Source organism: Camelus ferus, chromosome 2, assembly GCF_009834535.1.
Source record: "Camelus ferus isolate YT-003-E chromosome 2, BCGSAC_Cfer_1.0, whole genome shotgun sequence".
In the NCBI taxonomy this organism is placed as follows: Eukaryota; Metazoa; Chordata; class Mammalia; order Artiodactyla; family Camelidae; genus Camelus; species Camelus ferus.
Window position 1 is genome coordinate 49,070,250 of NC_045697.1, and position 270,487 is coordinate 49,340,736.

The 270,487-nt window shown below is 38.4% G+C and overlaps 6 protein-coding genes and 1 non-coding gene across 25 annotated transcripts; 4 read left to right on the plus strand and 3 right to left on the minus strand.

Moving 5' to 3' along the window:
• Positions 1-5,803: 5,803 nt before the first annotated feature.
• On the minus strand, positions 5,804-34,564 carry FAM47E (family with sequence similarity 47 member E). 2 transcript variants are annotated; one of them, XM_032457681.1, is made up of 9 exons: positions 34,295-34,564; positions 29,761-30,130; positions 27,382-27,512; positions 20,457-20,562; positions 17,738-17,938; positions 13,739-13,894; positions 10,510-10,584; positions 10,251-10,394; positions 5,804-6,206 (listed from the first exon to the last, which is right to left on the minus strand). In XM_032457681.1, exons 1-9 carry the CDS (start codon positions 34,366-34,368, stop codon positions 6,189-6,191), a joined length of 1,275 nt encoding a protein of 424 aa, XP_032313572.1. In that variant the 5' UTR covers positions 34,369-34,564; the 3' UTR covers positions 5,804-6,188. The 2 variants fall into 2 exon arrangements, with proteins under 2 accessions (XP_032313572.1, XP_032313581.1); XM_032457690.1 differs by having other exon boundaries at positions 20,412-20,562; positions 29,761-30,205; positions 34,295-34,514.
• A 14,140-nt stretch (positions 34,565-48,704) lies between these two features.
• On the minus strand, positions 48,705-48,776 carry TRNAD-AUC. The gene has a single exon. It is a non-coding gene; the product is annotated as a tRNA-Asp (tRNA).
• A 6,060-nt stretch (positions 48,777-54,836) lies between these two features.
• SCARB2 (scavenger receptor class B member 2) lies at positions 54,837-122,081 on the plus strand. Its single transcript, XM_006195592.3, has 12 exons — positions 54,837-55,287; positions 76,963-77,120; positions 96,373-96,520; positions 97,547-97,735; positions 102,619-102,710; positions 105,756-105,875; positions 109,239-109,408; positions 111,990-112,108; positions 113,526-113,599; positions 115,037-115,088; positions 117,785-117,943; positions 119,356-122,081. The coding sequence occupies exons 1-12, from the start codon at positions 55,171-55,173 to the stop codon at positions 119,392-119,394; spliced, it is 1,437 nt and encodes a 478-aa protein (XP_006195654.2). The 5' UTR covers positions 54,837-55,170; the 3' UTR covers positions 119,395-122,081.
• Positions 122,082-124,941: 2,860 nt separating this feature from the next.
• On the plus strand, positions 124,942-152,661 carry NUP54 (nucleoporin 54). Of its 4 annotated transcripts, none has more exons than XM_032457669.1 (12): positions 124,942-125,091; positions 128,740-128,823; positions 128,913-129,062; positions 135,958-136,184; positions 137,024-137,211; positions 137,912-138,108; positions 139,780-139,834; positions 140,262-140,355; positions 145,065-145,172; positions 149,150-149,269; positions 149,580-149,690; positions 151,825-152,661. In XM_032457669.1, the coding sequence occupies exons 1-12, from the start codon at positions 125,025-125,027 to the stop codon at positions 151,951-151,953; spliced, it is 1,530 nt and encodes a 509-aa protein (XP_032313560.1). In that variant the 5' UTR covers positions 124,942-125,024; the 3' UTR covers positions 151,954-152,661. The 4 variants fall into 4 exon arrangements, with proteins under 4 accessions (XP_032313560.1, XP_032313553.1, XP_032313542.1 ...); XM_032457662.1 differs by having other exon boundaries at positions 140,262-140,385; positions 151,825-152,657; XM_032457651.1 differs by lacking the exon at positions 124,942-125,091 and adding an exon at positions 125,465-125,925 and having other exon boundaries at positions 140,262-140,385; positions 151,825-152,657.
• Positions 152,662-155,142: 2,481 nt separating this feature from the next.
• ART3 (ADP-ribosyltransferase 3) lies at positions 155,143-212,780 on the minus strand. 15 transcript variants are annotated; one of them, XM_032457705.1, is made up of 13 exons: positions 212,595-212,777; positions 190,384-190,465; positions 178,465-178,542; positions 172,553-173,261; positions 164,998-165,030; positions 164,072-164,104; positions 163,049-163,078; positions 161,074-161,106; positions 160,422-160,454; positions 159,774-159,806; positions 158,457-158,489; positions 157,164-157,193; positions 155,143-155,534 (listed from the first exon to the last, which is right to left on the minus strand). In XM_032457705.1, exons 1-13 carry the CDS (start codon positions 212,603-212,605, stop codon positions 155,395-155,397), a joined length of 1,278 nt encoding a protein of 425 aa, XP_032313596.1. In that variant the 5' UTR covers positions 212,606-212,777; the 3' UTR covers positions 155,143-155,394. The 15 variants fall into 15 exon arrangements, with proteins under 15 accessions (XP_032313596.1, XP_032313602.1, XP_032313608.1 ...); XM_032457711.1 differs by lacking the exon at positions 163,049-163,078 and having other exon boundaries at positions 212,595-212,779; XM_032457717.1 differs by lacking the exon at positions 159,774-159,806 and having other exon boundaries at positions 212,595-212,779.
• Positions 212,781-231,827: 19,047 nt separating this feature from the next.
• Positions 231,828-234,154, plus strand: CXCL11 (C-X-C motif chemokine ligand 11). Its single transcript, XM_006176315.3, has 5 exons — positions 231,828-231,900; positions 232,190-232,306; positions 232,884-233,010; positions 233,114-233,186; positions 233,423-234,154. Exons 1-5 carry the CDS (start codon positions 231,870-231,872, stop codon positions 233,462-233,464), a joined length of 390 nt encoding a protein of 129 aa, XP_006176377.2. The 5' UTR covers positions 231,828-231,869; the 3' UTR covers positions 233,465-234,154.
• Positions 234,155-249,446: 15,292 nt separating this feature from the next.
• CXCL10 (C-X-C motif chemokine ligand 10) lies at positions 249,447-251,801 on the plus strand. Its single transcript, XM_006176316.3, has 4 exons — positions 249,447-249,590; positions 250,116-250,242; positions 250,472-250,561; positions 251,024-251,801. Exons 1-4 carry the CDS (start codon positions 249,530-249,532, stop codon positions 251,058-251,060), a joined length of 315 nt encoding a protein of 104 aa, XP_006176378.1. The 5' UTR covers positions 249,447-249,529; the 3' UTR covers positions 251,061-251,801.
• The last annotated feature ends 18,686 nt before the right edge of the window (positions 251,802-270,487 follow it).

The window sequence follows — 270,487 nt, forward strand, 5'->3', positions numbered from 1 at the left end:
TTCTCAGACCGAGGTGTGCAGAGGAAGCATTGCCAACATTCCCAAGGGGAGATTCCTACTCAGCAGGTCTGGGGTGGGGCCTGGGATTCTGCTTTTTCTAAGAAGCTGCCAGTTAATACTGATGCTGCTGGTATGTAGACCTCACTTTAAGCGGCAAGGAGACTAAGGAGTAAGGTTAGCTCAGATCTGGAAGCTTTAAAGAGAACAGGAGGAAGGAAGGAGGTGATCAGGAAGGGAAAAAGGGAAATCGTTTTTAAGAGTGGTGTTGGGGGCATCCAGAGCCGGGCAGCAGGTCTGCAGCACACAGAGGGGAAGAGGCAGGAGGCACTGTCTTCTTCTCCTGGTCAGTCATGCCAGGCCATGCCGCACACACCGGTGGTGTTTCCCTCACTAGAGTGCAAGCTCACGAGGGCAGAGGGTGTACAGGTTCCTCCTAGTGTCCTGCATAGTCAGGTACTGAATGAATGAATGAATATCAGGAATGGTGAAGCACCAAGAGTGTATTACCAAAACATAAGTGGTAAATGTCCAGAACATAATTTGTTTAAGAATTGGCAGTTATCTTCTTGAGGGAGAGTGAGGTAGATTATAAAAGGACATACCTAAGCAAAACCAGGGTGAGGGCAAAATTTGAGGTGACCTTTATTCCTTGTTTCTTGTCTTTTTCCTCTTTTCAGTATTATTCTTTTTTGTTGTGGAAGCATAGTTCATTTTAAATGTTGTGTTAGTTTCTGGTGTACAGCATAATGGTCAGTTATACATATATATTCCTTTTCATATTCTTTTCCATTATAGGTTATTACAAGATATTGAATATAGTTCCCTGTGCTGTACAGTAGGACTTTGTTGTTTATCAATTTTATATATAGTAGTGTGTATCTGCAAATCTCGGAATCCCAATTTACCCCTCCCTCCATTTTCCCTTTGGTAACCCTAAGTTTCTTTTCTATGTCTGAGTCTATTTCTATTTTGTAAATAAAAATTCATTTGTGTCATTTTTTTAGATTCCACATATAAGTGATATCATATGACATTTGTCTTTCTCTGTCTGACTTACTTTACTTAGTATGGTAATCTCAGTATTATTCTTTAATTGCTCCCTGATCACACCTACCACCCGACCATGGCATTATAAGTATTGTTATCCGTTCAAATGTGTCAGAAAAAAAGCTGATGTGTCACCAATACCTTAGGGTTAATTTACTTGATATTTTAAAATCTAGAGGGGAAACGAACTAAAAGAATGGATTTCAAATGGAAGCATTTCGTACACTGGGCACCTGCGTGGGAATGGCTTTGAGGAAGCAGGGCTCCTCCAGCCCTCCATACCAGAGTGTGCAGGACCCCCTGTTGTGCTCATAGACAGTGGGTCCTATACATGCACCATTGCTCGTGCCCTGGAGCAAAGTGGGCTACGTCACAAAGAAGTACAACAGACCAGAATCACTTCTTAAATGGGCAAGGTCACCTGTAATAAAAAAAAAAATACAAATTAAGATACCAGTTTTTGTCTATCAAGTTGGCAAATTTTTTTTAAGAGAAAACTAATATTGGCAAAAATGCTAAGAAAAAGTACACATATTGAACTTGTGAATGTGGGAAAAGATACAGACTTTTTGGATGGCAATTTGGCTATCCAAAACCTTAAAAAATAAATAAATAAACAACTTCGTGTGTGTGTGTGTGTGTGTGTTTACATACGTACATACATAAATACTTTTTTGACAAGAATTTCAAAGTCTGGGAATTTTGAGTGAATAGAGGTCAGGGATGCTGCTAAACATTCTATAATGCGCAGACAGCCCCTCACAACAAAGAATAATTCTGTCCAAAATATCAATAGTGCTGAGGTTGAAAAACTGCCGTATAGCGTGTGATCCAAGAAAAGGCAAGGAGGAAGCCCAATGCCTTTTATAACCTAGTCTTGGCAATCACACATCACCTCTTCTGCCACATTCTATTCATAAGAAGGAAGCAACTAAGTGCAGACGACCTTCAAGAAGAGGAGAGCTAAACTCCTCCAAATTTCCTTTGAAGGAAAGGGTATCAAATTATTTGTGGACATAGTTAAAGACCAGCACAGTCTGTCCTCCAGACGCAAATTATTTACATTGCTCTTATGTGCAAAGTACTATCTTTTGAAAAGAGGTTATATCAGATAAGTTGTGGACCTTTTCTTAAACAAACACAAACCTCCCAAATCAGGGAGTCCTTGGGATTGTCTAAAGGAATCTCATGTCTTGCAGCTGTTGAACTGAGAGAAAAAAAGAAAAAAAGTGACCCTTTAATTTGCTGGATTAAAACATCATTTTAATTCACAGCTTTGCAAGATCTCTTATGTGAAGATAGTGTATCGATTGGGAAAGAGTGAGACCCGGAATGCTGACGTGTACTTATGGGAAGATTCAGATAGCAACAAGTTGCCTAAATCCCAACCTTCTGGAAATAAACTACTCACACCTCCTGGTGCAGGGAGTACAGTTGACTGATGGACTCAGCTGCGTCCCCTCTGGATCTTTTACCCTCTCACTGAGGCCACGCTCCCTTAGGCTCTTCCCTGCCAGTGACTGAGGATGCAGAAGTACCAAGGCAGGTCTGTTTTAGCAAAGTGTGAGACGCCTCCTCTTGGCAGCTTTGACTTGAGGTCTCCCTATTGGCCTGACCAGACCTTTATTCGAATTGTGCTTCAGTTCAAGATTCTTCCTACCCAAATCTTCCTTCGTTCTCCCCTTCCTTCCACAGGGATCACACATGCATTATAAGCTAAAGGCTCTCCCTATTTACCGCTCCCACCCCAGTAAATTTCTTGATTATTTAACCCCGTTTTGCCATCTGCTCTTTGGCAGACCCAAACGAATGCAGAACTCCTTGTTAGATAAGTTCTCCTTACTCCTCTGGGTGACGAGGATTCTCCCACCTTGCATGAAGATTCTGTAATGACCTTTGTGGAAATAACCTGGCAGGAGGCTGGGGTAGCCAACTCTCTTCATTCTTCACCCCCAACATCCCTCATTGCCTTGAATCCTAGCACCAGTCATATGCTAGAGACAGTCTGTCCCAGCTCACAAAAGCCAATTGTCAAATTTTCAGGAACTTAGTGAGCTGATGGACATTATTAAAACCAAAAGATAATAAAACTCAAAAACTCAACACTTCCCAGTTATTAACACCTTTTTGTTAGTATCTAAGATCTTGAGGTTATTTACATCTACTGTATCTGAGTGTTGGAAATAATATATAATGATGTACTCCTTGCACTTCTCTTTGGATTGCGGAGGCCAGATTTAGATATGCTGTTTCAGCTCATTTCTTCAGTAAGCTGACAGATTGCCAACTTTGAGGGCAGCCTGAAGCAGGAGAAGACCATTTAGCTGGTGCAGAAATCTCTGCCCTCTGATCCAGTGAATCCAGTGTGCTTGAAGCACCTGTGGCACAGAGAGCTGCTGAATGGAGCTTCGGCACGTCCAAAGGCAAATCAGAGGGCAAGCCCCCAGCTTTGCAGCCGAGCCATGAGCTCTGTGGCCTGTAACTGTTCTCCTCTAGGGAAACCAGACTTGGGTTGTTGCTTGTCACTAGTTCATACTGCAGCCTGATCATGAGACTTTGGGTGCCCATCTTCCACAGGAGTCATCTGATCCACTAAGCCATAAGGTCAGCAAACAGTGTGCGTGCACAGTGTGCCAGGCTCTCTTCTGCACACTTTACTGGTAACATTTCCTTCAATCTCCACCACAGTTCTGGGTGATCGTGCTGTTGTTGTTGCTACTGTCCCTACTTTAAATGAGAAAACTGACACAGAGAGGGGATAGGCAATTTGCCCCGTAATCATATAGCTCATAAGTAGCAGAGCTTGGGTTAAACCCAGACCCTCTGGCTCCAAAGTCCACATGTTTAATTACCAAATTATATTGCTTCTTGTAATCAAGTGGAAGTTTTCTATTTAGGGCTGTGCTTGACCAGAAATTGAAGACAGAACAAACTGCATGGTGAGCCCACTCCTACCTCATGGCCATTCCTCTTCGGCCTACTCGGCCAGCCTGGGGATGTTCTCTAAGTCCAGGTGACGGAGCAGACAACCTCCACAATGTGATGGCACCAGCCACAAGCGGACGGCCACAACACTGTGGCCCAACTCACGAGTGGCCCTGAGGAATAGCTGAGAAGGGGAATTTTCCAGTAGACAAAAAAGTGAGCATGTCATCCTACTGACCACTTTGTCTGAAAGGAGAATTGGCCTGAGGTTAATGGTCAGCAGCTTATGGTTTAGCTTAGCAGCCAGAGACTTGGAAGGATCAAGAATGCAGGGCTGGTGACAAGGAGGTTTGGGAGAAGAGGTGTATGGGGGTCACTCAGAATGGATCCAGGGTATAAGGCTATTTGGTTCTTTGTGAATACCCACCCAAAGGCTTCCACTGTAGGGGAAGTGCTCAGTAATCACATGGAAAGTCTGACCTGTCCTCTGCATGCCAGCCCACTTCTTTCTCCAGGAGTGCCAGTGTTGCCCAGTGATCTCATGAACACAGTAGCCACAGAGGCAGAAAGGCAGGCTCTCCATGTGCTCAGCTACTTGGATTTCCCCTTGCCCAGGCTGACCTGGCTACTGCTTCTGTTGAATATTCAGTTGTCCAGCAATTAAAACCAAACTTGAGTCCCTGATGCGAATTAGGCTTGAGTGTAACACAGCCAGGAACAATGTGGCAGTGTGGCCAGGGAAAGAAATGAATTCTCTCCAGACCACCGCTGACACCGTCTTGGCTCAGCATTTGAATGTCAGAATCCTGGGACTGAATACCAAACTCCTGCTCCAGCTTGCCTAGCAGAACTGGATGCCTCCTCCCCTGGGCTTGCGGGCTGAGCAGTTCTCCCTCTGGCTCCTGTGGGCTACTGTGTGGGCGTGCGTAATGAGTTGAAACAGCAAGGGAGTCTGGGAAGAGTGGCCTTACTAGAATAGCAACTTATTCTGGTTTTGGATTTGTTTTCCTGCTTAACAAACTTCTGCCCACATCAATATTCATAGACTTGCTGAGTGCTTATTCACCACCATGGTATGCCACTCAGCACTGAAGCTAATTTCAGCAATGGGCTTACACCATAGGTTCACTGCTTCTGTCCTGTACCCCCTCACCCTAACGTTTCCAGCCTCGTAGGGTGACTCGTTTCTGCCTCCAGATTACTGAAATGGGATCATGACAGACCCAGAGGATGAAAGGTCATTCATCACCCAGAGATTCTGGATATGAAGACAGATACAGTAACTGATAAAACTTTGGGAGCCAATATCCTTTTAATAAATTCCTTTTTTTTTTTTTTTGGTGGGGGAGGTAATTAGGTTTATTTATTTATTTTTTTAGTGGAAGTACTGGGGATTGAACCCAGGACCTCATGCATGCTAGGCATGCAGTCTACCACTGAGCTATATTCTCCCCTCCAATAAATTTCTTTTGATTAAATTATACAGAGGGTATTTCAAAGAGAATGCTTCTAGAAGGATGCAGTCCAGTGAGTGAAGAGTTGTTGTCACTGACTCTACAGGAATTATTTGTATTTTCCATGTTCTTTTTTGTTCGTCTGTATTTTCTAATTTTCCTAACATGAGCATTAACATTTTTAATAAAAATTATTTCAAAAAATATGTCACCTTGAGTTTCTATTAAACTTTATGACCCATGACCCTATAGGTACACATTTATTGTCAAGATTAACATGCCAAAAAAGGAGGAAAAGACTCAATAAGCTTAATTTAAAATGGAAGAAAATTATATTCTAAAGAGTAAAGGACGTATTCACTCAAAACTGGGGAAAATGCAATAGAGTAATTCTTTATGGTTTTATTTATTTTTACAAATAGTTGATACACCTATGTAATATTGACAATGCTACAAACATGTTAGACTACCAAATATGAATATTGATCTCAGAGTTGATAAAACATATAAAATATTGATTAACTGAGCAGAAGACCATTCTGAAATGTTTGTAAGTATTAGTTTTAAATTTTATGGATGTTGCCAAGTCAGAGTTGTACATCTGTGGTGGGACATTCATCATAAATTGTGTTTAATGTTTAATGAGAGAAATAGCCAAGTACATAGTAAGTGAAATCTGTGTAATCATCTTCCCAAGATTCTTCTATGCTTGAATTATTTTATGGGAGTCTTACTACATTCACATCTACATTCCTTCCTGATTTACAGCTTCTCAAGGAACTAAAGAAAAAAGAGAGAGAGAGAGAAATTTCACTAGATTGGCAACAAAAGTTATACAGTCCTGCCGCAACCACTACCATACCCCAAATTCACAATCTCACACTTTGACATACTTCCTTATAGAACTCATAATCTTATGTCAATAGTTAGACCATGCTAGATGTTAGACTTTGGAAGGTAGTTAGACAGCATCAGAAATAGCCTAGATCTACGCTCATGTGTGGAATCTAAAAAAAAAGAACATAAATACAAAACAGAAACAGACTTGTGGTTGCCAAGGGGGTGGGGGGTGGGAAGGGATAGACTGGAAGTTCCAAATTTGAAGATACTGACAGGCATATGTAGAATAGATAAACAAGATTATACTGTATAGCACAGGGAAATATATACAAGATCTTGTAGTGGCTCACAGCGAAAAAAAAATGTGACAGTGAATATATGTATGTTCGTGTATAACTGAAAAATTGTGCTCTACACTGGAATTTGACACAACATTGTAAAATGACTATAACTCAATAAAAAAAATGTTTTTTTAAAAAAATAAATACCTAGATCTAATTCACCCTTGTTCTGTGGCCAAGTCCAGCCCAGCTCAGCACAGCTTTGTGCTGTTCATCCCTGTTTGTAAAGGCCTAGGACCTCTTGTGTAATGGAGGGAATGAAGCTGTGGGTAATGCGTAGAGCAGTTAATCCAGCAGCAGATACTGGAATGTGTATGTAAGGACATATGCTCGTGTAACACGTATGAATGTGTGTGTACACAGTACACAGAAATTAGGGGAGTAAAGATAATGAAAGTTCACCAATAAATGTAAGTAAGTAATGACTGTGTGTGTATGTGTATATATATATATATATATAAAATTTACTATATATATATATAAAATTTACTATAATAGATTCCCTCCTCTCTTTTAGTTGAAATCTTATTGATAAAATAGAGGATTCAGGATGTAAGAATAAAGGGAGAAAATATTCCAGGGTTCTGAGTGACAGTGTTCTCAGAGCACTTAGCTGTAGCCAGAGGCATTAGCTCCCTTTAGTCAATGCAGCTAAAAGAGTATAGCCAGTCATCAGGCATGCTTCCTTTTGCCCAAAATTGAACTAAATGTTCATCAACAGAATGGATTAAACCAAAGAGGACAAATCAAAATTTTAAAAATGTGTATTGCCACTAAAAATATTAAGAAAAAACACTGAGTCATAATATCAAGAGCAAAGAAGGAATATATATATGTGTGTGTATATATATATATATATATATATATCTGGACAAGAAGAATATATGTGTGTATATATGTACATTTATATATGCACACATATCACATATTATTTTAAGTATAATTTTATATATAAATATGTGACAAATACAATTATTTAATCATAAAGTATATAAGCATATTTTATAATTATACTTACATAATAGATATAAATACACTTGTGTGGCATTTGTATATACATGAGGCAGTTATTAAAAGTATGTAAATGTGTGTAAGTATATTAACTATCAGGCTTATTATTTTTTTAATTGAAGTATAGTCAGTTACAATGTGTCAACTTCTGATATACTGCATAATGTCCAGTCATGCATACATATATATATATATATATACACATACTCATTTTCATATTCTTTTTCGTTAAGGGTTATTACAAGATACTGAATATAGTTCCCTGTGCTATACAGTAGGAGTTTGTTGTTTATCTGTTTTTATATATAGTGGTTAACAATTGCAAATCTCGAAGTCCCAAATTTATCTCTCCCCACCCCCTTCCCCTTTCCCCCAGTAACCATAAGATTGTTTATTGTGTCTGTGAGTCTGTTTCTGTTTTGTAGATGAGTTCATTAGTGTCCTTTTTATTTGTTTGTTTCCACATGAGTGATATCATATGGTATTTTTCTTTCTCTTTCTGGCTTACTTCACTTAGAATGACAATCTCCAGGTCCATCCACGTTGCTGCAAGTGGCGTTATTTTATTCTTTTTTATGGCTGAGTAGTATTCCATCATATAAATATACCACAACTTCTTTATCCAGTCATCTGTTGATGGACACTTAGGTTGTTTCCATGTCTTGACTATTGTATATAGTGCTGCTATGGACATTGGGGTACATGTATCTTTCTGAATTAGAGTTCCCTCTGGATATATGCACAGGAGTGGGATTGCTGAATCATATGGTAAGTCTATTTTTAGTTTTTTGAGGAATCTCCACACTGTTTTCCATAATAGTTGCACCAAACTATGTTCCTACCAGCAGTGTAGGAGAGTTCCCTTTTCTCCACACCTTCTCCAGCATTTATCGTTTGTGGACTTTTGCATGTTGGCCATTCTGACTGGTATGAGGTGATACCTCATTATAGTTTTGATTTGCATTTCTCTGATAGTGATATTGAGCTTTTTTTTTCATGTGCACATTGGCCATTATGTCTTCGTTAGAGAATTGCTTGTTTAGGTCTTCTACCCACTTTTGGATTAGGTTGTTTTTTGTTGTTGTTGTTGTTATTAACTTGTATGAGCTGCTTATATATTCTGGAGATCAAGCCTTTGTCGGTTTCATTTGCAAAAATTTTTTCCCATTTCATAGGTTGTCATTTTGTTTTACTTATGGTTTCCTTTGCTGTGCAAAAGCTTGTAAGTTTAATTATGTCCCATTTGTTTATTTTTGCTTTTATTTCTATTGCCTGAGTAGGCTGCCCTAGGAGAACATTGCTAAGATTTATGTCGGACAATGTTTTGCTTATGTTTTCATCTAGGAGGTTTATAGTGTCTTGTCTTATATTTAAGTCTTTAAGCCATTTTAAGTTTATTTTTGTGTATAGTGTGAAGAGAGTGTTCTAACTTCACAGATTTACATGCTGCTGTCCAGTTTTCCCAACACAACTTGCTGAAGAGACTGTCTTTTCTCCACTGTGTATTCTTGCCTCCTTTGTGGAAGATTAACTGACCATAGGTGTCGGGGTTAATTTCTGATCTCTCTATTCTGTTCCACTGATCCATATGTCTGTCTTTGTGTCAATACCATACTGTTATGATTATTGTAGCTCTGTAGTATTGTCTGACATCTGGGAGGTTTTTCCTCCAGCTTCGTTCTTATTCTTCAGGATTGCTTTGGCAATTCTGAGTCTTTTCTGATTCTATATACATTTTAGGATTATTTGTTCTAGTTCTGTGAAAAATGTCCTGGGTAATTTGGTAGGGATCACATTAAACCTGTAGGTTGTCTATCAGGCTTATTATTGACGCTCAGAGCTAAAGGAGAGATTTCATCCTAGTTCTGTAATGGAGTCTTTTGGCCCCATGTCTACTTCACACTCTAGACTTCCCCTCACATCGCCTGCTGTAACTTGAAAGCAGTCTGGATCTGAGCTTGGTCAGTATATCTGAATGCCAGTAAGTATAAGCTATTGTTAGTTCTATCATTCTTGGAAAAAAAGAAATCCAGTATCCTATTTCCACGAACTTCTACCATCTTGGCTGCACGGCCTCCTAAAAGCTTCATGGGACATGTGCACAGAGGACACTGGACAAATGCATAACTTATCAGCCATGACTCTGGCCCCATGCCTAGCTGGCTTCCTACTGCAACAACAGGGCTGATCTTGGTACAGAGCTCCAGGCTGCAGGCCCTCCTGCTAAATGATCTGCTCTGCCAGCCTCCCAGGTAACCCAACTCTTGTTACCTGTGGTCTCGGGGAGGTGGGAGGAGGGCCCTCCATGTGGGAGGCAGCTGGGGTCAGCTGTACAAACCAAGGGAGGGGAGACTAGAAAGAGGAAAAGACAAAGTGGGAAAAATACAGAAGACCCTGGAGGGCCTCCTGGAAAGTGAACTTTTGCCCTAGTCTGCATCCTCCTATACCTCACATATGGCACAATGATAGTACTGTGACCCCAACTCCACTTTGTCCTGACCCCAGCACAGCTCCTTGTCCTTAGATGTGGAAATGATGGTGACGTCATACTTCCTGGAGGACTCAGTGTTTTAGGAGCAGGCACACACCCTGCACATAGATCCCTTTCACTTTGGTCCCATTAAGGCCAAACCTTACTGGGTGATGGGTGAGGGAGGTGAGTCAGCAGGGAGAAAATGAACAGCAGAATGAAAAGAGCAGAATGATAAATCCCATCCCTGGGCCCCTGTCTGGGGAAGGCAAGTCCTTCCTCCCAGGGCTGAGTCCTGGCATGCTCCTGTAAGAGAAGGATTTTGATTTTGTCACGGTGCTGACCCCTTCCCATGCTGACCCCTTCCCATCAACAGTTGTGAGCCCCTCAGCAGGCCTTTCCAAACTGACTCTTTACTCACAGTCGGCATCCTGTAGCCCCTGCTCAGAATGAAATCCTTAAAGGCACCTGTTCCATGAAGGTCTGCAAGTAACTCCTGAAAAAGGGTCCACACTTTAAAAAACCAGTCAACTGTCAGAAGCTTGATTTCATACTTGTCCTAATTAAAAGCACTTAGCTCTTTATCAAGTACCTCATTTTAAAGCACTTCCCTCTCATTTGGGAATGTGTGTAAGTAACATTCAAAAGTGATGACTATAAAGGCTTTCAAAAGATATCCAACATTCTCTCTTTTCCTATCCTTTTTCTTACCTTTGTATTAAGGATAAGAAACACAATTTATCAATTAGACAATTATTGACTGAGGATGTCTGGAATCTAATATATTTGAGATTAACAATTGTGACACTGTGATTTACAATAAGAAACACATATTTAGTCTTTTCTCATTCCTGGCACAGAGCTCCTAAAACCCTTGGAATTTCCTAAGTGATAAGAGCCATGAAGGTGAGAGTCTTTCCATATTCATAACAAGCCCCCTTCAGCCACACCAGAGTTTAATGAGGTGATTTTTGGAAAGCCCCTAGATAGCCACAAGATGGGGGCTGGTTATCAGGGAAACAGCCATGTGGGCAGAGGGTTGGCGCTTTCAGCTCTACCCCCAGCCTCCAGGGAGGAGCTGGAGGTTGAATTAATCGCCAACACCCAGTGAGTTAATCCATCATGCCTATACAATGGAGCCTCCATACAAACCCAAAGGAGGGGGTTTGGAGGGCTTCCAGGTTGCTGAACATGCAGAAGTTCTGGGAGGGTGGTGTACTTGGGAGAGGGCAAGGAAGCTCTGTGCCCCTTCCCACATACCTTGCCCTATGCATCTCTTCCATCTGGCTGTTCCTGTTTGTACCCTTGTATAATAAGCCAGTAATCTAGTAAGTAAACTCTTCTCCTAAGTTCTGTGAGCTGTTCTAGCAGATGATCAAACCCAAGGAGGGGGTTGTGGGAGCCTGTGATTTATAGCCAGTCAGCTAGAAGCTCAGGTGACAAGCTGGACTTGTCACTGGCCTCTGCAGTGGGGACAGTCCTGTGGGACTGAGCCCTTAACCTGTGGAAACTGGTGCTATCTCCAGGCAGGCAGTGTCAGAATTGAGTTAAATTGTAGAATTGAGAGCAGTAGAGGAAGGATCAGGAGTGTTTTCCTACTCAAGTATATTCTCAAATATATATATATTCTCAAATTCTAGATCTCTAGATCATATATATATATATATATATATATATATATATATATACACACACACACACACACACAAATTTTATATATATACATTGTAAATATATAAAATTTTAGATCTTAACTCCAAAGGGCATGATGATCAAAAAAGACTCGGTATTTTTAGGGTATTCATGCATTCATTTGGTTTTTTACTTTCACTTACTTGAATTTAAAATTTAGATGTGTAAGTTTACATGTATCACTGTAATTCAGTTCTTTAAGACCATTTCACCTTCCAAATGAACTCAGTCAAGAACAGTCAAAACTTATGTGTCCCCAGCAAAACAGCCATGTCATCTTAGTAACTGCCTCTTACCAGCCCCTTACCAGCACACCACTGTGACTGTGCCTTGTGAATTGGGGTGCACAGCCAAGGGGCACCACCTGAACTACACAAGACAATCAATCTCAGGATTACAAAAGTGTGATCATTAGAGAACAATTCCATTGTTTTAAATCCTAGCTGAGTCTAAATTGCCTGATAAATAATCTTTTACTGTAATAGTTTTATCAACCATAGTTCCAAAATTTAAATATTACTTCTTATTGATGAACTGACTATAACCATTTTGGCAAACATCTTAACTAGCTTTCACCATCAAGAGAAATATTTTTGTAAAATTCTTTAAGTATTAAAGAATTAGTTTTAAAAATGTATTTCTACACATCTTTTAAAAAACAACATAAAATAATAAAAATAAAAATTTAAATTCTAAAAAGAGAACTTCTGAGGGAGAGGAAGAGCTCATGCTTAGCATGCATGAGGTCCTGGGTTCAATCCCCAGTACCTCAATTAAAATAAAAAAATTTTAAAATAAATACATAAATAAAACTTCTGGACACCTTAAAACAAAAGTTTTGCAAATATTTTTATTTTTAAGTATTTAATTCATTGAGAATGATTATTTTTTAAAAGTGCAACTGGAATAGTTTCATGTTATGTATTAAACTCACATAGATAGGCAGCTACAAAAACCATACTCCAAGAAATTCTGCCTAATATGACTTAGTTATTTTGAAGCTTATATATAAGCATTTTGGGCTCATAAATTTGTGTCATGTCTCACATCGGAAAATAAGAATTTCATACCCAGTACTGGAAAAGATAAAAATGACCATCCTTCCTGTGTCAGCTTTCCAAGCTAAAGGAGGCAGTTGGTGTATGATTTCTGACTGAATGAGGAGTCAGATTTTTATAGCATCTTTTGAAAATGCTATAACTTTTATAAAATGCAGAAAAACACTTATTTGAAGTGTTTTCACAATTTTATCTGGGAGAAGTTTTGGATCTGCTTATCCAGAGAACAGGTTCACAAATATTCTCAGCAGAGTCCTGTACAAGAATTGCGTCAACATTTCCTAATTTCCGGGACTACAGTGAGTATCTTCTTTCCATTAGATACTTGTAAACAAGAGATGGGCAGGCACAAAGCTTATCTGCAGTAAAATTAGAGCACATCCTTGTTTGTGTTTGTTGCTTTGTCATTTCAAACAGTGCTTACTTAACCTTTGTCCCTTCCCTCTCAGACAGATCCTGCAACTCTGCTGAACTGCATAAAAGTAGTTTCTTGATTGCAGTTTTGAATTCTTTAACATCCATTGCTGATGAAAAACAAATAAACAAAAAACCCGAGTTTCACATTTAGTTACTCAAAAAGAAACCATGACGTTATATCCATTTCCTACTGAGGTGGTCCAGAACCCTTTGAACAACCAATTTATCCATGGAATCAAGAATGATAGTACAATGAGTAGTTGCCCCATCTTTAGAGATCCTGTGTCTACCATGAAGGCAGGAGATTTCAGGTCTTGCTTATTACACATTCCACATAAAATGACTTGGCTTTCTCATTACTGAATTCAGTATGCAAGCTACAAGACCTTCAGGAGCCCCGGAGACTCTGACTTCAGTGTGAGGTGGCAGTTGCCCTGTGATCATCTTTAGCTCAGATGATCAAATCTCAGCATATGTACATACCTGTTCCTGTAGCTTCTTTTTGAAATTCCCATCCTGAGCTTGACGTAAGACCTTGGGGTCAACCAAAGGCTCATAGGCTCTTAGCTTTTTCCACAACTTGGTGTTCAGATACCATGCTCCATACCTCATCTTCACCCATTTCGGTTTATAAGGATTCTGTAGCAATAACATAATTCCCAATGTCATTAGTTTTTCTGGTCATTTCAATAAATCTAAGATTTAGCTTATGAAAGTGGTATAATTTATTTTTAATTTATGGTTACTCCTTGCCAAAATATTTTATGAATTTTCAGTATGCTTGGATTTACGAAGGTAACATGAAAAGCTCATGACTGAGAAAATAATGTGGTAGTGTAGCCTTTGGATGCAGACAAACCTGGGCTCAAATCCATCCTCCCCCACTTAGTAGCAATGAGTCCATGGACAAGTTACTTAAATTCTTCATTTGTAAAATGGAGGTAATAATATCTACCCCATTAAGGAGACTAAAGGATAGAATTACGTAAAGCAGCTAGAAATCATGTAAGAAGCACATATATCAGTGAAGGGTAATGAGCTTAAACAATACTCAGTCAACCAAAATGACAAGTTATTAGCCACACTATGAGCCCAGCTCTGTGCTCAGCCTTGTAGGTGGTACACTACTTTTGATCTGAATGCTATCTAACACCAGTCTCTTGCCTCTTTAATTGAAAGAAAGAGGGGGAAGAACAAGTGTCATTCCTTTCTTTGTCCCATTTCTCAGGAGTGCATCTGTTGGTTCGTAGCCCGGTGCCATGGACGCAATACCCACTCATCATGAAAGGAGGTCTAATGCTTGGGAAGGACAAAGAAACACGAAACACAGTGATCCTGCTCCTCTTTCTCATCACTCATGTTTAAACTATGAGGTAGAATGTGTGGGACCTTCTAGAGTCAAGCCAGATACACCTGCCTGAAGTAGAGAGGATGGGACAGAGCAGAGGTGAGGGAAATCCCTTCTCAGAGCTGGATTCAGCCTTACGATCCCTCCATTCCAAGCATACTGACCTCCTTGCTGTTTCTAGAGCACACCCCCCATTGCACTGCTTCCTCAGTGCCTTTGCACTCACCGGCCCCTCTGCCATAACACTCTTCCTCAAGATGCCCACGTGGCTCACTCTCTTATCTGTTTCATGTCATCTTTTGAGTAGTATCTTCCCTGACCACCCAATGCAAAACCTGTAACCGCCTCACAACACTGCTTGTCTTCTTTCTCTGCCTTGTTTTTCTTCTCAGCACCTATCATCATTTGATATGCTGTATATTTTTACGATTGTTTGCTCTCTTGCCTCTCACCCTCGAAAATGTAAGCTTCTGAGATTCTGCCCTGCTATGTCCCCCTGGCATCTAGAACAATACTTGGGACACAATAGGTGCTTAATAAAGATTTGCTGGATTAAAGTCAGGTTTCTTTTTTTAATTTTTATTTATTTTTTATTGAAGTATAATTGATTTAAAATGTGTTAGTTTCTGGTGTACAGCATAGTGACTCAGCTATAGAAATTTGTATATTCTTTTCATTATAGGTTATTACAAGATATTGAATATAGTTCCCTGTGCTATATATATGGTAGGACTTTGTTGTTTATCTATTTTATATATAGTAGTTTGTATCTGCTAGTCCCAAACTCCTAATTTATCCCACCCCTTCCCCCTTTGGTAACCATAAGTTTGTTTTCTATGTCTGTGAGTCTGTTTCTGTTTTGTAAATAAGTTCATTTGTATCATTTTTAGATTTCCACATGTAAATGATATCATATATTTGTCTTTGTCTGTAAAGTCAGGTTTCTTAACTTTGGCACTATTGACATTGGAGCTGGATAATTCTTTGTTGAGGGTGGAGGGAGGGATCTGTCCTATGCACTGTAGGATGTTTAGCAGCATTCCTCGTCTCTATCCACTAGATGCCAGTAGCTCCCCCCAAATTATGACAACCAAAAATGTCATCTCCAACATTAGGAGATATTAAAAAAAGACCCAAGTCAGACTTCTTGAGATGAAAATTATAATGTGTGAGATGAAAAATACACTGGCTGGAATTAGCAGCTGCTTAAACACTGCAGGAAAAAAAATTAGAGAATTTAAAGACATAGCAATAGAAACAGAGAAAAGAGAATCAAAAAACTGAACAGAGCAGCAATGAGCTGAGACAACTTCATGCAGCCTAATCACATGTAATTAGAGTCCTGGGAGGGGTCTGAGAGACAAAAAAAATTTTGAAGAAAACTTTTCCCTAATTTGTTGAAAACTATAAACCCACATATCAAAGAGGTTTAGCAAACCCCAAGCACAACATGAAGAAATAGCCACCGATGAGTGTAATAATCACACTAAATCAGTGACGAAGAGAAAATCTTAAAAGTATCCAAGAAAAAGCCAAAGATAAGAACAACGTACAGTATCCTATCAAAAACAACACAATCAAGAAGACAGTGGAGCAACATCTTTAAACAAACAGAACACTTTGAACTTAGAATTCTGTACCCACAAAAATACCTTTAAAAGTGAAGGCAGAATAAGAATATTTTCAGACATAGAAAACTGGGAGAATTCTTCACCAGCAGATCTACACTAGAAGTGTTAAAGGAAGTCCTTCAGGCGGAAGGAAAATGATACTATGTGGAAACCTATTTGAACTTTTGCATAGTGATCTTCTGTCTACCAGTCAAAAGTTCAATTTTGGCAATAACCACCATGCTTTATAAAGCAGCATTTGTGCAAGTGTTGGTAAATACAGGGAACTGAGCAATTTCATTTAGCCTAGATTCAGAGCCAGCAATGGTTCAGGCCCCATGTGCTTGAATCTCATGGGCATAATTTGCCTGTCCAGCACCATTTTGCATTTTACCCTTTAGAAAGGTGAGAGGAAAATGGAAAATTTAAAGTGCTGATATTAGTAATGGAATGCATAGCTTTCATAAACCTTATGCAACAGAGTCAAAGAAGGAAAACATCATAAGTGTAAGAAAGGTCAATTGATTATGTTCAATCATAAAGGACAAAGTTAATATGTCAAAAATACTGGAAATACAGTATCAAAATTGATGTGTAAAAGAGAGGGTAATTATTATCTTGAGTTGCAGAGAAATAAACTCTATAACCTCCCTTACCCCCAACCTCCCGCTTAGGCACTGAAGTCTGTTGTTGGACTGGCATGATTTGACTTTGTACATATATTTGCAGTAACACATTGTGTAGAAAAATACTTAGAGGCCCATAGTACTTCCCTTTGGAACACAGCATGTCTTTTCTCTTCTGTTTCCTTATTCTGTCTTCACAGGAAATTGGTACTGGGAGACAGAGCAATTTGTTAACTATCAGGCAAGCATGTGGTCAAAAATGATGGTTTGTGGCCAAAAAGACTTCTGTAAAAATTCAAGAATTCTTTGGACATAAAATAAACAGTGTTCATAACCATTAACTGCAGCATTTTACTCTTGCAATAATAAACTTTCATGCGTATTTCCACTGACCATTAAAATTTCAACCTAAAAACATAGATGTGTTTCAATATATAAAACACTTAAAGAGATTGTCTCAATACATAAAACACATAAAGAGAGAAATGATGACTATTTTTTTTTTCCTCACAAGCAAATTGTTGATATGAATGCAGTTTTTTTTTTTTAATGGAGGTACTGGGGATTGAGCCCCAGGACCCTGTGCATACTAAGTATGTGCTCTACCACTGAGGTATACCCCACCCCCCAAATGATGACTCTTTAGATATTAACAATAATGCTGAGTACCATATGCCTCATTTGTATAACTGATTTTGTTAGATGCATTAAATATTAATTCATGTAACAAATGTTTATTTATCTATTTTCTTATGAATATCTATTAAACATCAAAAAAATTCAAGAATTTTACTGAAAAAGGCCAGTGCCTTCTGAAGTACCAGAATTCAAGAAAATTTCAAACTTTAATACAATTTAATTTTCTTTGATTCTCAGTCTTCTCCCCTTTTCCAATTACCTGTGGTTTCTGAAGTCTCTGCTCATAGTCTAGTTTCTGGAAAAACTGTGGCTTCTGCAGTTTATTTAGCCCAATCCCTTTCTTTAGCTCCACAGGAACCTGGTTTGGTCTCATGGTGTGGAGCACATTATAGCTTGGTTTGCTCTGATAGTCAATGTCGAACTGTTTTAGGATGAACTCTTCATCAATGTTTGGGCTTCCCTGGAAGAATATCAAGGGCATGAGTCAAGGATAAGTGGCAAAATGCTCCTTGTTGCCTTCTTTAATCTAAGAGAAGTATTTGACCATGGCTGGAGGAGAGGTAGTTTAGAGGAGAGGTAGAAAATGCTCAGTCACCATTCATTGGAGGCAAGAAGTATTTGGAGTCTGGAGAGCTTTGTCGGTGCATTAAGAGACAGCACAGGACCTGCAAGAAGCTGTGAGTCCTGAGGGAAATAATGGGGCTGAGGAAAATTTAGTCTGTTCTATCAAAAGCAAACTTCTCCAACACTGTATAGCAGTGACACCTCTAGAGGTATTTTCCAGAAATGTCTAGAAATGTTAGTGTTTGTTCTGGCTACAGCCCCTTATAAAGGAAGATGCCACTAAGGAGAGTTACTCATTTTTCCCTGGGTTTCTCCCATGTATACTTGTTAATAAACTTCTGCTTGTTTTCTTCTTGTTATTCTGTCTTCTGTTATAGGGACCACAGAGAGAACTTAAAAGAGTAGAAGGGAAATTATTTTTCCCTCCTCTACAAACTAAACACAATCCCGCTTTGGAATATATAAGTCAGGGAACACAGAGAATGAGGCCATTAGCAACTGAAGCTGATGTTGGGGTGAAGTTTATAGAGCAGGGTCATGAAATAGAGTCAAGAGTATAAACTAGGATGATACAATAATGGAGCAGAAGTAGAGCAAGCAGAATCAATGAGGAAGAAAATAAACAGCATGGAATTACAGTATAAGCTAGTACTATAGAGAAAATACTGCAGGGTGATGTGATAGGGGCTGAGTTAGAATGACAGGTCAAGATGGGACCTTGGTCATAAGAGATTGAAAACAAAGCTGGTCGCCAGAGCAGCTAAACTATTATCCTAGGGTTCCTTAAATTTCCTGCCTCAAAAGAGGAACAGTCTCTAGCAGTAGGAATGAGAGAAGTAGGAAGACCGGGAATCAGGCAGTCCAGTCCAGCCAGATTGTAGGCAGGCAGTGGTAGGACGAGCATCATCTACCTTGTCCAGCATCCCTTCTCCATCATCCTCTGGGGAGCCTCCCTCCCCTACTCTCAGTCAATCTGTTGCAGATGGGCTTGACACGCCCACCTCTTGGCCTCAGGTTAGACATGTGACCTGGACTAGCCAATGAGCATATTCCATCTCCTTACTCATAGTGGATAATTCAGGCACAGGTGTGACCAAGGTTAGTCCGGTAAGAGTAAGACCTGGACTTCTCCCTGTGGGAAAAAGGATTGCACTTTTCCCACCTCAGGTTGCTGCCTGGTGGAACATAAGCTTGGAAAGTTTTGTGGATACTTTTTGAATCTCTTAGGGAAAGACTACAGGAAAGTGTAGTCAGATAGAGGAGAGCAGCCAAGTGATAGGGTGAGCACCTAAAAACATTTTAGCACCCAGATCCAACTATACCTGGAGCTCCTAATACCTCTGGATAGTTCCCTTTTCTCCTTTCATTCAGTCTGAATTATATTTGAGTCACTGGTCAATGAAGTAGTCCTAAATAATACATTGACTAAAACTGACTAATGCATTCAAAAAGTGAGGGAGGGGCATTGAAAATTCTAGAACATCTTAAATCCAGGAAAAAGCATCAGGAATCTAGACTTCTACAAGGACTCAGGAACAGGAATAGGTAACTTAAAAAGTTCTTGGAAAGAGGGCAAGAAAAGAACTTGATAACCGAGTCATAAGTCTCTTCATGTCAGATACTTTTTGTAAAGGCTGTAGTCAAGCACAGCTGCCCAAGTCCTTATCGATAAATATAACAGAAAAATGAGTTAAGGAAGGAGTGAAGGACAGAGAGAAAAGAAGGTCCAGACACTGAAATGAAAAATTAAACTATGAAACAGTGGGGTGGGAGAGATGGAGAGATGGCACCTGAAGGGTACACATTCCCACTTATAAGATGAATAAGTTCTGGGAATCTAATGTCCAGTATAATGACTATAGTTAATAATACTGTATTATATACTTGAAAGTTGCTAAGAGAGTAAATCTTCAATGTTCCCAACACACACACACACACACACACACACACACACACACACACACAGAGGTAATTATGTGAGGTGATGGATTTGTTAACTAACCTTTTTGTGGTAATCATTTTGCAATAATACATGTATCAAATCATCACACTATACCTTAAACTTACACAATGTTACATGTCAATTAGATCTCAGTAAAGCTAGGGGAGGAAAAGAGAGTCACTTAAAAAATACATGAAACAACAGCAATGTGACATATGAGCAATAAACATTCAAACACTGGCTGCAAGCTTCGAACTTTGCAGAAATTTCATCTGCAAAAAAAAAAAAAATCTATTTTAAATGATGGGAAAGTCAAAATATTCCTTTATGACTTTTTGACTTAGTTTATATTCAAACACTGTTTTTAACAAAAGCAATTTTAATCTTGACTTTAAAAAGTAGATTGTAAGTATTACTACTAACTTACAAAAGTAGTAGCCCAGTTGCAGAAATCACTAACTCCTTTACGCACATTTTCGTGGAGAAGCGGACCATCTTTGTGGAGCAAATCTGTTTCACTTGGCTTCTTTTCTTCATAAAGCCATTGGCCTGAATGTGACATAGGAGTCTTCTTGGGACTAAAAATAATGAGATCATCAAAGAATTACAATGTAAGACACTATGAATCCAAGTGGATTATAAATAGCGTCTTGGAGAAAGGAGATCATAATGCAAGTATTTCTAGCAGTCTCTTGCAAGCTCATCCAAGTTATTTAATTTTTCAAAGATCATATTCTCATTATCAATATCATAAGGACAAGTATAGGGAGAAGGTATAGCTCAGTGGTAGAGCACATGCTTAGCATCCACAAGGTCCTGGGTTCAATCCCTGGTACCTCCATTAAAAAAAACAGACAATTATATCAAAATTATTTAGAACAATTAAAACCTATACAGCTCTTTATCATGGTAAGTTGATTTTTTTAAAACTTATGAGTACCATTTACTAATATGCCAGGTAAAAACCCAAATTACAGCTCTTGGAATCTGCTGAAACCTTAGACAATCTTGACAAATAGACATGCTTGACTTCTTTCTCCCTCAGCCCTAGAATCCATCCCATGAATAAATCTGGTAGATTTTAAACTCTCCTCTGAACTGTTGCAAAAGGCTCCTTGCTGGTGTCTCTGCATCTTCTCTTAAGGCCCTGACAGCCCATCCCTAATCCATTCTCTACACTGTGACCTAAAATGTTATTTCAAAATGTAAATCTGGTCTTCTCAAATGCCACTACGCTTCATCCTGGATTAAGCCTCTTCAATAGCTTCTCTTCAAAAATTGAGGTAAAATTCACATACCATAATATTTACCATTTCAAAGTATACAATGCAGTGGCTTTCATACATTTACAGAGTTGTGCAACCATCACCACTACCTAATTCTGGAACATCTTCATCACCAACAAAAAAGCCCCATCACCAGTAACAGTCACTTATCATCCCCCACATTCTCTCTTCTCCTGAAAACCACTAATCTACTTTCTGTTTCTAAGGATTTGCCTATTCTGGACATTTTATATGAATGGAACCATATAATATATGATCTTCTGTATTTGGCTTCTTTCACTTAGCATAATATTTTCAAGTTTCACACATACTGTAGCATGTGTCAGTAGTGTATTCCTTTTTTATGGCTGAATAATATTCCATTGTGTGGCTAGACTGCATTTTGTTTATCCATCATCAGTTGATGGACACTGGAGTGTTGCCACTTTTCGGCTATTGTAAATAATGCTGCTATGGACATTCAGGTATAAATTCTTGTGTTCAATAGCTTCTTGTTACTCCTCCAGGTAACTAACTCCAAGTAACTCCTCCAAGATCTAAGTCTTAGTTTTCAAGGCTCTTCATCACCTGTTCCTTGCCTGTCTTTCCAGATGCTTCTGGAACTTCCACTCTTCCTTACTCTCTGAGTTCCAGCTGTAGTGGCCCTCTCTCAGTTCCATGAATTTATCACGCTCCCATCCAGCCACAGGGCCTCTGCCCATGTACATGTTCCATCTGACTGCAGCGCCTTCTCCAATCCCTCATCGCCCTTATGTCGCCCACATACCTCCCTTCCTCAGGGAGCCTGTCCCCAGAGCACACACATTACACAGAGCACACAGTGCCTTTTATTCATAACACCCATATATTAACTCATCCATCCATTGATTCAAACATTTATTAGGCAATAACTATGTATCAGGGACTATTCTAGGCATTAGGAGTCAGTTGTGAATAAAATTAAGACCCTGCCCTCATAGAGCTTACAATTGAGTGGGGAGAAACAGATAGGAAAGAGGTACACAAATAAATACTAGGTGATTATAAGTGATATAAAGAAAAATAAAATGGGGCAGGAAGAATATAGAGTGATGACAGGAGGCTTTTTATTTATACAGAAAACACCTCTCTACTAAAGTGATATTTGAGCAGACCCAAAAGAAGAAAGGGAACAAACCATGTAGATATCAAACAACACAGATACTGGGAAGACAAGAACAGCACATGCAAAGGCCCTGAGGTAGGTGCCAAGTGTGTACAAGAAACACAAAGAGGCCAGTGTGACTGAAGAGGAGTGTGACTGATAGAGTAGTAGAGAATGAGGCTTGAGATGTAACAGGAACCTGATCATAAGGGACTTCAGAGGAAAGTGTAAGGACTTTGGATTTTACTCCAAGTAAGCAATTGGAAAGTTTGACATAGGACTGACACTATCTGACTTAAATGTTTTGCAGAATCACTTTAGCTACTGTGCAACACATAGATTGAAGTAGAGGGTGAAGGCTGGGTGGAGGCCATGAGACAGTCAGTAAACTATTCCAATAGTGCAGGCAAGAGATGATAGAATCTTGGAATAGACTGACAGTAGTAGAAGAGGTGAAATTCTACATCTATTTCAAAGGTAAAGCCATTAGGATTTGTTGGCAGGTCACAACTATTGTTTCAAAAGCCACAGAATGAGGTACCACCTCACACCAGTCAGAATGGCCATCATTCAAAAGTCCACAAATGATAAACGTTGAAGAGGGTGTGGAGAACAGGGAACCCTCCTACACTGTTGGTGGGAATGTAGTTTGGTACAACCATTATGGAAAACAGTATGGAGATTCCTTTAAAAACTAAAATTAGACTTGCTATATGATCCAGCAATCCCAGTCCTGGGCATATATCTGGAGAAAACTCTAATTGGAAAAGATACATGCACCCCAGTATTCAAAGCAGCACTATTTGCAATAGCCAAGACATGGAAACAACCCAAATGTTACATCGATAGATGAATAGATAAAGAAGTATATGTATGTACGTACACACATACACACACACACACACACACACACACACACACACACACACACACAATGGAATACTACTTAGCCATAAAAAAGAATGAAATAATGCCACTTGCTGCAACATGGATGGACCTGGAGACTGTCATTCTAAGTGAAGAAAGTCAGAAAGAGAAAGAAAAATACCTTATGATATCACTTATATGTGGAATCTAAAAAAGGACACAAATGAACTTATTTATAAAACAGAAACAGACTCACAGACATAGAAAACAAACTTATGGTTACCAGGAGGAAAAGTGTGGGTGGGGGGATAAATTGAGAGCTTGAGATTTGCAGATACTAACTACTCTATATAAAATAGATACACAACAAGTTTCTTCTGTATAGCTCAGGGAACTATATTCAATATCTTGTAGTAACCTATAATGAAAAAGAATATGAAAAGGAATATGTATATATATGTATGACTGAAACACTATGCTGTACACCAGAAATTGACACAACATTGTAAATTGACTATACTTCAATTTAAAAAAAAATTTTTTTTAAGCCAGGGAAAAATGGAGTTACTATTTACTGATCTGAAGAAGACAGAGTAGGTTTGGGGAAGAAATCAAGAGTTCAATTTGGACTTGTCAAGTCTGAGATGCCAATTCAAGTGCAAATGTTAAACATCTACACATAGATGGACTGGATGAGGTCACTTAGGTGTGTGTAAACATGCAGAAAAGAAGATGTCAGAGACTGATGCGCTCCAAGGTTAAATGGAAGGTGAGGGAGGACCAGCAAAGAAAACTAGGGAGAGAGCCATGAAGCAGGAGGAGAACCAAGAAAGAGGATGCTCCAGAGGCCAAGTGGAAAAGTGTTTCAAGAAAGAAGACATCACCAACTGTGTCCACTGCTACTGATACACCAAATGGTGATCACTGAGAACTGATTAGGTAGCATAGAGGTCAGTGGTGATCTTGACCAAGGGGAGATCCAGTGGAGTGCTGATTGCTGTGAGTTCAGGGAAAGAATGAAAAGAGGAAGTGAGTGCACATACCTCTTTCAAGGAGCTTTGCTCTAAAGTGAAGAAAAGACTGAATAGTCAAAGACAGTTTGTTTTTTTTTAAGATGGGAGATATTACCTCATATCAGTGAGAGGCTGATAGTAGCTCCCAAAGAGATCATGTGCTGATCCTTGGAACCTGTAAATGTTACTTTATTCGGAAAAAGAGTCTTTATAGGTATGATCACATTAAGGAGCTTCTGATGGGAATATCCTGGATTATCAGTGTGGGACCTAAATGCCATTGCAGTGTCCTTATAAGAGAGAGGCAGAGGAAGAATGACAGGCACACCAAGGAGAAGGTGATGACAGAGCAGCGAGAGACTTGAAGATGCTTCCCTTGAAGATGGGAGTGATACAGCCACACTCCAAGTAATGCCAGCAGCCACCAGGAGGGGAACATGGCCCTGCCAATACTTTATTTCTGCACAGTATTGCTGATTTCAGATTTCAGGCCTCCAAAACTGTACGATAATAAACTTATGTGGTTTAAGCCATTCAGTTTGTGTTACTTTGTACAGGAGCCATAGGAACCTAAGAAGACGACTGATAGAAAAACTCACCGTTATATAATTATACATTGATTTTTGTGGTACAATCATTTATTAACACATTAATTTTGTTCATTTCTTCTATACGTTTACCTTCTTTCCTTTTAAGTAGATGACCCATTAGTTTGAAATTTCTTGCCCTGGAGATTTTTGCTAGATTGACTTCACTGCCTAAGTTAAAGGCAGATCCTATATTGTATAGAAACCCAAGGTCATTGAAGTAATTATGTAGGTGTTGTGGATGGGATGGGAAGAGAGGGGTAGGGTATAGAGTGCAGCAAAAGCAGCAAGAATTGAGGGAAAGAAGAGTCCCAAAGACCAGAAAGAAGTTAAATATCATTCCCATAATTACTGGAGACCTATCCCACTTTCTTACGCTAAAATAATGACCATGATTGAATGTTTGCTGTTCAGAGGGATGAGGGCTTCAGGTCAGCTATAAGTAGAAATAAAAGAAAAGTAGTATTTTACAAACATATGGCTTTGTGAACAAAGACTCATGCCCCTGGTATTTCATGCTTTCTTCCACACCAGTCTATGATCGGCACGAGGACAGGGGTCCTAACCTGTTTATCACTGTGTCCTCAGAACATAGCATTACCCATGACCCACAGTAGGTGCTTAGAAAGTACTGTTGGTCTTTTCACATAGAGAGAACTAGCCAATGGTTCCCTGAGGGTCAAGAATTCAAAGATGCTCACAGGACCACACTGACTCACACTGTTGGAGTCTCCAAGGGGACCCCCTACTTATAACACTCCTTCCTCTTCCCCACCCACGTTCTGAGCACTGAAAAATAATACAAAGAGCAAAGACAAAAGCCAAAATGTTACCTTTATTACTGGCAGCAGCCATATTGGAGTACCTGGGCTCAGGTCCAAGAGGACTTGCTAACAGAAACCCAGAAATAGGCAGACTGTCCTACCCAGGTCCCAGCGGGGTGGACCAGGGTGGGGCTCCCCTCAAGAAGGAAGGAGCAGAGGAGAATTTGTGCTTCTCTGGGCCATCTTGCTTCCCAGTAGAAGGGCACTGAGATGGGTGTGCCCAGTTGTTCTCCCCAGATTTACCAGGGGTACACTGAGGGGCCAGAACAGTGGGGTTCCTGCCACCTTGGGGCTCACCCTAACCAACATGTATAATTTAATCAGTGGATCCTCTCTCCGTCCACCTCCATGAAGGTAACTCTTGTGGCTAGCAAATCTCTGATAAGTTGTCTGGGTGCTGAGGATGGGCTGGTCTCCAGTTCACCCACACTCTTCAGTGCCCGCCCGTGACGCCATTAATTTCAAAAGTCAAGTGCATAGCTCAAATCTGTTTGTATTGAGTATACTTATCATTGCCTTTACATTTTAAATTAAACGTGAATGGGGGAAATGAGAGTATGATACAAAAGGGTTGTTTCGATGAAAATTAAGCTTGGTTCTTTGGAAAGGTTCAATGAAGGTGGCATTACTGATGTAGTTTATGCAAAAAAATGATGACTGGGAACTCCAAGCAGCAGACCCACACTGCAGAAAAAAAAGGATTTATAGTAAAAGACCAGCAAGGTAAAATAAAGGTAAGACCAGGGTAAAATAAAAATGTGTCAAGTACTTAAATATCATCTTCCATAATTCCCTCTATTAATTTTTTTTTTGGTTATTCAACTGACTACTGATTCCAATCATGCTAAATAGGCTTCTGCTACAGATAATTCAAAATGCCCCTGGGGGTCAATCAATCGGGTTTCCTGCAGTTTTTCTCTTTTCTCAACTGTTCTAGAGTCACATGGACACAGCCATTTTTGCTGCATTGTCGGATAATTCATATCCATTTCCGAAATAAACACTATTCAGGGTGGGACCCAAGGCTCTTTCCCTCCTCCTTGAGAACTTAGTCAATTTGCTCCTCTTAGTCATTTTAAAGATTCTTAATTATTCCCAAAATAGTCTAAAGATGAGAAGCTTTGAGATGATAAACGTAGTCACTGACTTACATTGGTTCAACTTAATGATTTTTTGACTTCACAATGGTGCAAAAGCAACATTCATCCAACAGAAAATGTACTTCGAATTCTGAATCTGGATCTTTTCCCAGGCTAGCAATATGCAGTAATGGTACTCCTTCCTGATGCTGGGCGGAGGCAGTGAACTGCAGCTCCAGGTCAGCCATATGATCACGAGGGGAAACAGCCAACATACTTCCAACCATTCTGGATCCTCACAACCGTCCCGTTTCTCACCTTCAGTCCAGTATTCAATAAATTACTTGAGATATTCAACACTTTATTATACAGTAGGCTTCATGTTAGATGACTGTGCCCAACTGTAGGCTAATGTAAGTGTTCTGAGCATGTTTAAGGTTTGCCAGGCTAAGCTATGTGGTTTGGTAGGTTAGGTGTGTTAAATGCATTTTCGACTTAGGATGTTTTCCATTTACCATGGCTTTATCAGGATATAACCCACTGTAAGTCAAGGAAGATCTCTACTAGAATGTTTCATTAGAGGACAGGAATGAGTGAGAGGTTACGAACGATACTTACGGTTCCAGGGTAGAACGTTTTTTAAAAAGTTTTGTAGGTTCCTTCACTCTTTTCGTGATGCCTTGACAATAAGCCCATGTGTCCTCCAGCTTCTGTTCAGGATCCAGCACGTCCAGCACCTTTAATAGGAGCTGCAAACAGAAAACAGCGTTGGAGGGGAGAAAGATGTGTTGAAAATGGGGTCCCTTGATTCTGACACAGAACAGGTCTACTCGCTCCTTTGCTTTTCCTTTCCAGTTGGTCAAAGCCATTCAACAATTTCAGTGCAAGTACCATGCTGATTGCTGCTGGTAAACGTCCATCACTTAGACATTGGCTTTGCAGCCGTTTACTGAAGTTCTATCTCCTCTTGATGGAACACTGCCTCTGGGCCCCCTCGACCCCAGCTGAGGAAGGTGCCTCAAGAGGATTTCTGAGTCTTGACTGCCCGCCATCCGTTCTTCCTCTTACGAGTAACAGTATCTAGATTTTTTCTTTGGAGAATCTCCTCTCCTTCCACTCTCAGCCCTTGTGGTCTGAAGTGGCCTGACTGCTCCACAGGTCAGTCCACAGGTTGGCCAAGCCAGTCAGGCCCACAGTGACTGGCTTAGGAATAGGTACAAGACCTAAGTGATACCCAGGGAAATTGGGTTACGGAATTTTGCTGGAATCATGAAAAAAGAGGTGTTGTTTTTCTGGGTGAAATTTGCATCTACAGCTGCTGTTGGCATCATAGCACCACAAGAAGAGATCCTGCTTCAGAAGGAAGCCAACACGTCTATTTGAGGGGGTCAGACGTGGGCATAAGAGCCACAATCCCACGTACCCTCTAAGGATGAGCGCTAACAATCCCTTTGTCACGGACTCAGAAGCTCTGGCCTGAATGAGGCAGTGAAGGAAAGCCCCAGGGGGCAAATCATTGACTAGAAATTCCAGTTGTCCTTTCTATAGGCTTCCCTGACACTGATCATTCATTCATTCATTCATTCATTCATTTATTATCCATAAATATTTACTGAGTGTCTACCATATGCCAGGTTTTGGTGGCACACAGTGAAAGACACAGTTAAATCCCTGCCCTGGAAAGGCCCTGCCCTTATAGAACTTTTATTCTAGCGAGGAGCCCAGTGCTGGCAACGGCTCTGATGGAAATAGATCATGGTAAGGGATAGAGGACGAAGGGAGAAGGGAAATGTTGTTTTATACAGGCCTCTCCAATTAGGAAATATTTGAGGAAAGAGCTGAAGGCAGTGACGGTGAGCCAGGCAGACTTCTGGGGGCAAGTGCTCCAGACACAGGAACTGAGACCTGAACTGGACAAGCTTGTTCATGTCTGCAGAGCAGCCAGGAGGCCAGAGTGGCTGCCCCAGGGTGAGCGACGGCAGAGGAGTGGGCAGTGAGGTTGGTGAGGCAGCAAAGCAGGGGCTGGGTAGAGTGCAGGACACGCAGGGCATTTCAGACCACGGCAACGACTTCACTCGGAGTGAGAAGCTTTGAGCAGAGGAGTTGACCTTCCCAACAACTGTCACGCTCGCTGACATGGAACTGACTGTGGAAGTGGGGCCGGGGGAGGGTAGAAGGCACCATTAGTTCCCTGCCCAATATCCATTCTGTCCACTTTACTTAAATCTAACAAAATTTTGTTTAGATTTTGTTCAGTGCTGCAATGCCCAACCAGGAAACTCCATTTTCTAGACTCCCTAGCAGCTGGGAGTAGTCCGCTGAATGAGATGTTTACTGGGAAAGCTATTCTTTGCCTAATTAAAAGACAGCATCAGCCGGCTTTAACCTTTGCCCCTTCCCCTTCTTGTTTGAAAAAGAGACCAAAACACCCCCAGATGCCTACAGGTGTGGAAGCCATTTTGAGCTATAAGGACAAGAGACACATGCTAAGGATATTGGAACTGAAAGTTAAAAAATGCCTGGGACGTTGGTGACATAATGGAGCTGCTGCTGCCCAGCCCTAGTCCTGACAGTTTGGTGAATTTCCTGGTAACATTTCAGGTGCTCATGTGCCTTCTGTCCATCAGTTAATAATTTCTATGGACACCTCCTAAGACCAGGCTGAAGTGACAGAAGCAAGACTGAACAATTCCTAAGCAGACCAGTTGAACTTCAGGGGTAAAGAAGTCAAACATGTCTGGTTTGCTGGGACTTTATGAGTCGGACAGCATCACAGGAAGCACAGGGAACCGCGGGTGTGTTGCTGCCATTTGTATTTCCTGGGGGCAGAGAGAGGAAGGCTGCTCCAAACCCCAGGAGAACCCTCACCCCCGGGAGACATTCATCATCCTCTCCACCCTATAAATATGATCCCCCAGGAGGGAACTCCTCAGGCATCTAAGGAGCAATGTTCTCCAGGCCCCACTGAAGCCTGCCCACAACCCTGGGACAGGTCACCTCTGCAGGCATGTCTTCTTCCAGATCTGGGTAGAGAGCCAAGGGGTGTGGGGTCAGCTGGGCCTCCACGTCCACCAGGAATGCCTTCCGTGCCTGCTGGGCTGGCGAGAGCTTGGAACACAGGGCTGCATCCCTGGGCAGCATGTTGTGCCTCCTCTTTGGGGTAGGTCGGGGAGCTCTGTGGTAAATCTTGGGGAGAAAGCCCTCCGCCAGGCCCCGGGTGATCGGATCTTCGCAAGGCGGGCAGCCTTTCCTGAAGTCATCCAGCCCCGTTCTCACAAACCTCCACCGCCGGCTGTTCAGGGAGGTGGGACACGTCAGCCCGCTCTTGTGCTTCATGAAGCTCTTAGAAGGCAGATTCTTTTTGTACCTGAAAGGCAACATGCCCTGAGGTATGGACCACAAGGGTCAGGTGGGAGGAGATTGTGAGGAGGCTGGCCTTCACCTGTTTTGAGGAGGAGAGGTGGGGGAAGAGGGTCATGAGGAGAAGGTTGATTCATGGCACATTATAACTAGTCTCCTGTTTTATTTCTTTGTTGTGTTAGCTTCAGGTGTACAGCAAAGTGATTGAGTTATATAAATACATAGGTCTATTCTCTTTCAGATTCTTTTCCATTATAGGTTATTATAAGATACTGAATATAGTTCCCTGTGTTATAAAGTAGGACCCTGTTCTCTACCTATTTTATATACAGTAGTGTGTATATGTTAAAATTTATCCCTCCCTCCTTTCCCTTTTGGTAACCATAGTTTTCTATGTCTGTGAATCTATTTCTGGTTTGTGAATATGTTCATTTGTGTCATTTTTTTTAAGATTCCACATGTAAGTGATATCATATGCTATTTCTTTCTCTGGCTTACTTCACTTAGAATGACAGTCTCCAGATCCATCCATGTTGCTGCAAATGGCATTATTTCATTCTTTTTTATGGCTGAGTAGTATTCCATTGTATATGTACATACCATATTTTCTTTATCCAGTCGTAGACAGTTAGGTTGCTTCCATGTCTTGGCTACTGTAAATACTGCTGCTATGAACATGCTATGAACATTGGGGTGCATGTATCTTTTCAAAGTAGAGTTTTCTCTGACGTGTATTCTTAATTTATGTAAATGGCACTACTCTGTTACTTGTTTACCAAGCATGATATTATAAAGGACCATCTGTGTCACTATGTGTAAATCTAATCCATTATTATCAACTACTATCTCCACCGTCCATCTATCCATTCTCTTTGTGAAGGATACTCACAAGCTGGGGCCCCTCCTAGGATGCTTTCTTATCTTTTAAAGGGACACAGTGCAGTGGGAAGAAGCTGGTTCCTGGTGACAATTCAACCCTAACTAACTGAATGACCTTCACACGTCATTTAACCTCTGTGGGCCTCAGTTTCTCCTCTAAACTCAGGGTGGGTCATAGGGTGCATACTAGCTGTTTGTGGGCTGCATCAGGCCCAGAAGCCTGTTGTTTGTCCCCTTTGTGTTTTAAGAAGAATCATAATAGTTAATATGTATTGAGAACTTTCTAACAGGCACCATTCTAAGTGTTTTACATATATTAACTTATTTAAATCTCAAAACAATCTGACAAAGTAGGTACCGGTATTATCCCCATTTACAGATAAGAAAATGGAGGCACAAAGAAGCTCAAAAACAAAGCAAACACTTGTCAAAGGTCTGACAGCTAAGAAATGGGAGAGCTGGGATTTTAATGCAGGTAGTGTGATTCTGGAGAATGGTGTTTAACCACTACACTAGAGTTTCTGACATATAAAAAAGTTCACATAAACAGTCTGGAACAAAAATCAGGAACTCTGGGAACACTGAGTCTACCTTTCTATGGAGCCACAATTGGTATCATGACTGCCATCTTTAGACAAGTCCTGTCCTCTCTTAGTCACAGTCTCCACCACTCCCTATTGCCTGCTTCATCATTTCTTTACTCATCAGGCCCCTGATTGCACTGAATAGTTAGCATTAAGACAAGATGGAAGAGGTAGCTGGGAATATAGGAAAGAAAATGAGAGCAGTTCCTAGATAATCTAATATATCCAGCCATTGCCAAGGTCAGGACTTGGAAACTGAGCACCTTAATGGCAGGTCACTCATTGTCCTAATACATCACACTGCCCTAGTCAGATATTACTATAGTATTGGTGTCTTTCCTTGAAGTCTTTTCCACTTCCAGGCCCCTTTCATCTATAATGACTCGTTACACCAAATCTGCGCCTTGCTGTATTCATCCTTAGAGGCACAAAACATTTTTAAGAGATTCCAGCTTGATCCCTATTCTTTTCTTGTGAGTCCTAGAAACTTCTTGCTTGTTGTGCATACACATGTGTGTTTTAAGGGCTTAATCCATCTCTACTGTGAAGATCTGGATGAAAGGACACAAAAACATGAATTTATGAAAAGTTCCTCTTTGCAATTAACAAATCACTCTTAAGTAGCTAAGTGGTGGGGATGTTGAAATTCCATCTAACCTTGAGATTTGATGACCCACTCAGCATGACCTATTAGCAAGTTACCCTCCACAGTATTAAATACTTTTACAAAGTCTGTTTTCCACACATTTACAACTAATTCAAACATCCAAGCACTTCATAAAATCAAATCTGATAACCAATAGTTTTACTTAAGCAGAGTCATACAACTCAAAATGGGGACAGTGTGGCAGGTAACTCAAGCCTCATAGAATGTTAGATTTGGTAGAAACACTGAAAGAAATCTAGTCCACCTTCCTCACTTTGCAGTGAGAAAACTGAGTTCCAAAGAAGTGAATAAAGCAATAGTCTGGCTGGAGGGCTTCCCACTACCCCACTTTGCCTCTCACAGCTGATAAACTTACCTCTCTGCATTCTGTTAAGTTCATGAAAAATTTTGCTTGACCTAGAAAATAAAACTCAAACATTTTTTTCTAAACATTGACTATTTTCACAGTCACTATATGATACATCAATACTGCCATCTTTAAGAATAGCAAAAGAGTACTGGGCATTTATCCTGAACAAATGCAAACTTATGTTCACCCAAAAACCTGTACACAAATGTTAATAGTAGCATTATGTGTAATAAACTAGAAACAACCTGAATGTCCTTCAACAGATGAATAGATAAACAAACTGTGGTACATCCATACCATGAAATACTACTCAGTTGTAAAAATGAACTATTGATGCACACAATGTCTTGGATGGCTCTCAAGGGCTTTATGCTGAATGAAAAAGAGCCTATCTCAAGAAGTTTTATACTGTATTACTCTATTTATCTAACATTCTCAAAAGAACAAAATTACAGAAATGGAGAACAAATTAGTGGTTGCCAAGTGTTGTGGGGAGGAAAATGAGTGATGGTGAGGTGTAGCATGAAGTGGTTCCCTTGTGGTGAGGAAACAGTTTTATATCTCGATGTTATACATATGACAGTATTTTGCAGAACTACACGCGCGCACATGCACACACACACACACACACACACACACAACACACACACACGTACAAGTAAAAACTGGTGAAATTCAAGTAAAATCTATAGTCTTCCATATGTGCCAGGAAATCTGCTTTGGTAATGTGCTATCCTTATGCAAGATGGTACCACTGGAAGCAACTGGAGGAAAGGTACATGGGACCTCTGCACTATTTCTGCACTTTCTTGTGAATCTATACTTATTTCAAAACAAAAAGTTTGAAAATGGGGTGGGGAGGTTTTCAAAGAGTTCACAATTGCTAACATGTATATGTGCATGTGCATATACGTGGCAGTAACTGCTTTACATGTGCTGTGCTGGTTAAGGTTCACAACAATCCTATAAAGCTGATTTCTTTTATTGTCCGCATTTTACAGTTAAGAAAACTGAGCCCAGAAAGCGCAACTAACTTGCCTAGAGTCACCAGGCAAACAAGAGGAGAACTGGCCATCAACTCCTGCCTTTCTGATCTAGACTTTGGAATCTGAACCACCATATCGTGCTCCCTCCAAGAGAGCCGAATTCCATTCTCATAAATAGCTCAAGGAATCAGCAAAGACAAAAAGCCTCGAATTCTTTCCCTGTGGCGCTGCCACTAACCATTCAGAACGGCAGCAGACCACCCCAGTACTCAGGCACTCCCTAGACACGGGCTCGACTCGGCCACAGTCACCAACTAGGTGGCCAAAGGCTTCAAGCGCAGCAGACCCCTCACACTGGATGGAGGATCCCGCTGTCTAACCGAAGAAGGCTGGGTCGCCGGCTAAACTAGCCTCCGCAGAGGACTGTGACCATCACTTTCCCATCCGGAATAGGTATGTTAATCTACATCCCCTGGCGGGGGTGGGGGGGGGGTGTGAGGATAACAGAAAAAAATTGTCCTTGGCAGCGAGGAGGGTCGCGAGCTGGTTATTTTATATTATGATCATTTAAGTGCGGGGACCCGGAGGAGGAAAGGCCGCCAGGCCCTCCATGACCACCCCTCAGCCCCCAACCCCCGCGAGCACAGGGTGCTGGCGCCCCCACGCGGCACGGGCAGGATGCACCTTCCCCCGGGCGCGCGCTTACCAGGGCCTGCAGTCCACCGCCACCGGCACCCGGGCCCGCGGCGCGGGCGGGAATAGCCGCCCGCGGTCAGCCATGGTGCCCCGGCTGCCCACCCGGTCCCCGGTGGTGCGTGTTCCCCGCCCTCGGGTCGCTAGGAGACCGCGGAGCTGTGCTCTGCCCAGACTCGCCTGGAGCGCGGAGCAGCCCAGGCGCGCCCCCCCCCCCCCCCCCCGCGCAATCTGGCTGATCCCGGAGAACACGCGGCCCCTGGGCGCCCCTGCGCCCTGCAACCGCGGCGCACCCTAGCCTTCTAACCAGCGCCCGGGGCGTGGATCGTGGTAGGGGAAGCGCGAAGGATCAGGTTCTTGGTTTAATTCTGTTTTAATCTGTTGGAAAGGCTTGTTCATTGTTTTTTCTGCTCACTACTGTTTCAAAAAATGTGTTGTTGAAGAAAGGATGAAAGCCGCTGGAGAAAGAGCAAGAGTGGAAAGGGAGGGAGAGGAATAGCCTGATTTCTAATGTTGGGAAGGCCTTTTAGTCCGGATTTTTTTTCTGGAAATCCTGGCACTCCGTGAGCCTCACCGCCTCTGTAAATCGAGCGCTGCTTAGTGGTGTCTAGCTCGTCACCAGCTGCTTTCCAGAGTCCCTTCCAGCCCTTGTGTTGATTCTTTTGCCTCGACACTCACCAGCCCTTGTGTTGATTCTTTTGCCTCGACACCTCAGCCATGAAATTGCCATCTTGTTGGCCCTGATAGGCAGATGCCCACGTAAATATGGATTGCATGGGGATGTACTTTGGGTTTGCTGAGTTCTCTTGCTACTTCTGGTGTTCTTGATTGAAATAGGAAGCGTTGCTTCTAAAGGAAGTGAAGCAAAAACATCCCTCCCCAAATTATTGCAGTTAAATTGTGTGTGTCATGGTGGGATACTTTTTGTAGTCATTTGAAGATGAATCTTCTCTTCGAAGTCTCTGGGAATAAATTAGCTTCACCTTTGGGCACCTGTTAAGTATCTGGATTGTCGTAAAGGTGCCTTGGCTGGTACTAGTTCCCGCATCTTCACTTGCTGTGGGGGTTCAGCTGCCTTTTCTGGGCACAATGGAAAGCCCTGGAGTCCCACTACCTTAAATAAATCACAGTTATGCCTCTTCATAATTATTCACCCCCAGGCACAGTTGCTTAAATTTGTTTCAGGTTCATTATTTCCTAGTCTGAAAATGGGGGAAATAATAGTATCTGCCTATAGGGTTATTGGGAAATTCAATAAGATAATGAATGTAAAGCATTTAATGCAGTGCTGGCAAGTAAGAATCCCTCAGTAACTGTTGAGTATTGTTATTATCTCAGCTGTGAACTGGGGATGGTAATATTTGCCTGACTACTTCACAGAGCTGTTGTAGAAGAGTCAGTTAAAGGAGAAAGCTATGGATATAGTCATGATAAAGAGCGCGATTAGTTGTTTTTATTATCTTTGATAATATCTTTAATATTAGTTTGTTTGACTGCAAATTCAGGCTTTTATGACTTTGAGGAAGGAAGATTTCTCGATAGGACTGAGGGTAAGGGTCATGTCCACCTTGCTGCTAGTACTGTGCCTGGCACACAGTAGGTACTCTGTGGTTGCCATGCTAGGCACTGGCGATGCAATAGGGAATAAAACAGACTTGTCTTTGTCATCTTGTTACTTAGTTTCTAGTGTTTGTTGCCTGGATTAATAAGAAACCACCTATTTTCATGATTCTTGCATCCTCATAAGTTGATATTTGCTCCATATAGTAATTTTGATTTCATATCTGGTAGAAAATAAGTAAGATTCTTTTTATTTCACCACATTCCGTACCTTAATTACAGTCATTATTCAGAGGATCTCTCATTCATTCTCTTCTCTCCCCTCTTCTTTCTCTGTTGCAACACAAAGGTAAAATGCATTGCATAGAGTAATCTGTGAGTAGGTGTTATTTAAGAGTGAGGATGAGGAGTTCCAGCTGCTTTTTCTAGCCTTATTGGCAGGTAGTGTGATCATTTTATTTCCAAATAGGATTACTTAAATATGCATAACAGTGTTGTCAAACATTACTGGATTTTTCCCACTCAAGGACTAATTACTATCTCTGAAACACTTTACTGCAATGAGACTTAGTTCACATACTTTCCAGGAAAAAAAAAAGCATTTGAACAACAAAAACAACAGAACTTTAAGCTGAGATGTTATAAAACGGTCTTGGATTGGTAAAGACCCTTGGCATCTGGACCAAGTGCTATAAATCATCCCTTCTGGACTGCAGTGAGCCTAGACAACCATACACTCAGCCCAGTTCTCACAGAATTTTTGCTACAGATAAATTCACAATGGACATGAGCTCACCAACTAAAATGACAAAATCCATGAGGAAATAAGGCACAATGACTGAGGGACAACAGAAACAACAAAGAATCAGATCTCTAGAAATTGTATGCATCGAATGTTTAGATGCAGAATATAAATAAATATGACTAGTTATGTATAAATGTATATATTTACATGCATAAAATAAACATTTACAGTATGTTTAGGAAATAATAGAGGAAATTGGAAATATGAGCAAAATATAAAAACTATTTCTTAAAGTAGATGTGAAAAAGAACCAAATAGAGCTGATATAAATGAAAAATATAATCATTGCAATTAAAACCTCTATGGACTGGTTAAATAGATTAGACCAGCTCAAGAGAGAATTAGTAAACTAGAAATAGTTCTGAATAAATGCCAAAGTACACTACAAAAATGTAAACATATAGAAAATATGAAAGAGAAGAGATATGAAGATATGGAGGAAAAGAGTAAGACCTAACATAGTTCTAAGGAGATTTCCTTAAGAAGATGGTAGAATTGGAGAGAGGCAATATTTTATTTTTATTTATTTTTTAAATTGAGATATAGTTGATTTACAATATTATATTAAGATGTACAAAATAGCAATTCAAAAAATTTATAGATTATATCACTTTAAAATTATTATAAAATATTGGCTTTATTCCCTGTGCTGTACAATATATCATTGTAGCTTATTTTTATACACAGTAGTTTGTACTTCTTAATCCCCTACCCCTATCATGCGCCTTCCCTCTCCCCACTGGTAACCACTAGTTTGTTCTCCATATCTGTGAGTTTGTTTCTTTTTTGTTATATTCACTAGTTTTTTTATTTTTTTAAGCTCCACATATAAGTGATATCATACAGAATTTGTCGTTTTCTATCTGACTTACTTCACTAAGCATAATACCCTCCAGGTCCATCCATGTTGTTACAAATGGCACAATTTCATTCTTTTTAATGGTTGAGTGGTATTCCATTGTGTGTGTGGAATCTTCTTTATTCATTCATCTGTTGATGGACACTTAGGCTACTTCCATATTTTGGCTATTATAGATAATACTGCTATGAACATTGGAGTGCATGTATCTTTTTAAATTAGTGTTTTGTTTTCTTTAGATATATATCAAGGAGTGGAGTTGCTGGATCATATGGTAGTTCTATTTTTAGGTTTTTGAGGACCCTCCATTCTGTTTCACACAGTGGCTGCACCAATTTATATTCTCACCAACAGTGTACAAGGGTGCCTCTTTCTCCACATCCTAATCAATATTTGTCATTTGTAGTCTTTTTGATGATGGCCATTCTTACAGGTGTGAGGTGATATCTTATTTGATTTGCATTTTTCTGATAGTCAGTGATGTTGAACAACCATCTTCTTATGGAAATCTGCTTAGAAGTATGTTGGCCATCTATATGTCTTCTTTGGGAAAATGTCTATTGAGAGGCGATATTTTAAAAGATAATGGTTAAGAATTTTCCAGACTTGATTGAAAAAACAAATCCCCAATATCAGGAAGAACAATGGACCCTGAATAAGATAAATAAGAATAAAATCTCACTTAACATTTCACCATAAATGCAAAAGACAAATAGTTGACATTAAAAGTAGCCAGATAGAAAAGGTGGATTAATTACAAAGGAACAAAAAGAACAGACTAAAAGCTAACATATAAACCAGTGAAAGAAGACAAAGACATTAAATAATCAAGGTTTCAGTGAGAACAACGGTTGATTTAGAATTGAATAGTTAGTAAAACTATCTTTCAATAATATGGATCAAAAACATTTTTAGACAAAAACTGGTAGAATTTATCATCAAAAGACAATAACTAAAGAAAATTCTAAAGGTTGCACTTCAGATAAAAGAGAAATGATCCCAACATGAATATTAATATCAGATGAAATGTTGAACAAGGAAAATTATAAATCTGTAGGTATTCTTTTAAAAAGTAGGTTGTATAAAATCATAATAAATTCTAATTAGTGAAGATTAATAAAAAAGACATCTAAAATACTGAATTATTTTATTTAATTAAGAAGAGGATACATATATTGATTAAAGAAATATAAAGAAATATATATTAGGCAGATATTAACCAAAAGAAATCTGATATAACCATATTAATATCAGGCAGAATAAACTTTAAGACAAAAAAGATCATTAGAGATATAAAAATATTAAAAGTATCATTATGCAAAAATGATAGAATGCATACACAGTAAACAGAGATATACAATTCTAAACTTGTGTGCACCTAATAACACAAGTTAAAGTATAAAAAGGAAAATTGATAGAGCTATAAAGAGAAATTAATACACTATCCTAATGGGAAGACTTTAGTACAACTCTCAGTAATAAATCAAACAGACCAAAAAAATCAGTGAGGACAAAGGATTTAAAGCTTGATCTAATGAATGTATGTGGAACTTTGCATCCAACAATCACAGAAAACACATTCTTTTCAGAAGGATATAGAACATTATATATACAAGTTCATAAAGCAAGTTTTAACACATCTCTGACTTAGTATCATTTAACCCACAACCCTGATCAGACTGCAGTTAAGTTAGATATCAGTAATAAAATCATATTTAAAAGCATTTATTTGAAAATAAAACCACACAAATAAGGAAGATACCAAAGTGGAAATTAAAGAATAAATGTAGGAATACCAAAAATTGTAGGATAAAGCTAAAGTGATACTTAGAATGAAATCACCTTAAATTATTAAACTGAAAATGAAGAAAAATTAAGACCTAAATAAATGGAAATATATCTCATGTTTATGAATTGGAAGACTTAATATAAAGAAGACAGTACTACCCGCAGTGATATACTAATCCAATGCAATCCTTATCAAAGCCCCAGTGATGTTTTTGGAAGAAATGGAAAAACTCATCCTAAAATTTATATAGAATTTTGGGTCAATGGACCCAAAATAGTCAAAACAATCTTGAAAAAGAAGAGTGAAGTTGGAAGACTCACATTTCCTTATTTCAAAACATACAAAAAGCTACGATGATCAAAACCATCTATATAGACAAATGAAATAGAATTGAGAGCCCAGAAATAAACTCTCACATCTATGGTCAATTGATTTTTGACAAGAGTGGCAAGACCAATGAGGAGAGAATTATCTCCTCAATAAATGATACTGGAGCACCCCAATGTTCATAACAGCACAATTTATGATAGCCAAGACATGGAAACAACCGAAATGTCCATCAACAGATGACTGGATAAAGATGTGGTACATATATACAATGTAACACTACCCAGCCATAAAAAAAGAATAAAATAATGCCATTTGCAGCAATATGGATGGACCTAAAGATTATCATTCTAAGTGAAGTGGGCGGGAAGGAGAAAGAATAAATGCCATATGACATCATTTATATGAGGAATCTAAAAAATAGTAACAATAATAGTAAGGACACAAATGAACTATTATTTTGATTTCTTGAATATGTGTAAGCACATTTGACTGTCCTTTATGATTGGGTTACTGCATTCTGTTGATTATTATTTGATAGTTGGCTTTATTCCTTTGATAACTATATAAGTTTAAAAAGCTAAAGATCTAATCTATTCTTAGAAACAATAATTAGTACATATATGTAAACTAAAAAATATGCAGTATACTGTATATATGTATTTACATGCAATATAATATGTATGTGCAGTCAAACTGTAATAATTCTACCTAATAAAACTGAAAAAGGAAAAAAATTAAATCATACTGGGAAAAATGGAGAGCCACATGCAAAAGTATGAAGCTGGACCCCTAACTTATAGAATATACAAAAATCAACTCAAACATGGATTAAAGACAAATTTAAGAGCTAAAACTATAACTTTCTTAGAAGAAAATATAGGAGCATATTTGCATAACCTTGGATTTGACAATGGTTTCTTATATATGATATCAAAGGCAGGAGCAAAAAAGAAAAAAAATAGACTAACTGGACTTCATAAAAATCACAAACCATCATTGTGTTGTGCATCAAACGGCACTATCAAGAGAGTGAAAAAACAATCCACAGAATGGGAGAAAATATTTGTGACTCAAATATCTGATAAGAGTATAGTATCCAGAATATATTTTTAAAAATTCCTATCACTTAACAACAAAAAAACAAACAGTCCAGTTAAAAAACAGATGAAGGACTTGAATAGATACTCCTCCAAAAAAGATATACAAGTGGCCAATCAACATGTTAAAAGATGCTCAACATCATTAGTCATTAGTGAGATGCAAATCAAAACCACAATAAGATACTACTTCACACCAACTAGGATGGTTATAAAAAGAAACAAACAAATAAATACAAAAAATTACAAAGGTTGGAAATGATGTGGAGAAATTGGAACCCTTGTGCATTGTTGGTGGAATGTAAAATGGTGCAGCTGCTGTGAAAAACAGTTTGGCAGTTCCTCAAAAAGCTAAACATAGGCTTACCCTATGACTCAGCAACTCCAGTCTTGGTATAAAACCCTCAGAACTGGAAAACAGGGACTTAGATATTTGTACAGAATATTCACAGCAGCATTATTCACAATAACCAAGAGGCAGAAACATCTCAGATTTCCATCAGCAAATAAATGGATAAACAAAATGTGATTTATACACACAATGGAATACTGCTTAACCATAAAAGAAATGAAGTTCTCATACATGCTACAACATGCATGAATTGAAAATATTATGTTAAATGAAAAGAGCCAAATGCAAAAGGACAGATATTGTATGACTCTACTTATATGAAATGTCTAGAATAAGCAAATTCGTTAGGACAGGAAGTAAGTTAGAGGTTACTAGGGACTAGTGGGAGGAAGAATAGGGAGTTACTCCTTACTGAGTAGAGAATTTCTGTTTGAGTTGGTGAAAATTTTTGGAAATAGATAGTCGTGATGCTTGCAGAGCATTGTGAATGTATTAATGCCACCGAGTTGTACACTTAGAATGGTTAAAATGGCAAATTTTATGTCATATTTATTTTGCCACAATTTTTTTAAATTGTTAAAAAATGCAAAAAAAAAGAAAGAAGAAGAAAGTTTGCAAATTAATGAGCTAAGAACCCAAATGAACAAATTGGAAAAATAGCCAAATAAACCCCAAAGGAAGAATACTGTTCATGTTGAACAAAAGAAAGACAGACTGAAAAGAGTATGGACTTAATGCTTCCATTTACATGAAGTTTTGAAACAGGCAAAACTGTGGTTATTTAAGGTAATTGATGGCAAAGAGGCAGAATGGAGCCAGCTGGGATGCTGGCAATGTCCTATATCTTGATCTCAGTGGTGGATATGGGGGTGCACACATATAAAAATTCAGTGAGCTGTACACTTCAGATTTGCGCACTTTGCTGTGTATGCTATACGTGAATAGAAAAACAAGAAACATATGGAACATTTTCTATCAGGAAAGTAATCCTGGAGAATTCTGTCTGCCATCATCACACATAGAAATGTGGCTTCTGGGAGTCATAGGACACCCAAAAGTCTGCAGACTTCCCCGTATATGTCTTTTGTGATACTCCTCCAGGGGAAGGATATTTAAAATATTTAACAGCCAGTATGACATATGCAAGAACCGATCCGGAGACTGGCCAGCCAGATTGCAGCAGCAGGGTTCTGGAGTCCCCTGGCCATTGCTGGGATCACCTCTTTAGCTGCTGATCTTGGCAGGAGGGTTGGGTCCAAGGAGGTGGCTGAGGCAGTCAGGGCACAGTGGTCACTCGGCATTGCTCAGAGGAGAGCCTATTTACCAGCCAACACAGTGTTTTGACAACCATTATGGTCTTAAACTGTGCTTGTTGGCTGAGTGTCAACTCTCTCCCTCACCCACAGACTCTCCCTAGAGACTTCTCTCCACAGTGCCACAAGTGGCTTCTTGAAAACTGCCATCTATGAAAGCCAAATAATAACAATAAAGGGTAAGGCATGACACTAGTAATCAGCAAGTCAGTGTATTTATCACTTGGTCAGTACCATGGAGCAAAATGACAAGTAGGGGCTTACAAATAAAACTGAAGAGGTTGCTGCCCTCAAGAGGTTATGGCCTGATGGATGATTGGGTCCTCGAGCTCCAGCAGGCTGCTAGATTTGAGAGATACCCGAGGCATTTGCAATAAGCTAGGCACATTCAAAGGAAGATGGAAGAGATCTCTACTGCTACTTTTTGGAGTGGTGGACAGTAAAGAGTAGATGGAATGTGGGGATATACTGCTGGTAGGATGTAGCTGGTGCAGGTTAATATGGAGAGCAATCTAGCAGGACTCAGTCAAATCAACTATTCAGTGTGTTACAACCGTCTGCTCTCTGATTTATTCCTCACCTGTCCCTGCTCTGCCTTGGCACCTGCAGGCTGCATTTGGGGTAGTTTAACTAGCAGAACTTACTGAAAGGAGACTGGGGGTAGGGGAAGGAAAAGTCAGGGTGTTTTTCTCTTTTCCCCTGTCTCCAGGGGGTACTTATATTTCTTCCTTTTCTTCCAGCTTCCCCCAGGTACCCTGACATGGCTCCAGCTCCCATCAGACCCAGGCTTCTATGACAAGTAATTCCTGCAGTTTGGATGTGCTGGGCGCATTCCTGCTATTGCTAACCTTTCGGATACCTTGTATCCCTTGTTTGGCTCTTAGCACTTCCATCACCTCTGTAATCTGTTCTTTGCATTAAAGTCCCTTGGTTTTACATGCTCAGAGTGACTTCTGTTATCCTAGTAGGACCCAGACTGATGTATATGTTACTTCTACCCCAGCATTTCTGCTCAGGGGTGTGATGTAGGAATCCAGAGGGATTCCCACCCATAAGGGAAGATGTATGAGGATGTTCATCACAGCATTGTTAGCAGTATCGGTGAGTTGAGGGCAGAGTGCTTGTCCATTTCTGTGGTGTGGATGGATGAAATGGATGGACAAGTAGGCATCAGTTAGACACAGCAGTCTAGATTTTACTTGACAACATGGTTCAGACTTTTTAAAAAATGTAGCACTAGGTGAAGAAAGAAAGAATGAGATTTTTACTACAACATGATTTATGTATATTAAAAATGCCTCCACACAAAACAAAAATATACATTTTACAGAACTCATACAGAGAGAAGGATATACTTACTTCATACACTTAAGAATGATTGCTAATAGGGAGGACAGAGGAATAAAAGTGGAAAATGGAGAAGAAAAGGAGTATATGAATGAATGACTAAGAGAGGGCCTTACACACCCAACTGCTAATGGAGCACCATGAATTAAAGAATAAGATTTAATCAGCGTGCTGTACCTGAAGTTGAAAGAAAAAAACATTGCCAGAAAATAGTTACTAGGTGTCACTGAGACATAATTTCCAAGAACACATTGTGGCTTGTGGAATGCTGAAACAACATCTGCTCCAAAGCCAAGTTAGATGCAATAATAAGAACAACATGGGACAGATGGTGAGGCAAGGGCCAAACCGAGTGACCAGTACTGGAGAAAGCAGGGGTGCTGTCGAAATTCTGTGGCAAATTTACATGAGCCTCATTTGCAGGGGATTCTAGGTCTGATATTCTTGTCAGTTGCACTCAAGCACGAGCAGAGATTATGACTTGGAGTCTCACCACTGAATATAAGTGATACCAAGGATTACTCCTTCATGCTTTTAAGGGTCAACTGTGGCCTTGAAGGGTGGGCTGCTTTTTCAAGTGGAGCTCAGGTTATGATCAATATATGCACTAAAAGACTAGAAGCAAGAAGCATTTGGAGTGTGTTACGGAGGACTTGAATTCTCACCAGAGTAATTAAATCAAAATATGACAATAATAGAAGTTAAATACTTCACCATCACACTAGACTTTCCTTTTCCTTGATTTTTATGTTTAGAGTTGGTATGATTTCCTTGGTCCAAAATCATTCAAGTTCTGGAAGATTCTTTGTGTAAGAGGTTGTAAGAATACTTAAAAAAGGATCATATGTAGAACCTGCAATATAGTCAATATCAATTCAAAACCATGTTGTATCTGTAATTCATTAAACTTAAAGTGAGCATTGCTCTTCTCTTTTTACCACTGGAAAAGCTAAATGTGTTTTGTTCATTCATTGTGGTGTTACTCCAAACATAATTAACTCCCTTTCAGGAATTAACATATTTGATGGTGTTTATTTGGGCTTTTTCAATTTGTACATGATATTAAAGAGATATTTATTAAGTTGAACTGAATCTTTGTTTCCATAGATTGTGAAGGCAAAGAAGTGGTTCAAATAAAACAAGATTCATTATTGACTTATTAGATTTATTAGGTCATGTCTAATGACATGAAAAGATTAAGATAATCACTCAAGTTCATGCAGGCAATTAGTGGGGGAACCACATCCTACTGGGAGTTCTACACTTAAATGTTGACTCATAAAGCAAGCTGAAGAGGCAATATAATATAGTGGTTGAGACCAACCTGGATTTGAATCACAGCCCCACCACTTACTAATGATGGGCAAGTCCCTTGCAGTCTCTACACATAAGCAGTTTCTTCTTCAATAAACAGACCTAATAACAGTATGTTATACGGTTGTTATAGGGATGCAGAATGGAGATTATCTGAAGCTGTACTCTCCAATAGAAATACCATGCAAACTGCAAATGTGAGCCATTTATGCAATTTTAAATTTTCTAGTAGTCATTTTAGGAAGTAAAAAGAATAAAATTACCTTTAATAACATATCATTCAATCCAATATATCGAAAATATTATTTTAACATGCAATCGATGTAAAAATATTAATGAGGTATTTTATATTCTTTTTTTCATACTAAGTCTTCAAAATTTAAGCACATCTTGGTTTGGACTAGCCACATTTCAGGTGCTTAGTGGCCACATGTGGCTGGTGGCTACCATACTGGCCAATCAAGTATGAAGTATTTAGCCAAGTGCCTATCACCAAGAAAGCATTCAAGGAGTTCTGACTCAAAAGCATTCCCTGGGTTTAGCCCCAGGTTGGTTGCACCCCTTCCTCTGTTATAAGCATAGAAAAGATTTGTTAGCAGCACAAGCTTGAAGTCTCGCACTTCCTCCATTTCAGTTATTCTTGGCCTGTTTGCTCCAGGGAATAGGAGGTTGCCCTTTTTTCCCTTCTGACAGGAGCAGAGCGTTGTTAGCCCTGGAGCTTTTTCAGATGAGAGTTTCCCTGAAAATCAAGATAAAGAGTGTAACCTCCATAAAGGATTTCACGGGACTTGAACAGATTGCATCTGGCCGGGTGAATATTTAATGTGCTTTTATTACTACTGGAATACACCTGGAGTCAAAATTATATCATAAAAGATTATTTCTACCCCTGACGTGGGTAAACACCTTCCTTTTATCCTTCCCATCGCATTCCTCCTAGGTTTCCTTGGGAATCTAGCCCCAAGCAGTACAATTAATTCATTCGAATTGTCTCTTTTTTTCTGAGGGGGAGGTAATTAGGTTTACTCACTTATTTATTTTAATGGCGGTACTGGGGATTGAACCCAGGACCTCAGGCATGCTAAGCACCCACTCTACCACTAAGCTCTTCCCTCCCTCCCCTACCTGAATTACCTCTTTTACATCTGCTTGTGGCATCGCAGTTGCCTTTACCTGCTGAATTCTTGGGGATTGACAGGCTGAGCTAGGAACACTGCCTTCTGCTGGTGGCTATGTTAAAAGTAAGTGTGGATTGAGGAGTCAGACTCCCCAGGGGCCCTGGCAGGACCCCCCAGAAAGCCCACAGGGCAGTGTCCAACTGTCTTGGAAAGATAACACTTATATTTGTAGAATGGTAGAAACAGGTTCCCCAAGTTAGATCAAAATCAGACAGGCAGAGGAAACTCTGTTCCTAGTCCCTGAAGCTTGAGTCAGACTTGGAAACACCAGCCTAACCCAGGGTGACCTGGAAACATTCAGCCTGACCTGGGTCAACCCTGATGCAAAAGAATCTTTAGAATCTTGGCGAGCAGAGACTAATAATGCCATAACCTTCCTTAAAACCTTGCACAGCTCCCCGTTAGATAGAGAATACATTCAGGCTCCTCGGACTGACATTCAGAACCTCCCAAGGCTGGCCTGCTCACACAGTTCCCTTACTTCCCACTCATTCTCCTCTCTAATTGTATTATTCTACTTTCTGTTTTTCCCTTCCATGCTCTTTCTTTCTGAATGTTGTTCATGTTGTACCATTCACCTAAAAATCGCTTAATAGTTAGTCTTCACTACTATCTTTGAAGTCTCGACGCTAACCACACACCTTTCCAGAGATGAAATCTTTCCTTCCCTTTCTTTTACCTCCAATAGAGCACCCTTCTAAGTATCAAGCATTTAGCATTTTTAGTGGGCATTATAGATGCTTCAATAATTACCTTACCATTTCCCCATTATGTAGTAGTCACTCATTTGGGGAGAATGACTGCATGCAGCTATAATGATTGACTCTGGTAGAAACCACTATAATCGAATTCTACTCATGATTGGTTCAGGTATGGACAATAACCCAGCCTGAGTCAATCAGTGCATGGCACTCCCTAGGGGTCTGGTTCAGAGTGGTCCAGTTCTCAATGCAAATTCAATGGCTTGAGGAAGGGAAGACTTTTCTCATGCCCTCAATGGTATTTATCACTATAATTTTTTATTGAAGTATAGTTGATTTACAATTTTGTGTTAGTTTAAACTGTACATCCAAGTGATCCAGGTATATATTTCAGATTATTTTCCATTATAGGTTCTTACAAGATATTGCATATAATTCCCTGTGTTATATAGTAAATCTTTGTTGCTTACCTCATGATAATTTATGATTAATTCTTTTATTCACCAAAAATATTTGGGATGGTTGACTTTACCATTGAATTTGAGCTTCTGGAGGCTGTAAACCATTTACTGTTCTTCCTAGCTCCTAGCATAGTGGCTTACAAGGGGCTCTAAAAATGTTGGTTGAATTTGTATTCAGTCTCTGTGGACTTGGAGGACACACACCAAACTCATCCATGGGCCCAGACTCCTGGGTTTGTCCTTAGAATCTCTGGACTTTATTTTCCATGATACTGACAATATATGGAACAGGACTGGGACAGACTGACTAAATGTAAAGGATTAAATTAATCCTGAGTCATACATATACTCACTGTTCTTTGTACCAAGTCAAGCCAACTTTTCCCTAAATGTGGACTCTACCAGACTATAGCAGTTTCTAACCTGTGTTATCACATACCACCTTTGATCATCTCATTACGTGAAATAAAGATAATATGGAAAAGTTCCAGACTTGGTCAAGGTCACAAGACATCTAGATTACTTCTGAAATGCAGGAACATAGATAATTGGGCTTCTACTGGGGTGAATCATCTAATGTCTGTTTGTTTTCATTATTTTCCTGGAAAATTCTTGTGCTAACTAGAGAGTGACTTAACCTGAATAGCCAGCCTGACAGGCTTCTGTTGGTTTGGGACAGTAATTAAAATGTTTTTTAATCTCTCCAAACCACTTCACACATATGCAAAATTCAAACTGATTATTCCATTTTGTTTTGGTGTCAGAGCTTACAGAACAGTGGTAAGAGTGTGACCGCTGGTGCCAGACTGCCTAGATTTGAACCCTGGCTTTACTACTTACTAGCCGTACAATCTCGGAAAAGTTATCTGAACTCTCAGTGTCCTCATCTGTAAATGAGAATAATGCTGGTACTTACCTCATTGGATTTTGTGAAGTTTAAATGAGTTATCATATGTAAAGTGCCTAGAACTGTATAGTTAAGGTTGCAGTAAATATTAGAGCTGTAATTCAGAGGATTTCTAATGGGCCTCCAAATAAAACTAGTCAATGAATTTCAGTGATCTGTGCCTCTGGAGACCCCCATGCCAGCTCTGTAAGAGAGGAGGACATGGTAATGAGGTGGTAATAAGAAAACCACTTTCCTTTCCCTCAGCAGGCTGACAGTCTCTTGAGCCCTTAACTGGGAATCCGAACCCCTAGTTACTAGCTTCTTGATCTTGGGCAAGTTATTCAATCTCTCTGAGGTTCTTCTAGTTTTTGTTGTTGTTTGTTTGGGTGGGGAGATAATTAGATTTATTATTTACTTATTTATTTTAATGGAGGTACTGGGGATTGAACCCAGGACCTCATGCATGATAAACATGCACTCTGCCACTGAGCTATAGCTTCCTCCCATCTAGTATTTTTTCAGATGTAAAATGGGCATATAACCCCTACCTCACAGGATTACTGAAAAGGAGGAAAATATTTCAAGTGCCGACCAGTGTTCCTGACAAACAATAGAGGCTTCCCTCCTCAAAGCCCACCTTGAGTTTATTAAGGAGAGATAGCTTGAAATTATATTTAATAAACTATTTCCCTAAAATGAAATTTATCTTAATTTAATTATACTATTTGAATCAGCCACAAGACAATTTTAAAGAAAGACTAACATTCTCCAAAAAGACATAAAGAAGGGGCATCATTTCAAACTATTCATTTAAACAAATTCCACTGGTCCACTATATATAAAAGAAAACTGTTTACACACATAAAGATTTTAACTATTGTTTAATTGTCTTTATAATTTAGCATTTAAAAAAGTTTTCTGAGTTATTTTGTTGTGTATATATTCAGCATTTCTATGTGTCAACTTTTTAGGGAGGCATGAAACCAATCTGTCTTATCTGAATAAAGCTTCTGGCCTTCTGTAAAGTTTCACATGAGTGCACCAGCAAGTTTTGTCCATCTTTGTAAATCTAATTTCTGTCCTATACAGAATACTTAAGAATGTTAATAATACTTATTGAACTCATATATAGTGCCAGGCACTTTTTTTGCTTCATCTCATTTAATCCTTAAAACATCTCCATCAGGTAAGTACTACATATTATTCCCATCTTATAGATGAAGAGTCTGACACACAGAGAGGTTAAGTAATTTGCCTAAGGTCACACAGCTACAAAATGATGGAAGTAGGATTCAAACACAAATGGGCTTTCGTGTCCACTGACAATGTTGAACTTTATCTGAGCCCTGTGCTCCCAAAAACAATTGAGATACCTCGTGGCCTTTTTGCATTCCAGCTAAAAGGACCGCCCCGCCTATGGGAAATAAGACCTGTCGTCATCCTAACTCAGGACTCTCTTGATTACATGCCTCTATAAAACTCCAGACTATCTTCCTTTAAGACATTCATTCCTCCTTAATGAACATTTTTCCCATAGCAGTAGCCTGAATAAGATGATTTCTTTAATTTTCCAGTGTGTTTTTTGTCTTCACACCAAAAACTTACCCACTCAGGAAAAAGTCCTCAGTATCTAAGAAAATAAAATCCAATTCAGAGAGCCCTAAACTGCTGTCCGGTACATAATGCCTTTTTTGGTAGAATGGCCCACACCCATTTCATCCGACCTCTCATAAGCACGTCAGAAGTTTTTACCAACAGGGACAGAAGGCAGATAGATCCCTAAGAAGATATGAGGTAAGGTGACTATAGAAAATGAAGACTGCTAAAGCTGCTAGCTGTTGCTAAACAAAGTGTAAACAGATTTGAGGCTTTAAAAACAGAACTCCTTTCCCCAAATCAATCTCTCCTTCTTTCCGTGCGTCCTTCCCGCCCTCTCTCTTCCTAAATTTCACCCACATGCAAAGGTTCTTAATAGAAACCTTTAGCAAAATTCTTAACCAGCTCCACTGTGTACCACTGCACTACTTTCTAGGGTCTGGCAAAGCTCTCCATCTCACTCTCATATGTCCACCATATCTGGTACTGTTGGTATCCAAGATTTTACTTTTTTTCTCAAGATCCAGAGAAAAGCTTTCCTTTTTCTTCTAATATTTTGTTTTACCATAGATGGTAAACAAAACAAACTGTTTTTACAGTGTTCTTTTGGGGCAATTTTAATAAAGCTCTTAGTTAAAATAAATTTGGGAAATGTCTAGAAGATGGGAACAAATATTGGTAAGGTCATTAATCAGAGTAGTTATATTATCAACAATAACTATCTAGGCTTCTGTTGTCATTGTCTCTTCTTTATTACAGAAATTATGGCCCATTCACAGGACACATCATTTCTTAGCAAGGGCTTTAGCTACACCTGGCATTTTTATAGTCATGATAGCAGGTAATATTTAACTTTGGATGACAGAGTGAATAGAGAATTGGAGAGGTGTTCACCATTAGCAAGGAAAGAATGGGTTGGTTTATGCTGTCAACCCCGTAGAAAATCTGGTGATTACACAGGACCCGAGGGGTCCCTTCAGGACAGAGCTGGGGGGCGGTGGGACAGGGGGAAAGGGGAAAATTACAGAGATGATCAGAGAGACATCCCCTGAGGCCCAGGAACTGGATGCTGTTTGGAAGGACTGGAACTCAATTTAAGAAGTAATTATTTTGTACCATCAAATTTTAAGATTTTATTTCAGAGGATTGGGCCTGCTCAGCCTCCTTAAGTTCTATATAAAACTCAGGCATTATATTTGACTGGGACCCTCATTCCTTTTTTCAAAAGCACTTATTGAGGTATGATGCACATATAAAAAGCTGCACATATTTAATGTACACAAGTTGGTAAGTTTGGAGATAAGTGTATACCCACCATCACCATGATCAGTGCCATAAACATCCCTCTTTATTATTATTTTGTGTGTGTGAGATAAGAATACTTAACATAAGATCTACTCTGTTAGCAAATTTCTAAGTATCCAATACAGTATTGTTAACTATAGGCTCTCTACTGGACAGTAAACCTCTAGGACTTACTCATCTTGCATGACTGACACTTTGTACGCTTTGACTAAGACGACTCCGTTTCCCCCCTCCTCAGCTCTTGGTAACCACCATTCGACTTTCTTCTTCTATAAGTTTGACAGTTTTAGATTCTTCACATAAGTGGTATCATGTAGTATTTGTCCTTCTGTGACTGGCATGTTTCCCTTAGCAGAATGCCCTCCAGGTCCAGCCATGTTGTCTCAAACGTCAGGATTTCCTTCTTTTTTAAGGCTGAGTAATAATATATCCACTGTATGGCCACGCAGCAGCCACTCCCTGTATGTAGAGATGGAGGCGCATCTGTCGGGGGAGATGAGTCAACAGCACAAAGAGAGGACGTAATAATGCCAGTGTGCAGAGGAGGCAACACGTCCTACAGGACAGATAGGAGGAGGGGGTCCCAAGGGGCTTTGGAAGCTTGTGTGAGAATTCTCGGGGCTTTGGGCTAAGTCCCTGTCAGTAGCTGCCATGGGATGAAGAAGCTGAAACTGAGCAGAAAGCCAGCCAGGACAGGTGCTAAAAAGTCGCCAGCACTTTATGATTAGAAAGAAATTGCTGTGGGATCACAGATCGCTGTTTTGGGAACATGAGGTTTTTGTTTTTTTTTTTTTTTAAGCTGTTTATATTTTCTGTAATTTAGATCCTTTTTGTTCTCTCTTAGTGTTTTGTATGGTTTTAAAATGCTAGTCTGGTCAGCTGTGCTAAGAGGAACCAAGAAAGAGGTTTTTGTCCAGTTTGGACCAGAGTTTTAAAGGGAAAGCGGCTTACCAACCGCCTGACATGGTGGAAACAACGGATGCTGTTGCATCAGGGAGAGAGCCTCAAAGGGAAGGTAAATTTAGGGCAGCAGAGTTAGAAACCCTTGTTAGGACATTCCCCCAACACTGAGATGTGTTTATCAAATACGGGTCCATCTTTTCATCCCCACAGTCTGTTACTCCCCTAGTGGCCCAGACAAGAGGCAAGAAGGGACCTCAATGAACAATGAGAAGGAACAGTGCATGGGATTGGTGGCCCAGGGCTGGAGTGGGTGAGTAACTATGGAGTTTGCTCTCCAGAATGGAGCCAACAAACAGAAAATCTGGTCTTTGTCAGGAGATGGGGGAGGGGAGTTCAATGTGAGCATGAACCACTGGGTGCCAAATATTCTAGCATGCAGGTTACCAAATCTTTTTTTTTCAGTCAGTGAAGGAGAAGACACACGTAGGCTGCAGAGGACCCTAGCCAATGCCTAGGAAGGGGACAAGTGAGGGTTCCTGGGCTAACACAGCCCCTGAAGCAAACTGGACCACAGGACAGAACTTGGGTAGAGAGCTGGAATCTAAAGCAGAGATGGGAGCAGAAAAGACCATAGTCGTGACAGAATTGGGGGTGCCATGAGGACTGGGGACCACCCGGGCACTGTGGCCCTGAGGCATGGAAGAGTTAAATACTTTCAGACCCCACCCAGGCCTGGTACTCTAGGCCTGCTGCTAGAAGACCTTTGGTAGCTACAGATCAGTAGAGCTGGGAATGGGCAGCCACTGTCACTGTCAAAGTCCCAGGCTCTGTCCTGCCCTCACAATCTGTTCTGGTTATCTAAAACTGAGTAACACGCCAACACGTAGTGGCTTAAGACAACAACAGTCCTTTATTTTGCATTTCAGACAGGGCAAGGGAGGGACCACTCTGCTCCATGTGTCTGGGCCCCATGACTCCAATGGCTGGGACAGCACAGGGCTGGCAGGGCATCTCCCGTGGTCTCTCCTTTGTTCTCTCCAGCATAGGGCCTCAGGGTATCTGGGCATAGTGGTGGCTCAGGGTTCCAAGAGCAGTAATTTCCAGAGACCCAGGCAGAAGCTGCAAGATGTTTATGATCTATCTACAGAAGTTCCAGGATATGGTGATTTAGTGATTTCTAAATCCAGCCCAAGTTCGAGGGAAATGGTATAGATCCCACCTCTCAATAGAAGGAGTGTCAAAGAATTTGCCACCAGTTTTAATGCACCCCAACATCTCACCAAATCCTCAGCAGGATCTCCCAGCTGAACTCCCTGTTCCCAGATTTTCAGTGATGGCGGCCAGGAGGCAGTAATGCAAAGAGTAGAAACAGTGAGGGCTTTGGAAGCCACCAGGCCAGCATTCTGGTCCAGGCAGGATCCACCACTCAGCAACTGTTTGAGCGTGTTAGGTTACTTATTACTTCTCAGAGCCATGGTTTCCTTGTGTGTAAAATGGGAATTGTACTACCATAGTGGCCAAGAAAATGTACTTCTCTGATCTTCCAGTGCAGAGCCTAACTGACCAACAGCCCTCAGCTGCTGAACCCTAAAATCTAGCCTCAGATTCTCATCCACAGCTTGGTATGGAGGTCAGTTTCCTGGGGCTGTTTCCAGTCCGTGCCTAAGTACAAGAAGCCTATTTCTGAGGGATGCTGGACTCCTGGGACACGCCAGTTACACTTGAGGGCCCCTCGTGGCCTTGCTGAACTGTCTTAGAGCTACACTGTCCTATAAGATGCTTCCTTCCACTCAACCTTTCTTGCCTCTCTCCTTCACAAAAGTCACACCTGTATCCCAGGTGCAGCTCCCTGTCCGCGTTCCCTTATAAGTCTCTTACATGGTGCTCCTGTCTGGCACTGCTGTGGGGGGACTGAGATGAACAGCCATCTCCTCACAAGGCTGCTGTGGGTATGAAATAGGTGTGTATAAGCACCTAGCCAAGGCCTGGTATACAGTTGACGTTCATTCAGCATTTATTGAGCTCCTGCTGAGTGCAGACTTTGGCCTGGCTGCCTGGCACATACTGGTGCGCAAAGCAGGTTCCTTAACTGCTTGAAGCCTCTTGCCCACTGAGGCAGAATAAAGTCCCAACTCTCCTACGGGACACAAGAGCTCTTTAAGGTCTGATTCCAAGGGTCCTCCACACCTCCCACCCCACACTGTACACAGCTGAGCCTAGAGTAAAAAGGTACTTACTTCTTTTTCCCTACAATTTTGCTCTTTCTCCCACAATGTCTTAACACAGCTCTTTCTTCTCGCTTGTACACATCCTTCACGTGACAAACCCTTACACATCCTCCAAGACCCAGTTCAACTGTGGGGTCCTCGGTCCCCCGGGCAGAGGTGCTTGCACAGATCTGAGCACGCATTTCGTAAACGCACTGGTTACACGGTGCCTTAATCGCTCTAACAGTGTCCCCGCGAACATGAGCTCATCTAGAGCCGGGGCAATGTCGCATCCATCCTGAATCCCCCGCGCTTGGCACTCGGTAGGCCTGCAGCTCGTATCTGAGGAGGGGGTGGAACAAGCCGAGGAAGCCGGGCGATTTTCCAGGGTGACCGCGGGGCCCGCGGCGAGGGGGCGGAGGCGTGGCCGGGGTCAGGGAGCCGCGGGCGCTGGGGGCCGCCCGGCCTGGCCGCGGGTCGCGCGGGCCGAATCGCGGCGGCCGACGCTGGGCACATGACTGCGGGCTCAGCCTCCGCCCCGCCCGCTTCCCCGCGCAGTTGCGGCCTGTCGTCTCCCGGGGCTGCGGCGAGCCCGGCCGGCCAGCATCCCCGCCCTGCGCGCTCCCTCTCCCTCGCGAGCTGCGTCAGGCGCCGCGGCTGCCCCGGCCCGGGAAAGCGAAACCAAAGCGGGCCCTTCCACTCCCCGCCTGCCGGCCGGGTGCAGGGCGGCTGCGCTCGCCCAGCCGCGGAGCCGGGAGCCTCGCGCACCGGCCGGGCCGCGGGCGTCCGACGGTCCCCGGTCTACCGGCCGCTACTGCGGCGGCCGCTCCTCCCTCCTTCCTTCCCGTCCCGTGGCCGGCCAGGCCCGTGAGCCGCGCGCAGAATGGGCAGGTGCTGCTTCTACGCGGTGGGGACGCTGTCCCTGCTCCTGCTGGTGACCAGCGTCACGCTGCTGGTGGCCAGAGTCTTCCAGAAGGCCGTGGACCAGACGATCGAGAAGGTGAGGCGTGGCGGGCTGTGTGTGTTTGTGTGTGTGCACGCGCGCTCGCGGGTTGTTGGGGAGACACTTACAACCCCCTCGCCCCCCGCCAACCCCGACTGCTGAACCTTGTGCAGGGAGGATCTGGACCCTGGCGAACCCTCCGGACTACAGCCTTCCTTTCTTCCTTGTCTTCTTGGGGTTGGTTGGTAAGGGTTAAAGAAGAATGGAGAGGAATGAGAATGACTGTGTACCCTTTATAGTAATAGAAGAGACTACAGATCTAGATATTTTTAAGGCTTTCACTTATATTCTGTCATACTCCCTCTGCATCCCCGCTACGTCCCCGTCTCTGTTGGACTCAAACTCATTTCCCTTCCACTTCGTGAGGAAACAAAACTAAATGAAAGACATCACAGCCGCAGGTTGTTAGCTGCTTGCTGAGGCCTTTGAAGTGGTGTGTGGTCAATCGTGTTCTTGCCTTCTGGGCTGAGCAGCGCGCAGTCGGTAGCTAGGGCCAGGCCTCTGGGCTGGGTGACATTTCAGGCCATCAGAGTCTGTGCTTACTGGCTGACTTAGCTTGGTATCTTGCACCAATAGTCTGCATTGCTTTGTCTCACAGTGGATTCTTGCTCTTCTCAAAAAGCCATAAATTCCAGGCAAAGATGCATTTAGATTCTTAAAATAATCTGAGCCTGTGTCTTCCCCCTAGGTAAGAGAGCTGGAGAACTGGTCATTTCAAAAGACTTCTCTATCCTATGACTGCAGTGATGGTCATTTCTTCTGCCCTTTCACCCACATCCAGCAATCTGTATGGAAGGGGGAACAAGGGAGAGTTACTGAGATCACTTTTTCCTTAAAAAAAGATGATTGGAGCAGCCTGTCTTGTTAGCACCCACAATCCCATGCTAACAAGAAAGCCATGGTTTACAGTTGCTATGGGCCAGATAAAAACACCCAGGCCTGGTCCAGTTTGATCACTGCACTTCCAGTTAGCAAAGTTGTCTCGCTCCAGGTGGCAACAGACATACACCTTTTAAAAGAGATTTTTAAAAGCCATCAATGACTTGAAATCTGACAGTTAAAGGCAGCTTTTTAAAAAAAATGTCATGGCAAAGTATAGTTGAATTTTTTAAAAGTTCACGTTGCCAAGAGGAGACGAGGCCCCAGTCTAAGCTTCTCAGAGGCCATGTTTTCCCTGAACACCCATATTCAAGGGGGAAAAAAAAAACTAAACTGAATCTCTCCACTCCCATACACCTGCACATCCATGGCAAGATTGTTTAAGGATGTAGCCTCTTACTTGAGTGACTAGACTTAAGCAATCCAGTTATAGACAATTGGATTTTCTTGTGTGGCTTTGAAAGGCTGTTTCAGGAGAGCCCTGTGAGATGAGTGATCTCCCCAGTGCCTCAGATATTACCAGCCTTCAGATGCTCTGTGGGTCTACATTTCATGAGGGGCAGGGCAGGGGGGCAGGGACAGTGGTTGTAAGGCAGCTTGGGGCTTGAGTTTTGTTGACATTTGATGATTGGCTTTTCAAGATGGTTTTTTCCATGACGAATGGACTCTGATCCCTAATACATTATAGTACAGGGGAAGTAGACTTTCAGAATTGCCTAACCACAATAAGGAATAATGTGGTGTGTGAAACTTACAGGGCTAGTTTCAGTGAACAGGTGTGGGAATATTGTGAGTCAACCAGAAGTCATACATTACTATCATTACCGTTCTGCTCTCTCACCTGTAGGATAGTGGGAAAGAGTAAGGACCGCATGTCAACCCGTGGGCATGAATCCTGGCTCCACCATGTGCTAGCCAGGTAACCGTAGGCTAGTGCTTAACCTTTCTTAATTCTAGATTTCCCCATCTGCAAATGCGGATAATAACAACCCATGTAAATAAAGGGATTATAAGAGTAGAGAAAATGGACTTACTTTTCATGGGATAGAGTTAGTGCTTTGTAAATGATAACAGTTTTATTTCTGTTAGAGGCCACATAAGCAAAGAAAAAATACACGAGATTTGAAGTCAGACACCCTATGTTCAAATCCTAGCCCTGACATTTCCAAGCTTTTTGACTTTGGCCAAGTTACTTAACTGCTCTGAGCCTCAGTTTCATTACTCGGAGAAACGAGGATGTGAGCTATCTTTGTCTCAGTGGTGCCTTTATCGCAAAGCTTACAAAGCTTAAGCTTTGGGTCCCTCACTTGGACAGGCCCTTCCAAGGCCCTCTACCTACCTGTATCCAAAAGTTTCTTTTTCTTAGGAAGGGCCTTGGCACATTGTATAAGCTTCACACATACCCAGGATCTGCCTGTGTGTGTGCTGAGACTGAGTAAGGTGGTCTCTGTAAAGCACTGAGCACAGTCAGGCACAGTATAGGAGGGCAGTTATCGCCGCCATCATTATTTGCATTAGTCTTGTTATGGAAAATTTCATTCAAAACTTTAACACACTTGTAATATACTCCACCCTGATACTCCCAGTTCTTAATTTTTTTGCTTGAAGATTGTCCATGTCCTGGCTTGTCTACATTGAAAAGAGAAGAGAGAAGAGGGATGAAATTCAACTGAGTAGGTTGGGCTACAAGTGAGATGCTAAGTGACATAATTCCTACTAGAAGAATCTGTCTTGTAATAATTGTCCCTGAGCCCTGCAGTGACTAGCAGTGATTCAAGGGAGATTTTAATTTTGACTGTTGGATAGAGTAGGGGGAACTGAGACAATGTGGTTCCATTCTTGGCTTGTTATGGTTATGCCTTGCATTGAGAAAGCCCTGTAATTATTTCTCTGTACTGTTCTCAGTTGCAGAAGAGGCAGAGTGATGTCTCTGTTCTTGTCTGCCCACACTCCAGTCCTGGGGGACACGCTGAGCATTAACCATGCCTTTTCTGTGGAACCATTTTGACCTCCCTGAAGACAGAGCTTTGCAGAGACCCAGCAACCTCTTTTCCTCCCTAGAGCCTGGAAGGGTGGGATTTTATACTTCATTTCTTTTGGTAACCCCACTAATTGTCCTGGCACCTAGTGTAGTACCTGGTACATGGTAGGTAGCTAAATGCCTACTGCCTCACCTTTGATCGTTTTAGTTGAATGAACAGTGTCCTGAGAGTCAGCAGAACTTGGTTGAAATTTCTTTTTCTGTCATTGACAGATTCTTGGATTAAGTTAGACAAGACAAGTTGCAAAATTAAAACCTCAAAACCTCAGGTTCCTCACTTTGAAAATGAGGGTAATGAGAACACCTACCTTAGGGTTGCTGCAAGAATGACGTAAAATGATGGACGTAAAGCATCTAGCACAATCCCTCCCAAGTGCCTAAATTCGTTACTATTATTTGTATAGGCAACATATTTGTAGAGCCAACAATCAACATTGGTTATTGCTTCTAGATATTCTTTTCTCATCTAGGAACTGAAGCATGTATAGTAAATCAAGTTCCTTGTAACTCCAAATTTTGGAGATTCTGTGACACAGGCTTGTGATCTTTGCTTGAGAAAAACTCTGCAGCTCAGAGTATTACGTTTCCCTTTAGACTTGCAGACAGTTTGAACATTTCTCAGAAATGGGGACACAGAACTGGCCAAAGTCAGAGCTGGCTAATAAGAGATGGGCTGGCAAGGGAAACAGTGAGAGGGCAAGGGGCTGTTCACACTTTGCTTCCTATTCACAGACCAAGGAAGGACCCTAGCGTTAGGTCTCAGGGATGAGATGAACAGTCAGATTCACTTACCCTTTGCCTGAACCTGAGGCTCTGGGCAAGTACCAACCGGCCTCTTTGGGGAGCCAGAGCAATTTTGGAGCTGCTCTAATGCTACCAGAAATATATTTAACAAAATAACATTGATTGGTGAATATGTGTGGTCTTCTTTCTTAAAGTCAAATGAGTAAAATAGCTTCATTGTTGTTTATGTGAAGACAAGCAACTACATATAATCTTAAAGGACTCCTTCTTGTCTATCTGCCTCATCTTCTGAGTTGCCTTTTTTCAGAATTATGAAGATGTAATCTTAGATTAAGAAAAAACCATAAGCATAACTTAATTTGTTATTTTATAGTCAAGGAAACAGACTTTGTCACTTTTAAAATGAATGTGGTAGGTATAGAATTATCATTATAGCTACGTGACACTGGAAACGTAGATAAGTGACTTATCAAAGACCAAGTGGAGAGGTTAGGCGGGCAAGCTTCTAATTCACTTTTCCTGTCCTGAGGATGACCAAATGTCCCATTGCCTGAAGTGTCCTAGTTTATTTACACCTGTTTTCCTGGAATAATTGCTAGCACCTTCTTTCCTTTCAAAAGATTCCTGGTGACAATAAACTCTACCCTCACACACCACATTGTCTTCTACTTCTTGGCACTAAAGAGGAGCAGTGCTCTCTGAGGAAATGAGGAGAATACTCAAGTTAGCTCAAGAAAGGGAAGTTTTTTTACCTTTTTGTGAAGCTAGAAGAGGAAGCTTGTAGAAATCAAAGGGTGAGGAGCACAGCACAGTGTGGCCTCCCACAAGAACAGTAGAAACTGGAAAGTCAGCAGGAGCCAGGCACACTCTGTGTCTCCCACTCCTTCCTCTGCTTTCCCCTCCAGCCAGTGTTTCCACGGGCCCCAGCTGTTTACTCATCTGGGGCTTCCCCAGCCCCAACCGCCAGTCAGCCCTCAGCTGCTGAGCCTCCTATGAATAGGCTTCATCCCTCAGTTTCTCCTTTCCAGATTCGTGGCAGAGTAATGAGATTGGCTCAGTACAAGCAGAAATCACAGATGGATAAACAGAGGCTGTATCCTTGCAGGAAGATTCTTCAGCTCCTAAGCCATATTTCCAGCTCCTCCCTGGCTTTTAGAAATGTGATCTGGTGATATCAAAATCACATTATGTACCATTTGCAGCAACATGGATGGTCCTAGAGATGATCATATTAGGTGAAGTAAGTCAGACAGAGAAGGACAAATACCATATGATATCACTCATTTGTGGAATCTTAAAAAATGATACAAATGAACTTATTTGCAAACCAGAAGTAGGCTCACAGACATGGAAAACACACTATGGTTACCAAAGGAAAAAGGGGTGAGAGGAGGGATAAATTAGGGGGTTGGGATTAACATATATGCACTATTATGTATAAAATAGATAAACAACAAGAACCTACTATATAGCATAGGGAACTATATTCAGTACCTTGTATTAACCTATAATGGAAACGAACCTGAAAAAGAATGTATATATGTATATAATTGAATATCTTTGTGTACCTGAAACTAACACAACATTGTAAATCAACTATACTTCAGTTTAAAAAATTGTATTGTGTTTCTTCCAACATCTCACTAATTCATGGGGCCTGTGAGTGCATTCATTATTAATGGTTAAGACAATGGAGTAGAACAGTAGTTCTCAGTGTAGTCCCTAGACTCTAGGAACCATAGCAGAATCACTTATGGAGATTTAAAAAACACAGATCCCACCAGCCCTGCAGAATCAGACTCCTTAGGAATGGCACCCAGGTTAGGGAGCTAACCATGAAGTTCATGACTGGTTTGGATGGTGATTATGTTAGCCTATGTTTTCACTCCTTAAGATGGCAGTTTTTTTTTTTTTTTGAAGCCTTTGTATTTTATTCTTTTTTTGTTTATTTATCTGATAAAAAGCACATGCCATTATAAAAAGGCAGATCGAACAAAAATTAATAAAACAGAGATAACTACTGTTATACATATTGTTCATTATTCTGTATGTTTTACTTATGCATATATAGTGGCATATACTTTACAGAAATGGAGTTCTATTCTTACACTTTATTTTTTATTTCAGCTGGTATAATTGACATATAAAAGAGATGGTCATTCTGATTGGGGCTATTACTACTAGTAGTTACTATTATTCTGCAAGTTTAAAGGAAAGATTTTTTTTTTTTGTAGAGAGGGGAATTTTCTTGCTTGTTAGAATTGTTTTTGCTTCCTTGCTTAATAATGTGCAAGATTGCATTGTCAGGCCAAAGCAAAGCGGCCATCTGTTCTGCCAGACACTTGCTTGTTTCCCAGGGAGGAATCAGCAGGTGGGATTATAAGATCATTAATGAAAACATAGGATGTTGGCCAAGTGACTAGGCATTTATGGCCTACATCCTCAAGATATATCCTATATACACATGATGCTCTAAATGAAGGGACCGTTTTTATCAAAGCTGGTAACTAGTCAAAAGCAACCAAGGAGGATAAATCTGCTTTCAGTGTCTGCTCTCTGTGTCTAAGAGCATGTTTAGGTATATACTTTGTCAGTCATCCATTTATTTAGCAGATATTTACTGAGCAGGGACCATTTGTGAGGCAGAGTGCTAAGAGCTATGGATACAGCAGTAAACCAGACAGTCCCTACCCTTATGGAATTTATAATCTAATTCAAAACTTTTGGGGCTCAGGCCCCTTTATTCTCTTAACAATTATTGAAAACCCCAAAGAACTTATGTTTCTGTAGGTTTATCTGTTGATATTTATAGTATTAGAAATTAAAACCGATACATTTTTAAAACACAAGCATACACAAGCACATATTCCATTAGCTGTCAGAGCGGTGACGCCATTACAAGCTGTGTAGCCTCTGGAAAACTCCACCACACGCTCATGAGAGAATGAGAGTGATAAAGGCAGATGATGCATCATTATGGAAATAGTTTTTACCTTGAGGACTCCCTAAAAGGGTCTTTCCTGGGGACCCCCAAAGGTCCTCAGATCACACTTTTGAGACCTACTGATCTGGTGTATATTTCATTAATTACATCGATTTTTAGAATAAATTTTAAAGTTGCACAATATCCCTGTTTTGTTTCTGTAAGGCCAGTTTGGAAACTATATTATTAATGTTTTCAAACCATCAGGATTTTGTTTAGTTTGCTATACATTTTATATATGTCTTTTTAGTTTCCCCACGAGTCCAGCATGAAAGACAGTAGTTTGGGCCATCAGTGATGCAGTTTCAGTGAACCTGTCTTTTCCTGCGTTTTGACCAAGCTAGACTAGAACGTTAGCATCTCTGTAACTGAATGACTCAATAATTCCCCTCTAGCCTCAGCCCTGCCAGGGGTTTTCAATCCACATGATGTAATTTAGTATTTAAAGCTAGCCTGAAAGCTCTCTTTGAAGGTAGGGGTTCTGCCATAGGTAGCGTTATAGCACCTTCCCATTCTGCTGAATGGCTGTCATACAGAATAGATGGCCGTTAGCATCGCTTGGATGAATGGAAGGGTGAAACATTCATCTCTGGGATGATTTTGTTTGTGTGTCGTTACTCAGCTTCACATTTTTGTTCCACTGTGTAGGTCAGTGGTCATGTCTGATGCCTTTCCAGTCTGGACACTTCACCTGATAATCCACTTTCCGGCTTCCCTTGAAACACGTGGCTGCTTTGCAGTGCTGGTCCCACCACAGTCCTGTGTGGCAGCAGCCTGGGCAGAGTAGAGGCCACTCTGCAGACGGGACCTCCCCCCTGCTCCCACCACCGCCACACTCCTCTTGTCTCCTGACTCCAAGGCCCAGTGAAGGTGCCCTTCATCATGGTGCCTGCTCTGCTGTCTTAACAGAGTAGAGAAATACTGTTTCTGATGCTCTTTACCAAGAGAAGGAAAATGAAAGATAGCCTGATGAAGGGGTCATGTGTTTAAAATAATGGGAGACGGCACATTTCTGTGTAGAAGTGACCGTTATTACTAGGGTTTGGCCTGCAAACATGTACAAAACTGCACCTGCTTCGTCACTGACCTTCGCCACCTGGCCCCTTCGGCATCCGAGTTTTACACTAAATAAGGCAGGATGCTATCATTATAGGAATGTAATCATTACTCTTGCAAGTGCCATTTTAAAAGGATGTGGCTTTTAATAATATACATCTGATAATGCACAGTAATGGAAGGCAGAGGAGACGTAGATATAAATAGGTGATGAAAACATCACTTATTTCATCTGTGAGATATAATCACAACCAAACAGGTTGTTAAAATATGAATCCTGGCTCCACAAGGTACACACAGGACCAGGCATTGTTGTCATGGCCACGCTTCTTATTTATCCACATCCTAAAAATCCTTTTTCTCATCCACTCCTTGACCACTTCCCCAGCCCCCTCCAACCTCCACATATATGTCCCCAATTTTCACCGGATCATTTTGATAAAGCTTCCATCTGGCTGCTGCTTTTTCTCCCTTTAGGCTGGTAATTCTCAACCATGGTTTCACATTTGCAGTTACCTGGAAACATTTAAAAAATAACTCTTGCGGGTGTTCCATGGCAGGAGCTTTTTTTGGGATAGCTGTTCCACCCTCTTGTCCTCTATGTAATTTATAGATAGAGTAGCAGCTTACACATCAGCTAACATTTGAGCCTCAACTGTCAGATCTCATTAGCTGAAATTATTACAGTTGCCATTAGAGCAAAATGAGTTCAACAACTGTGACTTTTTTTTTTTTTTAAAGGCCAGTGCATTTGTTCCAGAGTTAAAATAAGGTCAGAGAATAAGGGTAGGATGTTAATGGCAGCTTATTTCTTTTACCTCCACAGAGAATTTTAAAAGGTAAGTAGTGCAAATTACTTACGTTACTACAAGAGTCAGCGTTGGGTTTGGTTAATTACAGGGAGACTTTTTTTAAATGATACAGCCAAACTGGCGTTTTGATATTTGGTGAATTTTATTAATCTGGAGCCCACCGAGAATTATCTACATGCTTTTAGATCAGGTTCTCAAAGTTGGTCTGCATTATCTCTGGGTAAATTTAAACTGTGTAGATGACAACATGGATGCTGAATTTGTGTTTAATTATTAAGTAGCACTTTGTTGAACTAAAAAAACAACCAGCAGTGCTCTTGAGGCCTGGAAGTTTCCTTAAAAGTATGACTTACTCCCATCAAAGCCTTACGCAACTCCCTGAGTGCTTATTTTTATCATTTGGACGTGGCTTAGGCCAGGACAGCTGGTTCAGCAGCCCTCCTCGTGCTGCCTTCCTGGAAGATCTCTGCCAGGCTGGCTTGGAGGGGTTGTGTCTTGCAGCTATACCAAGTCGTGTCAGCCCCCAGCAGACGCAGATAATCCAGCCCATACCTGCGGAAAGGTGGGCTGTTGGTGTTGCTGGTGCATAAAGGGCCTGCCGGGGAATGACACATGATGGCAGGTGACAGCTGCATCAGATCACTGCAGGGCTTACCACACATGTCAAGGGCCTCACACTTTATCCTGCAAGCAGTGAGGAGTGTCTGCCCTGATAGGCACTGTTAATAGAACTCTCTAGAAGCTGAGGTGGATCATGACTTTGAAAGGAGCATGGCTGGAGAGAAGGAGGCCAGTTAGGAAACTATCTATCACCTAGTTACCTGTTAGGAGCTTGCCTAACACTGAACAGTATTGCCACAGTCCATGCTGGTGATGAAATGGGCACAGGAACAGAAGCAGCGAAGAGGAGGTAAAAGCATTAAGACTGAGTGACTGGTTAGGGGAGAAACTCATGAGTCCCTTTTTTGGTCACACTGATGTTGAGCAGCCTGGGAGGTTTCTAGATGGGGACTACAGGATGGGTCCATGCAGCTGGAATGATCCTAGTAACTGCAGGCAAAGCCTTCTTTGGGCCGTGCATGTAAGTGTCCACGGTCACATGCATGCTGATTGTGTGTCCTTGGTTACATGTCTTCTTGGGAACAGGGTCTATGCTTGTCAGGCATAGAGAAAGCTCCCACTATATACATATTGGCTAATTAACTGAAAAGTAAGTTTTTCGGTCCAAAGATGATTTGACTGTTGACAGTGCAGATTAACCACATAACTTGATCATCTTTCCAAGATTTCTTTTGATGGTACTGCCCCATTATGCCTGGAAAAACTCATAATATTCTGCTTGGCTAACATTAATAAACAATATCCAAAGTCTCATTGTAAAACCGACTTAGGACCTTACGTGATTTTTAATTTAGTGTAAGTGGAAAACTTGCTGGTTGCAGGGCTGTCTGGTGACCCTCACCACCACAGCAGACACCTCAGTGAGGAGGATCAGTTGTTCCCAAGCCACGGCTTTATGTTTAGACTAAGCAATGGGCACCTTGTGACCAGGGACACAGGCATATTATATCATGTGGAATGGATGACTTCTGTACCAAACATCCTCCTGGCCTGAGGTTAGGGTTATTACTTGTTAGTTTCTGAGTCCTTCCTTTGCAGAGCAAGCTCCAGGGAATGCCCTGAGGATCCGGGGCAGAAACTGGAGTTCAAGGTTAAAACAGAGGCATAATGGCAGGCATAATGAGGTAGAGGAGCCACCTGGACACTCGAGAGCTCAGTTCTCCCTTTCTTAGGTCCCCAAGGGTCCGTTCCGGCCCAGGAGTTCACCGTGACCTCACATAGCTGCCCTAGTTCCCTTTCTTTCTTCCAGAGGTAAGGGCTGACTCCCCAGGAAGGTCACAGCCCAGGTGATGACTTCTCCATAGTTTTCATGATCTTTCTGGAGTAATGTTGCCAAATAAAATGCAGGACGCCTAGTTAAAGTTGAATTTCAGATAAACAATGAGTAATATTTAGTGAATCTGTGCAATATTTTGATTCACTTCAGTTTATCAGTTCTTAATGTCCTACTATATTCATTGCTCTCTAGTGCACTTTTTCTTGAATTGTCTGATGATAAGGTGCAGACATTACAACACTTTGCCCCTGAATCCTTCAGCATTTAATCCTAAGAATGAAAGCATTTCTGACATAGCCCATGCAACAGTTGGGACATCCTTGGGCATCTTGTGTTTTTACTCACTAAATCCGGAGGCTCTGCTTTGGGGCTGCGGTGGACTGGCAGCAGCTACCATGGCTGAGCATGGGCTTTGCAAACCCACAGACCTGAACGTGGGGGGATTTGACGTGACCTACTGGCTCTGTGGGTTTGGGAAAGCCGGTGCCACCACTTCCTTATTTGCAAAAGTGAGAATTCATACCCTGCAGCATCAGCGCAAGGCTTAGAGTTAGTGGACATAAGGCCCTAGCACAGGACCTGACCTCTGGAGACTTTCAGTAAATAGCCGCTGGCCATGGGAGTAATGGTAATTGTCCTTCTCTGAGTTGAATGTCAGGGGAAGGAGATAAAAATAAAGAAGCAACTATTTTAGAAGTGTTGGCAGCTGTATTTATAAACTCCCCTCTGTTCTCACATTCCCTTCCCTACTTAGTGTGTACGCACGCACGTACGCACGCACGCCCGTACGCATGCACGCACCCACGCACACGCACCATGCCATCTACTCTGGAATTTACAGTGAGTTCCTTGACAAACATCTAGCCATTTGGGGTGGAGAAAGAGACATATTAAAGGTTCAAGAAAAGCCAGTGCTCTTGAGAGCAAGATCTGAATGGGATCAAAGGTGCTGTGAGACACGTCTGGGGGTTGACTCAGCTGATAGTGACCAGGGAGAGGCCGGTGACTGGGGTGGAGGCAGGCAGTGAGGGGAAGCCCAGGTTGTAACAGCATCTGCAGTCAGCGTGGCTCTGGCAAGCTGTCAGGGATCGATTTTGTTGTTAGGTTTTTTTCGTTTGCTTTGTTTAGCAAAGGACTCCAGTAGGCCAGATGTTGATTTCGAGTCTAAAACTTCGTCATCAACTTGAAGCTTGGAGGAACTAGTTCAAGTCAGACTGTTGTGAGAACAGCCAGTGTTACCCTTCCTTCTGGAAAGGATTTTGCCCTCCTTCCTGGAAACGGTTCCCCTTCTTCCGACTTTTTTTTTTTTTTTTTTTTTTGTCGGAAAGCTGGATGCAAATCAGGCAGATAAACTCAAGCAGTTAACCATCTGTTCACTCACCCTGACTGGCTCTTTTGGGGCTCATAATTCTAGGGTGATTTTCTTTACTTTAATAGGTAAATGAGGTTGCAAGTCCTTTCCTACACTAAGTTCCCCACACACCGTGATGCTTGTCAGGAGAAGTATGGAGGAACACTGGGTGTTCAATCAGCCATCCTGACTGTAAGAAGAAAAGAAACACTGCAAAGCCTGGGGTGGGAGGTGGGGGCCCTTGGAGCCTGCGAGGGAGAGCTGACCACAGCTGACGGCGGTGTCAGCCTCGCCGTTGTTTCGCAGGGCCCCAGGAAAAGCTTAGATGAAGTTATTCTCTGTATCCATTTCTTCTGCTTTCCCTTCGGGTCTATTTACACTTTTAGAGAATCTGAGTCTCTTTCTTAGATTTTCACTTAAAAAAATCAAAAGTGAATAATTATTTTTTCTGCTTACAGAAGTAATTTATTTTTCTTATAAAAAATCCAAACAATGTAGAGAAACTTCACAGAGAGAATGGAAGACCCCCTCATAATCCTGTTCCACAGAGATAAGTGCTATTAAAGATTTAATGTGGAGGCTTAGAGATTTTGAGGGTAACTAAAAGATCACAATCATAAAATTATCTCTATGTCACCCGCCTTAACGTTTTCACGTTTGCATTTTATCCACTGGTCTCGCCCAGACTTATTTTACACTGTCTGCTTTTTCCTTTTAGCATACAATATGGGTAGGTTTCTTATTTATACGTAGTTTTTATTGGTTGCTTTCTACTCCAGCCTGTGAATTATCATAATTTACTAAGTCATTCTTGTCCTGTTCAACATTTTGGTTATTTCTGATTTTATGCTAATTCCTTCTTGTTTCAACCTAAATGTTATGTAGGCCTGGAGGAGAGGATTATGACTAAAGACTTTTTTCCCCTCTTTCTCTTTTATCATTTAACATTTGCTGGGTTGTCTATGGTTGAGCAGACTCAAGAAAGTGACAAGATTCCTTTTTTGCTTCAGACCAAGCCCTGGAATCCTCTCATCCTCCAGCTGAAGACGGAAATAGTCAAGATCACAGGCACCGTGTGTGGGGTATTTTGAGCATGGCCTGAGATAAGCGCTCTCACGTAGCCCTTACAATAATCCTTGCCAAGCTCTCCTTCCCACTTGTGCCAGTGTAACCTTCTCAAATGCCTCTTGCCTGTGTCAAGGGTTAGCCAGAAGGGCTTTTCTTTTATAGAGAGGAGTTAACAGGGCTGCGAAGGAAAGAAACTTAACCAAAGTTTAGTTAACAAGCATTTTCCCCCAGCTTTATTGAGGTATGATTGACAAATGAAAATTGTAGGTATTTAAGGAGGACAGTGGGGTACCTGATGTGCATTGTGAAATGATTACTACAGTCAAGCTGATTAACGTATCCATCACCTCACAGAGTTACTTTTTATGTGTGCGCTGAGAACACCTGAGATCTACTGTTAGCCACTTTCAAGTGTCCAACATGGTGTCATTAACCATAGTCACTGTGCTGTACATGAGCAAGCATTTTGTTCCCATTGATCAGTGGGAACAAGCTGTTCAGCTTATCAGTTACGAGGCAAAAGATGGGAATCTGGAGGGTCCGTGTCTGACCTTGTCTTAGGTAAACAGAGAGCCGTCTGTGAATCTAAGTCACGTGGGGAGGGTGTTTCTTTGCCACCATCCATTTCCTGGAACACGGAGGAGGAGATTCCTGAACTACTGCTGTCATCCAGGAGCTTGGGGCCCCTTGGAGCACAGGTTTGCAGTGAGTCCTGGGATGGGACGCTGGCTTCACCACTAGCAAACCTCAGGCATTCCCCCAACCTCTTTGAGCTTTGGTCTCCTGAAGTGTAAAATGGGGAAGATGATTTTCATCTTGTAGACTATTATGGGATTAGATGAGATGAATTGGCAACATAATGCCTGGCTCTTGATAGTTTTCTGCATCTCAAAAACCTTCCATAGCACAAAGCCCCACCTTGTATATTGGATAAAATCTTGACTCTTGTGACCCCAACCTACCTCTCCAAATGAATCTCCCTACTCCCTATAAAGCCCACACCTAGACACACCTCATACTGTCCCTCCTCTGTATCTTTTATTTTCTCATTCTCCACATACACTCTTTCTGTTTAAGCAGAGGTCTCTAGGAGAGATGGATGTGGAGCAGACAGGGAGGAAGGGCTCACTCTGTCCAGCCAGGCAGGGTAGTTGAATCAACCCTAGCTGTCCATAAGGCGTGCACCCCCTTGACCTCCTCTGCTTGCCAAATTTTTATTCATTCTTCCTAGCTCACTTCAAGCACTACCTTTCCATTTCAGTTCATAGAATCCATTGTCTGAACACTATAGAGACCATTGCCTGGTATACTCATTGGCCACTTATTACAATGTACTTTATATTGTTGACTATCTTGCATGTGTGTATCACTGTCCCCCTAAATAGAGGGTAAACTCCTGGAACACAGAAACCATATCTGTGTTGCTGGGTATCTCCTACCTACTATGCTGGGCACGGACATAGTGTTCAGATGATTTGCATGCATAGATCTATACTTTGCAAGAAAACCATGAGTATAGCACTACTGTATTATTTTTAACATTTTTTATTGATTTATAATCACTTTACAATGTTGTGTCGAATTCCAGTGTTCAGCACAATTTTTCAGTCATTCATGGACATATACACACTCATTGTCACATTTTTTTCTCTGTGAGTTATCATAACATTTTGTGTATATTTCCCTGTGCTATACAGTGTAGTCTATTCTACAATTTTGAAATCCCAGTCTATCCCTTCCCACCCTCCACCCCCCTGGCAACCACAAGTCTGTATTCTCTGTCTATGAGTCTATTTCTGTCCTGTATTTACCTGTATTTACGCTTTGTTTTTGTTTGTTTGTTTTTGTTTTTCAGATTCCACATATGAGCGATCTCATATGGTATAGCACTACTTTAAATAGTTGTTAGAATAAAGGAACATAGATTTTTCTTTCCACCCACAAAAGAAACGGGCTTCACTTAGCTCTTTAGGGTGCTTGGATTACTGATAAGATACACAACCTAATAGGTGCTAGATCTATGTGTTTCTGATTCTATTCTCAAGCTATTGTTCTCTCCGTATCTGAATGTGGCTGAACCGGTCCGGGGACAACCACTTTCCCTAGGTATGCTTTAAAGGCTCCTTGGGCGTGTAGCGATCAAGCTGCTGTTACAGGGCCTGGGCTGCGGCTTTGCCTTTAACCGTTTGTGCCTTTCCTCTGCTCTCGCTGGTTGCCTGGCATCAAGTTCTTCTCTCCCGGCACCTTGTAAAAACAGTCAAGGGAAAATATAGTTTTCTAGTACTCTTTTGTTGATTGAACCAATGTGTCTCTAAAACCTGCATTGTCACTGTGGGGAGAGTTTAAGGAAAAACAAAAAACTTCCACTTTTTTTTTGTAGGTCAGCACCTTCTGTTTGAAGAAGCCAGCAGTTAACCTAATATAGCTGTACTTTCCTTCTCATTTTCTGTTGCTAATCTCACCTGCTTTATGTTGATTCCTGTTAACTTCAATTTTTAGAAGATGTTTTCTGTCCTGAACCCTTTTTTCCCTAAGAAATTCCTATGTAATGTGTTACGGGGTCCAAAGGAAGGGCTGATCCATCCAGGTAAGGGGGGGAGGGGAAGTTACTACCTTGCCCCTTTCTGGAAATTCCTGGACAAGAAAAAGTTCTTAGTTTAATGAAATCAAATGACTTTAAAGGTATATACTGGCCTTCAAAATCCTCTAGAAGACAATGATTATCATTGACATGTTAGACTTGTGGTAGCTAACATATCTGTTGTAGGTGGGTTATGTTTGTGTCACTGAGCTGTTTCTAGGTGCTGTATGTATACTTTACAGCAGAGAAACTACCATGTAACTTCTATCATTAAATGTCCTCTCTCTCTGGGCCTGACTCTCCCTCGCTTCTCCTCAGATAGCTAGGATTCCTGTTTAGGAGATAAGATAAAAGACCGCAAAGCCTAAAAAACTACCTGAAATGACCGATTAGGCTGTTCTATGACTGGCGCAAGGAGAGGTGAATGTGTGCTGTTGGGGAGGGGGGCGCTTTACCAAGGAGGGAGTCTGAGCTGGATCCAGAGCTTGGAGGAAAGGGGGTTCATGATTTGTCTTTAAATTTTTCTATCTCATCAATCTGACCTCAACTCAGCAAATCAGTACTGATAGTAAAAGCCAAGGAGATTTCAATAATGTGTTGCTTGGTTAAAAATCTGATGATTAGACATTCTGAGCTGATGCCAAACCACAAGCATCCCCAGTTCTATGACGTGGCCAACTCATGGGTGGGAGTTTACTTCCAGCCCTCCAGATGACTGCCTTTGCTTTGACAAGCTTAGGTTTTCTGTACTCTGTTTTCCCCCTGCAGAGGTTCTTGGGATATTTTCCATTGAGTAATAGAGCTGTATCATTAAGCTCCCTTGCAACATTGCTTCTATTAAATTGGAAGCCTGGACTACTAAAAATTGGCATCCCATTGTGTGCTGCATCACAGGACATTTTCAGCATGTGGTTTCTATTATGTTTTGAAGCTGGTCTCTCTGTTTGATGTCTCTGAAATCCTCTCCAGTAGAGGAGTGACAGGTGATATCAGGGGATGCTTCTCTTGCAATCTAGTTATTGTGTCACTACTGGTCTTACATTGTGTTTATCAGTAGATCTCATTTTCCTCTTTTAAAAAATTTTCCCCATGTTAGTGTTTTTTTTAGTTTATGGATTTATTTTACAATATCATATTTTTAAAAATTGAAGTATAGATGATGTACAATGTTATATGTTGTAAGTATGCAATATAGTGATTCACAATTTTTATAGGTTATTTTCCATTTATAGTTATAAAATATTGGCTATATTCCCCATATTGTACAGTACACCCTTGTAGCTTATTTTATACCTGATAGTTTGTACCTTAGTCCTCTAGCTCCATCTTGCCCCTCCCCCTTCCCTCTCCCCACTGGTAGCCACTAGTTCCTTCTCTACATCTGTGAGTCTGTTTCTGTTCTGTTATATTCACTAGTTTGTTGTATTTTTTTTGATTCCACATATAAGTGATATCTTACAGTATTTGTCTTTCTCTGTCTGACTTATTTCACTTAGCATAGTGTCCTCCAAGGCCATCCATGCTCTACACCAGAAACTAATACAACATTTTAAATCAGTTGTACTTCAATTAAATAGCAAAGAACAAACAAACAACCCACTTAAAATATGGGCAGAAGAACTGAAGAGACATTTTTCCGAAAGAGGAAATGCAGATAGCCTACAGGAGCATGAAAATTTGCTCAACATCAAATATCAGGGAAATGCAAATCAAAATCACAATGAGATGCCATCTCTCACCGGTCAGAATGACCATCAAAAAGAACACCAATAGCAAATGTTGGCAAGGATGTGGAGAAAAGGGAATCCTTGTACACTGTTGGTGGTAATGCAAATTGGTGCAGCCACCATGGAAAACAATATGGAGGTTTCTCAAAAACCCAAAACAGAACCACCATATGGCCCAGCAATTCTACTCCTGGGCATATACTGAGAAAAATAAAAATATTAATTCAAAAAGATACATTCGCCCCACTACTTAACAGCAGCATCATTTATAATTGTCAAGACATGGAAGCATCCCAAGTGCACATCAACAGATGAATGGATAAAGAAGATGTAGCATATATGTGCATTGGAATACAGCTCACCCATAAAAAGGATATTTTGCCATTTGTGGCCCTTCATTAACTTTTTTTTTTTGCACTGCAAAAACCAGAATTTTGTAACTGCCATAAACATTTCCATTGCATCAAAAACAAAAACATACCTAGAAATAAACTTAACCGAAGAGGTTACCTATACTCTAAAAACTGTAAAAACATTGATGAAGGAAATTGATGATACAAAGATATGGAAAGATATCTTGTGCTCTTGGATTGGAAGAATCATTATCAAAATGGCCATACTACCCAAAGCAACCTGCAGATTCAATGCAACCCTGTCAAAATGTGATATTTTTCATAGAGCTAGAGCAAACAGTTCCAAAATTCATATCAAACCATAAAAGACCCTGTGTTGCCAGAACAGTCTTTTGTAGGTCTTTTTTTTTCCCTCTTTCTTCTTTTTCTTCTCTTTTTTTGTGGTTTGATGACTAGAGAAGTTCCGTTAACATTTGTTGTAAAGCTGGGTTGGTGGTGCTGAATTCTTTTAGGTTTTGTTTATCTGTGAAGCTTTTGATTTCTCCATCAAATCTGAATGAGAGCCTTGCTGGATAGAGTATTCTTGGTTGTGAGTTTTCCCCTTGCATCACTTTAAATATATTATGCCACTCACTTCTGGCCTATAGAGTTTCTGCTGAAAAATCAGCTGATAACCTTATGGGAGTTCCCTTTTATATTATTTGTTGCTTTTCTCTTGCTAATTTTAATATTTTCTCCTTATCCTTAATTGTTGTCAATTTGATGACTATGTGCCTTGGTGTGTTCCTCTTTGGGTTGATTCTGTGTGGAACTCTTTGCACTTCCTGGACTTGAGTGACTTTCCTTTCCCAAGTTGGGGAAGTTTTTGGTTATCTCTTCAAAAATTTTATCAGGTCTTTTCTCTCTCTGTCTTCCTTTTCTGGGACCCCTGTCATGTGAACATTAGTGCACTTCATGTTGTCCCAGAGTTCTTTTAAACTACCCTCATTTCTTTTCATTCTTTTTTCTTTTTTCTGTTCTGCAGTACTGATTTCCACTAATCTGTCTTCTAGCTCACTGATTCGTTCTTCTGCCTCATTTAGTCTATTCTTGGTTCCTTTTAGTGTGTTATTCATTTCAGTAATTTTATTCTTCAACTCTGGGCATTCTTTATATTTTCCAGCTGTGCTAAAAACTTTACTCTGTGCATCTGTACTCCTCTTGAGTTCTCTGAACATCTTGGCCATCATTACTTTAAACTCTTACTCAGATAAATTGCCTTTCACCTTATCACTTATTTCTTCTGGGATTTTATCTTGTGCCTTAGCCTGGGACATATTCCTTTGTCGTCTCGTATCGTCTATCTTTCTATTTTTATTTTAGGTAAGTTAGTTATGTTTCTCCACCTTGGAGAGGAGGCCCTATGTGGGAGATGTCCTATGCGTCCCAGCAGTACACTCCTCTCTTGTCACCCAAGGGCCAGGGCCCAGCCAGTCCCAGTGTAGAGTCTGGCCTGTTTTTGTGGATTCCTTCCACAGGCTTTGGGATTGTTGTTTTCTTATTTCTAGTATCTGCACATGGTGGATGAGGTTAGACTAGAGGCTTATGCAGGGTCCTGGCAGCAGGAGCTGGTGCCTGCCCACTGCTGGTGAAGCTTGGTCTTGGACCTCTGATGGGTAGGGCCATGTCTAGAGGCATTTGTGGCTCAGGAAGTCTGCAGATGGGAGGGGCTGTGTTCCCACCCAGTATGTTGTTTGGCCTGAGGCTCCCTAGCCCTTGAGCCTATAAGCTGTTGGGTGGGGCTAGGTCTTGGTGCTAATGACCCAAACAAGATGTCAGCCTCCAGGAAAGCTCATATAGATGAACACTCCTGGAATGTCCACTGCCAGCTTTTATGTCCCCTGGGTGAGCCACAACTGTCCCCTACCTTCCCAGGAGAACTTCTAAAACCAGCAGGCAGGTCTGGCCCAGGTTCCTATGAGATCACTGCCTCTACCCTTGGACCTGGCACATGCAAGATTCTGTGTATCCTTACCAAGAGAATGAAGTCTGTTTCCCCCAGTCCCATGGTGCTCCTGGAGCTAAGCCACACTGGCCTTCGAAACCAGATGTCCTGGGATCTCCTCCTCCCAATGCCAGAACCCTGGGCTGGGGAGCCTGATGTGGGGCTCAGAACTCTCCTGTGGGAGCACCTCTGTGATTTAGTTATTCTTCAGCTTGTGGGTCACCCACCCTGGGGGTATGGAGCCCGATTATATCGCAGGCACCACCCCTCCTACTGTCCCATTGTGGTTCCCTTTTTATGTTTCCAGTAGGAGATCTTTTTTGCTAGGTTCTAGTCTTTTTATTCAATGGTTGTTTAGCAGTCAGTTGTGGTTTTGTTGTAGTCACGAGGAGAGGTGAGCTCGTGGTCCTACTACTCTGTCATCTTGACCAGAAATCTCCCTGTTAATTTTTTTTAAATTCATTAGAAAAAACTTGGAAAATACAGACTCTCATCAAGTAGAAAATAACAACAATCCAGATTCCAACATGCAGAGTTAATCACTCTTCACATTCTGGCTTGTTTTCTTTTAGTCTGTGCTTTTATCTTTCTTGTAGTCTTAACTTTAAAAATGCGGTTTTTCATAATGGAAAAGAAACTGAAAAAATATATATGAATGTATGCATATGTATAATTGAGTCACTTTGCTGCACACCTGAAACTAACATTGTAAATTGACTACACTTCAATTAAAAAATAAGAATTTAAAAAATGCAGTTTTTGTTTATTAACAAGTTAAAGACTATTAGGACTACTGGATATTAGGTTTCTCTCTATTAACCTTGGGTGCTGTGTTAATCAGGCTTCTCTTGCAATGCTGGGTAACAAACACTCCCAAATCTCAGTGGCTTGCAGCAGTAACATTTATTTCCCACTTGTTGTGGCCAGGTTGGCTGCAATTTGAGCTTAGCTGGGTCAGCTGACCTAGGCTGGACTCCCAGCTTCATGTCTGGTCTGTGCATCACCATTTTAGGACCTTGGCTGAAGGATCACCAGCTACCTGGGACAGGGCATGCTCTTCTCTTGGCAGAGGGTGGCTGGTGGAAACTTGCTTTGCCTCTTGAGGCCTCAAAGGTGGGGCATTGCCATCTACCCACGTTCTGTTGATCAGATCAAGGCACTTGGCCACACCTGAAGTCTGTAGGGTGGGTAGAACACTCCCATAGGGGTTACCTAACGAATCCCGTAGACTGGGTATTTGAACAACAGAAATTTACGGTCTCACAGTTCTGGAGGCTGGAAGTCTGAGATCAAGGTGTCAGCAGGGTTGATTTCTTCTGAGGCCTCTCTCCTTGGCTTGTAGATGGCTGTCTTCTTCCTGTGTCTTCATATGACCTTTCTTTTGTGTGTATTTGTGTCCTAATCTCTTCTTATAAGGATATCAATCATACTGGATTACAGCCCACCCTAATAACTTCATTTAACCTTTAATTTCTCTGTCTCCAAATACACATTCTGAGGTACTAGGGCTAGGACTTCAACATATGAATTTTAGGGCACACAGTTTAGCCCATAATATGTGATAAGGGTGGGAAACAAAGGAAGAATTGTAGACAAAGAATACCCTAAGCACAGCCCCAGTGCGACTCAGCTTTCTCATCTTTAAACAGGGATAGGCATCTCTACGTTATGGGTTTGTTGGAGATTGAATGAGAAAATGCATGTGAAACATGGTGGTTGAGGTAGTAGGGATGGGTGTGGTTCTACTCAGATGGAAGGACCAAAGTAGCCTTCTTGGCCTCTCCCCCTATTCTCTCACGTGGGTGAGCTGGGATCGCATGATGGTCCTCAAAATGGCCTGACTTCCACAGCAGCTGTCCGATTAGTAGACTGTTCATAACAAAGTGAAAAAGGCCTTTCGGGTACTCAAGCTGTGGCCTTGGTTTTGGTAATCTATGGTTTTCCAGCCATGAGCTATGACTCTAGCATCCTTCCTTTACCACAAATATTTATTGAAGTCCTTTTATGGCTTATTAGAGCTGTGGGATTCATATTGACATAAGGCATGGCATTGATCTTGACGAATTGTAGTTGAATGCCTATGAAAAAAAATAAGAGAGCCAGGAGGTTAAAGGGCAGGGTGTCCCTCTCTCGGCCTCGGTGTTCAAAACCAACTGCCTTACACTTTGTAAATCTCCTTTTGGTTTTCTCCCCTAGAATATCGTGTTAAGGAATGGTTCTGAGACTTTTGACTCCTGGAGGAAGCCCCCTCTGCCTGTGTACTCCCAGTTCTATTTCTTCAATGTCACCAATCCAGAGGAGATCCTCAGAGGGGAGATTCCTCGATTGGAAGAAGTGGGGCCATACACCTACAGGTGAGTCCTGACCACCTCCCTGCCGTAGCAACCAGAAGTATGGAGTGTCCCCCTTTCCCCCCAGGTTGGGTCCTTGTCTCTTCCCATGAGCATCCTCTGTGTGCTGTGTGGGAAGCACAGGTTTTGGCTGCCTCTGTCTGAAATGTTGCTGGTGTGATACCACAGCAAAGAATGGCTTTGTGGACGGGGCCAGTCTCAGCCTGTGTTGTTTAGAAATGCAGCTGCTTCCTCCTGAGTTGGCAGAATGTGGTTACTGAGTGCTGAAGAGCTACTCCCCACTGTCTGACCTTTTAAGGTCGCCCTTTGATTTTCTTTGATGTCTTTTAGGGTCTTTTCCTAATTCCCTTCCCCACTTAGCTAGTTTTAGACCAGCTCCTAGGATTCATTGTTTGTCTGCAGACAGGCTTTCTGTCTCCTTTTCTTTTTTTCGTTGAGGTATAGTTAGTTTACAATGTTGTGTCAATTTCTGGTGTACAGTACAATGCTTCAGTCATACATGAATATAAATATATTCATTTTCATATTCTTTTTCACCATAAGCTACTACAAGGTATTGAATATATCTCCCTGTGCTGTACAGTATAAACTTGTTTATCTATTTTATATGTATCAGTCGGTATCTGCAAATCTCGAACTCCCAGTTTATCCCTTCCCACCCTCCTCCCCCTGGCAACCACAAGTCTGTATTCTATGTGAGTCTGTTTCTGTTTTATATATAAGTTCATTTGTCTTTTTTCTGTCTCTTCTTATTCACTCCTTTCCCCACCCATCCTGAGTACAAGAGATAACCAGGTGGCAGCGTGAGTTAGAGTCTTTGGCAGTGACCACCAATTCCAAATGCTGGTGAGTTAGGAGAATTGCTTTAATCATTTTTTAAAAAAGATTAGAAGGAAGCTGTTGGGGATCTTATGGTCAGAGTATTTTTTCTACTGTTGCCCTACCCCCTAGGGCAATAACCTCTCCCACACCTCTTGCAATAATCTTTCCAACAAAGTTTCTCCTTAACAGATTTTTTTGGGGGGCAGGGTAATTAGGTTTATTTATATATCTATTTATCTATTCATTTTTTAATGGAGGTACTAGGAATTGAACTCAGGACCTAGTGCATGCTAAGTACACACTCTACCACTGAGCTATACCTCCCCACCCCTCTCTTTACCAAGTTTAAAAAAAAAAATAGTAGAGGAAGCAGACAGCAAGATCTTTCTTCTTCAAAGCTGCCACATGCTAAAAATACCTCACAATTCTGTCCTAACTGGTTACTCAATAAATGGTTGCCCACTGACTCATTCATTGTGAATTAATGCTATCTCAGAGCTGGAATTCTGAGATAAAAATCCTGGCTCCTGCCTCAGGTGTTCATGATCTGACTCTGGAGTTGAATGGCCTGTGGTGACTCTCACCTCTGCCACTTACTAGTTCTCTGTGCTTCAGTTCCTCGGTTCCCTTATCTATAAAGTGGGGATAAAAATAGGACCTCTATCCTGTAATTGTTATGAGGACTGAGTGAGTCAGTGGGTCAGTATTTATAAAGTGATTAGGCTAGTGCCCAGCACATATTTAGTGTTAATTAGTGTCTGATGTTATTATTAGTGGATTGTCTTAGCCTCTGCAAATCAAGACCCAGAATCGTGAAGATGAGCTTTGTTGCTGTATGGTAGAATTAAAAAAAAAAAAAACTTGGGTCCTCATTTTAAAAAGCATTTTTGTATGTTTAATGCCTAAAGAAACACTGTGTACTGGGTAGAGCAGGTCTGCATTAGAGGCTGTCCAGCACAGGGACAGTTAGAAGTTGAACCAGAATTAGGATCTGAGTGCCCTGTTTGTTGGTTTGTTCTGCAATTTTAACCACATTTTATGGTGATTTTCAAAAACTCCACATATAAAATGTACCATTTTTACCATTTTTAAGTGCAGTTCAGTAGTGTTAAGTATATTCACAGTGTTGTAAAACAGACCTCCAGGATTTTTTCATCTTTCAGATCTGAAACTGTATAGCCATTAAATAACTCCATTTTTATCCCTCCCCGCTGCCCCTAGTAACCACCATTTTACTTTGTTTCTATGAATTTGACTGCTGTAGAGTTCTCATATAAGTGGAATCATACACAGTATCTGTCTTTTTGCTGGTTTTGTTTTTTAACTGAATTCCTTCTGGTAAGTGGGATGGCTGCCTCCTTTCAAGAATGAACTCACCTGAGAACTAAAGAAAAACCCCAGCAAACAGTTTTCCTCCTGGGTCTCCTGGGCCTGTTCCTGTGGTCATTATCCTCATCTCAGAAAAAGGCCTGGGTTCTAATCAGAACCCAAGGAAACATAGTATTCCATTAAGACACCTTCTGGGCCATTGTGTCTGCTGGCTTAATGCGCTGTCATAATGTGGTTATGGGAATAATTCAATCCTAGGAATAAAACAGTATCTGACTCTTACCCCACTCCCTGCATGTCCCATCTTAGAAGGACCTCAACTGACTCCTGAGGAAAGCCTGGGAACACCTCACAGGGATTCTTAAGCCTTGAACCATCCATGATCCTAAGGGGTCCACTGATAGAATTCAAGGTTCTCTGTGACTTCGGGAAAAAAATTACAGTTCATCTTCATTAGCCACATACTAAAATTTAACATTTCCTTTGAGTGTGAAAATAGGCAACAGATCACAGCAGTGTTAGCAGTACGGTGGATTCACCACTAAAGGAAACAGATACTGTGTCTCTTGATAGCTGTTGCTTGAAGTATCATTCATGTTCATTAATATTTCAAAATTACAGTCATTGTTAGACCTGCTGCTGCGTCTCATTTAAAGAATCAATAAAGAAGCATACATATTGCCATATCACAGATTTTTACAATGGCACCTGAAGTTTAGTAATTGTTTTCCTTTGTAACCCTAGGTATTTTATTTTCTGTGTGTAAAAACATTTATGTAAGAAAGAATCCATCAGATTGACACAGGGGCCCATGGCAGAGGGAAGGTAAAAACCCTGAGAGCAGATCCTTTAGGTTGGAAGACAGGTTGGTCACTCACTGACTGTTTCATTTTTGCCTCCATGAGTTTTCCTGCCTCCGGTTTCCTCCCTGCCCTGGTCTCTCCCATTCTGCTGCCACTGTGGTATTCCAAAGCACATATCTGACATTTCCTTTCTTCCCTGCTCAGGGTTCTAGTGCCTCTCCCAGTGTGATGTCCAGGGCCTGAGCAATCTGGCTCCTTCTGTATGTCTAGCCTCTGTTTTATTTTAATTTTAATTTAATTTTTTGGCACTCTCAACCTAGAATTTTATTCTCTAACCAAAGCCAATTTCATACTCTAACCACAATTATCCAATAGAAATTTAATATGAATGTCAACTTAAAACATACACACACACACACACGCACACACACACACACCGTAAAAACTGAAGCAAGTTTATTCAGTGTCTTACTGAGAACTGTAGCCCAAGAGAGGGCCTCTTAGACAGCTCTGAGAAATTGTTCCAAAGAAATAAGGGAGGAGCCAGAATATACATGAATTTTTTTGTGGGAAAAAGAAACATGTAGTCAAAGATCAAAAAATTACTGCTACTCACAAGAACAGACATCTCAAATTAATAATCTTAGTGCTTTTCCATGTATGGAAAGATGCAAGAATCTGGGATCACTGAACTATTTACTTAAATATACATCTTAACTATCTAAGGGCTGGTATCCAAAGCACAGACTGCTTCCTGTTTTTCTGCATCCTGAATTCCCCTCAGGCTCACTGTCAGTAGGCACATTCATGTGCTATAACTGGATTTGTCCCATATGATCCAGCAATCCCACTCCTGGGCTTATATCCAGAAAAGATGAAAATTCTAATTCAAAAAGATACATGCACCCAATGTTCATAGCAGCACTATATATAATAGCCAAGACATGGAAACAACCTAAATGTCCATCAACAGATGAACAGATAAAGAAGATGTGCCATATATATATACACGCACAGTGGAATATTACTCAGCCATAAAAATGAAATATTGCCATTTGCAGCAACATGGATGGACCTAGAGATTATCATAATAAGTGAACTAAGTCAGACAAAGACAAATATCATCTGCTATCACTTATATCTGGAATCTAAAAAAGTAATACTAATGAACTTATTTACAAAACAGAAAAAGACTCAGACATAGAAAACAAACTTATGGTTGTCAAACGGGAAAGGGAGTGGGGGAAGGATAAATTAGGAGTATGGAATTAACATAGTACTACATATAAAATAGGTAAATAACAAGGACTTACTGTATAGCACAGGGAACTATACTTAATATCTTATAAAACCTATAATGGATAAAAATCTGAAAAAGTATATATATCTATATATATATAGATATCTGAATCACTTTGCATATACCTGAAATTAACACAATATTTTGAAGCAACTATATTTCAAAAAAATAAAAAATTTTAAAAACCTTTAATTTCTAGTGAAAACTAGATAGTAAGCTATTATGAACTTTTACATTAGCATTCTGTAGATTGGCAAAGTTACAAGTACCATTGATGATTTTTTTAAACATGTGCCTTTTTATGGAAAATTTTTCAATGTGTACCAAATATATTTATTAATGATCCTAAATATCTTTAATTTCTCTGTAAAAGAAAGCCTATTTTCAGTAATTAATGCTTCAGTATCTTACTTTACTTGGGATGATTTAGATATTTAATACATTTCTATCATTTAACTTAGCAAAACTATAAAGTTTCAAGTTACCAAAAATCTGGAGAAACTAATCTTGAGTAGACATACCATGAAACATAGTAATTCTTAAGGAGTTCACTGAAAGGCTCTTACCCCCAGTTTTATCTATTTAATTCATTTGTTCCTAACAGTTATGTTTAGATTACCCATGAAAACTTGAGGAGACATTAGACCAAATCAACCATCATCCCAGGCTATTTTTCTTGCTCATAAATTTTATAACAGAAATAATATGATCATATTTGATGGGGGGCAATAAAAGTAAGACATGTCTATTAATTAAACCAACAAACTTAAACTTTAAATCAAATATTAATTTAATATTAAATACTTTCCAGATCACATGAACTTGAAATTATTTTTGGTTAGTTTCTGTTTCATTTAGACATATTTAATTTATAAGTGCTTACTTTTTTTTTATATATATGTATTTTTTAAAGTATAGTCAGTTTACAATGTGTCAATTTTTGGTGTACAGCATAATCTTCAGTTATACATGAATATACATATATTCATTTTCATGTTCTTTTTCACTGTAAGTTACTATAAGATACTGAATATAGTTCCTTGTGCTATACAGTATGAACTTGTTGTTTATCTATTTTAGATATATTAGTATCTGTATAAGTGCTTACTTTTAAGAGCTCTTTTATAAATTAATATTGATGGTACAATCTGGAAGCAGAGACATATCTTATCTATAATGTACACATAAATATAACCAGAAGTCTCATAGCTTCATTTTATAACTTAGTCTTGAATCAGGTAGTACAATAAAAACTTACTAGTTTATAAATAATAGTTGGAATAAGTTAACATTTATTTGCTCAGATGACTAAGCCTTTTTACTATTTGTGGAAAAGACTTTTAAGATTGTTTTGGTTCTTGATAAATCCTAAGGAGGCTGTGAATTAGATTTTGGGTGAGGGAACTGTTCCAGCAGTTTGAGTTTAAAAAGTCCTCTTCCTTCCCCCCACCCCCTTTTTTGGTTACAGACTCTACCTAATTGAGTTAATTAGGCTCAGTCTCATGTCATTATGGACTGTATTTACATTTCTGGTCTGTAGAGATTTACAATCAAAGACAATTGCTTTTAATTCCCCAAAGAACTGGTCTGCTGCCTAAATGATATCAAAAGATTGATTTGCCCAACTACATTTTCTTTGTTTTTTTGTATCAGTGAGATTTCTAACTAGACTGGAAATAAAGAGTTCTATGTTCTAGAACTTTAGGGTATATTCTATCATGCCTTCAAAAGTTTGCACAAGGTATTCAACAAAGGTCCTCTTTCTGCACAAGTCAAACCCTGAACACTTTACCCTAGTGGCAAAAAAGAATCTCAACTTTTACTTTATTAACCCCTGAATGTTAGCCCCCAGTTTTTACTTCATATTTTGTGGGCTCAGGTAACTCTGTTGGTTTCCTCTAGAATGTTTAGTATTGTATTCTTGGGGCAGATTTGTATGCCCTGTTAATAGGTTATACCAGGAAGGGAAAACATTCACCAGTGAGACATAATGTCTATCCCACAGTATAATCAGGCAAAAGAGATGTAACCATCTTACATAAATCCTCTTCAAATACACTAATTTTTAAAAATAAATTTTTATCTCAGTTCTACCAACTCTTGTACTTTTAACTTTAGCCAAGAGACCCAGGCCCTTTTGTGAATCTTTAACTTGATTAGTTGGCTTAACTGTTGCCCCAAGCTATTTCTGGTCAAGTATCTCAGTGTAATTTTCTTCTAGCCTTAAAAAATTTTTTTTTTTAGCTGGAGTAAATAAAGCAGACTTTTGGGGGGCCCTTTACTGTTAGGGGTACCAATGGGGTCCTATTCCCAGTTGGTCCCATGGGCCAATAGGTCTTTGGCCCATTCAACTTCAGGTAGTGTTGTATCAAAGCCTTTGTGTTAATCTCATCAGTGTCCATTTTATTTATCCCAGTTTTAATCACCATCTAAAGATTTCCATCCTGTTGGGATGAGTCCCTTTAAAATTTCCACCTTATTAGGAAGAAGTCAGTTGAGTTTTGCCTCATCTTCTTTCTATTCCCTTTTTAATCAACCTAATTAACATTAATTAACGTAATGTTTTTATTAGCATCCTAAGACCCATTGAAGGAAAGCCAAGACCACAAATAAGTTTTCCCAAACCATTTTGTTTTGTTTTAAACTAAGGAAGTTCTTAAGGCTAGCTGTTACATTTTTTGTATCTACCTTTTAATTTGGTCTTTTTGTAGGTAGGTATCAGTAAAGCAGCTATTTATAATGAGAGCACTCTAAAAATTTACCAATTAGGAAGTTTCTGCCATTTAAAGGATCCATCATCTGGTATTGATGAATAGTGTCTTAATAGTGATAACCAGGAAGATGCCACAGGCACCCCCAACAGGAGAGTGCAAAGGATGCAGCCTTCACAAGATCCAGAAAGTTTACTCCCAAAAATAATCTAAGATAGTAAAGGCCTTTGTTGTATGGGTGGATGAAATGAAGATTAAGAAGAAAAAGGCCCCTTATGGGCTAGCACCCCTTATGCAAATTTTCCTGAGAGCTGGCACAGTCAGACAAAAAGACTGTTCATAATCCCAGTCTACTTGACTGGCTATCGCATCTACACTGTATGTGTACCTTACTCATGACAGAGACTGCGCTCTCAAAACACAGGACAAAATGCCTAAGAAGATCACATAGAACATTTACATCTTAAAGGCATAGGGAAAGAAATACAAGTTCCTCCTAGGAAGGCTTTTGTTTTTGTAAGATGTAAAGATGTTTTATCAAGCTGGCTTTTGCTAACTCGGTATGCAAAAACTAGTTTTGGAATGTCAGAAAGAGCCCCATCCTGGCTGTTTTTAGGGCAAGATTTCAATTAGGTAATTACTTGCAAGTATAAATTCTGTACATACCTAAACCTGGCTGGATTTTAGTTGTTAGTTGGTGATTGGCTTTTCTGATGTCCCTCTTTTCTCTGAGAAACTCTTTCCCATTTTAAAGTTGAATTTGTCAGGGATAACATTTACTAATGAAATGGTGTGATAGGCCAATGTGCTGCCTGTGAGCTTAGCTCCTCTAGGTCATTTCCCTAGAGTCATTTACACTCTTTCACGTGTCTTGGTATCTCCCTCTGGCAGTCTAAAACCACCATGGGTGTTGGGATCAACGAGTGGCCGATTGTCATACATGGTCCCCAAACGAGCAAGGTTTTAATTAATGAGTGAATTTCCCTATGGGACCATAGTGAGGTATGAGGACTCTGCTTCCAACACTCCCATAAAATTTTCAGTTGCCTGAGAAAGCCGTAAACACCTGGGAGTAGCCTTGTCCCTCTTCCTCAGAGCAGAGCTCTCATGTGATATCTCCACTTCTATCCCCACAGAGTCTGTTAAGGTAGCCCAACTAAGAAAAGACATCTGGTTAGTCTCCTACCTAGTCACACAATCCAAGTCGCCTTAGTACCTTTCAGCTTAGCAAAATCATCCCAGTGTTTCTCAACTGGGAGTAACCTCAGTGTCTTTCAACTGAACAAATATAGGCACCTCCTCTTGAACCTAAGCTTGAGGATAACCTACAGCACATAGCAAGGAGTTTAACAACCTCTGAATAAACAGAATCTTCAGCCAAGAGTGGGAGATCCAGTACCAGGAGAGACTCACTTAAATTTGTCTGCACTCACTGAGGAGGCAGACTGACACAAGGGGCCCTGCTCGTGCCAAGGCTCTGGATCCTTGTAGAATTCAGGCAAAGGAGAAACGTCTGCTCTGGGTCCTTTTGTGGTTGCCAGAACTGCTGACTTAAAAAAAAAAAAAGGCACAACATAAAGAGCTGTGAGTTGAGTTTATTCAGTGTCTTACTGAGGACTATAGCCAGGAGACAGTGTCTCAGATAGCTCTGAGACACTGTCCCAGAGAGTTAAGAGAGGAGCCAGGATATATATGAACTTTTTTTGCTTGGGAAAAAAAAACACCTAGTTGAACACCGTAAGACTACTGCTAATCACAAAGGACAGACATTTCAAGTTGATGATATTAGTGCTTTTCTGTGTATGGGAAGATGCAAGAATCTGAGGTCACTGAAATATTTCCTTAGATTTGAGCCTTAGCTATCTAGGGGCTGGTATCCTGAGCACAGAATGCTACCCGTTTTTCTCCATGAATTTCCCCTCAAGCGCACTGTCAGGGGCTTATGGCTTGATCCTTGTAGAACTGGAATTGCAGGCAATATTTTTTTTCTTTACATAAGCCACATGTGCAATTTAGAGTTTTCTAGGAGTCACATTAAAAAAGAGCAAAAAGAAACAGGAGAAATTAGTTTTAATATTTTATTTACCCCAATACAATTTAAAATAGTATAATTTCAACATGTAATCAATATTCAGAATTATTAATGAGACACTCTACAGTCTTTTTCTTATGAAGTCTTTGAAATCCATGTGTGTTTCACATTTATAGCACGCTGAATTTCAGACTAACCATTTTTCAAGTGTGTAATAGCCACATGTGCCTAGTGGCTACTATATTGGACAGCACAGTTCTAACCGAACTCCAAGTATTTGCATGGCCCCAAACACCCTACCCTGTCAGTATGCGTGCTGTTCCTCAGCCAAGAATGAACTCCTCAGGTCCTAATCTACTGCCACTTCAGTTCTGCCACTTTATTATGATTCTTTGTTTTGCTACCTGTAAAATTAGGATAATAGAATGCCCGAGGAAGAAACTGAGAGGAGACCCAGCAGTTGGTGGCCTGGAGAGACATTTGGGAGAAGCAACCTGCCCTTCTTAGGGATTATTTCCAGTGGAATGTGCAGCCCTAGAAATTTCCATAGTAAATTGTACAAGACTCACTGTGTTATAGGAGTGCAGTTTTGTTTTTGGAAACTTGAAGGAAAGAGTTGAGGATAACTGAAGTATGAGTTCATAAGGGGACATATAATCATGATTAACAGAAAATCAGTTTCTTGCTTTCTTCGAACAACTGTAGAAAAATGATAAAGAATATTTGATTGGAAAAAAAAAAAAAAAGAATGAACTTCTCACCACCTCTCTCGGCTCTTCCTGAGATTTTCCCTGACTTTGAACATACTCTCTCCAGTATGGGACAAAGTGAAATGAAAGAACCAAATCCTTTCATCTCTGAATATCCAGTGTCCAGTGAATATTTATAGAATAAGTGAATGAGACATCCTTAGCCATGGTTTACCTGCACAGGACACAAAAGGAGAAGCTGTTTAAATCCACAGGACACAAGTAGCTCACCTGGAACCCCAGGACTCAATCAGGGAAACCCAGGAGCCAAGGAGAGGGTCAAGAAAGGGGAATAGGGTCCTGAGAATGAATGACTTTGTTTAGGTAGGGACACTCACATGTGCAGTGCAAACTGTAGAGTGTTCCTAACAGGGTTGAGTGGATTGTGAGCTGGGATTTGTAGAAAAACTTGGCTGTTTAGGGAGACCTACAGCCCCTCTAGTGCGCCTTTCGTAGTCGTTTGATCTTTGTCACTTGTGACTTGATTATGCTGTTGTTTAGCTACACAGGAAAGACAGAACACTCCAGTAGCTCTGCCCCAGCATTCGATAGTCCTGTGAGTTCCCTCCCAACTGAGTCCACTGACACTGTTGATTGTGTGCAGAGAAGGGGAGGACACGCGGCCCCTCACTGGTCCATGTGGACGGGTCTGAGACTGGGAGCGTCTGAGCTGGGGGAGGCCACGCTGGGCTGTACAGGGTCTGATTGATTTGACACACAAAACTGTCACATATTGGTAAGTTCAGAATGTTAATGTTTTTGGGAAAAGATGATGGCAGTTCCACATGTAGGTAAAAACCAGTCCGTCTGGTTTAAGGAATGCAGCGCATCAGTTACATTCCTATAAAGCTGTGGATTGAGCAGTCCTGGAACAGGTCTGTTGACACAAAGCTAATTTGCCTCATGAACCTGTTGCCTAGTGACGTATTTGCCTAAAATTGTGTATCCAGTGGCTTCTGCAGCCTTTTTGAGATTTTTCATTTCATCAGGTTTCTTTTTCTGTTTTGCCTACTATTTAACGTGTCAAGAATTTTTTAAAAATTAATTTGTCCAAGGGCTCTGTCAGCTGACTTTCATGTTACTAAGACACATTTGTTAAATTTACAACATCCCATTAAATATCTCCTCTTTGAGTTTCTTAGCTTTGCTGTTTGGACTGTTAATATAGGGTCATTTTACTGCTTTGATGGTAAGGAAAAAGATGTGAGGGATAAATACCTCATAAGTGTTTTCTTTATTATTCACTGACCATTAAGTAATACTGGATTATAAAATAATCAGGATTTACAGTATCATATATAGCATTACCTTTAAAAGTGTAAACTTTATTTTATATTATAAAATAATATATGTAAGCAGCAAAGGTCAAGTTGAAAGTGCAGTAAACTAAGAAGAAGTACTGCTACTTTCCATGGTTTCACTGTCTCAAAGGCAACCAGCGCTAATTTTTTTTTTAACATTTTTTATTGATTTATAATCATTTTACAATGTTGTGTCAAATCCCAGTGTAGAGCACAATTTTTGTTATACATGAACATACATATGTTCATTGTCACATTTTTTTCTCTGTGGCACTAATATTTTAGTGGGTATCTTCGCAGCCACCTTTCCGTGGGTGAGTTTTACTTTTACACGGTTATCCTGGATATACTGGTGCATGTACATACATGTGTATTCTAGTCACTTAGTGTTACATCATAGGTATTTTCCCGTGTATGTCTGGTCTTTCTACAAATACATGTTTGTGACGATAATATTCAATAGATAGAGGGACTACATTATTACACTTTCCTTAACCACCCCCTTCCTGGACGTGCAGGTCAGTTCTTGTTCCTTCCTTTGATCACCATGTGGACTGAGTGTTCTCCTCATGTTTGCTGACAGATTGTGTTTCCACATTCTTAGCTTTTATCCTTTGCCAATTTGCCCATCTGGGTTCTGGTGTGTTCATGCCACTTGGTAAACTTTTTTATATATTAATGAGGTTAACCCTTTGCCACAGTTGTGGCACCTGTTTCTCTATTGTTTGTCTTTTTAATTTTTAAAATTTATATATAATCAAATCCATTCTTTTATGAATTTTTCTATCATTTCTGAGCTTAAAAAGTCCTACTTCCTTCAAAGGTTTGATATCCAAGTCTATTTTCTTGTAGTTCAATTTGTTTTTACGTTTAATTTTTTATAGATCTGATTGTCTCCTTGCAATTTAGCCAAGGTAGGAACTTTGTTTAAACTTTAAAATCCTGTCCCATTATCCCTTTGGGCCTTTACTCAACTCTGAGCCAAGTGGTATCATTTTTTTTTTTTAACCAAAAAGAAGATAGAAAAATTTTAAATGCAGTAGTTATTTTTACCATTATTGTAAGAGAATGCTTATCTTTTTCCCTGAACCTGAATCAGTCTTTCTGACATGACCTTTTTTCTCAAAATAAAAACAGCTTTAGATAATATTAGTTTTTAAAAAAATCAGAAGTAAAAAAAAAAAAATAGAAAAAGATCACCTTCTTGCCCTGTGCAAGAAAGTGGTGACCCGGTGGGTTTTAAATGCACATGGTGATCCTGGGTGACTCGCCTGTGAGGGCCAGTGGGGTCAGGGTCCTGCTTTGAGGACAGGGGACCATTTCCAGCTTCAGGAGTGAAGTTGTTTCTTGCACACCCCCAACAAACGTGGGCCATGCTTCCCCTGTGCTTTTTCTCAGAGTCCTCCTTTGGGCTGTCAGTTTTCCGTCTTTCACCTAGTTGACAAGGCAGTGGTGATGGAAAGTTAAAGGCAGGTGTGCTCAGACCCCCGCCTTTGGCCCTCTTCCCTCGCTCTGCCCTCTCTTCCTGGTCCTCTTGTCTCATGCACCCTGTGACTTCACTTCTCCATTGGCTTGTCTGTTCAGCACAGTCTTGCCCTGAGCTGCAGGCTGCTCTTTCTAAACCACCTCTGCCATGAGCCATCTTCTGTCCAAACAGTTTTCTCACTCTCTACTTAGGAAACACATCCTGTGCTGTCGTGTGCTGCTGCCTGCCTGGCTCTCTCTCTGCCTGCCTGGAAGCCCCTCCACTCTCCCACCCCTGGGAAGCTTACTCCTTCCAGAACCAAGTGTGCTCCTGCCCAGTGATGCCCACCCTAGCTGCCTTCCCTCCCACTATGTGAATGAAAAATACTGCATGCCATTTCAGTAAACAAAGGATGCTGTGGCTATCAAGTCATCAGCTGCTACCACTGCCCCCACCGCCACCCCACCCCCAACAGTGAGCTGGAGGGAACTCAGGATGGAGACAAGCAGGCAGCCTGTCCTCTGCTACCACCCCCAGCAGTGCACCGAGGAAACTCAGGATGGGAAAGAACAGGATACTGGCCCTAGATAGCTAGGTGCATATGAAAGGAATGATTTCAGTGAGCCCAGAGCCTTGTACTTTCCCATACATAGAAAAATGCTAGATTCCTTAACTTGAGATACCTGATTTTCTTTAATTAACAGTAATCTTTTGATGTTCTGACTACCTGATCTTTGTTGTCAAAACTACTGTGTATTCTGGCTCCTCCCTCACCTCTTCAGAGCATTCCTTTAGAGCTATCTGAGAGGCGGTCTCTCGGGCTTAAGTCCTCAGAAATATCCACAGAATAAAACATATTCTCAACTTTTAGATTGTTTATTTTTTTCAGTTGACACTTAGCAATGTGGAGCCAGATTCAGAGCTCTTTCTGTGTGTGAGGCTGCCATTTAAATGGCAGCTTGCTGTGCTCTGCCATGTATTCTTTGAGGACAGGGACCAGGTCTTAGCACCTCGCCATATGGAGAACTTAGCACAAGCCCCCTTCCGCATGATATTAGCAGCTGCTGTTTCCTAAAGCACTTAGTATGTGCCAGGTAATTTTCTAACTGGATGACAAGCTTATGTGGGTTTAATTCTTACAGCAACCCTACAAGGAAGGGAACACTATTATCTCTGTTTTACAGATGAGGAAACTGGGGCACAGAAGCTACTAATGATGAAGCCAGGGTTGAATGCAAAGCCTGGCTGTCAGATCTCAACCCACACTCTACCCACTGTGCTCCATCAGTTCTTACAGGAATCCTCAACAGAGAGTGCTGGGTGAAAAGAGAACAGAGATGACTTGGAAGATAGGATTATATGGTGGTATTGAATGTATCAAATTTATCCAGCACCTCTGAGGAATTCGATATTGCAGAGATGTTAGTTTTCCAGCTGATTAAAATGATTTCTTTTGGTTTCCTTATCTTGGGTGTATTGTTTGCCTTCTGTGATGGTGAGATTTTTTTTTTTCTAAATGTTCAGAAGTTTAAAAATTCTTTTTTGTTTTAAAAAGTAAGAATTCTTTAAAAAAAAAAGGTCTAAAATGAAATATCTCTAAAATCAATATGTATTTCCCTGCCAGATTAAATAGTTCATGGGGTATAACTCAACCTTTTCTTAGTGACTATGGCCGTCATTGTGATTAACAAATAGTAAACAGTAGCCTGAGCCTCTGATGACCTGGGCCCTTTGACATCAGGAGGACTTATTAGCATCTACTAAGTACCAGGGACAATACCAGGCACCTTCAAGTATGGTTCCTTAATTAATTGTCAAGGCCTACAATTTTGCTTTGCCTTTTTGTTTTTGCATTCGGTTTCTATTTCTCGAAGCTTCCTTCGTCTTCTCCAATACCACAGAGCAGTAATCCATCACTTCTTGCTCTCAGTCTGCTGTTCACCAGGAAAGCGCCCCGCTTCTAGTTGACTACTGTTGATTAGCGGTCGGGGAGATATGTGTAACTAGACTTGTTGGTTTTATTACTAAAACGTCTTCTCCTTTTGCTGTAGCCTCCCTAGGGTCATTGCCAGAGGGACAGGAGTGCTTGGAAGGGGAAGCATTTGGGGCTTCCTCTGACTGTCACATTTTGCTTTGAGACAGAGGTCCCTCGCCATCCTTCCTTTTGGTTTTCCTGGCCTCTGCAGAGCTGGAGCCACTCCTAACAGTCCGGTGACACTGATCTCCTTCAATTAGATTGCTCAGCAAATGCTGTGTGTCGGTCATGCCTGAGGGCGGCTGGTGGCTTGGGGGAAGTCACGTGGTTAAGCTGCAAGTGACCTGCCGTGGACCCTTCGTGTCTGTCAAGGGAATTAAATATTTTTGTGGTTTGGGAACACTTGGCTTTGACCTGTTGAAGTTTATTTTGAAACCAAGGCAACATACAAGGCTGAAAGCAACTGGAGCCTCCATGCTCAATTTCCCTTTAAAGCATCAGGTTCTTACAGGGTAAGCGATAAAGAAAATATTTAAAAAGTCATCTTCAGAGTCAGTAAACATGCATAGACATAAATGGCTCTAGATTTGGAATTATACAGGTTTCTAGGTGTATGACCTAAGGCTCACTTAAAAAAAAGAAAAAGCATTGGTAAGGTCATTGATTTTTGTCATGAGCTAGAACTCTTGGCTGCATTGATCCCTGGTTTCTGGACCTATGTTGAACCTTACCTCTTGGCTGCCTGGCCTGACTTTCTCTGAGTGCAAACTGGTGTTCATGCTGGGGGCGCTTCTTCTAGTTCCTTGGTGGTCAGCTGGGCCAAGGTCCTCGGTCCTGATTATACACAGCTCGACCTGGAAAAGTCTGTCCTGGTCACTGCTGGGAGGCTCTGGAACTAGAGTCGGGGGCGGGACACCCCTCTCTGCAGGCACCAGGCTTGGCTGAGGCAGGGATTTGCCTTAAAAATTTCTTCCTCTCCTTCAGCTTCTAACAAAGCCCTTTACATTCCCGTAGGTGTAGACTCAAGAAAAACCTAGGACATGAAGTCAGGTGACCAAGATTCTAAACCTAGTTGTGAGCCTTCCTAGTTAGTCCTGGGCTGTTTCCTTTAGCTGGATCTCTGTTTTCTCATGGGTTATGATTTCTCTATGAGGGATTTTTGGTTGCAAGCAAGAGAAACTACCTCTGGCTGATTTAAGTAAAAAGAGTGTGTATTAGAAGGCTATAAAGTGGGTTACAGATGCCAAAGAGTGCTTGGAAGAAAGGGGCCGGGGCTGGGGCAGCTTTATGGATGCAAGTCGCAGGAGCCCACGGCTCCTCGTCTGTGTGTCCTGGAAGGAAGCTTCTGTCTACTGTGTTTTCCATCTTGAGGTTCTGTGCTCAGAATTCAGGGTCTGAGGGAAAGGAACTGCGTCCCACACCACTGCCCGGTGCAGGAGAGGAAAGGAAGTGAGGCTCCTGACCAGCAGAAAGGGGAGAGTGTCCAACAACCAAATGGCCACTGCAAACGTCCCAAACTGCAAACCGCACAAGGGTTTTGACACGACACACTTTGTCAGATTTTGTCCATGTTCCTCGTGAACTGGAAGGGCATGGATTTTTTTTCTCTCTTATAATTAGATTAAGCATTTGTTAGAGGCATTCATTGGTTTCATCCTACTAACATCTATTAAATGCCTATTAGACAATTCTTCTTTCTTGTTTTGAAATTAGGAAAGACCATATGATACAGAGGAGAGAGTTCTAAGCAAGAGTTAGGAGACTTGGGCTTAAGTTCTGACTCTTCCACTGGCCTGTGTCCCCATCTGTAAGACTGGGGTGAAAATACTCGCTCTGTCTGTGCCACAGGCTTGTTGTGAGGATTAAATGAAATCAAAGGACCTAGTGTAGTTAACCTCTTTGGAGAGCTGTAAAGTGTCAGATATTTATATTCCTGTGCATAAGCTTGGTGCTTAGCACTAGAGAAGAACCACCTGCTTTTATACATCTATAGATATGCATTTGTTTGTTTGCTAGTGTGTTTTCATTTTAAAATCTAGAAAAGATTTAAGAGGCATGCACATTTCTTAAGCTTGCTTGCAATCTCCCTGAGGCTTCAGGATAATTCCCTCATAGTCTAAAGAATGTCACTAAGCAGTTTATAACTGAGTGCCAGAGACGTGGTACAGACAGCAGGCTCCACAGGTGTTCGGGGGTGAGAAATGCCACTTGTGGCTGTGGTTGGCCTTCAGAGGAGGTGGTGGGTAGTCCCATCACCTGATGCCTTCGTACCTGTGTCAGAATTGTAAACTCTAGATTAGTGTTGTCTAATGGAAACATAATGTGAATCACATGTCATTTCAGATTTTTCTAGTAGCCACATTTAAAAAAGTTTTTTTTAAAAAGGTGCAATTAGTTTTATTAATATATTTTTATTTTACTCATTCTATCTAAAAATGGTAGCATATTTAAATAGATAAAAAAGATATATATGGTGTGTGTGTGTGTGTGTGTGTGTATAAACAATGGAATACTAAGCCATAAAAAAGGACATTTTGCCATTTGCAGCAACATAGATGGATTTGGAGGGCATTGTTCTAAGTGAAATAAGTCAGAGAGAGAAAGGCAAATACTATATGATATCTCTTATATGTGGAATTTAAAAAATACAACAAACTAAGAAAGTAGCAGGCTCATAGATACACAGAACAAACTAGTGGTTCCAGTGGGGAGAGGGAAGTGGGGAGAGGCAATATAGGGGTAGGGGGGTAAGAGGTATGAACTATTAAATATAAAATAAGCTACAAGGACATATTGTACAACATGGGGAATATAGCCAACATTTTATAATAACTATAAATGGAGTATGACCTTTAAAAATTGTGAATCGCTATATTTTACCCCTGTAACTTATATATTGTACATCAACTATACTTCAATTAAAAATAAAATAAAATAGTATCATTTCAACGTGTAATTGATATAAAAAGATAAGAAGATATTTACTTTTTTTTGATACTGTTTTTGAAATCTGGTGTGTATTTTACCCTCACAACACATCTCAATTCTGACTAGCCGCAGTTCAAGGTTTCTGTACACACAGGGCTGCCAGGTGAGACAGCACAGCCCTAGATGGAACAGGAAGAACAGGTAACAGGAGAGGGAGAGAAGGAATAGACATGGGAATTTAGTGACCATCTGCTATGGACCAGGCAGGGTCAGGGCTGGTGTGAGGTGTTCGATGAACAAAAAAACCAAAATGTTTTTGTATAAAATTTTGATATTCTGTTCATCATGAATTTTTTGCATTAATTTTGATTTCTTAAAAATTGCATTAAAATATTACTTATTTTAATTACTCAGTGTTTAGGCATCTCTTACATTTTACACCCAAGGCAAATGCCTCACTTCCCTCACCCTAGTCCCAGCCCTAGCTCCAGGCACTTCCTGCCAGTTTTGCTAATACCTCATTAGGGGCACTGAACCAGGTTGAACTGGATATCAAAAACAGGAGTGAGTGTTCACAGCAGCACTGTTGACAATAGCCAAGACATGGAAGCAACCTAAATGTCCATCAACAGATGACTGGACAAAGAAGTTGTGGTATATATAACACAATTCTACTCAGCCATAAAAAAGAATGAAATAATGCCATTTGCAGCAACATGGATGGACTTAGAGATGATCATATAAGTCAAACAGAGAAAGACAAATATCATATGATATTACTTACATGTGGAACCTAAAAAATATACAATTGGACTTACCTGCAAAACAGAAAGAGACTCACAGACATAGAAAACAAACTTATGATTACCAAAGGGGACAGAGAGGGGGGAGGGACAAATTAGGAGTTTGGGATTAGCAGATACAAACTACTATAGGTCAAATAGATAAACAACAAGGTCCTACTGTATAGCACAGGGAACTATATTTCAGTATCCTATAATAAACCATAATGCAAAAGAATATGAAAAAGAATATATATATGTAAAACTGAATCACTTTGCTGTATGCCAGAAACTAACACAACATTGTAAACCAACTATCCTCCAATAAAAGATTAAAAGAAAAAAGAGTGAACTCCTCTAATTTACTACTAGGTCTTGGGCATTCATTTTGTTAAATGAATTTTCAACTGAATTCACATTTGAAAAAAAAAAAAGACATTGGTAAACACACTGAATTCAAACTGAATCTATGAACTGAAACATTTGAAAATATTTCAGGACCAAACCGTAGCCCAAGAGAGAATTCATTTGTTTTGATTCCCTGGTCAAGGTGACTCTTGACCATTGCATTTCCCAAATTATGGGGGAAAGAATGCAAACAACAGTGTTTGTTTTTTTTTTCAATTGAAGTAGAGTCAGTTTACAATGCTGTGTCAATTTCTGGTGTACAGCATAATGTTTCAATCATACATACCTGTGTTTTTAAATGAGACATACATACTATATTCATTTTCATCATATGTTACTACAGATATTGTATGTTGTTCCCTGTGCTATACAATGTAAACTTCTTTATCTCTTTTATATATAGTAGTCAGTTGCTGCAAATTTTGAACTTCCAATTTTACAAACGACAGTTTTTTGACTCTAAGGGCTTATTTCCTTCCTGCATTATGGCTTAAATCTCCAGGATTTAAGGGGTTAGTATCTGCAGTCTCTCTGCATAAGGGTTATATTGGGAGTGTTATACTGAAAATAACTTTGATGCTAAAAAAGGAAAAGTATTACTTAGTAAAATGGTGCCTATTTTCAAAAAAAAAAAAATCCTTTTCTTTTAGGGAACTCAGGAACAAAGCAGATATTCAATTTGGAGATAATGGAACAACAATATCTGCTGTTAGCAACAAGGCCTATGTTTTTGAACGAGCCAAGTCTGTTGGAGACCCTAAAATTGACTTACTTAGAACATTAAATATTCCTGCATTGGTAAGTAGGCACGTTAAGTCTCATTATTAGAAGAAAGGAAAAAGATAAGGCCATTATAGTTTTACTTTTAGACACTATTAAGTTATATAAAAATATATATTAAAATTATATATGTATTATTTCCCCTCCCCTTCTTTAAAGTTCATCTTTAACTTTTCTTGAAGTCTTTCAATGTGGTCTTTTCAGATGATGACAAAACACAAATTTTAGAGTTTTTTTCACAGTTTCTTCCTATGTGTTCAGGATTAGCACTTGAGCAAATAATTTTGTCTCTAGGATTTTGGAGGGTGGCTGATAATTTAAAAAATATTTGCCCCTTGTTTTGATTCAGAAACACTAGCAATGGAGTTTATCTCCCACTTCTTAATTTAGCTTTCTATCTTGGGTTTTTTTTAATTCTCAAACTACATATTGAATTTCTTCCTCCTTTCCAAATAGCAGAGACTGACTGGGCTGTTGATTACAGCCTAGCATGATTTCACTGAACTCTGTTTATAATGGCATTTCCAGCTAATAAAAATACACGAGACCCAGAAAACTTCTACTCATCTGCACCAGTCCCCTCTGAGGCCACCACTCTAACTCCTAGGTGACCACTACATATGCAGCAGGGCACTTACAGTGGACCCAAGACCTAGAAAATATTAGATCCCAGATCTGGCCCTGCCCAGCTGCCTAGTGGAGCAGTTTCTGAGGGCCCAGCCTCTGGCCCTGATCAGGGGGAAGATTCCGCCACCTTGTGGCGAAAGATGCCAAGGTATTTGCAATAGTTTTTCCCTTCAGCAGTGTCAGGAAAACGAGTTGCAAGTGAGGATGCTAAGGTCACGCTTACAAAATGTAATACTGAGAAAGAACAATATCTGAAGAGTCTTATTTTTCACACACAGCTAGAAACGAGCTCACTGGCTGATTTTTCAGCTATTTGATCTCAGTATTTGCATTTAAGTTTGCATCCCCCCTTTGCTGAAGAGGCAGTGGGAGAGTGGGGTGGGGTCGCTGCTGTCTGAATTTGCCTGTGCTCCACAGACGGCCATGGAATGGGCCCGGCTCCCGCTCCTCCGCGAGGTCATCGAAGCCTTGTTGAAGGCCTATCAGCAGAAGCTCTTTGTGACGCGCACGGTCCATGAATTGCTCTGGGGCTACAAAGATGAGATCTTATCCCTCATCAACGTTTTCAAACCTGATATCTCTCCCTATTTTGGCCTGTTCTATGGGGTAAGTTGATTTTTCTTTTCAGAGATTCTTTGTTCAGCTGAGGTGGGGGAGAACCCCAAGCCAGATTTTAGTTTCACTTTGAGTTTCTTCTAGGAAAAGACCAAAATTGCCTGGAATTCTAGACGTCTGGTAGAGTACGTGAAAAATAAGAAAGTATTTCAGTAGGGGGGAAAACCTTCTCCCACAATTTCAACATGCTACCAGCACTGACTTTGATTGAGTGTAGCTATGAAAAAATACAAACTGGCTGTGTCATTACTCGGGTGCAGTGTTTCAAAGTATCATAAATTTCAGTGGTCAATGCCAGGTCTTATTTTGATGACTATGGATCAGCCAGGCAGAGGCAAATAAGAAACTAAACAGGGATGTGGTAGTCTATTATGGATGGGAGCTAAGTGTTAGATTTGAGACATCTCATACTGAAAGAAGCTGGATAATTTGAAACTCTGTGCATCGCTCATGTATGATTTCTTATAAGTGGAATTTTGTATCATTCCTGCCTGATTTTATTTACTTTGGTTTGAAACCAAAAATATCAGCATTCAGGTAATTATTCAAAATATATGTTATTGCTGCCTGAATATCAGATGAATTAAAAGTAATTAAAAAAAACTATACCCCCCCACAAAAAAAAACTTGAGTAAAATGAATAATTGGTAGTTCGGTAAATGACAAACTTAAACTCAGAAAGTGAGGATAGATTCGGGGCAGGATATGGAATTGTGATGTGTTTCCTCATCTTTATATTTGTTGTTATTCTCTGGCTCTAACTACTCAAGAATCTTACCCTCACCACATAAGCTCTTAGCATTTCAGTTCCTAAATGGCAAATGGTGATAATACTGCCCCTGTACCTTCAAGAATATACAAAACTTAGAAACCATCAAATAAAATGGTAAACAACTTTTAATATTATCTTCACAAGAGGTGCAAAGACTTAGCATCAGAGGGCCTAGATTTGTGTTCTGACTTTTTCATTTAATAGCTATGTGACTTTTCTAACCTCACTTTCATTTGTCACTTGAGACTTAAAATATCCACACTTCAAACGTTGTTTTGACCGGCTGAGAGAGTCCACAAATGTACTTTGCAAACTATAAATTGTAACACACATTCCAGGAACCATTATTCGTTTTCCCCTCCATAAATTGCTCAAAAAATGACCCTGAATTAATGTGAATAACTGGTATGTGTTTCCATTTTGTAGTCCAATAAACTCTCTGTAGTGTTGTTGGCAAAAGGCAAAGGTGTTTTTGGTTTGGTTTTTCATCTGCTCTGGCCAAATCCTATCTATAGCCCGCAGCCCAGAAGTTCACACTTATCCTGTCATTCACTCAAACTGGGACAGGCTGTGGGGTTTTGCGCCTTCACTGGCATCACCTGCTCTGCACCTGCCTGAGCCGTGCCTCCAATCTTTCCTTAATCCTAGTGGCATTCTGCCACATTCCCCTCTGATTCCGTGTGTGCCTGTTCCACCTGCTCCACTGCACGTTGTGATGAAAAAAGAAAACCTTAGTTAATGCCATCAAACACTTTCCTTCAAAGACTTTAATGATGAAACAGCCAAACAATTAATGGGGCGGGACAGGATGTGAGAGTGACTAGGATGAGGTAATACAGACAGTGTGTTGTCACAGAGCTCCCGGGAAAAAGGGACCTGGTTGAGTATCAGATGCTGCTATTTGCTTGTTGGAAAGTCAGTCGGCATTTCTGTACCTGTTGATTTCAGGGGCCCTCTATTCTACTTGGCATAAGAGAGTTCAAGCACCTCCCAGTGAGTGTGGTTCTCGGATGTATATAGTTACAGTGGCTGAGAAGTATCTTTGAGGGGTCAGCCAGTGCAGCCCGTCCTGCTGGGAGAATGGATTATGCTTGTCTTATGCTACTGGTGTGACTGTTGTAGTCTTATTCTCAGGACACTTCTCAACCTCTTGCAGTAATATATTCCTTATTTCCAACCCATGTCCCTACTGCAAGAACACGAAACCTATTTATTCCTACTTGTCTGCAAATAACAAAAGTTTCACATTCAGAGTCTGACATTTGGGCTGGTAACAGCTGAGGAGACCTCTTTTTGAGTTACTCTGAAGTATTTAAATACCTACCACTTAGCTTAACCCACATCTGAGTTAAGCAGAGGACTTCAAGAAGCAACACACATGCTTTCCTGCACTTAAAGAGAAGTCCTCTCTCGTGTCTTAAAGTCACGTAAAATTTCCTGTATGGAAAACACAACGTGACCCTTACGTATGTGGACCACGTTTGATATATTGATATAGTTGGTGAAATAATGTGAAGTGACAAAAAAAAAGAACCCAAGTAGGCAAAAAAATTGAAAAGAGAATTCAGAGTATATGAATGTTTTTTAAGGCAAGTGGCTGAATGAAAAAACGAGTGCCACCTCAATGAGTACAGAAAAGCAAAAAGAGATAAGAAGCCCTTTTTTTTGTTGATCCGATAAGCAGTGTTTAATGAAAGGCATTTGAGGAATGTAAGCTAATTCATCTTGCTTCTTGCATTGGATGACCTTGAGCATATGATAATATGTATCAAAAGTTTAAAAAATGTTCATGTTCTTTTATCTGGTAATTTCACTTTTAGTGGTCTATTTAGAAATTAAAAGTACAGGAAGGATTTTTAGTCGTAAAGATATTTATTCATTATTTATAGTAGGAAAAATTTCAAAAGTAAATATTCAATAATAAGAAAATGGTTAAGTAAGTTATTTCCACATAATATTACAGACTCATTAAATTAGGCCTACAAAGAACTTTTGTTAACACTGGAAATATGTTACACACATAAGTAAAGAAACTATATATATGTGTATGTGTATATATGTATATACACAATTGTATATGTGTATAAAAATTGTGTATAGCATATACTATATATTATATTATATATATCTTAGTTCTGTAAACAAATTTTTTATAGAAAAATGACTAAAAGGAAACAGACCAAACTACTAAAAAAAAAAAAAGTATTTTGCTTCTTGAAGTCTTCCACTTAACTCAGATGTGAGCTAGGCCAAGTGGTTAAGCATTTAAATGTTTCAGAGTAACCCATGCTATTTCCTCAAAATCAAAGCTCCTTCCTCAGGTAAAGAATTTGTAAGAATATGGATTGTCTATCTGAGCCCTTAAGAAGTGTAACTTCGAAAGAATATACAAGAAGAAAAACCTTTAATTGGAAATGTGATTGTATTAATACTGCTTTCTTCTGGTGCAGCTACTCATGTATACTTGGGTTCCTGGCCCTAGGTTTATGTTTTTAAATCTTTTTATTGAAATATAATTAACTTAACATTAAAAGTCACCATTTAAAGGTTTACAATTCAGTGGTTTTTAGTATATTCGCAAGGTTATGCAACCACCACTGCTATCTAATTCCAGGACATTTTCATCACCTCTCCCTCCCCAAAAACTACAACCTATTAGCAATCACTTCCATTCCCCCCTCCCACCAGCTCCTGGTAACCACTAATCTACTTTCTGTCTCTGTGGATTTGCCTATTCTGGACAACCACATAAATGGAATGGATTTTACATGAACTTGTACAATATATGACTTTTGTGCCTGCCTTCTTTCACTTGGCATACTGATCACAAGATTCATCCATGTCATAGCATGTGTCAGCACTTAATTCCTTTTCATGGCTTAGTAATATTCCATTGTATGGATATACACTTTGTTTATCCATTGTTCAGTTGATGAATATTTGGGTTGTCTCTACTTTTTGGCTATTGTGAATAATGCTGCTATGAACATTTGTGCACAAGTTTTTGTATGAACATTGGATACATACCTTGGAGTGGAATTCTCTTGGGTATATACATAGGGGTGGAATTTTGGAGTCATATGGCAATGCTATGTTTAACTTTTTGAGAAACTGCCAAACTATTTTCCACAGCAGCTGCAACATTTTACATTCCTACCAGCAAAGTAAGAAGGCTCCGGTTTCCCCATATCTTCATCAGTGCTGGTTATTTTCCTGTTTTTTAATTGCCATCCTCGTAGGTATAAAGTTGTATCTCATTGTGAGTTTTACTTGTATTGTTTGTTTTATGAGGGAGAGGTAGTTAGGTTTATTCCTTGACTTTTGCTTGGAGAAAGTACTGGGGATTGAACCCAGGACCTCTTGGGTGCTGAGCATGCGCTCTACCACTGAGCTATACCCTTCGCCCTCCTTGTGGTTTTGATTTGCGTTTTCTAATGACTAATAGTGTTGAGCATCTTTTCATGTACTTACTGGCTGTTTGTATATGTACTTGTATATTTTCTTTGGAGAAAAGTCTCTTCAGATCCTTTGTCCATTATTTAATGGGACTTATAGTTTTTAAAACCATAAAGTAATAATATGGTTAATATAGGATTTAGCAAAATAGTCGCTCTGTTCTCTATTTCTGGCTCAATTGCATGTAGCCATTAGGCCCAATCAGGACAGTTTCATAAAGATTAAATGTGTTAGTTACTGTATCAGTTAGGGTTCTCTAGAAAAGCAGAATCCATGGAGATCTGTGTATCTATATCAAGAGATTCGTATTAAGAAACTGGCTTATGTGATTGTGGGGCTGGCAGGTGGCAAGTCTGAAACCCATAGGACAAGTTGGCTGGAAACACAGGCAAGATTTCTATGTTACAGTCTTGAGGAGAGTTCCTTTTCTCCAGGGAACCTCAGGTTTTGCTTTTAAAGCCTTCAGCTGATTGAATGAGCCCACATTTTCCATAGTAATCTTCGCTTAAAGTAAGCTGATCACATCTACAAAATACAGCAACATCTAGAATATTGTTTAACCAGACAACTGGGTACCATAAGCCTAGGCAAGTTAATACACGTAACTGTCATAGTTACTTTAATGACCGTATTCACTTATTTTTAGAAAAATGGGACTAATGATGGAGACTATGTCTTTCTAACCGGAGAGGACAATTACCTTAATTTTTCCAAGATTGTGGAATGGAATGGGAAAACGTAAGTCTAATGATTTATTGGTGTAATTATTTTTTTAATTTTTATTTAAACTGAATATCCACTTCTGCATTATTTCAGAAAAATTTTAGCACCGTCATTTTTTGGATAAAAAAATCGATAAACTAAAAAATATCTATAAACATGTAAAATACTGTAACATATAATATGTAGAATTATTTTATAAATCAGGGTTGGGGCAAGGTACTCCATGAGTTAAATATGAATGATCTGTAGATTTAGCTTATCCAGTTGTGACTTACAAGCCAGTGGGGAATTTCACTCTTCCACTTAGTCGTCATTGAGTGACGCGCAGCTGCAGCACAAATCCTTCTCCAATCATTCCTTGTTTTGGGGGGAAGAAAGAGGCTCTCTTTTTAATTTAATTTAGTGATTCTGCATTGTTCATGTATTTTTCTTTTAAGATGAAATACATTTGAGTTCAGTATTATAGCATTTCAAAATATTTTATTTTAATATTTATGACTTACAAACTACTTCCAAAAAGGGACTGAGGCAGTTTGCAATAAAGCCACACATAAAGCAAAATGATTTTTTTTTAAGTCATAGAAATTAAAAATCTTTGAGAGAAAAGGAAGCTGATTCTTCAGGGACTATGGTAAGAGGAATTCTATTCTTGAACATTAAATTTACTTCGAAGCTTCCCAGAATACAGGCAAAAAACTAGTATGGAGTATTATTTCATAACTTTTCTGTGAAGCTAAAATTGTTTTTAAATGAAAAGTTTATTTAAATTTTTCTTTGGAGAGGGAACTACATGACTGGGTACTGGGCTGGGAGGGAAATTTACTTGTAAACAGGATATAGCTGGATTTTGTTTTAAACCTAATTTGTTATTTTCTTTCCAGTCTTTTAATGGGAGAGTTTAATCCTTTTATATACGTATTGTAATTACTGATACATTTATGATATAATAATGTATTACTTGATATATTTAGACTTATTTCTACGTTCTTTTTCACCCTTAGCTGGTTTATGTCTATTCTACCCTTAGTTTACATTTAATAGTATTTTCCTAACAGAATCGAAAGCTATCTATTATCTCCCTTTTTTAAACAAGACAATATCTTTACCCATTTCTTAACACACACACACATCCTCTGTGTTATTCTTGTCTGCCACTTGTTCCACCTTCTTAGGAAGCCAAATATAAGTACAAAGTTCATTATTTTTATAGTAAATATTTATTATTATTTTGCCTTCTCACATCTTCCCCTTGGGTTTAGTTTTCTTCTTGCTGAAGATCCTTAGTACGTTGATTCTCAAATAGAGGCAGTTTTGCCCCCCCCACCCCCCTAGAGGACATTTGGTGATGTCTGGACACATCTTTGGTTGTCACAACTGGAGGGGGCTACTGGCATCTACTGGATGGAGACTTGGGATGCTGCTAACTGTCCTGTAGTGTACAGCCCCCCACAAAGAATTATCAGGCTCGAAGTGTTAACAGGTTGAGGAGCCTTGCATTACTAGTTCCTTCAGGAAGGATCTGTGGGTAGTGAACTGTCTTAGATTTTGCATATTTAAAAATATCTATTTCACTCTCAGTTTGTAACAATTTTAGTTAGGTACAGTCTAGAGTTTATCCCTATATTGAGTTTTTCTTTCAGAAATTATTTTTATTCCCAAGATTTCTTTTTCATTCTTTAGATCTCTCTACTCTTACTTCATTCTTTCTTTTTTATTTTTTTTGAGAATTTACCATTCTTTTCTAAGGATGGTGTTCTTTCATTTGTCTCTTTGAGGATACTAAACAACATATTTATTTAAAGTATTAGCCAGATTGTTCAGTTATTTTAATTTCTTTTAAAGTGAATTCATCTCCTCATTGTTGATTTTGTTGCCTGTCTCTTAGCACAAGTTTCTTTCATTTAAAAGACAAATGTTGATTAGCAGAATTATTGCAGTCGGGAAGTCTGTCTGTTATCTATCCATCCATCCATCCTCTCACCTTGCCCTGGGCAGCACTTTTGCAGTTGCCCCCATGTAGCCCACCCAGGAGCCCCCCAAACAGGACACATGGTGGGCCTCTACCTCATAATTACGCAGAGGTCATCACAGACCTAGCCAAAGAGTCAGCAGGCGGCTTGACTCGGATTCAGGTTGTGAGGCTGTGTGTGGGGCTTCCTGCCCGCCAGTGACTCGGCTTTGCTTTCTTTGCCTCTCTTAGTGAGCAGAGGATCCCTGGCCCCAGACCCTGATTTCAGGCCTGCAGCTCATTAACCTAGGAACTGGCCTTGCAGATCTGTCTCCTGGCTTCCAGACCTGCAGCCTGGTGGACCAGCAGCTTTAGCCCTACTCACCACGTGGCTTTTATCACCTTTCATTGTCTAGGGAGATTTTGTTTGAGTGTAGACCTTTTAAATGTTATCTCTCTTGTGTTTTATCAACCACTGCTGTATGTTTTCACTTGGAAGAGACCCTCAGTACATGAACTTAGAGTGCCACCTTGACCAGAAGTTGGAAGAATTACTATTTATTACCCATCCTTTCCTGTCTTTTGCATTTTGTACCATTATTCAAGGAATTAATTTTTAAAAACCCACTATCTCAACTGTGCTTTTAGTGTGTATAAAGTCGATTCAATATTAAGCTTTCTTGTGGCCCAAGAGAAGTCCTCTGCTAATTTTGTAATAGAGAGCTGTTTATGGGGGAGTTAATGCTGTCATGAGTATTATCTATCTGAACATATCTGTTTAGAGCTTGTCTGTCAACAAGGCTATTGTGAATGCCAAATTAGATCACTGCTTTAAGTAAATGGATATTCCTAAACCTCTATGTAAGATACTCTTATTTTTGAGGAAGGAAAGAGATTTTTGGCTGTTGCCTCTGTCAGAATTGATTTGGGGTCAGGGGCCTGCTTTTCCCCTCTTGATCCCATCCCCAACCAATATCACCCCATGTGTCCGCATGTGAGTAAGATTCTGTGGATAGCCAGCGCCCAGTTAAGTCTTGAAAAGTCCCGACCATTATAAAAAGCCTGAAATCCAGTGTGATCATCTAGACCCTTTCTTGTGCTCCCAACAACAGGTCACTTGACTGGTGGACAGCTGACGAATGCAATATGATCAATGGAACTGATGGAGATTCTTTTCACCCATTAATCACCAAAGACGAAGTCCTTTATGTCTTCCCATCTGACTTTTGCAGGTAAGAACTTGAAAAATTAGTTCTTTGACTGCAGGACCACTAAAGCTGCGAGGAATGCGTGTAGCTGTACTTATTTGATAAGGATGTGTATGCATAATCGGTGATCAGTGATCTTGGCTCATTGAGAGACAGCACAGTGTAGTGTGGTGGTTCACTCCAGAGCCAGGCTGCGTTGGTTTGAATACCAGCTTCACCACTTACAGCTGTGTGACCTTGGGAGAGTTATTTAACCACTCTGTGCCTCACTTTCCTCATTTGTAAAATAAAGATAGAAATAGTTGCCTACCTTGGAAATTGTTTTAAAGATAAATGAGTTACTTTAGTAACATACTTAACCCAGAGCTTGTCACATGGTAAATATTAAATGCTGGCTCTTAGTTATTATAATATGCTCTGTCAAGCATGAAATTTGATCTGGTCTGCTTCCAGTCAACAGGTAATCACTACATAAGAGATAAAGAAATCACACCGTTGTCCACATTTCAGAGTTGATAAGTCTGCTGAGCTCTGACCTTCCCACTGATGATATATCTTGTGCCTGCCCTGCATCTCTCCCTCTCTCCTGCCTGCTCCTTCTCTGCAGACGAGTGTCATTCAGTCCCTTCTGTGGGAAGAAGGGTCCTGCCCTGCACCTTGATGCCCAACTCCCCGTCACCACTGCGCCTTCTCCCGCCCTTCAGCCTCAGACTGCTCCAATGAGGGGCTGACTCACGCAGCCTCCCTTTCCTCTCCTGCTCGCTCCTGCAAGGCTGTTTGTGAAACTTCTCCTCAGTCAGAAGTAACTTCATTGCCTTTGACGCTGTAGAGTCAGCATTCTCAAGAACGGCTGTTCTTCTGGACTTTCATATCTCACACAATTGCAACACCGCCCAGTCAGCCTTGCCAGAGTCATTGGCAACACCATAAACCTCGCTCCTCTCTTGCATTAAGTCAGCCACCAAGTGGTATCATCCTCCTCAGAAATAGCACTTTTTAAAAAAGATTAAATTACTGGGGATCCAACCCAGGACCTCATGCATGCTAAGCACACACTCTGCCACTGGGCTCTACCCTCCCCCCAGAAACAGCCCTTCTTTCACTGCCCTCTGCATCCCTGCTCTTTGTGCCGCGGTGCAGCTGCTCTGCTCAGTCAGTATTTGTGGCAGGACTGAAGGCAGAGGAAATTTGCTTGAGTGCAGTGAATGAGACAAGGACACCTAGGAGGGCAAGAGGGGACTTACTGAAAATTTGACACAGAGGAGACTCATTCTTACCCCGGTATCACCACTTCTGAAGAGCCGCTTGGCAATGCTTAGTAAAGCCAAAGGTGTGCAAACCCCATGATTCCACACTTCCCTCCTACCTAGGTTCCCTGGCCTGAAGAACTTTGTGTATATATGAAGGAGACTTATACAGAAATGGTCATTGCAACGTTGATTGTGGTTTGGAAAAACTGGAAGTGTCCTTGGAAACAATCAGTAAACAATCTACAATAGGAATGGAAAAGAGTTTTATTTAAGCCCAACTGAGGGTTATAGCCTGGGAGACACAGATTCAGTAAGCACTCGAATTGTGTTTTGCTGGACTGCAAGATGAGGTAAGCTTCTAAAAGCAAAAAACCTCAAAGTTACAGTTAGTTATATGAGTTTTTTTATCAAAAATTATAATTGGAGCCGGCGAGAAGTAAGGGTGCTTGTTAAGCCAGGATTGGTTGGCATCTGAAATTGTTGCATAGTTACAAGGGGCGACCTTGAGACCATGCGGCTGCAGCTGGCAGCTGCCAGCAGATACTGTTTTGAGAACAGCTGGTGGTGTCCTTGAGTCTGATACAGTTCGGGAAGTTTAAGTTCTCAGTGATACAGGGACATGTCTAAAACCACATCCACAGTGGCCACCTGGCTCCGTCCTAAATGGCTGAACCACAGTTGCTCCATTTTGATTGTTAAAGGCGTTCTTTTCTTTAATGGTTAAAGCAGATGTACGATACATGTTTGATAGGCCAAAAGACAGGCCATTCTAGTTAGCATAAAGTTTAACTTAAATCAATACATAAGCCGTAATGACTTCCCCATTTCGCAATATATGAAAATTTCTTACATCAGAAGCAATATAAGTACCTGAAAGAAGGAGAATATAAATGACGGTGTATGCATATGCTAAAATATCATATAGGAAATAAAATGTAAGAACCAGAGCCATGCACATTAATATAATAAATCTTAAAAATATAATGTTGAATGAAAGATTAAATTATAGAAAGAGAATGTTGTATACTGTTTATATAACATTTAAAAATAGCAAATAGTGCCACATGTTGTTTATGACCATGCACATAGGTAATGCTATAAAGGCCTGCGTGGAATTGATAAACCCAAATTCAGGACAGCAGTTACCTCTAGGGACCAGAGAAGGACTAGATTCAGGAGTGCTGCACAGAGAGCTTCAGTTGTATCCATAAATACATGTTTTATTTATCTGAGTGGTATTTGTTATAAAAGATATTACATTTTCTCTGTTTTCCTGTTTGCCTAAGAATTTTCATTGAAAAATGCTGTAGTGGTGGTATGTGCAGTGAAAGGCAACTCCCGTGTAAGTCACAACGCAGCAAGAGACAGGTCCCACCTCTGGTTCAGAGATGGAAAAGTGAGGCCCCCAAAGCAACTCCCCTCAGCCTTCAGATGCCTTCAGAGGCAGGGCTGGGGGGTCAGTTAAGACAGCGATGTGAACGTGCTTGGCGGTCACTCAGGTGCTGTGCAGGTGTAAGGGTGGTTAGTAGGATACTTGACACTGTCTGAAACTGTGACCACTGAAGGCAGAATGATGTTGGACTCCATTGAAATAAGTGACTTGGGCAGATATGGAAACTATTTTTATTTAGTGGAAATGGGTATCAAAGTATATCTTCTAGTCAAGCATCTGTCTACTGTGGCACTTTTCCAGGCCTTCAGAACCTGCCAGGCCACACCATTCTCTGCCTCTTCTGCTTCTGCTTTGCCTCACCCCTGGCTTCCCTTCCTTTGCCTCTGCTTTATCCACACTGGCATGTGTCCCTGCTGGTCTAGACCACTCATTTCTTTCTGCGTGAGTCTCCATTCAAACTGACATCTTGATTTTCGATCACACATTATGTTTTTTCTTGGCCTTGTTGGGGTGTCAGCATAGTTACTGCCTCTTAAACATCTTTCATTACAGTCCGTCTCTTACTTTATTGGACACTGAGGGGATTGAGCTTCTCTCAGGCTTTTTTTTTTGCCTCTTCATTTTCTATTCATCCTGTAAGCTCTTAGCCGTGTTATACCCAAGAACGGTTGGCTACCTTTACTGATTCCGGCAGATCACACCGACTAGTACCCACATTGGCTTTTTGTTCTTACTTCCTAACAGGTCAGTTCATATAATTTTCAGTGACTATGAGCGCGTACAGGGACTTCCTGCCTTGCGGTATAAGGTGCCTGCAGAAATATTAGCCAATACCTCAGACAATGCTGGCTTCTGTATCCCTAAAGGAAACTGCCTGGGCTCAGGAGTTTTGAATGTCAGCGTCTGCAAGAATGGTAAGAACTCGGAGAGGGCACATGGGCAGGAGTGGCTGGATGCGGGATTGGTGCTAGTCAACAAAGAATGTTGTCAGCCCAACAGAAACAGCCACTCTGACCTCTCAAGCATAATGTTTTGTAACATGGCTATAGCATGGTTTAAAAAAAAAAAGCATTGGCTTTTTTGTAATGACTTATTGCTAGAATGCCATGTGCTTTTTCTGGGCAGTGTTTTAGGAGTCTTCATAGTAATAATAGTTCACGTTTACTAGCACTTACTAGTGGCAGTCACTGTGTTCAGTGCTTTACATGTTTACATATAGGTAATACACGTAAAGCATTAACTGATTTCATGTCAAAACGGCTAAGAGAGAAAGCGGAGAACTCGGTAATAGGGAAGTACATATCTTGGTAATGATTCTCAGTGATTTCGAAGCAGAGTTAGTTTTAGACTCTGCCCACAAAGTTCCTGGTGCTTCTTAATGTTGGAGCTACTCGGATCCTTTCTGGGCATGAGGCAGAATGAGCAGGGTACAGCTGACGAAGGCGTTTTCTTTATCACGAGGGCTAGTTTTTGCAATCATCTGTCACACGATTATTGACACTAGCCTTGCCAGATAGACAGCCAATGGCCTCTTTTTATAATTGTGGAAACCAGTGCTCAGAGAAAGAACAGGATTTTTATAAAATCCTCATCTTCAAGCAAATTCCTGCTAGAACTTAGGGTCTTCTCATATTCGTACTGTGATTTTTCTTAGGCTACAATTCTTCTCAAGAGAAACTATGTAACCTCTTTCACCTGATTAAAGTTGTACTTTTTGCTTGAATAATGTACTAACTTTTGCCCCCTTCTCCATTTGGTTTGAAAATCTTTTGAGATAAGCCTCCCTGTCTTCCCAAGGGAGGTCCTGCATAAGAATTATCTGTAGAATCATTAATAACATCTGTCCCAAGGCCCACATACTAGGGCCTCAGAATCTGTATTTTTAATGAGCTTCAATTCATTCTCGTGAAGGTGGTGCCTATGCGATTGGGAACCACTGTGCTGGGGAGCACACACCCCTGCCCTGGAGATGAGCCCAGAGGAGGATAGGAACAGGTATCTGCTTCTCCCTCTCCTGCAGGCTCACTGGGCCTGAAACAGCGCCTGCCTGCTCAGCCCCGGTGCCTGTGGCTCAATGCACAAATATAGACGTATTTTTCTTATTGTTTTATTAACAGTCTGTTTTCTCAAGAAGTTGCTGGCAGAATCAACAGTAGGCGTCCACTCTGCAATAGTCATATCTCTTGCTATAACCCTTTTCCTCTTGCCTCTTACATATTCCCAGATGTGGACTAAAAGGTTACCCTCCAGGATTGTCCCCAAGTGTTTTGCATTCCCAGGGGAACATTTTGGCTAGTGTGATGAGTGAGCAGTCTGGAGTCAGGTGGATCTGGATTTGAATATTATTCTATTTGTTAGCAAATTGGCCAAGTTGAAGAAGGAGGGTTCCAGACAGCAGTTTTCTCATCTGTAAAATGGGGATGCTTATAACTTCCTTGGAAGGTTGAGTGGAGGTTAGAGATAAAATGTATGAAAGATACTCAGGGCAGTGTCTGGCCCTTATTAAGTCCTCAACAGATCTTTAAAAATACATTTTAAAGGTCATTGTAGGTCACAAAGAAGGAAATTATGTCTTTGTGGAACTGTGTACCAATAGAGAGCAAAACTGTGTGTATGACAGATGTGGTGTTTGAGCCCTGGACTGGTGGATAGGTGAGCAGACTTAAATTATTTGCCAATAGGCTAATTCCTCCAAAAATGTATTTCCATGGCAGCAATTATTGGGTCTCGCTCTCCTTTTCAAGAGCAAAATCTAGAATGGGTTACCTTTAATAACTTGCTTCTCTATTTATTTCTCAAAATAAAATGAGATTAAAAAAACAAAACAAAACTAGTGTCTTCCTGTGGGCAGGCCCTGATCTAGTCAGAGGCTGGACAGATGGCAGGACCAGGCAGTCTTAAAAAATTCTGCATCAGCATATGCAGTAGAACAAAGCCTATCTTGGGTAAAACAAAAACAGAAAAACAGAAAAGAAAAGGGGGAAAGTCCATTCACTGGTGAGAATCATAATTGAAACAAGTGCTTTGAGATGAGCAGTCCCTCACTTGGTCAGAATTCTGCCTCCATTACCTGATAGCTGGATGTCCTGGGGAAATTTTTAACTTCTCTGAACCTCAAATGCAAAATGAAGCTAATAGTTTCAACTTTGGAGGGCTGCTGGTAATGTTAATTAAAATAATGTGTATAAAGCATTTACATTTTATAGGTTCAGAGTAAGTGTTGAAGAATAAAAAGTTCAGCTAGAATTTCAGTGTATGTTGTGGTATAAAATAATGCGAGGGTTAGGCTTAGAAGAGATGTCAGAAAATGAAGTATAAATCCCAAGCTAAGAGATGTAGAATAGAGTTTTCGCCTGCCCCTCTCCCTGACCCAAGTTTTCTTATGTGCGGCCTCCCCACCCTCCACTGAGGGACCAGGTTTGTGGTCAGGAATTTTGTATTCATCTTAGACTTTTAAGAACCATGTCATTCATTTTTGTTTTCCTTAAAATGCAGGTGCACCTATTATCATGTCTTTCCCACACTTCTACCAAGCAGATGAGAAGTTTGTTTCTGCCATAGAAGGCATGCATCCAAATAAGGACTATCATGAGACATTTGTGGACATTAATCCTGTGAGTATGCACATCTTCCAGGTTCAGAAACATCCCTTTTATTCTGTCTATACAGTGTTCACCAGTTTGGTCCTCAGCCCTCTCAAGAAATACATTATCTTCCTTTCATATACATATTCAAGTGGAGGAAACTCAGCTCAGCGCAGTGAGATGCATAGTTTCATAGCCCCATAATTCGAAGGCTGAGTTCCGTGGAACTCAGATGCAGAAATATCAGCAAACCTACTTTAACAGAAAAGCAACAGGGAAAGCCCATCATAGGAAACAACTGGGATCGGATCGGGGTAACCTGGTCAGTCTTCTGTTGCCAGGAGATTGGACCTGAACATGTACACATCCCTCCCACAGGGCCTCAGGTCGGCAGGGGGAAGACATGCCTCTGTTACTCGCTGCCTGGAATGTGCTGGTTGAAATTTAAATATATATCTTTGCTTCAGTCACTTTTGGCAAAACTCTTTATACAAGTGCCTTTGAGAGTTATTATATGACATTATTAATTTAAAAGGCATCAAATAGACATAGACTCTTATCTCATATTCCCAGAGGAGAAGAACTAAAAACCATGTCAAAAGGATGTGAATATCATTTCACAGTGTGAGAGCCTCTCACTGTAGGGACCGAATTAAAGGTGAGATATCATCATTCTTGGGATTTTGAATACATGCCTGGAACAATCAAAGAAAAGCAGACACATTTTTTGAGCACAGCCATTTATGGGCACTTCCCTCTTAACCAACTCATTGCATTTGTATCTGAGAAATCAGTGCTCTTATCCTTTTGTGAATTGGGTCAGGTGTGGCTTTCTCCCTTTTCTCTCTTAGCCATCAGTCAGTTCCTTTTCAGCAGCTCAGCTCTTCTCAGGTGCCTGTCCCCAGGGCAAGGCACAGCCCCACAGTGTTGGTGCAAAGATGGGGCTGCCGTCGGGGAGATGCTGCACCTGTCCTCTGGGCTCTGCTGGGTGGGCCTGGCCATGTGTGGGCACCATTCACTGGCCGTGCCCACATCCATCCACCTGGATTCCCAGACCCGACAGGAGGGGATATATTGGATCCCCCTCCTGCTAGGGTCCCCTAGGGCTTTGCTGTTCAAAGTGACAGCATTCTGGGAGCTTGTTAGAAATGCCCAGTCTCAGCCCCTGCTCCAGACCTACTGAATCAGAATCTGCATTTTAACAAGGTCTCCAAGAACTCACATGTGTAATAAACTGTGAGGAACATTGGTCTACCAGACACGTAACACAATCCACAGTTCTCAGTCTGTCCCAGGGAACAGTTGTCCCTTGTTCCGCTCTGCCTAGTAAGCGTGGCAGCAGCCACCCTGTTTATCAGAACCACACAGAAACCATGCTCTTGAAAAAAACCTCTGTGTGATTTTCATAAGTCCTAATGTTTTTATTTTCTGCTTCTCTGATTTGCAGTTGACTGGAATTATCCTAAGAGCAGCCAAGAGGTTCCAAATCAACGTTTATGTCAAGAAGTTAGATGACTTTATGTAAGTTTTGCTTCTTTCTAGAGGCAAAGAGTTGTTTTGCTACATTGATTTCTTGGTAGGGTTGATGTCGGGAGGAGTATAGCCCGCTTCTAACTCTGCTCACCTCTAAGCTTCAGGGATGAGGTATGATCCACATTTTCATGGACTGCCTTGGTGTTGGAATGTACTTATTTTATATAATCAAACACATATGGAACACTTCCCATGAGTCAGGCCTTGTTCTGAGTACTTTATGTATATTAACTCATTTATTCCTCACAATAACCCTGTATTATCCCCATTTTGCAGATGAGGAAACTGAGGCAAATCGAGGTTTAATAACCTGCTAGAACTTACACAGCTAGTAAGGCTGCAGAGTCTGCTCTGACCTGTCCTGCTAAGCATTTCCTCCTGCACCATGACTCTGGCTGCCTCCCCTCCTTTCTTTCCACTGCTCTCACCCAGCCAGTCACAGGCTCTCCCATGGAGGGTTAAATACTCTCTTGGGTCCAGTCTCCCCACACTCCATCTAAAAACCACTACTTAATTAGGACTCCTAAGTATGATCTGCTCAGACTTTTCAGTGGAAATTGAGAAAATGCTTATGATTTAATGTTGAATGAAAAAACTGGATGCAAAACTATGATACATATCCAAAATATCATCTATCTATCTATCTATCTATCTATCTATCTATCTATCTATCTATCTAACCTTTCTGTCTGCGTATCTATCAACCAAACTTGGTTGGTTTCCCCCATGGAATTTGCCAGATTTAAGCCCACATTATGGATCTTTGTAGAAAGCAAATGTGGTTTGTAAGAATGCATTTTGCCACTTGTGTGTGTATTTCTGAGGGAAGATAATTTACAATCTAGAGCTGTTGAATCAAAATGGAATTAGAATTCTGGCTCCACCACTTATGCGTGGTGGTCCTGGGCAGATTACTCCGAGCCATCATTTCCTTGTCTTAAACCTGGGACAGCCATACCTACTGCATGGGACTACTAAATGAGGTAATGTTCCCAAGATACCCGGTGCACAGCTGGTGCATAGTAAATGCTCAGTAAGTGATTGCTCCAGGAGCTTATGAAGATAGTACTTAGCAACCTGGTTATAAAACATTCCGAGAAATGACAGCGTTGTTCTGCTGCAGCCTCCCCTCATAACTCTTGGCAGTACAGTAATCATTTTGATGAATTTGCTTTTCTGGCATCCTGTGTTTTGGTAAAAACACTTCACATAAATATGCACCACTTCAAATTGCTAGACTGACAGTTTGTAATAGAACTTCTGGTTGATATATGTTTGCAAAGATGATTAAGAAGACTGCATAAATTCCAGGTAATTTAATGAACTACGTGTGCTGGAACTTTCGTATACAAACTTGTCTCACCAGACCAGTGTACTATCATAATGAGGATGTCTATAAAATAATCTCATTTTTTGTCTTTGTAGTGAAACAGGAAACATTAGAACCCTGGTTTTCCCAGTGATGTATATCAATGAGGTGAGTCCTGGGAGGGAAATGGGTGTGTTTTACCTGTGGAAGCTTGGGAAACTTCCCATAGGGTGTCTGCATGTGACTGTGTAATTTAAGATGTGAGAAAGGGACAAACATGATTTTTTAAAATCTGTTTGTCTTCAGGAAATTTCTGTTTATATGTTTACATGAAGCTGCCTGTGTCTGAGGTTTGAAAATGACAGAAAGAAACTCCTTTCTGGGAAGCAAGTTATATAAGAAACAAAATGCAAAGGTAAATGAAGCAAGGTCAGACACTGTTGAAAAAGAACCAAGAGCCAGCACTCAGATAGATGTCCAGTTAAACTTTTCTTAGCCTCTCCTCCATCGTCAAGAATTTGCCAGTTTGTTTAAAAAGGGAAAAAAAGGTTATCAGTTTACCAATCATTAGTTAAGGAGAAAAAGAAAGTAAAAATTTTCATTACATGAAAATTTCATGTAAGGTGGTTGAAGAAACAGTTAAATAAAGTGTAACACATGCCCATTAATTGCAGTGATATGTGGTTGCTTTGTCTTTCATCACAGCCTAGAGTTTTTTCTACTTTCTGGTAAGCATGCATACATCATAAATTACAGAAACAGATCCTAAGTCCAAACAAAAGGAGTTTCTCTGAAGAAATATTTCTTACTTAGTGTACCTACAGAAATGCTATCCCTAATTCTTAGGCATAAATTGAAGTTTTATAAATAAAACATATTCTGAAAGTTCAGAAAACACTATTTGATACCTGTGATAAATTCTTTTCTGAATCACGTATTATAGTTACTGTAGTTATATCTCCTCAATTTCCCTTTTCTTTTTTACCCAGTTTTGAAGGGAAAACTACAGGATTTTTCACCCTCAATAAGTTCTTGGTCAGCTGGCTTCTGTTGTTAACAGCAGCATTTTAAAAAGTTTTTATTGGTGGGGAGGGTAATAGCTCAGTGGTAGAGTGCATGCTTAGCAATCCCCAGTGCCTCCATTAAAAAAAAAAGTTTTTATTATTTTTCTCTCTTCCCTAAAAATACTTGTTCTTTGCAGAAAATTTGGGAAGAAAGATTAGCAAGAAAAGGGAAAATTTGAATGACTTCACAAACCTGAGCCAGAGTAGCATGTTATTTTTAACTTGCTTTATTTTCCTCAACAGTGTGTTGTAAAATTTTTTCCAATAACAGCTTTGTAAAAAAAAAAAAAGTTGATGCTTTGCATTTTGTAAAAGTGACATGTTTTTCATAGAACTCTTGGGAAATTAAAAATAGTATTTAAGAAGTAAATCGCTTGGTGAGCAAGCCCATCCCTCAGAGAAAATGCAGTTGATACCTGCTCATGTCACCTCGGTATTTTTCTGGTTTTGATATTACATAGTTGAGACCACATTGTAGGTACAATTCTATGTCTTTCTTTTTCTCATTTAGCATTGCATTGGTAGCCACATTGATAAACTATTGAAGGGTTTGGGGTTACAGTTCTAAGACAAGGCTTTTATTGTTTCAAAGGACAAATTCAGGCAATATTTACCACTTTATAGGACCTATTTGCAATGGCTCCTTGGTCATCACTGTTATTTGTGGGGCAGGCCATGGAAGTAGGGCTTTTCGAAAATGTGGACAGGCCCTGTTCTGCCAGCTTATGGCCATAGCTGTGGCTTATCTGAAGTCCCCTCTACCTGAACTTTTGCCTTGAGTTTTTGTTAAAGACTAGACTGAGTCCAGGGAATGAGGGAGTGAAACCTCATGCTTTTGCTCCCTCCCAGAAAGAACTTGATTTTTCTCTTCTCTAGAAAAATAAAACATTAGACTTGGAAGTGAGCTGGGAGACTGCTATCTCACCCCCTTTTTCCAGAGGTGGAAACTCTGACCCTGATGGGCCTTTCCCTGCATATTGAACTAAAGTTAAGCCCAAAGTCCCAATTGTTGCTAATAATTTTTATGGAATTAAGCTCTTCAGATACCTCACCCATGACAGTTTAAGATGTTAATGCCTTTGCCATTCATACAGAAAGTGTTATTGTAGAATATTTCCTTAGTTATCAGCACCCTCTGTAACTCTGGTTAACCTCAAGTCTTCCCTAACACTTTCTGTCGAAAATTCTGGTCCTGATTAGTATAGATCTGGCCAAGAGAGAAATGATGCTTTCCATATGCCATTGTTGGAAAATTTCATTCATTCATTCATCTAATCAACTGACATTAACTGAGCACCTCCTATGTTGGGTGGTGTTATACCCGGTATTGAGTTGACTGAAATAAAAGTCTTGCCTTCAGGAACCTCACAGTCAGGAAGAGACAAACAGGTAAAGAGACACAACGCAGAATGTGAAGACAGTGATGGAGGATTTTAGAATGTGAGATGGACAAACTTCTGAAAGGAAGTTGTACTGAGCTGGATTTTGAAGGATGAGTTAGAGTTGTCTGATAGTAAACAAAAGCTGATATTCTCTCAATATTTCTGAATTCTTTTCCCCTCCTTTTTCCCACCAATTCTGGGAGTAAAACATATCTTCAGGAGAAAAGGGAAGATGTTAATGAATAAATGCCCCCTCTAGTTACTCTAATTTATAAATGGATTTTCAGTATCTCTGGTTTGCTAAACAGGAGGACAGACCCAAATTGTATTTAATGATTTGGAAGAAAGATACCACAAAAAAGTTATACTGTGAATATTCGGTAATCAAGGGAATACTGTTTTCTTGTTCCCCTCCCAGAGTGTTCTCATTGACCAAGAGACTGCAAGTCGACTGAAGTCTGTGATTAACACGACTTCCATCATCATCAACATCCCCTACATTGTCATGGCGCTGGGTGTGTTCTTTGGTCTGGTCTTCACCTGGCTTGCGTGCAGAGGACAGGGATCCATGGATGAGGTCAGCAGTGGCTGGAAGAACATCTCCCTTACGGGATAACCTTCCCTGAGGACTTCAGCTGTGCTTCACTGATGGGTTGTCAGCAGGCTCACTAGGGTGGATTCTGTGGTTTTTATACTGGGTGTGGTAATTTCATGGTTATATTACTGCTGGGCCGAACGAGAGGCAAGGGAAGTATGTCAAAGAAGGAGGGGTGATAGAAGGGTACTGTCCAGGATTTCGGGTGCTCTTGGTGGGAATGGAATTGCTGGGAGTAAGCATTATGTCTTTGAAAATAATCTGAAAGAAGAGGGAGATTGTATACCAGCTAAGCACCTGGCCTTTGGTGTTGGACTGCCCAGGTTCAAATGCAAGTTCTGCCACGTAATAGCCATGTGACCGGTTATGATAGAGCTTCCCTTAGGAGTTTTTAGTGAGGATTTGATGATATAGTAAATACAAAGCACGTGGCCAAGTGCTGGCATTTAGTAAGAGCTCAAGAAATATTAGTTATCTGATGAAACAGCTCCCTAATTATAGAGCAGTCAGAGATCTGCTTGGAAAGAATCCCTGGTGTATCAGAAGGTACTTACTACTGAGTCATCATTGCATAATAAATGACGGGTGCAGGGGAGTAGTTACCTTCGTGGAGGGATGGTAACTTCCTCCTTCCACCAAATGGATGGGATAAACAGGTTGGCCTCCCTGAGTGACCAGCAGGCCAACCCAGGGGTCTCAACATCTTCAAAGAGACTTTCTTAAATTCTCAAAAAGATTCTTTTTGCAACAAAGGCTTTTTCCCTTCCTCACGGCCACAATTAAGTGTCTGAGGTAAAGGTGAAGCCGGAAATAACACAGGCTGAAACCATCTAACTCATACTAGCTCAGATTTCCCTGTTTCTGCGTTCTTCTGTGGTTCCTCTCAACCCATGCCCATTACATTGGTGTGAATTAGGTGGGAGGCAACTATTTTGCCACTCTGTCTGTGGCTGTTACAGTCACTGCAAGGTGGATGTACTGTCGCTGAGATTTGCATCAGCACAGGTGAGAGCCCGTATCAACATGATGACTGCTCCTGCAGTAACTGTCTTCACGTGTTCAACAAGCGCGTGGTGACTGACCACCCACCACTTCTGAGACATTGTTCTTTGATGGATTTCCAACTAGGAAGGAGGCCAATTCAATAGAGTGCAATGAGGGTTATGGTCCAGGTCAACACAGGGAAGAGTACTGCCCTGGTGGGGGAGGGGGTGTCAGAGGATTAGGGTTGAATGATAAAGAAAGAGCCAGAGGAAGCAGGTCAGGAGAAGGTGAGTGGATGATGTTCTTCCTCCTTCCACCTTCCTCCACCCCTTCCCAAAACTCTGCACATCCAGGGGGAAGTTGGTGATGTGACCATTCAGCCTCACTGTCCTCTTTCTTCTGAGTCTCAGGGAACTGCAGACGAAAGAGCGCCCCTCATACGAACCTAACGGTCGGCTGCACTTGGTGAAGGAAGCAAGGGAGCTGTCGTGACCTGGACCACAGCGTGGGCCAACTGTCTGCGTCCTCACCGGCATGTCACCTGGTGTGAGAGGAGAGAGGAGACCCTGTGCTGGCGTGTGATGAGGGCCGTCGGGCAGAGGGCCAAGAGCAGGCTGACATGGTTGGCCGTTAGGCTTTACAAGATCCTGTGGTCCCTGACAAACTATTTTGTTCTTCACGTGTCTAGCAAGTATTTAATAAATTCTTGTATAGTAATTTTTCCATTGTTGGGTGCTGGTAGCTCCAGAATTTTGTGACCACTGTCGTGGTTATAATGTCTCCACATCCCTTGTTAATGCTACCTGATCTAACCTTATTCAGTATGTTTCACTCACCAGACTTTGTGCTCAAAATGCATAAGTACTATTTCAAGTTGTTTTCCTCCATGCACTGCATCCTCAAGAGACAAAAAGAGTTCGGAATGCAGGGTAAAATACTAAAACTCATTCAGTACCATTCAAATGCACCTAATTTCCTCTTTTGAAAAGGGACATTAGTGTTTCTTACTAATCTTTAGTTCATAATTCCTCCAGGAAATAATTTAGTCTTCTGATGACTTTCATATAGGTTAGGAATTAAGCAGGGAAGGGGTTGGGTGGGGTGAGATGTGCAGTGGGGTGGTACCTGTGAGTTGATAGTGATAAACACCTGAGGATATTTTTACTATTCTTTTGTGAATTGAGAGAATGCATAAATAATGTTGGTGAGGACAAGTACAGATATTTCATATATAGAATAGAATGCTAATTATGACATTTGTGAATAGTTTGTTATTTTTTCAGTCAAACTGATCTTGACGTGGAAAGGCATTTCTGGGAGAATGTAATCAGTGACTGGTATTTTTTCTTCCCTCAATCACCCTTACCAAATATGACTGTATTAATTAGAATACTCTTGAGTGATTATTTGTAAAGTTACTTATGAACATAGGAAATTCATCTATCCACAGCGTAAGTTACAATTAAATTTCAGGAAGTCTGACTACACTAAAGAGACATTTCTTCCAGGACACTCTTCTTGGTAACTTTGGAGTTGTTTTTATAAGTTGTTATTCTTTCCTCAGATTCAGTTTGTTCTGATATTTTGTGGCTCACTGAATAGAAAAAAAAATGTGCCCTGTACTTCCTGTGACAGTCATTCTGCTGACAGAGTGACAGTGTTGTTTTAAAATACTGCACAGGAAGTGCTTTTAAGAAAAGTTCCGTGGGACCAGAAGCAGAGCCACCTCTCTTTAGACCTCTTAGCTTTCAGTGTAACCCAAATCAGAGGATTGGGAACCATGATGTCACAGAATTCAAGCATATTTAAGGGCATTGTATTTGATTCTTAATGTTCATTATTCATTTTTGATTGAGAAGCCTGTACAGTTATCTGGCAAAGAGCACAGAGAATTTCTTAACCACTGAATCATTCTACAGGATTTTTTGTTTAAAAATTGGATTTCAGTACAAGCAAATGAATGAAAAAGGCCACAGATTTTACAAACATAGCTTCTGATCCCTCTGGGGAGGTAATAAATCACTTTAGTTTCCTTGCCTCAATTTTCCCACTCTCTACACTAAGGCAATATGTAATATGTTTCCCTTTTTGAAGGGACAATTCAGTAAAGTCTCAATTTCTCTATAAATTAAGATAAAACCTATAGATATCCGAAATCACCAAAGAGTGAAAAACTAAATTGAAAATATTTTATCTTCAATAATGCCAAATATCTGTATTTTTAAAATTTATCAATATTTAATGAGATAATTGGCATATCTTATTCTTGTTTATATCCACTTATTAACACTAATGAAACTAGTAAGTCAGTGCATTCTCATTGGTTCATTCCATTACCAGGATATAATCATCTGTGAGGTGGTCATTTTTAAATACTATGAATGATAATGTAGCAGTTAGTGATGTACACCTTTAGAATGAATCTGCATGGCCAGGGAGACTGAAAACATTGTTTCCATGTGATTCTTAATAGTTACTTGGCTTAAAATATCACTTTTGATATTTTCCTTCTGAAAAGTCTGTGGCAAAAGCATACACTGCAGTCAAGATTATAGGTTGCTTAAGAAGAATGAATGTACCTATTTGGTTTTAGTTTAAAAATAACAAACTGTTCCTCATGCTAGTTTTCTTAGAGCTGTTATCCTGGAAAGGCCCCCAAAGTTTTTGAGATTGTCACAGTCATTGAATACAGCGTCCTCTACTGTGATACTCAATTTAGGGAGAAACCAAACTGAGAGAGGTCGCCTCGCTTCTCTCAAGGAAACTAGGGAGCTGACACAGGACAGGAAATGGGCTTTTCCCACTAGACTTTACTTCCTCATGTTCTAGAAAGATCACTCATGGTCAGGGGGAGCAAGTGCTATATGACTAACTTTTATTGGGGTTTTTACTTACAGGAGGCTAACTTTTTAATTTCAATTGCTTAAGATAAAAGTTCTGCAAAAGGTGACCTTCATCCTCAGCCTTCTGGGCATTGTCACTGGGATTAATTGCTTGTGGCTGTTAAAGAGAATACTCACCAGAATATTCTTCATGTAGTTTATATGGCTGGTCCTTTCATGTGATTCTTGATATGTTTATTTCTATCCTTAATGCAATGAAATACTTCACTAATAAAAAAGCGGTTTCTATGAAATTGTACTGGAAATTGTATGTTATGTCATCAGATGTTCAGTTGTCTATGGAGTTCCATTTGAAAGGTGCTCTCTGCCCTCCTGATGGATGTAGTCCTGAGTTACACCTCTTGGGCCACCTCTGATTTCAGCTCAGCTGTGGTGGACAGTTATTGGTAGCCTGACAAGCCCCAGACTTTTCTTTTCTGCCTCCGGGTTTTCTCCAGGGCCCTGGAAGCCCCTCAGGAGCACTGAGGGGTTAATACTCCCAGGAACTGATGCTCAACCAAAGCGGGCAGAAGTTGGCCAGTAAGTGTTCCAGTCTTCAGAGGGACAGTTCTCAGGCTCATTCTACTTGGTGCCTCAGGTGCAGTTGCCCACAGTGGGAACTGCTTCCTGTTATCGTTTCTTCATTCTCTGTCTCAGTCTCCCCACGCCCTCACTGCTGCTTCCTCCCAAATAATCTACCTGCACTAACATCCTTATTCAGGTCTGCTTCCAGGTAAACACAAGCTAAAAGGCAGACAAGTCCACCCAGAGGGCTCGGCAGGATCAGAGAACTGTTGGAGAAGTTCTGGACCTATGTTTCTGCGGACGTTTGGACTGAAGTCATTAGTCCAACAATTTAGATTACCTTTAAAACATTTCCCATCCCAATAATATTGCATTTTACTTCTAAAATCAGCAAATCCAGATCAATCATCGAAGATTTAGCTCAGTGTTACAAATGTCCTTATGTGTTAAGGGCACTTGACCCTTTGGGCTTCCTAGGAATGCCAAATCTGATTTTAGCTGGCTTATGGCACAGGGGAAGCTCCTAATGCCTATTTCTGCTTACTCAAAGGTGTATAGAGACACCTTTTGTAACATATCAAACCCAATCATTTCAAATCAAGGAGTAAGAAAGTTCCAGAAAATATATTTCAAAGAGTACTAATAAGGGGTGACATGTTCCACCACGTATTAAAACATATACCCATGAACAGTAATTAAGAAAGTGTACATATGGTAAGTGATATAGAATACAAAGTCCAGGAACATGGATACACATTTAAGACAAGATAAAGGTCCCATTTCCAATAATAACTAGTCTTTTATTTATTCAGCTAATATATTTAAAAAATATTTTAACCTTTTTTGAGGTGTAATTTACATAACAAAAAACTCATCCATTTAAAATGTACAATGATTGTTAGTGAATTTACTGACTTGTGCAGTGTTAGAACATTATCACCTTAGTAAAATCCCTCATGTAAGTTTACAGTTAATCCCCATAACCACCCCAGCGCTAGGCAACCACTAACCTACTTTCTGTCTCTACAGATTTGCTGATCCCCGGTCTAGGCAAGAGGTTATGGTAATTTGAATCAGGGAGATGGCAGTGGAAATGAAGTATTTTAGAAATACTTAAAAGATAAAAATCCATAGGACTTGAGAGACAACTCTGGGAAAGGAAAGGGAGAGGGACATGTCAAGTAGCTCATTCGTTCCACAGTCCTGAACAAAGCCCACCATGAGGGCAGGCATTCTGCTAGCACTAGGGAGACAACCAGTAAATACAGTAAATAAAGTTTTCTGCTCTCATGGAGCTAATGTTAAATGGGGGAGGGGAGGCAGTAAATAGGTGGTGGTAAGTGCTAAGAATATTAAAGTAGCCAGAGTGACAAAAGTGGAATGTTCTCTTAGAAATGGTGATAAGGGAAAGCTTCCTATCGAAGAACTACTCAGCCATTCTTTTGCACCTGAGATCGTTCTTCCTTCCATCCATGATTTCTGTGCTTTGGCTCAGCTGGTTCTCTCTCGGGCCACTCTCAAACTCTCTTGAGGGCTATCTGCTCTGGGCTTAACATTGGTGCTCAGCTGCAGCCTCTTCTCACTTGACACTCTCTCCCTGACAATCCCATTGACTCCATCCATCTCCTTGCCACTCAAGTCATCTTCTCAGAGACAACCAGTGTTATTCATTTTTTAAAAATTTATCCTTCCAGGAATATTTTATATAAATATGTGTAATTATATATTCCACCCCTCTTTTTTTCCCATTCAAATTATATCATACCATATACCATATAGTTCTAAATTGTTTATATAACTTATCTTTGAGATCTTTCTTTTCAGAACACAGAGCGTTACTGTTCCCATTGCACGGCTGATTAGTATTCCTTTGTATAAATGCAGCTTTTTAAGCAATCTGCTGTTTTTTTCAAATCATCTGTTATTATACATAATGCTGTAACAGATAACCTTGTATTCTATTAATTTTGCCAAGTCATTTACAAGATAAATTCCTAGAAGGAGCATTGCTGGGTCCAAGGACAATTGTAATTTTGATAGACACAATGGCTTTTTTGTTCTTATTTTTATCAGTCATACAAGCACATAGATTTAAGAATCAAAAAACTCTACAAAGTTTCTACAAAAAAAAAAAAAAACAACACTAAATATACATCAGTCTCAGAGGCGCTTCTTTTAGCCTTCTTTTTAATTTCTCTCTCTTTTTTTCCTTTTCACTTTACTCCCACGACTCTTAAGTATGCTGCTTCGGGAATTTTCAGTTTTAGTATTATCCGTTGACTCTCCGCTATGGAGAATGAGGATTTAGCTTGCTTTCTTACCCAGTCTTCATTGTACACTGCTATTCAGCTTCCTGCCCACCTTTTCCAAGGGGGCTCCCTAAAGCAGTTTTTAAGGGCTCTCTGGAGGCACGCCGTGGAGAGTTTCCCAGCATCTCACCTCGGTTGTGACGCTCTAAGCCACGCGAAGCCACAAGGCCCCGGAAGCAAGCTGGATCGGGGGCGTTCCCTCTCCTCCCTCCACCCACTACGCTTTTCTAGCATTCCGGCCTCTTAGCCTAGGCCAGAAAAGGGGCGGAACTCCGTGATCCGGGAGCGGCTTCCCCGCCGGATCGAAAACCGGAGTGCACCGAGTGTCGCGGGAGCGGTACCTCAGTCCCCTCCTCCCGCGACATGGCCTTCAACTTTGGGGCTCCCTCGGCCACCTCGGGTACTGCTGCAGCCACCGCGGCCCCCACGGGTGAGTTATACCCCAGACCTTCTCCCGGAGAGGAGGGAAGACCTTTGGTCCGGCCCTTCGGTCCGAGACTTTAGGGCTTGGAGTCCTGGGGTCTCCTGCCCGCGCGGAGACTAGGGGCTTGGGAAAAGGGCGGGCGGCTGCAGAGCGGGCCGAGGCGGCTCCTGAGGAGGCCGCGGGGGGAATGGAGGTCCAACATGGAACTCGCGCGCCGCGGGTGGGTACCCGCAGGGCCCCTTTCCTTCTAGGGTTCGCTTCCCGCTGCCACGGAATCGGAGTCGGAGAGCCTGGAGGCGGCTCCTCTCTCCCTTTGCCGGAGACCCACCCTCCCCTCCCCTCCCCACCTCAGACTCCGGGACTGGCGGGAACGCTCGCCTGGTTCCTGCGCTGGGCTCCGCGAGGGTAGGGCTGTGGAGCCTTCGGCGCAGCCCTGAGGCTCCCTCGGCCCTGGCCTTTTTGGTTCTAGCTGCGGGACTATGCGCTCCTGCTCCCTCCTCCGTCCCCCGCCTCCTCTGCTGTCTTTGGAGCAAAGTCAGGGTTTGTCTTTGTTCACTTCTGTGAAGCCTCGTGCTGACTCTTCTAATCCGTATGTTGCTTTCTTTTCTTTTTCTTATTTCTTCTTTTCCCTCTCCTCTTTTAAAACTTTGTTTGTTTCTTTGCCTACACGCCTATCAGGATTTGGTGGGCTTGAGACTGCCAACTCCACCGCCAGTGGGTTTAATTTTGGGGGTTTCGGATTAACTGCTAATCCTGCAGTGAACTTTAATATTGGGAGTTTCGGTGTTTCTACTACCTCGGCGACTCCATTCAATTTTGGTAACAGTCTGGCAAGTGCAGGTAGATATGCGGGTCGTCTGTGTAACGAATGTTGGGAGCTGGAGTCCAAGAATATTTTGTGGTTCCTAGAGTTTGGGAAAGAACAGTGACTTTTCTAATAAGGAAAGGAGATTTATTTCCTAATGTCTAATCAAAAACAGTTATATCAAGTTTTGACTGCCTTTAAAAAATTGCTTTGGGGAAATCTTGCAAATTATAATGTTCCTTTGTTAAATTTGCATTCAATTGAACAGAATATGCCTTCCAAGTGATAAGAATTTGGAATGGATTATTATTTTTGAGTAGAATGTATCTTCCAAATGATTAGATATCTCCTTCAAAGTATAAGCTCAACAGTCAGGCCCATTTTCCTGGAATTCTTGGACTCCTGCAGTCATTTTTTCATTTTTCCTGCATCTTTCATTGGAATTTCATTTGACTGTCCTTGTGTTTCCTGAGAGAAACAAGTCTTATACGAACAGCGGCAACCTGTCTTGTTTTTTAACCTGTATAATAATAATGTGTTTCTTTGGTCAACTCAGCAGATTAGGATACATTTCTATAAGGTAATGTGATTATGGAAAGAATCCCCAATTCTTTACTGGATTTTTTTTGAGAAATGGTCAGAGAGAGCAATTTAGTTTATTGTCAGATAGTATTGGGTTCTAAAAGGTAGGCCAGACATCTTTGTACTCAAAATAATTATGAAGATTTTGGTATCTATATGGATTGTTTGAAGTTCACTGGAAATTTGCAAAACACAAACTATAATGTGTGTATACATTTAGATATAAATTTAAAATAGGTCTGTGTGTACCTTGCGTACAGTGACCGTATGGAAAAATCTTGTTCCTCAGCTGCTCGTATATGAATTTATTGTTCATATTCTCTTACATTATGCCACTTAATGCCCATGCCAATTATATGCATTTGATAAGCATGAATTATTCCCTAAGACTTATTTGGGAAGTCTGGCATTTTGTGCAGTTACTTGTTACTGCTGTGTGGCTATTACCTTGGCATCTAATTTGAAAACATTTTGAAGAATACTTAAAAATTCCAAAGATTAAATAATCCATTATCATTAAGGTATATTTGAAGTGATCACATATTACTGTTTGGATGTTTGCTTTTTCTCTGTTTGCTTAAAATTGGCACTGGGTAAAACAGAAACATTTTGAAATTTGTGTTTCCAAACAAACCCACCCAGCTCGTAATTCAACAACAATAAACCAACCTGTTGGTATTTGCTTGATTTCATGTTCATTTGGAGTTATCACTGTTAAGCTTTGAGTTGTGGTAATATAACTGTGTTTTAACTACTTTTATGTATGTTCATTAACTTAGTCTTCAGCAAAGGGCTGATAGAAATTCTTGTCTACTTTTTAATTTTATTCCCTTGCAGATCCATTATTACAAAAAAAAATTTGTTATTATGGAGCATGTTAAAGATATTAATGTTTTTATTGTGTAGCCAGTTCAGAATATAGCTTAGATTTTCTATGAAAGTTAGAAGTAAGAAAAGATTAGGAACAATGTTCAGTACTTTAGGTGATTTTTATCAAAATGTTTACAGTTTGCAGTACTGCAGTAGAACCCACAAGTAAAATAAGAGTATTTGGTTATATCTGCATGCAACATGTAGTTGATTGTTGAGTAATTTTCCAAGTCAAAATTATATGATGATTATAATGGGTTGTTTTTTTTTTTGTCCTTGTATCTTTTATGTTACAATATTGATGAATCTCTGTCTCTTATGCCAGAAATACATGAGATTAAAAGTTAGAGGATTTGTCTTAAAAGTTTTTCTTGGCACCACATTGGTAATCAGGTAAAGACTGACAGAAAGGAAAGTCCATTTCATTCATATGTCAGGTTAGATATGGTTTAGATTAATTTTGATTCTAGATTTAGCTAAAAATGAAATTTCTGTATCTGTCAGTTACCAAACTGTGGTGCAGTGCCCTGTGGTAGCTTTGCTCTCCTTCCTGGCCACTGCCTTCCTCTTGTGGGTTTTTTACCCTTAACTCTTCCTTAAAGAAACACATTCTTGTTGTATAGAAGTCAGTATATTGGTATGTTTCATTTGAAAAGTTGCTTAGCCTTGTTGGGAGATTCAGTAGAAATATAAGCTAAAGTAAAATATACATGAATTCACTGAAGCCAAAGTTGCAAACACAGTCTGCTGATATGCTCTGTTTGTCACACTGTTTTAAAAACATTCGAGTTAGTTGCAGAAAATCAATTGAATTAGACTTTAAATTCTGTAAATTTCACATAGAAAATCTGTATCTTCTATTTCTCTTGGGAGAAAATGGAAATATATAACACTATTAACCTACCATTCTTCTGTAGCAGTAATCTGCTGGAATTTAGGAACTGCTGCCTTTTTAAAAAACTGTTCACATTGGTAAGTTCTACCAGTCAGTAAACACCTAGAGTATTTCACTCTTTAATGTTAGCCTAAATCTTGTAGGTGTTTGAATTTGCAACCCCTACTCTAAAAGTACACTCAGTCATTTTAGAGTGTGTTAAACCTTAGGCAGTAGGCTTAATATGTTTTCTCAGCTGTAACTGTTAATCACCTCTTCAGTTGAAAGGTATATATTGCATTGTGGTGTTTCTACTTTACTTAGTCGCTCATTTCTGCAATGTATTGACTTCTTGATTAGTATAGTTTTTAAAAAATTGATGTTGAAAGTAGAGAAAGGAAAAATCACACCAATATATTTCATCTTTATATAGAGCAATTACTTATATAATTTGGAAAAGAAATTACCTCATATGTATACAAAAGATTCTTCCTTTCTATTTATTTATCCTTTTTTTAATTAGGTGGGTTTGGAGGATTTGGGACAACATCTACAACAGCAGGTTCTGCATTCAGCTTTTCTACTCCAGCTAACACAGGTGCTACTGGTAAGAAGATATCAAACTATTTGTAGAAGCAAATGAGCTAGAGGTCAATTCTTTTTTAACTTATACAATTTTAATTTTTTTATTCAAAGGACTCTTTGGTGGTACTCAGAACAAAGGTTTTGGATTTGGTACTGGTTTTGGCACAACAGCTGGAACTAGTACTGGTTTAGGTACTGGTTTGGGAACTGGACTTGGATTTGGAGGATTTAATACACAGCAGCAGCAACAGCAACAAACTAGTAAGTATGAGATTTTCATTTTAAAATATAAAGCCACAATATAGGTAACATTACTGAGTACACTATTCAAAACATTTTAGTGGGTATCTTTTTTTTTTTTTAAGAATGATAAATATATTATATTCCACAGGATTCCAAAAGCTACTTCTCATGTTTATATATGATGGCAGCTGGGGAGAAGACAGATTGGCATGATTAGGATTAAAAGACCTCTGTGTTTAGTATCATTCCATTAAAATTTTTTTGTTGTTGCTAAAAATAACACGAGAATAGAAAACGACAAAATTACAGCTCAAAGAATTATATATAAGGTGAATGCCTTTGTCACTTGCCCATCAGAGAAAATATATGTTGATTACTTTCTTATTTTTCTTTATCATTTTGTCACTTAGGTGTGTAAACAATACTATTTAGTTTCATTTATCTTTAACCTCTGTAGGTTCCTCTTTTAGCTCTCTTTTTAAAAATTTTTCAATTTGTTGAAGAAATCAGATCATTTGTCCTGGAGAGGTCATCAGTCAGGACTTTAGTGATTGCATTCCTGTTGTATAGTTTTCATATCCCTTTGCCCTCTGTATTTCTTGCAAGTTGGGTTGGATCTAGGGGGTTAATTATGTTGATAGTTAAGTTTTTTGTTTGCAAGACTACTTTATAGATAGTGTTGTATTTTTTATCAAGAGGCATATCATGTCTGATTGTCTCTACATTTTGTCATGTTAGCAGCAGCCATTGGTTATCATTACCTAGATCCATTAATTCATTAGGGGTTGCAAAATGGTGTTATTCCAACACTATGACTCCTTTTTCATTTATTTTTTGGAATACTTCAATAAAGAGAAACTTTACCTCATCCACTATAGATGATTCTTCCCCTTTATTCTTAGTTTTCAAAGTAAAGAATTGGTTCCTAATCATTCTCCAAAGGGAACTTTTTTTTTTTTTTTTTTTGATGTCAGGAACTCAAGTATTTAAATTATTTGGTATTTTTTAATCCATTGTAGTTTTACTTATTGATGCTTAAATTGTTCCAACTTTGGCTAGCGTAAGCCTCAGGTTGGTTCCCAAATCCCTTTAGACACAAGTGTAGAATTAGTCTTTGATAGCTTCCTTACTAGCTGGTATGGCAGTATGTTCCAGGGTTATCTTATATGGATTAATCTATTTAATTATCACAAGAACTTTATGAAGTAGAACTCTTTGGTATCTCCATTTTATAGGTGAAGAGAGGAAACTGAGAGAATTGTGACTTTTCCATATACCTCCTAAGAAGTAGTATAAGAACATAAATTCCAGTTCTGTGACTTCTTTTGTAATTCTTTTTCTTTTCCATAGTCTGTGACCTCTTAAAATCACTTTTGTTTCATCTTTCTTAGATAACTTGATTGATTGTCTAAAATTCACTTTACTTAGACATTGAAGATTAGTAATTTATTAAATATCAATTTCAAGAATTATCTAACCAATAGGATAAAAATAATAGAATTATTCCTCCAGAATAATTCCAGAATTTTTTTTTCTAGAGTTACAATTGTATCTTTCCTACTATCCTCCTGCAAAAATACACATAGTTTGATGGAAATCCAGGTAGTTAAGGAGAAGAAAAGAAAAGTGAAGTTTTTTCTTTGTTTCTTGACATAAAGCCTCTCCAACTGTAAGTTATTATAGTTGCATTTACTTTTGTTAGGAAAAGTGGGAATTTGAATCTGGTGCTATTCATTTTCAGAATGAAAAGGACTCATTCAGTTAGATAGCAGCCATTTGCTGAGTATATGTTGTATGTCAGGCACTGGGTATATAAGGTTGAAGACCATAACCCCTGTTTATAGCCTGCAAGGAGATAGATTAGCAATTAGATAGAATAATATACATTAAACTATAAAAAATATGTATGTGTGGGAGCACTAAAACAGACCCACACAAGTTGCTATGGAATACAGAGGGAGAGTTGAATCTTAAAGGAATTAGCCAGTTGGATAAAGTCAGAAAAGGGTATTCCAGACAGAGGGAATAACATTGACAAAGATATGACTACATGGCACAGCATAATGGATTTGGGGCCTGCTGTTGTAAGGAGTTTGAGTTTAATCTGCAAAAATTGTGGAGGTTTTGCCTCATTTTATAAAACTCCTGCTTGTGTGCAGCACTTGCAGTCTGGTTACACCATCTCTGATGTGTCTAATTTCAGTTACCTGCTGACTTCCTGGACAGTACTTCTTATTCACTGAAAACTTTGGCAGCTGGCTCTGAGTCTTGCTTTTCTTTCCAACTTGTGCTTTCAGTCTGGTTTATTTTTGTACTCAAACAGCTATGCCATCTACCTTTTTATTACAAAGAACTCCATTTCACTTTAGCCACAATTCTTACCTTGGACTTTGGCAACATCTGAAACTGTTCTAATTCCATGATCACTAATGTAAACATCCCACAACCTATTGCTCTTTTAGCCTCCCTTTTCAACTTCCAGTATAGCTGTTCTTAGATCTCATTAGAATCTTTAGACCCATGACACTTTCTGCTTTTCCATCAGCTCCTTCCTGTCTTCTATTTTCTCTAATTAGCTTAGATTCCTTGTCCTTCCATTTCGGTCACTCTCACTATATGCTAAACTTCCTTATCCTTGTAGCATGTCTACCTGAATAAACCACCCAAGCCTGTGTAAGCCCAACTGTCTCTAGATACTGCTTGAGAAAATCACACAGTATAAAAGATTGAATAGTACCTCTAAATTCTTAATCACCAACCCAAGTTGGGGCCTCAACATTGCCCGGCAATCCTGAGAATTTTCTGTTTTCCAATTATTCTTCCACTTTCTATAAATTATTTTAAACCTTTATTCTCTTCACATCTCAGATTTCCCTGTTCTCACTTTCAGCAGATGGCCTTGACTTCTACTGCACAGAGAAAATAGAATCCCTCATTGTAATCCCTTCAGCTGCCCACTACTGGATCTGTCTACCTCCCTCTGAACCCATCCTTTTCTCTTTTCACCGGTGCCCTGGATCTCATATCCTCCCACCTTCTGGTGACCTTTGTGTTGTTGATTATTCTGCCCAGCAAACACCCACCCCATTCCACCTCCCACCCTCCACCAAAAGAAAAAGTCTCCAGCTTCTCTATCCAAGGATTCTTCTCATCCACACTTAAATAATCTGAAGTTTCTTATTTCTTAAAACAGTAACAACAAAACAAAACTACTTTAATCTCCCATTTCACTTCGGCTGTCATTCTCTTCCTTCGTAAACTACTTGGAACAGATGTAGAAGAATGGGATTGTCTGTTACCTCTTAGTCTGCACTAGTCTGGTTTCTCCTTTCTTTACCCAATCAAATAGTTAAGGTTATGAATCATCTCAAATCCAATGAACATTTACTGTTCTTTAATTGAGAAAAATTCTAACACAGAAAAATAGAATAATAAAACAATCCCACATTCTACCAAATAGATTCAACAAAAGTCAAAACTTGCCATATTTGCTTTACCTCCTCCTTCCTCCCTTCCTTTTTTTTTTCTTTTGAATTGCTGAAATACTTTAAAGCAAATCCCAAACATGTCATTTCACCCTTACTTTACTGTGTTACTCTTAAAAACATGGAATCATTTCAACTTACAAGTAATAACTCCTTGGTGTCATCTAATACCCAGTCCTTAATCAAATGTCCTCTTATGTCTCAGTAAAGTTTCCTTCAGACAAGGACCACACATTCACTTTCTTGTTATGTCTCTTAAGTTTCCATTTAGTATAGAGAATTCCCCACTCTGGTTTTTCCTTACTCATGAATTACTGCAGAAATTAGGCCATTTGTCCTGTGAAATGCCCCATTCTAGATATGTTTGTTTCCTTATAGAATCATTTAGCTTTATCCCCCATATTTGTGGTAAATGAAGTTAGCTTTAGATACTTTATTAGATTTGACTTTGACTTTTTGGCATGAATACTTTGCAGGTGGTGCTGTGTGCTTCATGTTGCATCATATTAAGTGGCTGTCTCTCTCTTAGAGATGCTCAGTGGTTGATCAGTGGTTCAGGTGGTGAGAGCCAATCTGTCTTAGAAAGTTCCCCATCACTCTTTAACCTAGTGGTTTCATTCATTGATGGTCATTGCCTCAATCAATTATTTTATTAGGAGTTGCAAAATGGTGATTTTCTAATTCTGCCCTCTCTTCTACACTGAAATTCTTCTGTAAAAGGAGTTTTTCTTCATCCCACCAAGATTGCTTAGTCAGCCTGAAATACAATTTGTATAGGAAAGGCATGGTAAGTTCTTTCTTAATTGACAGTTTTTGTAAGAAGTTGTTGGTGGCCTGATTATTTCCAGTGGTGTCTAAGGGGTTGAGATTTTATAAATTTTTAATTTTTACTTTAAAAAATCATTTTGAATGCATGAGCTTTAATAAATTGAATGTGTTTTGAGTTGGTTGCATTCGTTATTCTTTTTGATGCTCAAATTGTCACATTTTTGGCCAGTGTAAGCCTTTACCGTCAATGATAGCCTGGTCTGTTTTTTTTTTTTTTCCTTCCTTATTGTTTAGTGCTCCTTACTGCTTTTGCCAGCTTGTCTTCCCCTCTTTGCCACAGGAATTTTGCACATACTGTTCTTCTTTGCCACTGCCCCATGACCTGACTATGTCCTTTAGACCTTAGCTGAAGTTCTAATGGAACAGCTTTCTCTTGACCCTCCTGCCCCAGGCTTGATTAGCTACCTCATTTAAGACTCTCATAGCCTCTGTACTTCTCCCAGGCACTTACCACAACTGTTAATATTTGTTTTATGTGCTCAGTTTGTTTAAAGAACCAGTCTTGTTTACTGCCATATATCCTTAGTGTTTGCCTCTATCTCTGACACTTAGTAGGTGCTCAGTAAGTATTTGTTGAATGAATGAAAGTATGCATGTATGTAAATATGTATGATATGTAAAACCAGGAGAGACTGTATTATCCTGAAATCTAAGGAAGGAGAGTTTTTCAAGGAGGATGTGTATTCAGTGAAAGTAGATTTTCTTTGGGAGCTGAAAGAATAATCAATAGCATGAGACCCCTGAAAAGGTAGAAAGGTATAGATGTCTAACATGCTAAGGCTTTAAAAGAGACTATTGGATTTTGTTATTTGAGTTTCTCAAATGCCTTCTAGTTAGTGAGCTCTGAGTAGACTAGTGTGGTGGAATCCAGTGTGAAGTGTCAAGGGGGAGGCTGAATGTAAATTAGTATAGATGATAGTTTGTTTATCTTATTTAAAAGTTGAAGAAGGTAAAGCCTAGGAATTTCTTGACCAAGACTGCAAAGTGAGCTTATAGTAAACCAGTATTCAAGTCTTCTGGCTTCTAGTCCAGTTCTTTAGCATTTTCATATATGCCCACTTGGGAATTAGTAATATTCATGTGGAAGGTTACAGCAGCCCCTCTCTAGCCCTTAGAAGCCCCATTGGCCTTGTGGTACTTACAGTCTTTAGAGCTGAAAGAAAACTTAAATATCATCTAATACAGTAGTCCTAAAACTCAGGTCATTTTGGTATTATCTTCATGATTTTTCTTTTATCTACATACCGTTTGTATTGTTAAAGGATTTTCTTTAAATCAATTTACTTTTAAACATTATGTTTATTTGAAAAGAAAGATTCAAACTACTGCTATAAGTGGAAAATCAGTATAAAGAAAAGATAACTGAAAATAAGTACACAGAAAATATAATAGTGTTAATAAATTCTAGCTAGATACTTTGCTTTGAGCCCTGAGCCTTAGATTTGTTCTCCCCTTTGTTGACAAGTGAGATAAGCAGATGACATGAGGCATTAAAAGCATACGAGCACCAAACAGACTTTAAAAAAAAAAATGTATTCAGTAATCAAAAGAGAAATTTTTACATAATTCAGTCTATTTAGTGACTTGGCTGTTGCTTGACGGCTGTAATTTCATGTACCGGGGGTACTTATCTACTAACACTTTGGAAATAACTGATCTGATACAACTTAGCCCTTTCCTCTATTGGAGAAATTGTAGCATAGAGAAGATAAGTGACTTGCCCCAACTTATGCAGCCAGCTAAGCTTTAGCTTAGAATTTGTCCATTTGTTGTCTTTTTCACTGTATCTTTCTTTATAATAAGAGAAGGAAATTGTTTATTAAGCTGACATTGACATAACATTGATATAATGACTCTTTTTGCTTATTTTGTATCCTAATTTGTATTTATTATACAAATAAATATAACAACAGTAAACGTTGTTTAAAAAAAATTCTGCAACTTCACAAACTTTACTCTTTTGGTGTGGATCTAATATTAATATCATGGATCTAATTTGTGTTCTGATAATGGAATTAGTTATATTAAGATGATATTAGAAAGGCAGGTTTAACATTCTGAGGATTGACTTAGCATATTAGTTTCCTATTATTGCTGTAACAAAGTGTCACAAACTTAGTGGTTTAAAACATACTATCTTACAGTTCTGGAAATCAGAAATCCAGAAATGAGTTTCCCTGAACTAAAATCAAGGTGTTGACAGGACTGTGTTACTTCTTGGAGCCTCTAAGGGAGAATCCGTTACTCTGCCTTATCCAGTTTAGATCCAGAGTCTCTGCATTCCTTGGCTTAGCTCCTTCTCCATCCTCAAAGCCAGCAGCATAGCATCTCCACATCTCACTTTGACTCTGACTTCCCTCTTCTCTTTTAAAAACCCTTATATTATGTTGAACCCACCCTGATAATCCAGGATAATCTTGATTGATTTAATCACACCCTTGAAGTGCCTTTTGCTGTGAATGGTAACATAATTTATAGGTTCTGGGGATTAGGACATGGACCTTTTTTTGGGGGTGGGGGGCATTATTCTGCCTACCATATCTAAGATATGAATTGATTGATTTTTTTTTGGAAAAACTAATTTTGGGGTATGTTTTTAGCATTAGGTGGTCTCTTCAGTCAGCCTACACAAGCTCCTGCCCAGTCCAACCAACTGATAAATACTGCAAGTGCTCTTTCTGCTCCTACGCTACTGGGAGATGAGAGAGATGCTATTTTGGCAAAATGGAATCAACTACAGGCCTTTTGGGGAACAGGAAAAGGATATTTCAACAATAACATTCCACCAGTGGAGTTCACACAAGAAAATCCCTTTTGCCGATTTAAGGTATTAATACTACTTTTGATCTTTACTTGAAGATTGTATAAGAAAATATGATATTTGGATTAAAATTATACAAAAAAACCAGTTGTTTGGTTTTTTAGTACTCCTTGAACATGTATAATAACATTTTTGTTTAAAAGTACAGAAATTATAAAATTGAAGTGATTTCTTACATACGTGTGATTGAGATAACTAGAATACAACTGAAGGAAGGTGTGATTAGAATGTAACTTCTAGCAAGAAAAAACTTTAACAGAGGGGAAATGGTCTGCTTGGCACCTATGAAGGGGTGGCCTAAAACTAGAATTCAGTGGTAGCTATCTAACGTTGTCCAAGAAAGTGCACCTAACCAGCAGGTGGGAGTAACTGCTTGGCATGTGTAATCCTATTGTCACTATAATAGCTGGATGCCAAAGTTGCTTTCTTTGTTCTCATTCTGTGCTTACTGAACAAGTTTCTCGGTTGCATTTGGCTTCTCAGAGATTCTGTTCGTTAGCCAGTGAGAGTATATAGCTCAACTTGGTGATCTCTTTTTCATAAAAAATTAATGTATTGTAATCCAATTTATATGTCAGCCTCTTTTGCGTTTTATTGGCCTATGTCAGTCTCTTAAACTTAATCAATGTCTGTATAAGCTGGTGTTTGGAGTTGCAGGGCTGAGGCTTTATAATTGTGTGACCTCCTAGGGCATAAAGTGGTAGGAGGAATCATTACATACTCCCTGCATTACCAGACATTAAGCTGTTTTCCCTGTTTTAACACAGATACTAAGCTATTAATATTAAACATCTGATTTAAGATCTGTACATATTTTTGATACTGTTTATTTTGTCATTCCACAGGCAGTAGGTTATAGTTGTATGCCCAATAATAAAGATGAAGATGGGCTAGTGGTTTTAGTTTTCAACAAAAAAGAAACAGATATTCGAAGCCAGCAACAGCAGTTGGTAGAATCACTGCATAAAGTTTTGGGAGGAAACCAGACCCTTACTGTAAATGTAGAGGGTATTAAAACATTGCCAGATGATCAGTAAGTATACATTAAATACACTGTATATTTCTGTGTGCTTTCCTCCAAAGAGAGTGATCAACAGTGTTTTTACTGCTAAAGCACAAATTAAACCTCAAAGCAAAATACTATTTCTCAGCTAGTGATTCTTCAGTATTTATAGAAAAATTTGTTTAAAAGCTTTTTTCTTAATGTTAGATTTCTTAACTTATTAGATGCTAATAATTTCTCAGATTTTTCATTCAGAAACAGGAAGAAACACTAATCATGGCTATGTGCAAATCAAGGGCCACAGAGACTTTCTGAAATGTTTTAACTGATTACTGTTCATGTTCGTTCATGGATAAATATGACTAACTTCCCTCGTCCTGTGTATAACTGTCATACTTAGTGACAAGACATTTGCTTTGGGATATTTTGGGTTAGGAGAATTTTTGTTGTTAGATATAATAACTGAAATCAGATTGCACTTTTTGGTCTTAATTGCAGTGAAGCAACCCATAAGCTTCAACAGAATCTCCACAAAGTGTTTCTTGATTTGGGGAAAAAATAACATTTACATAGGACTTTGCAGCTAAGCATACTTTTTGCAGTCTATTTTGTCTCATTTTAACTTTATTTCTGAATTCAGCTAGCACTCTTCTAAAATCACATGCTGCATTGATACTTGTGACTGTGAGTTATGTGCTCCATATTTTATAACTTGGTTATTTTTCCCCAGGACAGAAGTTGTCATTTATGTTGTTGAGCGTTCTCCAAATGGTACTTCAAGAAGAGTTCCAGCTACAACGCTATATGCCTATTTTGAACAAACCAATATAAAAACACAATTGCAGCAACTTGGTGTAACCCTTTCTATGACTAGAACAGAACTTTCTCCTGCACAGATTAAACAGCTTTTACAGAATCCTCCTGCTGGTATGTTTCCAAAGTCATGGAGTTAAGGAAATGAAAGATTTAGAAATACATGCTTCCTCTGTTTTGGGAGATGTTGGCACAGGTCATTAATGTTAATAAAACCAGTGTCAGCTTATCACATGCCTTCTTATTTGGAACATAGTATTGAATGTTTATTCATTCATTTAGTTTTTTCTATTATATAGCTAATATGTTTGTTAGAAATTTTGGTAAATGATGAACTAAAGAAAAATAGTCCATAATCCATCTACCCAAAGGTAATTCAGTCTTGATATTTTATTTTTATCTACCTTATGTCTTGTTTTAACTGAGTATTCAAGTAAAACCTGGATGTGTTCTCACTATAAAGATTCTAGATGGCATAACTAGATTGACTATGTTAACAGATCTTCTTTACGTCTCTTTCCACAGAAGTAGCTACTATTAATAATTTATTGTACTTTATTAGTCCTTTATCTGTGATTTTAGTATAAGCATGTTAAGTCATTAAAAAAAGGATTCTATATTGTACATTTACTGCAGCCTGCCTTTTTACTTACGGTATTTCTTAGTACTTTCTATGTCAGTGAATGAAGATAAATCTTACTTTTTAAAAACTGTGTGGAATACTGTCGGTGTACTTTACTGTATGTAACCTCCAGGTTGTTTCTACCTTTTCACTATTATATACTGTGCAACAATTAACATCTTTGTAAATATGTCTTAGAACACATGAGCATGCATTTTTTTAGAACAGACCTCTAGTAGTGAAATTTTTGAGTAAAGATTATCTATACAGTCAGCCCTCTGCATCTGAGGGTTCTACAGCCCCAGGTTCTACATCCACACATTCAACTAACTGCAGCTCCAAAATAGGGGAAGAAATTCTATAAAGTACCAAAAAGCAAAACTTGAATTGCTGTGCCCTGGCAACTATTTACATAACATTTACATTGTGTCAGGTATTATAAGTAACCTACAAATGATTTAAAGTATATGGGAGGGTGGGCATAGGTTATTTGCAAATACTACACTGTTTTTTCACAATGGACTTGAACATCCCCAGGAAAGTGGGGTTGATCCTGCATCGGATCCTCTCTGGATACCAGAGGGATGACTGTACTTTATGTATTGTTACATACTGCCAGACTGCTCTTCAGAGGAAGTTCTGCCATTTACATTCATAACAGGAATGTGTTATTTTTCTCATATTTTAAATTTTTCTAATGTTTTCTCATTTTGCTCTATTTTTGCCAACAGTGGAGATTATTAGTCTTTTAAATTTTGCCACTGATTGCAAAAAATTAACACTTATTTTCATTTGCATTTCCCTGATTACTACTAAAGTGGACCATATTTTTTGTTTATTAATCACTTGATTATAATTTTTGTGAGTTACTTATTGATATCATTTGCCCAGTTTCTATTAAATTTTTTGTCTTTCTGATTTATAGGCGCTCTTCCTATATTCTGGACGTTAATCTATTATCCTGTAGGTTATAGATATTTGTTTTCAAGCTACCCTTTTTTTATAAGCTTTATCCTACAATTTTTTTTTGTAGTGGTCATATTTGACAGTCATTTTTCATTACAGCTTCTAGGTTTTGTATCTTTAGGAAGGCCCTTCCCATACAAATATTATAAAAATGGGAAATATTTCCTTTTAGAAAAATGATTTCTTTTTTGTGGTAGGTGTTGATCCTATTATCTGGGAACAAGCCAAAGTGGATAACCCTGATTCTGAAAAGTAAGTGTATCTTCATCTTGTTTCCATATAAGAATTATTTACTACTAGGGAAGCAAACAAATGCAAGCTGTTAACTATAATTCTTATATTTGATGTGAGTTTATTTCCATTTTCATTGCTTTTTAAAGAATGTCGATTATGGTAAGGCAGCATAGCATGGTGAAAACATTAAAATCTGAGGATCAGTCCGTGATTATTTACTTGCATTTAATAATGCAGTTTTTGACCAAACTATATTTCCTCATTCATAAAATAAGGAGGTTGAGTGAAATCTCTGTGGTGTAACATTATTGATTTCATAGTCATAGATCTGCCTTTGAACCCTGGAAATGTAATATGAAATTACATGAATGTTATTATGAAAACCTTACTTTGTATTTTGTAATATAGGCTTAGGTATGAAAATTGACCACTTGCATTTCTTCAGGTTAATTCCTGTACCAATGGTGGGTTTCAAAGAACTTCTTCGAAGACTGAAGGTTCAAGATCAGATGACTAAGCAGCATCAGACCAGACTGGATGTAAGAACTCATCCTCCGGCCCTGGGAATGGTGTAGGGGTTACACACACTTCTTTCTATACTATGTGATAGAGTGTATACTGCAAATTAATAATTAAAGTTTTATACAACTTCTTTCTTTATTATAGAGCCTCCAGAATGATGTGTATCTGACTTGACATATTTTAACAATGAATTTAGAATTGTTGACTTAACAAATTAGACTTATTTTCAATTCCAGCCAGAGAATGCATATTATTTTATTAAACACTTATTTATGGGGCCTTATGAAAATGAAGGCCACAATTATGATATGTTGTCATAATATATTACGATTTTAGGTTAATGAAACAGATTTAAGTTATTGTATGCTTAAATCTACTTAATATTTTCTATATTTTTTTATTGAAGTATAGTCAACTTACAATGTTGTGTCAATTTTTCTATGTCTGAGTCTGTTTCTGTTTTGTAAATAAGTTCATTTGTGTCTTTTTATAGATTCCACTTATAAGTGGTACTGTATGGTATTTTTCTTCCTCTTTCTGCCTTACTTCACTTAGTATAATAATCACCAGGTCCGCCCATGTTGCAGCAAATGGCATTATTTTATTCTTTTTTAAAATAGACTTTTGTAATCAAATGCCTAAAGGTTCTTAAAGGTCACTTCCAGATTCTCTTACATGGAATTCCTAATTATTCATTCAGACTCTGAGTAATGAAAAGCTTACTATTTATGAAGCAATGCATTTCACCATCGGCTAGCTCTAATTGATACAAATTCCCTTCCTGTATTGACTCAGAATCTGCCTTGCTGTAATTCATACACATTTTCTCTGGCATGCTTTGTGGGTAATCACTGTGTTCCTATGACAGCCCTACAGATACTTGAACATCATAATCGTTCTTCCTTTTTAGTATTATTTTCTCTGGCTGAAATTTCCAGCATGGTTTTTGAATGTGACATGATTTCCAGGCCCTCACTGTCTTAGGCAGGATACATTGAATTTATAGGCATCACTTTTAAAATGAGTTGTTCATGGTACTATACATGAGGTATGTCCAGAGTTCTTCAGAATAAGGCCAAAGAAGCTATTACTTGTCTTTGTTTTTATCAGTCTTGCTAGGGGTTTGTCAATTTTATCAATCTTTTCAAAGAACAAGTTTTGTTTTCAATTTTTTTCTAGCTTTCTGTTTACAGTTTCATAAACTTTCACTCCTGTTTCCTTTATTCTGCTTGCTTTGGGTTTTCTCTTTTTCTAGTGTCTTAAAGTCGCAGCTTAGGTTATTGAGACATCTCTTATTTTCTAATAAAGGCATTTAATGCTGTTAATTTCCTTCTAAGCACCGCTTTACCTGAATTCCGTAAATTTTGATGTATTTTCATCTTTGATTCATTCAAAATATTTTCAGATTTCTGTTGAGAATCCTATTTGACTTGAATTTTTTGACTAGTGGATAACTTAGAAGTATGTTTCATTTTCAAGTGTTTGGATATTTTGCTGTTACTCTGTTGTTGCCATCTAGTCTAATTCTGTTATGGTCAGAGAACTCTGTATGATTTTAGTTCTTCTAACTTTGTAAAGGTTTTTTAACCCACATGCCTATGAAAAGAAAATGGATTCTGCTGTTCTTGGAGTTTTCTGTTAGTGTCATTGAGATCCATTTGGTAAGTGGTTCAGTTCTTCTATATTCTTGTTGATTTTTCTGTCTACTAGTTACAGTGTAAAAGGAGAGTTGAAGTCTCCAGCTGCAATTGTGGATTTGTCTTTTTCTCTTTTCAGTTCTATCAGTTTTCCTTCATGTATTTTGAAGGTTTGCTGTTAAGTACATATGTATCTAGGATTGCTAAATTTTCTTGGCACATAGACTTTTAGTATTCTATAATGTTCCTCTTTACCCCTGGCAATTATCTTTACTCCAAAGTCTGCTTTCTCTGATATTAATATAAATAAAGCCACTCTAGCTTTCTTTTCATCAGTGTTTTTATCGTGGTATCTTTTCCCATCCTTTTACTTCTAATGTACCTTTTTTTTTGGTATTTATCTATTTATTGGTAAAGGACATTTCTGTTGTTTTGTATGGAGTACTGATAATGATCAATCAAAATTACTGAATCTATATCTTGGTGCACATATAGAAGAATTTCTTTAAGATATATCTAAAAATGGATTTTTAGGTCATACCTTCATCATATTTTAAGTAAGTTTTTTGTAGACAGCATAAAGTTTAGATTTAGGCCTCCAGCTTATTAACTGTTCCCTCTTTTTTCCTGTTTCCTCTTTTCTACTTTCTTCTCGGTTATTTGGACAGTTTTTAGTATTCTGTTTTTAATTTATTGTTATTTCTACTGTCAGTGTTTTTAGTGGTTGCCCTAGGGCAGTAGTTCTCATTGGGGGTTGGTGGTGGTGATTTTGTCCCCCAGGGCGCATTTGGTAACATCTGGAGACTTGTTTGGTTGTTACAGCTAGGGTGGGAGGCGGTGCTCCAGGCATCTAGTGGGTAGAGGCCAGGATGCTGATAAACATCCTACAGTGTACAGAACAGTACCACTGCAGCAAAGAATTATCTGGCCCATATTGGTAGTGTTAAAAGTGAGAAACCCTTCTCTAAATATTACAATGTTATGTCCTTACACCACAGCATATAGGCTTTTCTTGGAGTTGTCGGCACGATGCTCACTTCCAGATTTTGGGCTGTGTTGAAACCAGACTAGGGGACTACCTGACAGGAAAATAATGGTAAACTCACCACCAGTTCAGTGGTCCTTCAAATTCATGTCTTCTTCCTCTTGCCACTATTTATTTTTCAAAGTCCTCAGGTACGAATGTGCATTCTGTTCAAGTTTTACAGCTGTCTTCAATGGGAGAGATACAGTGGCATGTACATAGTCCATCTTGTCCAGAATCAAAATTGTTCATATCTTTTGCCAATTTTTCTCTTGGGCTTTATATCTTTTCTTTTTGAATTTCAGGAGTTCATCATTTATTTTAGATTTTAATCCCTAGTCTGTTTATAACATGTCTCCTACTTTTCTCATCTTTCTGCTAACTCTGTCTTTAGTATCATTAGTTGAACAGAAAAACCTTAATTTTAATGTAATGATATCCATTGATTTTTTTTTTCTCATGTTTTCCTTTATGGGAATTTGCTTAAGAAATCATTCCTCACCCACAGTCTGAGTCTCCTACATTTTTTTCTAATAATTTAGTTTATCCTTTCACATTTGAGTCTTTTGTCCACATGGAGCTCACTTTATATATACTAAGTGGTATGAACCCAACTTTCTCTAAAGAGTGGGTCAGTTTTTCCAATGTCATACACAAAAAACTGATATTTTCCTCAGTGACTTATCAAAGCATTTATCAAACAAAGTTCCCATATGTATGTGAGGTAGTCTGTTCTTATATTAGTTTCGTATTTTTTTACTCTTATGGCTTTGTAGTATATCTTAAAGATATGTGGTAGAATGAATCTCCAATCTTTGTTCTTTTCAAATTTTTAAGCTCTTATGGATCTTCAGTCTTCTGTAATAGATTTAAAATGAGTTTGTCAGAATGGTAAATTTTAGTTAGAATTACATTAAATATATAATTTGTAGATAATTGAATCTTGACAATATTAAATGTTTCCATCATAAACATATTTCTTTACTCATTGAGGTCCTTTACTCATTGAAGACATACTCAAGATTCGACCTTTGGAACAGTTTTAAAATAAACTATATAAAAATTATATGCATTTTTTTTTCTTGGTTAATTTGTAGATTGTTTTAGTGTCTGTCAGTAAATACTGTGAATGGTAACATTTCTGTTTTTTGTTAGTATTGCTCGTATCCAGTAGTAGTTAACTCTTGTTGTCTAGAAACCCTGCCGAATTTTCAAAACTGCAATTGAGGGGTGGGGGTGGAGGTGCCTGGGTTACATAATAAATAATGAGGATGGCCACCTAATTTTGTGCCTGCCAACATGCCTGGCATTGGAAAATTTCCTTAAAAGGTGACATGTGTAGACAGACACGCTAAAATGTGTCTTGTACAATCTTCTTACCCTTTTACTTATAACATCTCAACATAAGCCAGTGACACAGAATGATTAAGTATGATAGGAAAAATTATGGGCTTAATTCCGATTGGGAAGCTTTAATGAAATGAGATTTTAACTTGCTCTGTAAGGTTAAGATTTTCATAAGGCAAAACAGTAGGATTTCAGCCCAGGCAAAGAGCAAATCAAAGACCCAGGGGAATAAAAATGTCTTCAGTTGTGTGATTAACAGCCATCCTTTCCCTCTCCACTCCAAGCATCTCCCCCCATAGTATTTTGTAACAGTTAATATTGGACTATACTTTCAGCATGTAGTTATATTTAATTATCTATTAAGGTCCCTTCTGCATATCACTTTATAGATCTTTTTCCATTCATGGCCTGGTTGTTGGCTCTGTTCCATAGTATTACTTCAAATTCCTTAATTATTTCTGAAGTGTATGTTTTACTTTTCTGTATACCTTGCCTCATCACTAAATTTCCTGGAGCTTAAAGAAATCTTTGAATGATACTTTTTAACTTTTAGGTGTACAAAAGGGGAAGAAATATAAAAGCAGATTTAAAGGGAAAGAGTTTATATTTTGAGAGAGAAATCTCAGGCTTATCTTAGAATTAGACTTTGCTTGTAAGTGAACCTGATAAAACAGTTGTGATATCAATACTTGATTTACCTTTATTTATTTTAAAACAGATCATATCTGAAGATATTAGTGAATTACAGAAGAATCAAACTACGACTATGGCCAAAATTGCACAGTACAAGAGGAAGCTCATGGACCTTTCCCATAGAACCTTACAGGTAGTAATTTGGATTTTTTCCCCCAATACTTATAAGACTATATGCATTATGGAAGTGTTAAATGTGGATTTTTACAATAGAAGAAAAAAAACAGACTAAAAAAAATAAGAGTAAAACTGAAAGTACCAGACTTTCTCAATAAAACCTAGAAGTTGGAGGAGAGGTCCCACAAGATGGGTGAAGAAAGTGAAAATATTCTAAAATGCACATTTTATTGAGAGGGTGGGGGAAAAGCAGTGGAAAAATAAATCATCTTAGTGTAAAAAGAGCATGCATCAGATCATTAATAGTTTTCAGAAAAACAAAAATACAGTTTTGATTTTGAGTGTTAGAAAAGGGAGTGCAGCCATTAATGAATGAAAGCAACAATAGAACTTGCAAGTTAACAAGAGGGAATAAAAGAATGAATAGCAACACAAATTCAAATTATCATGAAAACAAGTATTATATACCAGAATCAGTGGGATATACAGCAAAAGCTGTACTCAGAGTAAAACTTACAGCCTTAGAAAATCTTCATTTTTTTTTAAGTGCAAATGAAAAAAAATAAAGAACTTAGTATTCATCTTGTTATAAAAATTCTATCAAGAGCTAAAAGAAACCAGTAAGAGAAAAATAAAGAAAATGAGTGAAGCAGAAAAAAAAATCATATATAAAAAGTAAATTGCGAAGCTGTTACTTTGAAAAGACTGTTAAAATGGCTACACATAAGTGAAGAAGGAAGGAAAAGAAGACTCATCTCATGAGCCTGAAGAATGAAAAGAAAAATCAAAAGTGAGAAAGGAGACATTACCACAGATATACACAACAGAGTAAGAAAATACTGTGTGCAGTTCAGGGCAGTAAGTTTGGAAGTTAGAACATGATTTTCTAGCAAAATTGAAATTACTAAACTTGATCTACAGAGAAGAATCTTACATAGGCAACTACCATAGAAACAATTGGGAAAGTTACTAAAAGTCAACCATGGAAAAAGCACCAAGGCCAGATAGTTTCATTGCTGAATTTTGTCTAACCATTAAAGAGCTAATTCTAAAGTTACTTTATTTCAGACAAAAGGAAAAATAAAGACAACTGCTTTGTTTTTTTTAAACAGCTTTACTGAGATATAATTCACATACCATACAATTCACCTATTTAAAGTGTATAACCCAATGATTTTTATTATATTCACAGTTTGGTACAACCATCACTACAATTTTAGAACATTCTCAGTATCCTAAAATGAAACTCCATACCCATTAGCAGCCACTCCCCATTTCATCTCAAACCCCCTAGCCCTAGGCAACGACTTTGTTTCTACATATTTGCCTATTTTGGACACTTCCTATAAATAAAGTCATATGATATGTGGTATTTTTTTGACTGGCTTTCTTTCATATAGCATATTTTCAAGGTTCATTTGTGTTGTGGCATGTAACAGTACTTGATTCCTTTTTAGGGCTGAATAATATTTCATTGTATGAATATACCACATTTTAATTTATTCATCAATTGATGAACACTTTGGTTGTTTCTACTTTTTTGGCTATTATGAATAATGCTTCTATCAACCCTCATGTACAAGAGTTTGTGTGGATGTATGCTTTCATTTTTCTTGGGTATATAAACCTAGGATGGGAATTGCTTGGTCATGTGGTAACTCTATATGTTCAACTTTTAAAGAACTACCAAACTGTCTTCTGGAGCAACCTGACCATTTTACATCTCTGTTTTTAGTACCCCAAAATAAAAATCTATAAACAGCTAATTCTAATAGGGATGCAAATTACGCTAAGTGAAAGAAGTCAGACTGAAATGCTACATGCGGTATTATTCCATTTATATGACATTATGCAAAAAGGCAAAACTAGAGATGGGTAACAGCAGTAGTTGCTAGCAGCAGGAGGTAAGGGGAGAGTGACTACCAGGGCAGGAGGTAACTTTCTAGTGTGCTAGAAATGTTCTGTATCTTGATTGTGTTGATGGTTACCTGTGTTTGTCCAAATGCATATAACTGTACACCTGAATTTTGAATTTTGTTGTATGTGGATTATACCTCAGTAAACCTAACCAAAGGAAGCAAATGCAGAAATTCTAAATAAAATATAAGCAAAGAGAATCCAGGTATTTATCAAATTCTAAAGGAATGCACTTAGACTCAGCAAGGTTTACTTCAGGAATGGAGGGTTGGTTCTCTAACAGGGTATCTATCAACATAATTTATCATGTCAACACATGAAGGGAAAATGTATGATAAAGACTAGTTGCCAAAAATGTACAGCAAATTTTCTAAGAAGCAAAGCAGTAGAATCACATTAAGAAACTAAACCCTGATACCCAATATTATTATTCACTGTTATTATGAAGGTTTTCATAAATAGAATGAGCAAGGTAGTTAATTAGTATAAACATTGAAAAGAGATCATCTTTTTGCTGATCACTTGGTTGTACATCTAGAAAACCCAAGGAAATAAACTATATATTTCATGCGGTAAGATAGCTCAATATGAGGTAAATGTACAAAAATCAGTGTGTCTTTATATTATTAATGGAAATAGGAAAGTACTCCATTCAGTATTATGAAACAACTATAAAATGCTTAGGAATAAATTTATGAGGAAAGTACACAGTCTGAATTAAAGTTTTCACAACTAGATAAATCATATTCTTAAATAAGAAGAAAATAGCTACTTTATAAAATTTAAAAATGATTTACAACTTCTAAAAAATTGATTAAAATCATTCAGTTCATAAATAAGGAAAAGTGTTTTGAGAATAGCTTCTGGGGGAACAAAAAATAGTGAAAGGGACTTGCTCTATCAAATTTTAGAACCTATTTTAAAGCTCTTGTAATCAAGTCAATATGAGATTGGAGTAGGATTGGAAATAAAGGCCCACAGAATAGAATGGAGAATCCAGAAATAGGTGCTCATGTATCTTAATATGACAGAAGTGGTAATTCAATTCAGTGGGTTTATTTAATAATTAACGCTAGAGTAACTGGCTATCCATCTGGAAAGTAGAATAGAATTAGACCACTGTATCACACCATGTCCAAAAAAGGTGGATTATAGACCAAGAAATTTATGAGGCTACATGTACAACCTAGAGGTTGGAGAGACTTTTGGCCAGAAAGCCACAAACTATAAAATAAAATTGACTATATAAGAATTAGAAAATTTTGTGGAAGAAAAAGATACCAGAAGCCATTTGTCAATAGTCAAGTGATTTCAGAAAAAATGCTGAATTTTCAAAGTGTTGATTTTAGTCATAGTGTTAATATTTATATTACATGAGAAGATCCTATAATTTGGCCCCCCCCCCCAAAAAAATGCAACTGAAATATGAGCAAAGAATGTGTAAAGGCAGTTCACAGAAGAGCAAATGCAAAGTAGTTCTTAACCATTAAAAGATGGTCCTTTAACATTTAAGGGAATGCAGGTTTTAAAAAATTTTTGTGTGTGAGATGCCTTTTTACTCATCAGGCTGAGAAAAGTTTAAACATCATCACCTGTTGCTGACAAGAATGTGTGGAAAAGGGTAGTCTTACATGTGGATTATGAATAGAAGATCTTTCAGGAGAGCAATCTAACAGCTTCTGAAGACTGAAAACGTATTTTTAGACCCAGCAATCTCATTCTTGAGGGTCTATACCAGTAAATATATATATCTTTATGTATTTTTATATATATACTTATATATAAATGTTTATTACAACATTGTTCAGTGTCAAAACTAGAAACAAAATATATGCTTCTCAATATAAGAATACTTTAATAAATTATTAATACATGAAAATTATGTAGTCATTAAAAGTAACATTACTGTAACTTGCCTAATAAAAATGGGCAAACATTCAAATCTTGAACTGTTATGGTTCTTACTATTGTTAGTGTATTCAGCTGATTTCTTTCAATAATAGATGTGTAATAAAATTACTTGCATAACTGCAAAGAGATGGCTTCTGTTGATATTGGTGGGTTTTCTTTGTATAGGTGCTAATCAAACAGGAAATTCAGAGGAAGAGTGGGTATGCCATCCAAGCTGATGAAGAGCAGCTGCGAGTTCAGCTAGATACAATTCAATGTGAACTGAATGCGCCTACTCAGTTTAAGGTAAGCACTTGTAAGACCATGAAGCTAGAATTTGTTTTGGGTGGATCTACAGAGAAATGTTACTTAGTCTTCAAAAAGAGGAATTTTGTATACTTGTTTTTATTGAGTATTTGTTCTCTTTAATCAAAACCTCCTTTCTAAAGTAGACTCTTAATCGTGATGTTTGGGACTTGTCTTAATGTTTTAAATAATGTAGAGGGAGAATTAAAACATCTGATTAGAGTAGTGCCCATCCTTTTAAAATAAAACATTCTCTTTTAGAAATGCTTGCTGTTGTGAGCAGTTGTAATTCAATTCGGTATTATTTTAGGGCCGACTAAATGAACTGATGTCCCAAATCAGGATGCAGAATCATTTTGGAGCAGTCAAATCTGAAGAAAGATATTACATAGATGCAGATCTGTTACGAGAAATCAAACAGGTAAGTGTTGCACTAGAGTGCACTTTTAAAAAGGTGAGTGCACTTTTAAAAAGGTGAATTCACCACTTCACAACCATTAGGGTGTGTATTATCAACCCCCCCCCAAAAAAACCCCAACAGAAAATAAGTGTTGAGAGGATGTGAAGAAATAGAACCCTCGTGCACTGCTGGTGGCAGTGTAAAATGGTGCACACAGCTACTTTGGAAAACAGCTTCTCAGATAATAGACATAGGATCACCACATAGGCCAAGATCGAAAGCAGGGACTCAAGTATTTGTGCACCTGTGTCCATAGCAGCGTTACTCACAGTAGCCAAAACATGGACACAGTCTGCATGTCTGTAGATGGACGAATAAACAAAATACGGTATTTATATACAGTGGAATGTTAGCATTAAAAAGGAAGGAAATTCTGACACACACACAACAGCCATGGATGGACCTTGAAGGCATTATATCATGTGAAGTCAGTCAATTTAAAAGGACAAAAGTTGTACGGTTCTACTTTATGGGGCACCTGGAGTAATCCAATTCACAGAGAATGGAATAGTGGCTGCCAGGGGCTGAAGGGAAGGGGAACAGAGACAGTATTTCATGGGTGCAGAGTTTCAGGTTGGGGAGGTGAAAAAGTTCTACAGATAGACGGTAGTGATTGTTGCACATGACTTACTCAGTACCACTGTACATTTAAAAATGGTTAAAATGGACATTTTTACGTGATGTATGTTACCACACAAAAACAGTGTTATCATTTTCTCCCCCCACCCCCTAAAAAGATGAATTCAGAGGTAATACAGATACCAAAGTTCCCTTGACCCTGCTGCTCAATGCAGAGGCGGCAGCAGCTCTGAGGTCATTAGAAATGCAGACTTGGTCCTTACTCCAGACCTCCTTAATCTACATTTTTCAAGATTGTAGAGTGATTTGTATACATGGTAAAGTTTAAAAAGTTAATTCCTCTATATCTTTCCGACTTGTATGATGCCACATATAAACATGCAATTATTGATCTTGTCAGCCCTTGGGGACCTTGATGGAGGTTGGGGTAATCAAAGCTTCCAACCACCTGTCTAAGGCTCATTTTGTATGAAAAAGTTGGGAAGTACCTCTCTAGTTTATTTTCATTAGTAAATACAGATTGTTTTAATAAAACCTGTCTAGCCATTGACTGTATCTAAAAAATATATATTAGGATGGTAAACTTTGTAGAACATATTAGGTAGGATTAACTGGCATGGCAGGTTGGCAAGGCCCTGAAGATTATAGGGTTATAAACGTCATCAACAAATCTGATTTTATTATGTTCTGTAGAGTGGATATTGCTGTTTTATGCAACTAAAAGCTAGTTTGGCTCCTAGGTTCTCAGAAAGTATATATACACTAGATTATATTCCATTGTACCAATATTTACAATAAACTGAGAAAAATTCCAGCACATTGGAATAAAGAACTATATGAACGAGATTCTGTATGCAGTAAAATTGGGAATAATATAAACACCTACCTAAAACGATGAAAAGCAGTATATTGTTTTTGGGGTTGAATCATGGCTCATCACCTAGTTTATGACCTTGGGCAGGTTACTTACCTGTATCTCAATTTCTTTATCATAGAGAAGAGGTAATAATGGTACCCTGAAAAGGTATGTGCTCAAAGGGATTTTAAATGAGTTAAGTTAGTTAATACCCATAAAGCTCTTAAAGCTGCCTTAACACCAGAGAAGTTCTTTTTAAAATGTTAGCAATTGTAGTTCTCACCATTATCATCACTTTATACTTCGTACTTCAAGATACGGAAATCCTGTTTTCAGAATGATTATTTTGCTAGTCATGTATATTTGAGTACATTCTTGCATTGTTTTCATGTCATACCTTTTGTTTTTTTATCAGAGATTGATAAAAAGAATCTAAAAAAACCTGCATCTTTTGTAAAATTTGTAGATACTTTTATTGCTTTTTATAGTAGTATTTTACTGTAGATCATGTAAGTGTTAGCAAAGATACAGTACAATGTTTAAATATGCATATATTTAGAAAAGCTACTAACTGCTATATTGCTAGAAAAAGCCCTTTTTGCTGTGAGTAGCTTCCAATTTAATGGAGGAATGCATTAATATTTTTTTAATTCCTTCTAGCATTTGAAACAACAACAGGAAGGCCTTAGCCACTTGATTAGCATCATAAAAGATGACCTAGAAGATATCAAGTTGGTAGAACATGGATTGAATGAAACCATCCACATCAGAGGTGGTGTCTTTAGTTGACAGTTCACAAACTTGTGTTAAAGGTTTGTGAAATATATCCTCTTGTTATCAGACGCTCCTTAAGAATGAAACTGACCGTGTGGAGGGGAAAAAAAAGAAAACACTCTTCTCTCCTGGCTTGGTTTTTGAGATCACTGACCAATTATTAATCAAATCTGAAAAAAGTCACTTCACAGCTCTTTAAAGACAGCCTTTGAAAGATTTACATCTAAAAGCTGTAATTACTTTAAAAGTACATAATTACCAAAAATATGTACTATTGTACATTTTTACAGCAGCATTGTTCTTAACAATAATCAGTGTTTAATGATTATTCTTCACTGAGCCTGTGCTTTGCTTTCCATAGCAAGTAAACATGAAATATCTACTTTGCACATAACAAAATAAACCATATAATGACTTGGCTGTTGGAGATTTGTACTTCAGAATGTAAATGTACATCAGTTTTTATATTTGTGAATTCATCTGTGAGGAGAGTCAAGAAAATCCAAGAGTATTTAATGATTAATGTGGTTTTCTCATTCTATAAAGATTTGAAAATATATTTTTATATTATTTTACTTATTTGGAATTTACAGAACACACAAGCATTTAGGACATAACAAAACTACATTTTCTCATTTTTGCAACTTTTTTTGTTTTTTAAACCTTTTTATTTCTAAAAAAGATGAAAACTTATAAATAAATGCTTGATTATAATTTTATATACTTCTGTCTGATGCTTTATTTGGCTCTGGGAGAATGACCATTCATGTCCACGTAAGTACTGAATCATAATCACAACTTAAGAATTTTAGTCTTAACATGGTTTTAAGTCTGACTTCCCTCCTAAGGAAAGTGTATCAATACTGATACATTTTGACTGAGGTATGGCAAGTGAAACTTACTTCAGATATCATCTAGCATAAAGAATTCTCTAATACATCATTAGTATCTGAAAAGACTGGAAAATCTGAATTAGACATGATAACGTGCAGTAGTGATTCTTTAACAACTAGGTAATTTTAAAATTTTTCTGACTACTGAACTGCACACCTGGGCTGCATCCTGTCGGCCCTTCTTGGAATGTTTCAATTTTGCATTTCTGCATAATGCTTTAGCTTATGATGAGCAGTGTTCTAAAAAACAGCCCCGTGAACTTTGCTGCTGTGTTTATTATGAGGATGTTGAGTGTGATGCACTGTATATCCAGAGGCCATCCTCTGAGATCCCACTGAAGGAATTTCTTGTTCAGATGCAGACAAGGTTAATAGTTGTATAGGAGACTGGGTACTTTGAAACTTACTCTATTTCTTTCCATGTTAGCATCTAGAGGTTTGTAGCCACTTTTACAAGTTTATAACATGCAAACTTGTTACACTATTCTCTGTATCACCCTTTTGTCATACTTTCCTACGCTTTGCAATTCCAACAGCGTTGGGGGAGGATTTTTTTCTCTCCTTGTCTGTTTTCTCCTTGGCCCAGAAGATAAGCACTTCCAGCCTTCTTACTCACGGAGCTGAATGTGGAAGGAGTTTGTCCCTCTGCACATCCTCTTACTGTATAGAGTTGTTGATGTAACAGGTGAGAATTGTTACTCATTGAACCACATTCTCTACTGGACAGATGGCTAATCATGCAGACCATAGTCACTTCTCTAGCCTTTCACTTTCTGTGCTCTGATATTGTTAGGTTTCTAATTTCACCAGCCCTAGCTTATGCTCGGGATCTGCCTTTTAAAGGCAGGCCCAATTTGCCTCCTAAGTGTTGATCCTTCTGGTGACTACATGTGTAAGTCAGGCCTGTGGTCCTTGTTCATGTAGCTGGTTAGATAACTGGACTTGGTCTATACCTGAAGTATGTTCCAAGCAAATGGTAACAAGTTCTAGACTTGGGTGGACAGAAGGAAAGACCCACCACTTTGGCCTCAGGACTAAGTTGTGTTCTCCAGCAAAATTTACATCATAAATAATTCTGTGAACTGGCTAATGGTTCTTGTGGGTAGTCCACTGAAAGTTCTGAATTCATGAAGAGATGTAATTGGTAGAATTAAAGCACACTGAACCCCCTAAGACCTAGTTTAGATTTTATGTAGCTCTTCTGTACCTTTGAAGGTCACCCTAAGTCCTTTTTGAAACACTGGCAGTGTAAAACAAGTACTAGTTACCAAAGCCCATGCCTAAATCAGTTAACTATTCAACCACAATGCCTTGGGGAAAGAGTACTATACTGTATAACCTCATTTTTTCCTTGCTTATTGAGCATACATATTCATTCAGTACTGTCTGCCTTCCTGGGTTAACATGAGGTTCAAGTTGGGAACTATGTATGTGAAATACTTGGTAAACTGTTGTGTTTGTAGAAATATAAAGCGTTCATATATTGAAGGAAAATGAAGACACTGAAAGAATACACTATTTGAAGACAAAGTGATCCTTTAAAGGTGAGTGGAACACCTTTAAAAATTCAGCAGTTCATATTGGCCATCATTAAAAAGTCTATAAATGATAAATGCTGGAGAGGGTGTGCAAAAAAGGGGAACCCTTCTACACTGCTGGTAGGAATGTAAATTGGTGCAGCCACTATGGCGCTTCCTTAAAAAACTAAAAACAAACTTACCAAATGATCCAGCAGTCTCACTCCCAGAGAAAAATATAATTCAAAAAGACACATGCACCCCAGTGTTCACAGCAGCACTACTTACAATAGCCAAAACATGGAAACAACCCAAATGTCCATCAATAGATGACTGGATGGAGGTGTAGTATATGTATGCAATGGAATACTACTCAGCCATAAAAAGAATGAAATAATGCCCTCTACAGCAACATGGATGGACTTGGAGACACTCATTCTAAGTAAAGAAAGCCAGAAAGAAAAATACCATATGATAACACTTACATGTGGAATCTAAAAAAGAAAAAAGACAGAAATGAACTAATTATAACTTAGATGACTGATTTCTTATATATGTGTAAGCACATCTGACTGTCCTTTATGACTGGATTACTGCATTCTGTTGATACTTATTTTGCGATTGGCTTAATTCCTTTGATAACTATGTAAGTTTAAAAAGCTAAAGCTCTAAACTGTTCTTAGAAACAAACAGTACAGATATGTAAAGTTGAAAAAAATGATTTTAAAAAAGCTGTAAAAATCATATGAACCACCAATATTGATATTTTAATATCTGGTAATTCTAAAATTATATCAGTAATTTAAAAGTTTTTATTGATATTGAATTAAAAGTACACAGTTTTTTTGTAATCATAATATAGAAATAAGTGAAAAATGAATTCTATGACATTTGGATTAACTTTCTGAATTTGAAAGGTGAATAACAAATATGCAATTCTCGTTTTATCAGCTGACTTGCCCAACAATTGTAAAATACATCATTCTTTCTGATGATTGCTGCGGGATGCCTGTAGTGTATTTCAGGAAATAAAGAAATGTATCAGACTACAGAGCAACAAAGAGATTTATAGCAGAACCACTGATTAAAGTGATGAATGTTCCAAATATTGGAAGGAGCATTTTGCCAGAAGATGCAGAGGGATGGGTTTTGGGACCTGGAACTGGAGCTGGAGCTGGAGCTGGAGCTGTTAATGAGAACAGTCATTGACATATGTCACTTTTAATACCAAGTTTCATCCACCTATGCCATACATCCTGAATATGTAAACAGACATACAAGTTGAGTTAGAAACTTACATGAAATACTTCTAACCAGGAACAATTTTAAAATAAACATAGTTCATTACAGATTTTTGGGCTATATTTTCATATATCATCAAAGTGTGCTAATCTGGGTTTTATCTAGGACTCCAAAGGCTTTTTAAGTATGTAGACAGATAATTTTTTGTTGCACAAGTTGTCTAGAATTTCTTAACCTATGTTAAATTTTCATTATATACATGTAAGATAAAGTTTACTCCAGTGTCTTCTATTTCAAGTAAGATAGTGCATTTCATCTGCATATTCTACCAATATACAATGGAATATAGCTGCATTTTTAAACACTAAGCCCTCCAAGCTGATAAATTAATTTTTTCTCTCTATACATAAAACACTGCTCTGGAGAAAACTACTTCCCTTTCATCTGAACTAGTGGAGAGGAACAGTGGAATCCAGCCATCTCAGGATGGTCTGTTTCACACTGCCCTTAAATGCACACATCTGACTTCTGGCTATGTTTTGGTTTCAGACTGTACAAGGGAAGAGTGACTGGAAATATATAAATGATCACCACTCAGATTTCATAAGTGAAGTTGAGAGAAACAGCCAGTATATGTTATAAAAACCTTCAATTCATTATGAATTTACTTGCCATAATCATAAACATGCAGTTAGGTATACATATACAGATGGGGAAAACAGACTAGCAGATGCACTCATTACTTTGTTACTCGAGAGCAGTGGTTCTCAAGGGGGCGGTCCTGCCTCTTAAAAGGCAGTTTGGAAATTTGTCAAGGTATTCTTTGATTGTCACAACAGTGAGGTGGAAGTAGAGAGCTAGTATCCTGCAATGCTCTGGACAGTCTTGCACAATGAAAAACTGACTCATTTCCATATAAATTTCAAATGCACTGCTAGACACACATTAAGTCAAAAAGCTATAATGCTCAAACCCAGAACCTAAGTCAGTTTCACATATAAGCAAAATATTTTTGGACAGTTCTAACAGTTTCTATCTAGTGCCCACGGTATTTCTTCACTTTCATTTTCTTACACTTTCATGAATAGCTTCCAGTCCTCTCTTCAATCCAAATTTATTTGTGTAAGTAAATACAATCATCTGATGACTTCATTATGTCTTCTGGAATAATCTAGGCATTTACATATTGAAATGTATATAACTTTTATTATAAATTATAGTTGGGACATTATATTGATTTTTTATGGGTGCAAGTGGGTCTTATCTATTAATCTTATTTCAGGATAGCTTTATAAAATATTTCTTCTAAAAATGGAGAACTGGGTTGACAGGGTTGAGAACCATTGCTCTAAAAAGCAGTCTCTCTACACAGTTCAAAGTGACTGACTCAGAGGCGAAGTCAGGCTGCCCCCAGCCATTCGCACAGACAAGCATTTGGTGTGACAGTATATTCTGTTATGATGCTTTCAACTCTTGAGATTTTGTTCCTTTTATTGAGAAAAAATTAGTTTCTCAGTTTTTCTATATTGCAGAAACAGACATTTATCAACTAAGGAAAAGAGAGATTTCTTACTAGGATTGTTGATAGCTTGACTTTCATCTTCTAAAATACAAACAGATTTTGAGTTAATTGCATTGTATACCTATTTATCCCAAAGAGAAAAATCTGATTAAATGATTAAGCAAACGTGGTTATCTCTCAGTGTGGGATGAGGGGCAGGGTATTAGGTTTAGAGGTATGTGTGGGATTGCGGGGAGGGTTTAGCTTTTACTCCTTTAGCGCTTTGGAATTTTTTTTCTTTTCTACCATGTATGTGTTTCCATTAAAATAAAGGTTAAATTTTTGTTTACAGAAAAGTATTTTTCCTACATATTGAACTCAGATTCCCAAGCACAACCATAATACCTACCACTTACTGAGTGCTTACTATGTGTCACACATTGTCCAAATGCTTTATGCACACTGTCACCTGTACTTCTTATAGTCCTCGTAGGTAGCAGAGTTATCCATATTAAACAGATGTTCCCCAAAACTTGCATAAAGTCACAAAGGTAATCAGTGGTAGCAATGCCTGATTTCAAAATGTCTGCTTAATTACTATGCTATTCTACCTCCAAGTGTGTGCTTAGCATTGAAATATTACAATATTGCCATATTTTGATGGATGTGAGGCCAAATGCCACTTCTGGGAGCCCAGATTAGAAGTGTATTTTTATAACTAAATCTGGCTGGAAGACTGGTGTCATGGGACAAAAAAATAAACAAAACTTGAAAAGCTTGAGTCCTGACTGTCTCATTCTAGCCTTTTACAGGTTCTTTAACATTGCTATATTCCATGTCTTCATTTCTGAAATGGTGATAACAGTATTTCTCTCATTGGATTGTATGAGATCCTGTGTAAATGTTTTGACACCACCTTTAAAAAAGCCTGCACTACACACAGCTTTCTAGGAGAGGGCACCATACAGAATAGTCTCAGCAAAACTGAGTGGCCCTTTTGCTGGAGGACATGGAGAGTGCAGCGAGGAGCACAGAACGGATGGTCCACGCTGCATGGTTCTCACACACACCTCTCTCATGATGCTATTTCTGCCCCATTCTGGAGGAATCAGATGCAGCTGGAAGCCAACTGCTCCAGTTTCAGGTCAAGTGCCTTCTCTGTTTGGCCCAAAGAGCCATAATAGCAATCTACTGCTCACACTGAAAGGAGTTCTCAAGTTTTCCGCCTCTGGCTTGCAGACTGGGATGTTAGAAGCTGTACAGCTCAAGTGTCCTCTCCCCAGACCTCTTAAGACTGAACTAAATGATTATGGTAAAGGACTCAGTACCCGACGGTGCCTCCACCCCTAGTAAAGAATTTATTACCAGGTTTTTCATCCGGTTGTAACATTTTTGTTCCTAAATGAGAAAGAGATTTTCAGATAGTAATAAAGGCAGCTAACATTTACTACTATTTTAAAGCACCATTCATTTTGCAAGTACTTTATCTCATTAGGACTTTAATCAGCCCTGCAAGACAGAAGTTTTCTTCATTTTCAGACATGGAAGCAGAGGTGCAGAAAACTGAGGTAACTTATACAAAGTAACCCAGAAGAAATGGCAGAGGAGAGAAGAAGCTGGGTCTGTCTGTCTACACAGCCCATGCTCATCCCCCATACTCCACAGCAGCTGCCTTTCAGACAACCTGTGTGCCTAGTAAGGTGTCAAACTCAGGTCCAGCGAGCTAGAGATGTGGTACACACAAATTGTCATGGGTGTCATTAGAGGTTCACTTCAAAGCTGTGGCCACATCAGTCCATCAGTTCACAGTATCTGGGTGAATATAAAAGTGTTGCTGGAACCTCTTCTGGGCCTGTCAGGGCTTTAGATAATAAACTGGGAACTGCTGTTTCTGCACACACCATGCAGGATCCAAAGACAGCAATGTGAGGCAAAGCTCAGCACTATATGAATGGATGTAATTTAGCAGATGCCAAAAATCTAAATTACTTAACAGATGATGATTGCAAAATAACAAAACCTACCAAAAATTATTTCAAAACACTACATGAACTGGGAAGAAAGGATTTAAGCACTGGATGGGGGACTGCACCCTGAGATTCTGTGTTTTTATAATCCTTAAGATATTTCCATAAGGTAAGGGTAACATGCGTTAGCCACGTTTAAAGGATGACAATTCTGAGGCACAGAGAAGTGTTATTACTTATTACTGTCCATAGCTCTCTGGTAAAATGTTGGATCATGTCCACTTTTTTTTTTAAACTTCTTGTCTCAGGAAAAAAAATTAAGTTTGAGGGCCTTTTTTTTCCATCTCCTGTAAGCGTAAGTTCTGAGGCTCTTGAGGAACTTGACGGGAGTCACACTGTTCAGTTTCTCTGACCATAGACACTCATGGCCCCTCAAAGGCCTTGCCCTCAGTGACACTTTTTAAAATACCTGTTTTCATGGTTATCTCTTAAAGGTAGATTACATCTACCATGATAAATATCCTGGAAAAACAGTTGAGGAACCACAAGTCTTAAGGAATAGGTATTTGGTCCTAAGTTAAGAGACTTGGGTCCTTCACTCACTTATGTGATCTTGTGCAAAGTACTTAGCCGCCCCTGTGTATCTAATGGTGACAACTATGTCTGTACTCCCCAAACTGGCAGCTTCCTTTCTCACACGCCTAACACTGCTTACCAGGTAATGAAAAAGTTTCTGGAATTTTCACTCCTAAACGAGAAAGAAATTTTTAGTGACTTGAACTTTGCTCCAGTGAGTACAATTTCCAAACTCTTTCTTGTCTGATGAGCTCAAGTGATGTAAATGCCAAGGGTCCCACTGTACTGTAGTTTTTGGCTTTTTACTTAAAAGTTCTGGCTACATGAACCCTCACTGTGCAAATCCACAGCAAGCTCAGGAGCCTTCTGCCATGGCGCCTCACTGAGTCTGCCTCTAAGCAGGAGAATACTATGTTTAATTACCTGGAGATCCTAGATGCCGCGATGTTAGCCAATGCTAACAGCTTCTGCACGAAGCTGAAGTTTCTATTGAGAACCTTTAGCTGTGGAATCTAAGGCTGGACTGCATTCATCCAGGTCCCAGCAGCCTTGCCTTCAGCCATGCCCCCAATAAAGCTAACTTTCCTGCTCCAGAAACACATAAACACTAGGGAGGAACGGCACTTTTTCTACTCTCTTCCCCAGCTAAATCTTTGTAAAACGACTGGCAGGCAGCTGTAAAGGAAATACTACTGAATAACAGTCTCATGACAATATTCTCTTTAATACCTGGAAGAATCTTTCTCATCTCACACTTGAGCCCACAGAGTAAATAAAACTGTCTTACCAGGTATTTGGGTGGCTTCTTGGCCCTTCATACCTAAAGACAGAAATGAATTACTGGTTAGTGTTAATCAATTATCTTGCATTGTTAATACTCCCTTTTGTCTATACCTCTCCCATCTTTAACTCTTAAAAAAAAAAAAAAAGGAAAAAGAAAGCAGTAACAACAAAAACACTTTTCAATTGCTCTTCATTCTCTAACTGGACAAAACCCAAACTCCTTATGCTGGATTTCAAAAACTTCATGATGTGGCCTACATCTCTCCAACCTTATTTTCCTAAGGCAGTCCTAGTACACTGGATTTTAAATGAAACAGTATTGGGTCTAAGACTCTGCTTGGTTTAGTTCTAGTGTCATTATAGTTACGAGCTCTATGATTGGGAAGGCTTAATCCCGCTGACCTTCATTTCCTTATTTATGCAAAAGAAACATCTTGTAGGTTTGTAGTAAGTGATGATTAAAGGTGATACATCATAAAAGCGCTTGGCACATTACTGCATGGGATACAATAAGGTCTCAACAGCTAGAGTCCCTCTGTTTTGGCTTAACCCATTCCTCGACCTCTCCATGCCAGTTATGTCCCTCGTTCTAGGAGTCCTTGTGTGTCCTTCTAACCTTGCAGCTGGTCTCAGAGAGTGAGTAAAAGATCACTTACCAGGTAAGTCGGTGGACTCCTGGTTTTTCATTCCTAAAGATAAAAAAAAAGAATTATTTAGTGATGAATGCAATCAGCTTGAAATTTTAAGTTTATATTTATATGGCTATTTACAGTGCAAAACTCTGAAAGCTTTGAGAAATGGCAGGGAACAGGGTAAAAGAGAAGATGATTTAACCCATTGGTAGCTGAATTATGGTGAGAATTATGACTAGTGACCCAGGATCTCTCCTAGCTTAAGCAAAATAAGCTCTTGTTTTTGTTTTGTTTTAATATTCAGCCCAAAGACTAGGATCTACATTTGTCATGATTTATTTTTTAAAAATAAAACTTCTTGATTATGTAAGTAATATAATTACAGTAAATTAGAGGAAACACAGGATATTATTAAAAATTACTCATAATCTCAGATATCAGAGCTACTCATTCTTAATATTTTGGTATATTTCCTTTCAGCCTCTTTGCTATATGTATATGCACATATACATTTTTTAGCATTTCCCCATTTTATTGAGATATAACTGACATACAACACTGTATAATTCAAGGTGTACAGCATAATAACTTGATTTACATATATTGTGAAATAATTATCACAATAAGTTTAGTTAACATCCAGCATCTCACAGAGATTAAAAAAAAAGAAAGAAAAAAAATTTTTCCCCTTGCGGTAAGAACTCTTAGGATCTATTCTCTTAACAATAACCATACAGCAATGGTAACTATAGTCATGTTGTACATTATATCCCCTGTACTTATTTATAACTGGAAGTTTGTACCTTTTGACATTTTAAAATAAAGTTGATATTATACTCCATATGCTATTTTATATTCTATTTTCATTGCCATTGTATTATAACTGCTTTCTCATATGTTTTTTAGTGTTTTTGGGGGGGAGGAGGAGGTAATTAGGTTTATTTATTTATGTTTACAGGCAGTACTGGGGATTGAACCCAGGACCTTGTGCATGCTAAGCATGTGCTCTACCACTTGAACTATACCCTCCCCCCTCTCATATCTTTAAATACTTTTCAAAAACATGGCTTTTAAGTTGGTTGGTGTTTCATAATACGAATGTAATTTATTTAACAATACTCAACTGTTGAACACTAACATTGTTTATCAATTTTGGCTACCATAACACTGCATAAACATTTCTGTACATATTTCATACACAAATTTTTATGTTTATTTCCTTAGGACAAATATTTAAAAGTGTTGCTAGGTTACAAGGTATGGATTTTTTTTTAATTGAAGTACAGTCAGTTATAATGTGTCAATTTCTGGTGTAGAGCACAATGTCCCAGTCATGCATGGTATGGATATTTTTAAGGCTACTGATACATACTATAGAAACTGTCCTCCAAAAAAGTTCCAGCTTATAGTCTCACAAGTAATTTATGAGTGTTTCCGTCCCAGCACCCTTGAAGAATGTAATTTTTAAAAGACAAAAAAACCTTGGGAATGCATCATACTTTGGAACATACTAAATAATCAAATAGATATAGCTAATAGCATCTGTTACTCAGATTGTTAGAAACAGAAATACATATACATATATAAAGTCATTATAACTTAGAAAAAAATACCATTTTTTATGCCTCTGAGGGACATCCTAGGTTACTATTGTTTGTGGAATAATCAGTTACACCTTCTATCCATGTAACACGTAGCAGCATAAAGCAGAAAATAACAGGTTTTTCGGAACGTTCCTCATGTCTTGTCTAACTGCTTTGCTGGGTGACCTATGGATCGTTAGACGGAGACTCAGAGAGAGCTACTATGTTGTCCTTATGAAGAGGTCTATCTGGAACTCAGGAGGGTCTCTGATATACCAAAATATACCAAGCTGGTAAGCTAAGGTGCGTCTTGCCTTCTTCCCACTTGGTATTACCATGCCCTGCCCAATTGCTCTCGCCCCTAAGGGAGCAGCCTGGCAAATGTTAAGCCCCAAGAGTTTATGAAAATGTCTTACCAGGGTCTTCAAGCTTCTGGTTTTTCTCATCTAAGTTAAAAAAAGAAACTTACCAGTTTCAACAATAGAATAAAGTAATTGGGGGTTACCACAGTTATAGCAAAACTATTTTCAGGTAATATGGCATAAATATCCACTTGATACATCCAGTAAAATATGCTACTAAATTTAAGTGTCAGCCACAGTCTAAATGCACTTTGGCTAATTGGGCTGAACACTCCTCTGGCTCCTCCTACTAAGAAAAACTATCACGTATAACGAGTTTCGCAGGGGTCTCCACAAGCTAGAAAAATGTCTGTCTTGAAGGACTAGTTGAAGTCCTTGTAAAGTGACTAGTAAAACTTGTGGCTGCACTGGGTCAGTAAGAAGTGTTACTAAGCAAGTCCTCAGGGGCATGAAATGTTTCACATCAGGACAGGAAATATCTTCCAAACATCAAATAAACTGCATGCTTAAGGAAAGGCCAGACTCTTTTCTCTCTTCAATAAGGAAAAACCTATTGTAACTACATGGGCCAAATACAAAATAAGGAACTTAAATGCAAAGAAATGATTTGGGCCATATTACTGTAAGTGGAAACTTATTGTAAGGGGAAAAAAGCATCTAATCACCCAGATGTTTTAGTTAAATGATACCAAACATCAGGTTATTTCAGAGAGGCAAATGACCAATTCTACTTTCATCTGAATGTTTGGTGTCACACAGGCTAATCTCAATAACTGAATACAGAACTATATATAAGAGGCTTCAAACCTGTCAAGAACAACTAGCTCTTCAAGTCTGACTAACTTTATTTCTCAGAATGTTTCCATGTTGTTCAGTTCTCCAGAGAGCCAACTCTCTCATTTGCAGGGAGGTAAATTTCCCCAGAATAGATTCTTTTTCCCCCTCTTACATCTGCCATGTTACTCCTTCATTTGTACAAAGTACTCTTTTTCTTCAGCTAAGAATTGATTTGCTGAGCAGGAAAGAGCTATTAAATATCCACATAAGGATTATTTTTAAAAATTAGAGCATTCTTACCAGGATTGTAGACATAGATAGGTTGAAAATATTCTGAAATACAAATATGTTTTCATTACATAGTACTATACACAGATGTGAATGTCAGGTTCAGGCTATTTTAAAGTGCTTATTAATAATAAAGATTTGAGTTAGCTTACATTCAGGATACATGCAAAATATGGCAATATGAGAAATATAAAATTTCCATCTCAAAAACAAATGGATGTAGATTCATTTTAATTATCTGAAGAAGAATTCATAGAAAAACTAGCCAGGAAGACAGCTAGAAATGGACCCTTATTTTCAAACTTTTTAATAAGGAAATCTTCAAAAGGATCCACCCAAAGCATGTATCATGCCAAGCCGTTTTCTGTCAACTCTGGTTGAAATCTGTTGGGTCTAATTTGATAATGCTGCTCCTTAATAGTCGGAGAATTCTTGTTTATCGTCCCAAGTCTTCCCCGTGGTCCTCTGAGAGAGACTATTTTCAGTTACACCCTCCTGTTTTCCCTGAGAAAGCCAAGACAGGCCATGTTACCATTCCTTCCCCTTGAGCCCTATTTACTCTATTCCTTCATCAGTCTCCCAAATACTACTTCCCAACATGTCCAAACACAGGAATGAGAGTCTAGCTCTGTACACAGGGGTCAAGTAAGGGTACTCAGGAGTCCTTAAGCTCCTGTAATGATAAGCTAGGGCCAGACTGGCATGGCCCCTGCATGCCCAAGACAATTGTACTGTTTTAGAGGACAGCCACAGGCAAGGCTGGGGTGGGAGGCTCCTGCACCCTCACCTGAAAAGGTAGTAGCAGAGGCATAACTCAGCCTTGAGAAAATTTTGGCAGACAGTATGACAGTGTGGTGGAGTGGCCCCGACCTATACCTGTGAGAAATAACACTGATAAAGTTCCCATTACAGAGACAGAACGTGAAAGCATATCTTACCCATGTTCTCAACACAATTTGCAGTTTTCAGTCCTGAAACATAAAGATAAAGCTTTATTAGTTAGACACAATCTACCCTACTAAAGATTTCAAATTAGTCTATGGCTGTTGGTAATCTAATCTGTCAGCTCCTAGTCTGTCAGACTTATAATTTAGTGGGAAGCAAATTACATTTTTGTTGGGAGGGTACAGCTCAGTGGTAGCGTAGGTGCTAGCCTGCACAAGGTCCTGGGTTCAATCCCCAGTACTTCCAGTAAAAATAAATAAATACATACACAAAATACATTTTTATATTCATAGTACAGTCACCAAACAGTAGTAGATCTAAATAAAACATCTAACATTTCTGGAATTCAGTTTCCTTATCTGTATCTTTTACTGAGAGACTGTTTCAAATGACCTTCAAATTTCCATCCAAAAGCTAACATGGTATGATCCTATTCTATGATTAGTCTGCAAAAATTAGGAGAAAATTTATCTGTCTGTTTAATTAATCCTCTCTCCAGATATGAAATGTCCTTCTCAACAGCTAACCTATCCCTTTACCATGACAATTGCTATCTACGAGGAACAAAGAATCTCAATCAGATCTTCAAGAATCTTGAATATATGAACAAATATCTTTTACATTCATACAGAGAAATAAAGTTGTTCTGCCCCAGAACACGGATCTGTATGTAAGGAAATTCACAATTCTTGGAGAAGAGGAACAGGTCATCAAATGGTATACCTCTATAAGGCCCTAGGAGGTCTTCTTGCTTGTGATGCCCTAGAAAAAAGTCGTGAGTGCTGCAGTGACACCCCTGAGACCTGACATACATAAGGGAATCTGCTAGCCTGCCCAGCAATGGTTAAGGCAAGAAATTCAGTGAGAGGGTGTTTAGATTTGGTGCCAGCATGAGCCATGAAGGGCTTCCCAGAATGTCACATGAAGGTCTATATATCATATATTCTCTTCTCCAAGCCTGGCTAACTCACTGACCTCATCTGGAAGTTCAGCTATCTGAGGATGAACCTCTCCATCTAAGATGGGGGTGGAGGTCCCTGAGAGGCCTGGCTTCACTATGAAATCTTCCTCTACAACTTGCTCTCAAATCCTGCTCATCCTGTGGAGTTTGAACCAAGAATCCAGGTGACTGGGTCCAGTTTCTACTGGTCCAGGAAATGGCACAAATCTGTAAGAATCTGGATGGTACCCTGAGGCTATCAGGCATTTGGCTACACAAGGAATTTTTAAAAACAGTTCTAGAAACTATTAGTTATCTATCTTCTTCAGCATAGGAACTACTCTCAATTAAAAGAAAAAGAGAAATCCTCTGAAAGAACAAGCAATGAAACAGACTGGCTGTCTTCAGCTTTTTGTAAGTTGTACACGATGATGTTAACTTCCGTCTTGGCTGAGTTCCCAAGCACCATGGATATGCTTGTGTGGGTATACTTGTGACCTCAGTGGATGGATGGATATTCATATAGTATTTTTTACTTCAGTAAATGAATATATATTTCACATGACCTCAGCAAAAAGATAGACATATCATACTGATCAGATCAAAAACACTAGTATATGAAATGGGATGCTGACTTTGCTTCCAGTGGTTCTGTGGCTACTCTCCTCTGCCTGCAGAGGTTATCACAGAGCTTATCATTATGGAAAGAGGACAGCCAATTTGGGTCATCCTCAAGAGGAGGATGACAGACAATAATGGGTTGGGATTATGGTAGGCAGCTTCTGACATGGCTCCCAATGATCCTGCCTCCTAATAGTCACACCCTTATGTAATCCTCTCCTTTTAAGTGTAGACTGAACCTAGCAACCTGCTTCTAGCAAGCAATATAGCAACAATGATGAGATGTCACTTCTGTGATTAGGCTTGCAAAAGACTGTGACTTGTGGTTACTCCCTCTGGCTCTCTCTCTTCCTCACTTTGATGAAGAAAGCTGCCATGCTGCGAGATACTCTACGGAGTGGCCTATGTAGTTAGGAACAAGTGAGGCATCCAGCCAACAGCTCATGAAGAATGAAGGCTTTAGTCAACAACCTATAAGGAACAGATTCCTGCCATCAGCCATGTGAGTAACCGGGAAGCAGATCTTCCCCAGTCAAGTCTTATGATGACTGCTACCTTGGGAGAGATGCAGAGTCAAAAGACTCAGCTACACTGCACCCAGATTCCTGACCCACAGCAACTATGAGACAATAAATGTTGTTTTAGCCACCAAATTTTAGAGTAATTTGTTATACAGTGATGGATAATATAGGTGTGAGGGTCAGTTTTATGTGTCAACTTGTCTAAGATACAGTCCCCAGTTATTCAATCAAACATTAATGTAGTTGTTGCCTTGAAGGCATTTTGTGATGGGATTAAAATCTATAATCAGTTAACTTTACGTAAGGGAGATTATTCAAGAAAATCTGGTGGGCCTGATTCAAGCAGTTGAAAGGCCTTAAGAGCTTAGGCTTCCCAAAAGAAGAAACTCTGCCTGTGGAAAGCAGCTTCAGCTCATTTCCCAGGTGTTCCAACCTGCCCTTCCTGACAGCCTGACCTATGGATTTCAGACTTGTCTTGTCAGACCATACAATCATGCAAGCCAATTCCTTGCAACTGATTCAATTCCTCTGGCCGAACCTTGACTAATACAATCAGCATAAACAAGTCTGGGGGGTGAAAGTCTGGAGGACGTTGGTGATGAAGAGTTCTCCATTTTCCTATAAATATGGAATAAACAGTCTGAATAGCTTTCCAAAGGTTCTGGGCATTGATTCATAATGTGCATTTCTCATGGTGATGGATATGTCACTTCCTATCTGGCCTATCCATACAGAATCCTACTGACTCCCCAGTCCCAGACAACAGCACAGAAACTTCGTTATTTCCCGGGAAGGCTAAAAAAGAGTGTCTATCAGAATCACTGAAGGTACTTAATATTTCATAAGCCCTCAAGTACAAAGGGTGGACTTGTAAGAAATAAATCTGGATAGCCATGTGGGTTCATCTTAGTTATTCCTTTTGATGGCTTGGCAGACAGGCGGCTTAACAGGTGTGAGTTAGCTCAGCAAAACAGGCTCCAGCCACTGGAGCCCAGTGGCTCTGCTCTTCTAACCAGATTACTTTTCCAGCCTGGGAATGTTGACTTTCCCTGCCCCCATGACTCTATTAATATGTAGAATATATTTTACCTGTATACAGTCTGGCCCCTCTCTAGAGAAACACTGTCCAAAATGCCAGATGATCGATACCCAGCCTGTTCAGTAAAACAATCAGAGTTCAGGGGATGATATATGCTCCACTTTTTTTCTGATTGTAAGTTTTCTTCCAACAAACCACATTATATCTGCATTGTAAAGTGTATGGAATCCCAAAGCTAAGGCTTCCTACCAGGTATTTATAATTCATCTACAGCCCTCTCAATCTAAGGGCAGTTTTCTAATGGGATCGTTTTTAACAATAAGGAAAGTAGCTTGATTATATAGCTGACATTCTACTTTTAACAAGCTTTCTAGGAAAACAGTGTAGAAGAAGGTTAACTTGTGGTAATTTTCCCATGAAGAATGATCAAAGGTTTTGTTACCATTTACTAACAGTTCACTCCCATAATCTTGGATTAATATGACTATCTTTGACCACCAGGAATTGTATTATCTAATGGGACACTGATATTCTCTCTACCTCCTAACCAACTGAACTATTTTCTTTAGCTAACTAGCTTTTGTAAGGCCAACACACATTTTTATCTTGGAAATCATAAGCAAGTTTTAAAAAGTAACAAAAAGGACTGTGTTAGTACAAAAAAATTAGTATAGTATATTTTTAACACTTTTAGAGATACTGCCTTTTTTCATCTAGAGTTATATTTAGTCACAATGGAATAAAGTTCTGATTATATCCTCTTGGCTTGAATTTTTAAAACTCCTAGTTATTATCCTTCATAGTGTTTCAAACAGCCTAACTTTAATGATCACTTCAGGGAGTGTTTGATCCTGAGTTTCCGTTAGTTATCTACAGATGGCAGCAGAGGACACTGGTTAGACTCCAGTTCCGCATTAAAGCGATACAATCAAGTGCAGGGGCTTGAATTTGTCAGAGCCCTCCTAACAAACAGCACACGTGAGCCTCCACAAAGGTTTTCTCTTGTGGCTGGTTTGAACATTAACCTACTGGGTAGCCTCTACCTGACTTTCTGGGCAAGCTCACAGGAGTGTGGCCATTCTTATCCCCCTTCCTCATGCTGGGCTCATGATGAACGTTCCCACTCAGGTCTGAGCCCTGGCTCATTCTGCATCAACCCAATGGCTCCAGCCTTTTTCTTCATCATAATCCTACTCACAAACATGGACTCTGTGGGTTCCATTGCCCACCTCTGTCCATCAATCAGATACCAGTGATTGATTGGCTTACAGTAGCTACTGCAGCCAGGGCTTGTATATAACCAACGCCTCTACAAATGGCATGTGATTGAAAGAATCAGGAGCACCAAAAGTGGTATCATTTTGTCAGCCTAGCTGCAGCTGGATTCCTGCCTATCATGTGCTGATAAAATTGAGCAGTTTCTGAGCTGGAGAATGAAGGTCCTGATTTGCAGTGTTTGCTGATGTCTATGGTGTAACTCTCAATCATGGCCAATATTAAGCTACTTTGATGTTTGAGGAATAGGGAAGAGTATATGCCTACAGTCAGCTACTGTCAGCTACAGTCAACCAGTATGAGCCGGCTCCAAATGGCCTCGCTGGGTGAGGGAAACGGACACTTATCCTCTCAGCACAAATTAACTCACTCCAGTCTTCATCTGCCCCTTCCAGAAGAACATTCTCACTCAAAACTCAGAGCCAGGACTAGGGTGAGGCAAATGAGGTACCTAGAGTACAAAATTTAAGAGTGCACTCACTCTTAGGATCATGCAAGTGCAGATGGTACAAATATACAACCCTAAGCATGAAGATTTCCTTAAATAATAGCTTCTACCATTAAATCAAAAGTGGACCAGCTCCCCTCCCAAACTGCCCCACCCTACCCCCTAAACCCTACGCAGGTATAATGTCCCATTAGTACTTCTCTACCCATTCTTTTTTATCTCATAATCCCTTGGCACACTGAGTCAAGGTCTAAAAGTCTATCCCACTTCTAAGGCCCTATACTGCAATAATCACTCTGACCAGCAACCGTAGTTTTGGGTTCAGCTAGATAATCACACTCTTAAGACCCAGAAAGGCCACCCACTCATCAGTTTACTCAGTTTTGCAAAAGAATGCAAGGCAAGGAACACAGCATACTCTTTACAGGATAGCATGAGATATATACCTTCAATGCAAGTCTTCACAGCAGTCCAGGGCTATTCTTCAGCCCCCAGAACGACATCTCAGGTACAAAGAAACAAGATTACACAGGTGGGTGCAGGATGCATCCTAGCAGTAGTCTCATTCCATATATAGAAGACAACATCTCTTTTACCAATCAGTCCATGAGTGTACTTTCAGGACTCGGCAAGAACACTTTGGTATGTCACATCACATTCAGGAATGTGCAAAACTATGACTTACCTCCAAGTATTAATAGTTCATTCACAACCTCTCAGCCCAGATGCACTTTACCAATCGAGGGTTATGTTTCCCATTAGGCAGTGTTACATGGTTACACAGCTGTCATTCCATCTTTAGTAGATTACAGACAAATAGTGCTAGAAGAAGGTCAACGGGAGGCTATTTTCATAGGATGGAGAAAGGGTTTGTTAACCCTTTACTCATATACACCAAGGCACAATATCATAAAATTTCAGGTTGCTAGGGATAAAGAAAACATCCTAAAGACTTCCAGAGGAAAAAAAAGCAGGTCTCATTCAAAGTTTTAGTAATTAGAATGGCTTCATACTTTTTAACAGTAGCACCAGAAACTAAAAGACAATGGAAGAAAACCTCCAAAATTCCAAGGAAAATAACTTCTGAAACAGAAATATAAATCTATAAACTATTACTCAATCCTAAAGATAGATTTTTCAGATGCAAAATCTCAGAAGATTTGCCTCAGTGTTCTTTTTCTCAGAAAACTTCTGAAGATCTCCTACCTCTAAGGAGTAATTTAAGAAAGAGGAAGAAATCCAAGATATAGGGGATTCTTCACATGAGAGAAGCAAAAGAAAATCTCAGAATAGGAATGAGGAAAGATTTCAGAACATTTTCATAAAGCAAGACGATGGAATCCGGAAGAAATATATCCAGGAAAAAAATAGGGAGTATCTGATATGCCTAAATGTATTAAGAGGAGATTTATAGTTCTAACGATTCAGGGAATAAATTATTACTGGGACATTAAAAATTAAGGAAAGAGAAAATCATACAACTAATAGCTCCGGGATAAAATAAGTACTTAAAAAGTAAAAGGTACCAGTCTTTACTACACTGAGAGAACGGGAAGGGGAGATGCACAAATATTGAGGGGGGTGGTGGTTATCAGATACTTTAAATTTACTGACCTAACAGCCATTTCTAGTTCTCTTCTCCTCTGTTCCCTTACACAATAGAAACTGGAAAAGCTAATTACTCTATTTTCAAGATTTTCTTATAGTAACAGATGACCAAGTAGCTGTTCTGGTCAGTGATACGCAATCAGAAGTCTACTTGGAGTTTCTGGGAAAGCTTTTACTCTCTTGATTAAACAGGCAGATCTGGCTGCCATCCTTCTTTCCTTTTTGTCTTGAACACAGACTGATGCCTACAGCTACCAAAAGTCACATTGCACACATAAATCAACAACCAAAATGCTAAAATTGGTGGACAAGAAAGACAAAAAGAGTCTACATACTGATGATGTTGCTAAGCCTCTGTACCAACTCTGGACAGTTCACCTCTAGATTTCTTATTAGACAAGAGCCACCAGGCAGGTTTTCTGTTACAGCTGAATAGAATAAAAAATTCCTAACTAATGCAGGATATATTAGAGCTAAGTACTCATTCTCTATTGTGGGAAGTAATAAACAATGTCTAAAATTTTTTAAATCAAGAAAGAATGTACTGAAGCATGTTAGTTACTTAGAAACATGACAGTAAGTACCTAAAAAAAAAAAAAAGAATACATAGCACTGAGGAGTGGGAATCGTGGACAGGAAGCAGTAGGTTGCTACTTTTCACTATAAGCCTTATAAGTAGGGTTTTGAGCCGGGTACCTCTTTGCTGTTGGCGGGGGAGGAGCTATCCTGTGTTGTTTAGCAGTGTTCTCTGGCATATACCCACTAAATGCTAGTAGCAACTAGAGGTAGTTGGGACAATTAAAAATGTTTCCAGCTACTGTCAACTGACCCTACAGGGCAAAACTGCCCCTGGTTGAGAACCACTGCCTTAAGTTACTATTTCATTTTTCTAACTTTCAATAATACTGTAAATGTATTATTTTGACAAAATTAAATTATGGAAAAGGAAACTAACATTATGAAAGAAGCTAGATGGAAGACATCAATATCTGTTCTCCTTTCAAACGCCTCCCAATTTCCTTCCCGATCTCTCCTTGGGCCTACAATACCCACTCCTTCCCTCCCAGACAAGCACAGACCGAACAGAGACACTTACCACCTAGAAATGCACACTCATAATGGCTGCAGGTCTTGTTTGTGCTTTGAAGGATAAGGTTATTGCCAGCCTCATTCTGTGACACGTGAAAAATCTCGTTCAGAGGTATTAAAATAATTCTTTCACTTTCTTTATCAAAAAAATTTTCAATGGCAACTCCAAAGCATGTGTGGATGGTTAACAGAACTTGGTCATTAGCAGCTTGAGGTTTGGCTGAATATGCCAAGGTAAAATGGCCAAATCTGGCTTGGTTCAGCCCTCCAAAAGTAAATGATGTATTCTGGTTTATGCTGTACACCACATTTTTGTAACTGTCCTCACAAGATCTTCTCAGCAACTGCAGGGCTTTTGTCAGGTAAAAATGAAAAGCTTTGAACTGGAAGCCATAGATGTAATCTTTTCGAGATTGGCCAGCCATTTTCACAGCTTCACTGAACAGACGGTAAAAGGAAGTTTGCTCTTGAGCTTCAGAAATATATGCCATCAGGGCTATTCCATGGTTATCCTTAAAACTCACAGGGAGAAAGAGCTGAGTCTTCCGAACTTCCCACTTGGCTTTTGCATTTTCCCACACATCTTCCAAAAGCTGGAGGCTTGTTTTTTCCTCCTTGAGCAGTTGGGGAACATACTTGATTTCCATCCTGTCAGTGCATTTCAGGTATTCGTCATCAAATGCATTATCTGCCATGTCTAATATTTCAGCCTTTACCTTCAAAGGAAAAGGAAATTAATACTCTTGAAATAAAGATATTTAGTATATATTATTTTCTCTCACCCTACTGCACCCATCCTGTCATGCCTTGCCAAGATTCTCTCCCTTGCTTACAGTGAACTTTGGATATGTTTTTTACACAGGAAGTATATTCCACTGCTAGTGATAACTTCTCTCAGCTGTGACCTATTTGTATGAAAGAGTATGTTAGCGGGTGAGAAGTGTACGCATGACCACGCCTGTAGCTCACTCATCTGAACCCTGTACAGATACAAAGGAGAGAATAATGGGTGTGAAACTGAAGACATGGGTGGCAGTCCTGGTTTTTTTTTAAACAATATTCTTAGCTAGATTTCCTCAACCATTCAAGATTGCTGAGTGAATATGAAAAATCTTGTGTGAAATACTGTACATGATGGATACATACATAATGGCAAATATTATGCCTTTTTCTTTGAGGACATCCACTCCCTTGTCTGTGTGGTTTGGCTAGGACTGATTCTGCATCTTCAGCCCGTATGATAAGCAGTGATGAAGGTTTACAAACCAGAGCACTCTCAGAAAAACAAAAGGCTTTCTTTCCCAATAACCATAAGCTCTAACGATAACTATTGCCTTGGATCAGCCAATTGTTATGCTTTTGGTTCCATGGAGAATCCTGTTTGCAAATAAAACCAACAAAGAGGTTTGCAGAGCTGAGGTGGAGAGAGATGAGGCCCTGATAACATTACTTAAGGCCTGAGTCTAGCTGTACCTGAAGACTATATTTTACTTGTTATAAGAATCAATAAATTCCCTATTTACCTGAGCTAGTTTCAATCATCATTCTGTTATACACAACTGGAAAAGGCCTAATGCATCCTTAAACTATACACATAACGTAAGAAGCAGGGTGGTGTAGTGTAATTAACACTAGCTTGGAGCCAGACAGATCTGGGTTCAAATTCCACTTGTTACTAACTAGGTACTAATTACTTATGGGAAAGTTACTTAACATGTCTGAGTTTCAATTCTTTTCATTTAAAAAAATGAGGATTAAGTGAGGAAATAGTACCTTAATTGCAGGATTGCTGTGAGGATTAAATGATACAATGAATATATGCAAAGTCCTTAGCCCCATGCCTGGCACACATCAAGCCTTTAAGAAGCTGTGGTTATTTTTTATCATTTCATAATAGAAATATAATGTACAGCCATCCCTCAGTACCCAGGAGACCCCAATGATATCAAAATCCAAAATGCTCAAGTTTCCTGTAAAAGTGGTGTAGTACAATGAGAACAGTCGGCCCTCCATATCCTTGGGGCCATGCATGTGTGGATATGGAGGACAGACTGTATTCTACCGTAAGTTTCTCAAGGACAGGATATGTATCATATTTACCCTTTGAATGCCAAGCTTCTAGTATAGCAAAATATTCAGGTGAACTAAATAAGAACTCTGTGCTCTGGCCTATGGGTCAAAACACAAGATGAGCAAACCTGCTTGCTCAGAGACACCATCTAAGGGTTTCTACAAATTAAAGGGTGGGAACTTCCGTATCACTGACTCCTTCCGCTGCTCTATACTTGTATGGTATACTGATTGCATAAGCTGCAACCTCAGTTGGAGACTTTATACAAACTCTTAGCCAGGACCTGTTAAAGTTGTAGGCTCCAAGTGAATGATTCTCGAAGTGCGCGGGTATGGTGGGGAGGAAAGCAAGGTGGAGAATCAACTTTAGAAGGAAAGTAAAACTTGATCCCATATCCCACACTATCTCCTTCCCACTATCTCTCTTCTCTCGTCAGAGTCAAACTTCTTCAAAGAGATATCTATCTTTGCCATCTCCATTTCATTTCCACTCCTATCTCAACCCTCTTCAATCTGGTTTCCAACCTCCATTCCTCCATCCAAACAGTGCTCACTAAGGGAACATTTCTTAGACTCCTCTGCAGATCCAGCATATTCTAGTTGGCCATTAAACACTGGAGTTTCTCAAGGCAACTTATTTTCTAACTCTCAATTCTACTGTTAGGCAATTTTATAAATGCCCATAGTTTCAACTATCATCTAACTACCTCTGACTTGTCCTGTAAGTGCAAGAACTGTACATCAACTGCCTACTTAATAACTCCACTTGAATTGCTCAAAGACTTTTCAAACAAAATAGTCTAAGACCAAGACCAAATTTAGAATCTTACTGTCTCCAACTGCCACTAACTTCGTCCTTATATAAAACCATATATTCATTTGTAAGTGAAGTAAGCCAGAAAGAGAAAGAAAAATACCATATGATATCACTTATTTGTGGAGTCTAAGAAAAAAGACACAAATGAACTTAGCTACAAAATAGAAACAGACATAGAAAACAAACTTATGGTTACACCAGGGGATAAATGGCTTGGGAAGGGATAAATTGGGAGTTCGAAATTTGCACCTCTTTGGGAGTGATGGAAATGTGAGGTATCCTGATTGTGGTGGTGGTTTCATAGGTGTATATACCTATCAAAATTCATCAAATTGTACATCTGAACTATATGTCATTTACTGTACAGAAATTATACAATAAGGTTTGTGAAATTTTCTTAGATTTCTCCTTCTCAGTCACCCACTGTGGCCACTCCATCATTAAGTCCTAAAAATTTTTACAGAGTGCTTTCTATATATGAAGCACTAAGTGTTCATATATATTAACTCATTTAATCTTCATGGTAACCCTGTGAGGCAGGTAGTAGGTACTATTATTAGTCTCCTTTTTAGGGATGAGGAAAACTAAGGCACAGAGAGACTGAGTTACTTGTTTAGAACTGAATTTGAACCCAGGAAATCTGGCTCCAGAGTCTGTTGTCTTAACCAAAATGTTGTGTTTCTAATGATGAAGACCACTGACATTTACATACAGCACTTTTAAAAAAATTAGTTGAATTTCAACCTCATAACAACCCTTATAAAAGGTTGGGTAGACAATCCATAACACCATTTTACAAGCATTGGAATTGGGCCAACATCAAAAACTGTCTTGATTATCAGCCACAGAATATTCTGCTGGGGAACTTATTGAGAACCCTGAACTCCTGGGTCTGTAGGTCAGTTTCTTGAAGTGGCAATTTGAGCTTTAGAAGATCAAATCATTGCCATCTCCTAGCCAAGAAATGCACATTACTCTGCAGCACAGAATGTACCAGGGTGCATCTTGTGCACCAACGCCTAATTTATCTTCAAGACTTCAACATATTATAAGACATCGTACCCTGAAATCACCTCCCACATTCCTCACATCGTATCAAGAGTTGATCCAATATGTCCCTGTCTTTTCCCCTGTGCTTCTAGCCAGTCTCCACACATCTAATTTTAGGCATCAAGCCTTTCTGGCCCAATGCCACAGTTGATTGTGTGTTCTGTACAGTGAGTGCCTTGAACAGTCAAAAAGTTTACAAATGCCACAATCATTTAGGGAAAACTGAATGGACAGTTAAGGACAGGTACAAAGGTGAACACACTGATTATATTTTCTTCCTCTGAGTTATCCACTGAAATAAAAGCCCATATGGATGAAATTTCAATTACCAAAAATTTATTACAAAAATGTGAAAATGACCTAAATGGTTAAAAAATAAATTGGTTAAATTATGAAACATTCATAAAATAAACACATCAAAATTAAGTTGCAAAAGAATATTAAAAAGGCAGATCAAAACTACTGCAAGATATTAACTCACACTCATTAGTTTGGCTATAAAGATAAGGGGAAAAAAGGAAAACAGCAAGCGCTGGCAAGGATGTAAAGAAACTGGACCTTCACACATTTCTGTATAAGTAATGTAAAATGGTGCAGTCACTGTAGAAAACAGTTTGGCAGTTCCTCAAAATGTTAAACATAGAGTCTCCACATGACACAGCAATATCCCTGCTGGGTATATACCCAAGAGAACTGAAAACGTATGTTTGCACAAACAAAAATCCGGATCTGAAAGTTCGTGAAAGGACTATTCATTCCTAAGAACCAAAAAGTGGGGCCAACCCAAATGTCCATCAATTAATGAATGGATAAACAAAATGTGGCATCACCATGCAATGGAATATTATTAATCTATATAAAAAGAATGAAGTACTAATACTACAACTACAACATGGATAAATCTTGAAAATGTTATGCTAAGCAAAAAGAGCCACACAAAAGGCTACATATTGTATGATTCCATTCAGATGAAATGTCCAGAATACCCAAAACCACAGAGACAGAAAACAGATTAGCGGTTACTGGGCAAATGCAGAAGGAGGGAACTGGGACTGACTGCTAACAGCTACAGGTTTTCTTCTTGGGGATGATAAGAATGTCCCATAATGACAATAGTGATGGTTGCACAATATAGTGAATATACAAAACCCACTGAACTGTACACTTTAAAATGGTAAATTTTTATATGTGTATTATACATGAAATGTTTATAAGTCACACTGCAGACCAAGTAACAGAATACACAATGATTCTATAAATAATAGATCAGAATATTAAATTCAAAATGGATAAAATTTTAAGAATTTAACACATTTTAAAGAAGATACACCAAGTCAGTGGACAAATACTCAGTAGTGATGTGACAGCTAACAAGGTGGGGAAAACAAACCAAGTGAGATATCTGGCTTCTATTCTACATAAAAAAATGTTACAGAATGTTTAAATAGTCTATTGCAAAAAATAAAATCATAAAAGTTCTATCAGAAAAAAAGAATACTGAATGTAAGAAAATGGTCATTATACAGTTTAATGGAAAACATGTAAACAAACATTGCAGTGCCATCTTATCTAGAGAAAAATACATATTTTTCAGAATATTTGATGGCACAGACAGATACCTGTAGCACAGTATTAACTTAAAAAGGTTAAAAAAATACTATGTATAGTGTGAATCCATTTTTGTAAATTATAAACACAAACACATAGGAAAAAGCTAAGAAGAATATACACCAACAAATTAGGAGTCTCTCAGGGTCAGAGGGATTGTGGATAATTTTCACTTTCCTCTCTTGGCTTAATTTTAATTTTTCAATGTTCTACAGTTAACATGTATCAATGTATAAAAGAGCTACTTGTAAAACAACTAGTTTACCTATTCCATCTGTTGTCATTTTCATCATTAACCCACACAAATGCCTCAGGCAACATTATATCAAGCGTTCCCATTCCAGTGACCACATGCTTCCCATTCCTAACATTACCTGGAAGATGTCCATTAGAATCATAGGTGCCAGCAGCACAGTAACCACTGCAAAATATCCTGTCTTCATTTTTCTCTTCTAAATTAAAATGAAGGAATTCCAAGTTAGGAGATCTTTACAAAAAGGTTTAGGGAAGTAGAACAGGATGATGTAATATGTATACATACACACACACACACACACACACACACACACACACACACACACACACATACTTTTTCATTCTAGATAAGAGTGGATATCATGGTGGTTAGGAAGTTATTATTAATAAATTTCCAATGGCTAAAAGGGCCATTAGGTTTTGTCTGTTGTCTAACACCCTCATTCTACAGATGAGGAAACAAAAAGCTCAGAGGACTTCAGCAATTTGCTCAGGATTAAATCTGTCCATTTCTATTTTCCTCTAGACATGTTGTTTCTCCCACCATAGTCATTAGTAGTCATATTTTCTTCCTATCTCTAAACCTCCTCTCAGCATACACAGGAAATCACTAAAAAACAACCATTTCAAATTGGTCCCCTAGCTCCCAGGTTCCAAGAATTCTCCAGGAGTTAGTATCTACGCACACCATCCATTCTTCTATCCTCTTTGCAAACCAAGTTATGCCCATTTGAGTAGGGTGGAGGCCAGCAGTGGTAAAAACTAGGTTACCCGAGGGGGTCTTCTTCTTCCAAATACTCACATTTAAGAGAAGCCAAAGATAAAACAAGTGTTTCGCATAACATTCTGAAGGCAGGAATGAGAGTAAGAAGGAACTGGGCAGGTAGCAATTCTAGTAAGATTATATAACTCTGTTGGCTGAATGTCCAATATTCATCCCCTTGTTCATGAGATGGAAACAGACAAACAGAAGGGCAAGAGGCCCTCAAGGGCTAAAGCTATCCCAGAGTCATTAACCGATTCAATTTAGGGTTGGTTTATAATTCTTGCCATGCACCTACAACAAGGTTCACATTACTGGAACTGAAATCTCTTTTTTATCCTACCAATCACCATATTCTGGCATCTGAAAGTGGGGATGAACAGCACAGGGGAAAGAAGATAGTCTTCCCTTTGGCCCCAGATTCCCATCTTCTTTTAGGAGCAGTTTATTTCACTAAATGTACTAAAAGATAGTACCAAAATGCCACTTTTGTGTTAAATTACCCTTTATAAAAAAGATTTGGAATTTAATACTTGACAAATAACTGTTACAAGGCAGTATATGCCAAGCAAGCTCCAAATCAGGATTTTCTGGGAAATTCTTCACTTCTGTAGAATGAATGTAAATAAGTCAAAATGTTTACCTGGCTTTCTGCCTGTGGAGAAGGTTTAAATGATGCTAGGTCTCAAACTGTTTCCCCACTCTCTCAGTTGTGGTGAATGTGCCTTCAGGATGGGAGGTTGTTGACACTGAGAGCTGAGAAGGGAATGCTTTTCTTTTTATAAACACCCCCAGCAGTAGCTTGGCAGTGGCACATTACCCCATTTGTGTTCTGCTATTTATATCTGGCCCCCACACTATCCCTTGGAATCACTACTGTTAACACATGAAATCTCTAAGAGGCTTGTAAAGCCACAGAAATTTCCTCTAACCACATAGCATGTTTAGTTCTGAGCCCTCAGTTCTGGGCTTCTCAGAGAGTGATCACTTCCCATTCCTAATCCTTTGACTCTTTGACTCTGAGATGTCAAACTAAAGCAAGGCTTTTACCTTAGCTAGATGGTTCACAGAACAAAGGGGACTAGCTGTGTTAATCACTGCCAATGGTGACGGCTATTACCATTCACTCCATCAGCTTACTGTATTGTAGGTACTGTGCCAGGTGCTGGGATACGCAAGCAAGTAAAATAAAATTGGAAAGCACTCAGTCCAGTGAAAACCATGCATGTGCATACTTAACCAGAATACATGTTAAGAATCTTAAGTATAGGCAAAGTCCAGTGAAACATCTATCGAATGGAAGAACTTGGTTAATACCTGCAACTACAGCTCTCATTCGAATAAGGTACATCTAGTAAATATATTGACCGCAACACTGAAGAATACTTAACAGTTCACTGACTATGGATAAGAAACTATGAAATGTCCTAGGAAATTCATGCATATGTACACCAAGTTAATAGAATGTATCATATATAGTAGCAATATTCATAAAAGCCCCAAATTGCAAACCACCCAAATGCATATAAATAGTAAAATGGATAAGTTGTGGTATATTCAAACCATGGAATTTTGCATAGTATTAAAAATGAATAAATTCTAACCATATATAATAAATGTGCGTAAGTTCCACAAATTTTGAGCAAAAGAAGAGATACAAACAAGTATATACCACATGATTTAATTAATACGGAGTACAAAATCAAGCAAAACACATCTACAGCATTACCCCCATCCCTGGCAACCACCAATCTCTTACTTGTATCTATGAGCTTGATTTTTTGTTTCTGTTTTTAGATTCCACATATCAGTGAGATCATGTTATTTGTCTTTCTGTGTCTGACTTATTTCATTTGGTATGCCCTCAAGGTCCATCCATGTCAGAACAGTAGTACTCTGAATGGGAGGTAGTAACTGGAAGAGACACAAGGCGAGCATCTGGGATGCTCGTTAGGTTGTTTTTGGTTCTGGGTGTTAATTATACTGATGTATTCAGCTTATGAAAATTCACCAAGCTATATACTTACATGTATTTTCTTCTCTCTGTGTGTACATACACAACTACTCAATGAAACATTTTAAACTGTCATGAAGTGAACCCACTTCTACAAAGCCCATCTAAACTCTTCAGACTCTTCCAGACCTCTAGCCTCTGCCCACTTCACTGGCTAAGAAATTTAAGATTAAAAACACTGAACAGACTCTCAGCAACTGCACCATTTTAAAAAACAGAGTTTGGTTAGAAAGGAAAAAGAGTTTTCACATGTTTTCAGGCCTTATGTTCGCACTGACTTGCATTTACGTCCCAGGTATGTGGGCCTACAGGGAATGCAGTAGGGGGATTTACCTGTATTTGGCCCACTAAAGCCTATTAGATTCATCAATATATCACACACAAGACTGAGTCTAACAAACAAACACTGCAAGAAGTTCAAGGTAAGTTTGGCCTTATTTATTCTCAATATGCTTTTGCTCCATTCTTGTTTACTTCCAGAAAAACATAATGACTTGATATTTGTATATATTGTGAAATGATCACCACAATTAAGTCTAGTTAACATCTGTTATTATATCTAGTTACAAATTTTTTTTTCTGATGAGAACTTTTAAGATTTAGTCTCTAGCAACTTTCAGATGTGCACTAGAGTATTATTAATTACAGTTGCCAATTCGATCCTCATAACTTATTTTATAGCTGGGACTTTTGTACCTTTTGACTCTCTTCCCCTTTTTTGCCTAACCCTCATCCCCACCTCTGGCAACCACCAATCTCTTCTTTGTATTTATGAGCTTGATTTTTTGTTTCTGTTTTTAGATTCCACATATAAAATCATATGTTATTTGTCTTTCTCTGTCTGACTTATTTCACTTGGTATAATGCCCTCAAGGTCCATCCATTGTTACTACAAATGGCAAGAATTCATTCTTTTTTATGGCTGAGTAATATTCCACTGTGTACATATGTACCACATTTTCTTTATATATATTCATCCATCAGTAGGCACTTAAGTTGTTTCCATATCTTGGCTACTGTAAATAATGCTATAAAGAACATGGAGTTGCAGAAATATTTTCAACTGAATGTTTTCATTTTCTTTGGATAAACACCCAGAAATGGAAATATTGGCTCATATGGTAGCTCTGTTTTTAATTTTTTGAGGAAGCTGCATACTATTTTCCATAGTGACTGTATCAATTTACATTCCCACCAATAGTGCACAAACATTCCCTTTCCTTCACATCCTCTCCAACATTTGTTCTTTCTTGTTTTTTTGATAATAACCATCGTAACAAGTGTGAGGTGACATCTCATATCTCGTGGGTTTGTTTTGTGTTTTTAATTTTCAGCAAACCACTCAATTCTTTTTCTTCTAATTGAAGTACAGTTGATTTAAAATCTTGTGTTAGTTTCTGTGTTATGTGTTAGCATAGTGATTCAACTTATCCCTCCCCCTCTTTCCCTTTTTGTTACCATAAGTTTGTTTCTATGTCTGTGAGTCTGTTTCTGTTTTGTAAGTAAGTTAATTTGTGTCATACTTTTAGATTACATATAACTAATATCATGTAATACTTGCCTTCTTCTCTCAGACTTACTTCACTTAGTATGATAATCTCTAGGTCCATCCATGTTGTTGCAAATGGCATTATTTCATTCTTTTTATGGCTGAGTAGTATTTCATTATATATATATATATATTATATATATATAATTGGAATATATTACATATATACATTATATATATAATGGAATACTACTCTCTCTATATATATATGTGAATGTGTGTGTGTGTGTGTGTGTGTGTGTGTGTGTGTGTGTAGTATATTCTGGAAGTTAAGCCCTTGTCAGCTGCATCATTTGCATCACTGTGGTATATATGTATACCATAACTTCTTTATCCAATCATCTGTCAATGGACATTTAGGTTGCTTCCATGTCTTGACTGCTATAAATAGTGCTGTTATGAACACTGGGGTGCACGTATCTTTTCAACCTGGAGTTTTCTCTGGATATATGCCCAGGAGAGGGATTGCTAGATCATATAGTAACCCTATTTTTAAATTTTTAGGTAATCTCCATACTGTTTTCCATAGTGTCTGCACCAAATTACATTCCTACTAACAGTGTAGAAGGGTTCCCTTTTCTCCACACCCTCTTCAGCATTTACCATTTGCAGACTTTGATGATGGCCATTCTGATTGGTGTGAAGTGATACCTCTTTGTAATTTTGATTTGCATTTCCCTGATGATTAGTGATGTTGATCTTTTCATCTGTCTGTTGGCCACCTGCATGTCTTCGAAAAAATCTCTCTTCAGGCATTCTGCTCATTTTTTATTTGGACAGTTTTTTTTCTTATTGAGTTGATGAGTTCCTTACATATTTTACATATTAACCATTTATCATATGTATGGTTTGCAAATATTTTCTCCCATTCAGGCTGTCTTTTCATTTTTAGATGGTTTTCTTTGCTATGCAGAAATTCTTGATTTGGTATAGTCCCACTTGCTGATTTTTGCTTTTGCTGCCTAGGCTTTTGGTGCCAAATCCAAAAAAAATCACTGCCAAGACCAATGTCAAGGAGCTTACCACCTATGTTTCCTCTAGGAGTTCTATGATTCAGGTCTACAAATTTTAAGTTAATTTTTGTGTATGGTGTAAGATAGTGGCCCAGTTTCATTCTTTTGCATGTGGCTGTCCAATTTTCCCAACAACATTTACTGAAGAGATTGTCCTTTCTCCATTGTATATTGGCTCCTTTGTCAGAAATTAATTGACCATATACACATGGGTTTATTTCTGGGCTTGCCATTCTGTTCCACTAATCTATGTGTCTGTTTTTATGCCAATATGATACTGTTTTAATTACATCTTTATAATACAACTTGTAATCATGGAGTGTGGTGCCTTCAGCTTTGTTCTTCTTTCCCAAGATTTCTTTGGCTATTTGGGGTCTTTTGTGGTTCAATACAAATTTTAGGATTTTTTTGGTATATTTCTGTGAAAAATGCCATTAAAATTTCAAAAGGGATTATACTGAACTGTAGATTGCTTTGGGTAGTATGGACATTTTAACAACATGGATTCTTGCAATCCATGAGTACAGAATATTTTCTTCTTCCTCTGAATCTTCTTCAACTTCTTTCATCAGTGTCTACAGTATTCACCTCCTTGGTTAAATTTATTCACAGATATTTTGTTATTTTTGATGCAATTACAGATGGGATTATTTTATTTCTCCTTTTGATAGTTTGTTATCAGTGTACAGAAACACAATAGATCTCTGTATTGATGTTGTATCTTGCAAATTTACTGAATTTATTAGTTTTAACTTTTTCTGAGGAGTCTTCAGGGTTTTATCATGTCATTTGCAAACAGTTACAGTTTTACTTCTTCCTTTCCAATTCACTTGCATTAATGTCTTTTTTTCTTGGTGGACTGCTCTGGCTAGGATTTCCAATACTATGTTGAATAAAAGTAACAAGAGTAGACATCCTTGTCTTGTTCCTGATTTTAGAGGAAAAGCTTTCAGCTTTTCACTACTGAGCATGGTATCAACTGTGGGCTCATCATGTATAGCCTTCATTATGTTAAGGTACATTCCCTCTGTATCAACTCTGTGGAGAATTTTTAGCAAAAATGGGTATTAAGTTTTGTAAAGTGCTTTTACTGCATCTATGACAATGATCACACGATTTTTATCCCTCATTTTGTTAATCTGGTTTATCACACTGATTGATTTGTGGATGCTGAACCATCCTCGCATCCCTGGACTAAACCCAACTTGATCATGGTGTACAATCCTTTTAATGTATCTTGGTTTGCTAACATTTTGTTAAGGATTTGTGTATGTTCATCAGGGACACTAGCCTGTACTTTTCATTCTTTGTTGTGTCTTTGTCTGGTTTTGGTATCAAATTATGCTGGCCTATAAAATGAGTTATGAGCTTGGAAGTGTTCCCTCCTCTTCTATTTCTTGGAAGAGTTTGAGAATGACTGGTGTCCACTCTTTTTCAGATGTCTGGTAGAATTTGCCAGTGAAGCTATCTGGACTTTAATTTTGGGGATGCTTTTAATTACTGATGCAATCTGCTTACTAATAATCAGACTATTCAGATTTTCTATTTCTTCCTGATTCACTCTTAGAAAGTTGTTTGTTTCTTGGAATTTATCCATTTATTCTAGGTTGTCCAATTTGTTGGTGTCTATTTAGTTTGTAGTAGTCTCTTAGGATCCTTTATATTTCTGGGGTATCATTTGTATGTCTCCTCTTTGATTTCTGATTTAATTTATTTGAGTCTTCTCTTTTTTTCTTAGTGAGTCTAGCTAATGGTTTGCCAATTTTTTTTTTTATAAACAGCTCTTGGCTTCATTGATCTTTTCTGTTGTCTTTGTCTCTTTTCATTTATTTCTGCTATGCTATTTCTTTCCTTCTCCTAACTTTGGGCTTTATTTGCTCTTCTCTTTCTAGTTCTTTGAGGTGTTAAGTTAGGTTGTTTATTTGAAACTTTTCTTATTTCTTGCAGTAGGCATTTATTACTATGAACTTTTCTCTTATAACTGCTTTTACTGCATCCTATAAATTTTCATATGCTGTATTTCCACTTTTGTTTCTCTCAGGTTTGCTTTCAACTTCTTTTTTACCTACTGATTTGTACAGGAGCATGCTGTTTAAGCTCCACATATTTATCAATTTTCCAGTTTTCTTCTTATAGTTCCATGCCACTGTGACTGGAAAAGACACTTGACATAATTTCAGTCTTCTTAAATTTGTTAAGACCTGTTTTATGGCCTAACATATGATCTATCCCAGAAAATGTTTCATGTGCACTTGAGAAGGGTGTGTATCCTATTGCTTCTAGATGGAATGTCCTGTATATTTCTGTTAAGTCCATCTGGTCTAATGTGCCATTTAGGCCAATGTTTCCTTGTTTATTTTCTGTCTGGATGACCTATCAATGGATGTAAGTAGGATATTAAAGTCCCCTGCTATTATTATACTGCTGTCTGTTTCTCCCTTTAGGTCTGTTAATATTTATTTTATGCATTTAGTAGGTTAATATATATTTTAACTTAGGTTAATATTTAGGCACTCCTATGCTGGGTGCATAAATATACACAAATGTTATATTCTCTTGTTGGACTGACCCCTTTATCACTATATAATTCCCTTCTTTGTCTCTTATTACAGTCTTTGTTTCACAGCCTATTTTGTCTGACATAAGTACAGCTACACCAGTTTTCTTTCAGTTTCTATTTGCATGGAACATCTTTTCCCATAACTTCACTTCCAGTCTCTGTGTGTCCTTAACTTTTAAGTGTGTTATTTGTAGGCAGCATATTGATAAGTTTGGTTTTGTATTCACTCAACCACTCTATGTCTTTTGATTGGAGAATTTAGTTCATTTACATTTAAAGTAATTACTGAAAGGTATGTACTTATTGCCATTTTGTTCATTGTTTTCTGGTTATTTTGTAGTTCCTCTGTTCCTTTCTTCTTCTGGCTACTCTCTTCCTTTGTGATTGATTACTCTCCTTAGTGGTATGCTTATATTCCTTCTCCTTTTATTTTTTTGTATATAGTATAGGTTTTTGCTCTGTGGCTACCAAGAAACTTACCTATAACAACTTAATATTTATAACAGTCTATTTTAAGTTGGTAACAACTTAACTTTGAATGCATTCTAGAGCTCTACATTTTTATTCTTACCCCCCCAATTTTGTTTTTGATGTTACATTTTACATCTTTTAATTGTGTGTATTCCTTAACTAATTATGATAGTTGCAGCTGTTTTTACTACCTTTGTCTTTTAGCCTTTATACTAGCCTTCTAAGTAATTAATCCACAACCTCTATCATACAGACATACCTCGTTTTCTTGCACTTTGCTTTAATGTGCTTCACAGCTACTGCATTTTTTACAAACCAACAGTCTGTGGCAACTCTGCCTTGAGAAAGTCTGTTGGTGCCATTTTTCCAATAGCATTTACTCACTTCATTTCTGTGTATCACATTTTGGTAATTCTTGCAATATTTCAAACTTTTAAATTATTATTATGTCATGGTAATCTGTGATCAGTGATCTTTGATGTTACAACTTGGAGAAGGTTCAGATAATGGTTAGCAATTTTTAGCAACAAAGTATTTTACATTAAGGTATGCACACTGTTCTTCTAGGCATAATGCCAGTGCAGGCTTAACAGTCTATGATACAGAATAAACATAAATTTTATATGCACTGGGACAACACAAAATTCACTTTGCTTGACTCTCAATGTTGATTTCTATGCGTTAGATAAAATAGCTGCCTCTCCCAGCCTTGAAGGGTTGGCCCTGCGTAGGAGATAAATCTTGTCATTCAACTCTGCCCTAGCTTTTCAAACCTTTGTGATCATTCAGGCAGCCCATTTAATTTTTTAATAGCTCTCAGTAGCTGAGGGTGTGTCAAAACCAGTTAGTGTCCCAAAAGGAAGAATCTCATTCAGCACCTAGTTTCAGGCTGATTAAAAGCCAGACCCCCTTAGGCAACAGCTTCTTAAAAATGCAAATATATACAGTTCTTTGGGACAAGTGCAAGCACTGCTGGTCCCCAGAACCAAGTGATCTGGAGGTATCTCCTGGGCAGAGGTCATAAAAATCAAGGCTCCAGACGAGTGTGTATGCTCCTTTCTAAGAGATGCCAGTAAGCTGTGGCAAGGCAGAGGGAAGGCAGAAAGATAGTATTCTCCAGGTTATACTACCTGAGAGCACCTCTGTAGACTCTGGATGTGTTTCAAACCTGAAGCCTGTTCCTATGGCCAAAGCTCCAGGAGTAACAAGTAGGTGTCTTTCACGGAAAGACTAGGAGAGTGTTTTAGTCCACTTTCTGTGCAGTGTCCTGGGAGTGGCAGCCTTCCAAGAACTGTCTCTGTAATTGTTACAGTCCTGTGGGACCCAGGAACATCAGTCCCCCTAGCCACCAGAGTAAGGCAATCAAGGTGTGTCCCCTGGCAGCATCTGCTAAAGTCAGGGCATCAAAGAAGGGTATAAGCTCCTATATGGAAGATATCAGTGAGCTGGAACAAAGCAGAGGGAAAGCACAAAACCGGAGTCCACCTTGGAAATACTAGTGCAGCAGAGGGAGAGGACAAAGATGGTACCAGCTGGTTGGAGCAAGGCAGAGGAGGTGGGGTACAAAAATGGCACCTGCCAAAAAGAGGAGAAAAAAAGTTGGAGAAGGCATCCACTGGTTTCAGCAAGGCAGAAAGAGATAGTAAACAATGGTGCTCATAGACTGGAGCATACAGATGACTCCCACTGGGAAGGAAAAAGAAGAAAAGCTGACACCCCTGAGCTTTAGCAAGGCAGAAGGAGGGCATGATGACAGTCCCCACTAGCTTCCATCCCAGGAGAATATCCCAGCAAGTTCTTGCCCCTCAGACCAACTGTTTCAAAATTAACAAATGAGTCTTTTACATATAACGTCTGAGTGCTGTTCAAAGGGCTGCTTCTGTGCTGCACTCTAGAGCAGCTGGGTCCGCACACAGACCCTTTAAGAACTATACTGTGGTTTGTCATGGCCCCACAGGTCACATGGATGTGAGCCCCACTGGTCTTTAAACCCAGATATTTTGAGGCCTTGTCTCTCAGTTAATAGTCTTTAAAGTTGGGGTGCCCAATGTGGAGTATAAGCCCTTTACTCCTCATGGAGAAGCTCCAAGTTTCAAGTTCCCTTCCAATTGAGGGTCACAGTGCCAGAGGCAGAATTTATGGCAAGATTGTGCCTCAGCCTTTCATACCCACTTAAATGTGGTTTCCCTCTCATTTGTCTAATGTTAAGAGTTGTGCCATCTGTTTTCAGTTTTTTCCCAGGAGAAACCGTTCCATACATGGCTGCAGATTTGGTATGTGGGAAGAGGTGAATACAGGATCTTCTTATGTCACCACCTTGAACTGGAACCTCTAGTTTTTAACTCTTGATTTCATTCATCCAACCATTCATCAACAAATATCTGAGTCCTCACAATGTTCCAGGAACTGTTTTAGGTACTGGAGATATATCAGGAAACAAAATAGATAAACATTCCGCCCCTTGTCAAATTCACATTCTTGTGGGAGGGGGCAGTCAAATAACAACTAAAATAAATAAATTACACAAGTATGTTAGAATATAGTAAGTATTAGGGTTTTTTTTTAAGTAATACAAGGGAGATTTAGGAGTCCATGGAGAGTTTGCCACCTAAATGGATGGTTGAGGGAATCCCTGAAAAGGTGACATGAGCAAAGACTTGAAGGAGATGAGGGAGATCAGCCATGAAGATTGTGGTGGAAGAGTGGTCAGGCAGAAGAATACAAGAGGCTGATATGGCTGGAAGAGAACAGTCATAGGTAAGGGAAGAGTTAGAGGAGATAAGATCAGCAAGGTAAGTATGGTGGTGGGAAGATAATACAAGTCTTTACAGGCTATTGTAAGAATTTTGGATTTTACTCTAAGAGAAAGGAAACAAATCATAAAGTTTAAACAGAGGTATGACAAGATTTGACTTAAAATTTTTAAGATGATGACTCTGGGTGTTAAGCTGAGAATAGTCTGCAGGGTGAAATTCAACCAGTTTACAGGTTGTCATGATAATGTAAGCAGAGATTATGGCTGCTTGAACCAAGACTGCAGTAATAAAGGTGATAAGATTGTGACTGAGTTCTTAGCATAATGCTTTGAAATCTATCCATGTTATTGCATGTATCTGTAATTCTAAAACTGACTATAGTGATGTTTTCACAATTCTGTGAATATACTAAAGACCACTAAATTGTACACTTTAAAAAGGTGAATTGTATGGCACCTGAATTAAATCTCAGTGCTGTTTTTTAAAAGAAGAATTAACTACTGATACAATATGGATGAATCTCAAACGCATTATACTAAGAAGTCAGTCACAAAAATCTACATGCTGTATGATAATATTTAAATGACATTCTAGAAAAGACAAAACTGTAGTGACAGAAAACAGATCAGTGACTTCCAAGGCCTTGGGTGGAGGGAAAAGACTGACTACAAAGGGCATAAAGGAACTTTTCAGGGTGATGAAATGTTTTCTATCATGATTATATTGGTGGTTACATGAGGATACACGTTTAAGAGTCACAGAATTGCACACGTGAAATTGATTGAATCTTATTTATATAAATCATACATAAATACAGTTGATTTTAAAAAATAACAACTTTGCCCACATACTCCTCGGAATGTCTTCGTGTACCTCCAGAGTTATATGTACCCCAATTTGAAGACTACTTACTGGAAAGCATCTGTAATGTTGCAACAGCCAAAGGAAGAGGCTTGAAAGGGAGTTGGGAGATCCAAAAGAGCTCACTTGTGATCTGATAATGCAAAGTACATGTATCTTAGAGACAGGAGGCCAAAGCAAGACATTACAGCAGTAAATATAAATTACCATCATCCAGAGACCAGCAGGATCAGACACCTCAGTGAAGGCCAGAGACCACTAGAGGTCAGCACCAGAACAAGTTACCTCCGTACACTGGCAGGACTTAGCTTGCTCTTGGGAAGGAAAAAGGGGAAACGGGGAGAAAAACATTCTGAATTTAACTAAATTTTTACTTAAAGAAGACAGCTTCAACTCAGAAGTAACTAAATTTTAATTGGCAAGATGAATGTTTCCCCAGTAGTGGACATGAAAGCTTGTGAAGTATGCTGATTTCCAATATATAGAAATTCAATTTCCTTTTTGCACATGGTTCCCCATCTACATTGTGACACTCTGCTATTGGGGAAAATTGTAGTCTGTTCTCTGCTGGCTGTTAATCTGGTCTCCAGAAGTGGTGACATTTATTTGCTGGTTTCATGACAGTGTTTTCTACAGGCCCTGAATGCCCTGCTAATAAATTTCCCCACCAGTAAATCCCACTACATCCTCCTGGCATTGGGTATTCTAAAGAATAATTTCTATGTCCTCTCACCTTATTAGGCGGTCCTCCCACAAACCCAAAATGAGCTTCCCTGGCCTTGCTGAGCATCTTCTTACAGAAGACTATAGCTGGTGTGTGCCCCAGTTACCTTCACTCGGCCCAAAGGGAAACCTAGGAATTCCATCACAACAATCTTGATTTGGCAGAAAACCATAAAAAAGGAACTTTTGTCTGCTCTCAATTCATTCTGTTACTTTGCTATTTTCAATTTATTGCTTGGCTGGTCTCATGTTATACATGATGCTTTTCTAATAGAGTGACCCTGAAAATGGCCCAGTTTCCCCAAGGAGAGGCAAGAAAACAATCTCTACCACACTAGGGTTCTTTCAAACTTAGGTTGTTTCTAACCTCCTACATCAACTCTTTCCACAGCTTCAGTCCAGAGGAGCCAGGATACTGGAGTCTAATGTTTTCTCCTTCTTTTCTTTCTGTTCTACTCTCCTACTCCCAATTCCTGTTAGAGGTACTCCTATATGCTATTTACTTCTCCTTCATCCTATGAACCTCCTTTTTCTGCCATTATCTATTTTTTTTCCCCTGGACTACTAATGACTTAATCTTAAAGGTGACTGGAGTACAGACAGAATAGAATTTTAGAGGGAATGAAAGCATACCTACTTAGTATTATCAAAGTAATCCAAAATATTACCCCTGTAATATTAAATATACAACAATTAAAATATATTATTACATTTTTAGACATGTCTCTATTGGTAAATTTTAAGTCTCTAGGCTTTAATTCTCAATTTTTTTTCTACACTACACATTCTCATCAAGGACAATGGATCTCTATGGCAATAATTTCAGTGTTTATGTGTACGTGTGGAGTGAGTTAGAATGCGAGAAGTATGGTATTTCCAAAAGAAAGCCTTCTGAAATTTTTCACATGTCCCTCGTGATATACATCAACTTATCTTCAAATCTCCTAGAATGCTCCTTATCATATGTCTTTTTGCTATGAGTACTCCAAAATTGTTTATGAAATAAGGTAAGAGAGGGAGGAAGAGAGAGAGGAAAGAAAGTCAGTAGTCTTACTAAGCTTATAAGATTCCCAGGATAAACATTAGCAGGAACAGTATCAGAGCATCTTTAGACATTAAGGACTAGGGGCAACAATTTAGCTTTTGCAGCTAGATCTGATGTGCCCATGTCCTTGAAAAGAAGCTTTACTCATAGGGACTTTCCAGTAATAGTGGTAAGATCTTCTGTTTTTGGTCACCTGGACTTTTAATTTTAGCTTCAATGAACACTTAGATCAGCGATGACTTAAAACCATATACCTCTATGCCTCAGCATTCTTGTACTATTTATTGATACCTGTTACACACACAGACACTCAGTTACAGGAAGGATATCACACTCATTATATATTACTAACCCAGTACAAGAGCAGCTAAATATATAAAGCAAATATTAACAGACACAAATAGAGAAACTGACAATAAACAATAAGAGTAGGCAACTTTAACAGCCCACTTACATCTATGGACAGATCCTCCAGACAGAAAATCAATAAGGTAAAAGTGGTCTTAAGTGACACAGTAGAGCAGCTTGACTTAAAATATACCCACAGGATATATTCCATCCAAAAATAGCAGAATACACATTCTTTTCAAGCATACGTAGAACAATCTTCAGGATAGAGGACGTGCTATGCCACAAAATAAATCTCAACAAATTTAAGAGGATAGAAATTATATAAAGCATTTTTTCTGACAACAGTATAACCAGAAATCAATTACAGGAAGAAAAATGGGAGAAGCACAAATACATGAAGACTAAATAACATGCTACTAAAAAAACCAATGGACCAATAAAGATATCAAAGAGGAAATCAGAAAACACCTCAAGACAAATGAAAACAAACATCATTTGGAAACACAACTTTCCAAAATTTATGGAATGCACCAAAAACAGTTCTAAGAGGAACGTTTACAGCATACAGGCTTACCTCAAAAAACAAGAAATATCTCAAATAAAAAAAACCCTAATTCACTATCTAAATGAATCTGAAAAAGAACAACAAAACCTAAATTCAGCAGAAAGAAGGAAATAATAATGATTAGAGAGGAAGTATATAAAATAGAGACAAAAAAAAAATCAATGAAATCAAGAACTGGCTTTTGGAAGAGATAAACAAAATTGATAAAGCTTTAGCCAGGCTCATCAAGAAGAAAAGAGAGAGAACCCCAATAAACATATAAGAAATAGAAGGGGAAAAATAACAACTAATACTGCAGAAATAGAAAAAAAATCATAAGAATACTATGAACAGGTATATGCCAACAAATTGTAAAACCTAGAAGAAATGGACAAGTTTCTAGCAATAAAAAGCCTGCCAAATTGAGTCAAGAAGAAACAGATAATTTGAACAGACCAATCATTAGAAATGAAATAGAATCTGTAATTAAAAAACTCTCAGGAAAGGACAGCCTCACTGGGGAACTCTATCAAACATAAAAAACTTATACCTATCCTTCTCAAACTATTACAAAAGATTGAAGAGGAGGGAAGCACTATCACCCTGATACGAAAACCAAAGACATTACAAAAAAGGAAAATTATATGCCAATATCTCTGATGAATATAGATGTAAAAATCCTCAACAAAATGTTAGGAAGCAAAATCCAACAATATATATAAAGGATCATACACCATTCTCAACTAGGGTATTTTCCCAAAGATGCAAGGATGGTTCAATATTTGGAAATCAATCAATGAGATACACCACATTAACCAAAAAGATAAAAATCACACTATCATCTCAACAGACACAGAAAAAAGCATTTGACAAAATTCAACACCCCCTCATGCTAAAAACCCTCATCAAAGTTGGTATAGAAAGGAACATATCTCAACATATTGAAGGCCATTTATAGCAACCCACAGCTAACATCACACTCAATGGTGAAAAGTTGAAAGCCTTGCCTCTAAAATCATGAAGAAGACAAGGTACCTACTCTTGCCACTTCTGTTTAATATAGTATTAGAAGTCCTAGCCACAGCAATCAGATAAGAAAAAAGAAATAAAAGGCAACCAAATTGGAAGGGAAGAAGTAGTACTGTCCCTAGTTGCAGATGACATGATACAATACATAGAAAACCCAAAGTCTCTGCCAAAAAAAGCTCTTAGAATAAATGAATGTAGGTTGCAGGCTACAAGATTAATATACAAAAATATGTTGCTTTTCTATACATTAATAATGAATTAACAGAAAAAGAATTTCAGAAAACAATCCCATTTACAATTGCATCAAAGAGAATAAAATACCTAGGAATAAACTTAACCAAAGAGATGAAAGATCTATACTCTGAAAACTATAAAACATTGATAAAGGAATTTGAAAACGATATAAAGAAATGTAAAGATACTCTGTGTTCCTGGATTGGAAAAATTAATATTATTAAAATGTCCATACAATCTACAGATTTAATGCAACCCCTATCAAAATACTCATGGCATTTTTCACAGACCGAGAAAAAAAAAAATCCTAAAATCTATATGGAATCCCAGAAGACCCCAACTGCCAAACAGTCTGGAGAAAAAAGAACAAAGATGGTGGTATCACCCTTCCCTGACTTCAGACTATACTACAAAGCTACAGAAATCAAAACAGAATGGTGCTGGCACAAAAACAGACACACAGATCAAAGGAACAGAAGAGAGAGGCCAGAAATAAACACATGCACTTCTAGTTAATTAATCCACAACAAAAGAGTCAAAAATACACAATGGATAAAAGACTCTTCAGTAAGTGGTACTGGGCAAACTGGAGAGCTCCATGGATATCAATGAGATTAGAACATTTCCTCACACCACATACAAAAACAAACTCAAAATGGATGAAAGACCTAAATGTAAGACCAGACACCATAAAATTCTTAGAGGAAAACGTAGGCAAAACACTCTTTGACAAAAATCACAGCAATATTTTTTGGATCTGTCTCCTAACGCAAAAGAAAAAAAAAATAAACAAATGGAACTAAATTAAACTTAAAAGTTTTTACACACCAAAGAAAACCACCAACAAAAGAAAAGATAACCTACCAAACAGGAGAAAATATTTGTAAATGCTATGACTTATAAGGGTTAATATTCAAAATAAAAAATAGCTCATACAACTAAGTATCAAAAACAAACAACTTGATTAAAACATGAGCGGAAGACCTGAACAAACATTTCTCTAAAGAAGACATACTGATGGCCAATAGGCACATGAAAAGATGTTTAACACTGCTAATCATCAGAGAAATGCAAATCAAAACCACAATGAGATATCACTTCACACCTGTCAGAAAGGCTGTCATTAAAAAGTCTGCAAATAACAAATGTTGGCCAAGGATGTGGAAAAAAGAGAACCCTTGTACACCGTTGGTGGGAATGTTAAGTTGGTGCAGCCACTGTGGAAAACAGTATGATGGCTCCTCTAAAAGCTAAAAATAGAACTACCATATGACCCAGCAATGCCACTACTAGGTATATATAGGGAAAAAACAAAAACACTAATTCAAAAAGATACATGCACCCCAATTTTCATAGGTACAGTATTCACAATAACCAAGACATGAAAGCAAGCTAAGTGTCTATCAACAGATGAATGGATAAAGAAAATATGGTATACATATAAAATGGAATATTACTTAGTCATAAAAAGAATGAAAATTTGCCATTTACAACAATGTGGATAGACCCAGAGATTATCATCCTTGGTGAAATAAGCCAGATAGAGAAAGAAATAATCTGTTATCACTTAAATGTGGAATATAAAAAAGTAAAACAAATGTATATAACAAACAGAAGCAGATTCACAGATACAAAGAACAAACTAGTGGTTACCAGTGGGGAGAGGCAAGATAGGAGTATGAAATTAAGAGATACAAACTACTGTGTATAAAACAGAAAGCAACAAGGACATATTGTACAGCACAAGGAAGTATAGCTATTATTTTGTAATAACATTAAATGCAGTATAATCTATAAAAATATTAAGTCATTATGTTGTACACTTGAAACTAATTATAAATCAACTATACTTCAAGAAAAACAAAACCCAAAAACATTGTTTATAACACTGCAATCTTGTAAATATTCCTTAGAATAAAGCCATGAAACGCCTAGGGTTGTATTTCCATCTCTGCTGTGCTGTTCCAATGTCATGATCACTATCACACTCAAAGCAAAGCATTCTAGTGTTAAGATCAAATGAAAAATCCTTTCTAGTGGAATATACCCCACTAATCACTTGAAATCATGCACCATTTTGGTCTGTTTCATATTTGGTTCATCAGAATTTTTTATTTTTCCTTAGTTTCTAAGTGACTTTGTTGTTGTTGTTAGAAGAAATAACATCTCCATCATATCTCTAACGTATTTCTTTTTTTATTATTATTGAGTTATAGTCAGTTTACAATGTTGTGTCAATTTCTGGTGTACAGCATGATTTTTCAGTCATACATGAATATACATGTATTTGTTTTCATATTCTTTTTCACCATGAGCTACTACAAGATCTTGATTATATTTCCCTGTGCTATACACAGTATAAACTTATTTATCTATTCTATATATACATCTGTCCGTATCTATAAATCTCGAACTCCCAGTCTGTCCCTACCCACCCCCCTCTAATGTATTTCTATTTCCAATTTTATTGCTTGAAATCCATTTTGTGCTCGTTCTTGAAGCCCAGTTTTAACCTGGACCAACTTGCTTTCTAAGCCAACAGCTACCACACTAGAAAATCTTCTAAATGTATCCCTGGGTACTTTTTCCATTTTTTGTATTATACAGCTTCTTTCTTCAAAATTATCTTTATTTTGTGGGAATACATTCTGAAATGATTTTCTCAGAAAGGAAACATGGAAGATTCAAGTTTTTAGTGCTTACATTTTTGAAACATGAATATGATTAACAGTGTGGCTGGTATATAATTCTAGGTTCAAAATAATTTTCCCTTCCAATTTTGTATAATAAATTAATCTCTAAAAGATTTGTGTAAATTCAACTTTTTAAAAGACTTTTTTGAGGGAGAGCAATTTTAGGCTCACAGCAAAACTGGGAAGAAGATACAGAGATTTTCCTTATAGTGCCTGCCCTCATATGCAGAGACTCCTCCATTGTCAAAATCCCCCACCAGAGTGGTACATTTGTTACAACTGATGATCCTACACTAACACATCACAACTGTCCAAAGTCCACAACAGATATTAGAGTTCACTCTTAGTATTGTATGTACACTGTGTGTTTGGACAAATGTATAATGACACGTATCCATCATCATCATCATATCACACTGAGTAGTTTCACTGCCCTAAGAAACTTCTGTTCTCCACCTATTCATCATTTTCCCTTGCCTCAGCTCACTGATCTTTTTACTGTCTCCATAGTTTTGCCTTTTCCAGAATGTCAGAGTTAGAATCATACAGTATATAGCCTTTTTTTTCCCAGATTGGCTTCTTTTACTCAGTAATATGTATTTAAGCTTCCCCCATGTCTTTTCATGGTTTGATAGCTCATTTATTTTTAGTGCTGAATACTCCATTATCTGGATGTACCCGAGTTTACTTATCCATTCGCCTCTGACAGACATCTTGGTTGCTTCCAAGTTCTGGCAGTTATTATTAAAGCTGTTATAAATATCCATGCACAGGTTTTTCTGTGGACCTGAGTTTTCAATTCCTTTGACTAAATACCAAGGAGTGTAACTGATGAACCACATGGTAAAAGTATATTTAGCCTTGTAAGAAACCTCCACACTGTCTTCCAAATTGGTTGTATAATTTTGCACTCCCACCAGCAATGAATGAGAGTTTGTTGCTCCACATTTTTGCACCAGCATTTGTTGTCATCAGTGTTCCAGACTTGGCTGTTCTAACAGATGTATACTGATATTTCTTAGTTGTGTTAATGTGCATTTCCCTGATGATATATGATGTGGAGCATCTTTTCATATGCTTTATTTGCCACCTGTATATTTTCTTTGGTGAGATGTCTGTTAAGGTCTTTGGACCATTTTTAATCAGGTTTTTTGTTTTATTATTGTTGAGTTTTAAGAGTTCTTTGTATATTTTAGACAACAGTCCTTTTTCAGATCTGTCTTTGCAAATATGTGGCTTGTCTTCTTATTTTCTTAACATTATCCTTCTCAGAGCAGAAGTTTTTAATAAAGTCCAAAAATTACTTCTTTCATGGATCATGCCTTTAGTGTTATACTTAAAAAATCATTACCATAGTCAAGGCTATCTAGGCTTTTTTTCTTATGTTATCTTCTAGTTTTATAGTTTTGCATTTTACATGCAGGCCTGTAATACATTCTGAGTTAATTTTTGTGAAGGGTGTAAGTAAGGTCTGTGACTAGATTCATTCCTTTGTATGTCCATGTCTCCTTGTTTCAATAATATTTCATTAGAAGATTATCTTTGCTAAATTCAATTTTTAGAATTAAAATTATTCTCTCTTTGTCATTGTTCTATACTAGTTTTCAGGTGTAGGTTTTATAATACTTTTAAGTTTCCTATTTGTTGTGTTCCTTAAGTCTTGTCAAATAGATAATGATAAACATGTAACTACTTAAATATATATTGAGAAATTCTCAAATGAATATATCTGCATCACAACCAGAGGCACCATATTTTAAGTCAATTCTCTAATGTTTGCAACAGAATGCAGCATTTTTCACATGTTCTCTTTTTGTGACTCCTGCCTTCCTAACTAAACTATAAGTTTCTTTTGTACTCATTTTTCTCCCCACTATTCCTAGATTAAAACAATACAAGGTACAGAGAAAGCATTCAAGATACATTTAAGAAGAATTTGGTCAATGATGCTTTTTAACTCTGAATTATATCTATAATCTAGTATATATTTATTAATAATTTCAACTAGTTTTTATAATGATTACACTCATTCAATAAATTTAATCTAAATGTTTATGGAGTACCTGTTATAGGCCAAGTACTACATTAGGTGCTGGGATTTATCAGTGAACAGAACAAAGATCTCTGCCTTCAGGAAGTTTCCATCCAGCAAGCTGGGAGGAAAGGGAAGGAGGTAACTGACAATGAAAATAATAAATCACCAATTATGCAGTGAAGAGAGATGAAGAGTGAAGTACAGTGGATTACAAGTAGAGAGTGCAGGGAGTTATGAGCAGGTTGTAGTATTAAATAGAATGTCTGTTATGCCTCATTGAGAGGGTGAGATTTGAGGAAAAAAACTTGAATGAAGTAAGGGAGTCAATCAAGTGGTTATCTGCAGGAAAGCATTCTTTACAGAGAGAATAGTTAGAACTGCACTGTGCAATAACATCTATGCCTACTGAGTACTTGAAATTTAACTTTGTAACTATGGAACTGAATTTTTTATTGTGTTTCAATTTATTTAATTTAAATTTAAAAGCTGATATTTGAATTATTTGAAAAAATTTAAGTATGTTTAGAAAAATAATTTTTTAAAAAGCCTCACAGCATTGGTTTTCACTAAGAAATGTCCTTATTCCTACAACCTTCTGACCTTATTTGACAGTTATTTTGTTATCAATTCTTTCCAAAATCCATGCCTTCTTAACCCAGTTAGACGGCAAACTCTTTGAAAGTAAAGGTTCTGCACTTATTAGCCAGTCAGTGAATGTGCTCTGATACCGTGCAAATCATTCCTGAAACCTAATAATTCCCTTTATAGAATCAAAAGGTCCACGTTTAAGCAAATCACTGATTTTATTTTTAAGCATTGATTTGCCTGCTCTCAGTTTTCCTATCACTTTTTTTTTTCTCGTGGATCTGAATCTGCACTGTGGATCCATGTATGTAGTCATAATAAATGACAGAACCTGAAATTAAAAAAAAAAAAAAGAGTAACTTGGATATGTGATTCTATGCTTCAACTACAAACTTTATAAAATCTAAATACTGATCAAGTACCTCTGATGAAAATTCAGTGTCCAAATAAAATGTACTGTTAGTGTAAAATACAGATTTCAAACACACAGTAGTAGAAAAAGTTAAGACATCTTATTTAGATACCGTAGGTTAAATAAAATACATTAGTAAAATTAATTTCACTTGCTTCTTTTTATCTTAATGTGGCTGCTAGAAATTTGTAAATTATATGTATGGCTTGCTTTGTATTTCTTTTGGACAACACTGAGCTAGAACAGAGTCTTCCTGCTGTCTGAGGAAAAGCAGGACAGCACAGAGATAATTGTGGCTGGCTGAGATCGAGTGGGTGAAAAGCATAGTAGAAGATGAGGTCAGAGAGGTAAAGGGTCCGTGTCATGTAAGTTCTCATATACCTTTTTAACTTTTCTATGATAATAATGACAATGATTAAAATTGCAAGATGGAATTGACATTTGAAATGACTACCTCTTTTGACAGAAATTTCTAGAAAGCCATTCGATTCTACAATTGTACCCCTATCATGTTGATGCACACTCTACCATGCCACAAAGGATAATGTGGTAAGAAAGGGGTTACAGTTAAAATCTTGGCAGTGAACAGGACTATTAAACACGACCTCAGAGAGCAGGCTAACTCAACTCCCATGATGCCAAGCCCATAGATAAGAGATGCCAGCAGTATGAATTTGCATTCAGTCCATCATTTTTTCATTCATTTATTCTCCACACCTCTCTAGTTCATTACCTCATTCCATCCAAGGGTGTTTCTTCTCAAGTAGTAAGAAAACAGCTTTTTGTATCTCCTTTCTTATATCATGGCTAATATAATTTATCATTATCATCTATGCAACAGCCATATAATTTTTTATTAAGACTTTTAATTAAAAAATTTTTAAAGCAGCTAAAGAAAAAGCTATATTTTCATCTGCATTTTTCTCCATACAATACAAAATTAATAATTTAGAAAGAAAAAAGCTTTTAAATCAGATGGAAAATAAGCTATTTTCATTCATTTATCATCTGTAAGATGTCCAAAATTGCATAAGACCTTGTAGATTGAGGACACAAAACAAGGGTAAACAGGATCTGATTTACTGATTGGAAAACTCTGTCAAAGTTATATATTTCTAAATAAGAAGGGAAAAAAGGAAGAATAATTTTACTTTCAGCCCTATACATTTTTTTAATGCACAGAACACTATTAAAGGGTGAGCATTCTATATAACATGAAGAACAGAGGAAAATTCTGTCCGTGGGCATGGCTAATGTAATCAACAGTTTAGTTATAAACTTTTTTTCTCAAAGCTGGAAACCCCCATGAAGCAACCACTGTTGGAACATCATTCAAACCTAAAAGAAAACTGAAGATAACCTAATGCTTTTTAATTTAAGCTTACTCCCTCTGGAACAGGAAATCTTTTTTTTTTTTTTTTTAAAGGGGGAAGCAAAACTAAAAGGGGTAGTCCCTTATGGTAATGAGAGGAGTTAATGATTACATAAATAGGTCTGGTAGCCTTCTAACAAGTGTCTCATCATCTGTAACAGCTTTCTCTTCTGAAGTAATTTTTCAGGGAGTTCCTGCCTATTCCTATCAAGTACCAAATTCAAATGTTTTCTTCTCAGCTTTTACATAAAACTGACAAAAGGTTACCATTAAACTAATGTCAAAACATTGCTAATATTGTCCTTAGAATTTCCAAGGAAAGACACTCTAAAAATTCATGCGAAAACCCAGTTCTGTGGCATACAATCCTTATTCTTTAGCATTCTTTTCATTCACTCTTTAAACCAATGTTTACTAAGCCCCTAAGTATTAGACACTGTAATAGGTGCTTAAGACACAAAGAAAAAAATTTCAAGTACCTTGCCCTCAAAGAATTTACAGTTTATAGGGAGAGGTTATCATATAAACAAAAATTACAGTATGTGAGGTAAGTGCTGTTGTCCGAAATATACCTGAGGTGCTATGGGTCCACAAAGGAAGGCAACTACTTCAGCATGGGATGTGAGAGGTGCTGAAAGGAAGTGACAATTCAGTTGAAGACTGGAGGGGAAATAGGAGCTTGTCAGGAAAAGAAAGAGGACAGCATTCCAGACAGATTTAAATGTATGCAAAAGGTAGTGATGGCATAAAAGCATAGCATATGTGTGCAAGAACTTGCAAGATACACAGTATAGGTGGATAACATAATATGTGTTAAAAGAGTAGGGAGTTTCAAGCCTGGGGAGGAAAACAGGGGCCAAGATCATAAAAAAAGTTTCATGTGTAATGTTTAGAAGTTGAGACTTTTCTGAAATGGCTATGCAAAGCCATGAAGTGGGGGAGAAACATGATCCAATTTCAGAAAGGTCCTGTTTCTTCAAAGAACAAGATTATGATTTAGCAAGAAGTTTTAACTAGAGGCAAGGAGATATGTTGATAAATTAGAGAAATTCAAGTCAGAAGTGGCAAGAGCCTGACCTAAATCAGTGTAACAAATTTAGAATCAAAAAGGTTTGGTAACAAATTACGTGGGGCAGTGATGTATAAAGGATTAGTGTAAGAGAAACTAAAGAGTTTAAGCCAATTCCCAGATTTCTGACTAAGGCATCTGAATGGATAGGAACAAGATCAATCAACATAAGAGCGAGCTGCAGAAGCTTCATTTCAGGTCCCTATAGGTTATCACAGAAGTCATATCCAGGAAGCAACTGAATTTATGGTTCAGAAAGAAATCTGAGACAGCGATTCAAATTCAAGAGTCCATTAAGTACATTAGTTTTCTATTGTTGCTGTAGCAAATTATCATAGACTTAAAACAACACAAATGTATTATCTTAGAGTTCTTGGGTCAGAAGTTCAACATAGGTCTCCACAGGCTAAAATCAATGTGTTGGCAGGGCTAATTCCTTTCTAGAGTCTCTAGGGGAGAATCCATTTCTTTTCTCATTCAGGTTGTTGGCAGATTTTGGTTCCTTGAAGATGCAGGACTGAGATTCCCTGTTTCCTTGTTGGCTGTCAGCTGAAAGCTATTCCCAGTTTGTAGAGGAAACTACATTCCTTGGTTTGTGGCCCCCTTCCTCCATCTTCAAAGCCAACAGCAGCAGATGGAGTCTCTATCATACTGGAGTCCCCCTCTTCCTCTTCTTTTGTTGTATCTCTCTGACTGACCTGTCTTCCTCTTTTACTCTTAAGTACCCATGTGATTACACTGGGTTCCACTTAATGTATGTATATATCATAAGGTCCATACCCTTAATCCTATTTGCAAGGTTCCTTTTGCCATATAATGTAACATATCCACAGGTTTAAAGGATTAGAGCATGGACACCCAGGGGTGGGGGGAGGGAGGTATGCATTATTCTGCCTATCATATTACCCAAATGGTGTAGGAGACCTGAATGCAGAGGACAGTGCCCGGAAAACACTGGTATTTAGGTACAGCTGGAGATGCATTTATGCAGATGCAGGCGCTGGAGATTAATTCAAGATGGAAATTAAGAAGGAGATTAAGCAGAAGTTTCAAGAAGAAAGATTTTTTAGAGCTACCATATGATTCAGCAATCCCACTCCTGGGCATATATCTGGAAAAAACAAAAACTCTAATTCAAAAAGATGCACGCACCCCAATGTTTGTAGCAACACTATTTACAATAGCCAAGACATGGAAGCAACCTAAATATCCATGACAGTTGAATGGATAAAGATGATGTGGTATATATAATACAATGGAACAATACTGTCATAAAAAAAAGAAATATTGCCACCTGCAGCAACATGGATGCCCTAGAGAATATCATACTAAGTGAAGTCATTCAGTCAGAGAAAGATAACTTTTATATGATATCACTTATATGTGGGATCTAAAAAATAATACAAATGAATCTATTTACAAAACAGAAATAGACTCACAGGCATATAAAACTTATGGTTACCAAAGGGAAAAGGGAGGGGGGAGGGATAAATTGGAGTTTGGGATTAACAGATACACACTACTATATATAAAACAGATAATCATCAAGGGTCTGTTGTATAACACTGAACAATATTCAATGCCTTGTAATAATCCATAATGGAAGATAATTTGAAAAAATATATTTAACTGAATAATTTTGCTATACACCTGAAACTAACACAATATTGTTAAGTCAACTATACTTTCGTTAAAAAAAGATTTTTACAAGGGGGAAAACAGTTGACTGTCAAGGATCACAGAGAAGTCAAGCTATATAAGAAACCAAGAGTCTTTTGAACTTGATTATGTAAGGATAACCAGTAATTTATGATAGGTCTATACTAGAAAAGAGCTGACATCAGTAGGTTAAGAAGAAAATGAGAGAAAGGATGGGATGATGATGAAAGTGGTGGTAGTGGTAGTTTACTAGTGCTGCCATAACAAACAGTACAGATTGGGTGGCTTAAACAACAGAGATTTATTTTCTCACAGTCCTGAACGCTGGAAAGATCAAGGTGCCAATAGGTTTTTTTCTCCCAAGGCCTCTATCCTTGGCTTGCATATGGCCACCTTTTCTCCGTGTCCTCACTGTGCCTTTTTCTCTGTGCACATGCCTCTGGTGTCTCTTCATCTTCTTTTAAGGGCACTGTTCCTACTGGATTAGGGCCCCCACTCTTATAACCTCATTTAACCTTAATCTTCTTAAAGGCCCTATCTCCAAATACTGTCACAATGGGGTTTAGGGCTTCAAGCTATGAATTATGAGGGATGCAACTCAGCTTGTAACTATGATGATGATAATGATGACAACAATGATCGCTGCTAACATTTATGGAGCACTATGTGCCAGGCACAGTGCTAAACACTTCACATGTATTGTCATTTGATCCTCGAAGCAACCCTAGAAAGAACTAGTATTTCTCTCATTTTATCATTTGAAAAGCTGAAGCAAAATCATATATCTACAAGTGGCATAGCTGAAACTTGAATCCTGGTCTTGTAGCTTGAGCCCATGTTTTCAAACACTATGCTACCTCTACTTTTTAAATAGCTGTAATGGAAAGGAAATAAATAAGACAGCAACCAGGTGAGAATATGAAGATGATGAAGGTTTTTTGTTTTGCCTTTGTCTTATTTTTACTAGTCCAAAGCTAGGAATGGCTTGAACAGGATAATACACTAAATGGAAAAAAGCTCACAGAAAGGAAGAGGTTGAAGATTGGGACAGGGAAGAATCAATCTACTGCTCCACTTTTAGCTTCTGCCCTGATCTTGTTGAAAACTGAAAAATAAAAGTTGCATTGCACAGCTTAAATTATTCTCTCCACAAATAATTCTTAACTACTTATCATGTGATAGGCACTATACAAGAATCTTATATACAAGAGTGAGTAAAACCCAGACACTGTCCTTGCCCTTATAATATTTAGAGTCTAGTGGGAGAGGCAGTACTAATTAAATAATCATAAAGGATTATATAATAATAAATTGAGTTAAGTGCTATGAAAGAAACAAACATTTCTAAAAGAGTATTTAATAAAGGAACCTGATCTAGATCAGAGGGGGTCAGGGAAGACGATTCTAAAAGAAAATTACTACTGAGCTCAAAGCAGAAGGATGAGTAATATGTGCAATGAGGAAGGGGATGGGAAATATTCTCGGCACAAGGAAGAGCAAAGCAAAGCAAAGGCCCTGTGGGTTGTGTGGGAGAACTATGATATATCTGAGGAACCGAAAAAAGGCTAGTAGGCTGGTGCTGAGATAACAAGGGGCAGAATGATAGAAGGTGAAGCTGGGGAGGCAGGCAGGGCCATAATAATGAATTTGGTCTTAATTTTAAAGATTGTTGGAGTATTTTAAGGGTATCACAGACACACAAGATTGGGTACGCCTTTTTAAAAAATCCCTCTGGCTCCACTGCAGAGACTAGGTTACAGGGAAAACAGAACAGATGCAATGTGATCACTTAAGAGACTACTGCAGATTCTCATGTTTCTGGCTTGCACAACTGGATGTAACTGGTAGGTGATGGTACCATACACTCAGATTAGCTACACTATATAGGGTAAGATTTTATGAGTTTGGTTTTGGGTATGTTGAGTTTGAGATGCCTCTTAACTACTCAAATGGGGATTTGAGTAGTCAGTTTATATACAGGTCCAGAACTCAGAGCAGAGCTCTAGATTAGACATATAACTTGGGAACCATGGGTGTATATACATACACACACACACACACACACACACATATACAATTATATATATATAAAATTACTGAAGCATGATCATTGACTAGACTGTCTAAGCTAGGGATACAGGAAAGAAAGTGTAATATCTAAGAAAGATAAAAGACTATCTAGGTTAAAATCTTGAAGATAAACACAATATTTAATTAACAGGAAGGGGAAGATGAGTCTGTAAAGATGGAACAGCAAGAGAGGCAGGAGGAAAAGTATGAGTACAATATCATAGAAACAAAAGGAAAGAATTTCAAGAAGAGGTTCAAAAGTATGAAATGTTGCTGATAGACACCAACTCATATACTATCAGAGTTTAAAGAAATCTTACAAATCATCCAATGCCCCATTATTTCCCAAATTATCAGGATTCAGGTAATACCCTGGTTAACTAGTAGAATCTAGATTAAAACTATATAGTTCCCAATGCATAGGCCAGTACTCCTTTCATACACTCATTTGCCTGGTGACTATTATTTGTCTCAGTTTTCCTTTTAAAATTAAATTATCTCTATTACTTTAGTTTTTCACCAAACTTCTGGCTATTTTAATGCCATACTTCTGGAGCTTCTCCAAGTCTTTAAGTCATAATCCATTCTAAGAGAAGTCTTCACTAAACTCAATTAGGCTGTTGATTGATCTGGCTCTGCAACCAGAAAAATAAGTTGCCACCCACTCTCACCATCCCTTCTAAAACTATTATGAATCAGTATCTCAGAATAGCATCCTATACTCTTTGTATTCAAAGGAAAGACTGCTTAACCGGGAAACAATTGGAAGAGAGACCTAGAAAATAACTCTTTGACTGTCAAGTTGACATATTCAGTCATCCTCTCTTGCCCAGGTAAAATTAGAAGTTCAGCCCCAAAGAGATAAAAGGAGGGAGAAATAAAGGAAGGAGAAGAGAAATGACAAGAATGCAGGAAGATGGGACACAGTGTCTTTCCTCTTCTTTTATTCAGTGATTTTACATGACAGAGACATGAGTACCCTGTAGCCAATTCTAAATTGTCTTTTGAATGAAGAGAAACATATTCCACAGATAATCAATCCAATGGTGGATAATTCAAAAATCATTTGTTTTTGAAATATATTTCATTTGTTGGGGCAGTAGTGGTATTTTCAAAGCAATCTTAACATCTGAATTTGGTTTATGACTGATAAACTTATAATACTTTAAAATAAAGAGAAATCCTATCCAAACATATATCAAGACAGGCTGAAAAGACTGCTGCAGTCCCTGTCCCAAACCCTGCTCCTCACTCCATGTTCCCAAAGAATAACATCACCTTTCAAACTGATGCATTGTCTCAACACAGCTGCTGGGGTTTTTTTTGTTTGTTTACATTTAGACACGACATTCTAGTTGTTTCACACTGTCAATACCAGTCTCTGAAATAGATGGTTAATCAAAATTTTTTATTTAAGAGGCTTCCTTTCTACACTTATGTAGGATTAGAATGAATGAAGACCTTTTGTGTATTATTGAAAGCCTTAAGTAGAATATATGACAATGCTAATAAAATTTGGAAGTGGATATTTGATTCTAGTTCAGGATTCCTACATCGTTTAATCCTAATGCACCTAATCAGCATAACTGATTATTATGGTATATCCTTTCATACTATCTCAGCATGAGTAAACTGGTTCACTAACCAGAGAGACTCCCTTTTCCAATCCAGAAGCACAGTACAGGATTCTGAGGTTTCTCACTTCTTCATGCCACTCCTTCTTTATCCGCTGCAAATATTAAGTTTTCCTGAGATTGAAGCTATCCCAATTTACTCTTCCTTGCCCTAAGATAGGTCCAGGCCAGTAACAGGAATTAAGGATAGAGGGAAGTTGTGACAACACTTTATAACAACTCTCAAAGACAATATTATTACATAATACCTAAGTTCTCTAGTACTTGTGGGCTTGAATTTTAGGTACCTTGAAAGTCAAATAGATTTTGCAAGCCAAGATACATAAATATACTTATTGACACTTGATCTCACTTATATATGGAATCTAAAAAAACAAGCTCATAGATACAGAGAACAGACTGGTTGCCAGGGTGGGGGTTGGGGAGTGAGCAAAATGGGTGAAGGGAGTCGACAAAGATACAAACTTCCAGTTATAAAATAAATAAGTCACAGGTATCTACTGTATAGCATGATGACTAGAGTTAATAATAACACTGTATTGCATAGCTGAAAGTTGCTAAGAGAGCAGATCTTAAAAATTCTCATTACAAGGAAAAAAAACCCTGTACATATGGTGGCGGATGGTAACTAGACTTACTGTGGTGATCATTTCACAATATATACAAACATTAAATCATCATGCATATCATGCATATCTCCTATATGCAAGGCAAACAGAAGATCAAAGAAAAATCAGACAAGGTTCCTTCCCAGGAGGAAACCTCTCAAGTTTAAGAATCATCCTCATCATTTAAAATAGGAAAGTATGGTTCTGATTTCCTGACCAATAACTCACAGATTTCTTGAATATCACCCCATCAACAATCCTTTTGCTAATTTTGTAGGTGTTAGTGATATACATTTAACTCATATTTAGCAAATAGTTTATTCTGTGTCCCTCATGTCTCTTTGTAAGGCAAATACAAATGTGGTAGTTCTCCAGCACACATTTACTTCAGAGAATAAACAAGTAGACTGTATAAATTCCCTTGCTCTTAATGCTGTTGAACTTTACACTAATTCAATCCTCTAACCTGTCAAAGCCACTTGGTAGTTTAGTTATTCACACAATTTGGAATGGCCTGAATATGTAATGATAGTACTGAATGGCAAGTAAAAGACATTAATATCTTTCCCTACAAGGGTAAAAATCAATAAAGAATACAAACAAAAAGCCACTTAATTCAAGTTTTTAGAGAAACAAGAAAGGGTCAACTCACAAACTTTTAAATTTAAAACCAAGAAATAACCTTTTAAAAATAAAGTTTATAGATATTTTAAATTCAATTCTATATTATAATCAATTAAACTAAGGATGCAGAAAGATAAGTATGTGAATAAATTTTGAAATAAAAGCAAGAGAAAGGGAAGAGGTGACAGTAAGAAAATTAATAGAACTTTGGCCTTTGGACTTTCCAAAGCAAATCTCTACTATTAGATTCTTCCCCTGAACCATGAATCCAAAGGTAACAGGAAAGAAGTCACTATTGCTGCTGTTTACACATTTTAATTCAAAACACAGGAAAAAAATGCCTTAGCTATGGAAAGAAAGACAAACATAGTTGTTTCTGCAGCAAACACGGTATGCTTGCTATGTCTGCGTGTGTATGTACATAAATAGGCAGGAAATTCCTGCTCTTTTTCTCACCTTTTAAACAACTAGTTTCTTTTCTTTTTGCCCAAGATTAAAGACAGACATGAATTCCTTTAAACATAAGAATCAGCAATGATTGATTTCTAGAATTATGAAGCTTAGTACGTCAGTAACTTAATATATGTACCTTATCAAATCTCTATTTCACTCAAAGATAAACTCTTCCTTCAGAGCAATATGTACCTTGTGGAACCCTCTACCTATAAAGTTATAGGAAGCTTAGGCTCAGTCTCCACATTATCTGGTAACCAGACTCACGTAATGCATTCAGACACTCAAAGGTTCCATCTGCAGTACTCCACTCCATGATAATCTTTATTTCTAAAGAATACAAACAAAGCCATTGTTACAATGGCTAGCAAGTGGTTTTTTCCTAGTATAAGCAAATAATCTTAATACTAAGATGAAAAATACATTTATGCTTATTAAGGCATTCATGAGAAGGAAAGCAGAAGTTCTTGGTTAAATTCTAAGTGAAGTTTGGCTCTACTTAATCTTATTGCACAGAATGCAACTTATAGTTATGAGAAATTAGAACCTTACTCATAAAGGCTTCCTGTCCAACCATCTAGAAGGGATTCCCCAAGTTTCCAAGATAGCTGCTATCTACAATAGTCAGCATACCATGAGAAGCTTTTGAAGAGAGAACAAAAACATTGCGACAGCACAGCTTTGATTATTATTGATAAAAACCAAAATGGGCTGCTATCAATGTTTAAGAGTAAATTCTTCTCTGAAGGTTTAAGACAAACAAACAAAAACCAAAAAACTTAGTAACAGAGATTGCCTCAGGGGAGGACAGACCTGTCTTTGGTATGTCAGAATTATTTTAAAACCATGTGTATATACACAGATCACACTGAAAGTCAGTATGATGTAATGGATTTCTGGATCCAGAATGCCTCACTTCAAACCCCAACTCAGCCACTTTCTAGCTATGTGATCACTTAATAACTATGTGACATTGGACATTTTTCTTATTTCTCTGTATCCAATTTCCTCATCTGTCAAATGGTAGTAATAATTGTTCCCCTCACTGGGCTGAGAAGAATCAAAGAATTAACAGAGTCTGGCACACAATAGGCGTTATGTAAGTATTAGATATCACTATTTTTAACTTTTTCTTTTGAGTTAATTTTAGACTTACAGAAAGTCGCAAAAACAGTACAGGTATCCTCATCTCCATCACTTCCCTTCCCCTAATGTTAGTATCTTTTATCACCATAGCATAATTATCAAGAATACGAAATGAACATTGGTATGATATTGCTAACTAAACAACACATTTTATTTAAATTTCACCAATTTTTCCATTAACATTCTTTTTCTAGGATCCTATCCAGGACCTACCTATATTGCATTAAGTTACTTATACTTAGTCTCCAAGATGTGATGGTTCTTCTTTGCAGACACAAACTTAACCAAATGATCAAAGTAAATATCACTAGTCATAAGACGTATCAACAATATAAACTCCCTGATGGTACACTAAAAAGGATATAACAGCATTTGGTTGTTTTCTTGCCAAAAATGCATAACCTCATTCCAATTATGAGAAAATATAAGATAAGCCAAAATTGAAGAAGATTCTATAAAATAACTGACCACTAATCTTCAAAAGTATCACTACTTTTTTAAACTCTTTAAAAATTAAGAGTAAATTATCTTTTTAATGAATATCTGTAAGTAATGATAACACCCCAAAGTTTGGTTTTGTAAAATTCTAATTTCCAGGTAGTTCTCTACCTATCAACGAAGCCTAATTCAAAAGTTTATTTGGATTCCCTTTATTTCCCACCAGGACGATTTTTTTCATGACAGAACCTATATTTCAAGTTCCTTTGTGGTAACTATTTTAGCAGGCTAGCCAAGAAATTTAACTAAACTAATATATATTATTTTTCTAGGAAAAAATGTATTATGAGTCTCAACTTGAGATGTTAGGAATACATTTCTTTCTCTTATTCACTCTTTCCCCAACCTGATGGGCAACAGAACTCTGCCTCTTTCCTGGTCTATCTAAACACATCCAACACCCCAGTACTCTGCAGCTATTAAACAATAATGCTGGTTCTTGGTAATCCCTAGATCTGCTCCCCCCTTACTCTAAAACTACTTCTCTTTTTCCCTAACTCTGGCATTCCTGGAAATCTGAGACCTGTTTCTGGAGCCCTTAGTTTTGGCGATATGCTCACATGCCTCTTTTGAGGCTTTCCAGGCTCAGCTTTGGATTCTGCACATTCTTCAGATTTTGAGAAGACACCACAGATATAAGTAAAAGTCTCCCTCCACTAGTCTAACTCAAGTGGGCTTTTTCATTGCTACTGTCCCATGACTCTAGTACTTAGTATGTTAAATGATTTGGGGAAGAGTTATATAATCTCTTGAAACCTCATTTTCTTCTTTAAAAAGGGGATATCGGTGCCCTTTCTTACAGAATTATTATAAGGACTAGTGAGACACAATATAAAATACTCGGCACATGGCAGGAATCCAACAAACGATGGCAATTATTATGGTCTTCATCACCCATTCTGCTACCATCAACAAGCACAGATGCAAGGTGAGAGTTAGGAAACCAGAGCTGAGGAGTAAGCCACATTTCCCTGACCACATCTCATACTGCTCACCTACCTACACATTAAAATTAAAAGACTAGAGAAGCAAGAAACATGGAAAGTAAGCTAGATTATGTATGCTTCTCAGGTGAAACCAGGAAGTTAGGAAAGTCTTAGAAACAGAAAAATGAGAAGAACATTCTGTTGACTTTTTATTAAAAAGGAAAATAGCATTCAGCATAACCTACAAAACAAAAGTAATACACAGCCTATCTAAATATTTGAAAGAGTTGTTCCTGTTTTGACTCCAAAAGACATTCATTTAGTCTAAGGACCAAGATAAGAAATATAATATTTGTAACAAAAAATGTCCTTCCAGTTTTGTTTTTGTTTTTGTTTTTGTTTTTACATTCCTGACTATATCCCTATTTAAAATATTACATTTAGTTAAAGTTCATTTTGGCAAGCCATGGGTACTAAAATGCTCCTTATAAATCACCATTTTATTTAGCCTATTTTCTAAAAAATATAAATTAATCCAATGCAGCTTCATACCTTACATACATAGCTCCTCTAATATTCACATGCAGGACTCATCTCTCCAGGCAAGATCCTTTTGTGCATTACTCTTTATCCAACTAGCCTTGAAATAATAACTGCCAGATCTATTTTTCCCTCTCCTTCAGCTTCTCTGAGTTGCAGAAAAAATAATAAGGGAAGCTACTGCACAATTTTCCTTCCTCTTACTGAACCAAGCCTCTTTCAATTAGTTGTTTGTAAAATTGCTCATTGCTAATCTCTCACATGTTTCTATCCCCTAACAATAAGCACATTGTTTCCCAACTTGGAAAATTAACATCAACATCCACATTGACCTGGCAGTTGTAGATTGCAGTCATTTTCCAGGCGGCCAATAAAGCCATGCACAGAGCTGCCTTTGTTGTGAGAAAAATGATTTCTCTGAAGTTTATGGTGATGTTGAAGCTGTTTTACACAACCCACTGCTCCTGGCTCAAATACATGCAAATAGCAGCAAACATTCTGTGAGGAGTATAGAGGACACAGAAAAGAGAGTTTAATCTATTCAATGAGAAAAAAGAACTTGACTGTTTTTTCTTCTAAATTTTAACATACGAGGTCTTACAATTTTACCTAAAACTCTAAAGAAAGGTAATTCATTTTCAAACCCAAGTTTTTTTCCCTTATGAATTATTGTGAAAACAAATCAAGTAGCTTCCCTTTGACACCTGTTAATTATGCTCTAATAAAATCAACTTGTCTCAAACTCATTCTATGAAGCCACCATCACCCTGATACCAAAACCAGGCAAAGACACCACCAAAAAAGAGAATTACAGACCGATATCATTGATGAACATAGATACAAAAATCCTTACCAAAGTATTAGCAAATAGAATCCAACAGTACATAAAACAGATTATACATCATGATCAAGTGGGGTCATCCCAGGGACACAAGGATGGTTCAACACATGCAAATCAATCAATGTAATACATCACATCGACAAGAGAAAGGACAAAAACCACATGATCATCTCAACAGATGCACAAAAAGCTTTTGATAAAATTCAACACCCATTTATGATAAAAACTCTCGCCAAAGTGGGTATAGAGGGAACATATTTCAACATAATAAAAGCTATATAAGACAAACCTACAGCCAGAATAGTACTTAACAGTGAAAAACTCAAAAGCTTCCCACTAAAATCTGGGACAAGACAAGGGTGCCTACTATCACCACTCCTATTCAACATAGTCTTGGAAGTCCTAGACACAGCAATCAGGCAAGAGAGAGAAATAAAAGGGATCCAAATTGGAAAAGAAGAAGTAAAAGTGTCACTATATGCAGATGACATGATACTATATACAGAAAACCCTAAAAGGTCCACACAAAAACTACTAGATACAATCAAAGAATTCAGCAAGGTAGCAGCTTACAAGATTAATGTTCAAAAATCAGCTGCATTTCTTTACACTAATGATGAATCAACAGAAAAAGAAACTAAAGAAACAATCCCCTTTAAAATAGCACCCGAAGTAATAAAATACCTAGGAGTAAATCTAACCAAGGAGGTGAAAGAATTATACACAGAAAACTATAAAACACTGATTAAGGAAATTAAAGAAGATTTTAAAAAATGGAAAGATATCCCATGCTTCTGGATTGGAAGAATCAATACTGTTAAAATGGCCATACTGCCCAAGGAAATCCACAGATTTAATGCAATCCCTATCAAATTACCCAGGACATATTTCACAGAACTAGAACAAATCATAGTAAGATTTATATGGAACCACAAAAGACCTAGAATTGCAAAAGCATTACTGAAGAAAAAGAAAGAGTCTGGAGGAATAACTCTCCCAGACTTCAGACAATACTACAGAGCTACAGTCATCAAGACAGCATGGTATTGGTACAAAAACAGACATATGGACCAATGGAACAGAATAGGGAGCCCAGAAATGAACCCACAAACTTTTGGTCAACTGATCCTCGACACAGGAGGCAAGAATATACAATGGAATAAAGACAGTCTCTTCAGCAAATGGTGTTGGGAAAACTGGACAGCAGTATGTAAAGCAATGAAGCTAGAACACTCCCTTACACCATACACAAAAATAAACTCAAAATGGATCAAAGACTTAAACATAAGACAAGATACAATTAACCTCCTAGAAGAAAATAAAGGCAAAACATTAACTCACATACATCTCAAAAATGTTCTCCTAGGACAGTCTACCCAAACAATAGAAATAAAAGCAAGAATAAACAAATGGGACCTAATGAAACTTACAAGCTTCTGCACAGCAAAGGAAACCATAAGTAAAACAAAATGACAACCTACGGAATGGGAAAAAATTTTTGCAAATGAAACCGACAAAGGCTTGATCTCCAGAACATATAAGCAGCTCATACAACTTAATAAGAAAAAAACAAATAACCCAATCCAAAATTGGGCCAAAGACCTAAACAAGCAATTCTCCAAGGAAGAAATACAAATGATCAATAGGCACATGAAAAAATGCTCAATATCACTAATTATCAGAGAAATGCAAATCAAAACTATGATGAGGTATCACCTCACACCAGTCAGAAAGGCCATCATTCAAAAGTCCACAAATGACAAATGCTGGAGAGGCTGTGGAGAAAAGGGAACCCTCCTACACTGCTGGTGGGAATGCAGTTTGGTGCAGCCACTGTGGAAAACAGTATGGAGACTCCTCAAAAGACTAGGAAGAGACGTACCACATGACCCAGGAATCCCGCTCCTGGGCATATATCCAGAAGGAATCCTACTTCAAAATGACATCTGTACCCCAATGTTCATAGCAGCACTATTTACAATAGCCAAGACATGGAAACAGCCTAAATGTCCAACAACAGATGACTGGATAAAGATGTGGTGTATTTATACAATGGAATACTATTCAGCCATAAAAACCAACAACATAATGCCATTTGCAGCAACATGGATGCTCCTGGAGAATGTCATTCTAAGTGAAGTAAGCCAGAAAGAGAAAGAAAAATACCATATGAGATCGCTCATATGCAGAATCTAAAAAAAAAAAAACAAACAAACAAACAAAAAAAACATAAATACAAAACAGAAACAGACTCATAGACATAGAATGCAAACTTGTGGTTGCCAGAGGGATGGGGGTGGGAGGAGACAGACTGGGATTTCAAAATGTGAATGGACAGGCAGGATTGTACTGTGTAGCACAGGAAGGCGTATACAGGATCTTGTGGTGGCTCACAGAGAGAGAATGTGACAATGAATGTATGTATGTTCGTGTACAGCTGAAAGATTGTGCTCTACACTGGAATTTGACACAGCATTGTAAAATGACTACAGCTCAATAAAAAAAAATGTTTAAAAAAATCAACTTGGCAAATAGTAATATTCCAAGGCAAGCAAGTTTAATTCTATGTAAAACAAACAGTACTTATATATTGTGCTTTGCCAGGTTAAAAAAAGTAAATAATGATTCTTACTTGATAACTCTCCTCCCAGAAAGGTAAAACATTAAGTTTTTCTTTTCAAAAGAGGAATGATAGACTGAAAATCTTAATCAACTTCCAAGAAAATGGAAGATTTATAGTTCAATAAATCACCTGCAATTTGTCTGTTCCAGGAAACCCTCTCCTTTGCAATAAACTTAATTAAGACAATGGAAAGCTATCCAACTCCAGGAACAAGATACGATAGCCGGTGTCTGACCAGCATGAAAAGGTACAGTTGAAAAGCAAACTAAACTGAACTGTCATTAGCTTTCAAATCTTCAATCACTGGAAGCTAAAAGCTTATTTCTTCTTTTTGTGCTCATCCTTAAGCACGTAACTGTCTCTCCTTTAACATCAGAAATTTGAAGGTTCATATGGTGACAGTGGCCACTGAAATCTGGTCCTTCTTTTGTGCATGCATTTGAGACTGCAATGTTTGGGGTAACACACATCACAGATGAAGCTGTCCTTATGAAATGTGAGCTCTTGTACATCTCATTCTCAAATACCAGACTGCATCAGCTGGGTACAGGTTTTGAAAATGTCTTCTTATGTCAAAGTCCCAGAAAGAGACTAAGTATATGCTCAGAAACATCCTTACTCAAAATTCACTGTCCTTTTGGAATGCTTTTAAATATCAATAAAATATGTACTATTCCTTAATGCCTTAGTGATTTCTTTATTGTTTATGCAATTTTTCCAAAATACAGCCTCACCCAGTGCCTAGTGGCTGCCTTGCATATAGCCTGCAGGATCTGTCTGATTTCTGGGAAGAGTATTTTAATAACATTACAAGAAAATCACAGAGGGAAGGGTATAGCTCAGTGGCAAGAGTGCATACTTAGTACGACGAGGTCCTGGATTCAATCCTAAGTATCTCTACGGAAAAATAAACATAATTACCTCCCCCCTACAAAAATCAAAGAAATAGTATTCTATTAAGAGTTTCTGAAAAAATACACTAGCAGCTCCCTGAATGCCTTAATCCCTTTATAAAAGAGCATCAGGCTCTCTATTACTATACTTTTAAGAGTTAAAGACTCTACATCAATCTATTACTATTCACATTATTTTATGTGCCTTTCACATGTGTGGCAACCCTTTACCTAGGAATGAGTCATATGCCTTCTATAAACTCAAAACAACAGGATTCTACTACATTATACTGATTTATAATAAATAGGAAATGTTCTATTTCTAACCCACTTTTCACTAATTTAACTGGCAAAATATTATTGATTATTTTCTTTGTAAGCAATGTATTATTCAAAGACTTAGTGAATTAGTGGGGTGGGAATTATCTTTAAATGCCTTGCACTAATCTCTTCCCACTAGAAAACATTTCTTTTAACTGTATATCAATTGTATAATTTTGAATAACTAAAACTTCAGACAAATCACAGATTATAGAAGTGTTATGCTGGAAAGGTCTTTGATGGTTAATTATAGAAACTACATTTGTTTCCTAGGATTCTCCTTTAAATTCAAGGGGAAACGAGTGAATGAACTTAGGATAGTCCAATTCCAGAAACAAACAAAGGTAAACACTACTAAAAAGAGAGAGAATGCAGTTTAATCTTTGTCCTGCTTAATCAAGGAGAAAGAATAACGAGATATAAAGACTTAGTGAAGAGGGAAAGAACAAAAGGACTAAGGAGATTTAGAAAATTTTCTAAAACAAATCAAAATAAGCACAGGATCTCTCCTTCCCTCCATCCACATCTTTTATTTAAAATTTAGTATCAAGGTAGTACAATATGCTAAACAAATAACTAGACCTGCACTGCTTAATATGGTAGTCACTAACCACTCGTAGCTACTGAGCATCTGAAATGTCGCTAGTCATTTAATGTTTTTACGCTGACTACATTTTGAAATGATACTTTTTTCACGTTTTAGATTAAATAAAATATAAGTAATTTCACCTGTTTCTTTTTACTTTTTCAAAAGTTTTTTTTAATTAAGAAGTATAACTGACCTACAACACTCTTAGTTCCAGGTGCACAACACGGTGATTCGATATTTCTATTCATTACAAAATGATAATCACCACAGCGATATTTATTAAATGTAAAATAAAATATGATCACCTATCTCCTACTTAAAAAGTCTATAATGCCTTCCTATCACAATAAACATAAAACCCACTTGCTACTGTAGGCTACCAGGGTCAGTAAAGGATCTCAGGATGGCTGGACAAAAACTTGCTCTAAAAGGCACTGACTGGGTAGCTTTTGGAGAGATCATAACAAAAAACCAAAAGGCCAGTGCCAACTCCTTAAAATTCTGGAATGGGACCCTCATCTCCAGGTTGGCTATTCTACCTGAAAATCCACCTGCTATCGACTGAGCTTACTATATGGTGAAGGATGGCTTGGCAGATGACTTTGAAAAAGAACTTTAATCTCTTAGAGGTTTTCATGCCAGAACATATATTGTCCAGGTGGATGCTGAAGAAAAAGATGCGAATGCTGTACTGAGTTTCTGTCTCTCTCAAAGGCCAGGACTGAAGAATACGTGAAAGAATTCATGAAATACTGCTCCAGAATATAGAAATACTCCCAAGTTCAACAGTGAGAGCCCTTCAACCACTCTATTCCAAGAGCTCAGTGGGGACACCACTTCCGCCCGCTCCAAGACGAACTCAGCCAGACTGGAGGGGAACAAGGCTGTCCACATGGTCACAGCCACCACCAGCACCAGGGCCAAAGGAGTTGCCATGAGAGCTGGGGCAGGCGCACAGGTGGGCTCTTTTTACTTTTTAAATGTGGCTACTAGAATATTTAAAATTAAGTATGTGGCTCCCATTATATTTCTTCAGGATAAAGCTAGACAAGACAGTAAGTGCTATAAAGCCAGGAGAAGAAATCACTATGTACTGAAGAGGGCTTCATGAAGATATTAAAACTTAAAGGAAGGAAAGGATTCAGGAAAGCAGAGGAAACTGCATTCCATGCTAGAGGAACCATATTATATGAACAGAAATAAGAGGGATCTCTCCAGCTCACTAGACGAGAGAATATTCTGAAAGAAATTAATCCTCCTCATGTAACATAAGAAAGTAGGTCAGTATACCTGAAATTAACATTGTAAATCGACTACATGTCAATTAAAAAAAAAGGTTTTAAAAAAAAAAAGGTCAGAAGAAGTCATAGTCCTAAAGACACACATCTACAGAACCAGCAGAAATTAGGCAGACTGCCTTCTACAAATAAGTTAGAATGCTGCAAAACTTGAAAGACACAAGAAGGAATTTGGTTGGTTTTGTTCACTGTTCTATCTTCAATACTTAAAAGAGTGCCAGACATGTAACAGACACCTAAAATAAGTATTTTCTGAATAAATGAATGAGCAATGAACTATGTAGAATAGGGTGGTGCTTTCCGTTAAACTTAAAGGCAGGGACTCTGGAAGGAAAAGACAGTAAAGAGGGAAAGGATGTTAAGGAAGGAGAGAGCATCCACAGAACCTTTCTGTATGGTTCAAAAAAGAAGTAAAAAGGTTAAAGCACAAAACCATTTCCTCTTCCAACTCTGCATAATTTTGAATCTACATATTACCTGAGGTCTTGAAGTGAAGAAAAAATAATGAATTAGGATTTATGAGATCCAAGAACATATTCCTTTTACTTTACTTTCCTGTGAGAAAATTTGTCTTGGATTATGCATGCTAAATGAATGAATGAATGAGAAAAAGAAATAATATTCCAGCTACTTTGAGATTAATTAAAATAAAGACTAAGAGATTTTTGGGTTTTTTTAACATTTTTTTTAATTGAGTAATAGTCATTTTGCAATGTTGTGTCAAATTCCAATGTAGAGCACAATTTTTCAGTTATACATGACCATATATATATATTCACTGTCACTTTTTTTTCCACTATGAGCTACCACAAGATCTTGTATATATTTCCCTGTGCTATACAGTATAATCTTGTTTATCAATCCTGCATTTAAAAATCCCAGTCTGTCCCTTCCCATCCCCTGCCCCCTTAGCAACCACAAGTTTATATTCTATGCCTATGAGTCTGTTTCTGTTTTGTATTTATGTTTTTTTTTAAGATTCCTCATATGAGTGATCTCATATGTTATTTTTCTTTCTCTTTCTGGCTTACTTCACTTAGAATGACATTCTCCAGGAACATCCATGTTGCTGCAAATGGCGTTACGTTGTCGGTTTTTGTGGTTGAACAGTATACATCGTATAAACATACCACATCACCTTTATTCAGTCATCTGTTGATGGACATTTAAGCTGTTTCCATGTCTTGGCTATTGTAAATAGTGCTACTATGAACACTGGGGTGCAGATGTCATTTTGAAGTAGTGTTCCTTCTGGATATATGCCCAGGAGCAGGATTCCTGGGTCATATGGTAAGCCTACTCCTAGTCTTTTGAGGAATCTCCATACTGTTTAAAACAGTGGCTTTCCTTGCTTCCCTCTCCCACTCTTAATGATTTAGATGTCTTCTTTTACAATTTTGTGCTTATTCTTTTTGTAATTCACGGCAGTTATCTCCTTTCCAGTTATGAGTTTCTCATTTTTGTAGCATCCTGCTTCTTTTCTATTTAGAGTAGACCTGTCAATATTTCTTTTAGCATGGGTTTAGTGTTGCTAAACTCTTTTAGTTTTTGCTTGTCTGTGAAGTTCTTTATCTCTCCTTCTATTCTAAAGGATAGCCTTGCTCGATAGAGTATCCTAGGCTGCACGTTTTTTTCATTCAGGACTTTGAATATGTCTTGCCACTCCCTTCTGCCCTGTAGTGTTTGTGTAGAGAAATCAGCTGAGAGCCTTATGGGGGTTCCCTTGTAACTCACTCTTTGTTTTTCTTTTGCTGCCTTTAGGATCGTTTCTTTATCCTTGACTCTGGCCATCTTGATTATGATATGTCTTGGTGTGGGTCTGTTTGGGTTCTTCCTGTTTGGGACCCTCTGAGCCTCCTGTACTTGGATATCTGATTCCTTTAGGTTTGGGAAGTTTTCAGTCATGATTTCTTCAAATACATTTTCAGTCCCTTTTGTTCTTTCTTCCCCTTCTGGAACCCGTATTATGCATAGATTGGCATGCTTTATATTATCCCATAGGTCCCTTATATTATTTTCATTGTTTCTCATTTGTTTTTCTCTCAGCTGTTCTGATTGGGTGCTTTCTGTTGTCCTGTCTCCTAGGTCACTTATTCGTTCCTCTGCATTATATAGCCTGCTTTGTACAGTCGGTTTTTTTTTTTTTTAACATTTTTTATTGATTTATAATCATTTTACAATGTTGTGTCAAATTCCAGTGTTCAGCACAATTTTTCAGTCATTCATGGACATATACACACTCATTGTCACATTTTTTTCTCTGTGAGTTATCATAACATTTTGTGTATATTTCCCTGTGCTATACAGAGTAGTCTATTCTACAATTTTGAAATCCCAGTCTATCCCTTCCCACCCTCTGCCCCCCTGGTAACCACAAGTCTGTATTCTCTGTCTGTGAGTCTATTTCTGTCCTTTATTTATGCTTTGTTTTTGTTTGTTTGTTTTTGTTTTTGTTTTTTAGATTCCACATATGAGCGATCTCATATGGTATTTTTCTTTCTCTTTCTGGCTTACTTCACTTAGAATGACATTCTCCAAGAGCATCCATGTTGCTGCAAATGGCATTATGTTGTCGGTTTTTATGGCTGAGTAGTATTCCATTGTATAAATATACCACTTCTTCTTTATCCAGTCACCTGTTGATGGACATTTAGGCTGTTTCCATGTTTTGGCTATTGTAAATAGTGCTGCTATGAACATTGGGGTGCAGGTGTCATCCTGAAGTAGATTTCCTTCTGGATACAAGCCCAGGAGTGGGATTCCTGGGTCATATGGTAAGTCTATTCCTAGTCTTTTGAGGAATCTGACACTGCTTTCCATAGTGGCTGCACCAAACTGCATTCCCACCAGCAGTGTAGGAGGGTTCGCCTTTCTCCACAGCCTCTCCAGCATTTGTCATTTGTGGATTTTTGAATGATGGCCATTCTGACTGGTGTGAGGTGATACCTCATTGTAGTTTTGATTTGCATTTCTCTGATAATTAGTGATATTGAGCATTTTTTCATATGCCTTTTGATCATTTGTATGTCTTCCTTGAAGAATTGCTTGTTTAGGTCTTCTGCCCATTTTTGGATTGGGTTGTTTATTTTTTTCTTATTGAGTCGTATGAGCTGCTTATATATTCTGGAGATCAAGCCTTTGTCGGTTTCACTTGCAAAAATTTTCTCCCATTCCGTAGGTTTTCTTCTTGTTTTATTTCTGGTTTCCTTTGCTGTGCAGAAGCTTGTAAGTTTCATTAGGTCCCATTTGTTTATTCTTGCTTTTATTTCTTCTAGGAGAAAATTTTTGAGATGTATGTCAGATAATGTTTTGTCTATGTTTTCTTCTAGGAGGTTTATTGTATCTTGTCTTATGTTTAAGTCTTTAATCCATTTTGAGTTGATTTTTGCATATGGTATAAGGGAGTGTTCTAGCTTCATTGTTTTACATGCTGCTGTCCAGTTTTCCCAACACCATTTGCTGAAGAGACTGTCTTTATTCCAATGTATATTCTTGCCTCCTTCGTCAAAGATGAGTTGACCAAAAGTTTGTGGGTTCATTTCTGGGCTCTCTATTCTGTTCCATTGGTCTATATGTCTGTTTTGGTACCAATACCATGCTGTCTTGATGACTGTAGCTCTATAGTATTGTCTGAAGTCTGGGAGAGTTATTCCTCCAGCCTCTTTCTTTCTCTTCAGTAATGCTTTGGCAATTCTAGGTCTTTGATGGTTCCATATGAATTTTATTATGATTTGTTCTAGTTCCGTGAAATATGTCCTGGGTAATTGGATAGGGATTGCATTAAATCTGTAGATTGCCTTGGGCAGTGTGACCATTTTAACAATATTGATTCTTCCAATCCAAGAGCATGGAATATCTTTCCATTTTTTTAAGTCTTCTTTAATTTCCTTCATCAATGGTTTATAGTTTTCTGTGTATAATTCTTTCACCTCCTTGGCTAGATTTATTCCCAGATATTTTATTACTTTGGGTGCTATTTTAAAGGGGATTGTTTCTTTACTTTCTTCTTCTATTGATTTATCGTTAGTGTAAAGAAATGCAACTGATTTTTGAACGTTAATTTTGTAACCTGCTACCTTGCTGAATTCTTCAATCAGCTCTAGCAGCTTTTGTGTGGATCTTTTAGGGTTTTCTATATATAGTAACATGTCATCAGCATATAATGACACTTTTACCTCTTCTTTTCCAATTTGGATCCCTTTTATTTCTTTCTCTTGCCTGACTGCTGTGGCTAGGACTTCCAGGACTATGTTGAATAGGAGTGGTGATACTGGGCATCCTTGTCTTGTCCCAGATTTTAGTGGGAAGCTTTCGAGTTTTTCACCGTTCAGTACTATGCTGGCTGTAGGTTTGTCATATATAGCTTTTATTATGTTGAGATATGTTCCCTCTATACCCACTTTGGCGAGAGTTTTTATCATAAATGGGTGTTGAATTTTATCAAATGCTTTTTCTGCATCGATTGAGATGATCATGTGGTTTTTGTCCTTTCTCTTGTTGATGTGATGTATTCCACTGATTGATTTGCGTATGTCGAACCATCCTTGTGTCCCTGGGATGAACCCCACTTGGTCATGATGTATAATCTTTTTTATGTGTTGTTGGATTCTATTTGCTAAAATTTTGGTGAGGATTTTGGCGTCTATGTTCATCAGTGATACTGGCCTATAATTCTCTTTTTTTGTAGTGTCTTTGCCTGGTTTTGGTATCAGGGTGATGGTGGCTTCATAGAATGAGTTTGGGAGTATTCCCTCCTTTTCAATCGTCTGGAAGAGTTTGAGAAGGACTGGTATGAGTTCTTCTTTGTATGTTTGGTAGAATTCCCCGGTGAAGCCGTCCGGTCCTGGACTTCTATTTGTAGGGAGGTTTTTAATTGCTATTTCTATTTCCTTTCTAGTGATCGGATTGTTCAAGTGTTCAGATTCTTCTTGATTCAGTTTTGGTGGACAGTATGTTTCCAGAAACTTGTCCATCTCCTCTAGGTTATCCAGTTTGGTTCCATATAGTTTTTCATAATATTCTCGTATGATATTCTGTATTTCTATTTTGTTTGTTGTAATTTCTCCATTTTCCTTTCTTATTTTGCTAATTTGTGCTCTCTCTTTTTTCTTCTTTGTGAGTTTGGCCAGAGGTTTGTCGATTTTATTTACTTTTTCAAAAAACCAGCTTTTGGTTTGGTTGATTTTTTCTATGGTCTTGTTAATCTCTATTGTATTTAATTCCTCTCTGATCTTTATTATTTCCTTCCTTCTGCTGCTTTTTGGGGCTTTTTGTTCTTCTTTTTCTAATTCATTCAGGTGGTGGGTTAAATTGTTTATTTGAGATTGTTCTTCTTTTTTGAGGAAGGCCTGTATCGCTATAAACTTCCCTCTTAGCACTGCCTTTGCTGTGTCCCATAGGTTTTGAGTGGTTGTGCTTTCATTATCATTTGTCTCAAGGTATTTTTTAATTTCAGCTTTGATTTCCTCATTGATCCATTGTTTTTTCAATAACATATTGTTTAATCTCCATGCTTTCCTTTTTTTCTCCTTTGTTTCTCTGTTGTTGATTTCCAGTTTCATGGCATTGTGGTCAGTAAAGATGCTTGAGATAATTTCTATCTTCTTAAAATTGTTGAGGTTTCTTTTGTGCCCAAGTACATGATTGATCCTGGAAAATGTTCCATGTGCACTTGAAAAGAATGTATATCCTATTTTTGGGGGGTGTAATGCTCTGAAAATATCCACCAAATCTAGTTTTTCTATTGTAGTATTTAATTTCTCTGTCGCCTTGTTTATTTTCTGTCTGGAAGATCTGTCTAGAGATGTTAATGCAGTGTTAAAATCTCCAACTATGATTGTATTCCCATCAGTATCCCCCTTTATCTCTGTTAGTAATTCTTGTATGTACTTAAGTGCTCCTATATTGGGTGCATATATATTAACGAGTGTAATATCCTCATCTTGTATCACTCCTTTAATCATTATAAAATGTCCTTCTTTATCTTTCTTTATGGCCTTTGTTTTAAAGTCTATTTTGTCTGAAATCAGTACTGCAACACCTGCTTTTTTGGCTTTTCCATTTGCATGGAATATCCTTTTCCATCCTTTCACTCTCAATCTATATGTGTCCTTCTCCCTAAAGTGGGTCTCTTGTATGCAGCATATTGAAGGTTCTTGCTTTATTATCCAGTCTGCCACTCTGTGTCTTTTGACTGGAGCATTAGTCCATTAACATTTACAGTAATTAATGATAGATGTGTGTTTATTGCCATTTTGAACTTATCTTTGCAGTTGAATTGGTATATCCTCTTTGTTCCTTTCTTCTTCCTTTTGTGGTTTGGTAATTTTCCTTTGTATTTTCATGGATTTTATTTAATTTTTGTGACTCCTTTGTAAATTTTTGGCTTGTGGTTACCCTTTTTTGTAAATCTATCAACCCATTACTATAACTGTTTTTATTAAACTGATAGTAACGTGATCTCAAACCCATCCTACTGTTAAAAAAATTTAAAAAAGAAAGAAAAAAATATTCTATATTTCCCTGCCTCCCTCTCCCACTCTCAGTGATCTGTATGTCTTCTTTTATAATTTCATGTTTACTTTATTTGTAATTCATGAGTTATCACCTTTCCAGTTGTGTGTTTCTCATTTCTGTAGCATCCTGCTGCTTTTCTATTTAGAATAGCCCTTTCAATATTTCTTTTAGCATGGGTTTAGTGTTGCTAAACTCCTGCAGCTTTTTTTTTTTTTGTCTGTGAAACTCTTTACTTCTCCTTCTATCCTCAAGGATAGCCTTGCTGGATAAAGGATCCTAGGCTGCATCTTTTTTTCATTCAGGGCTTTGAACATATCTTGCCACTCCCTTCTGGCCTGTAGTGTTTGTGTAGAGAAATCAGCTGAGAGCCTTATGGGGGTTCCCTTGTAACTTACTCTTTGCTTTTCTCTTGCTGCCTTTAGAATCATTTCTTTATCCTTGACTCTGGCCATCTTGATTATGATATGTCTTGGTGTGGGTCTATTTGGGTTCTTCCTGTTTGGGACCCTCTGAGCTTCCTGTACTTGGATATCTGATTCCTTCTTTAAGTTTGGGAAGTTTTCAGTCATGATTTCTTCAAAAACCTTTTCAATCCCCTTTGATCTTTCCTCTCCTTCTGGGACCCCTATTATGCGAAGATTGGGACGCTTTATATTATCCCATAGGTCCCTTATGCTATTTTCATTATTTTTTATTTGCTCCTCTTGTAGTTCTTCTGAATGGGTGCTTTCTATTGCCCTGTCTTCTAGATCACTAATTCGTTCCTCTGCATTATCTGGTCGGCTTTGCACAGCTATTAGATCATTCCTCATCTCTGTCAATGAGTTTACCCATTCTACTTGGCTCTTCTTTATAGCTTCAATTTCATTTTTGACATATTTTATATCTCTAAACACTCTCTCTTTTAATTCCTTCAGCAATTCGATCACTCCTTTTTTGAAATCTTGATCTAGTAGGCTTATCGATGTCTATTTCGTTGATCTTTCTTTCAGGGGATTTCTCTTGTTCTTTTAATTGGGAAAGGTTTTTCTGCTTCTTCATCTTGCTCATACCTCTTTGGCACTGTGGTTTATGGAGTATCAGTTGTTTATTTTGGTCCTTAATGATTTTCTCTCTCTGATGCCTATTTAGGAATAGAACTTAGGAAAAAAAGAAAAAAAATGAGAGAGAGAGAAAGAATTTTAAAAGAAGGGAGAAAGAGGGTTTGAAAACAGTGTATAATGAATAACAGAAGAGTGAGCTGGAGCAGAGTATTAATCGGGTTGAGACGTCCTTTTGAAACCTTTACAAAAAAAGGGGGGGGGGAGATGAATAGATGTATTTGAAACCTGTGTCTAATCAATAGCAGGACATCAAAACCCAAGAGAAATAGAAATGAATTAAGAAGTAAAGATTAACAGAGTAATAGAAAATAGAACAGGTAAAAACAGATTAAAAAAAAAAAAGTGGGGGGTTTGTCAGTGTTCTCCTGGAGTCTGTGTGCTTTTAATGTGAAGTCCTTCTGTCTTCGTCCTGTTTTGGAAGCTCAGCTTGCTGTTTTCAGAGGCCCTCCGTTGGCGCCCTCTTCTGTGCTGCTCCCAGCACCTGTCGGCAAGCAGATCGCGCCTCTTCCTAACACTGGGTCAGGTGCAGCTCTCTGCTGTGGGCGAGCGGGTCGCTGCCCCTCCGGATGCCGCAGTCAGATGTTTCAGACTGGCCGGGTAGGAGGGCAGGTCGTGCCCCCTCCCAGCACCTCGGTCAGGAGCTGTGTTCCTGCCCGAAAGGCGGGGGGCCGCTCTCGCTCTACCTGCGCCGCTGGTAGCTCCGCTGCTCTGTGCGGCTGCGCGCCCCGCCAGGGTCGGCGCCCCTTCCTGGTCGGCGCTCCGCGGGTGGGCTGGGGGAAGACCGAGGGACAGCCTTGTCCCTGCTCCGAGCCAAAACCCAGCTCCTTGTTTGTCTTTGTGGAGCAAGTTCTCTGAGGGACCAGGATGGAAGGATCCTATCTGCCCCGGGCTGCAGGCCAGTCTCAGTCTGGCCTTTGAGGCTGCTAAGCCCTTCGGTGCGGATGCAGGTTTCGCCCCACCCCCGCCTGAGTGCTCAGCACGGAGAATAAGGCGGCTGCGCCTGAGCCCCGCCTCTCTTCCCCCGAAAACCCTCCGCGGGTTCTCAGAGATGGGGGCGTGCACCCTTCCCCCGAGAGCACATCAACCTTGCTGTTTTATGGAGGGCGCAGGTTGTTCTGCCCTGTGCACCCACAGCCACAGCGCGCAGCCCCTTGCGTTCCCCCGGGGCTGCCTCCGTGCAGCCACTTCCGTCCTCCGCCCGGCTTGTGCAGCCTGGCCCTGGCCCTGCCTGCTGATGCCGGCCCACGTCTCAGGCTGGGTGTCTGGGGGACGCTCTGTGCCCGTTTAACTTAGTTCTGTTAGTCAAGGGCTGCTCTGTACAGATCCGAGCCTCGGAGGCTCCCCCTCCGTCCCGCTGGCCTCTCAGTTGGAGAGGGGAGACCCAGCGAGTGAGTGCCAGTCCTCCTTTGCCGCTCCCTCCCTGCGGGACCCATCCCGTGCTGCTTTGCCTTTTGTTCTTTCTTTTTTCCTTTTCTCCTACCAGATTTTTGGCATCTTTATCTTTTGAAGAGGGCGATGTTCTGTCGGAGTTCCACAGGTGCTCTGGTTGGCTGAGTGGGTCTGTAGATGTGGGTCTTGGTGTATTTGTGGGAGAGGGTGACCTGCGAGCGTCCTTCGACTCCGCCATCTTCTCCGTCTCTCTGTACAGTCTTTAGGTCAGCTCTCATCTCAGCAAATGAGTTTACTAATTCTACTTGGTTCTTCTTTATAGCTTCTATTTCGTTTTTGACATATTTTATATCTCTAAACACTATTTCTTTTAGTTCCTTCAATACTTTTATCACTCCTTTTTTGAAATCTTGATCTAGTAGGCCATCAGTGTCTATTTCCTTGATCGTGCTTTCAGGGGATTTCTCTTAATCTTTTAATTGGGAGTGGTTCCTCTGCTTCTTCATATCGCTCATATCTCTCTGGCACTGTGGCTTAAGGAGTATCAGTTTTCTAGTTCTCCTGGAGACAGTGTGCTCCTAATGATTTTATTGAGAGGTCTTTGTGTCTTTGTTCTCTTTCGCAAACTCAGCATGCCATTTCCAGAGGCCCTTGGTTGGCGCCCTCATCTGTGCTGCTCCCAGTGGCTGCTGGCTAGCAGATCGCGCCCCCTCCCAACACTGGGTCAGGTGCTGAGGTCTTACCTGGTGGGTGGGCGGGTCACTCCCCCTCCCGATGCCGCAGTCAGATGCTGGGCTCAGGCGAGGCAGGTGGGTGGATCGCGCCCCCTCCCAGCATGGTGGTCAGGTGCTGCGTTCCTGCCAGGAAAGCGGGTTGCTGCCCCTCCTCTCCTGCCAGGAAAGCAGTTGCTGCCTGCTGCTCTGTGCAGCTACCCACTCCGCCTCCGGTCAGTGCTCTGAAGGCGGGATCAGGGAAGACCGCAAAACGGCCCAGTCCCGCTCCGTGTCAAATCAACTCCTTGTTTGTCTTGGCGGCGCGAGTTCTCTGAGGTGCCAGGGCAGAAAGATCCTATCTGCCTCGGGCTGTAAACAAGTGTCAGTCCTTCCTAGGAGGTTGCAGAGCCCCCGGGTGCGGATTCAGGGCTTGGCCCCGCCACAGCCCCCGCCCCCACCCAGGTGCTGCACACAGGAGGAGATGGCAGCTGTGGCTGCGCCCCGCCTCTCTTCTCTGGAGAAGCACCAGTAATGACGGCGCAGGTCTGAGGAGACAAGGGCTACAGCACCCCTCCACCCAGGGAACACCAGCCATCTTGCTTTGCTTTTTTTTTGCAATTTATGGGGAACTGAGGTTGTTCTGCTCCGTATCCCCTCCCAGCTACAGCGCGCAGCACCCTGCAGTCCCTCAGGGCTGCCTCAGTGCAGCTGCCCCAGTCCTCCACAGGGCTCAGGCAGCCTGTCCCGGCCCCAACTGCTGGCTCGTGTCTTGGGCTGGGTGTTGCAGGGACCCTTTGTGCCCGTTTAACTCAGTTCTGTCGGTCAAGGGGTGCTCGGGGCAGATCTGAGCCTCAGCGGCTCCCCCTCCGTCTTGCCGGCCTCTCCGTTGGAGAGGGAGACCCAGTGAACAAGCGCCAGTCCTCCTTTGCCGCTCCCTCACCACAGGACTGGTCCCACACTGGTTTGCTTTTTCTTCTTTCTTTTTTCCTTTCCTCTTACCAGATTTTTGGTGTCGTTGTCTTTCGAAAAGGGCGATGTTCTGTCGGAGTTCGGCAGGTGTTCTGGTTGGCTGAGTAGGTCCGTAGATGTGAGTTTTGGTGTATTTGTGGGAGAGGGTGAGCTACAAGCATCCTTCTACTCCACCACCTTGCTTCTCTCCAAGACTAAGAGGTTTTGACAACTTGTACTGGTTGATAAAATAACTTAAACGCAGGATATGTCTAAATAAATAAATGATTTCAAAATAAAATGTAATGATAACTCTCCAGAGAAATGCAAATCAAAACTACAATGAGGTATCACCTCACACTAGTCAGAATGGCCATCATTAAAAAGTCCACAAATGATATATGCTGTGAAAGGTGTGGAGAAAAAGTTACCCTCCTACATAGTTGGTGGGAATGTAGTTTGGTGCAGCCATTATGGAAACAGTATGGAGATTTCTCAAAAAACTAAAAACAGACTTACTATATGATCCAGAAATTCCTTGGGTATATATCTGGAGGGAACTCTAATTCGAAAAGATACAAGCACCCCAATGTTCATAGCAGCACTGTTTACAATAGCCAAGACATGGAAACCTAAATGTCCATCAACAGATGACTGGATAAGGAAGCTGTGGTATATTTATACAATGGAATACTATTCGGTCATAAAAAAGAATAAAATAATGCCATCTGTGGCAACATGAATAGATCTAGAGATTGTCATTCTAAGTGAAGCCAGAAAGAGAAAGAAAAATACCACATGATATCACTCATATGCAGAATCAAAAAAAAAAAAAAGAAAAAAGAAGAGACTAATGAACTCACCTACAAAACAGAAACAGACTCGCAGACATAGTAAACAATCTATGGTTACTAAGGGGAAAAGGAGTGGGAAGGGATAGATTTGGGAGGTTGAGATTTTCAAATATTAACTACTATATATAAAAATAGATTAAAAAAACAATTTTCTTTTGTATAGCATAGGGAACTATATTCAGTATCTTATAATAACCTTTAATGAAAAATATGAAAACAAATATGTATATCTATGACTGGACACTATGCAGAGATTGACAAAGTATAACTGACTACACTTCAGTTTTTAAAAATGTAATAATTCTCCCCAAAAAAGTTGAGTAATCCAAAATAATCATCTGAAAATAGTAAACTAGTTATAAATCCCAGGTTATACTAAAAAAAAAAAAAAAACTAGGAAATAAGAAATATTTGAAAGAAAGTTACAGTGATTTTTTTTCTCATCTTACAAAGGGAGGAAACAGAAGATTCTATTCATGGTAGATGTAAATAATTAGAAAAAGGCAGGTAAAAACACTTTTAAGGTTACTAGCAAAACATAAAACAAAGTATTTTGTTCAAATCATGTCAGAAAATGTTAAAGAAAATATATTCAAAGTTAGAAAGAAACCAAGGAAAACAAACACAGAAAAGAAACAGCAAGGAAGCATTTTTAAAAGCTTACAGATTATCAATTACACAATAAATAATTAAATTCACCTATTTAAAAGTCCCTTTGATATGATGTTTAAGTGTACGCAAGTGACATATTTAAAGTAGATTTAGAAAACTAAAGAGGAAAAAGTAAAGATACAAAGAAAACAAGAGTTACATCAAAGCAAAATCCAAGAAATAAAAACAACACACGAGAAAAAAAGAATCTTTTATAAAAATCTACAACTTACACAACTTTATGTACTAAAATAAGTGTTTGAGATATACATATATGTAAAAATTGTTAAACATGCAAAAAGAAACGGATATAAATTCAGAAGTACAGTTCTTCAGGAGACTTCATTAGCTGTTATAGTCAGCAAAATAGAAACAAGGTGAAATTAAAAGGTTGTCTGATGTTAAAATAGGCCTCATATATGATTTAAAAACAAGGAAAGAGAAAAAATTAGGTTTTTTAAAAGAATGTTCCTTTGTATAGTTATATGAAGGACAGAGGATGAATTCACAGGACTGAAAACAGGAAGACAATCTTCTTGAATGAAAGAATGAACAGCAATCAGAATTCCACTGCCCCAGGTAATCCAACAATTAAATACATTTCTAGGAAATGCTACCTTAAGGCTAGTTCCCATCTGGGTGTATCCTATTCTAACTTATACAGCTCTTTACTGTCTACAAACTGCTTTCACAGTCGTATCACTTTCAACATTGAACAAAAGGAAAGGACAGTAATACTTAGATGAGAACAAAACAGAAACTCTTGGAAGAAAGGAACATGACACAAGGAGGGAAATTCCTGTGCCATAAGAGGATTGTGTACAGAATGCTTTATATATACCAATTAAGAATTTTCTTCCATGCTCAGCATTCCTACTCCCTCCAAGAAGAGTCTCAAAGTCCAAGCAGCAGCAACAGACAAACATGAGTATGAAGAGCATGGTTATAGTCTTGGCTGTGATATTCTGTGCTACAACTGTGAAAGGTATATGGTACTTTTTACTTCTAAACCTGTAAGTTTCTTTTCTAATGCTTCAAATGTCTTTTCTTCCACTTTTATACTAAAAGATACAGTAAATTTTTATTTAACCTTACACATTAGAAGTTACTACAGCTTTGGTAGAGAATATTGGAAATACTTTAAACATCAGAGATGATTGCTGAAACTAACAGTGATAATTTCATGGAATTTATTTGGCTACAGAATTGGCAGGAGGCTTTAGTAATATTTAAATGTTTGCTAAGAAGATTTTATATGAGATAATGTTATTAGCTTCCTGGAAAAATTTTTGAGCATAAAAGCAAGAGGCAGATAAGCTTGATATCTAATAAACTTCTTTCATGCTTTTCTTTATTCTTTAATGGTTTGCTTACAAATTCAAAGAGGAAATCATCAATTTCTTACTTAAGCTCCTTTTCCAGTAAGAGCAGTGTCGACTGCTGTCTGACAAACTATCTTTATCCTTAATGAAAACTTGGCCCATCTCCTTCAACAAGACGATAAACTACAGCCATCTGTTGCAATCAGATGAATTAGTAACTGATGCTATGATCTGTTCTAGGATTTCCCATGTTTAAAGGGGGACGGTGTCTTTGCACAGGCCGTGGAGTAAAAGCAGTGAAAGTGGCAGACATTGAGAAAGTCTCCATAATTTACCCAACTAATAACTGTGACAAAACAGAAGTGATGTAAGTAACGTACTCAATGAAGATGACATTGGTGGTGGCTTTTTGTTTTGTTTTTATGTTTTTCCATCCAAAATTTAAGACTGTTTGGATCTTCCTTTAACAGTATCACTCTGAAAGCACATAAGGGACAAAGATGCCTAAATTCCAAGTCAAAGCAAGCAAATGTTATAATCAAGGTAGGTTACCAGATTACTTCCATTTTATAATCTGTTTTTTCCAAGAGAAATCTTTTGAAAAAATAAAGACAACTGCAGAATGATTCTGTTATGATCCTGTGTGAAGTGTTCTGATAAGGGGTTTTTGGTTATAACTAGCTTCCCTTTCCTGCCATACGTTTTCTCAAGTCAACTCTTAAATCGCTGGGAAACAAGAACAGATCAAGTTTGTAAAAACTCTCATCTTCTCATTACAGAAAGTTGAAAGAATGAATTTTTTGAAATATCAGAACATATGAAGTCCTGGGAAAGAGGATTTGAAAACCTAGAACAACTTACTGTGACTACTGAAATGATGGGAATTCTTAATAGGAAACTGACTTTCTGCTGCCTGTTGCAATGTACACTCATGCATTTCAAGGTTTAGGAAACTTTCTAGGAGGTTTTATGCTTATAACTATTCTGCTGTGGCTATAAAAACATCTCTGTCTCTAAAAGTTATGTCTGTACTTGATCTATATATTTCATGTTACACTATAACATTATTACTGGAGTCAAGACCATGGCTTGTAAGTCAAAAGCACCCATGTGTGTAATAAACATTCCTGAAGTAATTTTTTATTCAAATCCACATTTCTTTCCCCCCAAATTATATATGCATATAAATGGAAAAAGTTTTTATATATCACCTTGTTTTATTTTTTTTAAGTCTGTAATTCATGAAATATACTATGAAGATAATTATAAGGTAAGGGTAACTAGTAACAGTGCAAATATTTTATAACTGAGTAAGTAGCTCTGATCTTGGGGTTTTTTTTTTAACAACTTGGCTTTTTTTTCATTGAGATGTTTTGAAGCAATTAGGATATATGTGTTTACCATGAATTTTGGTTTATCTATTCTTATAAATTATAGCAGTATTTTGGACATATTTTAAACATGAAATTCTTTGTCTACCAAAGTAAATGTTGAAAAATAAATATATATGCTCATCTGGCAATCACCTTTACTTTGTGATTCTTTTGCTTAGAAAAATGTCTTTTTTTAAGTCATACCTCTGTGATAAAAGTTAGGGATATCTAAAATAGTTTCACATTGAAAAAAATCAAAATAATTTTTCTCTAATAAACTACCAAAACCCTTCTTAAAACAGAAACAATCATATGTTATCCAGAAATGTAAGATTCTTTAAACAATTTCACCTTGTATTTCAAGAGGCATACAGCCACCTGTCATTACACAGAACTGTTCTGAAAACATATTTTAGTAAGTAGTTGTGGAGGACAGCTATCTCTTTTTTTAAGGGGACTTCCTAGGTTCAAACTCCCTCCTTACTCAGGGAAAATTCCTTATTATGTGAGTTTGGAAGGAGGCCAAAAGGTAGAAGCCAAAGGAAGGAGTTCCTCCCTGGTAGATAGAATAAGGTCTCAACCAGACCACTCCTTCCCTAGACTTTGACTACATCTAGCACCACAAAGATGCTATCACCAAGAAATGTTTAAAGAGGCATACTGTAAGTCTTTTAACAGTGGATCCTAACACGTTCCTGTAACATGACTTAGGCTAGTCCTTCCTGCCACCTAGCAGCTTTAGGTTTTTCTACATTTTTCAAGTCTAATTCTTCAGTCTTCCTGTAGATTCTTTAACTATCAATTAAATTCCTTTCCTGCAGAAGCTAGCCAGAGTTAGTTTCCCTGCATGTATCCAAAAATCTCAGCTGTTACAGCACTCTTATATAGACATCTACACATCTCAAAAATGAAAATAGTTACACAATTACCAAAAAATCGGTTATTTCTGTTTATTTGAAAACAAAAGGACAATTTAAATTCATCTTTTGTGTATCCTTCTCATTGATATCAAAGAACCAACTATAAAGCACATCAGAGAATGCACAGAAAATAGCAGAGGAGGATGCCTGGAACGTAACAGGCCCTCCTACTGACTAGCTTTTTGACTGGTGCCTACAAGCAAAAATGAGAAACCAAAATGTTACCTAGGGGATTTGTATATAAATTTGTATATTTATTCCATGATAATATAATATATAGTATAAATATTATATATACATGTATCATAAATCTGTAACTTTCTGCATAGAAATGGGACTTCTATATGAATTCCCTGGATAATTTTAAGACCTGCATCTATTATTTGGTATTTCCAGTGATTTTTTTGGAGTATCTTTAAAAATAAAAATTCACTGAGTAAGGGCTATATGATAAATTTGGTATTTTTTAAAGTAAAGCAGTATAGACCACCAGTACATTATTAGTGAGAAACAACATATACTTAAATTTCTTCACAACAAAATGAACTAATGAAAGAATTAACATACTTGAGCCAAGCTCCTTCTTATCTCAGTACGTTTACACATACTATTCCCTTCGTCCATTCCTTCACTAAAGCTAATGCCTACTTGTCACTTGTATCTCAGCTTAAATGACATTTTCTCCAAGAGGTCATCTTTGAAACCACCCCTTCAATCTAAACTAAATTAGGTGTCCTATTTGTTTTTGTAACACTCTACTTCTTCATGACACTATTTGCTGCAAATAAAAAAGTATTCCTGTGCCTGGCAGATAACAAACCCTCAATAAATAAGAATAGGATGACTGAACTGCAATAGAAACTATGGGGAAACGGACCCACAGCAGAGGAATGTCAAGAAGGAATGCACAATTGTAGGAAAGTATAAGGTGAGTTTTGAAAATCATAATTAGATTGGTTTGGCTGGAAAGATGAAGGACATCAAATATCTACCTAAAAAAAATCTTGAATTGTGCCCTCTATAAAATGAGTATTCATTAAATGCTAATGAACAAGAAAATGACCCTATCCAAGTTATTCTAAATTATGTAGGGATGATGTAAAAGGCTGGTTGGAACTGGGAAAGCTTGGGAAATGGAATATGTTGCCATAGCTCAGGTCTATCTTTACCAAACTTCAAGTCATTCTCAAACCACTGTTACAATTTTTTTAGCATATTTTTGATCAATCTTCATTATTTTTTACAAGTTCTGTGTACCACCTTTACTTTGCTTACATTTGCAAAACAACATTATTCACAACAGCCAAAAGGCAGAAACACCCAAATGTCCATCAATGTAGTATTATTCAGCCATAAATAAAGGAATAAAATACTGATACATGCTACAACATGAATGAACCCTGAAAACACGCTCAGTAAAAACAGCCAGATGCAAAAGGCAACCTACTGTATGATTTCATTTATTTGAAACATTCAGTATAGGCAGATCCATAAAAACAGAAAGCAGATTAACGGTTGTCAGTGCCTGCTGGAAGGAAGCAATGGATACAGAGTTTCTGCTTGGAGTGAAGATGAAGTTCTGGAACTAGAGACAGTGATGATTATACAACATTGTGAATATACTTAATGCCACTGAATTTTATACTTTTAAATGATTAAAATGGTAACTTTTATGTTATGTGTGTTTTACTGCAATAATAATGGCTAAAATAAGATGGTAATGGTGAAAACAAATACAATGAAATTACATTTCAAAACGAATCAATAAGACAGTGATAGACTGCATGTGAAGGCTGAAGCAGAGGACAGAAATCAAGGAAAATGCTAAGGATTTGAATCTGAAGTAGAGGCAGTGAAAGGATCAAAGAAAAAAATCTGAGGTTTTGAAGTTTAAAAGACTAGTACTGCCACTAACAGTAATAGGTAGATCAGAGGAGGTTATGGTTTAGCAAAGAAAGCTGCAGGTTTGGTTTTAAATATATGGAACCTGAGATGCCAAATATTCACAGTGATTTAGAAGTCCAGAACTGTTTCTTCTAATTAACCAAGAGGAGCTTTCAAACAGATGTAGTAGTTCTGGATAATACTGGTAGAAAAGGAAAAATTATATTTCATTATTTTTGTTTATTGAGTACAGTACTTATATACCCAAATAGAATTAATATACCTTGTTCGTAAAAGATTTCCAGAACCAACAAATATAAATCTTTTTTGATGTATCCAGTGCATTCCATGGATTATAAATAACAGTACATTCAAACACACACAACTGTTTGGGGTTTTGTCTGTTTGTTTTTTCGAGGGGGATTGGCAAGGCAGTGTTAGTTGCTTCTTCTTGCCTTGTCTACAAATTCTGAGACTGAGATCATTATGTACACTGCAATTATAGTTTCACTTAAGTACCAAAGAAAGATAACTACACTTGCTGGAAATTCTGGCACCATAAATACAGATATAGTTGCTTGGTGCTGCTCAATAAGCTGCTACTATACTGGAAATACCCTGAGTTAAATCACAGACTTTACATGATTTCCCATAAATCATGACTTTGCCTTTTTCTGTGAATTGTTCACAAAGAAAAGACAAATTGTCAATAAAAGCTTGAAAAAAAAACTAAAATATGATCTAAAATATAGTGACATGCACTACTGAACTACATCATATTGAACTACATTCTTAAGAGTCCTCACCCCCAAAAAGACAACTAACAATGAATCAAAATTAAAACTAGATATTTTCTAAAGCTTCTGATTAAAAATGGAACAAAATATTTATAAAATTCACATATACTTTATTTAAATCTCTGATTTATGGGAAGGAAGGGGGGATGCACCATACTTAACAAAATACACTTACTTTTATGGTGCTCTCACTATAGTTATCATATACACTTATCTTATTAAGGTATCAATATCATATATACTTACCTCCTATATATATATATATGTATCTTTTATAGTTATTTCCTGTCCCAAATGATTAAGTCTGTCACATTTGTAAAAGTCCTTCCAAATGCATGAATTCAGAAATACAGCACTCTATTTCAAGGTATGTTCTCTGTCATCTACAGCAATATCCAAAAAAAGACCAGGTCTGCCCCTACCTCTCCCATGACCACAGGCCTCTCTTCAACAAAGCCATATGCCCATGGCCTACCTGCCCTGACTTCATCAAATCCCAGGTTGTCACAAGATTCTGAAAATAAAATCATCTAAATTGTCTTTTATATGTCAACCAAACAACAAATATATCTATACCTATACACCCATACACACACATTCATACACATATATTCTATTCAGCCCATTAAAGATGATAGTAGGAAACAAAGCAATGATTAGGGACCTCTTGTCATTTATACTTCAAATAACAGTACCTGAAAGTACAATCCCTATCACATTAAATTTCTTTAATTTACCCCCTTTCAATCCTATCTCTGTGAGTAAACTTCAGGACCCAATTAGCTCTTGTCCAGACTACTGTTAAGAACCTCCCTGGTCTCCCTGCCTCAGTCTTCCACCCTCCAATAATGCTTCAAAATAACCTCTGACAAAGACTCTCTTCCTTGAGCAACCTTTAGTTTGTTCTTCTGAACCTCTTCTTCAGTAGGTTTCCATGTTTGTCTTTGGAGAATCCACTTTTAGCAAGAATCCTACTAAGTCACTTTACCAAGAATCCTCCACCCTTTATATCTAATCACTCTTGATATCTGGTCAAACTCCTCATCTCCCACCATCACCCAGTGATACCACTCTGACTTGTATTCAACAAGAATTCTATTAGGTCAGTTTAGCAAAAATTACCTTACTCCCTTAGTAATTTTCCATCCGCTAATCCCCTGTTCCACCACATACATACATACATACACACACACACACACACTCCTCGGCTATAAATCCCTACTTTTCCATGGAGCATTCAGAATTGATCTTCTAGCCATCCACTTTGATAAATTCTATTATTTCTAAAACTTAGTAAACCTGGGGGGGTGGTTATTTAGACAATCTCCTATGCAAAATTTTATTTCTTCTCTTCCAATTCTTATCGTTTGAATTTCTTTCTTTCTTTTTCAGGCTAGGACCTATAGCACAAAGAAGAAAAATGAGAAATCGTCTTCTGTCTTGTTTTGTAAATTCACAGCATACTCTTATTCATCAAAGGTAAGCTATGTTACCTATATAAGCCCTTTCCTAAGAATAAATGCTGCATGATTTCAACCCTCTGTTCCACCAGGAGAGTCATGCCTATGGTTGGTGAATGCTGCAGACTAACAGATACATCTGACCACACAAATAACTACATCATCCAGAGGGAAAATACTATTTGCTGCACCTAGGAGATAAGCTGAAACTCGGCCAGAAAGCTGGCTATATTTTTGAAATGTTGGCCAGTGAAAAATTCATTTAGACTTGTTAAAATATCTTTTTAATAATCTGTCATCTTTAGAACATCCTGAAAGGTGGATAGGTTAGGTTTTATAATGCATATCTGAAACTAAGAAAACTGAAGCATAGACAGACCTAACAATCAGTTGAAGATCACAGAGCAAGTGAGAGACCAAACTATATACTGCTATTCCTAGATTCACAACCCATTTCATCATCCCTTCAAGTGTGAGAAAAGCAAAACGCTGCATGGTGTAAATATGCATGCAAACAGAAGTCATTCTCAGGCTTTCCCAAGCATGATGATTTTTAAGTATATTTCACTCACTTTGCCCTGGCTGTGAATGATGAGACACAGAGGTAACCAAAGTGTGTAGCTAGTATTACCACACACTCTTAGCTAAGGGAATCTTTGGCAATTCAGTAAAAACCATGAAAGGCAAAGCTTTCCCCCTCTCCCATACTTCCAAGGTGTACTGTACATCAGCTGAGGGGATTCCCAGTCTACAGAAATCACTGAACTCCTTCTGCTCACTTTTTAGGAAATTTCTTCTAAGCACAGTAGTTTCTCGGAAAGCATTTTTTTTCTAGGTCTGTAATAAGTCTTGTTAGGGCAGACTGTTTCTTTTTGGCCTGATGCCACAAAGTCTTAAAGATAAACCAACAGCAAAGGAAACTGAAACTAAAGATGGAGTATTTCCTTAATTCTTGTTTTCTTTCAAAACTAGACTCAGATCAGTGAATATTAAGAAAGTTAATATATCAAAAGCTTTGCAAAAATTGAAATACAAATTTTAAGAGTTATAATTTAGATTTCCATTCAAATGATTCACATAAGGTTGGCTGTGGATGTAACAAGTAATAGTTGTCTTGCTATTGTCTCTAAAGTCTGATTTTTCTTTTCTGAATTCTCCACATTGACCACTTACATTTCTCTCCTGAGCAGATCCCCATTCAAAACAAGAACAGTCCTTTGTTTGGATTCTGTTTTTACCAGAAGACATTCTGATTACTCATTCAACTTCCCAGGTTCTCTGATAATGGGAAAGGGTGACTTGGATATCAGACGCAATCATCCTACTCACTGTAAGGTCCTCATTATAAATGAATAAACTGTCTTTTTAATTTGCATGAGTCTCTTGTAGATTTCTCTTGTTGTGGTTGCACAACGATGTGAATTAACTCTTTGAGACCGTGTTTACCCTGGATGATTAGGAAAAAATGAGAAGTTCTGGACCTGTAAAACTGAGGACCAGATCCTTACAGAACCCTAACAAGGTATTACCATCCCAATGAGGCTGTACTATTCTGCCTGTTTGATCGGCATCTCTGTATACCATTTTTTGTGGTATTTCTTGAATTGCGTATGATCTCCCTTCCTGGCCACTTGTCTAAGTACAATTCACATTTAGAGGTTCATCTGAGTATTTTTGGTCTTAATGAATACATTCTCCTGTGAACCCCCATATTATTCACTGTCTATACCACTCACTTGGCACTAATCATACAGTTGCTTTTATTGATATTTATTGTTTCGTATGTGTCAGTGTCTCTATTTAGAATGCAAGTCCATCAAGGACAGAAATTGGATCTTATCCTTCCTAGCATTCCCTGAGAATAGCTGTGGTTAGCTTGGTTCCCTACACAAAGTACACAGACAGTAATGAGAATAAGCACAGCTCTCCTCATTCTTCTGCTTCCAATACTATGCACAATCACATAGATAATGGGCACTGAAGAGATTTGCATTCCTTCATTCATTCAATGCATAATTACAGGTGCACCACCCTTTGTACATTTATATTTACCCCACAGTCCTAGGAATGAAGATTCTGGCCAATAGCTAGCTGAGAATATCTGTATTGACTCTATCTATTTGAATCTATGCTATCTTCTGGGGAAATTACAGTTTTCTTAGGTTAAACTTAGTTCCTAAAGCTAGAGAAAACAGTAATACCCATATCCTAATGTAGAAATGTGATGAGTCAGTGGAAGTTCTTTTTGAAGATGTGTAATTCTTATTTATGCTGTTTCTTAAAGTCTGAAAAAAAAATTTATACATATATCCATCCATCCAATAGTTGCTGGATACCTTCCATATGCCAGGTGATGTTTGAGTTGCTGGGGATGAGCTGTGAATAAGACTGATGAGGTCCCTGCTCTTTGGGGGCTCACATTTCTGTGTGAAAAAATAGACATTAAAAAATGAAACTAACCAAATTTTAAGAAAGTGAAAAATGTCAAAGAATTAAAATAACATCGTGGCTGCTCTAGATTGTTTGGTAAGAGAAGATACTATTTAGCTAAAATCCAAATGTCCAGAAAGAACTACAAATGCAAAGAATAAGGGAAAAAGCATTCCAGATAAAGAAAATCCCTAGTGTTAAGGGCCTCTGTGACTGGAGTATAGTGGCTGAGAGGGAACAATGTGAGATGAGGCTATAGAAATCAGTAGCAGTCAGATCATAGAGGACTTAGTAAAACAGGATACAAAACTGGACTTAATACTAAATATAACTAAGTTGTTGAAGGGCCTTAAGCAGAAGAGTGGCATGATGACTTATGCTTTAAAAATATCACTCTGTTCTACTATAGAAATCTAAGAGAAATGAAAGCTTATGTCCAGAAAATGATTTATACAAAAATGTTCATAGAAGCCTTAAATATAGTAACTAAAATCTGGACACAGTTCAAATGACCATCAACAAGAGAATGGATAAACCAACTGGTATGTTTGTGTAATGGAATACTATGCAGAAATGAAGAGGAAAAATTACTGATTCACACAACTACACAGATGAATCTAGAAAACATTATCCTGAACAAAAGAAGCCTTGCACAAAAAAGACAAATCTACGTGAAGCAAAAGTAAATGAGTGGTTACCTAGGGCTGGCAAGAGTGGGAAGTTAGAAGGTGATGGCTAAAGGATGTGGACTTTCTTTTTGCAGTGGTGTGTTTTTTAAATTGATTGTGGTGATGGCTGCACAACTCTTTCAATACATTAAAAGTCACTGATCTGTACACCTTAAATGGGTTAATTGTATATTTGTAAATTATATCACCATAAAGCCATTTTTTAACAAACAGAGAATTATATGCTAGGAAATATCTGTTTAACACAAAAGCCAGTAGTAACAGAGGAACAGAAAAGCAGAAAAGACAAGACATATAGAAAATACAAAGCAAAACGGCAGATTGTGTGGGTGAAGCCGGGTCCTGGGGTTAGTATCAGACTACTGGCAAGCAGAGCTGGTTCCCCAAGTCCGGTTGCAAGGCCTGGGAATCCTAGAGCTCATTTCAGAGTGTTGGTGGGAAGGCTGGTTCCCGACACAGTTGGGTATGGGCCTGGGGTGTCCTAAAGCTTGTGTCAGCCTGCTAGTAGACAGGACCAAGGCCCAGCTGGTCCCAGGGTAGGGTCTGGCCCTGGCCTGCTGTGGACAGGCCGGGTCTACAGGCTGCAGGATCATAGTTTTCTTGTCATCTGTTGTCTGCTCCCAGGTGAGTGAGGCTTGTTGAGAGGCTAGTGCAGGCTTCCTGGAGGGAAGGGCAGGTACCTGCCCACTGGTGGGTAGAGCTCGGTCTTGGTCCTCTGGTGGGCAAGGCCATGACCAGGGGCATGTCTAGAGGCAGCTGTGGGCTTAGGAAGTCCTCAGGCAGCCAGTCTGCTGATGCGTGGGGCTGTGTCCCCACTCAGTTAATTGGCCTGAGGCGTCCCAGCACTGGTGCCTACAGGCTGTTGGGTGGTGCTAGGTCTTGGCACTAATAAGCAAAGATGGCAGCACCAGCATCAGTATTTATGCAGTAGGATGTTCCCAAATATGGCTGCTACCAGTGTTGATGTCCCCAGCATGAGCTGCAGCCACCCCCCACCTCTTGTGGAGACTCTCCAAGACCAGTAGATAGGTCTGGCCTAGGCTCCTGTCAAACTACTAATTTTACCCTGGGTCCCAGTACACATGAAATTTTGTGTGTGCTCTTTAAGAGTGAAGTCTCTATTTCCCCTACTCCTCTGGGGCTCCTAAAATTAAGTCCTAAGCCTTCAAAGTCTAGTGCTCTGGGGGGTTCATCTTCCTGGTGCCAGACCCCTGGGCTGAGGAGCCTGACATGGGACTCAGAACTCTCACTCCTGTGGGAAACCCTCTGCAGTGTAATTATTCTTCAGTTGTAGGCTGCCCACCCAGAGGTGTGGGATGTCATTATATTGTGAGTTTGCCCCTCCTACTCATCTCATTGTGGTTCCTTCTTTGTGTCTTTAGTTGTAGAAGATCTTTTCCGGTAGGTTCCAGTCTTTTTCATTGATGATTGTTTTGCAGATGGTTGTGATTTTAGTGTGTTTGTGAGAGAAGGTGAGCACAGGGTTTTTCTACTCTGCCATCTTGGCCCCAACCCTCCAGAATGGATTTTTAAAAACATGATCCAACTGTACACCTTTTACAAGAGACATAACTTAGATTCAATGACACAAATAGGTTACAAGTTAAAGAATAGAAAAAGATGTATCACGCTAACAGTAACCAAGAGAGCTGGAGTAGACAGATGGTACACTTAACAGACGAGACAAAAAATTATTAGGAAAGACAAAGAAGGATAATTTATAGTGATTCAGTAAGTTATGGCAGTTAAAAATAATATAAAAACATTTGGATGGCATGTATATTTCTGATGAAAAGAACAGTTGAGTACGCTGATGAATACAATCGAGGAGTTGTCTAAGCTGCAGAAATAACAAGCTGCTGAATGATAAGATCTACTTGTGGCATTTTAAAAACTGCAATAGCCCAATTCTTAAAGAAACAAAATTTACATATTTTAACACAATTAGAATACAAATATCATAATTAAGAAGAAATAAATGTCTATTTCCCCCAGTCACAAACATCCCAGGATATACAACGCTCAATCTAATCTAAAACAAATTCAACTGAACAGGCTCAGTTTCAGGCAAGAAAATTACCTTCTAAAAATACTGTAATAAACATGTATCTATGTGATTGTTTTCTGGCTAACACATGTGTACATATATATATATACTATAGCATTTTCATTTCAGTATGAAATTCAGTGTAAAATAGATTCATCTTAAACCTTTTCTAAGTGTTTAATTACTGAGGTACCAGAATAACGTCAAAGATGGCCTCAAACAATTAAGATGAGACAGAATGGTGTGAGGGAGTAATCTAACTTCATTAATTTATATGCTACTATCGAGTTTTCCCAACACCACTTGCTAACGAGACTGTCTTTTCTCCATTGTATATTCTTGCCTCCTTTGTTGAAAATTAATTGACCATACATCTGTGAGTTTATTTCTGGGCTCTCTATTCTGTTCCATTGATCCATATGCCTGTTTTTATGCCAGTACCATGCTGCTTTGATTACTGTAGCTCTGTAGTATTGTCTGAAGTCTGAGAGGGTTATTCCCCCAGCCTCATTCTTTTTCTTCAGCAATGCTTTGGCAATTCTGGGTCTTCTGTGATTCCACATAAATTTTATTATTATTTGTTCTAGTTCTGTGAAATATATCCTGGATAATTTGATAGAGATTGCTTTAAATCTGTAGATTGCCTTGGGTAGTATGACCATTTTAACAATATTGATTCTTCCAATCCAAGAGCATGGGATACCTTTTAATTTCTTTAAGTCATCTTTAGTTTCCTTAATAAATGCTTAGTAGTTCTCCATGTATAAGTCTTTCACTTCCTTGGTCAGATTTATTCCTAAGTATTTTATTGTTTTGGATGTGATTTTAAAAGCAACTGTTTCTTTATTTTCTTTCCTGTTATTTCGTTGTTAGTGTAAAGAAATGCAACTGATTTCTGTATGTTAATCTTGTATCCTGCTATCTTGTCAAATTCTTTTATCAGCTCTAGTAGTTTTTGTGTGGAGCTTTTAGGGTTTTCTATATATAGTATCATGTCATCCACATACAGTGACAATTTTACCTCTTTTCTTCCAATTTGGATCCCTTTTATTTCTTTTTCTTGCCTGATTGCTAGGACTTCCCAGACTATGTTGAACAGAGGTGGTGAGAGTGGGCATCCTTGTCTTAGTATTTTTAGTGAGAAGGCTTTGAGATTTTTCACTGTTGAGTATTATACTGGCTGTGGGTTTATCATAAATAGCTTTTATTATGTTGAGATATGTTCCCTCTACACCCACTTTGATAAGAGTTTTGTCATAAATGGGTGCTGAATTTTATCAAATGCTTTTTCCGCATCTGTTGAGATGATAATGTAGTTTTGTCCTTCCTTTTGTGGATGTGGTGTTATCACATTGAATGAATTGCGTATGTTGAACCATCTTGGTGTCCCTGGGATGAATCCAATCTGATCATGATGTACGATCTCTTTTATGTGCTGCTGGATGCTGTTTGCTGAACACTTCCTCACACCAGACACAAAAATAAACTTAAAATGGCTTAAAGACTTAAATATAAGACAAGACATGATAAACCTCCTAGAAGAAAATAAAGGCAAAACATTCTCTGACATAAATCTCAGCAATGTTCTCCTTGGGGCACTCTACCCAGGCAACAGAAATAAAAGTAAAAATTAACAAATGGGATCTAAAACTTACAAGCTTTTGCAGAACAAAGGAAACAATAAGTAAAACAAAATGACAACCTATGGAATGGTAGAAAATATTTGCAAATCATGCGACTGACAAAGGTTTAATTTCCAGAATATATAAACAGCTCATACAACTTAATAACAAAAAACCAAACAACTCAATCCAAAAATGGGCAGAAAACCTAAACAAGCAACTCTCCGATGAAGACATACAAATGGCCAATAAGCACATGAAAAAAATGCTCAATATTGCTAATTATCAGAGAAATGCAAATCAAACCTACAATGAGGTTATCACCTCACACCAGTCAGAATGGCCATCATTCAAAAGTCCACAAATGATAAATTCTGGAGAGGGTGTGAAGAAAAGGGAACTCCCCCTACACTGTTGGCAGGAATGTAGTTTGGTGCAGCCATTATGGAAAACAGTACGGAAATTCCTCAAAAAAATAAAATTAGACTTATCATACAATCCGGCAATCCCCCTCCTGGGCATGTACCTGGAGGGAACTCTAATTCGAAAAGATACATGCATCCCAATGTTCACAGCAGCACTATATACGTTAGCCAAGACATGGAAACAACCTAAATGTCCATCGACAGATGACTGGATAAAGTTGTGGTATATTTATACAATGGAATACTACTCAGCCATAAAAAATAAAATAATGTCATTTGCAGCAACATGGATGGACCTGGAGATTGTCATTCTAAGTGAAGTAAGCCAGAAGGAGAAAGAAAAATACCATATGATATCACTCATATGTGCAATCTAAAAGAAAAGTAAAAAAGAGGACACTAAAGAACTCATCTACAAAACAGAAACAGACTTGCAGACATAGTAAACAATCTTATGTTACCAGGTGAAAGGGGGTAGGAAAGAATAAATTTGGGAGTTTGAGATTTGCAAATGTTAGCCACTATATATAAAAATAGATTTTAAAAAACAAGTTTCTTCTATATAGTGCAGGGAACTATATTCAGTATCTTGTAATAACTTTTAATGAAAAAGATATGAAAGCAAATTTATGTACGTATATTCGTGACTGGGACATTGTGCTATACACTGGAAATTAACACATTATAACTGACTGTACTTCAATTAAAAAAAAGAGAGAATGGAAATTGGAAATCAAAATCAAGAACAATGTTCTCTCTGGAGAGGCAGCATAACAAAGTTGTTGAGAAAATGGACTCTAGAGCTAGAGTTACTGGGTAACATAAGTTACCATTTAAGGATTAAATAAGTTAACGTCCATAAAGCACTTCAAACAACACCTGGCATATAGTTAATGCTATGAAATATTTAATTAAAAATCAATTAAACTAATAAGAAATATTTTCTCATTAATAACAGAACACTGGCAGGCATCTACCTCAACTCTCCTTTTACTTTACTATATAGACAACATCTTAGCTGAGAACTTAGATACTAACAAAAGTTAAATTACCATCATGTATTTTTTTATTGTTTAATACTGAACTGTTCAGTTCAATATTCCATCCATGATGTCAGACACTTCCCGGAAAATGTTTGGAATTTTTATTCACAGTTCAATTTTCATTCTGCACAAATAGCTATGGGAGAGCCCTTCCACATCACTGTCTCTCACAAAACTTTCCCTCATCAGAAGAAAGCCTTTTTGCTGGGTGAAAGTCTTCTGGGTTCTATGAGCCTCTGACTCACTTCCCTTCCTTTCGTCTTTCCAGTTTCCCCACAGCTAAATCCACTGATTTACCAAGCTTAGCTCTACAGCTCTACCTCAGCCTCTGGAACAGACTGGCCTGGGATTTAACACCCCGGCAATTTCTGTCTGCCCCATGCAACAACTCACTCACTGTTCTGATGAAGGAGTTTCTCCATTTGAGGTTTCAAGTCTTTTGTGTGACCAGTTTACAGATACGGGTTTTATCTTGGCCTCAATGCCACATTTTAGGTCAGTACCTGCCAAGTACACTAGGCTAAACCTAAGATGGAAGCCCTGCCTTTCCCTGAACTATCTCTACATTCCTGCAGCCTAGCTGACTCTGAAAAGACCTCCCTGATATTTTGCTAGGTTCCAAGTATCACCTGCATTTGATTTCCCACTGCAGGGTAATGCCTGCATTTGGAAAAGTATATCATTTTATACCCTGTGTTGCCAAGCACTTGCAAAGAACACAAGGAGACTGTATGTCCCTCACATATTGCTGAACTTCTAACACATTATATTAGATGGTTATCACCTACTTCTTAGTGATGCTGTCTGCTATAAATAATCAGCCACATACTACTGAAAGCTAAGATAAGAAATCAAGTTTTGCCCCTATTTGTCTCTATTTGCCCAGTTGAAATTGTGCTTAATTATACCAACGTTACCAGTTCAAAGGCTAACACTTTTTTGCCATTGCTTTTCATGTGACATTCTCTTAGAGCTATACCCATCTTAAATCAACCTCTCTGTTTCCATTCTGTTCTCCCAAGGTCTGTCTCTATTTTTGCCCCTCTTAAATTTATTTCCTCAAAAAGCATCTTTCATTTTTTTGCAGTGACCTTACTATAGCTACAAACCCTTTTCTTACTCCATTCTGGATGTTATCTTATCATGCTGATGTTTTCATTCAGGGACTGACTGTACATGAAACTTGTTTACTAACATACCAGAAATTAGATATCCAAATGAACAGCGTTCTCCCTTGAAATACTTATGCTGAAAGCTATTGACTTATCCTAATAATGTTATGAACAATCAGAGCACTTCTGGAATTCCCTGAAATTTGCCAGTTCTGTATCTCTGTCCTTGTCCAAGAAGACCAAATCTATTTCTTTGTAAGTATCTGATCAAATACTGCAATGCCTGGCTAAATTACTATCCTCCAAAATTAGATTTACCTCCAAAGAATGAAAAATTGCTATTTCTGAGGAATTTTTTAGAATTACCTAGCCTTTGAAACTAATTACCAAAGTTTAAAATAAATGTTGAAAAAGCATCATAGCTAGAATAAATGAATGGCAGACTTGGTGTAACCTAACATAGTTATCTAACATTTAAGATTATTCTTTCACACATAAAGATAATTTCCTATCTTCTTACAGAGTTATTGTAGGGATAAAATGAAAAAGTATATGATATCTCTGAAACCCATAAAAAGTGAATAAATGTAAGATATTCATGTTCATGCCTTACTGCTGCAAATTCAAATGGATTCAAAGTAAGTATTAAGACTTACTCATTTTGGGGACTCTGACTTAAGGATTATGTTGACAGTTTATTTTGCAGGAGGTGCAAGGTAAGAATCCAAGTTCTATTTTTTTTTAAATTATTTCTGTTTGCAATAAAGTTCTGTTTTTCAAGAAATTCACGTTTTGGAAAGTGAAACCTAACTCACTCTCATTGAAAAAAGGGAGGTGAAGGGAAATTCCATAACTCGGAAGCCACAATAAATATAAATAATACCTCTGATTCTGCAACATGGGACTTCCCCAAGGAACAGACAGCAGGCTTTGCCGAGTCAACTGTAATGTTATCCAATCAGAGTTAGAGAGGGAACGTGACTTTGCAAATAAATACTGCATCCTAGCCCCACATTTTCTGAGACACTCCTCAACTCCTCAGACATTGTGAGCCTGCAGCAGAAGAACTTTCAGTCACGGCACCATGAACCAAAGTGCTGTTCTTATTTTCTGCCTTATCCTTCTGACTCTGAATGGAACTCAAGGTAAGGAACATCAAGGGATGTTTAATTTGTAAGATCAGAAATAGGACTGGGTGTAAAGTCTATAAATATGGAAATAACTTATTTGCAAAAGTTTTACAACCTTCCTATAAATGAAGGGTAAATGAGCACAGATTCCTTCTAGTCAGAGTTTACAATCAGAGAAGCAAGTACAATGGAAGAGAAGGAGGAAGGTGGGAGCAGAAGAGGAAGAGGGATAGACAGAGAAAATGGGAGGGAATGAGGAAGGAGAATGAGACAGGTATTTCTTCAGTAAACTTAAGTAACTATATGACCTGGGCTCAAGGGTATAATCTTACAATCTACAAGAGGCAATTTCATTCTTTCAGAGAATCAACTAATCAGTCATACAGAGCTGTGTTAGTATGGGATCATTCCTTCTCAGATTAAGTGATTATGTGACTATATGGGGGTATAGAGTCTGCTGCATACTAGCCAATCCACATCAAATGCCTAAAATGAAAACTGTGCTAATCTCCCCTGCTACACCTGTCTCTTTTCCTGCAGAAATGCTTCTCTCCAGAACTTCACGCTGCACCTGCATCAAGATCAGTGATCGACCTGTTAATCCGAGGTCCTTAGAAAAACTTGAAATGATTCCTGCAAGTCAATCTTGTCCACGTGTTGAGATTATGTGAGTAAAATTGCACCTAATGATCACCTTCCTGGTTGTAATCATATATTAAATATGTAATGGTGATCACAGTAGATCAGTAAAGGGCTTGTGATGACTCTAAGACTTATGTATAGCAAAAGGAAACTTCTACTGTGAAACCTAAATCTCTGACGTTAAAACTGTATATTCCATCTGTTTTATTGGCCCAACATTGTTTCAAATATTTTCCCTTTATTTACTTCTATAGTGCCACAATGAAAAAGAATGGGGAAAAAAGATGTCTGAATCCAGAATCTAAGACCATCAAGAATTTACTGAAAGCAATTAGCAAGCAAAGGTAGGTTTGCTATTGCTTGTAGAACTGCTCTTTGAGAAATGTCAATCTTGGGAAGTTAGAAATATTTGCATTGGGCTTTCCCGTGGAATCCTTGGCTTAAAATAATATTACCATCATGCCCTCCACTACCTCCATCTATTTTTATACTAAGGTGCCATCTTGTGTGGTATCAAAAGCTACCTTGATTACCTGTCTAGAAGTGTCAATAGGTCACTTCAACCTTGAGGCAGAGCTATAACTATCCAAGCAAAGATGCCAAATTTCCCCCAAGCCTTTCCTGGCCTTAAAAAGGCAGCCCTTGTAACCTACATAAATTGTGCAGCAGCAGGAAAGCATACCAGATTTCACCTAAGTACTTGGAATTACCTATGAATTCAGTGTGTTTCAAGCAGAACTCAGATTGTTTCAGAAAGAACTCAGACTGAAGTCAGAGTCTTTTACACCCTCTTTCTCTTCTTACAGGTCTAAAAGATCTCCTCAAACACAGAGAGAGGCATAATCACTGCACTACTGATAATGAAGGACCAGAGAGAAGCTACCTCTGACAACATTTCCCTACATACAATATACATGAAGCCCTAAATGTCCATGGATTGCAGTTCTCCTAAAAGGTGACCAACCACAGTCACCAAATTAGCTGCTACCACCCCTGCAGGGCAGTGGATGGTTCATCATTAGTACTATACTATAAGCTATGCTGAGGCGCTACACTCTTAGTGAACATGCCAAGTCCTAGCCCTCACCTTTCCTATCTTCTAAAGGTTATTACAGGATCCTTCCAACTCTGGGCTTATTAGAATTCTTAGAATCTCAAATAACTAAAAGGTATTCAATCAAAGCAATAATACAATACACTTTTTAAAGAAAGATCTTTACTCTGTGGGCTTCTACTGCCATTCTTTCAAGGGGCCCACATTCTTCTGGTGGTTATACACACAATACACAGAAGCAGCTAGAAATATCTGGAAATGTGAAAACAGTATTATTTAGTGAAAGACTATACAATGTAGAATCCTTAGGTGTATGTGTTTCTTATATTGTTTTCAGTGTTTATAGAATACATGTAATAAAGTACTACGATGGGAGAAATTTTCAAATTTAGATACATGTTCTGCACATTATGTAAGACAAATGTGATGGATGTTTTTAAAAAACAAAAATGATGTTCTCTCCTAGAAATATTAAGAAAGATTATTTAACTGCTTAGAGACCAAAAAACTAATAAAGTAATTATAACTAAGATGAAGTGTCTGGTGTGTCACTTGACTGGGATATTTACTTCATAAAAAGTTTGGATTGGAGAATCCTTAGCCTAGAGAAGTAGAGGATGGGTAGAGGACAAATGAGTCTGAGAATTACCATATTCCTTCTAATTATAGTCTCTTAAAAGGGCCATCATTTGGCATAACAGAGGCTTGGCTTGAGCTTCAGATCCTGAGAATCAACTTTCTATGAGACATTTCCAACTGGATAAATCATAGGAAGATCAAACTCCAAAATATCTTAATTCCTCTCTCCCCCAGATCTATTTCTCCTCCTCTACTCTATACCCCAGTTTAACAGCACCATCATCCACTCAGTTCCCCAAACAGAAATCTGGGAGTAATTCTACTCTCCTTCTCCCTCATCTCCCATATCCAATTAATCACTAAGAAGGTATTTCCAATGCATTTAGTTAACAAATTACTAGTATCTAGAACATATAAAGAACTCCTATGAATAAAAAAGGAAAAGGTAGACCACCAGTTGAAAAACAAGAAACAGAAACGAATAGGAATTTCAAAAAAGAAAAAAGCACAAGCCCTTAACATATGAAAAAATGCTCAACTTCATTAGTAATCAGGGACATGTATATTCAAACCATTAAGGCATACTATTCCATACCACCAGACTAGAAAAAATCTTTAAGTTGGGTAATACCAAGTGTCAGGAAGGTATCTAGAGCAATGAGGAATGCCCTTCCACTTCTAGTGGAAGAGAAAATACCTATGACTACTATAAAAACCAATTTAGTATATCTTATACAACTTAACATGGGCACACTCTATGCCCTAGCAATTCTACTACTATGTATACACCATAGATAAATTCTTACATATGACATATACGAGAGAATGTTACAGCAGCATTGTTTGTAATGATAAAACTCTGGCTATAAATCCAAATGTCCATAAATAGAGTAGATAAGTAAATTAGGTATGTTAATTCAATGGACTATCACACAATGTGGAAATAAATGAAATACAACTCTACACATTAACACGGATGAATTTCAAAAATAATTCTGCACAAAAGAAGCATCACAGAAAAGTACACGCAGCATGATTCCATTTACTATAAAGTTTTTAAGCAGGCAATGTAAACGCTGTGCACAGACCTTTGAACAACATGAGTTTGAACTACGTGGGTCCACTTATAGTTCTTTCAACACATACTACATGATCCACAGTTGGCTGAATCCACAGATGCGGAACCACAGATACAGAGAGCTGACTGTAAAGTTATACATGGATTTTCAACTGTAGTGGGGACGGTTGGTGCCCCTAATCCCTGCGTTGTTCAAGGGTCAGCTGTATTTGGGAGTAAAGACATATATGATGAAAACAAAAAACAAAGGAATGATTCCCATAAAATTCAAGATGGTGGTTATTTCAGGAGGCAAAAAGGAAACACAATCAGGGAAGAGCACATAAGGAGCTTCTGGACTAGGTAAAGTTCTATTTCTTATCCAGGTAATGGGTGCATGAGAATTTGCTCTTTAATCTGTACTGAAACATTTTAATTTCTTAATAAATGCTCTATGTTACAGTCTAAGTTTTCTACAAAGAATATTTTTTACTGTCTTTAAGTAGAAGAAAAAAATTAAAAGAAATTGAAACTAATTTTCAAAGATTGAATTTTAAGTGCCAATCTTAAAAGGCTAGAGTTTATGTTCTCAGTGACCTTCATGAAAACTAATCATCTCTGAAAAAGATCTGAACTGAAAACAGTCTCACAGATACCAAAACGTCTTTCTCCACACTAGACTAAAACTTAATGGCTTGTGTTAAATAAAAATTATTGATCTACTAGTGAATATATTTCAGGTCACCAGATAATAATGTGTGGTCACCCTGCTTACTCTCTTGCCTGCTACAGTTTATTCACTACACAACAGCCAGTTATTTATAAAACATAAGATTATGGCTCTCCCCTGATTTCATCTTCCAATAGCACTCCACCACACTTTAAATGAAATCCAAAATTCATCACAGTCTGTAAGGCTCTGCATAGCATAACTCTCCCACTTTATTCCTACCACTCTCTGCCTCCACCTTTCTACTCCAATTATACTGGCCTCCGACTGCTGCTCAAGTACAGCAAAAGTACTCCCATCACTTCCACACTCACTCCCTCACTTCATTCCTTAACTCTGTTCAAGTATCACCTTCTCAGAGAAGGCTTTCCTCACCAACCTATTGAAAATAGCACCATTCCTATCACTCTCAGTCTAATTATTCTTTCTTATAGCTTTTATCACTATCTGTAAACAAAGCTGATCTTTGAACATTTCAGCAGTTAGGCATACCAACCTCCACCAACACAGACAAAAATCCAAGTGTAACTGTCTAGTTGGCCCTCCAGTTCCATGGTCTCCTGTATCCACAGTTCCACATCCATGGATTCAACCAACCAGGGAACAGTGTAGAACTGCAGTACTTATTGAAAACAATCTGCTTATAAGTGGACTCATGCAGTTCAAATCCATGTCGTTCAAGGGTCAACTGTGTATATTTATCGGTTTATTCTCTATCCCCACAAAGCTGTATAAAAGCTGGGACTACACCTGTCTAACTTACATTGTATCCATAGTATTGACAGGAACATTGGGTGCACCATAATGCTCAACAAATACCTGTTGACTGAATGAGTAACTGAATTACTGAAATTTGCCATAGCTAGAATCCTTTGGAAATCAGCATTCTCTCCAAAGACAGGCTAACTTTCCAAAGACATTAGATAACTCTTAAACCTTAGGAGAAAGTAAACTTGGAAATAAAGAGAAGCTTACTACTTTTGTTGAATCACCAGATAGGCACAAAAAGAACGATGGCCTTCTCCCATTACAATATTCAATATGTGTATTAGCAATCTGTTTACTAGACTAGGAGAGACCCCTATGTAAGAAGGGAACTAAGGTTTTTAAGGAGGAGCTTACATGACTTTTAAAGATAAAAGTGCTTTAAAACTAAGTTTAATGTTTTAATAGCAGCAACAGCTGTTAAGAGGAGGGGAAATCCATGCTCCTCAGGGTTTCATTCTGAGAGACACTTCTTTCAAAATCAAAACTAATTTGTATTATTTTCACTTGTGATAGAAACAAGCATGTTGTTTACATATTATGCAACATTCTCCCAGGACACTCAAATCTAATTAGAGACACTATGGCATGGCCATCTCGTTTCCTTGGCTCAGATGCAAGAGAGAAATTCCTTCAGTTAACTTTAGAATGGGAAAGGAGGATAAAAGAAAAGAAGACGAAAAAAGTTTAACACCAACCTGAGCTTAAGGAAAGTTAAAAAGTCTTTGCAATGCCATCATTCCCCAAGCAGAAGACTTTTATCTTGGAATGTGTGGTTTTTAGGGTTCAACAACTTCCCAAAATTGTAATTAAAATGTATAAATGTTCACATATCCTTACCTTTTAATAGAGTCTCATAGAGTTCTATAACCTACAAAAGGTTAAAAACCATGAATCATTCACCACAGGCCTTGAACAGACCATATTAGTTTACAGAACAGTCACATCAGATGATAGGGACATCAGTTATGTACTTCATATCTGTGTAATCTTACATGCAAAAGACACTGGAAATTTCTGGCTAGTTTGGTGATTTACTTAAGAAACCTGAACTGACATCACAAGCTGTGGGCCCTAAATGAGATATTAATAGTTCTTATTTCCAAGGTATTCCTAGAATTTCAAGACTATCTGGTCTATTTTACTAACCATAATAACACTTTTTTACTTCTAGAAGCACTGAAGTACAAACTTGCTCTGTTGTTAGAAACTAAAGACCTCCTTCAAATTACATGATCACAAAAAACAAAAAGAACTCAAGCATAATACAAAAGAAAATCATCAAACCAAGAAAAAAGAAACAAAGAAGAAATACAGTATCAACTAGAAAACAAGGTTGTAAAATTGCAATAAACACATATCTATCAATAATTACCATTAATGTCAATGGACTAAATGCTCCAATCAAAAGGCATATAGTGGCAGACTGGGTAATAAAATAAGAGTCTACAATACACTACCTATAAGAGACCCACTATAGGGTGATGGACACACATAGACTGAAAGTGAAGGAATGGAAAAAGATACTACCTGAAAATGGAAATGACAAGTGAGTGTAGCAGTACTCATATCAGACAAAACAGACTTTAAAACAAAAGCAGTAAAGAAAGATAAAGAAGGATACTAAATAAGGATAAAAAGATCAACACAAGTAAGGGACATTATACTCATTAACATATATGCACCCAATATAAGAGCACCTAAATACATAAAACAAATATTAACATACATAAAGGAGAAACTGGTGGGAATACAATTAATAGTAGATTTTAACACCCCACTAACATCAATGAACAGATATTCCAGACAGAAAATCAATAAGGCAACAGAGATCCTAAATGACACAAAAGAACAGTTAGACTCAATTGATATTTTCATGATATTACATTAAAAAAAGGGAAAACAAAATATACATTCTTTTCAAGTGTACACGGAACATTCCCTAGAATAGATCACATACTTGGCCACAAAATAAACCTTAACAAATTTAAGAGGATAGAAATTATTTCAAGCATCTCTTCTGATCACCAACATCATGAAACTAGAAATCAACAACAGAAAGAGAAACAAGGAAAAAAGGACTGCATGGCTATTAAACAATATGCTATTAAAAACCCATGGGTCAACCATGAAATCAAAGAGGAAACTTAAAAATACCTTGAGACAAATGACAATGGAAACACAACCACACAAAATCTATGGGATGCAGCAAAAGCAGTCCTAAAAGGGAAGATGATAGCGATAGGGACCTTCATCAAAAAACAAGAAAAATCTCAAATAAACAACCTAATCTACCACCTAAAAGAATTAGAAAAGGAAGAACAAACAAAATGTAAAGTCAGCAGGAAACAAATAATAAAGATCAGGGAAGAAGTAAATAAATAGAAATTTCTTAAAACAATAGAAAAATTAATAAAACCAAGAGCTGGTTTTTGGAAAGAGTAAACAAAATTGACAAGCCTCTGGCTAGGTTCACCAAGAAGAAAAGAGACAGTACCTAAATAAAATAAGAAATGAAAGAGGAGAAATTACAACCAATACCATAACAAAACAAAACAAAAAGATCATAAGAGAACACTACGAAAAATTGTATGCCAGCTTTGGACAACCTAGAAGAAATAGACAAGTTTCTAAAAACACACAGTCCACCAAAACTGAATCAAGAAGAAATAAATAATTTGAACAGACTAATTACTAGAAGTGAAATAGAATCTGTAATTTAAAAAACTCCCTGCAAACAAAGTCCAGGACCAGATAGCTTCACTGGGGAATTCTACCAAACATACAAAGAACTTATACTGATCCTTCTCAAACTCTTCTAAAAGACTGAAGAGGAGGGAACACTCCCAAACTCATTCTATGAAGCCAACCATTATCCTGATACCAAAACCAGACAAAGACATGGCCAAAAAAAGAAAACTGTAGGCCAATATTTTTGATGACTATAGGTGGAAAAATTCTCAACAAAATACTAGCAAACTGAATCAAACAACACATAAAAAAGATTATACACTATGATCAAGTTGGATTCATCCCAGGGTCACTGTGATGGTTCAACATACACAAATCAATGTGATACACCGTATCAACAAAAGAAAAGAAAAAAAATCATGATCATCTCAACAGATGTAGAAAAAGCATCTGATAAAATTCAACATCTATTCATTATTCAACATCCATTCCACTCTTACCAGAGTGGGTCCAGAGGGAACATATCTCAACCTAATAAAAACTATATATGACAAACCCACAGCCAACATAATACTCAAGGGTGAAAAGCTGAAAGCCTTCCTACTAAAATCTTGAACAAGGATGCCCACTCCCATCACTTCTATTCAACAAACTACTGGAAATCCTAGCCAAAGCAATTAGACAAGAAAAAGAAATTAAAGGGATCCAAATTGGAAGAAAGAGGTAAAAATTTTACTATATGCAGATGACATGATACTATATATGAAAAACCCTGAAGACTCCACAAAAACCACTAGAGCTGATAAATTCAGCAAGGTAGCAGGTTACAAGATTAACATACAGAAATCCATTGCATTTCTTTCCATTGACAATGAAATAACAGAAGTGAAAAAAAAAATCCCTTTTAAAATCAGAAAAAAAAAACCTTAGGAATAAACCTAACCAAGGAGGTGAAAAACTTATACACTGAGAACTATAAAACACTGATAAAATTAAAGATGATTTTTAAAAATGGGAAGATATCCCACGCTCTCAGATTCGAAGAATTAATATTGTTAAAATGGCCATACTACCCAAAGCAATCTACAGATTTAATGCAATCACTATCAAATTACCCAGGACATTTTTCACAGAATTAGAATAAATAATCCTGAAATTTATAGGGAATCAGAAAAGAAAAAAAGGAATATCAAAGCAATACTGAAGGAAAAGAATGAAGTTGGAGGTATAAGCCTTCCAGATTTTAGACAATACTACAATTTACTATTAAATACCACAGTAATTAAAACAGCATGATATTCCACAAAAACAGACATATGGATCAATGGAACAGAACAGAGTGCCCAGAAATAAATCCACACACCTATGGTCAAATAATTTTCTACAAAGGAGGCAAGAATATACAATGGAAGGATAGTCCCTTTGGCAAGTGGTGTTGGGAAAGCTGGACAGCCACATGTAAATCAATGAAGTTAGAATACTATCTCACATATGACACAAAAATAAACTCAGAATGGTTTAAAGACTTAAACATAACACCAGATACCATAAATCTCCTAGAAGAGAACATAGACAAAACATTCTGTGACATGAATCCTAACAATGTTTTCCTAGGTCAGTCTACTAAGGTAATAGGCATACAAGCGAAAACAAACAAATGGGACCTAATTAAACTTATAAGCTTTTCCACAGCAAGGAAAACCATAAACAAAATGAAAAGACAATCTACGGACTGGGAGAAAATATTTACAAACAATGCGACTGACAAGGGCTTAAATTCTGGAATATACAAACAGATCATACAACTCAATAACAAAAAAAACAAACAAACAACCCAATCAATAAATGGGCAGGAGACCTAAACAGATATTTCTTCCATGAAGACATACAGATGGCCAATAGGCACATGAAGACACACAATATCGCTAATTATTGAAAAAATGCAACTTAAAACTACAATGAGCTATCACCTCACACCCATCAGAATGGCCATCATTAAAAAGTCCACAAATAACAAATGCTGGAGAGGATGTGGAGAAGAAGGAACCCCACTACACTGCTGGTGGGAATTTAAATTGGTGCAGCCACTATGGAAAACAATATGCCTAATTATTTCCCCTACACCCCCCCCAAAAAAAAGTGTTAAAGGAAGTTTTAAAAAGAAAAAAAAATAAGTTTGTGTGATTAAAAAACAGAAGACACATGGGAAAACAATATAGAGATCCCCTAAAAACCTAAAAGTGGAGTTACCATATGATCCCACAATCCCACTCCCAGGCATATATCCTGAGAAAACTCCAAATTGAAAAGACACATGGACCCCAAGGTTCACAGTAGCATTATTTACAATAGCCAAGGCATGGAAGCAACCTAGATGTCCACTGACAGCTGACTGGATAAAGAAGTTGTGAAATACATATGCAATAAAATACTACTCAGCCATAAAAAAGAATGAAATAATGCCATTTGCAGCAACTTTGATAGACCTAGAGATTATCACACTAAGTGAAGTCAGATGGACAAAGACAAATATCATATGAAATCACTTATATATGGAATCTAAAAAAAAATACAAATGAACTTAGTTATAAAACAGAAAGAGACTCACAGACATAAAATAAGCTTATGGTTACCAAAGGGGGAAAGGGAGAGGGATAAATTAGGAGTTTGAGATTAGCAGATACAAACTAATATATACAGAATAGATAAACGACAAGGTCCTATTATATAGCACAGGGAACTATATTCAATAACTTGTAATAATCTATAATGAAAAAGAATATACATATGTATAATGGAATCACTCTGCTGTACACCAAAAAACAAACACATTATAAATCAACTACACTTCAATTAAAAAATTATTACATGAGATAAAAGGGAAACATTGCTGGAATATTTTCAATTCAATCAAATTCAACTTAGTAAATACTTACTGTGTACCCACCATCTTCAAGCTCCAATGGGGCAAACAAAGATAATCAAGATGGTATATAACCTTAAAATTATCATCTAACTGAGGAAACAGAGCAGATTTATAAACCAAGTATCACCAGCAACAAAAGGTAGGAAACACTAATATTCATATAACCAGTATTTTAAGTAACACTGATCAAAAAAGAAATTGCTTGAAGTGATAACATTTTAGAAATAGTTAATAGAAATACAATATGTTGAATTCAAAGGAACATGTAAATATCACTAAAACACTACACAGATACAAACAAGTTAAATTTTTAAAGATGAAATTAAAGAATGCTTATATTCTTGCAATCATGGCAGATAAACAGAAATCGAAGTCATATTTTGACTAAATGGAATAAAGGGTAAAATTGAGACTAAATTATGAATGCACCACTCTAAATTGTGTAGCTAACAGGACTTATCTTGTTAATGATGATATTATTAAGAAAAACCTACTTAGGGACGAGTCAACCATAAGCAGAGGAAGAATAATATACGGTCTAGCTAGCTCCACCTCAGAAGTAGTACTTGGGAGGAGTTTGGAAGGCTTTTGTACAATGAACAAGGATAGTCCTGTTAAATGGTAAACTGAGGCACGTACATTGAAATTTTTCAGAAGTTTATTTGAGCATACATTAATTCAAATCCAGCAGTGCCAAACTAAAGGTGATTAGAAACACTCCAATGACAGGCTCTACAGGAGAGGTTTTTATAGAGAAAAAGTGGGAGTAAAGCAAGGAGATTATCTGATTGGCTATAATTTAAGCCGTTGCTTTACTTAGGAAAGCCTACTTGGTTGGTTGTGATTGGTTGTCTTAAGTTTCATTTTCTCAGATTCAAGAGTACTGACTCTGGTTTAGGTTTTGGTTTGCTTGTGCAGATTGCCAAGGCATTAGAGCCACTGCAATCTAATGGTCTCCTTGTTTAATTACTTGAACAATTAGGAATTATACTAAATATGTATGTTAATAAATTCAGGCCTTGCAGAGCAATTATATTTCCTGATGACTAATCAGTATAAATTAATGAAATGCACGTGGATCCATGTTGTCTCATCTATCTTTGTTGATGCTTGTCATTACTGAGAAGGAACACTGATTAGAATAGGATAAAAGAGTCAATGTTATAAATTCTAAAATAAGTGTAATAGTTATTCAGGAAAAGGAGAAATGACCTAGGGCTGTGGTGTGTTCAGGGAAGATCTGACAAAGAAAGGAGAATATGAAGTACTTGTCTGTTAAAGTAATTGAACTCTAAGTGAAATTCTTATTGAGGAACTTGTAGAAGTTCAGCCTGGCCAGAGAGCAAGAATCACAGAATCAGCATTGTAGACAAACACCATCCATATACACACAAAGACTTCTGTAAATAGCTCAACATATCTCTGAGACTAAGTAAAACAATTACTTAGCTTGGAGGGAAAGAATGGATTGAGATAGAAAATACCAGAAACATTACAATATCAAGTCACAGATCATTAGATACTGAAGTATCGCATACATGTTTTGGAATATAAAAACAAAACCTAATTAAATCAGAATTACACATTTTTGGGAAAACAGAAGTATAAGTAATAACATAATGTATACATCTAGCTAAATCACTGAAAATAAAAATTCACAATTAAAGTAACAACAAATAAATTTTCACAAATTACACAAGTAACCACAAAGCCTCATTAACAAATACCACAAATACCTGAGGAGAAAAGTAAGACAGAAAATATCCACAATGGCAGACACTATACTATGAGTTGAAATATTAGAGCACAATTTTCAACTGGGAGCACTAACATCACTCCTACCAGCAAGTACATTTCAATCTTGGAGTGAGTAGCAAATACAGTTTCAAATCCCCAATCTTGTAATTTTAAAAACAAAACAGTAACAACTATTATTTTTGTAATAAAAACTACAAAAAACAAAGTTTATACAATCCTCTTGGCTCGCAGGAATTCTCAGAAGGTAGAATTAAAAAATTTTGAGTAAGCCTTAGTATAAAAGCTATATATTAACATTTGCTTACTATGAACATAGTAGGCATTTTTTGTCTCAAAGGAAGTATATGTTTTATTTTAAAATCAAGTTTGAATTCTGTGGTACTATATAGTGCAATACAAAAGGGGCTCTTAGTTTCCAAAAGCTAAGTTTTGTTGCATTTGCTATTTCATCTGTTTCATGACTTGCAGATCCTCTTGATTCTGCAAGGTGGAAATGAGGACATATTCAACCAGTTTAGATTCTGACTTGAGGTACCAATAAGTGGTGGGATCAGAAGGGAACAGTTATTAGGCTGTTGGCACTGACATGTAAACAATGAACAAAATATTTACTTGTTTCTAGTATAAATTAAATATATATTGCAAAGGATAAAATCTAATTTCCTCATTTTGAGAGAAGAAATCCGAAAGTAATTTTTGGTATTCAGCTTTGACTCACGCCTCAAAAATAACTTCCTGAAACTTACTTGAATAAAATTTATCCTAGCATACATGAACAGACTTTGTCTGTCATTCTACTTCTTCTAATCTATATTTAGAGAGATACATCAAGTCACTAGCTGACCAAATGAGATAATGAAACAAATTTCAGTAATCACACATAACAAGAAATACCCACTTTGCAAAAATATTTGGTAAAGTCACAAATGGATGGTTCCAACCATCAACAAACAAAATTAACAATCTCTGAGAAAAGGGAGAATTACATTTCCAGAGGTCCTGTGTTATAATATTCAGAATGTCTGGTTTTCAACAACAACAAATAAAACATACAAAGAAACAGGAAAATAGAGCCTATTCAGAGGGAAAGAATAAATTGACAGAAAATCATCCCTGAGAAAACTCATTCACTGGACTTGCTAGACAAAGATGTTAAATCAACTGTCTTAAATATGCTCAAATAGCTAAAGAAAACCATGTACAAAGAATATAAGAAAACTGGAGGAAATGATACATAAAGAAAATGAGAGTATCAATAAAGAGAGAGAAATTATAAAAAGGACCCAAATATAAATTCTGGACCTCAAAAGTTAGGAACTGAAATGAAAAATTCACTAGAGGGGCTTACGAGCAGTTTTGACCAGCAGAAGAATGAATCAGCAAATTTGAAAATAGGACAACTGAAATTACTGAGTCTGAGAAGCAGGGGGAAAAAAAACCCAGAGCCTATGGGACCTATGGGATAACCATCATATAAAGCAATATACTTATTATGCAAGTTCTAAAAGGAGGGGGGAAAAAAAGTAAGGGACAGAAAGTATATTCACAGAAATAATGGCTGAAAAATTCCCAAATCTGATGGAATACATGAATGTACATATCCAAGAAACTCATGAACTTCAATCAGGATAAACTCTAAGATATACATAATAATCAAACTGTCAAGATTCAGAGACAAAGAGAGAATCTTGAAAGCACTGAGAGAGAAGTGACTCATCATATACAAAGGATCCTCAATAAGATTAATAGTTGACTTCTCATCAGAAACCAAAGAGACCAGAAAGCAGCAGGATAACCTATTTTAAATGCTGAAACTAAAAACTTGTCAACTAAGAGTTCCACATCTGGCAAAACTATCCTTAAAGAACGAAGGAGAAATAAAGATATTTTCAGATAACAGAAGGTAAGGGAGTTCACTACCATTAGATTTGCCCTACAAGAAATGTTAAAGGGAGTCCTTCAGACTAAAATGAAAGGACACTAGGCAGTAAAATGAAACAGTATGAAAAAACAGAGAATACTGGTAAAGATGACACCACAGTGAAGTAGAAAGAGGAGGAGGAAAAGGAGAAGAAAGGATGGAGGGAGAAGGACATGGAGGTGGAGACACCACCACCTAAGCTATACTGCTGGAGCAGCAGGCCACATGTAGGAGTCTTCAGGGGCCAGTTAACAGCCTGGGCTATACTGCTGAAGAAAGAGGCCACATAGAGGAGGCCTGTGATGCCATTTTGGATATCCAGTCCAATAAAGCCTTCCGATGACTCTAGCACCAGCCACTATCTGATTGCAATGGAGAAAAATCACTATTTAACAAACTTTGGTGGGAGAGTTAGACATTAATTTGGAGATCAAGAAACTTAAATCCACACTTTATATTAGGCAATAATTCATAGTTTGAAACAATCAACAATGGAATATTTATATATTACAGAAATAAACAGAAGTCAGTATTTTATAACAATGAAAAACTCCTGAACAATTAAAAGTGAAAAACTTAGATAGGAAGAAACAATAAGCCTGATGATATTAAACACATGTGAGGATGTAGAGTCAATGAAACTCTCATTCACTGCTGGTGGAAGCATAAATGGTACAACTTCTTAAGCTGAATATACACACACTCTATGAACCAGCAAGTCCACTCCTAGTAATACGTATACTCAACAGAAATGCATATACATGTGCACCAAAAGATATACACAAGAACATTCACAACAGTAATATTCATTTTAGCCTCACATGGGAAACAATCAAAATGTCCACCAACTGGAAAGATACCTTATGGTAAGCCATATAACAGAATACTGTAAGAGCAATTAAAATGAAATGATGACTCCTACTCACATGACATGGATGAATCTCACAAATATAATATTTAGAAAAAGAAAAGAGACACTAAATACGATATACCATATAATGCCATTTATATAATTCAAAAATAGGCAAAACTCATCTATGATACAAATTATCTTTGGGAAAGAAGAGGATACTGTCATGCCATGGACACTCGGTGAAAATTCACTGAGCCATACTGGTGCACTCTTCTATAAATACACATTTTTTGTAATAGGTTGTAAATAGGTTATGTTAGTTAGTTAGAGCTACCATAACAAAGTTCCATAGACCGAATGGTTTAAGCAACAGAAATTTATTTTCTCACAATACTAGAGACTGGAAGTCCAAAATCAAGGAGTGAGCAAGGTTGGTTTCTTCTGAAACCTCTCTCCTTGGCTTGATGATGCCCGTCTTCTCCCTGTGTCTTCACATGGTCTTCTTTGTACATGTTTGTGTCCTAATCTCTTCTTATAAGGACATCAGTAATGATGGACTATGGACCATCTTAGTGACCTCATTTTAACTTAATTAGCTCTTTAAATACCCTATCTCTAAATACAGTCACATTCTGAAGCCTGGCAGTTAGAACTTCAACATATGAATTTTGGGGGACACAATTCAGCCCATATAACATGTGTTATACTTCAATAAAAATTATGCAAGAAATGAAGGCAAAAAATAGAAAAAGTACGTATTTTAACTGAAAACAGATTAAAATGTCCTATTCAAAACATGTAAAGAATTGACATACATTTATAAATTCAATACCCTGACTCCACTTGACAAGTGATTTTGAAAAGGTAGAAGATTCAGATATTAAGCCAACACAAACTAAAAAGCTGATAAGTAAAAAAAAAAAAAAAAAAAGTGAAATAAACACTGACCTCAGGTACCAAGTTTCACATAGCAAACGAACAAACGTAAATATAAATGACAAGAGAATTGGGAAACTGGTACATCTACATACTGATAAGGCATTACAAAATTAGTCTAATCTTTCTGACAAGTAAACTGTCAAAGTGTTACAGAGGATATAAAAATGTTTCTAACCTTTGTCTCTAAACCTTTAAAGAAAGGAAATAGACCAAGAAAGTAAAATCTCTGAAAAAATAAGAGTATTTGAAACAACAGAAATAACTACAATGCCCAGCACTGAGAATAGACAGACTACAAATATAAAAAAACATTTTTAAAACATATAAACTACATAGACACCAGGAAATGTTTGTGTAAAATAAGATAAATGATATTGCTTAGTGACAAAAGTCAGATGTAGATAGGTGTATATGTGTATCTGTTTATGAATGTTCTCACGTGACTCCCTTAAGTAAAATCCTTCACTGTCTCCTCACCACATAGGGATTTACCAGGCCCTTCATCCTCTGGTTCCTGCTACATTTCTAGCCTCATTTCTCACCACTCCCGCATTATCACTCTACCCTGCACCCCTACCAAAGTTCTTGTAGTTTCTAAAATTTAGCATACTTTTTCATGCCTCCTGCTCAGAATGCCTCCCTGCCTTCCACCTTCTTCTAATAACTGATTACAACCAACTCTCCCTTCCAGGTCTAATTTAAACAGCTGTGTTCAAGGCCATTAGTCAGAGCTGTGACCTTCTATGCACCTCACCTGTCTCCAATCCTGTATCATACCACTTCTACAGTAATTGGTAATTTACATGCTGCTTTCTCCTACTAAACTGTAAGCTTTTTGAGGGCAGAGATTACTGTTCATATTAGTGTCCTAGAATGATCATAATAAAAGTGTGATGAATGAAATAAATGAATGATAAACAGTAAATGAAGAACAGATTTTTTTCTTGTAAAGTTACTTAGAAAAGCAATCTTACTGTAAATCATTTTAAGTGAACAGGGATATTTTAAACAAAAATATTTTCTTCCTTTTCAGGATAACTTTTTTCCAAGTTAGGCAGCAGTTTCTTAATAACTATGGTTATATTTTATCAGACTATAAGCTGAGTTGCCAAAGGACACAGAGCAAAAATGTTGTGTTACTGCCAGCATTCAGCTGCAGCTGTCCTTTAAAGTATGTAGTGATATTCCCTCTCAGGACAGTTTATTCACAGACTTAATCCAGTCGGTAAACTTTAGATAAAAAAAATTTAAACCAGGACGCCAGATATTAAGATCAATAAAGGAAGAACTTGTTCCTTTCTCTCTGTTACCTGAGATCCAGGCAGGACATGAAATTGCCCACCCACCACAAACATGATGTGCTTGCAGACAGCTTCCCATGCTATATTTTGTAAGGAAGGAACGACTCCCTGCATGGGGAGAAAAAGGGAAAGAAGAAAATTCAGAATGCTAAATAGGGGCTTCTGAGACTTTCAAGAAATAAACCCTTTTCAAGTCAGTATCCTTTAATATTAGCAATAGCTGTTGAGAGGAGGGGAAGTCCACACTGCAAGAAACTCAAAACAGGTCTGGGGTTTTCACTACGAGGGAAACTTCCCCTTTCAAAGTAAAAGGGAAGACTCAGATTTTCACTGCAGCAGGGTCACGCTGTGTACATAATTGAACCGGCTGCACTGGCTCCACAACCAAACAGAAGGAAGGAGGAGGCGGGCAAGCACATGTGAAAACAGAACCCCCGCTCTGCTCAGGAGGGTGACTTCAGCATTTGGTTCTTCAAGGACAGGAAGTGGGATTTTTCTCAAGGCAAATGAGGTTAAAACTTCATCCAAAGGGAACTGGGAATGATCTGTTGTTTTTAACAGGGCTGATAATCCTTGGCTCCCTTCCGAGGGCTGTGAGAACTGCCTGCAATGTCCTCCTCCTAGGTTTCTGTTTCTCCTAAAAGCCCTATCTAGCCATAAACGCCACTTCAGTGGGATTTTTAGTCAGAAACGTGTTTCCTGTCAGAATTTTCGGGGCGGCTTCCCAAAGGAGGCCAAGGAAACGAGTGATGAACAGGCCTAACCTGAGGGCGGCGGGCCCAGCCTCCCCGCGCACAGACAGGCCAAACCTGTTCCACGCAGAGCGGTCCCATCGCTTGGCACAGCCTCCGTCCCGCTAGTAACCAGAGAAAGTTCTCCACTTGCCCATTAAAAAAAAAAACAAAACAACAACAACAACAACAACAACAACAACAACAACAACAACAAAAAAAACCACTCAGGCCTCGAGAGACTCGGAACAGACCCCAACTGCTCCTTCCTCTTGCCCAGAAGACCTTTGTGTCAGTCACTGCAGCCCAAGGCCGAACCACTCTCCTAAGCCTCGCGGAGCGGCCTCCGCCCAGGTGACCAGGCCCTTCCGAAGCCGTCGCGCCCACAGGTCTCAGCCCAAGCCTTGCGTGGAAACTGCGAGCCGGGGCCAGCTCGCGGCGTCCCCCGGGAAGCGCGGCCTCCTTCATCCTGGGAGACCGGTGTGGGGACATGCAGGAGCAGAGGGGAGAGATCCCGAGGCGCACAACCATTACCTTTACCCGCGACGAGCTTCTCGCCGGATCAGCGCAGGCAGCAGAGACACCCAGCAGAGGAACTAACCGCGTGAGCTGCTCTAGCTCCGACTACCGCTTCCCCAGTGAAGGTTCTGGAAGCGGGCTGGTTGGGCATGCGCAGTGCGCGCGCCCCGAAGAGCCCGGTAGCACCTCGCAGGCGCAGTGCGGAGCCAGGCCCAGAACCTTCATTCCCTGGCTTCTTCCCTCATTCCTGCGCGCGTGTTGACTGAGCGCCTGGTGGGTGCTCAGCACTGCGTTCAGTCGTGGACCCTCTTAAGCCTTCCTTGCTCTAGTGGCAGAAGAGATGTTAACCGTAATATTGCAGATAACATAACGTTGTCTAATGAGGACAGGTGGGCGGTGCCATGAGAACACAGCATATGACCAAGTCTGGAGATCAGGGAAGTCTTCCCCGGGGTAAATGCCAACCAGGAAACCTAAGGTGAATATGATTAGATGTTAAGTAGCAAAGCCGGGACCTCCACCCTACCCGTGGTCAGTCATTACCAAAATTAAACATAACCAAATGAATAAGCTGTGTCAAAGGTTACCACACATTTTCTTCAAAAAAAATTCATGATACTGTATTTAAGCATTAATAATTCATCTAGAAGCCAATCCAAAAAATGTACAACATGTAATAGACAATGCTAGTATCTGTTACAGCATGCATTCTCAATGGGGGGGTTGTCCTCAAAGGGACAAAAATTGGTTCTTGGAGGGCCAAAAAAATCTTAGATATTACAGTGACTTATGGACTACCAAAGTTCAACCCTGTCCAACAAATCTTATTTCTTTTAATTGTCTTTTTTTTTTTTTTTTTTTTTTTTTTTTTGGCAGTGGGAAGGGGAGGTAACAAGGTTTGTTTGTTTGTTTGTTTAGGATGAGGTACTGGGGATTGAACCCAGGACCTTGTGGATGCTAAGCATGCACTCTACCACTTGAGCCATACCTTCCCCCTCAACAAATCTTATTTCTTAATATTTTATTTTTCTCTTTAGGGAGAAATTAAATTTAATTTAGATTTATGTTACTTTAAATTTGATTAAGTTTATCTCAGGAAAGGCAATTGTGAAAAAAAAAGTTGAGAAAAATTATTCTACAGTAATGAAACCTCTAAATTTTAGTGGATCAACCAGAATAAAGATCACATTTCTTAACTTTCCCTGCAGCTAGTTGTGGCCATATGAATAAATTCTGGCCCATGGGAGGTGATGAAAGGTGATAGGAGGAAAATGAGAGAAACGCCCTTTTTTTTGCCTTCCCACCATCCTCTACTTGGAAAGTGCACATGGCGGCAAGCCCCCTTTGGCCATGTGCACGAGGGAAGCAATGAAGAGATGGTGATAAAGCAACAAGATAGAAGGAGACTGGGAGACTTAGTGGAGATCTCAGAACCACCATAAAAGCCCTAGTCACCTATCTCTGTCAGGGAGAAATACACTTCTGTCTAGTTAGCCACTATTAATTTGGATCTTTGTTACATGCAGCTGATCACTTACTCTTTTTTTATTTTATTGTGTTAAAAAAAATAAGTAGCATCAAATTTACCATGTTAACCATCACTAAGTGTATAGTTCAGTAGTGTTCAGTATATTCACTTTGTTGTACAACAGATGTCTAGAACTTTTTCATTTGCAACACTCAAGCCCTATATCCACTAAAGATTAATTTCACCTCACCCTTTCCCCAATCTCTTGGCAACCACCTTTCTGCTTCCTAAGATTTGACTTTAGAAATCATAAATCCTATGATTATTTGTTCTCTTGTGATTTATTTTGCTGAGCATAATATTCTCAAGGCTCATCCATGCTGTAGCACGTGACAAGATTCCCTTCTTTTTAAAGGATGCATAATATTACATTGCATACATGTATCTCATTTTCTTTATCCATTCATCTGTCAATGGACATTTGGGTTGCTTCACTTCTTAGCTATTGTGAATAACGCTGCGATGAACGTGGGTGTGCAAATATCTCTTTGAGATCCTGCTTTGAATTCTTTTGAACATATCCCCAGAAGTGGGATTGTTGGATTCCATGGTAATTCTATTTTTAATTTTTTGAGGAACTTCTAATTTTCTCAGGAGCTTCTATATTGTTTTCCATAATGGCTGTATCATTTTATATTCGCACCAGCAATGCACAACGTTTCCAACTTTTCTACATCCTCCCCAACACTTGTCATTTTCTGTCTTTGGTTGTGTCATCCTGGTGCGTATGTGGTGATATCTCATTGTGATTTTGGTTTGCATTTCCCTAACGATTAGTGATGTTGAGCTTTTTTCGTGTGCTTATTGGCCATTTGTATATCTCCTTTAGAGAAATGTCTGTTCAAGTCTGCCCAATTTTTTTTAAATCGAGTTATTTGGGTTTTGTTGTTGTAGAAGTTCCATATATATAAACTCCTT

Bases quoted from the DNA above. Each gene is read 5' to 3' on its own strand.
- CXCL11 (XM_006176315.3), top strand. From the start codon at position 231,870: ATGAACAGCAATCAGAATTCCACTGCCCCAG. The intron at 231,901-232,189 runs GTAATCCAACAA...TTCCATGCTCAG, and splicing joins TCAGAATTCCACTGCCCCAG to CATTCCTACTCCCTCCAAGA. The intron at 232,307-232,883 runs GTATATGGTACT...GATCTGTTCTAG, and splicing joins CTGTGCTACAACTGTGAAAG to GATTTCCCATGTTTAAAGGG.
- NUP54 (XM_032457651.1), top strand. From the start codon at position 125,565: ATGCGCTCCTGCTCCCTCCTCCGTCCCCCGCCTCCTCTGCTGTCTTTG. The intron at 136,185-137,023 runs GTATTAATACTA...GTCATTCCACAG, and splicing joins ATCCCTTTTGCCGATTTAAG to GCAGTAGGTTATAGTTGTAT. The intron at 145,173-149,149 runs GTAGTAATTTGG...TTCTTTGTATAG, and splicing joins TTTCCCATAGAACCTTACAG to GTGCTAATCAAACAGGAAAT.
- ART3 (XM_032457705.1), bottom strand. The intron at 178,543-190,383 runs GTAAGTAGTCTT...ATTTTAATTTAG, and splicing joins AACATTACAGATGCTTTCCA to AAGAGAAAAATGAAGACAGG. The intron at 160,455-161,073 runs GTAAGTGATCTT...TTCTGTCTTTAG, and splicing joins GGAGTCCACCGACTTACCTG to GTATGAAGGGCCAAGAAGCC.
- FAM47E (XM_032457681.1), bottom strand. From the start codon at position 34,368: ATGGCTGACCGCGGGCGGCTATTCCCGCCCGCGCCGCGGGCCCGGGTG. The intron at 30,131-34,294 runs GTAAGCGCGCGC...GTTGCCTTTCAG, and splicing joins GCGGTGGACTGCAGGCCCTG to GTACAAAAAGAATCTGCCTT. The intron at 13,895-17,737 runs GTAATTGGAAAA...TTATTGCTACAG, and splicing joins AGAGACTTCAGAAACCACAG to AATCCTTATAAACCGAAATG.
- CXCL10 (XM_006176316.3), top strand. From the start codon at position 249,530: ATGAACCAAAGTGCTGTTCTTATTTTCTGCCTTATCCTTCTGACTCTG. The intron at 250,243-250,471 runs GTGAGTAAAATT...TTACTTCTATAG, and splicing joins TGTCCACGTGTTGAGATTAT to TGCCACAATGAAAAAGAATG. The intron at 250,562-251,023 runs GTAGGTTTGCTA...CTCTTCTTACAG, and splicing joins AAAGCAATTAGCAAGCAAAG to GTCTAAAAGATCTCCTCAAA.
- SCARB2 (XM_006195592.3), top strand. From the start codon at position 55,171: ATGGGCAGGTGCTGCTTCTACGCGGTGGGGACGCTGTCCCTGCTCCTG. The intron at 97,736-102,618 runs GTAAGTTGATTT...ACTTATTTTTAG, and splicing joins ATTTTGGCCTGTTCTATGGG to AAAAATGGGACTAATGATGG. The intron at 112,109-113,525 runs GTGAGTATGCAC...TCTGATTTGCAG, and splicing joins CATTTGTGGACATTAATCCT to TTGACTGGAATTATCCTAAG.